Below are 243,793 nucleotides of genomic sequence, written 5' to 3' on the forward strand. Positions count from 1 at the left end.
TAGCAGGGTTCTTAAACTCAAAGCAGAAAAAGGTGAGGCTTACCCAGACAGATCTTATTCCAAGATAATTTCTTCATCCATCTAAGGCCTATGTGTTCTTAATGAAAATTGTGATATTTGCCTAAAGCTGTAAGGTTTGTTTTAGTTCACTAAAAGAGTGTTTCCCAAATAGCCGTGAACTCAAGTATCACCTGGGTCAAGTGTTAAAATTATAGATTATCTCAACTTTAGTATACATACTGAATTCTTCCCTCTAGGGCAGTGCTATCCAATAGAAATATCATGCAAGCCGCGTATGTGATTTTAAATTTTCTAGTCATCACATTTAAAAAATGAAGAGAAACAGGTAAAATTAATTTTATTAACATGTTTTATATTATTTAAATAATAACATTTAATTTTAATAATATTTTAAATATATATTTAAAATAGACTTTAGTTTACTTAAATATATTTTATTAATTTTAAAGACATTTTATTATTTAAGATATAAATAATATATTTCACTTATACAGTCAAAATATTATTTCAACATATGAGCAATAAAAAAATTATTGAGATATTTTACATTCTTTTTTTCATGCTAAATCTTAAATTTCTGTGTCTATTTTATACTCACAGCATATCTTAATTTGGACTAGCCACATTTAAAGTGCTCGATAGGCACATATGGCTAGTGGCTACCATTTTGGACAGTACAGCTCTAGGGGAGGTCCTAGAAATCTGCTATGTTTAAAAGCAGCCCAGGAGATTCTTATCAAGTAAGTCTGGAAAATGCTGCTTTAAGGAACAGTGACCACTAAACAATGAGCTTTTGAGCCATTTTGATAACCTCATGGATACCTAGATACATATGTAATGTTGGAGTGGAAGGGTCCTTGGAGGTCATGTGGTACAATTTCCCCTCTTACAGGTGAGAAAACAGAAGTAACTAAGTTGCCAAAGTCATATGGTCTGTTGGAGTCTGAGCCGGAACTAGAATCCAAGTCCCCAGATGTTTTGTTTTTATTCTTTCCACTGCATTTATGTGTGTTCTCCAGACTGTCTGGATTATGTGGGGAAAAAACTGTCAAAGTGATATTTTACCAATCTTGTGTACTCTCTACCTCAATCCACACTTGATTTTGAGGCAATAAAAACTACCACTTATTGAGTGCCTACTATGTGCCAGGCATTGTACTGTGTGCTACTTACATGTTATGTTTAAACCCTCACAATGAACCTGTCAATATTATGCTCATTTTAAGGATAAGAAGAGTGGAAATGTTCAAGTTTGTAAATGGTAAGTTGGCAGGGAAGGGGTTTGAACTAGGGTCTGGCTCCTAGGCTACGTCCCTCCCAGCCTGCAGTCCATATAGACAGAAAGTTCCATCTATCCGAGCTGCTGAGGCAATGGCTGGAGGTTCTGATACTGCACCAAGACGGTGTAAAGATCTTCCACTGGCATGTGACCCAGTCACTGCTGCCATGGCCCTTCCTGATGCTTGGGAGCATTTCTCCACTACCTCTTCAGAAGAATTGCCAACCCCCCTCAACCTCCTGCTATGGACGTGATCACCCTGCCCTTTGCCTCCATGCTAGCCTCATCTACATCCATAGTTCTAGCGTCTAAAGCTCTGGCGGTTGGATTTCCAGGTTCTCACTTCCAATTGCAGCTGGAGAAGATTCCTTATGCCATTCATTGGATTTGGAAAGTACATCCACTAGAGGAAAATGGTGAGGTTGGCATGCCTTTGTATTTGCTTTGGCAAACCTCTAGGAGACATTTCAAGTATTTGGAGTTGGTATAATCTAGAAACTCATCATTAGTTTGCAGCTGAGTGGGTATTTTCAGGAAAATGAAATTGCTGTGTTCTCATTCACATACACAGTAATCAGGAAAACGTGTGTGTTAGTGGAGGGGGTTGGTGAAAGTCTTCAAGTTGATATACCGTGTTCAGAATAAACAAGGGTATTCTTCTTCCACTTCACAAGAGGATGGGGAGCTTAGAGCAAATACAATTTCTCCCCTTCATTCAGACCCCAATGTTTTTTAAATTGGTAAAATCAGGTTAAAATCTGCAACTAGTGATCATTGAAATTAGCCTTACAAGAGAAAGAAAGTCAAGAAGAGCAGGCAGAGGGGTAGGTACTGCAAGTGGGGACAACCACAGGCCTTTGCCTTTGGACTGGGTAAATGGGTTGACAACAGGCCCGTTAGCCTCAAGGACAGCCCGGCAGTATCAGCATCAGCATTACTTGGAGCTTGTTAGAAAAGCACATTCTTGGGCCCCACCCCAGACTTGCTGATCAGACACTCTGGGGGAGGGCGTCAGGAAGTCTTGGATTTAACCAGTCCTCCAGGTGATTCTGATGCTGCTTTGGGACAGTAGTTTTCAACTACTGGTATATTAAGCTTGTACCATGGGGGCTTTTTGGAGAAAATGTCAATGCCCAGGCCCCACCTCTGAGACATTCTGATTTAATTGGTCTGGAGTGGGGCCTGGGCATGTGTACATTTTAAAAGCTCCCCAGATGATTCTAACATTCAGCCAAGGTTGAGAACCACTGCCTTAGGGAAGGCCGTCCCAGATCCTGGGCCCTGCTCTGCCCTCAGACACTTGATATATCTGCGCTTCAGCTCTTTTCTCTCTCAAAAGGCACTAAGAAGCTAGTTGTTGTTACTGATTTCTATGGCATCTTCCATAACAAGCTTGGGAGCGCAAGCTGGTGGTGACCCCTAAAGCTTCCTTCTAACCCTGCCTAGTGCTGGTAACTGTGGAGTCGTGCCCCTAAAGGATAGGATCCAGAGCAATCCTCCCACGCAGCATCCAGGAACAAAAGAGCTGTCTGACTGCTGAAAATTGACATCCCCAAGGAGCTGATGTGACCTGTTGAACTTGCAGAAACAACCATCTAGAAAGCCTTCAGTCTGTTATCATCTGGAATGATAAATGAGTGGGAGGAATTTCTCTTTATTTCGGTAAAACTCTTGACAGGCCACTTAGGAAAGGTTTCCAAAAAAAAAAAAAAAGGTCTTATTATTGCTGGAGAAGGTTTTGCCTTGTCACTCAAAGTGTGGTCCATGGATTGGCAGTGTTAGCATAACCCAGAGCTTGCTAGAAATGCAGAGTCTCAGGCTCCACCCTAGATCTACTGAATCAAAATCTATGTATAGTTTAGCAAGATCCTCAGGTGATTCGTATGCACATTAAAGTTTAAGAAGTGATACTTGGAGCATGTAGGAGAATTTTTAAATTGGGACCTGTTGTGGTCTAAACTGTGTCCCCCACCGAATACATATGTTGAATTCCTAACCCCCAATACCTCAGAATGTGACTGCATTTGGAGATAGGGCCTTTAAAGAGGTAATTAAGGGTAAATGAGGTCCTAAGGGTGGAGTCCTAATCCAATGTGACTGATGTCCTTGTAAGAAGAGGAAGACACCAGAAATGCTCATGCACAGAGAAAAGGCCATGCGAGGACACAGCAAGAAGGTGGCTGCCTATAAGTCAAGGACAGGCCTCAGGAGAACCCAAATCTATTGGCACCTTGATCTGGGATTTCCAGCCTCCAACACCATGAGAAAGAAATTTCTGTTGTTTAAGCCCCCCAGTCTGTGGTATTTTGTTATGGCAGGCTTGGCAAACTAAGATAGGACCTCTGCTAGAGTCTAAGCTTCGTGAAATTTTGTTCACTGGTGTATATCCCCAGTATCTGGCACATAATAGGCATTCAATGAATATCTTTTAACAAAAAATAAATGACAAATTCCCACTCATTTGGCATAATTAATCCAGGGACACGTTCATAGAATACATCTTTGAGAGGGAATGATTATAGGGTGTTCTGCTCAGCTTTTTAAAGAAATGGTTTATACCATTTTATAATGCCAAGGTATATCCTTTTTGCAATAAGACCTTTAAGGAATCTGGAAAATTGAATAAATCTCCAGTATTTATCTTCTTTTCTCTAAGCTAACTTCTGCGGCACATTTTGCTGTGTGACAAGTATTCTTTTTAATCTCAAAGAGGACTCTGCGTTCTAAATTTTTTTCCAGCTTCATTGAGGTACAATTGCCAAAAGTTTTATATATTTAAGGTGTGTAATGTGATGATTTCATATATGTACACATTGCGAAATGATTACCACAATCAAGCTAATTAACACATCTGTCACCTCACACGGTTAACATTTTTTGTGTGGTGAGAACACCTAAGATCTACTCTCTTATCAAATTTCTAGTATTTAATACAGTATTATTAACTATAATCATGATGCTATACATTAGATCCACAGAACTTATTCATCTCATAACAGAAAATTTGTACACTTTGTCTAACATCTCCCATTTTCCCCACCCCTCAGCCCCTGGAAACCATCATTCTACTCTCTGCTTCTATGAGGTTGACTTTTTTAGATTCCACATATAAGTGAGATCACACAGTGTTTGTCTTTCTGTGTCTGGCTTATTTCACTTAGTATAATGTCCTCCAGGTTCATCCATGTTGTCACAAATAGCAGGATTTCCTTCTTTTTTTGTGGATGAATTGTATTCCATTGTATATATATACCACATTTTCCTTATCCATTCATCCAGCAATGAACACTTAGGTTGTTCCCATATCTTGGTCACTGTGAATAATGCTGCAATGAACGTGGGAGTGCAGATATGTCTTCAAGATACTAATTTCATTTTCTTTGGCTATATACCCAGATGTGAGGTTGCTCGATCATATAGTAGTTCTATTTTTAATTTTTTGAGGAACCTCCGTACTGTTTTCCATAATGGCTGTACCAATTTACATTCCCAACCACAATGTACAAGGGAATTGTATCCTTTCTCTACAGTCTTGCCAACACTTGTCATTTCTTATCTTTTTGATAACAGCCATTCTAACAGGTGTGAGGTGATATCTCATTGTGGTTTTGATTTGCATTTCCCTGATGATTAGTGATGTTAGGCACCTTTTCATGTACCTGTTGGCCATTTGTATGTCTTCTTTGGAAAAATGTCTATTCAGGTCATTTGCCCATTTTAAAATCAGATTATTTGGCTTTTATGCTATTGGGTTGTGTGAGTTCTTTATATATTTAGGATATTAGCTCCTTATCAGATATATGATTTGCAAATATTTTCTCCCATTCCGTAGGTTGCCTTTTCATTTCATTGATGGTTTCCTTTGCTGTGCAGAAGTCTTGTAGTTTGATTAGTCCCACTGTTTATTTTTGCTTTTCTTGCTTGTTCTTTTGATGTCACATCCAAAAAATCATTGCCAAGACCAGTGTCAATGAGTTTTTCCCCTATGTTTTCTTCTAGGAGTTTTATGGTTTCAGGTGTTATATGTAAGTCTTTAATCCATTTTGAGTTAATTTTTGCATATGGTGTAAGATAGGGGTACAATTTCATTTTTTGCCCATTAATGTCCAGTGTTCCTAACATTATTTTTTGAAGAGACTATCCTTTCCCCATTGTGTATTCTTGGCACCCTTGTCAAAGATTAGTTGACCATATACGCATGGGTTTATTTCTAACAGTTTGGTGGAGTCTTTAGGGTTTTCTATTTATAAGATCATGTCATCTGCTAGCAGAGACAATTTAACTTCTTCCTTTCTGATTTGGATGCCTTTTACTTCTTTTCCTTGCCTAATTGCTCTGGCTAGGACTTCCAGTACTGTGTTGAATAAGAGTGGTGAGAATCACAGGACTGCTTCAGGATTCACAATCAGACTGAGGTCAGCGGGCCTTCCTCCGAGGGCATGGACAGTCTCCCCAGGTCCTTGAGCAGGCAGAACTGGTCCCCGACGTTGGCTGAGAGGGGCTGGAACCAGGTCACGGGTAGCTCCAGGGTCCACAGCCAGGGCTGAGATTGGTGAGCCTGTTACCCAAGGCATGGGCAGATGTGGCTCCTCCTGGGTTCCTTGGCAGATAGTGCTGGCAGCAGGACCAAGGCCAAATGGTACTGTAGCAAAGTCCCCCAGGGGGATGGGGCTCTTTCCGGGTCTGTAGCCAGGACCATGTTTGGCGAGCCTTCCACCTGGGTGTGGGCCTGCCTTCTCAAAATGGCCCTCCTCAGTCTTGGGTTCCACCAGCGTTTTACAACCTCCTACCTGGGTCCCAAAGCTGCCATGAAGGCACTGTTTTCTGTGGATGGCTGCCAAATTATTGTTGCTGTGGGGGTGATAACGAGTGGGAGAATCTCCTATTCCGCCATCTTACTGACGTCACCTCCATTTCTCAAAAAATTTTTTTATAAATGTGGTTAATGCCTTCCCAGGGAGGAAGATGAGGCTTAGAACTATTTGATCTCCAAATGCCACGTTATCTGAAATTGTAGAGATAGAAAAAATACAAAATGCACAGAAGCAAATAGAGATTATTTAACTAAAGCTGAAGCCCACCCAGCTCAAATGTTCTCTTGGTCCAAGGCTGGAAAAGGAAGGAAGGGAACCCCAAACTCAAGTGTAACAAACTTGTTAAATAAATTACATCCCATTCATATAATGGAATACTATGCAGCTGTGAAAAAATTGAAGCAGCTCTATATGTCTTAGGTGTAACAACTTACTAGACATAATAAGAGGAAAAAAACAAGCTTTTTGTGTAAAAAGGGGATATATGAACTTATATATGCTTGCATATGTATATAATATATCTAGAAGGATAAACAAGAGTGGTTACCTCTGAGGAGAGAATCTAGGGTTCTAAGATGGAAGGAAGAGTTACTTTTCATTACATATCCTTGTGATCTGTTTGTATGTGTTACTTTGTATTTATATTATATTTTTAATTTAAAATTTGCTTATATGAAAATCAATAAAAAATTGAAAATTTATTTCAGGGCTTGAAGCAAGGAACAGTTCCCAAGCTCTTCCTGGAACAGAAAGAACAAAAAAGATGCTTTCTTCTCCCCCAGTTTATCCTTTGTGGCACCTTCCCTGCCTTATGATACCCAATCCCCAAAGCCATAGTTAGTGCCACAACGATACCTGGCCTCTGTGTCTTGTTAGCAGCAATGTTCTCCTCTCACGGTCTTCCATTCAGTCAATCCCTTGATCAATGTTTTTTAAATGTCCATAGAAGTTGGGGGCTCCATGATTGGAATCATTAAAAAGAAATCTAAAATTAACCCTTCATCCACCCAATAGCCCACCCGCCCCACTCCCACCCCCAGCTAGAGAAACTATTATTTTCTGTTCATATTTTCCTTCTTCGTGAACTCAGTATGTTTAGCACTTCCTTTTCAGAAGAGCTGTAACAAATCCCCATGACGGTTCAGAGGGCAGATTTGCAGCAGCCACAGCTGGCTAGAACACAGGGCCCTAAACCTGGAAATAAGCAACAGCTAAAAAACTTCCAAACACCTGAAATAGCAGTTGTCATCAAGCCCTATGTTAACACTCTGGACTTTGCTCCTTAAACCAGTGATTTTCAAACTTGAACGTGCATCAGAATCACCTGCAGGGTTTGTTAAAACAAATTGTTGAGCCCCAACCTTAGAGTTTCTGATTCAGTAGGTCTGGAGTAAGGCCCAAGAATTCTCATTTCTACAGTTCCTAAGTGAGGCTGCGGATCTTGGTCTGGGGACCACACTTAGAATCTGGGAATTCTTTTATTTTATTTTATTTTATTTTATTTTATTTTATTTTATTTTATGAGGAAGATCAGCCCTGAGCTAACATCCATGCTAATCCTCCTCTTCTTGCTGAGGAAGACCGGCTCTGAGCTAACATCTATTGCCAATCCTCCTCTTTTTGCCCCCAAAGCCCCAGTAGATAGTTGTATGTCATAGTTGCACATCCTTCTAGTTGCTGTATGTGGGATGCGGCCTCAGCATGGCCAGACAAGCGGTGCCTCCGTGCACGCCCGGGATCCTAACCGGGCCGCCAGTAGCGGAGCGCGCACACTTAACCGCTAAGCCATGTGGCCGGCCTTAGAATCTGGGAATTCTAAGGAATTAGCCTCAGGTGCTGACCTTCACTAAAAGCTTTACTAACGCTTTAAAATGGATATATTCTTGGGACTGGCCTGGTGGCGTAGTGGTTAAGTTCGCACACTCTGCTTCAGCAGCCCAGGGTTCACAGGTTGGATCCTGGGTGCGGACCTATGCACTGCTCATCAAGCCACGTTGTGGTGGCATCCCACATATGGAAAATAGAGGAAGATTGGTACAGATATTAGCTCAGGGCCAATCTTCCTCACCAAAAAATAAATTAATTAAAAAAAATAAAATGGATATATTCTTAACATCTTTATCATAAAAATAGTGCATATTTATTAGAGGAAATTTGGTTTAAAAATGAAAGTAGAAAGAAAAATATATCACCCATAGTGCCAACATCCAGACCTAACCACGCTTGACATTTTTTAGATCTACAATTCCTAATAAGCCTGGTTATCCAATTCCCCAGGCCACTGAAGATGAGAAGCTGCTAACCAGAACATGATGGGAGTTAGGTGGCAATGCCCAAACATGGCCTTGATAAATGGCCACTGAGAGTGAAAGCAGGGAGAGGAAAATGTGAGTGGACACCAAACTATATCACCACGTGATCGAATTGAGCATGTTCTTCACCTTGTCCCAATCATATGCACAGGACATTACAGGACCTCTAAGGAGGGACATCCATCTCAGCCAATAAGCAGGGAGGAAGGAGGACTTTCTGAAAGAAGAGCCTCAGCCTCATCCTAAGGGGAGAGTTGGAACTGAGCAGGCAAAGTGAAGGGGGAAATGTATTTCAGGTCCAGGGGACAGGAGGAGCAAGGCCCAGAGGCTCCTGTGTGCCGGAACCTAAGCAGAGCTGTATTTCAATCAGAGCATTGACAGGGGAGTAGGGAAGGTCGGAGGAAAAAAGTTTGAGACTGGGAGGCTGTGTCACTCAGGGTGTTGTATGCTCTCTTCCCAAGCTTGGGCTTTATCCTGCAGGCAATGGGAAGCCTTGGAAAGATTTTCAAACAACAATATGACATGAGCAGGTGAGTACTTTAAATAGACCATCAGTGAATATGCAGGGTGGAGATGTGGCTTTTCCAGGAGTCCAGGCAGAGGTGGTGGTGAGCAATGGAAAGGGGGCAGTGGTAGTAGGGATCTAGAGATGAGGGGGAGGATTCAGGAAATACTCAGGTGGCAAAATCAGCAGAGTTTGGGGACTGACTGGGTGGGCATGAGGGAGATGGAGCTGTGGAGGCTAGTTCTCTGAGGGCTGTGTTGTTGGTGGGCCTCCACGTGGGAAGAAAAGGATGGAAGTGGAGCTTCTTCCAAGGGGAAGATGTGATCAGGTTGAGTCATGCTGAGTTGGAGGTTCAAAATGAAATCTCACTTTTCATATCCCATTTTCCATATTCTCTATTAAAGAAAACAGCCAGTGTTTATCACGTTTTAGAGTCATTTCCTTTTTTTAATAAAGGAGTTAAAATGAAGCACTCAAAGAAACTAGCTTCAATTTTCCAGGAAATTATGGGATGTGAATGTCCTCATTCCTTGAAAAGTCAGATAGATGAAGCATTGCTATGGATGTAAACATGCCTTCAAATGAAGTGAATTATATTAGTCAGGCAGCTTGTCAATCAATTGTTTATAAGAGTCTTTGGGACTCAGAAGTTGGGTATTTATTTTATGCATCTGAATTTCTACAAAACTGTTGGAGAAGCTTTGGCCTTAGCTCAGCATTTCAATGACTTGCTCCGGGGCAGAGGTGAATGTAATCATCTTCTTAGAACACAAGTGGATTTCCTAGAAAAAGAGCAGCAGGGAACACCATGAACAGAATTGCCTCATGCTCTTGGGACAATCTATTCACCACCCAGCTCACTTAAGAAACCAAAATCCATGTCCAGAAAGTGAAGAAGGGAAGGCCAGAATTATCAGAGCCTCCAAGTGCTCCTGCTGGTTGGGGCCGCTTCAACGTTCGCCACAAACCACGGTGAAAAAGAAAATGGGGCTTACATAGTTCTATTTGCAATATTATGGGATGTAGAAAGTCTAAATGAGTTTGTTAGCACCCTTATCAGTGTTTTTTACATTTGGTGAGCTTCAGTGAAGTGTTTGAAGAATGAGTCTACCTGTTAGAGGATTCCTTTCAAGGTGGCCTCATCCCTGGATGTGCACTGGAATCACTTGGGGAGCTTTAAGAAGGGGCACGGAAAGATATTGACCACTGAAATTTTAGCATAGTGGCTGTGCCCCTCACCACTAGGAATAAGTCTGGTTCTACCCCAATGTATTAGATTGGATGATTGTTCTCTATTCTTTTTCTGCCAAAAAACTCCTTTTTCTGCCAGTAACCTTACAGTGCCTCACAGTAGAGTAGAAAAAGTATACTTCCCTGCTCCCATTGACTTTGGGCTTGGCCACGTGACTTGCTTTGGCCAATGAAATGTTAGCATATATGACAGAGTCAAGACTTCCATTGTGTTAGATGTTTGGTTGTGCCATTGCAGTTCTGTTATCCTACATGAGAAGAATGTACTCTGGGTAGCTCCTGCTCCCATAATGAGGAGATACAGGAGTAGACGTGATTCAGTCTACAATCCAGAGCCAAGCCCAGCAGAACCGTGGCCAATCTGCAGACCTCTGAGCAAGAAAAAAAAGTGATGTTTTCATAGTATACCATTGAAAATTGGAAGTTACTTGTTATATCGCATTTTTTCAGCAATAGACAACTAATACAACCAGATGAGGACTAGACCAACCAAACAAAAGAGCCCCTCCATATACCCCCACACCATATTTTTTTCTTTTTAACTACTAAAATTCTAAATTTTTGGTGTGCATGTCCCAATACCAGGGCTCTCTGAGTTCTAGTTTCATCTGTAAACTAGGGATAACACGCAAGGATTACACGGGTATTGTATATAAAATGCCTAGTACAATGTCTGCACATAGTAGATAATGCACAGTAGCAGTTATTGAGATGATTTAGGAATATAATTCTGCAGCAGCATAGGGGATAGTTAGTGGAGGAAAGGGGAGCTAAAATAACGCACTTATTGAGAGCTCACCATGTACCAGGCATTGTTATGAGTACTTTATCTTTATTAACTCAAATAAATCTCACAACAACCCTCCAAGGTAGGTACTGTCATCCCATTATATAGAGGAGGAAAGTGAAGCACAGAAAGATTGAGTAAGCTTTTTGAGGTCACATAGGTAGGAAGCTGTAGACAATAAATTTGAACACAGACAGTTGGCTCCAGAGCCCTTGCTCTTAATCACCATGTGTACCACCTCTAATCAGGGAGGCCTTTTAGAAGGGTGGGTGGGGAGTTCACAGGAGCCAAGAGGCAGATCTGGACTAATCTGGTGCCCAAGAGTATGCAAAGTAGGAAACTAATGAAAGACACAAAGCAGAGGTATAACCTAGCAAGCTAACTTGGTAACCAGCTGCAAGTAGTGGGTGTTGAATGAAGAGGCAGAGTTCCCTCTACTGTGTATTATTTTTGCAAATCATGAAAAGATAAAGAAAAATTCTCAATCAGTTGTATGTTCTAAGAAATTACATCATGTCCCGAGAAGTTATCATGAGATATTTGAGAAACTTGAAACATCTTATACAGTGGATGGAGAATCAATCCAATTTTGGACTGCCATGATTGAACCATGAGAAGACAAGTGAATTTCCACTTGGCCTTTTTTCAACCCAAAGATTCCATTTCTTCTATAGTTATGCCAAAGCCATCCACGTCAGTAGTATCTTCTGTGTTTGTCTCAAGTAAATGAAAATTAACGATATGCATATCTGACTCCAATATTGAATGTCTGCCTGAAAGTCAATCACATCTCTCCATACCTGCCAAAGAACGATTCCCTCACATGCCCTCCACCACTACCTCACCAACAACTCTTCTTTTTTCCTTTGGTGAGTTCAATAAAACTTCCTTATATTATGGATTCAAATTTATTTACTTTAAGATTTTAATACATACAGAAACATGTTTTCATTATTCAATTGATATATTTTTCTATCTGCAAAAATTGTTTCAGTATCTGGGGTTGGGATGGCTGTATCATGATTTTTTCCTTTGAAATTAATGGAAACATTTTTATTTAATAACTTTTTACTTAGCAGGGCTTTTAGGATAAAATGAAGAATGGTTTATTTTGGTCATGTAGTGGAAATTCAGTACGTGTTTGATGAATGAATGGGTGTGTACATCGATGAAAATCATAGGAGGAAGGGATTTTGAGATGGAGAAAGAGGGCTGATGCTACTCTCTATGGCAAGAATACATAAAGGGTACATTCTTTTCTTTCTACTCTCTCATTTCAATTTCTTAGTAGCTATTTGGGAGATGTTTTCTAATTTGGTCCTTCGAAATCTAAAGTTATGAGATCTAGAGATCAATAATCTTTGATTTTTATAAATAGTCTCCTTTTGAAATATTAAAATGATTAATCCATTTCCAAGTCCTACTAGGCTACCCTCCCTTGTGAACCATGCCAGTCCTCAAGACTGGATTGTCTGGTTAAAGGCCTTTGTTAAAATGTGGATGTTGCCTTGGAAAGGTAAAAAATGAATTCATTGGAAACCATTCTAGTGTTGGCATTAATTAGTGCCCTGAGGGGTGGGCTCTCCTCTGCCACACTGCCCAGAGGTTGAAATTAGCCTGGAGAAGTATACATGGTTGAAAATATACCCCTGGGAAGACAGGAGATGTCTCATGTAGGTGTTGGATTCCTTGGCCTGGGGAATGGGTTGATGGGAAGAGCTAGTGACTGAATGTTTGTGTCCCCCCAAATTCATATGTTGAAATTCTAACCCCCAATGTGATGGTATTAGGAGGTGGGGCCTTTGGGAAGTGATTAGGTTGTGAGGGTTGAACCCTCACAAATGGGATTAGTGCCTTTATAGGGGACATGAGAGAGCTTGCTTCCTCTCCCTGCTCTCTGCCATGTGAGGACACAGCAAGAAGGCAGCCATCTGTAAACCAGGAAGACGGCTTTCACCAGAACCCGACCATGCTAGCACCCTGGTCTTGGACTTCCAGCCTCCAGAACTGTGAGAAATAAATTCCTGTTGTTTATGAGCCACCCAGTCTATGGTACTATGTTATAACAGCCCAAACAGACTGACAGAAGGTCATCAAAATAGAGGACAAACATGCTAAAAATAAACAATTGATTTCATTAGTCTCACTGGAGTTGACCCTAATTGTTTCATTGAATATTGTTTAGAATGTGTTATCCATTGGCTGAAGATTAGACATATGGTTATAAAGAATTTTTCATTTCAGTGACATTTTTTATAGTGAGATTTGAATTCTTTTTTAAAAACCAAGCAATGCCCGTGAAAATTAGAAGTCAAGTCTTGGACATTGCCTGTGGCAGACACTCTTGCTGCCTACCCAACAGCCCTGTCACCTCCTTTCTCCACAACAAATAGACCCCTCATTTTGTTCAAGTATCAGATAGCTATGTGTTTCAAGGAAAGTCAGGACACTTCTCAGCACCACAGGATGAATCTTGAGTAGTCAAAAGTAATCAAAACAACTCTTCTTGCTGGTGATAGGCTTGGGAACCAACTTGGACACACAATTCTGGTCAACTGGACATGAGGGAAAGTCTTCTGGGGGTGGGGTGCGAAGTCTTCTGGGAAAAGGTTTTCTTTACTCAGAAAGATACATAGGGAGAAACTGGTCTTTCTGCCGCTGTCTATGGCAGGTGATAGTAGAACCTGCTGCAGCCATCTTGCAGCCATGAGGGGACAAGCATGTGGACCAATGCCAATGTGCTGAGGATGGCAGAGCAGAAAGAAGGAGCCTGGGTTCTTGATGATCTCATTAAACTTCTGAATGAGTCAACCGTAGAATTTCCTTCCTCTGGACTTGTTACTTGAGGTAATAAAAGTTCTTACTGTTTAAGCCCCTGCTACTCAAGGTGCAGTACGATTGCCAGTAGCATCAGCATGCCTGGGAGCTTGTTAGAAATGCACAATCTCAGCCTGCTTCAGATCTACCAAATCAGAACCTGCATTTAAAAAAGAGCCTCTGTGATTCCTAGCCACACTCAAGTTTGAGAAGCGCTGGTTTAAGCTGTTTGCAATTAGATTTTCTGGTATTGGCAGCTAGAAAGCAAACTGGTATCCTGTCTTACACACCAATAGCAAAGATCTTGTTTTCATAACAGCACCAAGAAGAGGATGCCAGGAAAAGACAAAAGTGTTTCTACTTATGCATGACTTTGAGACCTATTCGAAAAGTCCCCTGGCTCTTTAAGCTGCTTTATTTTCAACATTGAGAGGAAACAACTTATCACATAGTGAATGCACTTTTTTGGCTTCAAAAGGTAGTGAAAACAGTTCTCAGACTCACTACAAATGCAGGCTGTATATATATCTCTTGAGTCAGCATATCCAGGTAAAGGAAGACTAAAAGGGGCAAGAAATGGAAAGAGAACAAGGCCCCAAAAGAAAAAGCAGTTCCAAACCGTTTATTTGGTTTAGATCAGTAGGACATCTCAGATTTCCTCATAAACTTAGTTACTCAAGAGTAATTGTGGTGCCCATCCAGATTGCAAGCACGTTAATAAAACAAAATGAACTAATTCTGGTTGTAAGAGAAAACAAGATACTCTCATAGCATTGTTATTCCTGAAAAGACTACTCGAATTTCTTGAGGTGGCCCAAATGAAGTGATTTCATAAGTCATTCTATGTTTACAGTGAGTTTAAGCAACTGTTACAATAAGAGGCCACTAAGTATGATTACTTAATGATCTATTGGTAGACTTTTAACTAAACCCAATTTCAACTAACAAAATTCTGCAGCTTTTTTTAAAGGAACTTTTGTTCTTCTGTTTTGATTGTCTTTCAACAACAAGTTTTAGGAAATCATTTAGGTTGGTGCTTATTATAAAAACACTGTGATTAGGATTATTTCATGGCCTGCGTTTCTGAAATCTCATTCATTATATTTGAGAAATAAATAGCTGAGCAAAAATTATGCTGAGGATTTAAAGGTTAAACCAGTGTACTGTTGAGCAATAATCCTAAAAATATTAAGACCACGGGTTCACAAACTTCATTGGCATTTTACACCATAAAATCACTATATTTACATCGTAGAATCACTGGGAGAAAAAATGGAGATACATTATTCTACAGTGTTCATAAAATCAAGTGGCATGATACAAACCCAAAAGAGACTTAACAACAACAAAAAAAAACCCAAGCAGCTTCAAAACCTTGCTTTGGTCAGTTTAAATATCTATGGAAAATGATAGCCAAAGCTAAAAAGAAATAACTCCTGGAGTGGATATTTGCACATTTCCCATTCAAGAACTAATAGAGACAATCTATTCCCAATAAGTCACTTGGAAGTTCATGGTTCTATTTGTCTCCATGATCTTTTCCACTCTGGCTGCCTGCTTTGCTTTCCTCTTGAGCATCTCCAATGATGGAAATGTACCAGAGAAAGGAAAGGAAAAAAGTTGAGACATATCTTTGAGTGGTTTCAAGGGTTGACTGAAAGAGAAGATGGCAATAGATGGATGGCATTTGTGCGCTGCATGTGGAGCTCACGTGTCTGTGTCCTCCTGGACTCTATTCTCATGGGAACCAGCTCTATTTCTTCTGTCAGTTGCATCTCTAATCCTCGTTATTCAGACAAAGATGAGGCTGAAGAGTTTCACATGGAATTATCAAATATTTGTGTCTACTGTAGACCTGCCATGAGACCCTCTACGCATGTAGGGGATATGGGGATGCAGGTATATACGACTTGTTTCCCTACCGTCAAAAACACTTACAATCTAGCTAGAGAATGAAAACTAAGTCACACTGAAGTTTTTGCTTTTGTTTCTTTTCCCCCCAAATTTTATAGCTTGGAGAAAGCTTTTGGATGATCATGTTAGTTGTCCTCTTCTACAGATAAACTCTTTGGGCCATAATTTTATTAAGAGACTTACTGAAGGTCTCATAGATGATAAATGATGGAAATAGCACCCTGGGCTTTTTGTTCTTAGAGCAGTGCTTCTTTTCTGTCGCTTGGTGCCTCCCAGTGAATAATCTCCTTGAAATACTCTTTTCACTCAGCTTCCTGAATGCCAAACTCTTTTGGCTTTCCTCCTACCTTACTGAAGGCTCTTTCTCGGTCACCCCTGCTGGTTCCTTTTCAACTCCCCAGACTATAAACGTTGGAGGGTCCCAGATCTCTATCCTGGTACCACTTCTCCATTATTCTCCCTCCCCTGGTGATTTCATCCAATTCATGGCTTTAAATATCATCTGTGTGCTGACGCATCTCCCCCTTCATTCCAGATTTACATATCCGTCTGTGCCTACCTGGCATCTCTATTTGGATGTCTAAGAGGCACCTCAACTTTAACACGCCCTGAACCTTGCTCTTCCCCTCAAACCTGCTCTTCACAGACTCTTCCCCAATTTAATAAATGGCAACTCCATTCTTCTAAGTTTTTAAGCCAGGAGCGTGGGCATCATCCTTGACTCTTCTATTTCTCTTATACCCCACGTCTATTGCATCAGCAGCTTCAAAATGCAACTGAGATCTGACTGCTTCTCACCACCATCACTGCTACCATCCCGAACCAAGCCACCATCAATCCTCCAGGAGATTACTGCAATAGCTTTGTAACTGATCTTGCACTGCCACCCTTGATCTCCTAGAGCATATTCTTACTACAGAAGCTGGAAGGATCCTGTATAAACAGAAGCCGGATCATATACCTACTCTGGCTCAAAGCCCTCCAGTGGCTCCCCCTTCCCACTTAGATTAAAAGGCAAAGTCCTCCTAAGGGTCCACCAAAGGCCATCTATGATCTACTTCCTGCCTTCCTCCTCCCTTCACCACCTCTATGATTCCATCTCTTGCTAGTCTTTCCTCACTCACTCTGCTCCAGCACACTAACCTCCTTTTGTTCCTCAAATACACCAGGCATATTCTCACCTCAGGGCTTTTGCACTTGCTATTGTTTCTGCAGGAACACCCTCCTCCAGATATTTGTACTGCTTAATTCTCTCAGTTCCTTCTCACCTTTTCTCAAATGTCATCTCAGTGAGTCCTTCTTCGATTTCCATATTTAAAACTCCTCCCCCATCGTGGTATTCTCTATTTTCATTACTTTTTTATTTTTCTCCATCACGTTATTCCATCTGACATATAATGTTTCACATATTTATTTGTTTATTGTATTAGTTAGGGTATTGCCAAATGGCTATAAGCAAGAAATCCCAGAATACCATAGCTTGAAGAATATGGAAGTAAACAGTCTAGACCAGTGGGTATCTTTGCTCCAGTCATTTAGAAATCTGGGCTCCTTCTGCTGTGTTGCTCTGCCATCTCCTAGGACACTGTTCTCATATGCATGGTTGAAGCTGGGTCACCACCACGTCCAGGTTCCAGGTGGCAGAAAAGGGGAAGAGAATACGAAAGAAGCACAACCAAAGTCTGAAAGCTTAATCTAGGAACTAGCGTAAGACTGCCACTCATGTTTCATCAGTGAGAACTTAGTCACGTGACCACACCTAACTGTAAGGGAGGCTGGGAAATGTAGTTTAGTCAGGCATTCATTTCCCAAGAAAAAGGTGAAAAATGGACTTTGGTGGACAACCATCAACATGTATTATCTGTATCCTTTCTTCCTATTGGAATAGAAGCTCCATGAAGGTAGGGATTTTTGTCGGTCTTAATTATTTCTGTATTCTGAGCACCCAGAATAGCTCCTGGCACATGAGAAGAGCTCAGTAAGTATTTGTTGAATACAAGAAGGAATTGTGGCTTTGAAGGCTGTCCTCCTGGGGTTTACAACAGCAAACATATCTCCCCTAGGACAACCTGGCATTGACTTTTTTGACTTTATCACATGAAAACTCAGTGGAATCCTACATTCAAGGAAATGAGGTCTAAGATTTCTTTTACTGCATCTCACTAGTGAAGCAGTTGCAAATTCTATATCCACTAGTGTCGTGCAAAGGCATACAAAAAGATGACCTTGGCCGTGGGAAGAGGAGTATGCTCCCTGGTTCAGTAGGGGGTCCTAGAACTAAGCCCTACAGTGATTTGGTCGGGATGGTAGGAGTCAGAAGAAGTTTTTGCATCAATAAAGGAGTGTTGGTTGAAATCTTTATCTGTTCCATGTTTCCTAACATGACAATTTTGTATTAGAAATATAGCTCCCTGTCCCTAACTATTGGGGATATTTACGCTGCTAATTAACCAAAAATAAAAGGATCCAAAGAGCCTGAAGAGTGGCCAGAGAAAGCCTCTGATGGTCTGTGAACTTGAGCTCCTGTCTTTCACACCCCCTCTCTTCCCCTAGCAGACAGAACCCTTCCTCAACTCACTCCCCTTCTCAGACAGAGCATACTCACACAACGGTTTTCTTTCAAATGTTCAAAATATAGCTTTTTAAAACTTACCGAGTAACCCAAAGCTCCTTGCAACAACCTTATAGGGCCAGTCGTATTTTACCAAAAGTTTCCCAGTGTAAACAGATGCCTCTGATGTAAGGCTTGGCTCTGTTGGGATCCAACAGTGGAAGAGAGGAAACAACCATGAAGCCCAGGAACAGAAAAAAAGTTTCCTTCTTTCAAGAGAAAAAAAAAAAACCCAACACCATTTTCAATTTAAACTAAGCAATGGAACAAAACATGGGACTGCAAATTTGTCTCTTAACAGTCTTTATTTACCTAAGGTTTATATTAACATTCTCAATGGGTGTTGTTTTAGCGATCAACTCAAACCCTAAGAATTAAGCTCCAAAGTGTTAAGCTGGCTAAAGTCACTTAAAATAAATAATAGTGAGGTGTTTGGGGGTTTTCTTTTTGTTTTGCTCTTCACATCTCAAAGTGCCAAGATTGAAACTCCAAACGTTCCAAGTGATTTTTATAAATGCAGCCAAGATTGAGGCATCCTCCCACCTCCTTTTCGGAGAATGTGTTGCTAAGTCACAATATGTTGATGAGCTCTGGTGCAGAATCCATTTTCATAAGAAGACCAATTGCACATTTGTTTTCGGAAATTTCTCTGAGATACTTATCTATGGTTCTGAAGCCTTCTTTTCAGGTCTTTTGGAAAATGGTAAATGCTTCAAAACTCTTTAAAGATACATTTTAATTTGTATGCTTCCATTATTGAATATTCTGGGGCACTGAACAAAACTATTAGAGAGGAAAGCATCTCTTTCTATTTAGAAAGAGAGTCAAGACAGGATTTTTAAAAGAAAAGGTAAATTAAACACACGCGTGTGCACACACACATCAGCAGACCCACTATGTATGGTTAATGTTTGTTTCCATCCACTTCCAAATGATTATCTTTTAGCCTGTTTTTACATTATGCTTGGTTATCTAATATGATTATCTATTATTTTTAATCCGTTCTTTCAGATGTTTAAAAAGACTCATATTCTTGCATGAGAATATTGTCTCATTTGTCTTCTCTTTATGTTTGAATTTCATGAAAGCTCTGGATAACACTACCCAATTTGGGGGATCTGAAGGCAGAACCTGCTATGCAGACCCAGATCTATGTGAAAGCATTTGACATTGGTTCTTTGTTTATTTAGAAGTTTGTTAGGACTATTCTGAGGGAAAAAAATCTAACAGCTTCTATTGAACATATTATATTTCCATTTTTCCCCTGGAAATACAATTAGCATTACCCTTTCTGAGTTTCCTTTTCACATTTCAGTTTAGATTTTGGGTGGTGAAGTCTGTACGTTAGCCAGCAATGAAAAGTCTAAGTCCCCAATTTCCAAAAAGCACCTAAAAGTTGAACCATAAAAAATAAAAAAAACATCAATCACAAAATGTCCAGAATGGGCAAATCTATAGAGACAGAAAGATTAGTGGTTGCCTAGACCATGGGATGGGGGCAGGGGGAGATGGGAGTGACCACTAATGGGTGCATAGTTTCTTTTGGAAGAGATGAAAATGTTCTAAAATTAGATTGTGGTGATGGTTGCACAGTTCTGTGAATATACTAAAAAACATTGAATTGTACACTTTAAATGGGGGAAATGTATGGTATATGAATTTTATCTCAATAAAGCTAGTTGGTTGTTTTTTTTTCTTTAAAAAGTATGAACCATGACAGGCTTAAAGCGAAGCTTTGGGCAGTGCCAGACACACACACACACACACACACACACACACACACACACACACACACCTCTCCTGCCTCCCCTCTTACCAACTCCAACCCCAGCCCCACAAAAGCAGGACAGATGTAAGCATCCACTAGGCTGGCCTGAATGGAAAGAACAGGCTCTCTTCAGCAAGAGAGACTGAAAATAAAAAAAGGAAATTTGGATCATTATTGTTTCCATTTGTGAGAAAATCATTGTTTTCCTGAGTCATCACACAAGTTTCTTAAACACTGAAAGCAAAAGTCTGTGAGTCCCCTCAGAACCCGAGTGATAGACAAAGTCTCACCCCATATACCCTTGTTCACACCTCTGCTTGAGCAAGTGACAGTATGTCATTTATCTTCAGAGATGGACAAAAAAGTGTTTCAAAATGTCGGAAATATGTTTTAAGTTTTATGAGAGAAACTAGCATGTGAGTAGGGAGGAATTCTACAAAGACTTCATAGACCTTCCTGGGTTCATACATTTGAACTTCATCAAATGAAGAAAGTCAAGAAGGAAGAAAAAGAGATCCTTGATATTTGACCTGCATACAACTGGTCGGAGTTAAAGGAAGGTACAATAGCACATTCCCCACCTCCACCTCCTTTGCCCCCTTTGGGATCCTAATTCCGGAAGTGAGGAAGGTTAACTGGTCTTTGGAGAGTACAGGAGAGTTTGTTGGTGTGGGGGGATGGTGTTTAAGATGGCGTGTGTGAATACATGTTAGTTTTGCATTTACCACTTTTGTCACAGCCTGCCTCAGGGAGGGAATGAAAATCGTACACCACTTAAAATATTTGAGGGTGAGATAATTTTTAAAAAACTATTTCCTTGAATAGTGACTGGACATTTTATCAATTCCAGGGATAAGGAATTAGTGTTCAACATTTTTAAGAAGTGATAATGGTATATGATTATATTTTTTAAAAAGAGTCCTTATCTTGCTGAGATACATACTGGAATATTTATGGATGACACAATATTATATTTAGGATTTGCTTCAACAAATTTAGGCAAAGAGGAAGTAGGTGGGTGTGGAAGATGAAACAAGATTGGCCAGGAGTCATTAATTGTTGAAGCGAGTGCAGTGAGTGAAGGGGTTCATTATACTATTCTATTTTTATAAATGGTTGATGTTTTCCATGATAAAAAGTGTAATCATTTTAAGAAAACATATTTTCACAAACATTCAGAACAAAAGTTAGGGTCCATCGCCAAAGATGCTAAAAAGTGGCATTTAGTAGAAATGAAACACTTGCCAAAATAATATTCTAACGTTACAATGAAAGAACTATTGCCAAACATGAATGGAAATGCTACTCTAATCAAGTTCAAGGGGACGACAGTATTCCAGCAGTCTCTACCACTGTCACCCATTTCAGAAGGGAGTTGACCCAAATAGGAAGTGGCCCAGCTGAGGCTAATTGGGAGTAGCAGGCTGACGCCGGGCGGTGCAGAGAGCACTGGCCTGGCGGCCTCTTGGACTGCACACACTGCCAATCCAAGAGGAGTTTCCCAGTTGAGAGCAGGAAGGAGGGATTTAAGAAAAGAATGGAAAAACAACCTTTTTTTAGGCTGGAAATTATTCTGGTTTTTTTTGAAGGAAAGGAAAAGAATTGAAATTAAATTCTTACCTACCTCAGCAACATAAATGTCCTGTCTCATAAATTTTTTTATTCCTTAACTTCACATTCATGCAATTTGACCTTTCTATGGTATGACACACATTGGAATTTCAACTCACTAGTGTGAAACTGATCAGGGCCTTCTATTAACTGGAATTTTGCTACATTCTCTGTTCAAGAGAAAATTTAGACCACTAACCAAAAAGAGTATAGGAGGATTTGTTCTTTCTCTCAAAGAAATTTTGTACATTTTACACCTAATTTGCATCCATAGTTATAGCATTGTATGTGTAACTATACTCTAGATCAGGGGTCTCTTTCTGTACAGAGTCAGACAGTAAATATTTTAGGCTCTGCAGGCCTAATGGTCTCAGCCACAGCTACTCAACTCTGCCATCGTAGAAGCCATGGATAATATGTGAACAAATGGGTGTGGCTAGGTTCCAATAAAACTTTACAAAAGCAGGTGGCAGGCCAGATTTGGCCTGCAGGCCATTATTTGCCAACTCCTGATAAACTTTATCAATAAAAGTCCTGTATTAGTTTCCTATCACTACTGTAACAAATTGCCACAAACTTAGTGACTTAACACAAATTTATTCTCTTACAGCACTGGAGGTCAGAAGTCTGAAATGGGTCTCACTGGGCTAAACTCAAAGTGGTGGGAGGGCTGTGTTCCTTCTGGAACCTCTAGGGGAGAACCCTTTCCTTGCCTTTTCCAGCTTTTTCAGGCTGCCAGCATTCCTTGGCTCATGGCACCTTCCTCCATCTTCGAAACTAGCAATGGCCATCAGTCTTTCTCACATCACATCACTCTGAATTCCTCTTCTGACTCTCTTTCTTCCACATTTAAGGATCCTTGTGATTATATTGCGCCCACCTGGATAATCCAGGCTACTCTCCCCATTTTAAGGTCAGCTGACTAGCAACCTTAATCCCATCTCAATCTTATTTCCCCTTTGCCATGTAACATAACATATTCACAGGTTCCAGGAATTAGAACATGGACATCTTTGGGGGAGCCACTATTTTGTCTATCACAGGGCATAATTGGAAATAACCCTTTCACTAATCACACTCTGGTTAGGTTTTTGCTCATTCTTGGCGGTTGGCTCATGTCGTCGGCAAGGATGAGGGTATATCAGCAACGGAAGAATAACACTTCTGGTTTTAAAAGCAAGACAACTAGTTCGCTGTGATACAGAGGACTGGGTACACATCACTGTGTATCAGAGCACACTGGGGAAGCAGCATGGGACACAACTGAGAACGTGGGCTCTGGAGTACAGTGATTCACATCCCTGCTCCAGCACTTATGGGACCTTGCATAGATTACTTGCCTTCTTTGTGGCATCAGCTTCCTCATGTATCAAATAGGAATAATAACACCTACCTTGCAGGGTACCATAAACATTAAATGAGATAACAAATGGGAAGCAACTAGCACAACGCCTAGCCTATAGTTACCATTTCTGCAGAACTGTGGCATTGGACTTTGAGTCAAACCATGTCCCTTTGAACACAATAGCCACATGGAGAAAGCATACTATGGCCTAATTTCCCTGCAAGGCAAAGTTTGATTCTACTCCTACTATAGCGTTATAATTGAGTCCTAATTATGAAGTCTAAAGCAACACTCAGAGGGCCTTAAAATAGCACTACACATAAGCACCTAGTTAATAAAAACCTTCTGAGGGTGATGATACCTCAAAATATTTACTCTCAAATTACTCTGGCAGACCATTCACTGGGGACACTGCTGAGGGCTTGCCAAGTACAACACTTGTCATATGTTAAAAATAGATGTCAGAAAGCCATTCAATAAACGCAGCAGCCTTTACAGTCTTAAGAAATGGTATTAAATTGCTTTATCCAGGGTATGTGATAAATCTTGTTCAAACATAAAAGCAGAATTATTTTTCTCATTTTGAGAATTAATCATCAGACATGTTCAATAAGCAGTTTCAACTATTTGGTGCTTCATACATGTCCTCTGCCAGTAAGGTATTTGTAAAAATCTTCTTGGCATCTCTTAATTATTTTTGTTTTAGCATTTTACAGAACCTGAAAAAAAGGCAAAATTAGTTGCCCAAGGCCACCGAAAAAACTAATGGCAAACCAGAGAAAAGAATCCTGAATCCCATTTTGATGCCCCAACCACTAACATACTCATTTGTAACGTGAAGTGAAAAGAAATCATTCCCTCATAGAGAACTTCCATAATCTTAGGAGAAAATTGACATATCACATCTGAGTCATTTTTCTGTGGTTTGTCTGAATATCAAAATCTGAAGCCCTCCGAGCCACTCCGCACACCTATTTTGTTTTTATCCAGAAGAGCATCCGGAGTGAAAGCATTCTCAAATACATACTAACTTCAACATTCAGATGTTTTTCATGGCAGTTTATATAGAAAGGAATTCTTTGAAGAAAATTATTCCAACTACTAATAGCTTCCTCCTTCCCCATCCCTAGGGCTTCCCATGTTTTTTGAATTCTCCACTTCAGAGTAAATCCTTAAAATGAAGCTGACTCATGTACCCCATGATTAACTGTAACTTCTTTTCCTTTCTTCCTTCAGATCCTTTCCACAATGTGAATATTTCCTGTGGCGGCTAGCCAAAATTCCTCGGCCAGCCAAACTAAGCAAGAGATGACCACTTTTCTAGTAAGGGAAAGGTCTTTGAAAGCAGCTTCAAGATCTCCAATGAACTTGGAGAAAGGCTACTGTCTAATTATGTTTTTAAAAATCTAATTCTAATAGCAATAAAATTAGGTAAGGGCGCAAATGTTGACTACTTCACCTAGCCCTTTAAGTCTACATCAATGGATTTGATGATTTCCTTATCAAAATAGATTTATAAAATATAATCCAAAGTTATCTATGTCTAAGAAATGTATGTAATTCGACCAGATTCCAAAATTTAACCCCTTGGAAGAACTAGCCACAGGCATGAAAGAATGTCATTTCAAAGGTGTAGGTATTGAAGAATTTGCTCTTTTTTCATATTTCTCACTATTGTTTCATAACAATATCTTATTCTTGTTTCTTTTAGCTGACACATGTGTTTATAAGTATGCAACTCTCAAAAAAACCATTTTTTAATGATAATACCCATTGGTAGTAAGAACACAAAATGAGCTCCAGACACTTCTGATGGGAACTAGAAGAGCCTTTCTGCTATTTGGCAATAGTGCATCAAAAGCCTTAAAACTATGCAACACCTTTAATCCAGAAATTCCACTTCTTGAAATTTATTCTAATAAAACCATCAGCAAGGCATGGGAAAATGTATACTTTTGTACAAAGAGGTTCATCACAGCATTGTTTACAATATAAAAAAATTAAAAACAATCCATGTTAGAAGAGAGAAACGATTAAATAAATTACAACATATATCCATATTATGGGATATATCTAGCCACTAAAAATTATATTTTAAAAGAATTTGGTAAAAAGATTTGAGATATAGTATTGAATTAAAAAATAAATTACACACAACATATACAGTGTGATTCCAATATATATGTACCTTTATATAACGTGTATGTATAAAAGAAAAAGAAAAAAGAATGCAAGGATATAGCCCAATTTTCCCAAAAATAGTGATGGTGATTATCTCTAAGTTAAGAGTTTCTGTACTTTCTGACCTCTCAACAAGGAAGATGTGTTACTTTTCAAAATCATAATACACGTTGGTGTTTTTATTTCAGAAATAGGCTTCTACAAGAAACAATCTCTGTTTCCAGTTTTGTTTCTTTTGTTGGCCATTTATTGCTTCTAGTATTTACAGAATGTCTGGTCCTATGTACTTGAACTTGCCAGATGCCAGGTCCCTGACAATATTTGAAGACACTGGTGTATTAGGAGACGGGGGCAGCTAAAGGGGCAAGGCAGGCAGGGGTGAGGATTGAAAGAGAAACAGCAGCTGTGATGTAGAGAAGGATGGTGATCTGGATGGTGTTTTTTCTCTGGTCACAGTCATGCATGGCCCAGAAGATGCCTGAAGGCAGGACAGGGGGAGAAAGGCCAAGGCGTCAAGCCAGATCTGGCCACTGCATTATGACAGGCACTGCCAAGTCAGACCTAGTCCCAGGGTTGGCCTTCTGGTAATATGGAGTAGTTGAGGAATCTGGGAGGCAGGTGTCTGGCTGAGAGAAGGGCTCACCCACTGGGCTGGAGTTAGCCATGGGCCCAGAGGTAGGCTCACATCCTAGAATGACTGAGATACAAAATGGGGGTACAGAGGCTCAGTATCCAGGCCCCACGACTGCAGCGAATCAGGGAATGGGTCTTATGCATTGGCAGAAGCCCAGTTACCAGAACCAGGACATAAAGTTGAGGCTAAACTAGCAGCCATGGTGACTTGATGCTGAGTGTCAGAGAGGTGGGCTACACTTCCTTAAATCTCTCCTGAAGATGCCAGAATTGGCAGGAACAGTGAGCTGGTCTAATAAAGAGGAGGGACAATTGACCCTAGTCGTGGGGAAATCAGGCAAGACATAGACGTGAGCACTAGAGTCAGAGAATCCTGTTAGAATTGTGCCTGATGCAGTTTGTAATTAAGACGACAAGTTAATGGACATCTTCCAAGTGGCAAAAACAGGAGACCTTTGCTGATGTGCCAATGTGCATATTAGCCAAATCCCTTTACAGTGTCCCTACTAAAGATAGAGATACACATCAGTGCATCTTGGTGATGTCAGCAGTGTGTTAAAATAAAAGGTCAGTCAGTAAGCATTTTGTGTTTGCTTTGCCAAATCAAGGAGAAATCTGTACTGGTTGGAAATCTTAGTATTGCTACACCAATGCCTCTAATAAAAACTCGTAAGTAGAATTTCTAAATCCATAAATCTCAATGAAAATGTCATGCTATACAAAAGATTCTAGCTAATCTATTATTTTTATAAAAATTCTTTGGTATTTAAATATTTTTTCTGGAATATAAAGTTCAATTTTGCGATATTTCTTTCCTTCAGATCCAAATGTTGGGGATATTACTTCAAATTTTACCAGAAACAAAGAAACACTTCTTGATGATAGCAACATTTGATTGGTTTTCCCAAAAGTACACTCGCTACTCCAATAGACCCTTATTTCCACGGCTTATAGCTAGAGCAGTGATTCTATTTTTTTTTTTAATTTTTTGTTTATTGCAGTAACATTGGTTTATAACAGTGTATAAATTTCAGGTGTACATCATTATACTTATATTTCTGCATAGAGTACATCATGTTCACCACCCAAATACTAATTACAACCCATCACCACACACATGTGCCGAATTATCCCTTTCGCCCTCCTCCCTCCCCCCTTCCCCTCTGGTAACCACCAATCCAATCTCTGTCTCTATGTGTTTGTTTATTGTTGTTATTATCTACTACTTAATGAAGGAAATCATATGGTATTTGGTCTTCTCCCTCTGACTTATTTCACTTTGCATAATACCCTCAATGTCCATCCATGTTGTCACAAATGGCTGGATTTCATCGTTTCTTATGGCTGAGTAGTATTCCATTGTGTATATATACCACATCTTCTTTATCCATTCGTCCCTTGATGGGCACTTAGGTTGCTTCCAAGTCTTGGCTACTGTGAATAATGCTGCAATGAACACAGGGGTGCATGTATCTTTATGCATTGGTGTTTTCAAGTTCTTTGGATAAATACCCAGCAGTGGAATAGCTGGATCATATGGTAGTTCTATCCTTGATTTTTTGAGGAATCTCCAAACTGTTTTCCATAGTGGCTGCACCAGTTTGCGCTTCCACCAGCAGTGTATGAGAGTTCCCTTCTCTCCACATCCTCTCCAACACATGTTGTTTCCTGTCTTGTTAATTATAGCCATTCTGACAGGTGTGAGGTGATATCTCATTGTAGTTTTGATTTGCATTTCCCTGATAGTTATTGATTTTGAACATCTTTTCACATGTCTGTTGGCCATCTGTATATCTTTGGAGAAATGTCTGTTCAGGTCTTTTGCCCATTTTTTAATTGGGTTGGTAGTTTTTTTGTTGTTGAGATGCATGAGTTCTTTATATATTTTAGAGATTAACCCCTTATCAGATGTATGGTTTGCAAATATCTTCTCCCAATTGTTAGGTTGTCTTTTCGTTTTGTTGATGGTTTCCTTTGCTGTGCAGAAGATTTTTAGTTTGATGTAGTCCCATTTGTTTATTTTTTCTATTGTTTCTCTTGCCAAGTCAGACATGGTGCTTGAAAAGATGTTGCTAAGACCGATGTTGAAGAGCGTACTGCCTATGTTTTCTTCTAGAAGTTTCATAGTTTCAGGTCTTACATTCAAGTCTTTAATCCATTTGGAGTTAATTTTTATGTATGGTGTAAGGTAAGGGTCTACTTTCGTTTTTTCGCATGTGGCTATCCAGTTTTCCCAACACCATTTGTTGAAGAGACTTTCTTTTCTCCACTGTATGTTCTTGGCTCCTTTGTCAAAGATTAGCTGTCCATAGATGTGTGGGTTTATTTCTGGGCTTTCGATTCTATTCCATTGATCTGTGTGTCTGTTTTTGTGCCAGTACCATGCTGTTTTTGTTACTATAGCTTTGTAGTATATTTTGAAATCAGGGAGTGTGATACCTCCAGCTTTGTTCTTTTTTCTCAGGATTGCTTTAGCTATTCGGGGTCTTTTGTTGTTCCATATAAATTTTAGGATTCTTTGTTCTATTTCTGTGAAAAATGTTGTTGGAACTTTGATAGGGAATGCATTGAATCTATAGATGGCTTTAGGAAGTATGGACATCTTAACTATGTTAATTCTTCCAATCCAAGAGCAGGGAATATCTTTCCATTTCTTTATGTCTTCTTCAATTTCTTTCAGCAATGTTTTATAGTTTTCAGTGTACAGATCTTTCACCTCTTTGGTTAAGTTTATTCCTAGGTATTTTATTCTTTTTGTTGCAATTGTAAATGGGATTGTATTCTTAATTTCTCTTTCTTAGAGCAGTGATTCTTTTTTTTATATATATATTTTTATTTTATTTATTTATTTTTTTCCCCCAAAGCTCCAGTAGATAGTTGTATGTCACAGCTGCACATCCTTCTAGTCACTGTACGTGGGACGCAGCCTCAGCATGGCTGGAGAAGCAGCGCGCCGGTGCGTGCCCGGGATCCGAACGCGGGCCACCACCAGCGGAGCGGGCGCACTTAACCGCTAAGCCACGGGGCCGGCCCCAGAGCAGTGATTCTTTACCTTGGCTTCCCAATAGAATTACTTGGGAGCTTTTATGATTTCCAGAGCCCATGCAGCAGACAAATGAATCAGAATCAGAATCATCAGGATTTTTTAAAGCTCCCCAGGTGATTTAAGTCTATGGTCAAGGTGGAGAACCACTGAGCTAGAATGACTGTATTAATTTGTTATTCAAACCAAGACACATTTAAGAGTGAAAGATGCCGCTATTACTAATTGCCCTGGGGCCATAGAATAAGCCAGTTAAGTTCTGAGTATACTGGGACATATGGTCATTCTGATAAGCTGATGTCACCCTGTCCCTTAAAATTTACAAAAGAATGGGAGGATAGGCTCATATGAAATTTCCATACCCCTTAGGAAAGCTGAAGTTTTCTGGAATTCCTTGAGAATTCTTTGAATTACTTTTAATTCTAATTTCAGTTGAATTAACATTCTGTGCTCAGCTTCTTGGAGCTTTTCTCTCATCTCCATACTGAGAGTGGCCCAAACAGAGGTCCCTTCTCCTGGTTCCCTACCCTAGTCCCCAAAATGAATCCCATGAGGCACCTGAGTGTGGCTAGATCTAGCTAGAGGAGATCATTTAAAATGTAATATTAAATTTCCTTGTTCCTGAAAAGTCCCTCAGCCATTTCTGCCACCTAGGGCTACAGTTTCTATCATGTTTCCCAATCCTTTCTTTTTTTTTCTCTTCTGTGTTCTCACGACACTCTTGAATTCTTGTTCCTCTCTTATGTAGGCCAATTTACCATGTCTTTAGTACTCCCTTCCAACCTATGGCTTCAGGGCTTCCTGTCCACACAAATCAGCTTATCAAAGGTCTTTCTCAAAGTTCCTTCTTTTAGAGAAAGTTGGGTACCAGCTAGAAAACATGATACTTTTGCTCACCCCACTCACATAGACTGAGATATCCTTTGTGTCAAAATCTGCTAGGAACCCACTAGAATGGCTAAAATGAAAATGACTGACAATGCTAAGTGTTAGCAAGGCTCTAGAGCAATTGGAACTCTTATAAGCTGCTATGGGAGTGTAGAATGATAAACCACTTTGGGAAACTGTTTGACAATTGCAATAAAGTTTAACACATACCTAACTTGTGACCCAGAAATTCTACTACTAGGTATTTATTCAAAAGAAATAAAAACATATGTTCCCAGAAAGATTTGTACAAGAATGATCATAGCTGCCTTAATTATAATAGCCCAAAACTAGAAACAGCCATACGTCCATCAACAGGAGAATGGGTAAACAAATTGAGGTACATCTATACAATGAACTACTACTCAGCATCCATAACATGAATGAATCTTAAAGACATTATGCTGAGTGAAAAAAAACTGGATCCAAAAACATATTGTACAATTCTATTTCTATGAAATCCTAGACTAGACAAAACTAATCTACATTGATAGACACAAGAAAGTGAGGAAAGAGAAATTTTCTATATCTCGTGCTAGGTGGCATTTACACGGGTGAATATACTAGAAAAAACTCATCTAACTGCGCACATATTTTTTTTTAAAGCATTCTTTTTTTTTTTATAATTTTATTTATTTATTTATTTTTCCCCCAAAGCCCCAGTAGGTAGTTGTATGTCATAGCTGCACATCCTTCTAGTTGCTGTATGTGGGACGTGGCCTCAGCATGGCCGGAGAAGCGGTGCGTCGGTGCGTGCCCGGGATCCAAACCCGGGCCGCCAGCAGCGGAGCACGAGCACCCAACCGCTAAGCCACGGGGCCGGCCCTAACTGCGCACTTATAAACTATGTGTTTTACTGTATGTAAATTACATATCAATTTTTTTAATCAGAAAAAAGAAACACCTGAAAATATAACCTGCTAGGACACATTTGGACCTTCAAGTGAGTTTTTCACACAAATAGGAGAAAAGATGGGAATTAATATTTGGGTCCTGCCATGTACCAGGCTCTGTGTGAGACACTTAACATAGAATAATCAGACTTCCCCTTGAAATACGAGGTAATTCCAGGAACCAAATGCAATTCTGCAACGTTTCTTATCAGGCCCTTTCAAGAGCAAGCACTTTAGGCATTTTAATGGCAGATGAAACTCTTAAGGAATTTTCATTTCTAGGTGGACTAATAGTTTTCCCAATAGTTCATCTTGAAAATGATGTTAATACCCATCCAATTTACTACTACAGTAAAGAAAGTATTTCTACATAAATACCTGATGAATTTTATTTGTCCCAACAAGATTATATATGTCAGTTGAAGGGCTTAAATTGGGATTGAAATGTTAAATTTACATATGACAATAAGTGTTCCACCAACTCAAAAGCACACCAAACAAAATAATAAATTTTCCTTTGAACCACAACAAATCTTTTAATAGAGTTTTATTTCAAGATTATAACAATCCAGGAAAATTCCAGATGTTCATTTTATGAAGCCAAAAGGAAGAATAGAACAAGAATAATCTATAAAACAGAAGTTGCTATTTGGGAGAGAATAATGAAGTGTTCAGGCAAAGAAAAATAGATTTAGGTTTTCTTAAGAGATAAACAGAAGATGAAAGGTTCTTGGTGAGTGCAATCTATTATCACTGTACTTGTTAACTAACTACACAGATATGACTCTTGGCACTTTAATTTAATGCAAAAAGACATCCATAATTTCAAGAAATTTACTTTTTACTGTCATTCCATATTTATATGACATCTTTTGGAAAGAAATTAAAAATTCTTCACTCTCAACTGCCAGTACTTCTCCCTTATCCATAAAAGAAAGTCTAAACTTTAAGCCTGGTATTTGAAGTTTTTTATAATCTGACCCAAAGTTATCTAACCTTTATCTCCTACTGCTTTTCTACACTTGCCCTTCGATCCAGCCAACTCTACTTACTTGATGACTCCAGAGTGACTTACTGCCTCTCACATCCAAATTTTGTTCATGCTATTATTCTTGGTAGGGTGATAAAGTGGAAAGAGCATTAATTAAGTAAATTCTCACTCCCCATCTGGTTATTAGTTAGCCATGTGATCTACTCATTAGCCATGTGAGCTTGGGCAGATCTCTCAATCTTCTTTAACACTGATTTTCTTATCAGTAAAATGAGAAGTACCTACCTCTACTTTGACATTTTAGTACTCTATTTTGAGTATTAAATGAGGTTGCTGATGTGCCTGACACATCATACATGATAAATACTACTTCCATATCAGATTTAATCCTCACTTCTGCCTAGAATTCACCACCATCTTGATGCCTTCCTAAATCCTATCCTTCCTTCAGAGTGCAACTCAAGTCCCACATCTTGAAACCTTGTCAAACCACCCCTTTACCACTCACTTGGTCCTTAATAATACTGCCCCATATTGCTGAAAACGTCCCAAATTTGATGAAATACAAGAAATAAACATCCAAGAAGCTCAACAAACTCCAATAAGATGAACTTTAAAAGACCCACACCAACATATATTATAACCAAACTTTCAAAAGACAAAGACAAAGGGAGAATTTTGAAAGCACAAGAGAGGTGACTTGTCACATAAAAGGGATCCTCAATAAGATTATCAGCAGATTTCTCATCAGAAACTTTGGAGGTCAGAAGGCAGTAGGCTGATATATTCAAAATGCTAAAAGAAAAAAACTGTCAACCCAGAATCCTACATCCAGCAAAACTGTCCTTCAAAAGTGAGGGAGAAATTAAGACATTCTCAGGTAAACAAAAGCTGAGGGAGTTTGTTACCACTAGACCTGCCCTGAAAGAAATGTTCAAGGGAGTCCTGCAGGGTGAAATAAAAGAATACTAGACAGTAACTCAGAGCTGTATGAAGAAATAAAGATCTCAATAAGGGAAATATGTGGGCAATTATAAAAGCTAGTATTATTGTTAACAATGGTTTTTAGCTCTGCTTTTTGTTTTCTACATGATTTAAGAGACTAACACATTTTTTAAAAAACTATTATTAGTCTAAAAACTAGTACAATTGTAACTTTGGATTGTAACCCAAACTTTTGTTTTCTACATAATTTAAGAAACTAATGAAAGAAAACTAATGCATTTAAAAGAATTATTACTTTATGTTTTGGGACACAAATGAATAAAGTTGTAATTTTGTGACATCAACAACCAAAAGGGATGGGGACAGAGCTGAAAAGGAGCAGAATTTTGTATATTATTGAAGTTAAGCTGGTATAAATTCAAATTAGTGTTATAACTTTAGTATTTAAATGTTATCCCCATAGTAACTACAAAAAATAGCTATAGAATATACACAAAAAGAAATGATAAAGGAATTTAAACATTTCACTACAAAAAATCAACTAAACACAAAAGAAGACAATAATGCAGGAAATGAGGGATGAAAAAGGTATAAGGCATATAGAAAACAAAGAGCAAAATGACAGAAGTAATTCTCTCCTTATCAGTAATGACTTTAAATGTAAATAGATTAAACTCTCCAATCAAAAGACAGAGATTGGCAGAATAGATAAAAACATGATCCAACTATACACTGTTTACAAGAGACTCACTTTAGATCCAAAAGCATAAACAGATTGAAAGTGAAAGGATGGAAAAAAATATTCCATGCAAATAGTAACCAAAAGAGAGCAGGGGTGGCTATACTAATATCAGATTAAACAGATTTTAAACCAAAAAAAAAGGTTACAAGAGAAAAAGAAGGACATTATATATAAGTAAAAGTTTCAATACAGGAAGAAGACATAATAATTATAAACACTTACACACCTAATGAAAGATCAACAAAATATATGAAACAAAAACTGACAGAATTGAAGGGAGAAATAGACAGTTCTATAATAACAGTTGGATACTTTGATGCCCGACTCTCAATAATGCATAGAACAACCAGACAGAAGATACATAAGGAAATAGAGGACATAAATAACACAATAAGCCAACTAGATCTAAAGACATATACAGAACATTGTACCCAATAACAACAGCAAAAGCATTCTTCTCCAGTGCACATGGCATATTTTCCAGGATAGATCATATGTTAGGCCACAAATTAAGTCTTAATAGATTTAAAAACATAGATATCATACAAAACATCTTCTCCAACCACAATGGGAGGAAGTTATAAATCAATAACAGAAGTAAAACTGGAAAATTCAAAAATTTACAGAAATTAAACAACACACTCATAAACAACTAGTGGATACAAGAAGAAATCACAAGGGAAATTAGAAAATACTTAGACACAAATGAAAATAAACACACAACATACCAAAACTTATGGGATGCAGCAAAAGCAGTGCTAAGGGGAAAATTTATAGCTATAAATGCTTACAATAAAAATCAGGAAAGATCTCAAATCAACAACTAGTGTTACAATTTAAAGAACTAGAAAAAAAACTAAATACAAAGCTGGCAGAAGAAAGGAAATAATGAAGATTAGAGCAGAGATAAATGAAATACAGCATAGAAAAACAATAGAGAAAAATCAATGAAACTAAAAGTTGGTTCTTCGTAAAGGTCAACAAAATTGACAAACATTTAGCTAGGCAGACTAAGGAAAAAAGAGAGAAGACTCAAATTACTAAAATTGGAAATGAAAATGGAGATATTACTACTGATTCTACAGAAATAAAAAGGATTATAAGAGAATATTGTGAACAATTGAATGCCAACAAATTTGTAACCTAGAAGAAATGGACAAATTCCTAGAAACATGAAACTTACCAAGACTAAATCATAAAGAAATAGAAAATCTAAATAGACCTATAACTAGTAAGGAGATTGAATCAGTAATAAAAAATCTCCTGATAAAGAAAAGCCCTGGACCTGATGGCTTCACTGGAGAATTCTATCAAACATTTAAAGAAAAATTAATATCAATCCTTCTCAAACTTTTCCAAAAAATTGAAGAGGAGGGAACATTTCCTAACTCATTCTATGAGGCCAGCATTACCCTGATACTAAAGCCAGACAAAGACACTACAAGAAAAGAAGACTACATATCAATATCCCTTATGAACAATGATGCAAAAATCCTCAACATCATACTAGCAAACTGAATAGAGCAGCATATTAAAAGGATTATACACCATGACCAGGTGGGATTTATTCCTGGAATGCAAGGATGCTTCAACATACAGAAATTGATTGATGTAATACACCACGTTAATAGAATGAAGGGGAAAAAACACATGATTATCTCAATTGATGCAGAAAAAGTATTTGACAAAACTCAATACTTTTTCATGATAAAAACACTCAACTAGCAGTATAAGGAAACTACCTCAACACAACAAAAGCCGTATATGAAAAACCCACAGCAAATACCATTCTCAGTGGTGAAAGACTGAAAGCTTTTCCTCTAAGGTTAGGACGAAGACAAGGATGCCCACTTTCACCACTTCTATTCAACGTAGTACTGGAAGTTCTAGCCAGACAGTTAGGCAAGAAAAAGAAATAAAAGTCATCCAACTTGGAAAGGAAGAAGTAAAATTATCTCTGTTCACAGACAATATAATCTAATATGTAGAAAACACTAAAGATTTCACAAAAAAACTGTTAGAGCTAATAAATGAATTCAGCAAAGTAGCAGGATACAAAGTCAACACACAAAAATCAGTCACATTTCTATACAGCAGTTTAAGGACCTGTCACCTTACTGTCAGTTGAATGCACCAAGATTTTTGGGGGATAAGGAGAAAAATGAAGATAGTAGAGCATATTCACACAATATATTTTATCCAAAATCCCACCTATTTTTAGATATAAAATTAGTTCCTTGTGGTTATCATTGAAGATTAAGGTTATGTAATCCAGAATCCTGGTGTAACCCTGGACTACATATGATTTTTCAGGATCGCTGTGAACTAGACCTAGCTCCACATGGGGATTTTTGTTTCTAGTCACATTATCTTCTTATATCCATGACAGAAATGGATGGCATGACAGATATGGCTGTTCACTGCCCTGCAAGAATATTTCTATAATGGTTTCTAGTGGGGCTCATTAATAACTGTCCCTGGAAGAGAATGTCAGCTGGAGATAGCTATCACTGGGTCCACCTTGTTAGAAAGTCAAGGACAGGGCCGGCCCCGTGGCTTAGCGGTTAAGTGCGCTCCCTCCGCTGCTGGCGGCCTGGGTTCAGACCCTGAGTGTGCACCGATGCACCGCTTCTCCGGCCGTGCTGAGGCCGTGTGCCACATACAGCAACTAGAATGATGTGCAGCTATGACATACAACAATCTACTGGGGCTTTGGGGGGAAAAAATAAATAAATAAAATCTTTTAAAAAAACAAATAAGAAAGTCAAGGACCCAGAAATGGGTCCTTCGAGCCTGCAAGTAAAGGCCACAGACTCTAGCATGGTGTACATCAGATCAACTCAGTTCTGGTTTCTGGACCTGTCAAGATCATCATTCAAGAAAATGATTTTATGTCTGATTTACAGTGATTGGACCAAGACGGTGGGCTGAATCCACATGCCAGCCTCCCCCTTCCACCCTCATAGCTGTTGAAATGACAGAAAAGATACACGCACACAGTTTTTAAAATGATTAATGCATGTCAGTGCTAGAAAATAGGAATCTCTGAAAGACTTAGGGCAAATGGGACTGAATAGAAAGTGGAGAGCAAGAATAAATTAGAGATTTTAGAAACGAAAATTTTGATTGTTAAAATTTTCTGCCCTGCAACTCCTAGTTATTCATAAGAAGTTTTGCTAGAGGACATAAAGGGTCCAAGCCCTATATTCCAAGTAATAGGCACCTTGTAGTTAAAAACCACAGAGAACAGCTCTTTAAAGATGAAGATGAAGATGAAGATGAAGATTAGGGTAGAATCGTTATCAAAGTTTTGGATTTGGAAAGGATTTTGGTAATTCTGAAAGAATGAGGCAAGTCTGACCAGTTTGCTAGCCCAACAGGAAAGATGTTACTTATATAGCGCTTGAGTGATTTTCTAGGAAATCACTCCTTCCTAGCAATGAAATAACACCGTGAGATTCCATGGTAAATGCAAACAAAACTTAAATTGTGACAAATGCCAAAACTATATTGGAAGGCTTGAGAGAACCACCTGACTTTTTCATACAGTTTCCAGCCCCTAGGCTTTTCATGTCCTAGCTGGAAATACTAGAAACAGAATTTCTCCTGGTGTTTTGAAGTTTACCTACCAAAATCACAGAGTGATTCTGGTGCTTTAAAAAAACAGAGTTTGAAAGTGATCCTGTAAAACAAATTAGTATGTAATGAAATGATTTAAAATAATCTAGTAAATTCATTACCTGCCCATAATATTTGGCATGATTACCATAAAACTGCATTAAAGTGCAGGATCTACAAGAGTGCAGGATCCATTCCAAATATGGAATGGTCAGGATTCAGAATTATCTGATTACTTAATGAAGAACAATAGGGCATTTAGTTGGTTGAGAAACAACAGTTCCTTTGAATTGCAAATTAACTGAATATTATCTTATTGTGGTTTTAGTGTATTTAATATCTCATCATGTAGGAATTCTATCAGGCTTGAGACAGGAAATCTCAATTCTAATTTCAGATATGTTGCTACATACCTCATGACTTTGGACAAATCAGTTAATCTCTCTGAGCCTCAATTTCCTCATTTGTAATACGAAGGGAGTAGGCTAAAATCTTCTCAAAGGTTTCTTCTAGCTCCAAAATACTGTGGCTCCATTTCTCTTTTTTTTTTTCCCTCCCAGGGCCCTTTTTGATTCCCACACTTCTTTCCTCTATTCCAGGCTCCTAGGCTACTCTCCTGTTGCCTCTACTTCCCCCACTGCCCAAGGTTATTCCCTGTGACATCCACCAATCCTAGACAACAGCACCTGTCCCAGGCTTCTTCCTCAGGGACACTAATCAAAACTTACTCTCCTGTGTCCCAGAGCCGTACTACTTATGGATTTAAAGGAGTGAAATCATGCTGAGGATCTGAACTACCGTGACCAGGTCAGGGTAGGAGAAAGATAAAATTCTGCTGCCTATTCCACACCACCGGAAGCCTGTTCTTTGAGAATTGAGGCTTGTGTGTTTGCTTGTAATGTGAGTCTGTCTGTAAGGAGGGTCCTGGTGGGTTGAGAGATGGGGAGGGAGATGCTTGCCTTGCTTTGAATAAATCAAAGGGAAAACCTTTTCCCAAGATGCATAAAAATCAGTCTATCCAGCCACTTCAAATTTTAATTTACATTTATGTGAATGAGACAGTATATGCAATTTCATGTGTGTACATATTTATCCATTATATACAGTATTATAATACATAATTTATACATCAAAAGCAACTAAACATACAACATAAGTGGTTTCTTTTTGATTTTTGCCTGTGGGGGTCTCACCCAAAAAACTCGTGTGTTTGTCTAATTCCCTCTAAGCTTTCTTCTCCCGACTGTGGGCTGGGAAGGGAATTTTCTGGGCAGTGATGACACCAAGACATTGAGTAAAAATTACTTCATAATCCCATATATTGTCCCTCCTCCAATATTTATCCTATAACCCTGCTGCCACACCCCTCACCCTGATGTGATCCTGACGCAAGATTACAAAAGTGCACACGTGACACTCACAAGCTCTCCTGAACCAAAAATCTTCTCCCTCCAAAAACCAAATTACCCTGAGCATCTCTGGCTGGATTGACATGGTGGTTGCTCTTCAAAACCTAAATGTCAGTGTGTATTTGCGTACATGTGTGTGTTTATCATACAGCCCAAGTTATTGCATCTTTTCTTTTAACACACTTAAGTGAGAAATGTCTCCAGCAGATAGCCTAAAACTTGATTTTTCATTTTAACCAAAACATTATCTCTCACCTATCAATATCTTGGCCCACAGGTTGTTATGCCAAGGCAGAAATACTGAATCTGAGAAAAATCCAAGTCAAGGAAATTCTGTGTCGTCTCCCTTGGTACTCCACCTCCCAACCCCCACCCTCATGTCTAGACATTGCCGCAGGCTTCACAGTTACCACCCTTTTTTTTTCCACATTTCATTAATAATTGTACAAGTCAAACAATAGCTAATCTGGCAATTATGCGCAAGTTAAAACACTGGAACATGTTACCCTGCATTGCCTGCCAAATCACACTAAAATTTGGATCAGTGAAGGTGCTGAAAGATTTTTCAAAAGTTTGTCCTGCCTTTCTTCCTATTTTTTGGGCAGACTTCTAAAAGGGACCCGAGTTAGTGGTTCTAAAAGCAAATCAACAACAACAACATGAAATCTGTCTCCTTGTGTCTCTAGTTTTCACAGTTGAGCCAGAGTTAGAAACTCAGAGTTTGGGGGTGGAGAAAGGAAAAAGGGGGAGTGAGGCAGAGAGTACCCACACCCTGAGATAATTGCATCAGGGTAAAAGAATGAGCACCACACCCCAGGCGGTCAGATTTCTGGGGTCACTTAATCATGCTCCGTACACCTGTGCTATGAGGGCAGTGCAGCTGCAAAGACAAATGCTGTTAGGCTAAGAGGCCAATGTTCCTGTTCCCCCCTAGATTTAGCTACTTCCGACGTCCAAGATTAGCCGCAGAATTTTTGAGGAGTGAAGTAAAGCAAACGCAAGACTGGGGCCGCAGTAAGCTCTTCCAGAGTCAGCCTCAGGGCCAAAACTTCTCTTCCACACTTCTCCAACTTGCGCTCAGGCTTCTAACTGCCCACAGGACCTCAGTTCCCCACGGCCATGGCGTCCCCCAGATGCTCTGTGTGTGGGGCAAGCTGTACAGACGAGGGACTCCAGCAGCCTCCAGAAGTGCCTTCAGAACTCAGATTCAGCCTCTAAAAACAGTATCAACTCTACCCACACCTCCTCCTCCTGGGTTTCCTCACTTCTAGTACTCCCAGTAGATATCACTAAGAGGTGAGAACACGAACACTCACAGGAAGCGGAACATCAATCATTCCTTCATTACTGATTTCCATGGAAATCCAGGAGAAGAAACAGAAAGGAAGTTGATTGAAGGACTGCTTTAGGTTTGAAGTCTGATTCTCTTGAAAGTTCAGTCAGGGGACCTTACTAGACCATCTCAAAGGCCAATTCACACCTGAATGCTTCAATTCCTTGCCTGCACACCTGACTGGGATTTGGATCTGGATTGGGAGCAGGATATAATATGCCAAGGTCACGCTGGGCTCTGTATGCAGGCGACGGAGGCTGGCCACTGAACTTCCTGGGTTCAAAGGACATGATTGGTTACTGGCTCCCTCCAGAGATTTGGTCTACCTCACAGCTAGAGGCAAAGACTCAGCATTTGGGCAGGAATCCTGGGATGGTTCTGAGATTGCCCTTGCTGATATCAAACCTACCTTAAAGGTCTCCAGAAGGACCCATCTATGCATTCTCTCTAGAGCACTTAGATAGAGGAGGAGCTGCTATTGGCCTGGAGCCTCTGGAAGCAGTTACCAGCAGAGCCCCGTTCCCTCATGGGAATCCATTTCAGTCTTCACATTCATCTAGGGCTGGCACAGATGATAAAGTATGTTTGCCTTCATTGCCCTGTGTCCCCTTTTAGAGCCGACATCCCCCACCTTGTTCTTTTTCTTCCTTCCTCCCAGGTGCCTAATACACTCATGTGGCCCCTGGGGCGGCCCAGCTAGATGAACTCTGATGCTCCCCAGCCACTATCACCTCTCACCTGGATTCTGCAGCAACCTCTGGTCTTGAACCTCCTACAATACATTTTCTGTTCTAAAATGTAAATCTTGGGCCGGCCCCGTGGCTTAGCGGTTAAGTGCGCGTGCTCCGCTCCTGGCTGCCCGGGTTCGGATCCCGGGCGCGCACCAACGCACCGCTTCTCCGGCCATGCTGAGGCCGCGTCCCACATACAGCAACTATAAGGATGTGCAACTATGACATACACCTATCTACTGGGGCTTTGGGGGGAAAAAAAAAGGAGGATTGGCAATAGATGTTAGCTCAGAGGCGGTCTTCCTCAGCAAAAAGACGAGGATTAGCATGGATGTTAGCTCAGGGCTGATCTTCCTCACAAAAAAAAATAAATAAATAAAAAATAAAATAAAATGTAAATCTTGTAAGGTTATAGTCTTGTGGAAACCCTTCATTGTCTTTCCATTATCATTATCATTTCAGCTCTTGACTGCACCATGCCTTCCAGCCTTCATACCTACTATTCCCTTCCGTGGAATAGTCTTGTCTTCTTCCTTTGCCCAGGCCACATTTGGCACGGGGTCACCCCTCATCTATCTCCTCCATGGAGCCCCCTAATTCCCCTAGGCAGGTTTCTATTCTCTTACAGCCACCTGTGGATCCCCACTCACACCTCCTTGTCACTGCTTGGTGGTCGTCTGTCTCCCCCACTAGACTGAAAGCTCCATGAATGTGGGAACTTCATCTATTCTGTTCATCACCAATCGCTCTAGGCACTTGGATACGTTCTTATTGTCGTGATTAGCAGCTTTAGCTGAAACTCACCATCTCCCTTGGCCTGATGTATCTTAAAGAATAATAATACTACCTAATATTTCCACTTTAGGATCTACAACATTACCTCCTTTGACACATCATCCTGAGAGATAGGAACATGAGATCCACCTTAACACACCAGTGTACTGAGGCTCAGGGCAAAAGCCCCAGCATTATTGTCTATTGTCTTGGTGGCTATTTCTCTCTACAGTAGGAAAGGCATCACATTAGTTGATAAGGATACAAAGATGAAGAAAATATGATTTCTGTACCTGAAGATCTCAAAGTCTAGACAGAAACAGCCACTCTAAAGTATGAGAAATCTATATGAATCATATATGAACAAAATGTTGTGGAAGCAGAGAAGAAAACTACTGACTTGACTTGGGGAAGCTGGAAAGGACGTCATAGACAGTCCCTCTCTTCCTACAAGCTCCTACTTATCCTTTGGGACTAACTCACTTATTACCTCCTCCTCGTCTTTTCCTCTCTATCCCTTTCTGAGGCTCCCTCAGCCTGACGCAGAATGAATCCAACCATGGTCCCACAGCACACTTCTTTTACAATGCCTGTCAAGTTCTTTGAGTCTGAGGAAATTTCTGCAAGTCAAGTGATGTGGGAGTCAAGCCCACCAGATGCCTGATGCGTGCAGGCTAAGGAGCCTCCTGAGAGAGAACTTAATCTTAGACAAAGAGTTTGAGCCAGTGGGAAACTTTGGTCATTAGGCAGGAGAAGCAATCCAAGAGCCAAAGGAGGAGAAGCAATTCTAAGTCCAGCATTATGTCTGTCCCTCAGACATTCTTACCTCTAACCTCCCAATTGAAACTCACAGCTTCACAAGCTGGAGTGCTATAAAGGAAACCAAAAGAGCTCTTTCAGTAAGAAGCTGTCAAATATTTGGATATCAGCTGCATGCTTTGGAAGCTCTCTAACATACTGAAACACACAGGAGAGACAAGCATCCTCCCCTTCTTTCACTGCAGACCACAGCTCTGGTACCATGGGGCCTTTGGTGAGCCTGAAACAGCCCCTGGGCGAGCATCCGTGGCACACTGCAAAGACTTCAATGGCTACAGTAGAAGGACAAGCCCCCCATGGGACAGGGTAGCTCCACAGTGTAGTGATCATCAAATTGTGGCGCCTGATGCATTAGTGGGTCATGAAATTACTTTGGTAGGTCAGCAGTTTCTTAATAGACTAGAATAAGATAAAAAACATCAGAGTTCCTTACAAGTAGTAAGTTTTAGTAAGTAGGTGCATATGTATATGCGAGTGTGTATACATGTGTATGAGTATATGTGTATATGTGTATATGTACTGGGTCATTAAGGAAAATATATCTCTTCCTGTGGGCCATGGTCTAAATCACAAAAGAATTGCCTGTGGAGCAGAAGTAGTGTCTGATAGAAGAGGTAGTTATCTTGTATTTAAGCTCATAAAGATTCCCAGATGTAACCAAATAGGGCTTGCAAGGGCTAGCTGCACTGTCCATTATGGTAGCCACTAGCACATGTGGCTATTTAAATTAACTAACATTAACTAAAAGTAAAAATTCTGTTCTTTAGTCATACCAGCTACATTGCAAGTGCTCAATAGATGCATGTGGCTAGTGGCTTCTGTATTGGGCAGTGCAGATGTAGAACATTTCCAACATCTCAGAAAATTCTAGGGGACAGCACTGGGCTAGAGGTTCCATATCAGCAGGAGGGGGCAAGAGTTAGTGAAATGTATATGCTTATTGTTATTCTGATTTCTGCCTGTACCCATAGAAAACTAGAAAAATGCTATACTATCTATTTCGCCACTATGTATTTCCAGCTCATCCAACTAGATTGTGGGGTCCTTGAAGGTGGATGCTATGTCTTACTTATCTTTGTCTACAAGAAGAAGAGCAAGTTTGGGGGACTGGAAACATGGAGGCAAGGAGGTGAATAGTTCGTTTCTAGATATGAGGAGTCTGAAGATGCAAGAGATAGCCAGGAAGAGGTATCCCTAAGCCATCAGTTCTTAACCCCCGTTTTGTGTCAGAAATCACCTGTAGAGTTTGAAAAACATGCAGATGCTTGGACTTTGCTCTAAATCTAGTGGCCCAGAATTCCCAGGGATGGGGCATGGACACCTATGTATTTTTAAAGTTCTACAGTGATTGTGAAGTGCAGTCAAGGTTGATTCTATTATTGACCCCAGGCAGCAAAAGTTATAAATATGGAGCTTGAGAAAGAGGTTAAGCTGGAAATTTAGACCTGGAAGCCATCAACAAGTAAACTGTAGTTGAAGCAAAACAAATGGATGAGCTCACTCGTGTACTAAGGAAGAGTAAGGAAAGAGGACCAAACACAAAACCTTAAGATGGAAGAAGCAAAACCAATGAAGGAGCCTGAGGAGTGGAGTTCGGAGAACTAAGAAGGAACATCAGAAAGGGTGCTTTTAGATGCAAGATGCAAGCAACACAATATCCTAGCTCACAGCAGCTTAAACAATAAGAAAACTAATTATGTCATGTTACAGGAAGTTGAGAACTAGCATGGGCTCCAGGCACAGTACATCAGGGCTCCAACTTCACTTCTCTGTAACCTGTCCAGAATAGTGTTGGCTTCCTCCTCAGGCTGGAGGGAAAATGGCTGCAAAAGTTCTTAAAGTAATCATTTGTTGTCAGAGAGAATAGAACCATCGTGATTGGCTTAGACAATCATACTTGGGTTTGAATGAATACTGAGGTGTCAATCACTGTGGCCATGACAAAAGGGAAGCAGGAGAAATGGGTGTCAGAGAAGCCAAAGAAGAAAGTACAATGAAGAGCAGAGTCAAAATGCTATGTTGAGGTCAGAGTGCACACCTTGTACGTATTAGAATTGAATTATTTTTAATAAAACGTATTGTTCGGTGGTTGATCATGATGAATTTGCCTTATCCAGCTGGAACCATGTATATAACAGCTCAAAATTCTAGCAGGCTGTTCAAAGGAAAGAGATCAAGAAACAAAGAGGATCATAGTAAAAGAGGACAAGGAAAAAAGAAGGGAAGGTCAAGAGCAAGGAGAAACAACAAGTATTTTGAGTTGCCATTAACAGCATAGAAGACGTCTCCCCAACACATCCAGCCAAGAAAAAAAGTTAAAATAAACCAACCAGAGAACACATATTCCAAAGATCCAGATTTAAGAGCAACTGTAACTTGTGACTTATGGCAAATTTAAAGAACGTCAGGGTCTTGTTTTACTTAGTGTTGTCAAGGCAACCCCATAGCCTTAAGAACTTTGGCAAAGCACTCCTTGGCCAACAGAGAAATCATCTCTCGGAGGCCTCAGTTGGCCATTGCCCACTATGTAGATCAGCTCCTTGATGCTATTCTCAGAACAAATTTTCCAGCAGATGCTAAGTCAATGAAAACACACTGCGAGTTGTAAGATAATTTATTTTCCCTCTGTTTTCACCTGTACTCAATTAAGGATACAAGCTCATAGCCCAGGCAATATATAACAGAGGCCAGGGGCTACTTCACTCATATTTATAAAGTGCCTATGGTGCTAATTTTAGCATTGCAGCTGTAAATAACAAGACCGTAGAGTCATAGGGAGTGATCTCATTCTCCGACATACATCCAAAGCTTAAAGAAGGCCAGTGTGTCCTTACGGATCATTGTGTTACTGATGTTGCTGAGCTCGCCAAAGCTCATGTGGCCCAGCTTAATTTCCTGAGGGCTCCTCTGTACATTCTCCCCTTCCTTCTCCATCTGGGTATTGCATACACTGTTTCCCAGGGACCAAAATCTAAGAAACCACGCACAGGAAATTTGATAAGAAGTGGGGGAGCCACATCATCTCCACTGGCATAATCTGGTAGTGTCATTTTTGTGTTACTCAGTGGGAAATTTAACAGCAAAGCATACTGAAGACATGAATTGAAAATTCTTCTTAAAATCTGTCAACCACTTCCCATGGCCTTGGAAATAATAATCAAATTCCTGATGTGGCTTATGAGGCTCCCAGAGTCTGTGAGTCCCTTCAGCACTCTCCATGCTGCCACTCACTTTTTACTCTCCTCTGTCCTCTGGTTCCTTGGTAGAGGAGACCCCGTTCCCTCTGTCTGGAATCCTCTCAACCTCACACCCAGTCTTCATCTACTTTATTCTTAGTAATCCTCAAAGCTCAACTCAAACATCACCTCTCAAAGAAACTCTCCCTCCCTTCCCAGATGAGATTGGGGTCCTCCATTACACCTTTTCCTACTATCTGTACTTTTCTTCTAGGGCGTTTACTCAATTCTATAATTAGTTATTTAATGTGTGTCTTTCTAGCACACTCTAAGTACTGAATGTGGTAACCATGCCTGTCTTGTTCACTATCTTCAGCCCCCAGCCCAGTGCCTGGTGCATAGTAACTCAATAAATATCTTGCTAAGTGAACGACTGTGAGAGTGAATTGCTAAGGTGGGGTGATTCTAAATTCTGATCTGTTAAATATCAAAATAGCACAAAAGTTTTTTCTTTTGTTAGTTAAATTCCATGCTATTTCTCCCTCCTTTGTTCAAACCTTTTTTAATAACAGTTTTATTGAGATATAATTCACCTACCATACAATTCACCCATTTAAAGTGCACAATTCATTGATGTTTAGTGTATTCACAGTTGTGCAACCATCACCACAATAAATTTTAGAACATTTTCATCACCTCTAAAGGAAATCTTGTACTCAATAGGAGTCACTCCCCACTTTTTCTCAGCCCTAGGCAACTATTAATCTACTTTCTGTCCCTATAGATTTGCTTATTTTGGACATTTTATATAAATGGAATCAAACTATGTGTGGCTTTTTATGACTGGCTTCTTCACTTAGCATAATGTTTCATGATTGTAGCATGTATCAATACTTCATTTCATTTTATTGTCAAATAATATTTCATTCTACGGATATACCACACTTTATTCATCAGTTGGTGGACATTTGGGTTGTTTCTACCTTTTAGCTATTATGAATGACACTGCTGTAAACATTGATGTACAAGTCTTTGTGTGGACATATGTTTTAAATTCTCGTGGTGTATACGTAGGAGTGAAATTTCTGGGTCGTATGGGAACACTATGTGTAACCTCTTGAGGAACTGCCAAACTGATTTCCAAAGCAGCTGCACCATTGTACATTCCCACCAGAAGTATATGAGGGTTTCAATTTCTCCATATCCACACCAGCACTTGTCATGATCTGACTTTTTGGTTATAGCCATCCTAGTAGGTGTGAAGTGGTATCTCATTGTGATTTTGATTTGCATTTCCTTGATTGCCAGTGGTGTTGAGCATCTTTTCATGTGCTTATTGGCCATTTGTATATCTTCTTTAGAGAGATATCCATTCAGATCCTTTGCCCATTTTTCACTTGGGTTGTTTTTTTATTGAGTTGTAAGAGTTCTTTGTATATTTTAGATACAAATCCCTTATCAGACATATGACTTGCAAAAATTTTCTCCCGTTCTGTGAGTTGTCTTTCAACTGTCTTGATGCTGTTCTTTGAAGCACAGAAGTCTAATTTTGATGGAACCAAATTTATCTACTCTTTTGTTACATGTGTCTTCATGTGGTGGAAGGGATGAGCTAGCTCTCTGGGGTCTCTTTGAGAAAGATACTAATCTCATTCATAAGCGCTCTGCCCTCATGACCTAATCATCTCCTGAAGGCCCCACCTCCTAATATCATCACCTTGGGCGTTAGGTTTCCAACATATGAATTTTGAAGGAACACAAACATTCAGATCATAGCAGTTGTCATTGTCTTTAGTCCCCTTTAATATGGATCAGTTCCTCAGCATTTGTCTCTTACGACATTAACATTTTAAAAGAATACAGACCTTTTTCTTTCCTTTTTTTTTTTTTGGTGAGGAAGATTGGCCCTGAGCTAACACCTGCCAATCCTCCTCTTGTTGCTGAGGAAGACTGGCCCTAGGCTAACATCCATGCTTATCTTCCTCCACTTTATATGGAATGCCACCACAGCATGGCCTGACAAGCAGTGTCAGTGTGCGCCAGGGATCCCAACCGGCCAACCCCAGGCCGCTGCAGCAGAGCGCGCACACTTAACTGCTTGCGCCACCGAGCCAGCCCCCCATTTTCTTTTTTTTAATAGAATGTTCCTTAGATTCCAGTTATACAGTCCCAGCCAGAATGCTATATAAATGTAACTGTGTCCTTCTCAGGGCATCACATCCATCTGATGTCCATCTGACTCTCATTTGTGATGTTAATTCTGATCCCCATCTGAGGTGTTATCCAATTCTATTTAGTCACTAATATTCTAAAATTGTAACATTTGTCTTTCTCTCTGTTCTGACTGTATAACCTCAAGCTTTTTCTCTATCAATAATTTGATATGTCACCTTGTGTCCATTATTCTTGGTGTTTCTAATTAATTTATTCAATCTCTAATAGTTCTGTTCTGGTCCTCAATTTGTTTCCTTAACTCTGACATCTCCCTTTTCAGCCACATCTGTTTTTCAGCATTTCATCTTGTTTTTTTGTCTTATTTTAATTTTCTCATTCTCAGTGTTGGCAGCTGTCTGGACCTTTTGTTTTCTCTGACATGTGTGAGTGAATTCTTGACCCTCTTCTAACTTACCTAAAACTCATTTATCTTCTTCTTATAGCTCCAGTTTGAGATCTAAATGAGGTATTCTATACACTTTTCCCTACCCTGATGATAAGGTCATAGGGGCAGAGGTAGAGAGTTCAGCTGGAGTTGTGTGCCCTCTTTGTTGGGGGACATGAACTCTCTTTAAAGAATTTCTTCTCTCATACTTGGGGATATTTCCTATTCTTAATATGTTGTATCCTTAGGGTTGGAATTATGCCCTCAATTTTGTGTGAATTCACAGTTAATGGCACACTTAGGGGATTTTTTTTCCTGTCTCTGATAAAATACTCAGAGTTTTCGTTTGATTTTTCCTAGGGTTTCTTGCTTTCCTCATCAATTCACTTCTCTCTAAATTGAGAGTTACTGGTGAGAATTTGGGTTTTTATCAACACACTTTTTTCTCCCCCAGTACCACTTCAGGTGACCATTGGTGGAGGTAGGGGTGAGGTTAAGAGCAGTTGTGTGTGGCGGCATCCCATATATAAAATAGAGGAAGATGGGCACAGATGTTAGCTCAGGGCCAATCTTCCTCAGCAAAAATAGGAAGATTGACAACAGATGTTAGCTCATGGCCAATCTCACTCACACACACACACACACACACACACACACACACACACAAAGCAGTGGTGTGGTGGTAAATGTTTAAAAACTGACTCTCAAAAATAAAAATCCCTGGGGTTGGCCGGCCCAGTGGCATAGTGGTTGAGTTCATGCGCTCCACTTTCATGGCCCGGGATTCACGGGTTTGGATCCCGGGCACGGACCTACATACCATTCATCAAGGCCTGCTGTGGCAGCATCCCATGTGCAAAATAGAGAAAGATTGGCACAGATGTTAGCTCAGGGCCAATCTTCCTCTCCAAATAAATAAATTAATTAATTAAATTTAAAAAATTAAAAATAAAAATTTCTAATGTGTAGCGCATGCCAATTTTTCCATAGTATAAATACTCCCACTATAGCCAATTTCAAGTTACCAATGTGACATTAGTAAATGCAGAATTGGAATATACATCATTGTATAGCAAAGCACATCATGGTATAGTATTTCCACCATATAGATATGATAGGTGGAAATAATCTCAAGAGCATAGAGAATAGTAGAATGAAGTAAAACAGGAAGTGATGATTTTTGAGTATTTACTCCCTTTATTTTAAATATAATTTATTTAATTGTCAGTTTATATAATTCAATTTTTAATAATTAATCTGTTTAATACCTGGCTTGAAAAATCCCTGAAAATCGGACTATCAGCTCTCGTGAGCCAGTGTGAACCTGCTCCAGCACATCTCTGAGCCAGAATAAGAGTCCAAATTATCCATTTCTTCCTCTGGCCACCATTTCTTATTTTGGAGGGCACCAGGTCATACCTCTTTTATTCTATGGTTGCTGATGGTCAATTTTTGCTATTTTTTAAAATCCCTTTTTGTTTGTATTAAGGGAAAGAGATTCTGTGATTGGCACATCCTGCCACCTTTGCCTCAAAATTTTATTCTCTCTCTCTCACACCAAAAGTTTCTTTGGGTCTTTTCAGGTTTTAAGTACTATTTAGCACCGAGAAGAAGATAGTATCATCTGAGACAGTAATCACAAGTCTTCCTCTAAGTACAAACACTACTAACTAGAGTTGGAAAAATAGTCAATAAGCACTCTATTGAGGAAAGTTAACGAAGAAACAATTGCAGAACTATGCAATTTCAAATAGACAATATTTGAAGATAATAATGGAGATTATTCACCTTGAAGAAAGGAAGAATGATGTTCCAACACGTGGCAAGTAGCCAGCCTCTTCTACATTCCTTTGAAAGGAAACGTCTAGGCATCAGGTTTGATGAGCGGTGCCTCAATATACTCAAGAGCATAAGTGAGAGGCTCAAATATATATAATGTATTTCGTGTGTGTGTGTGTGTGTGTGGATACACATATATAATTTTCTAAATTTCATTTTGAGAAATGAAGGGTGTTTTTAAAGGATTCCTTATTAAATGACTCCTTACTGAAATGAATCATAGATTCTAGTCAATATTTCCAATAATGCAGTTGTTCTCAGCTCTGGCTAGACATTAAAATCACCTGGGGAGCTTTTAAAACACACCAGGACCCTACTCCAAAAAATTCTGATTCAATTGGTCTAGGGTGGGGCCACATCATTAGTATTTTTGAAAAGCTCCCTAGGTGATTCTAATCAGCAGCTAGGGTTGAGAATTCCTGTCATAATGTAACATTTAGCATCTTATTAATTCTCCAGAAGATCTACTAAAGTAAATACATTAAGCTCCTAAGATGGATGGTAATGAATAAGAAAATTTGTAAAGTTCTTGAAGATGTTTAAAGAAAAACAAGATAATAATTAAAATTTCATTGAGGTCTTTTTTGCCTGGGTCTCCAAATGTTTTATAATTTTTAAAAAAGAACCTATGCAGTGACTTATGGAGCAAAGGTCTATCAAAGTAATAATACCTCAAAGCTGAAAACTAAAAAATAGTATGTTTTCAGTTTTTCTTTTGGAAGTTCGGGGTTGCCCACGATCAGGATATCAGCACATATAGTTATTTGTCAAGCTGACATCATGAAGCTTCTACAATAAAATTCCACTGATGTGTTTTAGTTAAGATGGGAGTCAAAATGTATCCTTTCTGAGCCAAGTATTTCTCAGGAGCACAAATCAAAATCATAAGTAAATTGTAAGGGGAGATCTCTAAAATATTTAGCAAATAAACTACTCCCAAAGGGTTGATTAGAAGGGAATTAATTCAGCTTATTAGATGCCATAATTATCTACTCACTGAAACAGGGTTCCCTGGAGATCTCTTCTACTTTTTAGCTCAGATTTAATTATTGCATGTATTTAAAACAATATAGATATATTTCTCTATTAATCAGGACTTTTTTGGTTGCAAATAACAAATCCAATTAGGCTAAAGTTAAGGAGAAAAGGAATTTATAGGTCAAATAACTGAAAAGTCCAGAGACAGACTTCAGGCAAGGCTTGATCTAGGGACTCAAACAATGTCATCAGAAATTGGTCTTGCTCTTTCCATCTCTATTCTGTTTTCCCTCTAAGTGGACTCCATTCTCAGGTGACCATCTCCTCATCATAGCAAGTTGGCTGCCAGTAGCTCTAGACTTTCATACAACTATTCAGCAATCCCAGCAGAACATCCCTCCATCTCAAGAACTCCAACAAAAATCGTGGAATTGAATCTTATTGGCTCAGATTGGCCTGACTTTGGTCATATGCCTTTCCTTGAACCAATCCCCATATTCAATGGAATACATTACTCTGATTGGCCAGGCTTATGTCACATGCCATTCCTGGAACTGGTGTGGGGTCAACTGCACCTGAATTACATGACTGAGGGTAGGGTAGAGGGTAGTTACCCAAGGAGAGTCAGATTGTTATCAGAAGATTTGGGGATGGAAGCCGAGCAAAGAAAAACAGAGGTTCACCACAATTCAGAAAAACGGTTCCAAATTAAACTCCTCTGCCTCTCTTTCCTCCAATTTCCCACTTAGCCATAACCAGTGAGGTTTAAGGTATCTTAGAAGTTATCTTGGGCTGGCCCCGTGGCGTAGCGGTTAAGTGCGCTCACTCCGCTGCTGGTGGCCCAGGTTCGGATCCCGGGCGTGCACCGACGCACCGCTTCTCAGGCCATGCTGTGGCAGCATCCCACATAAAGTGGAGGAAGATGGACACGGATGTTAGCCCAGGGCCAGTCTTCCTCGGCAAAAAGAGGAGGACTGGCATGGATGTTAGCTCAGGGCTGATCTTCCTCACACACACAAAAAAGAAGTTATCTTGTTTTTCATAATTCAAACATATTATCCTATAGCCCTCTAGTGTAGTGAATAAACATCTTCTGATAAGAGTTAGGTGCTTAAGTCATAAATGCTATGGGGTTGAAGGGTTGTGCTACATGAAGCCATTAGTAAACTTCTGTATATTACCTTTTTTTTTTTTGCCTCAACCAGAGCCAAAATTTATTTGGTATGAGAAATGCAAGTTTTTAAAGAATAGAGTGACATGGCTGAAGACATAGCCACAGAGACAAAAATCCTTATGTCCAAGTTTCCCTTGAACCCAAAGCAGATGTCTTGAAATTATTTTCAAACTAGAAGGAGGAACCCGCTGGAATGAATGAGGATATGAATATATACTCCCTCAGAAACACCATCAGCTTCCACCGTTCTGAAGTGAACTGTTAGAAGCGAGTTAGTGACCAGTATTGAAAGAGTTCATGGTTTGTATTTTGTTAGTCCCAGTTGTCATGGCAACCAACTGGTTCTACATAAAGCCTGAAGCCAGCGGACTTGTAATGGAATACATTCCTCCGAATGAGTCAAATCCTTGTTGAAAAGGAAGCAATCACACTGTTATGGAAATAAATTATAAACTCCTATGAACTGCTCAGGGTTGAAATAAGCAACTTTTTTGGAATCACATTTCCCCCTCCTCCCACATACTTTGATGATAAGTAACCTGGCAACGCTTCATTTCTGATGGGACTGCCCATCACATCTTTGAGAAGAGGCATGGTAAAAATGTGGCCTGCCTACCTCACAAGGTTCCCGTGAGGACCAGATGAGAAAGCGTGTGTGAGGGTACTACGGAAATTGCAATGAGCTACACTAATATGGCTAGTGCTGCGGATTAAGAGTCCTTAACATTCAGAAATGGAAGCTGCAGATATTATTTTAACCCACCCCTGAGCCATTAGAGATTACTTCCTATGACACACATACTAATATTTTGTTCAGTCTAAAAACCCAAGTGATGAAACGTCCGCTGTTTCCCTGGGGCATCCTACTCCACCACAGAGCCAGAAAGTTTAGGCCAGTAGAATATAGTGTTTATTAGCTTGGACTTTTGAGTCAGACAGACATGGATTCAAATCCCAGCTCTGCTGCTTTGTAGTTATGGGAACTTGGGTGTGTTACTTAAAGTCTTTGCATCTTAGATTCTCATCTACAAAATGGGGGTAATGGTATCTACTTCATAGAGCTGTGAGGAAGATTCAACATGATAATGTTAATAAAAGCACCTAGCAATCTCTGGCACAGAGTAAGGGGTGGATAAGTGTTAGTTATTATTGTTATTAGCTTTATTCCTGTTAGGGCATGACCATCTTTACTTTCTCGCTCATCTTTTTTGGAATTGTTTCTACCATGTTAAAATCTTTTTTTTCTTCATTTACTCTGTTGCTTTCAAATACTACTTCAATACTTTTGGCTATTTTAATCCTCACCCTTTGCTATCATCTCATTGATTAGGATAAACCATTGATTGGTTTATCTTCAAAAAGTAGCTTCCATAATAAAGATTATTAGCATTTTTAGGTACTTACTGTCCAGTATTATTATTGGCTTTGCTGGAGTATGTTGACCCCAACTCACCACCATATTCTTATGGTACTTCATTGGCTCGAAAATGAGAACATTCTTAAAGTATCAGTGAGAGAGCCCTCTTCCAGCAGGCCACATAGTAGGGGGTCAGCCACTACAGTCACACACTCCCCCATACCCTCACCTGGCAGAGAGCTGGCCTTGGATGATCCACAAAGTGAAGTTGCAGAACTTTGGCAGTGAGTATCATCCACTATTTATCCATTACTTGGACAACCTTGTTACAGTCCTGCAGCTTGGGTCTATCAGAGCTCTTCATCACCTTAGTGTTGTTGGCCTGAGCAAACCAATTTCTGCTTCGAGGAACATTTCTTTGGAGAAGAGCAGAAATTTCAACAAACTCTCAAGTGCTCTTCAAACTCCCGAACTGCTGAGGCCCTTAAGCTGATTCTTCTAATAGGCTCAGAAGACCAGTATTTGGAGCTGCAAATTTGCATAGGGTCAGTTTTTCCAAGAAATGTAGTTCTTCTTTTGGATAATTAATTTGGAGACCAGGTTGGTGTTTCCTTCTACCTGGTCATAGTTGTTTTCTCCATCTTCTTGGAGACTGACCTTAAAATAGTCTCTCTTTCTCCATGCTTCCAGCATGTTCATCTATGCTCTTCCAGCCTCTTCATTAATTTTAATACCAGACTGATTTTTCGTTGCCATAAAAGGCTTTTAGCTTCTTCAATAGCTCTTTGATGCCTCCTGAACCTGCTTCTCCAACACAGAGTGAGGTTTAACAAAAAGGTTTTTTTTTTTGACAAGCACACCATGTCCCTTAGTGACAAACATTATAAGCAGGATACTCTTGGCCTCTTCTTGCACCAGCAAACCTCAGTAGTTGGGGCCGGGGCCGGGGGTGGGGGTGGGGGGGTTGTTAACAGTAGTAGTCAATTCCCAGAACAGATTTTTTCCTCCTTACTCGAAGACACCTTGAGGACCTCATTTTCAAGCCAGAACTATTTTGGGAGGAAAGGAGACAGGACATTTGATACCTTTGTGTCTGGTAAAATTCTTTCCAAATAGCACTTGATTCTCACGTCTTCTTTGCAGTTGCTAATGATTAAGATGCTAATTCTACTACCCTCGCCTTGGTCTGCACTCTGAACCTCAGACCACTTCCTTTTGGGCTGGGCATCTCTTTAGTTAGAACCACAATCTGAAAGGAAAATGCTTTTGATCAGAGAGGCAATTTAAAAAAACAGACCAACTAGCCTGGTTTCTATTTTGAAAAACACCGATTACACACAAAAAATGCAATAAACTTGCCATTTTCAAAATGCCACAAACTCTAAGGCAATAATATTTAATGAGAGATTTATAGTGATATCAGTAAACTGGGGGTACCTAACTTCATTGCAGTGTGTTTTTTAAATTACAAAGTTATAAGATTATTTAACACTAATCTCCTTGCTACTGGAGCTGTAATTTTTTTTTTTATAATTTTATTTATTTATTTTTCCCCCAAAGCCCCAGTAGATAGTTGTATGTCACAGTTGCACATCCTTCTAGTTGCTGTATGTGGGACGCGGCCTCAGCATGGCCAGAGAAGCTGTGCGTTGGTGCGCGCCCAGGATCCGAACCCGGGCCGCCAGCAGCGGAGCGCACGCACTTAACCGCTAAGCCACGGGGCCAGCCCCTGGAGCTGTAATTTTAATGCAGAGAAAGATTTCTCAACCTCAGCACTGTTGACATTTCAGGCTGGATCATTCTTTCTTGTGGGGGCTGTCTGTGCATTGTGGGATGTTGAGCAGCATCCCTGGTCTCTCCCTATTAGATGCCGCTAGAATCTTCCCTCCAGCAGTGATAATCAAAAATGTCTCCAGACACTGCCAAGTGTCGCCTGCGGGGCACAGTCACCCTGGTTGAGAATCACTTATGTAGAAGACCTGGTGAAACAGTTTTTCCCTTGCTTGCTTTACTGGACTACAAAAATCTTAGAGGCCAATGAAAAATAAGAACACATTATGTCTTGGAATGTACTATTTTGATTCTATTATTATAAAATCCTTAACTTTTCTCAATTGAGATTGTCAGAAAAACAATTAAATTTCCAAATACAGCTACGATAGATAAACATTGGTCGCTGGCATGTCTCACCTCTCTGCTAATGGGTCAACAAAGACTTTTCATGAGGTTTTCCAAGAGTTTGCAGGGCCCCTCTCTGGCCTAGATCACTGAGGCGCAGGGTAAAACTACTCATTAGCAAAGTGACTAATGCACAGGCCTATTAGTTGAAACAGTCAGTGAGGGGAAAAGGAGAGTAATGTTTCCTGTGTACTGTTTTCTCTGTTAGAGTAGAATATGCTCTACTGTCTAATGAGTGGCCACTTCCAAGTTGGTTTTTCAAATTGGCAAGTTTGGTCTTTGCTGTCCAGTACTTGCTTCCAGACTAATCAGGATTTCCACAGACACTGAAGTGAAAGGAAAATGGTGGCATCACAGGCATTCTCTGCTCTAATAACTGCTCCTTTCTGCCCCATTCCCTCCTCTCCTTCTACCCACTGCTTCTTCCTGACTTGGGCTTCATTGCTATCCCGAAGGAAGTTGGGGAAGAAGGGCCCCTGAAGGCAAAGAAGCGAGGTGAATTAGAATCACCTAGATAGCTCCTTACCCTGCACAGACCAGCCAACCCTCCCACCCACTCCCCACCCAGCACCTACCAACTGGGTCCCCACTGGAAACAAAAGGCACACTCAATTAGGAGAAATTGAGGAGAGTCTAAAGAAAAGACTCTTTGCTGAGGTGTCATCAGGGTTTAGGGCAATCCCAAAGGAGAGTGCAGTACCACAGAGCAAGTAACAGCAAGGAGCTGGTACCACCCCTAAGGCCGAAAGAAGAGAGTGATAACCAGAACCCAGAGAGCAGCAGTGGGAGCAACCATCTTGTGGGAGCTGTTTCTTATACCACACAAACCAGCAGGCCAGGTTGACCTGGCAGGGAGGGGCCTAGAGAATAAATCTTCACTGTCCCCTTCCCTTCCAACTTCCTGCCACTACCCCTCATTGGCTGAAGTTAACCAGAAGAGGGGGGGCAAGGTATCCTGGTGATGTAGTCCATATGGTGACACAATCCACACGGGGCATAGAGCAGAGTGAAGGAGGATGAGGAATGGATCCGGGGAGCAAATGGAAGATATCCAGCCTATATTGCAACCCCAAGGAACATCAGAAGCCCTTGAGTAGGGAAGGATGTCTTTTGAAGATTCTCCCCTAGTAATTCGGCTATGTCTGCTGGGGTTGAGACCAGCTGCCTTAAAGCCTGATGGACTTTTCCAAAGTTCTCTAATCGCCTCCAAAGGGTTCCATTGCTGAACCACCCAGAAACAGACCCAACTTCTACAATTACCATTCCATTCCCTGCCTTTTCCACTAACCCATTGTTCTTCTGATTTCTATACAAGTCTGCAAGGACATCATTTGCCAATCTGTTTTCACCTCACTTTAGTGTTTGCAGCCACTTAAACTCCATGTAATAATCTTGTATAAAGCAAACATTTCATTTCACGATGGAGGTCAAAAATATTCCTAGGGTGCTTCTAGTCAGGTTTTCGGGAGTGAGCCTTTCCACTCAGAGTTGGGGCTGGGTGGAAGTGTAGGGGCAGAAAAATTTTCCCTTCTTCCCTTCTAGGTTCCTTGGCTGGTCTAATAATTAAATTAATATAAAACAGATTAACAGGAGAAAAACTAATTTCATTTTGTATGTACAGGAGCCCCAAAGATATGAGACTCAAAAGGCAGCTAGGTTATGATGACATTAACCAGCTTTGTGACCTCAGGTGAGTCACTTAGTCATTTCTTCGTCTATAAAAACGCATGTGTTAGACTAGATTCCTTCTGTTGTCCCTTCAAATATCAGCAGACAACGACTCTTGGTCTCTTGGACCAAGTGCTGTGACATTTGCAGTGACTAAGTTTGGAATTTTTGACATCAGCCCTAGAGGCATTTTATTTCTTCTGTGCCACTATGAGGCCACAGAAAACAGTAATGCCCGAGGTCAGAAGGTGGATTCCCTCAGCCACGGCTAATAGCATTTGGGGGAAAGGGATTATCACACACTTCAGTCAATGGAGGATTTTCTCTCAAAATTAGTGCATAACCAGTAATCACTACTATAAAGCTCATTATAATTTTCTTTAAATGAAAACAACCTAAACAGAAATCAACAAGTGATTGGTGAAATTATACATTCCAGGCAACCATTGAAAATTATTATGTTCAGACAATTTTATTGACAGGGAAAGTTGACAGGACGTATCATGGAGTGAAAAAGTGGGAAGTTACACCACAGCATGTATATACCAAAGAGTATTCACGAGTATAGATATTCACAGAGAAAGGTCTGGAAAAGTGGTCACCAAAATTTTAACAGTGGTCTAGGACATGAGATTTAGGGTCATTTTTTTGGTTTATATTTTTGTTTTTGCATTGCATCTTTTCCAATGAGCAAATATGAATTTTATGCCCAGGAAAAAACCCCACATGTTTGTTAAATTGGAACAACCCCATTGGTTAAAATACAGACAATATTACTTTGACTAGATCTGATGGTCGTGGGCACTAAGTGAAGCATGGACCTGGCTTGGTTTTGTCTGAACCAAAAGAAATGGGATCTAAAGAGTTCAGTAGAGCCACTCCACGAAATTCTATTTCTACGGCTCATCTGAGAAAATCCTAAGGCTGTGGTCTCAGCTGGGCCTGTGGATGTCATTTGTTTGCGCACATTGTCCTTTTCCATCTTTTGAATTAGTTGTTAACATTTTTGAATTGAGAGATTCCACATACAAATCCAGGTTTCCAGCCTGGGGCGGAGAAGTCGTTGACCCTCCTTTAGGCGGGACAAGCAGGCTGCAGTTTGCCTCAGTCTCCCCACGCCTTCTTGATTACCGCAGACCCACTCCACTCTCTCACATCACCACCTAGCCTTCTTGGGATCAGAGCTTGAGACTCCTGTCCCAGATGACAGCACATTAACTTGCGCTGCCCAGAGAAGACAGAACCTGAAAGACACAACCTGAGGGAAGAGAGAACCTGAAACCCCGCTGTTGTGACTGGAACGCATGAAACCCAGAGGCATACTTCATTGAAAAAACTTATTTGGAGCCATTCCAAAAGGATTTCAAAATCATACAAATTGTGGAAATATAAAACGATGCAGCCACTGTGGAAAACAGTTTGGAGGTTCCTGAATAAGTTAAACATAGAATTAGCATATGACCCAGCCATTCCACTCCTGGGTATATACTCTAAAGAATCGAAAGCAGGTGTTCAAACCAAAACCTGTACACAAATGTTCATAGCAGCACTATTCACAATAGCCAAAAGTGGAAACAGCAGAAATGTCCATCAACTGATGAATGGATAAGCAAAAAGTGGTATATCCATACAATGGAACATTATTCAGCCTTAAAAAGGAATGAAGTACTGAGTCATGCTACAACATGGATGAACCTTGAAAACATGCTGAGTGAAAGAAGTTGGACACAAAGGACCACATAATATAAGATTCTATTTATATTAAATGTCCAAAATAGACAAATCCGTAGAGACAGAAAGTAGTTAGTGGTTGCCAGAGTCCTGGAGGAGGGAGGAATGGAGAATGACTCCTTAATGAGTACAGGGTTTCTTTTTGGGGTGATGAAAATATTCTGGAACTAGATAGTGGTGATGGTTGCACAACATTGTGAATGTACTAAATGTCGCTGAATGTCACTTTAAAATGCTAAATATATGTTATATGTATTTCATCACAATATTTTAAATGAAATAAAACAACAAAATTTCTCAAAAAAATGGAAAAAAATTTTTAATATTTTTTCTCTATTTTACCTTCCATGAATAACATTGCAGAAAATAAAGCCAAAAAGTAATATTTGACTTTTAACGTCTTAGAAATTTTTTTAAATAGTGAGTATCAGTTGACTTTTGATTTTTTTCAACACGTTATTCATTATAAAATACATAAAATTATTTGAATTAATTTTAATGTTGACCCTTAATATGTACTAGTGTGCATTTTACAGTTTAGGTTCCTTTTGGGGGGATGGGGGCACCGTCCTGTGGTAAGTTGTAATTGTATGAATTTATGCAATACCCTAGAGATGGAAAGAGAAACAGCAGCGTAAGTTTCCTCCATGAAAAATATGTATGGGGGCCGGCCCGGTGGCCCAAGCGGTTAAGTGCGCGCACTCTGCTGCGGCGGCTTGGGGTTCGCCAGTTCGGATCCTGGGCACACACCGACTCACCACTTGTCAAGCCATGCTGTGGCGGCGTCCCATATAAAGTGGAGGAAGATGGGCATGGATGTTAGCCCACGGCCAGTCTTCCTCAGCAAAAAAAAAAAAAGAGGAGGATTGGCAGATGTTAGCTCAGGGCCGATCCTCCTCACAAAACAAACAAACAAAAACAAAACAAAAAAATATGTATGTGCACATTATGCTCTATTCTTGAGGCTGCAAATGGAAGTATCCAGAACTGCATGAGGCAAGATAGTAGTTAGCGATCTTGGTCTTTGGTGGCCTCCTCCTCCATCTTGTGTCTCATTAACCTACTTTCACTTGCATCAGTTTCTCAAGTTCTGCCCCGCTCCATGGACCTTTCTCTCTGATTCTTTGTTGCAAAGACTTCTACTTGTCCCAAGTATCTCTTCTCCCCTTCCTCCAAGTAATGGAATTCTCAGATGGGCACATTGCTGCCCAGAATAAAGGCAACATTTCCCAGCCTTCTTTGCAGCTAAGTGTAGCCATATCACTAAGTTTTAGCCAATAGGAAGTGAGCAGAAGTAATATGTGCAGTTTCTAGGTGGTGTCCCTAAGGGGAAAGAGTGTGGCCCTCTCTTCCTTTTCCCCCTTCCTGCTGGCTGGATTGTGGATGAAGTAGCGAGCCACCTTGGGCCACGTGGATCTCTGAAGTCATGGAACAAGATAGAAAGAGGCTGGGTCCTCAACATTGTGGAGCCCTGGCCTGTTCCATCAGAAGAGAATATGTCATCTTGTTTGTGCTACTGTTATTTTAGGACTTTACCAGTAGCTGAATCTACACCCTAACAATCTCTCAGAACCCATTTCTCATAACCAACTTAGCCCTTGGTCCACACCCTTAGGCAGAGTAGACTTTAGAGACAGCTAATCAGGGCTCATCATGCTATGGGCTACTGCAGACCTAGGAGGCAATGAATCTCTTTCCATTAGCAAATTTATTTTTAAAGCGTCCCATTGGCCTCCAAATGCCCCCCCACATTCCCAATCCCCTGTTACATGCACATGTTCCCTGAGGAAGCCCTTTCATGCATTCTTTAGTTCACCACTGTCTTGAAAATCAATTTTGATCTGACTTTATCAGTACATCAAAATTTATGGAAGGAGGCAGAGTAAGTAATAAGGCTCATCAAGAGCTGAAGCTTCTCTCAGATTTCTCTCCCCAAAGCTACCTGTCCTATTGGAAGGGATCTGAGAAACTCATTCTTTCTTAGATGCTAGTGACTGATAATGGGCCCAGGTATCATCTATTCCCATGGTATTGGCATTTTATGAAAGAAGACAATAAAATTCTCTGATTAGTTTAAATAAACAAAAAAGGAATTTATTAAAGAATACTAGGAATATTTCCACAGTCATTGTCTTTTATAACATCAAAAGTTTTGAAGAATACAGTCTCTCTCCTTTTTAATGAAATAAAGTGTTCTTCATTTTGTGTTTGATGCTCCCTTGTGACAGAATAAGGTCTATGCATTCCCAGTGACAACATTACCTCATTACCTAAGCGATGTGTCCTTCTCGGGTTATCACACTTGAAGGTCCCCCATGTGCATTTGCTCCTCACTGTGGTTGTTAATTTTGATCACCCAGTCAAGGCATTGTCTGAACTCTCCTCTGCATAGTTACTATTTTTCCCCTTTTAACTACTAAGCAATTTGTGGGGAGAAACTTGAAGACCATGTAAATATCTTGAAATGTTCCAGATTAGAAGAGTCTGAGAAAAATGACAACTAAATGCAATGCCTGATCCTGTTCTAAAGGGGAAAACTGCTGTAAAAGACATTATTGGGTCAACTGACAAAATTGAAACACAAATGGTAAATTAAATAAAAATATTATATCAACATTAAATTTTCGGATGTTGATAACTGTACTGTGGTAATGTGAGAGAATATCCTTTTTCTTAGGAAATGTGCACTGAAATTTTCTCTAAGTTTAAAATTCTTTCCAAAAAAAGAAATTTTTTAAAAAGGATATTTAGGAAGTTCACAGAAGCTCTGAGGGGTAGCATGTGGCACAGAGAGGCTCAAACACAAGGCAACCAGGAACATTGCCCAAACCATCACTAGTCTGGTCCAGCCAAGAGTAGACCACTTCTCAGATAGACCCTGCAACTCCCACAGATAGCGATGAGGACTGGATGCCCAAAACTCAGCCACTGCTGCCTCCAAAGAAGTGAGCTCTTCTATCTCCCTTGCCAGAAAATGGGTTCCTCATAGCGCTCGCTCCCATGCATTACTGGCTTTCAGATCCAAGTCTTACCCTGATGCATCTGATTGGTGGCAAGTAGCTGCAAGGGTTACTGGGAAAGCGGATTTATGATTTCAATCTTTAAAAAGTTAGCATCCATGTAGGACGTTAGAAGGGTGTTCAAAAGACGCCAAGTGGCCACAGATGGGACAAATGGCCACCACAGCCATAAAAAAAGTTATCATCTACAGATGACTTCTGTGGAATCACCCCAGCCTGGGTCCTCACAGAAGCAGCTGCCTGAGACTCGCCCTGACACAGCAGCCATGACCTAGTCACTATGCACCTCAAATCTATGCCAGAAATGCAAACAGAACTCAATGAGACATCACTACATACCCGCCAGAATGGCTAAAGCATAAAAGGAAGGCTGACGCACCAAGTGATGATGAAGACATGGAAAACTAGGACTCTTACACATTGTCAGCGGGAGTGTAAACAGGTACAACCCCTTTGGAAAAGCTGAATATATGTACACTCTATGACTGTGAAATTCCACTCCTGGTATTTGACCAACAGCAATGAGTTCTTATGTCCACCAGAAGACATGTACAAAAGTATTCGTGGCATCATTACTCATAATAGCCAAAAACTAGAAACAATGCAAGTATCCATCAATGGTAAAATGGGTAAATAAATAGTGTGATATGTGCGAAATGGAATAATAATTTCTTGACTACACAGCAATCAAGAAAATAATGAACAACCCCTACACCCAATAATATGGATGAATCTAGCCAACAATATTGAGAAATAGACACCAGACACAAAAAAAGCACATCCTGTATGATTCCATTTACATGAAGTTCAAGAACAGACAAATATATGACAACATGTCAGAACAGCAGTTACTCTTAGTGCGAGGGTGAGAGGTACTGAGAAGCAGCATGAGGGAGTCTTTTAAGGTAATGAAAATGTTCTGTATCTTGATCTGGGTGGAGGTGCCATTGGTGTCTATCCATAAAATTCAAGCTATGCACTATGACCTGTGCACTTTACTGTGTGGAAGTTATATCTCAATTTTTGGGGGAAAAAAAGCAGACTACAGAAATAGAATCACAGATTCTTAGAGCTTTAAGAGACCTTTCCAATTAAAAAAAAAAAGAAAAGAATTGTCATCTGAGGAATATGAAGTGTCCTAAAGCTCTGAAGTGACTTTGGTGAGGGTGTTAAGTCATGCTCTGCTCTCCACCAGGTTTAGCTGTTAACACCATTTTCCTGCTTCTGCCTCACACCTTCCCATCTCTTCAGAAAAGTAACTTTTTGCAATTAAGCCCTAGGAAAGTAGCTGAAAATGGGTGTATGGAATAGTCCTGCATATTTGCACAGCTCTTTGCCATTCACAAAGAATAGGGTGCCTCATTTGATCCTTGCAACAACCTTGGGAAGTGGGCAGGGGTGTGTCTTCATCTTCATGACCACAGTGAAGGATCTGGAGCTCAAAGAGGTTAAAAGGTTGTTTAGACTCAATGCTTCTGACTCCTGGTCTGGTGCTTTTCTAGCAGTGTTCATAAGTGCTGATTTCAATACAACAACTAAATATAGCAAGTGATCCTGGACTGGATCTTAGAAGGAAAAAAAATGCTATAAAAGACACTATTGGGACAATTGGTAAAATTTGAATACAGATTGTATGTAGAGAATAATATTGTATCCGCCACTTTTAAATTTCTTGACCTTGATAATTATATTGTAGTTTCATAAGACAGTATCCTTGTTCATAAGAAATGCATACTATAGTATTCTGGGTGAAAGGTCATCATGTCTACAACTTACTCTCAAACGGTTCATTAAAAATTATATTATATATGTTATATATTGTACACACACACACACAGAAAGCAAATGTGGCAAAATATTAACAATACGTGAATCTAGGTGAATGGTGTACAAGTATTTGTTGTACTGTTCTTGCAACTTTTCTGGAGGTATTAAATTTTTCTAAATAAAAAAAATCTAGGGGGCTGGCCCCGTGGCATAGCGGTTAAGTGTGTGCGCTCCGCTGCTGGCGGCCTGGGTTTGGATACCGGGCGCACAGCCATGCACCGCTTGTCAGGCCATGGTGTGGCGGCGTCCCATATAAAGTGGAGGAAGATAAGCACAGATGTTAGCTCAGAGCCAGTCTTCCTCAGCAAAAAGAGGAGGATTGGCATGGATGTTAGCTCAGGGCTGATCTTCCTCACACACACACACACAAAATCTAAAAAATTAAAGAAAAAATATAACTTTCAGATAAAATCAAGTTGTGCCTTCTGCTGTGCACATCACGTAAAACCACAGTCATCTTGGGCGGTACAGAAGAAAATGACAGAATTGTAATTCCTAATAGATTTGTTAATCACTTTATTTCATCAGCACACAAGCAAAATATCCCGTCTCTTATTCAGTTAGCGTAGCCTAGTGAACTTAGTAGAAGGGCTTGCTCTGCTAGGAACAGTTGTAGTGTTCATAGAATACCTTAGAATGTTCTACTATGAGGCTCTGAAGGAGGGGAAGAGTCCGCAGCCTCATGATTCCTGCTGCTTTGTTGACGCCTCAGGAAGGTGGCGAGACCTTGGAGGGCATAGCCATGTGGTACACTCAGGGACACTGGGTCCCAGGCACAGGGGCTGTAGCCTTGCCAGAGTCCCATGACCCAAGTGTATCTTGGAAGCTCCAGAACTGTCAGACTTGAAAGGGAGCTAGGCCCCTGTCCAGGATGGGAAAATGGTCGATGACTGTAAAACAACTGCACAGCTCTGACGCAGAGAAGACTCAATAACTGAGTTCAAATTTTCCTCCGCCATGGCAAGATGGGTGTCCAAAATTGAATTTAAGTTAAAGTAAATAATAAAACGGTGTTTTTATATTTGAATTTTTGGACTGAGAGTCATTCCTATTACATTAAGTAGCATGTATTGAAATGTATGGTATGCTAAGCACGTTGTATTAATTTTCTCATTTTGTCCTTACTACAGCTCTATGACTCAGGTAAAATAATCCCCGTTTTACAAATGGGGAAACTGAAGCTTAGAGGGGTTAATAACAACTTGCCTGAAGTCACACAGCAAGTAACTGGTGGAGCCGGGATTTGAATCCAGGCAGCCCGACTCCAGAGTCTAGGCTCGCAGCCCCTCTACCATGCTTGTAGGTGACTCTCCACCTACCCATAAGGCCAGTCCTTCCTGTAGCAATTCCCACTTCTAGCTCCCAGCCTGCAGAATAGGATCTGTGATTTATTAAAGGAAGATGCTACTCTGTGGTGTAACAGAAATGTAAGAAGCCTATCCCAGCTCAACTTAGCACAAGAAAATCATTCATTCCATCCCTTTCAATAGGCAGCCAAACTTTCCACACTGTAGATGACTAAAAGATAGAGCCGATTGTGCCCAGGAGGGTGTGACTCTCCAAATGTCCTGGCTGGTGATGTTCTCCTCTCCTGCAAAGAGTGGGGTTCTTCCAAACAACACTGGTGTTCTCCACTCCCCCCGTGGATGTCTAACTTAGTCAGGTAAGCTTGCCAAAGTTGCACACTGCACCCCTTGGGGGCCTGAAAAGAGCTGGTCCCACACTAAAGGCAATTTGTGAAACATAATTAATTGCAGATTCCTTCTGGAGCTGCTTACCCTCCTTGATGTCTCAGAAGTGTGGCCAGGATGGAGTTCTCCTTGGCAGCTGAGGATCCTTCTGCCTCCAGCTGGAGAGGAGGTCCAAATGACAGAAACCAAGGGCATCACTCAGATTGAGTTTGGCTTTCCCAAGACTTGGTGGGGCAAGCTCAGATGCATGAATGGGGCTTTGGGGAGCCTACCCTTTCAGCAGATCCAAACCACACAGATCACAGAGATCTATGGAAAATAATGTCTTCCTCTAGAGCTGACTGACCATTAGTGATAGTCTCCTTTTGGCTCAATGGCACTCTGGGTGGGGAAATGATGCAAAGAGACTTTTCTCTCAGTAAAATGGGCAACGTAATCAGCAAAGGACATGCCCAGTAACCTAATGGAAAGTCTTTCCCAAGATAACATTTGCTTTCTGTTCAGAGAAGCATGCGGGCTTTGATTCTGCTATTGTAGTGTTTCTAATTACATTTATTATCTATTATTATCAAATTACAAAACTAATATGGATACAACTACCTGTAAATTTGATTCTCCCCAAACCCTAAGATGTGGCTGGCTTGTACACTATTTTCTAGATAAGTAACCAAGTTAACATAAGCCTGAAATGATTTTAATTTTAATCAAGGTCAAATCAAAGTTAGAAGAGGACATTCAACAACATGGTCAAATCTCATAGATATTGAACCGAATGAAAGAAGCCAGATAAGAAAGACCATGTAACTATATGATTCCATTTATATGACATTCAAGAACAGGAAATACTAATCTATGGTGACGGAAATCAGAACAGTGAGTACTTCTGGGAGGCTGGTATTGACTGGAACGGGGCATGAAGGAGCCTTCAGGATGCTGGAAACACTCTATTTCTTGATTTCAGTGGTAGCTCCACAGGCGTATACAAATGTACAAATTCATCGAACTATGCTTTTAAGATTCGTGCACTTTACTATATTTAAATTATCTCTCAAAAAGAGGTCACAATTAATTTACGACAAAGGAGCCAAGAATATACAATGATTAAAGGAAAATCTCTTCAATAAATGGTGGGAAAACTGGACAGCCACATGCAAAAGAATGAAACTGGACCCCTATCTTACACCATACACCAAAATCAACACAAAATGGACTAAAGACTTGAATGTAAGACCTGAAATCATAAAAGTCCTGGAAGAAAACCTAAGGGGTAAGCTCCTTGACATTGGTCTTGGTGATAATTTTTTGGATCTAGCACCAAAAGCAAAGACAATAAATAAAAGCAAAAACGAACAAGTGGGACTACATCAAACTAAAAAGCTTCTGCACAGCAAAGGAAACCACCAACAAAATGAAAAGGCAACCTACAGAATGGGAGAGAATATTTGCAAATCATATATCGGATAAGGGGTTAATATCCAAAATATATAATATAAATCTTAGAGAAAATTTAAGAAGCTATTGACAATAGTGCTTTTGAAGATGCACGGCCCCGAACTGACAAGCAACCTTAATTTAGATAGCGTGAGCAAATAGTTTTATAGCAATTACCACAAAAATTCAGTTAATCTATACTTGTCCTGTTTGTTGACCTCATATAGTTGTCCTTAAAAAGAAAAGAACAACAAAAATCCAAAGAAGTTTCCCAAAACCTTGAAAGGTTTGCTTTAGTGGTTCCCAAGACGGCTGACTTGTAGACTTGGAAATATCATTGTTTATTATAGGAAGTTCCATTTGTTAGAATGTTTTTAAAGTTGTAGCCTCTGATTGCTGTGAGTGGTTGATTTTACTCAACATCCTTTGATTATCTGGATGGCCATGACTGCGATCTGATTCCAAATAATTCATTCGGTCCAGAAAAGACTGTGCATTTCATGGAATTAAGAGCATAGTTAAAGGCATTTCTCTTTGAAAAGACATTTAGAAGGCAAATAAAGTGACCAAACAGATCAACTTAAACGACAAAAAAGAATCTTGAAGTTGAGGGATGAGAGAACTCGTCCTGGGCTTCATGGCTACCAAATGTGAGAAACAGGCTGGAGCCCGAGCCTCCTGGTTCCTCACCTCATCATCTTTCCATTGTACCATGGCTCCTTGGACTTTTTAAAATCTTATTTTATATTTGAAATGGATATGTGCATAGAAAAAGTTCTGCTTCAGTGTAATAAAATTAGATATTAACAAGAAAAGGATGCCCTCTCCCCCAAAAAAGTTTCTCATGTGGAAGTTTAAAAACACATTTTTTATTATTTCTTGAGTTCAAGAAGACCTCAACGTGGAAACAGTTTATTTCTAAATGAATAGGAATTCTAAACAGCAAACTTTGTGGGATGTGGCCAAGGTGGTGATTAGACAAAAACACAGTATTAAAAATGAGAAATGTAGAACGTATACCACATTTTCAACTGTGGAAGCAAGAAAATGGAAATAAGCCTGAAGAAAAACAGAATAAAGGAAACAAATGAAGAACAAATTGAACATAATAAAAGAGGAAATAAAGTGAAAAACAATTGCACCAAAACCAGGTTCTTTAGAAATCCAAATATATATGAGAAACATTTGCAAAGCCGAATCAAGGAAGAAAGGAAAAAGAAACAAATATGCAATATTAAATAAAAACGGAGATGACTTACAGATAATAAATTTGAAAATGTAAATAAAACGGGTACTTCTTTGGAGAATAGAAGCTACCAAAATTAATTCTCAAGAAATGGAGACTCTGACCGCCCATAGCTACAGGGGTGCACCTAGGAGGGCAGCATTTTATCACTGATGCTGGTTGGCACCACTGGTGCATGGCAGTGGTAAAATGCAGATGACTGAAATTCTCTCCAGACAAGTCATCCCACTACTGCCTGTACCTGGGGCAGACCTCACCCATGACAGCCCCATCTTCTTGGTTCGCCACTGCATAGCTACCGAAAAAATTAAAAAGATAGTCAAAGATTTATTCCTCAAAGAGACACCAGGCATAGATAGTTTAGTAGATGACCTTTACCAAGTTTTGAAGAAACCAGTAAACCCAATGTTATGTAAACTCTTCTAGAACACAGAAAACTAAAGAAGTCTACCCATCTCACTTTGTGCCAGAGCACAGACCTGATACCCAAACCAGACTAACACAGCACAAGAAAAAGCAAGCCATAGGCCAATCACTTATAAATGTACATACAGAAATTGTAAATATTAGCAACCCAAATCTAACAATGTATTATGAGAATACTCAGTAAAGTGTATCCAAGGAATGCAAACAAAGATGGTTGAAAACAAGAAAGTACGTTAATGTGATTCACAATGTATTAGTAGAAAAAAAAACCCAGCATCTCTATAGTTGCTTAAAATAATTGATAAAATTTAACACTCACACATGATTTTTTTAAAAAACTGTCAGAAAACTATGAATAGAATAAAATAGTCTTCACCTGATAAAGAGCACATATCATAAACCTACAGCCAATATCTACACAGTGGTGATACAAGTATTCCCATTTTAGCAGTTATGATGTTTTTGACTGCAAATAAGAAAATCTAATCCACTTGGCTTTTAAAAGATACAGAAAGTATTTTGCCTTGTATATTAGTCGGGGTTCTCCAGAGAAACAGAACCAACAGGATGTGTATGTATATATAGAGAGAGATTTATTTTAAGAGATTGGCACATGTAATTATGGAGGCTGGCAAGTCCAAAATCTGCAGGGTGGGCCATCAGACTAGAGATCCAGGGAAGAGCCAATGTTGCAGTTCAAGTCCAAAGGCTGTCTGCTGACAGAATTCCTTCTTGCTTGAGGGAAGTCAGTCTTTTGTTGTAGTCAGGCCTTCAACTGACTAGACAAGGCCCACCTACATTAGGGATGGTTATCTGCTTTCCTCAAAGACCACATATTTAAATGTAAATCTCATCCAAAAACACCCTCACAGAAACATCTAGAATAATGTTTGACCAAACATCTGGGCACCATGGCCCAGCCAAGTTGACACATAAAATTCACCATCACAAGTTCACCCCTTGTCAACTTGGCATCCATATGCATCTCCTTAAACCATACTTAATCTCCAAATAAAGATAATAACAAAGTCATAATTCCACCTAATATGATATAACTATGCTGCCTACAAGTGAAAATGCACTAACCTCCTCCCCAGAAGAGGATGCAAAGTACTTGGGTGATGTTTATTCTTCTCCTTGATGTCTTGTAACTTAGACACTACGACGTACGTCGTAAAGCTAACAATACTTCAATACCATGATATAAAGTCAATACATCTTATGTTATCTGATAAGGGGATAAGACAGGAAAGAAAACAAAGATATTTGCTATACACATACACATTCATAGAAAAATAAGGAAGAAATACTCATGACAATTACAGTCCTAATTTCTGTAACTGGCCACATGGTTGTAGTTGGTATTTACAAGTACCTTCTTCCGCTACCCATTCCATATTCCCTTTGCTTTGAGAAGCCCGTCCTCAAACCAACAGTGTCCAAAGGCTAGAATTGAGAAAGAAGATATATCCCCTCCTCCTAGGTTCTCTTAAAAGTCAGAAATTTAACTTTCCCAGAAGTCCCCTGACACTTCCTCTGTGTCTCATTGTCTTAGCCCATTTGGGCTGCTATAACAAAGTACCATAGGCTGCATGGCTTACAAACAACAGAAAGTTATTTCTCACAGTTCTGGAGGCTGGAAGTCTGAGATCAGGATACCAGCATGGTCTGAGCTCTCTTTCCGGTTGCAAACTTCTCATTGTATCCTCATATGGTGGAAAGAGAGCAAGAGAGTTCTCTGGAGTCCCTTTTATAAGGGCACTAATCCCATTCATGAGGGCCCTACCCTCATGACCTAATCACTCCCCAAAGGCTCCATTTCCTAATACCATCACATATGAATTTTGAGGGGACACAAACATTCAGTCCATAACACATATTGATGAGAACTGCCTCTTGCACCCATTCCTAAACAAGTCAATAGCAAGCAGAATGGAATCACCATGATTGCCTTAAATTAATTAAGATTCTCCCCAAAAATTGGAGGCATCTGACACCTGAACAAAATCAAGCCTCTCTTCCAAAGAAGAACCAAGAAGCAACCAACAGTAACTGTCATACAAAGTCAGGGACAAGATAAGTATGCCCACTATTACTACTGTCAAATAATGTCCTAGAATCCTAGACAAGGTATTAGGACAAGAAAAATAAATGAGATACAGATAAAAGAAAAAGGAGGAGGACACTGTCAGATTATATGCTAATAATATGATTTCAAAAGAATCACCTGAAAACAAGATTCAAAATGAACAAATATACCTTAGCTATAACAAATTATAAGTTGTAATAGAAAACACATCTCATTCACAATAGCAACAAAAACTATACCTTTGAATATGTCTAATAAGAAATGCAAATAGTAAGAAAGAGCTAAGTAATTTACTTGTATTTGCTACTTAATCCTCTCAAGAATCCAAAGAGCCAGCACTCTTATTCTCTTCTCTTGCCCTGTGAAGAAACTGAAACACAGAGAGATTAGCTACCTTATTTAAGGTCACACAGCAAGTAACCTAGTAAGCATTTAGAGCTGGGAACAGAACCCAAGAAGATGGCTCTGGACCTATGTTCAAAATCACTACATTATAACAACTAGCTCCTGAAGAGAAATTGGTGAAACTTGACTGAAGCATGCATCACAATAGGATTTTTCATGGAACTTGACAAGATGATTCTAAAACTAACATGCAAATAAAAACATGCAAATAACCAGATAACAAAACATGCTATATAGATATGATAATTAAAAATAGTATGTACAGTATTGGCACAAAAATAACAGAGCAGTAGAAAAGAATACAGATCCCCTAATAAGTAGACCATATATATTTGGAGATTAAGTAGATAACAGCAGTGTTCGTTCAGATCAGTGGGGAAAGGATAGCCTATACCATAAACGATGTTGGGATAATTGGCCATCCATTTGAGGAGAGGCGTTTAGATTTCCATATCATACCATTCAAGCAAACACACGCATGCACACGCACACATACACACACACAAATTCCAGATGACTTAAGATATAAACACAAAAATACTATAGAGGTATGAGAAGAAAATATGGTAGAATATGTTTATAACTTTAGCATTCAGAAACAAGACAAAAAAATCTCCACAAAAGCATTAATGGAAATGATTGATAAATGTAACTATCAAAACTGAAAGTATCCGTCCAACAAAAGACAACATGGACAAAGTTAAAATATAAGACTGGGATAAAGTATATGCAACTTTTGTGACAGATAAAAAATATATTGAATATACAAAGAACCCTTACAAATCAATAAGAAAAAGACAAACACCCAAAACAAAACTGAGCAAAAAAACTTATTTTAACAAAGTCGTCTGGGTCTGCTTTGGTGAGAATGTGTCCTCCTGCACATTGGACGTCTCTATCAGGATGTCCCACAGGAACTTGAAATGTAACTTGTCTAAAACCAAACTCTGCTACATTTTCCTTTCCCAACCCTATCCCACTGCCAATGGGCTCTTCTCCCTGCTTTACTATATCCAGTCACCTTCCACCCAGTGGCTTAGGTCAATAGCTGCCGAGTCAACTTTGCCATTGTCCTTTCCATCACACTAACTGCCCTCCCTCCCCCCACTCCTCTCCAGCTCACCTTTCATGCTGTCACCAAAGTAATCTTTCTAAGGTGGAAATAAATCATGTTACTCCCTAGCTTAAAAATCCACCATTGATTCCGTATTGTTATAGGATAAAGTCCAAATTCCTTTTCACAACATAAAAAAGCCCTCGTGATTTGACCTCAGCCCATTTTCCCAGCCTCATCTCTTCCATTATCCTACTCTGCCCCTGCTCACACCCAAGACCCCCACTTGGCAGCTACAGAGGGCTATTCTTTGAATACTCCATGGCTTGTCGGCCTTCAGTGTGTCTTTGCACATGCTGGTTCCTCTTCCTGGAACAGTCTCCTCTCTACTCCCTACCTGGTGAATTTCTGTGGCTCCTTAAATACCTAGCAAAATTTACTTCCTCAGCGAGCCTTCTTCCAAATACCTCAGGCAGAATTCACACCTGAAGCTGGGTTCTCTCCCAACTCTAGGTAATTATTCATTTAGGCTTGTGTCTCCACCGAACTGTGAGCAGCTTGTCAAAGAGAGGGCCTGTGTCAGATTCACTGTTCTGTCTCTAGTGTCCAGCATTTAAAAGTGATCAATAAATGTTTGTTGAATGAATAAAATAATTTCTTCAGCTGCAACACAGATTAAGAACACATAACCCTAAGTATGCCCACTGTGGAGGGGCAATTATGAACTCTATACATCTTGGGGTGCCAGAGCCATCTGAAGAAGCACCATCAGATCCTCAGGGTCCAAAAACTCCTACCCACTCCATCCTTCCCTGTGATGGCAGGTCATCGAAGGAAGGCTTTCATTTTTCTTAGAGTGGAGCTTTAATAAGCCAAGTCAATCTTTTATTTTTCTAACATTGACCCCCTCCCAAAGCATACTACGTATGACTTGAAATATCATGTTCCATCAAAAAGCATTATTCTTGGGGGTGAAAGACAGGAATAAGGGAGAAGGGCTGGAGGGAGAAAATCCCATCCTTCCATACGGGACCTTTCCCCCATACCTTGGAGACATGACCTAAAGGTCACTGCTAGGTTTTTAAAAGTAAAAGCTACTGACCTTTCACAACTGCAGTTTCTCTGAAGATTAGCAGACAGTCTCCCATGATCACCTTCCTGGCATTCAGAAAGCTCAAACGATTCCCATTCTCTGTGGCCCATGGGGCAGAGAGCAGGAAGGCATTCTGATAGGGAATCTCAATGCCAGATCCCTCTGGAGTCAGGAGCCACATCCAGCAAATCAACCTGGGTGGAGTTTTTTGTTTTTTTTAATTTAATTTTATTTATTTATTTTCCCCCAAAGCCCCAGTAGATAGTTGTATGTCATAGCTGCACATGCTTCTAGTTGTGTATGTGGGACGCGGCCTCAGCATAGCAGGAGAAGCGGTGCGTCGGTGCGCGCCCAGGATCCGAACCCAGGCCGCCAGTAGCGCGCGCGCACACTTAACCGCTAAGCCACGGGGCCGGCCCTTGGGTGGAGTTTTTTAAAGGTCAGGAAGATGGAAAAGGGTAGAGAAAACATGACCTTCAAGAAAAGAAAAAGAGAACCAGACAGGAGTCTTTGCATACTGTCATTTCAAATGACTGTGTAAAAGCCTCTGAAATAAACAGGTGCTGAGTTGAATGTCTGAGGCTTAAATATACTAAATTATTGTATCAGTCAAAGTCCCAGCAGGAAACAGACGAGACATACAAACTGGGCAAGTTGAGGCAAGTTCAGTAAAGGGTTTATTCATAAAGGATTAGGCAAGCACTGCAGAATTCCACGGGAAGGAATTCCACGGGGAGTACTTATACTGACCCCACTCGGCTCCCATCTTTTGCTGGTGTCACCCACTGGTTGGACCCAACAGGAAGCCAGAGAACAAGCAGGCCTGTGGATGCAACTCATGCAGATCAGCCTCCTGGCTCACAGGATGGAGCAGGATGGAGAAGGTGGAGAGTGGAAACAAGATACTCAGCACCACAATGAACCCAAACGAATTAGACCGCTCCCCACTCTGCCTTTGCTGAAGGAGCATCTATTGGGACTCTCCCTTCTTCATTTCCTTCCACCTAAACCACCTGCCCATTTCCTGTGCATTTTACAACCTTTTGTTTGTGTTTGATGTTCAGTCTGCGGGTGTCTGTGCCTTTCATGTGCTTTGACCGTTTGATGATATCTCCCTAAACATATCAGTTTAGTTAACCATAGGCCAGTGTGGCCTCGATGAGGAAGTGACATTGGACCCAAGGCATGAATGATGAGCAGGAGGTCTCTGTGCAAAGACCTGTGGGACACCGTTCTATGCAGAAGGAAACAGCAAGTTCAAAGCTCTGAGACAGAAGGGCATTTGGAGTACTTGAGGGGCAGACAATGCATCCCAATGTCCAGAGCTGACTGCTTCATTACTTGCCAATTATTGGAATGAGCAGATCCATTATCCCACACGTAGGCACAGGGAGTCCATCGTTAGGTGAGGCAAGGAAGCCTTGCTTTGACAAGCTGCTTCAGTTCTCTGGACGTGTTTCCTCATTTGTGAAGTGGCAAGCTTGGCTGGGATCGTGCCTGAGCTCACCTCCTACTCTAAGAAGGTATGACTCTTTCATCCTATAAGGAAAAAAGATGCAAAGTGTCATTTGTTTATTTGAAAAATACTGAGTGGGCATCTACTGTGCATTCACTACAAGGCCAGCATAGCCAATGCTGTCAGTGCACCAATAGTAATGTCCTTGGCACTCACCATCCCTGCTGGCCTCCTCCTGCAAGCACCTATCATTCTCCAGCCAGGGGCTTTCTCCAGCCATGGAAGCACACCCAGCCTGTATGCAAGGAAGGTCAGAGTAGCAGAGGGTTGCCCCAGGAGCAGCCCTGGGCCATGATGAATGGGAGTGGGAGAGTCAATACCCCAGCTTCCTCCCCCTCACGTGGGACAACTCTGAGTTGTGCTCCATACGTTCTCCCAAAGCTTCTCAGGGGTGTGAAGCCCCAGGTTCCCACAGAGGTAGCCTGCTCTTTAGCACATGTTGCGTTGGCTCCTTTCCCTTCCCTCTCTCACTTCCCCACTCCCTGACTGGTGCTTTTCCCAAATAAACAACTTGCCCTCAAATCTTATTCTCAGATCCACCTCTGAGGGAGCCCCACCTAAGACAGCTAGTTACAATGAGGGATACCAAGGAGTGTAAAATATGTTTCTACCCACAACAAGCTCACCATATAGTTACTAGTTTTTAAAAGGAGATGATAAAGCCTTGAAATACAACTTTTGATCCAGCAGTTCAAATTCTAAGAATACATCTTATGAAAATAATGATAGTTGTGCACAAAACTTAGATACCAAAATGTTCATCCCTCCTCAAAGCGTTGAGATAATAGAGAAAATTTAAAAATGTGAATGTAAATGTCCTATGGTGGGGAAATGATTAAATAAATAATAGCACATCCATACAACAAAACACTATGCAGTCATTAAAAACCATGTTGTAGAATAATACTTAACAACATAGTTCATGAGGCACAATTAAATAAAAAAGGAGTTACAAAATATCTCTGGCAGATATTATTTTTGTCAACAATAACAAATATGTGCATAGAAAAAAAAACCTAGAAAGCTAAAACACCAAAGGATTAATGGTTGCTAGCAGTTTCTCATCTCTGGGTTTGTATATATTTTCCAAAGTTTCTATAAATAACATGTATTTTCTTACTTTTAAGGTGAGGCATTATTAATTTACATAATCTAAGACAGTGTTTCTCAGTCTCAACACTATTGGCATTTGGGGCTGGATCATTCTTTGTAGGGGGCTGTCCTGTGCACTGTAAGATGTTTAACAGCGTCCCTGGCCTCCACCCACTAGATGTCAACAGCCTCCTTCCCCCAAAAGTTGTGAAACCAAAAATGTCTCTAGACATTGCCAAGTGCCCTTGGGAGCAAAATCACTCCCAGTTGAGAACCACTTGTCTAAGAGAACCTAAAATCATAAACCAATGACAGCAGTTAATGACCATGAAGTGAAGTAAGGTTTTTCAAAATCTTTCAGATTTGCATGATTTTTTTTTTATTTGGAAGAAACCAATATCACGTCAACATTTAACCTAAAGTAATATTTATTCCAGAAGGTGAGGCCACTTAGTCAAATGTGTAAAAGAACAGCAAATAAGAGGTTCCAAGACATCGTCTGTTTGGTTTCTAAGAGGTTTAGACTTTCAAAAGTAGAAGCCATGCCACCCTCACGGGTGCTCATTTCCCATCTGTCCTCACACTGGACAAAGATGTGAGACAAACAGAACCCCTTGAAATGTTCTATATCAAAGTCTTCCTAAGCACCATAATTTTCAGTGATTAACTGTGGTTCCATGCACGTACACAGAAGATGCAAGAAAATTCCCCCAGGGGTTTGTTGTAGTTACACTATCAGCTTGAGTGGAGAAGATTCCATCAAGATGTGCCTATTGAGCACCTACTGTGTACCTAGCACTGTTGTAGGCTCTGAGGATACAGAGGTGAACATAATGCTCAAGACGCCTACCCTCGAGGGATCCCCCATTCTAGTGAGGGGGGCAGACGATAAAACACACAGTCACATCTAGGTCAACAACATAATTCCATGGAGACGATAACTAGATCGTGTGGAAGAGAGTCACTCGGAGGCAAGAAGGTGGTGACTTTAGCTGGTGCAGCCTCTTTGAGCGCCGAGCGCGGAGATGGTGGCATCTGTGCAAAGATCTGGGCAGAGACTGGTGACAGCGTGACTGCCACACCCCAAGCCAGGAATGAGTCGGAGTGTTTGAGGAACAGAAAGAGAAGTGGCAGGACCGGAGCAAACGGAAAGCCGGTGGAGGGGGAGCCGTGGACGGCCGTGTCAGGTGGCTCCTCGATAGGTCTCAGCAGGAAGTCCGGGTTGCACTTGAATGGGGAAGGCACTGGAGGATGGTACGCAGGGGAGGGCCCAGATCTGCTTTATGCTTTTAGAAGACCCCCTTGACCCCGTGCGGGGAGCGGACCGGAGCGGGACGCCAGTGGCGCGGGGAGATCTGCTCTTTGACTCCGCGGACGTCCAGGCGAGAGACGCACAAGGGTGGCCCAACTAGGCTGGAGGGGTGGAGGCGAAGCAGTCGGATTTGGAAGAAGATTCGGGAGAAGGGTTGGAAGGCTGCGCGGGCCTTGCAGCACCGGGTGAGCTGAGCCAGCTGGGGGCGAGGAGAGGCGCGAGTGCGGAGCGCCTGGGGGCTTGGCAAAGCACTTGGGCTGCCTGAAGCTGAAGGTCCAGGGAGTGAAGCGGTGACTAATGACAGAAAGCAGGAATGCCAAGGCCTTGTAAACCCATTTTTATTTTTAAATAGGCTAACAGCCCGAAGCAGGGCATTTTGTAACTTCCTTGGGAGTCGAAGCCAAGTGGCCCCAGGAGCTCCCAGCTGTGTGAGCGGCACGGAGCCCCGGCCAAAGCACCGACGCTGGGGCGAGATCCTTGTCTTCTTTCCTAACAAACCCCTGTTCGGTGGCTGGGGCCTGAAACCCCACCATCTGAGATTTCTTTTTGGTTTAGGTTTTTAGTTCAGGACAAAAGGCAAATTCCCTTCCAAAAGGCAAAACAGAAGGCAGCGATGGAGACTGGGCCCTAAGGAGTTTGACCATGAACTTCAGGGCAGGCAGAAGTCAGATGGGAGAGAAGATGAGGAGTCCTGGTTTAGAAACAGCTTTAGGGCTGTGGAACTGGAGGTACTGAGGGTGTCCAGTGGGTGACGGCTGGGTGAGCAGGTTTTGATAGGGTGAGGGGAGCTCAGAGAGGAGGAGGCAGTCTATTAGGACCCGAAAGAGCCTGTGGGAGGGCGAGAAGGCAAGTGTGGCTTTTTCTCAAGTTTCTGAGGTGAGCTCTGGCCTCCTGTGGGTGCTCTGCAAATTGAAAGGCCTTGACCTCCTCCTCCCGTGGCTGCTGGTCCAGCCCAGCCTTGGGCAGAGCAGAAAACTCCCTCAGGGGATGAATCCTGAGGGCACCCTAACAGTCAGCTTTCCCAGGCTCCTCTGAGTGAGTAACCCCAACATTTAATTTGAAAACCAAGTTCCAGAACAATTAAATGACTGAAATAGTTTGGATGGCTATTGAAAACTCAGCCCAACCTAATTTTCTCACTGAACTGCATCCTTTTCAAGAAACTTTGCTAATTTTTCTTGTTTTAATTCACTGACTCTTTTTTAAATCTCAACCTTGGAAGGCATTTAAATGAACATCATTGTTATTTGGGTCTCAATCACATTTTCCTCTACATTTCACCCTACCTGTCCAACTGCAGGATACAAAAGCTCTGGGAATAGAGCTCAAAGAGTCTAGATTTTTATCCTATTCATGTTTTCTTCCCTCCATTTATTTGACCTTCACTGGCATCTGTTTTAGTCATTCTTTCTTTCACTTATTTAATAAATATTTATTGAATTCCTATTATGCATCAGCTACTATAGTAAAGGCTGGGGAGGTAGAAAAGTTACACATTTTTTCTCTGCCCTAGAGGACCTGCCAATGGTGGGAAGAATGTACAAACAAATCATTAAAATGCAAAGAATAAGCACTGTATTTAAGATATGTCCAAAGCACTGAAAATATATGAACTAAATTTTAATTTACACTTTAATTTACTAAGTAAATAAATCCCATGTTTTCGTAATAATATCTTTTTTGTTCAAATGCCAAAAGAATTCCCCCCCAAAAAAACTTAAATTTCATTTCTTATGTTAGAGTACCACCTAGTGGAAATTTTATATAACGACACAATATATGTAATTTTTCATTCCTTATGTTAGATTTCCACCGTGTGGAATTTTCATGTAATTGCAGCTCTGACTTTTTTTCTTATTTCTTGTGTTAGAGTGCCATCATGTGAAATTTTCGTGTAATTGCCGATCCAGGTTTTTTTCTATTTCTTGTGTTAGACTGCTATCGTGTGGAACTTTTTTGTAATTGCAGGACCTATTATTTATTTAATTTCTTACTTTACAGTGTCACCCAGTGGATTTATCATGTAATTGCAGCGATGTTTTCCTATTAATCAGGTTAGAGTGCCACCAAGTAGAATTTTCATGTAATTGCACATGAATATGTTTTTCTTATCACTGTACTCTGGTTAGAATGTCACCCGTTGGAATTTTCCTGCAATTGCAGATCAGAGTTTTTCCTGTTTCTCAGGTTAGAGTGCCACCCGGTGGAATTTTCATGTAATCGAAAATCAGATATGTTTTTCCTATTACAGGCATACTTCGGAGATATTGAGGGTTCGGTTCCAGACCACCGCAATAGAGCAAATATTGTAGTAAAGCGAATCACACGAATTTTTTGGTCTTCCAGTGTATATAAAAGTTATATTTACACCATACTGTAGTCTATTAAGTATGCAATAGCATTATGTCTAAAAAAAGTACATAACAATTAAAAAATACTTTATCGCTAAAAAATGCTAACCATCATCTGAGCTTTGAGCAAGTTGTAATCTTTTTGTTGGTGGAGGGTCTTTAAAAAAACAATATCTGTGAAGTGCAATAAAATGAGATATGCCTGTAATTGGAAAAACATGTGTTCTGCAATTACACGATAATTCCACTAGGTGGCAATCTAACCTAAGGAATAGGAAAAACATGTTATGCAACTGCATAATAATTCCGCTGGGTGGCATTCTACCCTGCGTACAGTAGTAGGAAAAACATTTGATCTGCAATTACAGGCAAATTCCACCAGGTGGCATTCTAACCTACTCAGGAATTTACCTGTAATTGCAGATCAGGTATGTTTTTCCTACTACTACTCAGGATAGGGTGCCACCCAGTGGAATTTTCTTGCAATTGCCGAACAGATATATTTTCAATTTCTCACGTTAGATTGGCATTGGGCAGGATTATTCAGCAGTTGCAGAAAAAATGTTTTTGTATTAATTGTGAAAGACTGCCACCTGGTGGGATTGTTCTTTGTCATAAAGTACAGCAGTGGTCCTCAAACTTGGCATTTGAATCACCTGGAGAGCTTTTTTTTTATTTTTGTGAGGAAGATCAGCCCTGAGCTAACATCCATGCCAATCCTCCTCTTTTTGCCGAGGAATATTGGCCCTGAGCTAACATCCATGCCCATCTTCCTCCACGTTATATGGGACGCCGCCACAGTATGGCCTGACAAGCGGTGCGTCGGATCCGAACCCAGGCCACCAGCAGCAGAGCGCAAGCAGTTAACCGCTATGCCACGGGACCAGCCCAACCTGGAGAGCTTTTTACAACAAAGATTGCAGGTCCCCATCTCCAGAGTTTCTTATTCAGGAGGTTTGGGATGGAGTTGGGGAATTTGCATTTCTAATGAGTTTCCCAGTTTATGTTGATACTGCTTGTCTGGAACTGCACTTTGAGAACCACTGAAGTACCTACTCCTTAAATTTTAGTTTCACAGATAACTGGGTTTTTTTCCTGTATAATTTCTACAATTGTTTCATTTTTGAAAAGCTGTAGAGATTGGAAAGCTTTGCTCTCTTGAGTCTTTCCAAAGAATTCAGGATATCTTTTGATTAAATTTACCAGTTGCTTTTGATATGTTTTTGCAAACTTATCTAAGTCACTTTACAATGAGGATTTTGTCTGTTTTTTGTATCCCCTCATCCTAGAATAGGCACTCCCTAAATATCTGTTGGATGAATGAATGAATTGGGGCCTTCAACATTGCCAGGTTGTTTGCATAAATATGGCAGCTTCCCACAATTTGACTAGGCAGAAACTTTGTCTCCTTCCTTCTCCACAACTTCGTTACTATGTTACAATAAAAGAAGCCACAGACAGAAATCTGTAAAAAATCATTTATTCGTATGCATGCACAAAACCTGCCATACAGCCTGTTCCCATAAGCAGGTGAGCGCCTGCTCTGTCCTTTTAGGCACCATAACAAGCTTCTTCCTGAAGTGCTGATCCAAGGCAGACCCAATCAGACGACAGAGTCCTCCGTAAGTGGCAAAACAAGACCACTACTTCAAAGGTGTTAGACCGCTGGCTCGTCAGATTCTTATACTCTGTTCACACAAGGGCTGGGATCCCTCATCATCTTTTTAGCCAATCGCATGTCTTCAACACCACTCATGTCACCAATTAAAAATCATTTCGAACACTTCTTAGGTGATTGAATAAGCTGTCTGGTGCAAATTTAGTTAGGATATTTGCATGTGCTCTAAAATATGGACTCCTGGTCAGGGTCCTTCAAATGTTAATGACCTGGGCCGGCCCTGTGGCTTAGCGGTTAAGTGCGTGCGCTCCGCTGCTGGCGGCCCTGGTTCAGATCCCGGGATCGCACCAACACACCGCTTCTCCGGCCATGCTGAGGCCGTGTCCCACATACAGCAACTAGAAGGATGTGCAGCTATGACAGACAACTATCTACTGGGGCTTTGGGGGAAAAATAAATAAATAAAATCTTTAAAAAAAATATATTAATGACCTACTCCTGAAGTGTGGCTCCCTGACAGGCCACTTCACAGCTTAACTGACTGCCCCCAAGGTAGAGAAGTTTAAAGTTAATTTACAGACACATTTATAGCACTGCATTTATGCTGAATATGTTAAAGCAAATTGCAGACAGTACAAATCCATTTATTCACTCATTCTTTATTAAAAGTCTAACATAATGGGATTTAGACTAAAAGTCAGGAATTCTGAGTTCTGGTCTCAGCTCTGCCACTAACTAGCTGTGTGATCCCAGACAAATTACTTAACCTCTCTGGGCCTTAGTTTGTTCATTTATGAACAGGAGACCTTACGTAGCCATTGCTAAAGCTACCTCCAGCTCTAAAATGTCCTGATTCCATTCTTTCAGAAAGATGCCATGACTCACTCGCAAGTCCATTACCCTCCAGCCTTTCTCAGCCCGAGTGAGGATTACACCCTGATGTCCCAAAGCGCCCATTGTATGCAGTGAATTAACTTCTCTCTTATGCACCTGGAATAGGAGTTATGTACTCTCTTGGGGAGAATTGAGAAGATAGTCATCATTTTCTGTGCTCTGTGGCTCAGATGAGGAACCTGGGGTGAGAGACTGCAAAACCCTCTAGTGCAGAACCTCCCAATGGGGTGCCACAGGTGAGTTACAGGGATGCCAAGTTATCCATGCCCCACGTTCTGTTGAGGCCAGATCCCTGTGGAGCCCCGGGTCGGTGTAGGTGCAGCCTGGCCCACTCACTCCACCATGCTACATAAATAGCATCGTTTTCTCCATAGGCTGTGATGCGAAAAAGTGCGGAAGCACCACTCTGTCGCACAGTGATCTTGGAAACGTGCAATTTAGGCCACAGGAATCGTGCTCCTTACTCTAAATGATGCCCCATGGAAATCTAAAATAGAGGTTGCCCAGCAGCTGAGAGGGAGGGCAGGGAAATCAGTCTGGAGCTCTCCGTGTTCATTTGGGGTGCCATGTTTCCTGTTCTTTCTCACTTCAGCAGGCATCTGCCTTGTTCCAATACAAAACTTAGTGGCTTAACGCAACAAACCATCATTACCGCACAGTTTCTGCGAGGAGCCATTTCCCGCTCACTCACGTGGCTGCGGGCGCCGCGGGCGCCTCTCTGCCGGCTGCTCAGACTCGGCGGCCGCCTTCTCCCGGACCCAGCCATCCAGGAGACAGAAAGCCACGGGGCCGTTATAACCCAGTCTCAGCAGTGACAGATCATCGCCTTTGCCGTCCGCTTTTGGTCCCCTAGACCAGCCCCGGTACCATGGGCGTGAACCCCAGCAGGCGGCACCTACAGAATCGGATTCTGCTGACGAGGTCCCAGGTGAGCTGCGTGAACAGTAAGTTTGAGAAGGGCTGCCAATGAAGGGAAGTCTTGGTTCCCCTTTTGTGCTTTCTCCAATTCCTCTCGCTTCTTCCTCCTTCAATATTCTTCTCTCTCCAGAAAAATCACCACCGTCTCCCCTTTCCAGCCAATCCTTCCAAGCTAGGTCTCTCTCTCTCTCTCTCTCTCCACTTTTTCCTTATCTTTCTTTCTTCCCTCCATTTTCTTTCTTATTTACTCATTTTTGAGAAATCCCAGGAGGATTTTTATTTTCAAAATGATTCCAAGGCACAAGTCCAAGAGAAATGACAAAAACAAAAGTCCTCTGGCCATTTGGGCCTCTAGATCTCTCTGAAATAACACCAACTTAGGCTGCCAAAAGACACCATTCTTTTAAAGCAGAGGGCCCAACGTTGCCCACAGGAGGAAATAGCTTTTCTCAATTAAGTACTTTATTACTTAATTACACAGGTTCATTTGGGGGAAATGCTGTCGAGTGGGAAACCTTGCTTCTCCGGGGGAGTAATCACGGCTGATTCTGCCCCCCCGCCCCCCAGGAAAGGTTCACAGGGACACTTTCTATGAGGCAGTCCTGCACTGTGCTCTGTTGCCTTTAGAAAACTGCAAAATTCCTTAAAATCTGGGCACTTTGGAGACTGAGCAAACTATCCTGGTCTCATAAAATGAGGCTGATAAATACTGCCCACTATAGACTGGGACTGAAGGCAGACTTTGAGCTCCTCCCCAAACAAGCCGCATCAGCATCACCTGAGAGCTTGTGGGAAAAGCGAAGTCGGCCCCGCCCAGACCTCCCGCGTCAGAAACCCTGGGGGCGCGCCGACAAGCCGCCTTTCAAGGAGCCCTGCGAGTGAGGCTGATGCCGGCTAAGTTGGGGAACCACTGGTTTAAGAAAAGCATGGGTCCAAAGTACATGCCGGGACCTTGCTACGAATGGAGGAAAAAAACTGGCAACACCAGCAGGTAGGACAGAAAAAATAATGGGATGTAACATGACCCCCATCTTTGCTTACATTTTCTAGGTATGAACAGATCCAGAGGGCTGGTGTTCTTTCCCTTGGCCCCCCACTTTTCCCTCCATTCCCCACCCCCACCCCCGCTCAGCCGCCGGCACACTAATAGGAACGAGCCCTGTTCAGTGGCATCTCCTTCCCCAGAAATGGCCAGGATTCACTTTAGGGAAAAGTGTGTGGCCTTGAGGGGAATCCAAGTGAGGACAAATGGGAGAGGTTGCCAAGGACAATTCATGGAGTTTTGTGCTTTGAATCTTGTACAAAGGGTCCTTTTCTTACCACATTTTGGAGCCAACAAGGTTTTAAGCCCAAGAACCAGCAGCTGAGTGAAGCAATGCTTGAGCGTGCCACTAGGGGTCGCAAGCAAATTGCGCTCAATCCCGCCACAGCCCAATGCCCCCTTTTCATAGGAAATATTTTCAAACACGCTCATTACAATCCTGAAATGCAATTCATAGATAATATTACCTACCTACACACACAATTTTAAGATTTTTTAAAGACTATGATATAAAGAAGAAATAAAAGCAAAGTAATGTGTTATAAAGTAATACAAATGTTTGAACGGAACTACGCTAGAGCCACAATGAAGTGCTCAAACTTTTGCACCCGAACGTAGAATTGCCGTGTCTGCGACAGCTGCGGATGTAGACTGAAGTGGGCTGTTAATCACTGCCTCAAGTACCACTAGCAGCGTTGCCATTGGCGATAGGATTTTTCTATAATGGTAAACCACTGTTGGAAAAGCCCAGAACAAAACAAATTGACAGTCTTTCCTCAATTTACTTTGTAAATACCTTTGTATTCCTGAAAAATCCACTCAAAAACTATTATTTATTTATCTGTGAAATGGAGTTAGGATCTAGGTCCAGACACTATATACAGGTTTTATTTTTTTATTTATTTTTCCCCCCAAAGCCCCAGTAGATAGTTGTATGTCATAGCTGCACATCCTTCTAGTTGCTGTATGTGGGACGCGGCCTCAGCATGGCCGGAGAAGCGGTGCGTTGGTGCCGCCGGGGAGGAATCCAGGCAGGCAGCAGTGGAGGGCGCGCACTTAACCGCTGAGCCCTGGGGCCGGCCCTATATACAGGTTTTAATGCAGGTTTTTCACCTACATGAATATCCAAGGGAACATTTGCAAGTCACGTGAGAAATAGAAAACATTTTCCTTGCACAGAATGTCGGGTGTTTAAGAGTACCCCCCAATCACTGTGACGGCAAACCCCCACCCGCAGAAATGTCCATTGTGAGCCCTAAGGGACAGCTCCGCATCCCCAGTGGGATGGAAGGAGCAAAAGCGAGAAAGACGAGACTAAGAAACGCACGTGTAGGCTCAGGATGGGGGGTAGGGGGGCAGCAGCGCCACGCATCCAACCGCCCCGGGGCGCACGGAAGCGAGAGTGCGCGTGTGCGGTGTTGCCTGGCATCGTTCCGGGAAGCAAGGGACCCTATGACAGCATTCACTTTTTCTCCACGTCCCACTTTTTAGCCCCTTTACCACCACCCTTAGAGTCAACAAAATTTAAAAATATCTAGAAATCCATTTTTTTTATAGATATAAGGTTCTCTTTGGGCCCCAGGTAGATTTCTGAAAATGGATTTAACGCTTCTTAGGGGGCGAAGTAGCAATATGAATCAGGTCCCTAAAATGTTTGCCTACTGTTGGACCCAGCAATTTCACCTCGAGAAATTTATCCTAAAAAAATAATGATAATTTGGATACAGCGATAGCTACAAATATGCTCAAGCAAGGTTTATGATTGTAAAAATGGAAAACCATCTGTGCAACAATAAGGGATTGGTTAAATGAATTATAGCTACAATGGAATATTAGGAGTTAAAAATCAGGTTGTTAAAAATATTTAATCACCCGTGGGAAAGGCTTACAAAATATTTGGTCCCTTCTGATCTCATTTCTATAAATGTTTTAAATGTGTAGCAGACCTATGTCGCTGGAAGCTGGTATACTGACTTATTAACCGGTTTATGTGGGCTGTATGATTGTAGAATATTTTCGTTTTTTAAGTTTTGATTTATGTTTAGTTTCCAGAATTTCTACATGGAACATGTTTCTTTTATAATAAGAAAAATGCCAGCAATAAAATGATGAAAAAATGCTTTTTAAAAGAATCCTATTTTGCTATTTGGTAAAGTCCATAATTGCCCCTATCTCGTGTTGGTAAATTCCGATTTTAGTTTCTTAAGATTGGCAAGGGTTATTGACGTAAGCCAATTATGCAGGCAGTTGACAAGGCGTGGTGGATTTTTGTGAGTGGAGAACTTGATACAGAAAGAAGCTGCAGCGATGGATACAAAGGCCACCGAGCATCCCCCGTCCGCATCTTCCATTGGACGGTCGGCCTTTGGCCTGGTTGTTTAATGACCTTTGGTTAAGAACCACACTGACACAGGTTCTTTCCCTTTATTTGGTAGCACTTGTTGGTGGCCCCCAAACTGTAGTTAACTGTTGACTATAAAGATAGTAGTCACCCCTTAAATCTTCTGAGTACCCAAATGATTCATTCTCAAAGCATCCCTGGAAGATAGACGTTTCTAAAAGTTGCTTTACTACTGAGGACAGCAAGGCACTGAGAGGTTAAAAGATTTGTATGTTTACCAAATTCTAGTATAGTCCTCGTTATGAGTCAGGCACTGTTCTAAATGCTTGACAAATATTAATCCGTATAAGCTTCATAACAGTCCTATGAGATGAATGTTGTCGTTACGCTCCTTTTAAAGATGAAGAAACCCAGGTCCAGAGAGGTTAGGCAACTTGCCCAAGGTCACACAGCTAGTAAGCGGTTGAGCTGGATTTGAGACCAGGTGGACTGGTTCCGGAGTCCAGGCGCTATGTTGCCTCTCCATAAGCCTACTCTTAGGTCTCCAAAGACTGCTTCTATTTGGGGATCAGCCACAGAAAATGATTGACTGTAACTTAAGGTTAGATTCATCAGCCAACGTCTGCGTGAGGGGAGAACCAGGCCAGACTTAGAAGGATGTGCGATGTGATGCAATCTGCGGTCTGATGAAAGCCAGCCTGGGGTGATGCAACCCACAGATGGAAGGAGGGGTTTGCCCGGCTCTTGTTGGGCAGCACCAGGCCTGCAGTACAGATCTGATGGCCGCAGCATTTCATTGCTTGCCTTCTCACCCACATTTCAGTAGGGAGGATTTTGCAATCCATTTTTCCACATTTCTACATTGGTTAAGAGAAAGAGATGATCATACCCGCCATTGTTCACACTTCTTACCACCGATTCAGGACCCCCATGCTAACGTGAAAACACTATGGCACCTCTTTCAATTAATTTCCCTTGGGGTCCTGTCGTGCGTGGGCACATCTTATCTTCCATATTTACAAAATACAAAGCTAATGTTAAAATCCTTCTTTGGCTTCTCATTGTTCTTAGGATAAATGTCTAAATCCTCAGTGAGATCTAAAAGGACCAGGATGATCTACTGCCCATCTTGTTTCCATTTGTCAAAAGCTCTTTGACCTGAAACTCTGGGCACACCCTCCTCCTGCCCAGCCTCTGGTTAGTCAGTGCGGCTCAGGTGGCACCAGAAAGGCTTTTCCTCAGCCCTTCCTGACCGCCCTCAGCCCTCCATCACACTCTTTACAATGGAAATGTATTAATTATATGTACAATTACATGTGTAATTTATTCGTTTAATATCTGTCCCCTCCCCGCCAGACCACAAGCTCTACGGCAGCCATCATGTCCCTGACACCTATAACTCCAGTGCCTGGTTTATAGGTGCTCAATATATTGTGAAATGAATGGATGGATATTCATAAATGTTTGTGATTGCCTGACATAAGCGAGTCTTTCCATAGCTTCAATTTCCTGTAGCAAATACTGGAAGGTGGAATGTGGATTTTCTTAAATCAACTAAAGATAATTGTTTCATACGTAATCACTGATGTCTGCCATCTATACTGCTCTTTCTGTAATGAGAAATTTTCAAGCATCTACAAGAGTAGAGAGAAGAGTACAAAAACTTCGGTATGTGTCTGTGAAAGATAAGGGCTCTTTTTAAAATTACTTTAATACCATTTGCACACCTAAACAATTCTTTAATATCATCAAACGTCCAGTCAGTGGTTTAATTGCCCAAATTATCTGATAAATGTCTCTTTTTTTTTTTTTTTTTTTTTCACAGTTGGATGGTTTGGGACCCAGCCAGGATCCACAGGTTGCATTTGGCTGATAAGTCTCTTCACATATAACAGTTGCCGCATCCTCTTTTTTTTTATCTTGCTATTTGTTTATTAAAGACACTAGGTCATCTCTCCTGTAATGTTTTCCCCATTTTTTGATTTTACAGATTGCATCTGTAAGCCGGTAGAAAGCCTAGAGGCTTGATGGGATTCCGGTTTGATTTCGAGACAAGAACATTCTGCAAGTGGTGAGGTGCCTCGGCTTGTCTCGGGGCAGGAGGTGCGGGCAGCTGGTAAATCAGGTGTTCTCAATTTGATCCTACATTTTAAAGCTCCCTAAGGGTTATCCATTCTCTCCTTGAGAGTTGCAAGACTTGGATATTAAAACTCTAGGATTCCTTCTTTATTTACTATCGGAAACTGTTCTATAAAGACCTTTCCCTCATCAACTATTGGTTTTATCTTAAAATTCAGTCTGTACAGGAGAGGCAGGATAAATCCTCCATTCTTTCCTTTACCAGTTTTCAGAATAATTACTATTGTGTGGTTCTTTGCTTCTAGGTCTTTCCAGGGGAGAGAATGAGGATGTGTATGCGAATTAGGATGTGTATTTTTTAAGGGGAAAATGTCATGAGTTTATACTGCTATTTCCAATTCAAATTCAGGACCACCAGGGTTTTACATCTTTGATTTTATATTTGTGTCTCTTTTATGCTGACAATCTTCGTTCCTACTGACATTAACATAATTATATATTCACTGTGTGTGTGTGCGTGTGTGTGTGTGTGTGTGTGTGTGTGTGTGGTCTCAAACAACAATAACACTGATAACTGAAAACAAGCTAAGATTTTTGCGGCAGTTTTTGTCCCAGCCATATTCCCGAGTTGTTGGATAACCCAGGTCATTCTCAGTGGGCTTATGTCAACAACATGGTATGCGGTTACATGCATTTGTTGCATTCATCTCCATTTCTATTCCATTTTGTTTTATGGTTATGTAAAACATTTATATGGTTCCAAAGTCAAAATAGCCCCTAGCCATAATCCTTCTGGCCAGCATGGGGCCTAGCACATCAGAGACACTCAAATATTCATGGACTTTTACGACCTGTGATTGTTCTATTCTAAGTCATCTGTGGAGGGGGGAGGTGACTCCCACAAGAAAGCCAAAGGCCTGGTAAGGACCAGGGTTTGCCCTAAAGTTCAGCTTGATTGAGTACTTTTAGGGTGCTTTGCAAAGGAAAGGTCAGAGGGCATATTTCAGGATCTCTAATTGAAATCCTCCTGTTACTGAAGCAGGCTCGTTTGTGCCCGTCACCCAGAAAGGCAATCACAGAAACAATGAGATGGCAGCACAGAGAGAGTTTTAATCACAAGGCAGCAAGGAGGTGGGAGTCTCCAACCCCCCTCCCTGAAAATGGGGACTCAGGGATGTTTATGGGGTAGGGGGCAAGGTGGTCTGAAGTATGGAGATAGATGATTGGAGGTGAGGAGAGGTGAGATAATTGATGATCTGCACAAGCATAGTCAGACTTCATGCCTCTTCATAGGACACATGTTCACAAAATGGTGGCATTAGCATGATCTGAGGGTGGAGTTTTCAGCCCTTTGACATCAAAAAGGTCACTTAGTGGGTACCTGCAGGGGCCCAGTTGATGGGTTGGTGGTCTTAACCGGCCTGAACTAGACAAGGGGGTCCTAATTCCTGAAAAACAGCTCAAACACCCATTACCATGGTGACCAGGCGCCAGGAAGATGTTATCTATAGGAAGCTAGTGGGAGCTGGATAATATATTGCCTAAGCAGCACAGCTAACAATGGATGGGCAAACAACTAAAAGCTATAATTAGTAATTGCAAAAAAAAGTACTTTAGTTACTAGCTCCCTAACCATTAATGGCTAACTGCTTACCAGTTTCACCCCAGCTCCACCCAGAGAAGCCGGTCATAATGGGCCGGGCAGGAGTGCCGGAGAGAGGATGAGGAATCCCTCACCTCCACTCCCACCCGAGCTCTGAAGCCCTCCTCTTTTTTTTGTTTTAATTATTATAGAGACTGTTAGAGTTTATTTTTCTTTAAGTTAAAAAATGAAACAATTTTTTCCTTTTTTTATTGAGATATAATTGACATAACATATTAGTTTCAGATGTACAACATAATGATTTGATACATGCATATATTATGAAATGATCAGCACAATAAGTCTAGTTAACATCCATCACCACAGATAAATTTTTTTCTTGTGATAAGAACTTTTAAGATCTACTCTCTTAACAACTTTCAAATATGCAATACAGTATTATTAACGATAGTCCCCATGCTGTACATTACATCCCCAGGACTTATGCATTTTATAACTAGAAGTTTGTACCTTTTGACCCCCTTCACCCATTTGCCTCCCCCCCACTGCGTCTGGCAACCACAAATCGGTTCTCTGTATCTATGAGCTCAGATTTTGTTGTTTTAGTTTTTTAGATTCCACATATAAGAGAGATCATACAGTATTTGTCTTTCTTTGACTTATTTCACTTAGCATAATGCCCTCAAGGTCCATCCATGTTATCGCAAATGACAAGGTTTCCTGCTTTTTTATGGCTGAGTAATATTTCATTGTATATATAAAACCACATTTTCTTTATCCATTCATCCATCTATGGACACTTAGGTTGTTTCCATATCTTGACTATTATAATAATGCAATGAACATGGGATGCAGATATCTTTTTGAGTTAGTGTTTTTGTTTTCTTCAGATAGATACTCAGAAGTGGAATTGCTGGATCGTATGGTAGTTCTATTTTTAATTTTTTTGAGGACTCTCCATACTGTTCCATAGCGGCTGCACCAGTTTACATTCCCACCAACAGTGCACGAGGGTTCCCTTTTCTCCACATCCTCTCCAACACTTGTTATTTCTACCCTCCTCTTTCTTAAGACTTTCTCTTCCTCCCATCTCTGCCTTTTGCAATTCTTGCTCCATCTCCCTGGCCTCCCCTCCTCCAGATGCAAGAGTCCTTTGTTAATGTTCTAGCACAGATGGCATTACTATGGCCCGTAGCCAATGACTATTAACTACAATTTTAACCTGTCACTGCTCACACCTGAAGCATCCGTCACCTTCAAGTTTACTTCCAACTCTGGCTTTGAAATTTCTGACAAAAGTGCAAAGAAAATATCCTCGTTATTAAAAACTGGATTCCCTTGTCTCTCCACTGTGAAGTTACTATTTTAACCCTTGTAATTAATCAGTATCTTGTAGGGAGATACTTTGAGATTATGCAAATATCCTGTTTCTCATCATACTTTACCCACTAATTTTAGCCACCATTGATCATTCTGGCCCACGACAATTATTACTGTGGTCTTTGCCAAATAGTGATTTTTTTTTCTGGTTCTATCATTCTGCCTACATTAATTAATTAGAATTCTACTGTAAGGAAAAGTCCTTTCTCCTCCATTTATTCAATTATGTATTTATATCCATATGGATTCATGGATATTTTCTTCTATGGGTTACAATCCACTACTATATTTATTTTATCTTTCAAATAATAGGGAATTGGAGGAGGGAGAGAAGATAAAGAGAACTCAAAAGGATAAGAAACAGCCACTGCCCTATGGGCTGAGACACAGCATCCAAGGAGGAGCCCCCTTGTTGGAGAGGGCGCTGCTTGCTGGATGGCAGAGTAGTTCACTGAGCCCCTATTTCTAGGGTAACTGTGCACTAGGGACAGGAGATACTCAGCAAAAGCATCGAGAAGCCATCGTGAGACCCTTCCATACTCTCTCCTTCCCTGCTGCACTGACTATGGAGGTCACATACTGAAATATCAGAGCATCTGTCATCCTGGGTTCCTGAGTGACATCATGGAGTCCCTGGCCAATCCATGTTGGACATAGAACATGAGTGAAAAATAAACCTCTGTTGTAGTAATCCACTGTTATTTAAGGTTAATGTGTTACCGCAACATAGCCTAGTCTATCCTCACTGATACAGTGGTCTGAACTTTGAGAAACAATGCTGTACCTTTTTCCCTCATTGTTTTCATAAAATCCTGCATCTTAAATCTTTATAGTGTTTGCGTAGTGATGTCACATGGAGGGTGTAGGATTCTACTTATTGCAAATATGAAGCAAAGAAAAACACATCCAATCTGCTGCTGTCTACAACTATGAGTCCCCCCGAAGGAAGCAGAAGCTACCAGAACTCAAAGCACAAGTAAGCACTAAGGGAACTCTTGCTCCTATGTGATCAAATCTCCACTCAGCAGCCAGAACGGTCTTAAGTGTTCAGTGGAAACAGAAATTAAGTCACGTCACTTCCCTGTTCCCATCCCAATGGCTTCCCATCCCACTCAAAACAAAATTCAATTTCCTACCAAGAAGCAAAAAATCCCACTAGGGCCCTATGTTCTGGCCTCTGTCTTTTCTATTTCATTTCCTATGGCTCTCTGCCTGCTTCATGCCACTATAGTCACCTGCTCTTCCTGCTACTCCTCTAATATACAAAGTTTATTTCCACGTCACGGCCTTTGTATTGGTTGATCTTTTTGTCTGAACAGCTCTCCTTGGGATCTTTGCATAGTTTGCTCCCCGATTGCATTCAGGTCTCTGCTCTCATGTCCCATCCTCAGAGGAGCCTTTCTGACCCTCCTCTTGTTACTCTCTACCCCCTTACCCTGTTTAATTTTTCTTCACACCATTTATTGTTAGTATTATATGTTCATGTAATATATATTTATGTGCACTTGTTAATTACTTTCATTCGACTGTAAGCTCGGTGAGAATAGGGCCTATATTGTACTTGTTCCTTGCTATATCCCCAATGCCTAGTACAGCACCTGATACGTAGTCAGTGCTCAATAAATAGGTGTTGAATGAATGAATGAATGAATTTATGTCCGTATGTCCTACAATGCTCTTGGACATACACAATCAATATCACCCCTATGCAAATAACTCCCAAATTCATATTTCTAGCCATATTTCCAGGCTTACAACTCCAACTTCTTAGGGGACATCTTCAGATAGCTGTTCCCTCACCACTTCGAGGTCAACATGTCCCAAACCATCCAGATCAGCTTCTGCTCGTGACCTGGACAAAAGGGCCTCCGACCCTTTTCATTCCCTTGTCTTCACCCTTCACGTTCAATCAGCAGCAGCATCTGCTGAAGTCATGCTGTGAGATGAATCTCACTTCCATCCCTGCCTTTTAATGGCCCCTCTCACTCCTTAAGGAGCATTCTTCTCACTGTAACCTGGTCATAGAGGTGGAAGAAATCAACAAGGTCTCTGAGTCCAGGCTCCTGCCAGGGCTCAACTCCTTTTTCTAGCCTTCTGACAGCTGGTCATGCTTTGAGCTTCTGCTTTGAATACATTTGGTGCCACTGGCAGAGAATTATCTCAGTGGACAGTTCTCATTGTTAGAAAATTCATTGTTATACTGAACTGAAATGATTTTATTCACACACACGCGTACAACAGCTCTTTCTCCTGGAAACGGACAGGCCTGAAAATGTATCTAATCCTCTACGGTTTTACTTTTCATCCAATTTTCTCCCTCCTGACAGGATTATACTTCACCCTGTTGAACTCAGACATGGTTGGGTAACTAGCTCTGGTCTATGGAAATTGAGAGGAATTTGTGTGTCACTCCTGGCTAGAAGCTTTGAGAGCCAGTTTAAATGATCTCTTTTCTGTCTACCACAAGACAAGCTAAGTTCCTGATAGAGGCTGCTCCATCAGTCTGGGCTCCAGAGTGAAAATAACATGGAGCAGAGCCCCAGCCAAGCCGTGAGGGACCTGTGGTATGAACAAGGTGACTTGAGTCACTTCAAGTTCTTGAAGTGACTGAAATGTGGAGGTCGAAGGTTAACAAAACGTAACCTAGCCCACCCAAAGTTAGTCTGGTTTTTTCCTAACTCCTTTGATCATTCTTCACAAGTCACAATTTCAGCCCCTTACCGTTCTGACTACTGTCCCCTGGATTCCACCCATTTTTGTCATTATCCCCCTTAAAATGTGGAACCCAAGTCTGAACCCAGTACCCCAGATGCAATCCCACTAGCGCACAACTAGCCCTTTGACCTGGGAACTTCTCTGAATAGAGCCTCGAGTTGCTTTTGCGTTTCTTTGTGTGTGCTTTTATCATCAGCTGTTAACTCCTGTTGAGCTTGTGAACCAATAACTAGAGCCAAAGGCGTTTCCCACTGACCTCTCAGAATTTACTTGGGGAATCGATTTTTGCATCCCAGCTCAAGCAGAGAGGGCGGCATTTTACAACTGTTACATGATCTCTTCAAGACAATCTGGCAGCAGAACCATTTATAGAAATCAGATGTTCTGTCTTTTGGCCCTGACCTGTGTGTTGAGCGAAGGGTGCAAAGTTGCAGCACCGGCAGGACTGGAAGCACGGTAGGATTGGCCTGCACGATTTCCAATCGTGCACGGCTAACCTGTGGCGCAAAATTCAAGGAAAAGGCCTTTTTCCCGCGGGACCCTGGGAGCCAGGCTCCACTTTCCCACGCAGGCGCCTTCAGGTCCCCGGCTCCTCGCCCTCCTACTGCATGATGACGAAAGGTGCCCTCAGCCCCGCCCTCTCTGGCGTCGACACCCAATGGGCGGCCGCGGGCCCCTCAGGTGGGCGGGGCACGCCCTGGGAGCCGTCCTGGTTGGCCCTCGGCCCGGCGCGGCGTATGACGTCTCTGCGTCTCCGTCGTGTCCCGCTACCGTTAAGGCGTGGCGTCCGCTTCGGGCGCCTGAAGGAGACTCGGAGACGCCTGGGGAGCGTCTGTTGGGTCGTTGGAAGTTGCTGCCGCCTCCGTTCGTGGCCGCAGTCCATGAGGAAGATGCTGGCCGCCGTCTCCCGTGTGTTGTCGGGCGCCGCCCAGAAGCCGGTGAGGCGGCGTGAGCGGGCCGGGGTGGGGCCGAGGCGGCGCCGAAGGACCGGTTGGGCCTCGGGACGCGCGGTGAGGCGCCGCCCAGGGCGCGGCGGGGCGCTCGGGGAGCCGCGGGCCTTTGTTTTACCTCCACGCCGTGCACTCGGCTCTTGGCCCCGGGACGAGCGGCCGCGCGGGCCTCTGGCGCCGGCGGGGGGACGGGGAGCTTGACGAGGTCCGCGTGGAGGTCAGCGCGGTCTCGGCGCCGGCTTAGCAGGTGTGCCCCAGAAGTGCCCCTGCGGTCACTGCAGAGAGGAAGGGTGCCTTGCGCTTCCTCGAGCCTCCGGTTGACCCCCTTCGCAGCCCACTCATTGTAGATCTTCATAAGTTCATCTCTCTTGGCCGTGTAGTATGTTAAAAGCGTGGAATTCGGAGACTGGGTGGCTCCGTTCGGACATCAGCCTCACCATTTAGTAGCCCTGTGACCTTGGGCGAGTTTTTTTTTTTTTTTAACATCCCTGTGGTCAGTCTCCTAATCTCTAAGATGGAGATAAGAGTACTTAGTCCGTGGAGTTGTCGTGAGGCTTAAACGAGTGACACGTATTTAAACCTTTCCAAATAGCGCCTGGTACATAGTAGATGCCATCTGTGTTAAATATTGTTGTTATTTGAGTGCCCCGTTTGCTGTACATTTGTTGAACACTTGCCCTCGGCTCTGTGGAGTGTTCAGACTCAGGCTCCCCAGAAACAACCTAACTCCCCTTTCCTCTCCCTTAGCGTGGAGCTTTTCTTGGCAGTCCATTGAAGAGCAGTCAAGCAGAACCCAGAGGAAGCCGCCCTCCCCCTTACACACACACACACTTAGGGTAAAAGTAGCTAAAGAAAACAGCAGTGGTGCTTGGAGAGTGGGGTTAGAGGTTAGTGCTGTTTATGGCTCCAGCTTTTAGATGTGCTTAATGCCTAAGCTGCAAGCATTTTGACCTCTAGGCCCTGAGAGGTAGTATTACTTGTTATAACTGCAGCCAAGCTTTGACTTGCAGTTCTGGCTCTAGTAACTCACCCAGTACTTTGTTGAAACTCTGGTTAGTATGGGCAGAGATCATGGGAAGGTAGGAAGTGTACTCCTCTAGGAATCCCATTGACTGAAATAACTACAAAACATGATTTGATTAATCACTTATTAGCATTTAAATTGTAACTGGATCTACCTGAAGGACAAGCACGTTTCAGCGATATTTATTTCTGCATATACACATGACATAGCCAACATTTATTGAGCTCTTAATATGTGTCAGGCACTAGGCTGTTTAATCTCCACAACATGAGTTTTTAGTTGGCTGTAAGTAAGAGAAACATATTTTCAACATTATACAGGGCCTTAGCTCTGTATTATGTTAATTTTAGAGGACTAAATTTAAAAAGGAAAACTGATAGAATTGGTGGTGGTTTACAGGAAAAGAAAACTTGGTGAGTTTTCAAATTACGGTCACCTCTGTGTTCCTATGAACAGAGAAAAGTTATTATTTAAAATTAGAGCCTCAGGGCCGGCCCTGTGGCTTAGCGGTTAAGTGCGCGCGCTTCGCTGCTGGCGGCCAGGGTTCGGATCCCGGGCGCGCGCCGACGCACCGCTTCTCCGTCCATGCTGAGGCCGAGTCCCACATACAGCAAGTAGAAGGGTGTGCAGCCATGACATACAACTATCTACTGGGGCTTTGGGCTTTGGGGGAAAAATAAATAAAAAAATAAAAAAATTATTATAAAATTAGAGCCTCAATCCCTCAGCTGTCCAAAATACTTCTGGTTGTGTTTTCTGGTCTTCCAGCAATGTGCTGGCATGAAATGCAAATTGCACTTATCTTCACCTCAATAAAACTTTGGCTTCGTCAAAAATCATCTAATATAGCCCAAATCAAATAGAAATGAGTTTGGGGTTACAGTGATCTGTTAACTGGATAAAACAAGAGTGGAATATAACTTTATTCAGTCAAAAATTCTTATCGAGAGAAAAGATTATTACAGTAGAAATGGATTCCTGTGCATAACATTTACTTCTCTTTTATTTATTTATTTTTTGATGAGAGACAGTGCAAGTTAATGCTCCTTCGAGCCACTCCTCTTTTTGGCTATTTTGCATGCTTTTCCTATTCCCTGCATATGTGGCATTAATTATACTAAGGTAGAGAGAAAAATATTCTGAAGATTTATTAACCCTAGATTATGTGTGTCTGTGAGCTGAAACCCTGTTTAATAGCTCCCCCTCCTGGAGACAGAGCAAATAAGCTAATTAGTGTTCCATAAACGGTTATATAGTAATTGATGAGATGTTCCCAGAGTGCTTAGTACTTCAGGCTCTTGGGTCTGATGTGCTCATTCATCTGTCAGGTTTCAGTTGTGTTAACATAGGCTACTTACAGTGTTCAAAGTGTTTGTTTTAGAATCATCATAGACCTATACTTTTTTTTATTAACCTATACTTCTTAATGTGAAAAAGATCATTGTTAGCCGAAGGAGAAAACACTTGAAACTGTCTGTCATGGACTGGACAAGTTTCTTGTTCCACAGCATGCCAGATTCCCAGTGATTCTGGGTTTGAAACTTTGATTTGCAAAAGTGTCTTTAAAATTAAGTCAGCATATCAGATGTTAGTCCCATCAAGACAGAAATGACCAGTTTCTAAGCATAAGTGATACAAACAGGCTTAAGGAATTTATCTTTTAACAAACTCATTATGTGAATTAAAGTAGGTGTAGTATTTAATATCCTAGAGAACCTAAGTGGGAATGTTGCTCTAATTATGGTGTTCACGTCTCAGGATTTGAGAGCGCCGGGTTCCTCAGGGCTGGCCCAGGTGGAAGCCTTGGGACATTGTCCCACTCTTTCCTCCTTCAGCTTGCTACCCTTCAGCCAACCCACCAAAACTTTCAGAAACTGGATGCTAGCACCTCCTACAGAAAGTTGAGAGTCTCTGTCTAAAAATGAAAGCAGAGAGCCCAGTGTAACTTGTTACTTAAGAACCTGTGATTTCATCTTTGAATGAGGTTGCAAGTTTTCAAAGTTCTTATTTCACAGAAGATTAAATTGCATTTAAAAATTTTATTCTTTGTCTTATTGTTTGTATTTCCATTATGACCCCTTCTTTTGTGAGATCTTTACTACCAGTATTCTTTTGGCTTTTTAAGTAGTAGATAAGATTTTTAATTTACACTGGTAGAATCTAGAATTGTTGAAATATTTTCATCTTTCATTTGAATGGTTCCCATGTATTTAGGAACTTAAAGTTTTTATTTTTCAAAATTTCCATGGGTTTGTCCATGACCTCTCAAAGAGGAATCCCATTTAACACAGAACTTTTTATGGCTCTCCAGAGAAAATGAATGGTAATCCTTTCAACAATCTCAACAGTTGAAAATTATGATATACTCACACTTCTGATATGACTTTTAGTTTCTTTAACTTGGGTCCTTTCACCCATTACATCAGTGATTCTTCATATTTTTGAGATTCATAATAATGAAATGGAGAGAAAGTATCTAAGTAGCTCTCTGGCAGTCATAATCTTTGACCTTACCTTCCTGCTCTTTATTATATAGAACTGTCTGTCATTCTTCATTGTTTTGACTTTAGGATGGAGAAAGAAAAATTGACCTACCTTCTCTCAGTTACTGTTGCCTGGCCAGTTTGGTCTCTAGTTTTAAGTCTTTCCAAAAACTGCAGTTTCTGTAGCTGTATCTGGAAATTTATTTGGCAATACAAGAAATATTTCTAGCCCCATAAAATAATTTAACTGCCAAAAATAACGTCTGTTTCATGATTGCCAAGTATAACCTTTTTTTTTGTCACCTCACCCTTCTCAGCCTTTCTTCTTCCCAATTTTCTTCACTCATTCTTAGATATATCAGTGGACTCTCTCTACTTCTAACTTAACTGAAGCATTTATTTGTAGTATTTAAGCTTATTTCCTCCAGCAACGCCATTATCTTTACTTGTTGGCTTTATCAGATAATGGTATATTGTTGGGGGAAGAGATAAGTAGATAATAGCTTTCTGCCTATTGGTTTGTATTAGCAGATCAATCTTAACCCTTCTCACCAAGATCAAGTCCAGTGCTACAAGTTGGATGGTAAAGTAATAAACTGTATAAACATATCAAAAGTACTTTTTGTAGGATCTGAAGAATGTACTTTAAGTCTCTATGAGAGGAAGTCATGTTGGTTTTCATATCAGTATGTGAAAATGTGGCAGAATGTAGATAAAATAGTACAATACTACTAATTGGTTAAATGTGGTCTAACCTGGATCTTAGCCATCACATAGAGTACTTTTGCTGTGAGCAAGTATGTTCTATTGAAAGAATGAAAAGGAAACATTTCCCTCAGCTTTTTACCCCCACAAGCAGTGACGGCCACCCAAACATCAAGAAGGGAACACTTGTAGAGAACATCTCTCCTTTCTGGGGCTTTAGGAGGAGCCTACCTAAGCCATAGGCTGTTCAAATTATAAAACGTCCCTCAAGTTCATTGTTTTTAAGTCAGGGAGTACTAAGTATCTTTTCTTTTGTCTTGTACATTTCTCACTAATGTATTTATCTCATACTTTGACTAGTTTAATTTTCTCATATAATTATTTCATAGAAAAGTGGTTTGCCTGAAATAGGAATTGAATCATAGTTTTATTTGAAGAATAATTCTGAAAGCTTTAGCTTGCTCCATATATCTGGTTATGACTAAGAATAGCATAAATAAAGAAAGCCACAGGTTGTCTAGTCTCTTCAATTTGGCCATTAACTTTATCATATTCTCACTGTAATTTCTTTGAAAACAAAGAAGTCGATGGGTTTTGCCCCCTTTCTCTTTCTGCTATTTGCCTTCAGATGAGGGTAAGATTGTGTTTCATTGGCCAAAGCATGGATTCATTTTGGAAGACAAGATCTCAACACAGTGAACAGAATGGAAGATAAGCCTAGATCACAGCCTGATAAATGATTAATAATAATAATGACTTAAAAAATAACTGACAATAAAAAGTACTGATATTTGTATATTTTGGTCTTTCAAGGCAAGCAGAGTGCTGGTGGCATCCCGTAATTTTGCAAATGATGCTACATTTGAAATTAAGGTAAGAGGTGTTTTACTTTGTATTAATTTTTCCACAGGTACACTTTGATATACATTTTTACCTTTGGAATAGAACATGTTGATATTCATGCTTTTTCACCATTTTCTTCCAAATGTTCTAGAATCAAAGATTCAGAGAAGTTTAGCAAAAATTAGAATTTATTTTTCTTACTCAGCAGCTTGCTGGTATTTCCGGGGGTTGGGGGGCAAGCTAAAAAGGTAAAGACTTACTCCAAAGTTTAGAATGTGATTCGGTAAAACATTTGAATAAGAAGATTCTTAGACTGCTTCTTTGAAAGTTTGTATTTCACCCTATAACTCATTTGACTTTTAGGGGTTTTCAGTGAAAGTCATCTTAGAAAGATTTCCTTCTTCCAAAACCCCATCCCATTGCACAGTGAGCTTTGTGATTTAAGGAGTCAGAAGTGATATGCAGCATTTCTGATGTGCTCCTCTGCTGGTTTTCGAGTTAAATATTATCTGCAATGGAGTTAGATCTTAGAATGGGTTGGCAGTGTTTACATTGTGGTAACTGAAAGATAACTGTCTGATCCATTTCAGAAATGTGATCTTCACCGGCTGGAAGAGGGCCCTCCTGTCACGACAGTGCTCAGCAGGGAGGATGGGCTCAAATACTACAGGATGATGCAGACTGTTCGCCGAATGGAGTTAAAGGCAGATCAGCTGTATAAACAGAAAATTATTCGTGGTTTCTGTCACTTGTGTGATGGTCAGGTGAATGGTAGTTTTGTAATAAAATGGTGTTACTCAGTAATTTAAGTATGGTTTGTATTTATTGGCCTTTACCTTGCCTTATGCATCTGAAGGGTTCCAGGCTGATATTTTAGAATAAAAATGAGAATCTTGAGACCTGCTGTGAAGCTTATGCTGAAGAATTTATTCATGCATCACATGGCTGATTTCTTATGCCTTTATGGCATTGTGATCACATGTACTGGATATACTTTTAGGGGAAAGGGTTTTTGTTTTGTTTTTTTGTTTTGTGGGTTTAGGCCGAGGGTTACAAATTCAAATGCCTGCAGAGACCAGGCAAGTAGAATAAATGAGTGAAGGCGGCCAGCTGTACAAAACATAGAGAATGGTGAGAGGGACTAGTGGTGAACTAGAGTGGACAGGTCCACCTGCAGGGGATGTCATGACTTGATTCCAGCCGGTTGATGCCATATGGAAATACGAGGCTAATGCTGTCCTATTGTTCGTTCTTGAAGAGAAGACAGGAGTCTCCATTTTCCTGTGAAATTCCCCCAATATTTTAATGTTGACATCTGATTCAGGATTTTCTTTTTTCATGTCATTGTACAGGCTAAAGGAAAGAGCATATCTGTGGATTGCCAGTGTATGGCTTCTGGCTTGGGCCTTACTCTCCACTCTGATGGAAAGTAGAGCTGCTTTCTGTGGTTATTAAAAGTACTACTAGGCCAAATGTTTCATAATAGTCTAGGAAGCCTTTTATCTAGAAATATGTGTTGTACTGACTCATCATTGCTTCTTGCTTTAATGCAGGAAGCTTGCTGTGTGGGCCTGGAGGCTGGCATCAATCCCACAGACCATCTTATCACAGCCTATCGGGCTCACGGCTTTACCTTTACTCGCGGGCTGTCTGTTCGAGAAATTCTCGCAGAGCTTACAGGTTTGCTATTGATTTACAAAAAGGGGAAATTAGTGAATTAAATTTTCAACTCTCCTATTAAGATGCTCACCATTATGAGTTAATATTAAAACCTCTTTGAGTTAAAAAAAAAAAACACCCTTTTGATGGTTAGGTGCCTCTGTTGTGCTTTTCAGTAAACTGACCATTTTTGAAGTCATCTGGTCCCACATACAAGTTTGAAAAGGTTAGCTCTATAAAATCAGAATAGTGTTTATCATCACTCAAGCATGCCAGCAGAAATCGAGCAGTCATAGAAAGTAAATTGAGTAGAAGCATATCAGTGTATGCAATTTAAATTCTAGGCATCTTCTTAATATTCCCTTTGTCTTTGTCCCCCGTGACTCTTGAACTGTTTAGTGTACCAGTGTGGGAGAAATCTGAAGATGTTTGTAACTGGCAAAAAAAAGTCTAGAATACCACACTAACATCTGAAGGAAACTCAGTGATTAGAGAGCTGGAAAGGTTGGAAAAGTCAAGGACATAGGACTGGTCTGACCTTCATTATAAAAGGACCAGGAGACAAAGAGGAATATGTGTTTGCAAAGAGGGACGGGTGCTTACACAACTGAATTGGCTTCTGAGTTCCAATGGTTGAGCCTCTAAGAAAAAACTTGGGATGTGGTTTTGTTTGTTTTGTATATTTGGTTTTGATGTGTATGTGTGTGTGCTGCCATTTCTAGGACGAAGAGGAGGCTGTGCTAAAGGAAAAGGAGGATCAATGCATATGTATGCCAAGAACTTCTACGGGGGCAATGGCATTGTCGGAGCTCAGGTAATCGAGGATGAGGATTGCATGCTTTCCTCGATTTGGCCTTGGTCCATGTCTTTATAATATTTCATACCCCAGAAACTTCCCTCTGAAGTATTTTAGTACTTCTGGGGCTTGGTGTGCTTTGAAAGACCTATTGCTTCATAAAGAACCCATTTGATTATTTAATAGATTTGGACGATGATTTAAAATTTTTCCTTTTAGGTATGTATGTTTTATAAGTAAGCAAGAGCCTTTAGCAGTGGCACTATACCTTCACCTTTTAATTTATATTGAAGTACATTAATTGCTTTGTCACATACACTTTGCCCTACTTCTCCCTCCTGTAGACAGAGGCAGGTGATCAGGATCTCAGGGGCCTACTTAGAATCTAAAGCCAACTTCTGTGGTTACATCGTCCTCCTTATTCTCATTAGTGAATGAAGAAGTAACAGCATAAAATCATATCTAGATTGGTTATTTTCTATAATATTAAGATTCTATTATATGTTTTTTAAAAAAACCTAGGTTTCATTTTTTGGCTCTTTAGGATTAGTAGGTGAATCTGCAGAAATTTTATTGCTTAATGGTTGAAATAAATTATAATAATTATTCATGTTACTTGACCAGTTTGTTTACAATATTGGGGGTTGGAGTAAGCAGAGAGGGTTGGGGCAGGAAGGGTTTGTAGTGCCAGTGTAATTTCCATCTCAAATTCTGGCCAGGAGTTAAAATCAGAGCATTAATTTCTCCCCTCATGCATTTCTGTGGTTGCTTTCTTGTTGTCCTTAATATTAGGTGCCCTTGGGAGCTGGGATTGCTCTGGCCTGTAAGTATAATGGAAAAGATGAGGTCTGTTTGACTTTATATGGCGATGGTGCTGCTAATCAGGTGAGTGTGTCTCTCTTAACTTTCTAGTAACGATTAGACTTTTGAGTATTCATACATCAGTTTGTAGAGAAGTACTGTATTGCTTATTAGTTGAAATAGCCATTCATATGGCAAGCTAAAATTTGGTTTTATGGCCAGATTAGAGATTTACTTCTTGGCACGTTTCACAAGTGCTTGATAGGGGCACGCTCCTGTGAGGGATCTCTCCTTTGCTCTACCTCTGTACTTCACCAACTGTCTGTGGCAAAGAACCTTTTTACATTTTAACCCATTGCAAACCAATTCTTACACCAGTACTGTAATGTACAGACTCATTCTCTTGGATGCCATGGCATTGTCAAATTCTTCTCATAGTTTCTGAGCCCTGACTCTTGCTGCACTTCTCCTGTCATGGTCCGGGTAATCACCAGTCTGTGGATGACACTCTGAGGCCCTGCTCTGGATGCTGATTCTTAGACAGTGGTTGACTCTGGTTATCCCGTGGGTCTCAAAGAATTTATAATAAAGTGTAAAACTAAGTAGCCACACATTTTTACATGTTGATCTTTTTCCAGTGTATTCTATACTACTGCCTTGGCCCCAGAGAAACCAGTGGTGGTATTTGGTTTGTCACTTCCCTTAGTTGCAAAAGAGATGATGCTTGCTGCTTCTTCCCACCACTCCCAGCACACACACTCCTTTGCCGCAAAAGCTTGGTTGTAGAAGATGAGGCTTTTCATCCTTTATGAAAGCTTTCTCTGCCAGGTAGAGCAGCAGCTGTTAGGGATAATGAAGTCTAGAGAAAAACAGCAAAATGGAACTACTTGAACTTTGTATACATACTTCCAGGGTCAGATATTCGAAGCTTACAATATGGCAGCTTTGTGGAAATTACCTTGTATTTTCATCTGTGAAAATAACCGCTATGGAATGGGAACATCTGTTGAGAGAGCAGCAGCCAGCACTGATTACTACAAGAGAGGTGACTTCATTCCTGGACTGAGGGTAAGGACACCTGTTGTGGAGCTAGGGCTAAACCCTCTGGCTCGATGCTTCTCTGTGCCCTTGATAATCTCAGACAATTTGGAGAGTTCTGTTTTCTTAGCATGAACAGATCATGTAAAATTAAAATGGTTTGAGGCAGTTTGATTTATGCCCTGCCCCTATCCTGTGTATTAACAGGTAGATGGAATGGATGTCCTGTGTGTCCGGGAGGCCACAAGGTTTGCAGCCGCCTATTGTAGATCTGGAAAGGTAAGACTTTTTCTTAGACCTCTGGGCTAGAGATTTCTAATGACATCTATCTGTCTTAAAGTTAAAAGAATGCCTCCCACGTGTCTATTCTATCTATTCAGGGGTAGCTGCTAATTGAGGAGATAGAAGCTGAGTCCAGTCAGGTGATTCGGGGTCCCTTCATAACTAGTGTGGTCTTGGTAGCTCACCTCCTGGGAAACATTCCACCTTTCCCCCATTGGGGGTAAATTTTTTCTTCCAGTGTTTCTTCACCATTTTGCTTCTTCATCGTGTCAATCTATTTTGCCTTTTGGTTTGGGTAATTCTGTGCCTCCAACCACTCCCCAGCCCCCATTAATCATAAGCCCCTTGAGTGAACAGATTGGGGATAATGCTCAGCACAGAACTTTGCTTATATAATAGGCATTTAGTATGTCTTCTGTAAATGAAGTATTATCATTAAAGTATGTAATCTTAGTCTTGCTGTTTTAGTCCTAAGAATCGTGACCTTTCAGTTTTAGCAGTGGAGGGAAAGGAACAGTGAGATTGGCCTAAAGAGAGGCTTACGTGCCATCAGAGCTCGTGAATAGATGTTCTCCCTAAATCAGTGTTCCACAGCCTAGAAAGCATGCCCCTGAGTTTACCTTTCAGTGACTTCCCCTGTGTGTTTGGGAAATAATCCAAATAAGATTTGGCTAGCAGAAATGAAAATGGGAGAAGGGGTGAAGCAGAGAGGGAAATGTTGAGCAATTAAACAATAGAAAACGAAGAGTAAAATAGAGCATGACTAAGATGGCAGGTTGGTGGCAGTGGGCTCAGCAGTCTGTCAGGACTTCCAAGACTAGAGGTCAGGCCCTGAGTGGTGGCTGTGGTCCCCATCTCTCTCAGTTCCTAAAAGAATTTGTGGGTTCCAACCCTATGTGGAAACAGGGTCAGTGGTTTATAATGTGTTAACTTTCCCAGCCTGACCAAAGCGTGATCTTAGAATTAAGGGAGGGTCTGGAAACCCTTTTATCACCACCTCCTTAGCCCAACCCACTCCATATGTCTACTCCGTATGTCTACCGGATGACAGAAAGAATGGCTGATAGTTGAGGGATTGACATATGTCAGTTGACACACTAAGCACTTTTTATGTATTATCTTATTTAGTCTGCACAACTGAGTTAGGTTATTACCGTTTTACCTGTTTTGTAGATGAGGAAACAGGCACAGAACAGTTAAGGGTACATAGATACTGTATATTACAGCCAGGATTGAAACCCAATCACTTGGACTCAGAGTCCCATACCAAACTACCCAGGGATCCTAGGTCCACCCCCTCCGTGTTCAACGTCATCTTCTGGAAGGGGGCTAGTGTAGCATGAGCTACTTGTGCACAGCCAGGCTGGCCAGATTCCCAGCGGAGTTACAGGTTTAAGTATCAGAGCTCCACAGTGCCTGCCAACTTTGTTACAACACTAGCCAGATCTGTGTGAAGCGAGATTGGTTGCCAGCCCCCACGAAACACTGCATGAAATGGGTGTGAGGTGGAAATTCACCTACCCACCCTATCTTTAGTTCTTCCATCCTTCTGTACTTTCTAGCACACATACAGGTTTGCTTTTAATCTTATTTTTAGAGTTTATATTTTTCTCTAGTGTTTTAAAAGGATCAGAATGCTTGTAGATCATTTCACCTGTGACTGGGGAAAAAGACTAGCCTATTGACCCTGAAGATAAAAACTGTCCCCTCTCCTGCTGCCATATCTGTTTTCTAATAGCTTTTTCTTCATTAAATCTGAGCTCTTTCTTATAGCATCACATATCAAACACAATGCTGATGAAATGAACAATTCTTTATTTAACATCAATTGGCTCTGTAACGTGCTAAATGCCTTTTTGATTCAAAACAAGCTGCGGCAGGTTGCTTTTATTAAGTTCCTGTTAGAAATGAGAAGAGAAGGATGAGACATGTAATAAACAGGTATTAGAAATGAAAACAGATAACTTAATAGTCAACCAATAAGAAATTTTAGACAACTCAGCTGATTTATAGGTCTGATGAGAATATAGGTCTGCATTTGAGGCTGGGGATTGTTGGTTGTCTCACCTAACCTTGGTTTCTGTTTTAGGGGCCCATACTGATGGAGCTGCAGACTTACCGTTACCATGGACACAGCATGAGTGATCCCGGAGTCAGGTATGGTCATGGGAAATCTGAGTGTGGTGTCCAAAGCAGGTGGGCTTTGAATGGTGTTACTCATATGAAAAAAGCAAAGCATTTCAACATTTGCTTTTGAAGCCAGACACCAGTTGGCTTCATGCATTGCATTAGTCAAGCAGTTAAAGCAGTTATTTGAGTCTAGCCTGAAAGCAGTGCCTCCCAGTAAATTAGTTCCAATATAGAAAATCCATACAATATATGGTATGTACATGTAGTATGTATGTGTTAGCCTGAGCAGCAATAAAAAAACAATTGCAGAGAGAAATTGATGCATAAAACGGGTCCTGTGGTGTAGAGTAGTATATTTGGGGGCATTTAGCTTTTATAGGCATTACCCCAAATGCATTCATGGCATACTCCACCTGAAGAGGATTAGCATTTGAAAATGTTCTGGCTGGCATGGAGTGTGGCTAACTGGCACTTGAGGTCTTCAATATGTTGAAATAAATCAGTCAAAACAAAATTAGGTTACCCTAGGAAGATAAGAGTTTTACTTGTCACTTAGTAACTCTGGCATGTAATGCTGCAATCCCAGAGTGTGACACAATTAAAAGAAGTAGATTCAGTCAAAGTAAACTATAATAAGCCTTTGTGTGTAGAATGGAATTCTAAGGGAAAATGTTATAAAGAGCAACTTGTATGGAAAAATATACTTAGTGAATTCTGTTTTCAAAAAATGGTGGAACTCTTACTTTTAGCATTACTTCAAATGATGTAGGAGAAGGACGTGTTAAAGAATCAAGAATCGGAAAACCTGCTGTCCAAGTTTTTGCCAGCCATGCTTCTCTAGGGTCTTAAGGGAGAAAGGAAAGGCACATTTCCTGCTTGGCATTCTGATGCCTCAAAGTTATAGTTGTCCCCACACATGTAAAATGTAGGAGCTCAAAAGGGTAGGACAGTTGGCACATAAAGAGGCTCCACTCATACCCTCACATCTAGATCAAAGAAGCAAATAAAAACTTGACCCCTCTTGTCAGAATGCTGGAGAAGCCAGGTGAATTGCCAGGGTAGAGTTTTCTATAAAAGATAGAAGCAGCTCTTACAGAATGAGTTCTTTGTGCTCTGTCGTTTCAGAAACGACATCTGTATTTCACTTCATTGTAACAGCCTGGCCCCATATTGTATTTATTTCACAGAACTGTTTTTGCTATACTCGAACTGGTCTTATAACTACGTTTTCCTCCCTGTAGTTATCGTACACGAGAAGAAATTCAGGAAGTAAGAAGTAAGAGTGACCCTATCATGCTTCTCAAGGATAGAATGGTGAACAGCAATCTTGCTAGTGTTGAAGAATTAAAGGTACAGTCACTCTCAGTGGTTTAAAAGTCTGGCTTTAAGGGTTGGCTCTCTTTTCTGAGCAGTTTTTCTCCACACAAAAAGCTGCCACTCCTGGATGAACTAAGTAAATGGAGGAGTACGTATTGTCACAGGACATTAATCAGTCATATTGGCAAAGCCTTTAAATCCTCCAATAGCACAATTCTTTTTTCCTAAAAATATACTTTGGATTTTTAATTGATAAATGTTCCCTCATCAGCATTTATCTGTTGAAGTCTGTACTCCAGAATATTTCTGTGTAGATCCCTGTCATTTATTTAAAAAATAAAATCTTTGAAAATAGCAACTATTAGTACTTCTGGTACTAGTAGGAGACTTACAGTTATCCTAGCAACAGGTTCGAAGTAGAACTAGTTGGTGCCTAAGCTGCTGTTTGTTGAAAAATCTCTTGAATTGTAATCTGATTTTTAGGAAATTGATGTTGAAGTGAGGAAAGAAATTGAGGATGCCGCCCAGTTTGCCACAGCTGATCCTGAACCACCTTTGGAAGAACTAGGCTATCACATCTACAGCAGTGATCCGCCTTTTGAAGTTCGGGGTGCAAATCAGTGGATCAAGTTTAAGTCCATCAGTTAATAGGAGACTGCACATAATGGATGGTTACACCTTCAGTGGGCTGTTCGGCAGCAACTATAAGGAACTCTCTGTGTTCTCAACTTTGTTCATGTAAACTTTCATTAAGACTAGTGTGTAGATGAAGATAGTAATTGCATGCACAGTTTATACAGTGTTGCATTAAAAGAGGTTATTGCACATTTAAGTATTTTATAAAGGTATTTTAGATTTATATAAGCCCAAAAAAGGAACTACAGAGTTTGTTTAGCCTTACCCCAAATTATTTCCTTAAAATAGTTCTATTTGATTTAGTTGTATACTATTTTAACAAATATTCTTTAGTCATTAAGAGGAAAAACAATTCCTCGTATGCCTAACTAACTCTGCCACCTTTTTGTTGTGTGTGAGGAGGGGATCACACCCCTGTCCCTCACAGTGACATACTTGCATTACCCAACAGTTAACACAGCGTACCCTACTGCACACACACACACCCATCAATGTGCACATTGGTGCTGGAGCCTATTCACACTGACTGTTGTTTCTCCGTAATAAAATTTATTTTAACCAAGGACAATTCCATTTTTAAATAAGACTACTTCATAATCATTTCAAAGGCCAAATAACTTAGTTTTCTCCATTTATATATTCAATATAAATATGAAGCTATTTTCTTAAGAGTTTTCTATTTACATTCATATCACACATTATTAAATATAAGGCATATTCTTCTTTCAAATTTAAGTGCAATACTAGTTAATAGTAATGCATAATCCAAAACAGTGATTCCCAGCCTTTTTGTTATTTTTCAGCACCCATTGTTTCACCTTTCCAGCAAGTGCTATAGGGTAGACTGATTTTTTTCATTAAATTAAAATTCATTTTTAAGAATTCCATAATACTCTGGGATGCCAAAACTAAGGTTCACAAGTACTGTTCTCACAATACATACAAAAAGTTAAGTTTTACTCACCTTTAAAACACGTTGATAAATAACAGGGTAAATAAAAAAAACCCCATCTCACTAAGGATGGTCTTTAAAACTTCACCAAGTTCTTCAGTTGGTCATTGAACAATGGTGTTTTCCTTGTGTAAACTCAGCGGAATTCGTGTGTATGTTAAGGTGTCGGTTCTTGGCTCCCTCTGTCCCCTGGCTCAGCTGACTGATTAAGCGTCATCTGGGGTTGCCGGGGACCCCTGAGCCTGTCTTCTGTACTGGGAGACTGCAGTCCAGAGCCTGCAGAGGAGACCACCACTACAAGACAAGAGTCTTCTTTAGAGTCATAAGAAAGGATAAGTTCAGAGCAACACCACAAAATACTTCTTTAGGAGCCCTTACAGCAAAAGCTATAGTGTATAATTCTAGATTGGCTGTCTAGTCTTAAAAATGCAGTCCCTAACTTAAAAACTTAATGAAAATAAAAATGTTCTCTCCACATATGAAGGTGACACTTGTGTCCCAGTAGGAGTGGGGCATGGCCTTTGAGGTGTGTACAGGAGTGCTGGTGGATGACATAGGAAGGAGAATGCAGGCTGCAGTTGGGGTGTAGCATGCTGGCATCTCGTGCCTTTCCTCACTCCACTCCCAGCCAGGCACGGATGGCAGAAGACTGAAGGGGGAGAGCTCTTCTGTTTCACCTTCCTACTGCTTTCTGACTTTTTCCTACCAGGCCCTTCAGCTTCTGCCACCTCTCAGCTTTTTCCCAACTTCAACCTGGGAAAACTTGAGTTTGGAGTGACTTTGGGTAGTTTATTTTCTGACTTAGCCATAGGAAAGGGAATTAACTTCAATGAAGGGGGTAAAGTTACCAGCACTTTGTTTTCTACTGCGTTATTTAAAAGCATAATCACATGAAAAAAGTCATTTCCTATTACAGTGTTCTGAGGCTATTCTTACCGTAGTCTGAGGTATCTTAGATCCTCCTTAGTGATGTCATTAAGAATATCAGAAAGTGTATAACCCTCTTCAACAATCTGAAACAAAGATCAAATATATAAGAGCCAATAGCATAGGAATAATAGCATAGGAATGGTTTTTTGGTTATAAATTTACCTTTTCAATTGTATTCGCATCCGCTCCTTGCAGTTGCAACCAGTCTACAAGCTCTTTATCTGTTCTCTGCCCAGGAGACCCAGGAGGGGATGCAGGGGTCTCTGTAATATCTGTAATGATTAGAAATTTGTTTTGTTGTATATTAATGTGTAACAGTAAAACTCTTCAAAAATAACAAGTTGATGAAATAAACTATTCCAGAATGTAAATGTGATGTGAAAAGGAAATGAATTAAATCTGTCTCAGCTGCTCTAATACACGTTGCACAACAATCCATAGTTCTTGGATTCATTTTCCAGAGATTAAAATAATCCTTACCTATGACATCTTTAGTCAGTTTGGAATTTGATATGTTATCTGTCTTTCACTGTAAATGCTTATGCCCCTGTCTTTAAAATGCCTTTTCTTAGGAGTCACATCCCTAACTGCATTGGAAATCAAATGAGGAAATAGGTTTTAGTATTGAGATTTTTCGTCAGAGCTTATCCATTCTACATTCCAAGAGGTAGCTGTAGCCCGTCTGTAAGTGGCACAAAAGCAATAAGGCAGGTTTACTGAGGTGTAATTGATGCAGTTAAACCACCCTTTTTAGGTACGCAGCACTAGGAACTTCGACAAGCAATGTCATGTAACCACCACTACAGTCAAGATACAGAAATTGCCATCACCCCAAAAAGTTCTTGTGGCTTGTTATAATCAACCCCCTCCCCATTCTGATCTGTTTTTTCTTTATAGTTTTGCCTTTAACAGAACATTGTATAAGTATTCTGTATTTATGGAATCATAGCATGTAACCTTCTGACTCTTTGACTTAGCATAATGCATTTGCGATTCATCTGTGTTGTTGAGTGTACCAGTAGTTCCTTTCTATTATTGATTAGTAGTCCAGATACTGGAGTACTTACTAGTTTAATAGAGAATAACCTCAACTGTGTCAAGGCTGACAGAATATTAGCCAGATTTTAAATGATCTCTCACACACACATATACAAGTCAGAGCAAGTGGAAAATGACTCACCATTAGATTTGAATTGTAACTGAAGGTGATACAATTCTTGAGTTTTCTGTTCTAGTGTTTGCCGTAGAAGGTTCTGGTATTCTCTCTCTTTTTGAACTAGGTGTTCCAAAAGTCTGGTTGAAAAAAAAAAAAGCCATTATCTAGAGAGAGCCTAACAGCATTCAACTCAAACATCTGTTGAAAATTAGAAATTGAAAAAAATAGCACAATCCCTATGGACAGTCTAGTGAGGGAAGCAAAAGTGTTTCTCCAAAGTTTGGTGATCAAGTTCTAGCCTGCACATGGGCTAGTGCAGTTCCTAGTGCTTCCACCCCTTGAAAACAAAGACCATTACTCAGGGCGTGGGTATATTTTGTCTCAAAACGTATCGTGAACCAAAAAGGTAACCTGATCATGATCAGTAACTCAGCCAGACGGATGATCTGATCCTTTCAACCTGTCTCCCTAAGTCAGATCAAATTGCTGAAAATAGTGGTCAGGCTCTTTCCTCCTCATGGGACTAAGCCGAGGAGACAGAAGCCCTGCTCCAGATAGAACAGAGAGAGGTGCACTGCTCTGAAGGTGGGAGGAATATGACTGCCAACATTTACGGAAGCCAGGACTGCTAAATGCCTCACAGGAATTGAGTCCTTTAACCCTTACAGCACTTTGAGGAAGGAAGCACCATTTTTTTAAGCCTACTTTTATAGCTGAGATAACCAAGGTACACAGAAGTTAAGTAATTTTCTTAGAGTCACACAGGCTGGGCTCTTCCCATCAGGGCAGTCTCCTGACTCCCAATCTTGTCTACAGTCCTCCCTCGGACAAGACAGGGCTTAGCACAGCCAAGCCTCAAACATCGGAGTCCCCCCTGCTCCGGGTACCAGCTCATGGAGCACGCCTGCAGGAGGGGAAGGGACTGGCAGACTGGAGCCTTTTCTAGCTTTTCTCTTTGCTCATGTACCTAGTATGTGGGATTCCTTTGTTTCTAACTGCTTGTTCTTTTAATTAATTTCTATGATCCATGCTGGTGAACTAGGGAATATGGAACTAAGCTTTATTTACATTACTGAAGTTGATTATTGAAGTTGCCCTCAGAAGTCACCCTGCAACAATATGTACACAGATATCGCAGAACAGGGCAGCAAGTATGAGAACACGGGCACTCCTGGGTAATTTGGTGGCAAGATGGGATGGGGAGAGGTGGACACTTCTGCCCTCAAGGGGGACAGCAAAGAAACACTGGTGCTCAACATGCAAATCCTTCCCCCACCACCTCTGCCTGCCTTTATCCTGGACGCAACAAGTCCTCTCACGCCAGCGAGGGAAATGATTCTAGCCACTTCAACTACAGCACTCATGTGTGCTCACCCAGATCAGGGGACCCACTCGAACCAGCTCCAACTGAGTTTGTCGGAAAGGGCTCTTGGGACTGGCACTCAGCAGGACAGACCAGTTACCCCAGTCAACATCACTCTGGGCAGTAGGTGCCATCCTCCTTTGGCTCTGCCCAGCAACAGCTAAGGCATCTCCATACCACAAGGACAGGCGCGCATGTGGCAACCGCATGTTTGTCAGCCATTTGCAGCTGGGTGCTGGCTGCCATTTAATTACTAGTTTTAGTGAGAGTGGAAGATAACAGAATGACTATCAACAGTGGAGAGGAATAACCTTTGAACTCATATATAACATTTTATGAATTTGGTGATTATAAACCTTACCAGAAACACATTTTAAAGAAATGCTAAGTATTACTATCAACTTTCACATTTGTCATATTTTAAAAACTTCAAGATTTTTGCCACCATTACTAGTTAATTAAGACTCCAGGTCTTTCTAAAAAGAAATGATTAGATCTGCCTAAGACTAAACTTCAGAGATCCCTAGGGGTGTATACAACTTTTCATCCAAAATATGTCCACCTGGCACCTTATCTCCCCTTGTTAAATATTAATCTGCATTACCAATGATCATATGGCAACAAGGCATCATTTGGAACCAGTACCAACTAGTTTACTATAGCTGTGAGTTATATTTTTTGTAAGACTATTGATAACGTGATTCCCCAGAGCAAATGGGAATCATTTTATTCATTTACCAAATATGTTTTGAGCACCTACCGTGTGCCAGGAAGTGAACAAAACAGACCAGTGCTCTTAGGGGACCCTCATGGCAGTGTCAGGGTCTCCTGGCTGGGAAGGCAGTCCACAAATGCAAGGAAGAGATTCAAAGGGGAGAGGGCAAACTTCCTGGGGGTCAGGGTTATGGGATACACACCCAACGACGAAGTGCTAACCAACCCCCAGCTCAGCTAGTTCTGTAGGGGCGGGCTGCAGACGTCCACTGCTCAGCCTGCTGGACCCACACGCCATGCCAGGGGCCCCATCTTGGCGAAGAGACGCAGAGAAAGAACTCCGAGATGCTGCTGCCTTTAGCCTGGCTGGTTTCTGTGTGGCCTCTGGCAAGGCACTATACCTCTCTGATTCCTAATATTAAAGAGAGGGAAGCATTCTTCTAGTCCCCCGGTTGAAGCTGACTGTAACCCCTTGCCCAGTTCCTTGGTGGTGAAGATGCTTTTCCGAGACCTGAGTGAGGCACTCAGCAACTAAACCGATTGCCTTGCTGGTCCAGGTCGTTGTCCCACCTCTGCTCACCTGTTGGTCTCCTGCCTCAGTTTCCCTAGCTGCAGGCTCAGATGCTGCTGGTGGAGCTGCTGGGGCTGGGCCTCCTGGACAACCACTGAAGCGGGTCTGCTCCCTCCATATGCTACCTGCACTTCGCTTCCGGGCGGCTCTGCTGGGGCATAGTCCTCTTCCACCTCATCCGTGTCTTTATCCACCCCTTCGGTCTCTGAGGCAGGCTCAAAGTGGGCTCGGAGCTCTGCGAAATCATAGAAGAAAGGATCATGGTTCAACAAGGCCAGGGCTTGGTGTAGCTTATGTCCTGTGCCAGCCAACGAGGCTGTTTGGAGGCTGGCCCGGCCAATGAAACGCTCTGTCAGGGGACTGCTGACTTCATAAATGGAGAGGAGACTATTGCACTCAGCTCTCTGCAGTGAAAAGATGACCACCTCCAGTTTACAGATGAGGAAACGGGGGCTTAAACATGTTAAGTTAGTTAGCCAAGGCCAGATTTAAAAAGGTACAACTAGGCTTCCACCCAGGCCTGTGATCTTTTACTACTGCAAGTTGCCTGCTTGGAGGAGGGAGTAATGAAGTCCTGGGGTTTAACAAGCCTCTCCCAGAAGCTGAGCCTGGGTTCTGGGCTCAAAGTGCATTCAGGGGAGCAGGCAGATGACAGGGAGGGAGCAAAGTCAAGAGAGGAAGTGGCAATGTCAACGGAAGCGTTGCAAAGCCTCCCTTCATAGGAAGAAGTCACCACAGAAGAAGAATCAACTTGGGTATTAAGCTGCTCTAACATTTCAAAAATAGAGTTTGCAAAAACCAAAGATTTCTACAGCTACCACGTGATGATTTTGAGAGGAGACCTAATCATTAAATCATCAACCCACCGGTAGACGTTCCTGAGTGCACAAGAGCACGCACTGTAGGATCCTGGCCCTCAGGCTCAAACTTCCCTGTTCAGATCACGACTTTAAGTCTACATGCAGGCTCCTCGGTTATGCCCACGGGGGCACGTAAATACAGCTCGAGGAGAAGTTCTTAGAATCACAGGATTTTAGCCTGGGAAGGGGTCTGTGACAGCGTTACTTAATTGCAGGGAAGTTTATAGCCAAGATGGAAAAGAGAAAGTAACAACTGAGTGCAGAGCATGTTTCTGATCTTTTCCACGACCTTAACCAAAAAGAAGGCACTTACCTGGCATGAGAATGGTGACTGCGGCCTGCACCGCTCGACGGATGATGTTATCCATCGCAAACATCCAGTGGGGCTTAATTAGATGGTTCCTCAAAATTTTATTTACCTACAAATCACAAAAATACAGATTTCTGGTCCATTGTACTTTTTTTGGGGGGGGGGATCAGCCCTGAGCTAACATCTATTGCCCATGCTCCTCCTTTTTTTCCCCTTTTTCTCCCCAAAGCCCCAGTAGATAGTTGTATGTCATAGCTGCACATCCTCCTAGTTGCTGTATGTGGGACGCGGCCTCAGCATGGCTGGACAAGCAGTGCGTCGGTGCGCGCCCAGGATCCGAACCCCAGGCCACCAGTAGCGGAGCACACGCACTTAACTGCTAAGACACGGGGCCAGCCCCTCCATTTTACTTTTAAGAAATATGAGTTCTTACTAATTCTAATTTGCTTCTACTCTGAGATGAAGTGTTAACCAGGATTTCTACTCGACTTAAGTTTCTTCTGGACTGAGTCTTTCTCCAAGCTGACCCTAAGTCATGCTGGGGTCTAGGGGATGGGTACAGTGATCAGATCTACCTCACTGGGCCTCTTTGTTGTTTATTCACTGAGCGTTTATTGAGCACCTATGAGACCTCAGGCTCTGTGTTAGGGGCTTGGGACACAAAGATGAACCAGACATGGTCTTGGGCCCAGAGTGGCTCACTTCTGTTTGGGCAGACACATAAGCTTAAACCTCATGTCTACTCAGCTGGCAGATGCCACTTGTTCCCAAATCCTACACTTCTGCTCTTTGTGGCCAAATGCAATCGGCCCGTTCACCTGTACTTGCATATTCAGTGTTTAGAAAACTGCTGACACTCGGGATTGAAGTGTAAACAGGTGAGAAGAGATGGGGACTATGGGAGAAGATGGTAATCAAGCTCCATTGTCTTGGCTATGAGCCACTTCAGTGGGCTTCCTGCCTTCTGGAATGTTCTATAGGGCCAGATGGAGCACTTACAGCATCCTGAAATCCAAACAGTGCCAGGTGAATCTGATTGATGGATGAGCTGTCAAAGTCCAGATCCACCTTTAGTTTTGATATCGTGGATGCCATCACCCTGGGCTCTGGGGAGTGGATGAAGTCCCTCAGGATCCCAATTATTTGCTTGATGTGGGTGACTGAGAGATGCATCTCTTCCGAACTCTGACCACCAAAAAAAAAAAAAAATCACTTTGAGTGAGAGGGAAGGAAAATTCAAGAAGTATTGTGGGGAAACTGGATTAACCAGATTGTCCATTAATCCATTTGCTAATGCAATTGTGGACTCTCCGGCTGAGAAGGGGTCTCTGTTCCCAGAATTCCCTCCATCTTTCCTGTTAGAGGGTTAGGTGGGCCCCTCTCCTCCCTGGCTGGGGCACACACACAACTAAGTCCCTCTAGAAATGGTTCCGCCTTCCTGTAACCCCTTGTAAGGCCTGCCTTCAATGGGCCTTGTCAGAAGGCATAGTTCATAGTGGGGCAGGAGCCTCTTCCTAAAAGGACCTTCCACCATCCAAAATAAGTTAAAACTCAAATATTTTCAGCCATAACCTTTCTCTCTAAAGTGGCTGTTTTCCCAGCTTCTGAGGCAACTCTAGTGTGTCCTACAGCTGAGAGTCAACTCAGCTCCAGGGCTCAAAAGGGGGATAACGAGAGAGCAGGGCAAATGCTGCGAGCTCCTGGGCTTTGTGCTGCCATTTGGCGTGTTTCCACCAGGAGGCAGCACCGCCACATCAATGCGTGGATTCACTGCAGTGTTCCCCAAATTGGTTTCAGGGGAGTTTTTTTTTTCTTTGTATTTTCTTTTGTTTTGTTGGAGGAGGGAAGGACGCTGGGAAATACTTATGGTGATTATTGTAATTGTGTAAATGTTCCATGGTAGCAGGAACCTCGGTCCCCGTTTGGACCTGTTCTGGGACCCGGACGCGGGCAGAGGGGAGAGGATTAGCAAACGTCCTCCGCCCCCCTACTCCGCGTGTACCTGGGCCACGCACTCCTGCAGGTTGGAGGCCACCTGGTTCTGCTCCTCCCAGAGGATTCTGTACAGGATGGCGCGGCGCTCGCTGTCCTTACGCAGCAAGAAGAGACCCGGGTCCCTGTCCTCTGGGGACGAGGCTGCGCTCCGGTCTTCCAAGACCGAGCTCTCATCCGGAACACTGCGGACAAACACGAACAATCCCTGTGCGTCCCGGAGAAAAGTCTCCAGGCTAGGACACCGTGGGGGAGGGGCTCAGAGGTGAATCCTCCGCAGTGCCCACCTCAGGAAGATGAAATTGCAGGAGGTGGGCAGATGGAAGAGATGCAGTATTCCTTCGAACTCCCACAGCACCAGTGTTGAGAGAGGGAGAGAAAAGGGGGACGAGAGGAAGAAGAGGAGAGGATGGGAGATGGGGAAGGGACGGAGCGGGGAGGGGCAGCGAGTGAACACACTGCCCTCCTTGCTGGCACTGTTGGCCTCGCTACTGACCATGCAGAAAGGAAGCAAAAGACCTACTCGGCCATCTGGTTTTGACCCGGGAGGTATTTTGCTCCCTGGGAACACAAGCGCCCACAGTGGGTGGATGGGGCGGGCCATACCTGAGCAGGTGGCTGAGCCGGTGCTTGGGCGCCCGGGCCTTCTCGAAGAACACGTCGGACTGGGCGTCAGACTCGGGAGAGACAGGGCCATGCTCACTGCTGTTGCCCATGGGCTCCCCTAACGTGGGCAGGGCCAGGGCGGCACCCCGGGCCACCTCTGTGTGGGGGCAGACAGGAGGAGGGAGGTTTAGAGAAGGAGGATGCTGCAGAGAGGGCGGGTGGGAAGCTGAGCCTCGGCAACCCCTCCGGCCAGGTGGCGCACACAGGCGCTTGCTAAAGCCTGTGCTGCTCTAACTGGTGCTGCTCTAAGTGGTGCACACGAACACCCAGGGATTGTGGTGAAATGTAGCTTCTGCTGCAGCAAGTTTGGGATGGGCCTGAGACTCTGCATTTCTAACCAGCCAGCACGAAATGCTGAGGCAGGTAGTCCAATCTGGGAGCCAGATGCTGAGCAGCTCTGTCCTGCCTTCTGGCCCCATCCACGCCAAGGCAAAGAGAACTAACAGCTTTTCCAGGGCCACTCTTACGTCATTGCTGGGTAAGACTTACTGCCCTAGAAGGGCTCGCTTGGCTTCAGCGGCCTGCAGGACAGCCACCACAGGCTAACTCCTCTGACATGCCCTTTAATCAAGGTCAGGAACAGCACAGGGGGACAGGCCAGGCTCCAGAAATGAAGCGCCAGGCCCTGCATGTGGGGAAGACACAAAACCCCAGCCAGGGCACCTCTCGCCTCCCTCCTTGGCACAATCCCAAAGGAAAGACTTTCACAGGGCGGGGGGGTGGGGGGGAGGGCATCACAGTTACCCGTGAGGCTCCTGTGCCTCTGTCAGGAAATCAAGGGACATCCATTAGTTGAGTTTTAACAACCCCTACACCTACTGCACCAATCCCTGCCACTCTTCACAAAAACAGGTGCCAGGTGGGAAGCTCAGCACTCCGGAGAGCTGGCACTCTCTCTGAGCAACAGAGAAGCCGGGGGCCCAGGGCAGCACCCCCGCTGTCCAGGTAGGCCTCACCTGACGGCTTGAAAGCAATTCGGTTCTTCTTGCCCTTGTTCACCTGCCTTAAGAAGCCCTCTTTGAGCAGGTCAGTGGCGGTGACACGTTTTTGGGGGTCAGGCTCAAAGCAGGATAAAATGAAGGCTCTGGCTTCAGCTGATAGGGCTTCTGGAATTTCAGGGTGGATCTTAAACATCCCCACCTGCATTTGAAGGAGAGGCGACAGATGTGACGGTGAGGCCTTGGGTGAATCCAGGTGTACATGCCTTCACTACAAAGCTCCTACACCTGCCATCCTGAGGGGCTGGTGATGGATTGTAAGAGCAGCCTTGATGACTCGCACCTGTGTCCATGCCTCCACCCACCCACCCACCGCCGCTGGCCTCTTGGGACCTTGCTTTTCCCAGTAGATTGTGGGGGAAGTGCTTCAGAGCATAGGCCTTAAGGTGCCTTTGGCTTCTGCTCTAGTCCTCTTGGGAGCCCTGAGACCACCATGCAGGGAGGTTGCCAAGGATGAAGAGCCACATGGGAGAAGCCCTCCATGAGCATCCTGCCCCAGCCAAGACGCCACTTGGACGCAGCGACACAAGTGAGCCCCGGCAAGACCAGAAGAGCCAATGGTCAGCCCACAGAACTGGGAGAAATAAAAAGTGATTGTTTTAAGCCTCTAATGTTTTGGGGTGGTTTGTTATGCAGCAGAAGATAACTGAGATGGTTCTGCAGCAGGATGCTCTGAGGGTGTTCAAAGGCATCTGTGACCTGCTCTCTGATACACAGGGTCCCCAAAAGATGCTACACACATCTCTCAGTCTCTGTGCAGTCACAGCCCAAATCCTCCACCTCCAGCTATAAATCTCATGCAGACCAAACCTGGAAGCTGGTACCTCACGGCCCATGCCCTCATCCCCGTGGGGTAAAACCTGCTGAGGAAGGGGGCACTGCCCTTTCCTGTGTGGGCTCCTGCTACAATTTCTGCTCCAGCTCCCACTTCTGGCCAGCTCATTACAGTCCTGCTAAAGGCTCTCTGTCCCTGTGACCTTGGCCTCCGAGGACACCACCACCACCACGAGGGAGCAGTGGAACCAGATCAAAAACCCCATCAAGAAGCATGGGGCCAACACGGTCCCCATCAAGGATTATGAGAACAAAAACTCCAAAATGTCGAATATAGGGGAGCAGGAGGTGGGGCTGAGCTGTCACATGTCACTGTGAGATGAGAATGCTTCCACAAGTCCTGCTCGTCCATCTTGCATAACCTCCTCCTGCATAACTGTTCCCATGGAGATGGCACTCTATTCTTCTTAGGAGTTGTTGTCTTCAAGTTTGCAGTCTTCTCTGTGTCTTTTCCAAGCCCACCTAATAAACCAAGGGTGGAAGCCATTCTGTCCTCCAGATCCACCCTGTTCCTAGCTCCTCAGCAACCCTGGGGGCTGGCGTGGCCTTCCTTACCCACCTAAGCAAGATCTGGGTGCTGCAGAGAGCAAACTGCAAGCCTTCGACTTCACATCCCAAAGTCCTTTGACCTGGGGTGTGCTTACCATTTCTGACACGCTGCTCCTCATGGGCAGGATGACAGCTCGAGAGTTTTGGATTGGGGGGAGAGGCAAATGAGGGGTTACTACTCGATGGGCATAAGGTTTCAGGTAAACAAGATGAATAAGTTCTAGAGATCTGCTGTACAACATCGTGCCTAAAGCCGACAAGACTGTATTATAAATGTAAAAATTTATTAAGAGGGTAGATCTCACGTTAAGTGTTCTTACCACAATAAAATAAAATTAAAAAAAATGAGTTTGGGGTTTTGAGAACACTAAAAGCTGGACGGAATTCAACCCCCAAGATCTGAAATGCTCCGCACATGGCAGGTGGCACCCCTCACCTGAGGGTGGGGAGATAAGGGCACTAGGGGAGCCAGAGACAAAAATTCAGGACAAGAACTCAAAGAGGAAAGGGTGGCTTCTCCCCTGGCACTCCGGCATCCTGCAAGCACGTTACTTTTAAGAGTGCTTTGCTATTACTCAAAAGGTCCCTGTATTAGTTTCCCAGGGCTGCCGTAACAAAGACCACAAACTGGGTGGCTTAAAACAAGGGAAATTTATTCTCTCACAGTTGTGGAGGCTGAAAGTCCAAAATAAAGGCAGCAGCAGGGCCATGCTCTCTCTGAAACCTGTAGGGAAGTCCTTCCTTGCCTCTTCCTAGCTTCTGGTGGTTGCCAGCAATCTTTGGTGTTGGCTTGTAGATGCATCGCTCCAATTTCTGCCTTCACACAGCATTCTCCTTGTGTCTTTTCACATTTTCTTCTCTCTGTGTCCAAATTTCTCCTTTTTATAAGGACACCAGTCATACTGGATTAGGGCCCACCCTATTGATCCCATCTTAACTTGATTATCTCTGTAAAGACCCTATTTCCAAATAACGTCACATTCTGAGGTACTAGTGGTCAGGACTTCAAGATATCTTTTTTTAGGGGACACAAACCCATAAGAGTCCCTTTGGGGGAAACACAGTTCGTCTTGTTTCAGACACTGCCCAGAAGTTTCTTAAAATTTTTCTGAAGGATTCTAGATATCCCAGAAATAATTTCTACAGTCTTTGCAAAGAGAACACGGGGGACGTTATTTATTTAATAATAGCTTTCTAGTTTGCAATAAAAATTGACTTTACACGCCATCCAAAAAGCTCAATATATTTTCAAAGAATTTGTATAGCAAATTAGCTAACCAGAAACAGGAGGAAGGGAGAGGGTGAGGGGAGTCGCTCGGTCCCTGTGGATGAACTGAGCAAGTCACAGCCTTCAGACAGGTTTCCTGAGGGTGCAGGAAGCTGGCAGCTGATCAGAAAGCAGACAGCCATGGCTCTCCGGTGGGCCCCGGTGCTCTTCTCAGCCCCAGCTAGTACTGATTCCGAGGCTGTGACTGAAGCTGCAGGGAAGACCTTCAATGGCCCTCAGGGGGCTCCATCATGGGTAGTCATCAAAGGGCGAGGGAAGGTCACTGCTGTTCTCCAGGCTCGGTGTTCAGGGTCTTGTTGGGATTGCAGGGGCCAGAAGACAACTTGTCAACTTGAGGTCTTGCCTTTGGAGCTGCCTGCCAGCTGCTGGGAGGGTGGGAAGCTCTGAGAACATTCTGCAGGGGCCTGGCTGGGGGGAGCAGCCAAGGCACCCCCAGCACTGAGAGCCCACTGAGCGGGCTGCACGCAGCTCATGGGCAGAAACCTGCACTTGTGCCTGAGTCCTTTACTGCCGAAGAGGCTGAGCTGGAGGGCCCGGCAAAGACGCAGGCGGCGAGGCTGCGGGGTAGACAGGCTGAGAGGCCCCAACGCCTGGCAGAGAAGCAGGAAGAAAGGCCTCTGGAATCATGTTCCATCAGGCTGCTTCGATGCACTGTGACCTCGCTGTCCATAAGCAGTGGCCACTTGGCCTTTTGCAACCCCACTCTCTTCCTTCTCAGTCTTGGGGTGAACAAAAATGCCCCATGGAAGGTCACTGCTGGTAATGGACTCAGGGCTACAGCCCCTCTTAAATTTTTCCCAGCTCACACAGAGCCAGAAGCCACAGACCTGACCTTGGGCACCCAGGGCTGTCCTGGCATCAGCTTCCCGTGAGGTCACGAGCAAGCATATTCCTTCCCAAGGGAACGTGCCCAGCAGTGAACCCCCACCCACAGTCATCAATCGCTTCTATGTGAGCCTCAACACACTGGGTGCCCTTTCCGTTAGCTCTGCGAAGGTTTGTAGATTGACAAAGGAAACATTATCTGATACCCAAAGTACCACCTCTCCAAACCCAATCAGAGACCTGCCCTCCAAAGACACAGCCCCCCCGTGGCCTTTGCACCTTACCCAGGGTAAGGGCAGATAGAGATTCAAAATACAGAGGCTCAGTTCCCTCTGTTGAAAATAAGGGAAGAGACGTCTCCTTTCTTAGAGCATTCACTTTAGAAAACGTGTAAGTTTTCTGTCCCCTTGAGATGTATGTAAATCTTTTCAAAAGCTAAATAAGCCTCTTGCCAGGAACTCTTTCTCAAGGACCTGGGGGCCACCTCTTTGAAATGTCATCAAGGAAGAGCGCCCCCGGCCCCATCTCCATTTCTGCGGGAGGGTACGGGCCTAAGTTCAGCGGTGCCTCGCTCCAAAACTACCTCCTGTCTTAAAGATTTGAGAAGTTTATTTGGGGGGCGGGCAGGGGGCGGTAAAGCTAACTAGCTAACGCAAATGGTGGCCCCAATTACCAGGTGAACCGTGGATGAACCATTGTGACCAACGGTGCTGTCCAGTCCACGCACCTGAGGACTAGCTAGTGTTTCCCTTGAGAACATGGATGGAAAGGGTTGTACTGCTTGGCTCGATAAAAGGAGGCGAGTTCTTTCTGTCTTTGCAACCTCTTAGCAGACTGCCTATGACGGGCATCACGTTCTGATGTAATGCTTATTCAATAATAAAACTGTTTTCTTTCTCTTCCATCTTTGGATAGTGGAGAAATTTCTGGACTGGGAGAAGATTTTGTTTTTCCTTATATCTCCCCAACACCAGCAACCTAAATCAGCAAACATGTCTTACTTTAAACATTGCTGCCTGCGGTTCGCCGAGCTCATGGAATGGTGGCCTGCTGGTGGCCATCTCAATGATGGTACAGCCCAGGGACCAGATGTCAGCTGGGGCACCATACCCGCGAGGTCCTTGATCAATAATCTCAGGTGCCATGTACTGCAGAGTGCCTATTGGAAAAAAAAAAATAAAGATCGTGGACACCATATTGCTTAAAATCTAAGTGGACCATTAGTAAACAAACACGTGAACTTTAACGCTCTCATTAATGACAGATGGAGCCTGGTTTCATGCATAAATAGTATGGTTGCATCTTTTCTTTGACCAGAGACATGCAACATGCCTTCCTTTAATACTAGTCATGCTGAGAAAGGATTGCTCAGCCCCTTGAAGGATAAATGAGCCCAATTCAATTCAATCAGCACATATTAGCGCACACTAGATACAGGGAAACCAGAATGCAAGAAACACAGTGTCTGACCTTTAGGAGCTGCCTAGTGGAGGAGACAGACATGATGACGATGATGATGATGATGATGATGATGGTGATGATGGTGGTGGTGGTGGTGGTGGTGGTGGCGGCGGCGACAGTAAAATATAGAAAGGGCTATAACAGAGTTGTACACAGAGGGCTCTGAGAACATGGATGGAAAAGTGCTTGATTCTGCCTGGTTCGAGTCAGGAAAAGCTATAGCTGTGTCAATTTGGGTCTCTGAGAAGTAAATGCCAAGACAGGATTAGACATATGAGAGATTTACTAGAGAAGTGTATGAAGGAGAAAGGGGGAGGGAGCAGGATGGGCAGGGAGAGCTGTCAGACTGCAATGCAAGTCTGACACCTGGGAAAGAGGAGGAAGGCAGAATTGGGTAGGAAGAGTCTCAGATGGCAGAAAAGCTGTGAGACAGCTTTAGTCAGGCCACTGGGTAGTCCCTGGACCCAAGTTGCCCATTGGAAGAGTCTCATATTGGTTCTAGTACCTCCACCATACTCAGTCATTGGCTGGGAAAAGGTGTGGTAAAGCATGACCTTGCTATGAACGTGGAGGCAGATCCAAAGGGGCAGCAGATGGGGCTGCCAGTGAACTAGACTCCTGCCTCAAAGGTCAAAGAGGTGGACAAAGGGATGGGAGGACTTCCAGGCAAGGGGAAGAGCTTGAGCAAAGGCCCATGGGTGTGAAGTACAGAGTGAGTTCAGGAAAGCACAAGTGATTTGACACAGGGCAGGGAATTAAGAATTAAAAATTAAGGAGGCAGTGGCCAGGGTGCAGCCCAAATAGCAAACTGTGTGTTCCAAAGGCTCTGACTTTGTGCTTTCTCCTGTGGGTCATGAGCCACCAGAGGCTGCCACAGGGAAGGTGGTGATCAGATATAGCACTGGGAGGAGAAGAGATGTTGAAGGATTGCTGGAGAGACGGGCCAGGGAGGGCTGTCAAGAGCTCTGGGAATGGCTGGCCCTGTGGCTTAGCGGTTAAGTGCTTGTGCTCCGCTGCTGGTGGCCCGGGTTCGGATCCCAGGCGCGCACCGACGCACCACTTCTCCGGCCACGCTGAGGCCGCGTCCCACATACAGCAACTAGAAGGATGTGCAGCTATGACATACAACCATCTACTGGGGCTTTGGGGGAAAAATTAAATAAATAAAAATTAAAAAAAAAAAAAGAGCTCTGGGAGTCAAGTCTTTGGTTTTCCTTGAAACCAAGCCTGAAGAAAGGGGAAATGTGGAAGCAAGAGCAGCAGGTGCTGTGTGCTGGTGAAGAGGTTTATAATAAACAGTGAACTCAGAGATGACATTGGCCAAGGCGTGAATAGAGAACAGTGATGCCCAGAGAAATTCAAGTGCTTATCTCAAGATCATGCAACCAAAGTGGGTTTCCTGAGTCTTGAGCAATGAAAACAAAGGGCTCATTGGTTAAAAAAAACGTTTCAAGAAGCTACCTACTACATCCTCCTCTTGAAGATCCAATGTCTTACTACCAGTTTTCCTTCCTATGAGCATTTGAAAGACTTTAGGACAGCTCTGACCAATAGAATGTTCTGCAATAATGGAAATGTTCTATTCTGTGCAGTTCAATATGGTAGCCACTAGACACATACAACTGTTGAGCTCTTAAAATGTGGCTGGTGAGACTGTAGAAATGAATTTTAATTTAAAAAATTTTCAATTTTATTTAATTCTTACTAATTTAAAGTTTAATATAAATCGGGTTGGATCAGTAAGCATGACAGATCAGTGGGGCAGAAATGACAGCTTTGGTCTCTGGGGCTGAAAGCCCGGCGGGAAAGTGTTCAGTTGGCTGCAGGGTTGGGCAAGATGGAGGCTCACAGCACTTGCTGCATTGTTAGGAAATCCCAGAGCTGCAGGAAGGGAACTTCCAGTGACGCAATATCCCCTCCAGGCTCCTACCGCTGCGAATAATAGAAGGAGAGGCCTTGGCAGGGAATGTACCTTCTAACTAATCTATAATTCATTAATTAAGGAAAGATGACATGGTGCTGTTTATTAAGCTATTATCCCTCCGCGCTGCTATGACACGGTCTGGCACTCTGCAGACCACATTTCTGCTTTGCTTGCTGCTCCCCGTTAGGCTCTGCCACTAGGCAGCGCTAGAGAGAGCAAGTGAGCAAGCCTGGAAGGAAAGAGGAAGGAAGAGGTTACTTGTTCCTCCCCATTTGCTTGCTGTTTCTCTGAGCAAGCTTCACTTTGGACCCTCAGTTGGTTCTAGTAGCAGTGCTCAACTCCAGTTTCTAGGTTTGGTTTTTTTTTTGCTGAGGAAGATTGGGCCCAGGCTAACATCCATGTCCATCTTCCTCTACTTTACATGGGACGCCACCACAGCATGGCTTGACAAGCGGTGCGTCGGTGCGCACCGGGATCCGAACCTGCGAACCCCGGGCTGCCGAAGTGGAGTGTGCGCACTTAACCACTGCGCCACCAGGCCGGCCCCCAGTTTCTAGCTTTTTTGTCCCACCCTCCATATTTCCAGAATCAGCTTCATCTTGCCCCCCCAGAGTTGCCTGCTCCAGCCCAGTGGCACAGCATCCCCTCCTGAAAGGCTCAAATCCTACCCTCCCCTGTGCTGCCCCAAGCCCTAGGGATGTAGGCTGCTTTCTGATAACTCAGTCCCAGGAACCAGTTCTTCCTATTAAATTTTCTCTGTAAAAATAACTGGGGTGATTTCGATTTTCCTACCTGGATCCTGACGAACACAATCACTAAAAGCTAATTCTTACAAGAACACAGGAATAAACTGTTACAAAGTTATGCAACAGTAGAAAATAGTACTGAACCAAATTGCAACAGCTTAATGACCCTGGTCGAATAACTGTCCACCTTAGTACAATTGTTCGTAATTGGAGGATAAGTCTGCCTAACGCTCAATTTGGAGATTTTCTTTATATGGAACCATAGTGAATATCACCCTATCTAAAGGTAGGGACTTAGTGACATCCGTATTAGTTATTTATTACTATGTAATAAATTACCCCAAATGTTAGCAGCTTAAAATAACAGATACGATCTCACAAGCGTCAGAATCCAGGAAGAGCTGGGCTGGGTGGATTTGGCCCAGGGTCTCTCATTAGGCTGCAGCTGAAAGCTAGACTGGGGCTGGAGGATCCACTTCTAAGCTCATGTGGGCATTGGGAAGAGGCTTCAGTTTCTCACCATGTGGGATCCTCCATAGGGCTGCTCAAGACATGGCTTCCCCCAGAGCGAGTGATCCAAAGAAAGGAGGCAAGAGGGATGCCACACTGCCCTTTCTGACCTAGTCTCCAGGTCACACACCACCACTCTGCCTTAATCTATTCATTAGAAGCGAGTCACTAAGTCCAGCCAGCATTCAAGGGGGGGAGGATTATACCAGGCTGTGCATACCAGGAGGTAGGGATCACTGGGGGCCATCTTGGAGGCTGCTGGCCACAATGTCTGACTTTCAATTAGCACTCAATGGCTTACAAAGCGTCTCCATGTAGCGTTGTCCACCTGAATCTCACAACTCCGTAAGGGCGGGCAGAGAAGGTACTATCTACTGTTATTCCCATTTTATACACGAGGAAACTGAGGCTCAGAAAAGCTAGGGGATTTGCTCAAGCTAGAACTCAGGTCTCCTGTCTCCAAATTTGGAGCTACACACCATGACATCGCTGATCTATGTAACAAATCCAGGGAAGCACCACTGAAGAAAACGCTGCCTGAATAAGAGCAGCTGATGCAAGGATTTTCAAAGCCATAATGTGACTTGTTTCCACACGACTGGAAGGCATAGAGCAATGGTGGAAAACTGGGGGCTCCATTTTATTTACTACCGTATTCATAGGAAACCATCCACGCACAGGGAACAGCCAACAGAGAGAGATGGGATCCACGCGATTATTTCAAATAGTCAAGGGACTGTCCCAGGTGGGGTGCATGTTGTGGGTGTGCATCAGCTGTACCAAAGGCTGGCTTCTGTCGAGAAAACCAAGTGAAGACGCCATGGGGGTGCATCTGAATAATGCAGAAATCCTGGAAAGTTTGCTTGCCTTAAATCTAGCTCTCTTAAGGGTTTCATATCCTCCCTAAACTGCATTTCCTCCAAGGTATGCCCACCATACTGGTCACTCCATCAGCCAGCCAGCCACACTCTCAGGTACCTACACCAGTGCAGTGGTGCAGAGTTCAGAACAAGGTGATCAGGAGACCCACAGGCATTGCCTCAGCCTCCTTGGGACATGAAATCCACTGGAGGCTCCTGGACAATTGCCCAAGCAGGATTTTCAAATTACCAGCAAAGAAAACCCACAGCAGAGGACAGTAATTTAGAAGTTTTGACTGAAGTGCCAAGATATGATCCAGATACCAAGGCAAGGGGTGAGACCGGGACCACAGGTGCACAGTTCTAAGGGGGTCTCAGACAACTGGTTACACAACTCACAGAGGCTTCCCGCCCAGATCAAGGGGTTAAAAAGGTTCAGAGAGTAGAGACTGGGGGTGGGCTTGAAAACAACTTCTCTAGAGAGAGCTGTGCTGAGGGGTCCACCCTCCCTCAGGACAATCATACTTGAAAGAAGGCTGCATGTGTTAGCACCTTCCATGGGCCCCCAAGATAGTGTTAGAGCCCAAAGTTTCAAAATTTAATATTGATGAAGTTGAGAAAAGAGAAGTAAGGTGCAGCCTTCTATGGCTCCAGGGGCCACCCCAGTTGCCCAGACCAAGGGATGGGCCTGGTGGGAGGGGGCACCACTTCCTCCTAACCCAAAGCCTTTGAGGGCTTGTCATTGGGCCCACTCAGAGCTCCATATGTATGTGTCCCCTGCAGGTATGCTGCACAGTGTACTGGGTCCCATGGGAACAAATGCAGCTTACAGCAGCAGAGTGGGAGACCATAGGGTCTGGGGATATCATCACACCCTCTCGACAGTGGGTAAAAGATGCATGAACCTTGGACACCAGATGCAGGACCCATTGTAGAAATACTGCTTTAGGGTCTTTTTAAAGGGAATCCTGCCCCAAGACAATCTTTCAGGGCCTGGATCTCTCAAGAGAAAAAGCTGCAGGGGTGGATACACCGTGAGGGGTAAAAGATCGGAGGGGTGGGCAGGGGCAGTCCGCTAAAGGACAGGCCCCTGTCCAGGACATGGGAGTTATATTCAGAGGGACCCAGCAGGAAAGAGTTAATAGTAACCATCAGCCAAACCCAGAGCCCACAAAGCCACCTTAGAACAGTGCTAGCCAAGTGACAACTTTCCGTGCCCCTCTCCTCTCCTTCCTGCGGCTGGTGAGTAGGCTGTGGGGGGAGGAGGGAGAAAGCCGACACCCCGACCCCTGTGCTGCCTGCCCCTGGGCCAGCAGGACAGGGAGAGAAGTCTGCCCATCCAATGAGGACCAGAGTGCTGATGAGTACCTTAGCCCAACCCTTTCAATTACTGCATTCAGATCATGCTTGCTTCTCAAAGTGCCAATTAAGATTTCCACTTTTGTTATCTAAGGGTGGCTGGAAAAGTCATGAGAAAGGACTACTGCTCTGGGAAGGCTGTAAAGGGCAGTGGGAGACAAAAATAAAACGGCTTTTATGATTACGCCTTCTGAGTCCGACAGGTTCAACATGCTAGTTATGCACATAAACTCGATTCTCTCCAAGGCTCCTGCCAGCTCTAATAACCTGTGACTTCTAAGTGCAAAGTAGTATTTATTTTGTTTCTTTAACAAATACTTCAGTTGCACTTGCTATGAGCCAGGTACTGGTCAAAGCACTTCATCAATATCAACTCAGTTGAATCCTTATAAAAACCCTATGAAATAGGTATTATGAGCATCTCTCTTTTACTTATGAAGAAACTGAGACACAGAGAGGTTAAGTAACATGCCCAAGGTCACACAGCTGGCAAATGGTTGAGCCAGAATTTGAACCAAGAATGTTTACAGCCATAGACCAGAACAGGGTTCCTGTCTCGAGTTCGACTTGTGGGAGATCAAAATTGGCCCCCTCAAAATATGTCTCTTTACCTTGATTATTTTCTCTGATGGACACTTGACCTCCCCCAATAAGTGCCTAAATGAATTTAACTCTGGGTATGGATAGACTGGGAGGGGCCTTGCTAAGCCCATTCTTATCAAAGTTCTGTTTACCAAACATTTATATTTGTAAGGGAAATCTCCATTTGTAAAGGTATCTCCCTCTCTGTACTGGGAAGAGGGGGGATGACCTTATCTCTAGAAACTCTTATAAGTACAGAAGGAGAGGACTTAAATCTGCATACTCTTGATTACTGTGCTTTCTGACTTCCCTACCCCCAACATCCTCCTTTGTCTTTACCTAAATCTATTTAGGTAAGAAGAGAACCTCTGCCATTTTGTCAAGAAACTCAGTTTCCTTGGTTTCTCCCATGTATACACGTTATAAAGCTTTGTTTGATTTTTCTCCTGCTATTTGGTCTCATGTCAATTTAATTTGTAGCCCAGCCAGAAAGGACCCACAGTGGGTAGAGGACAGTCTTCCTCCCTTTCACACTCCTGGGTATCTACCCAAGAGGGATGAAAACATATACCCACACAAAGGCTTGTATGTGAACGTTCACAGCAGTATCATTCACAATAGCCAAAAAGTGGAAACAATCCAAATGACCATTAACTGGTAGATGGGTAAACAAAATGTGGTCTATCCATATAATAGAACACTATTCAGCCAGAAAAGGAACGAAGCACTGATACGTGCTGAAGCACGGGCGGACCTTGAAAAGACGATGTGAAGTGGAAGAAGCTAGATGCAAAGGACCACATACTGTATCATGGCGTTTCTCTGAAATCTCCAGAGCAGGCACATCTATACCAACAGGGAGTAGATGAGTGGTTGCCTGGGGCCGGGGTGGGCATGGGGACTGACTGCAAAGTGGCACAGGGACCTTTTGGGGGTGATGGAAATGGATTGTGGCAATGGCTGCACGACTCAGAAAATCTACCAGAAACCACTGAATTGTGCACTTCAAATGGGTGCATTTTACGATATGTAAGTTATACCTCAATAAAGCTGTTAAAAAAAACAAAAGCAAAGGCCGCTGATCCTGGCCATAACGGCTCTTCCTCCTGTTCTAGTTGGTTTACGCCAACAGCTGAGAAAACCCTTAGAGGAACACAGGAGGGGAGGGCTTCGGGCCAAGAAGCTGCCTGAAGCCTTTGGCTCTCCCTCCAGGCTCCGACAGCCTCTGGGCATTTGTGTGGAAAAGTCCCAGCACGTCTACCGGCACCCAATCAGAGTTCCAAGTTCCGCACCAACCAGCTGAGGTTTCTTTACAGAACCGCTCTGTCTTGCAAAGAGTAATTGTATGCAGGGGAATTTCCTACCCAAAATGAGACCCCTTCTTTATTATCCCCCAAATACCCCTGCATTATTTTGCAATGCAAAATGCATGCTTCCTCAAGCCAATTACTGGGGAAAATGTGATATGTGAACATGAATTATACATGTGTTTTGTGATTTTTTTTTCCCTCTTTGGGGATGCTAATTACAAGATAAATTGTTGGGAGTTTTAGGTCTTGAAATAACTCCTTGTCATATCAGAGTCCCTCTTGCTACATATTGCTAAGCTAATTGGTGGCTTCCAAACAGGAGAATATAAGTCATTTTCAATTAGGGTATTAAAAAAATGTGCCAGTCACACATACATACATACTCATCTATACATGTTGATATATGTATATTTATATCAGAAACAGTGAATGAAAATTCAATGCACTCTTTCTTTGGGAGATTCTGGTGGAGTCCCTGGTATAATATTTTCCCATTTTGAGGGCAATGGGCATGTACCTCCCCCGGTGTTACAACTGAGAAGTCATTTCTGATGCGTAAGTTCCCCCTTTATCTTAGACAGGGAATGTGTCTCCACTGTGGGCGTCCAGTGGCCAACAGACAACAACTCTCTTGTTGAAGACAAGCCTTTCAACGCTTGATATTATTCACCCAAACTAAGGCCAATCTGTCCCCTCTACAGCTTGGTGCTACAGCGAGAGAGAACAACAGTTATCTGTCTTTTACAGCTTATGGCAGAGCTATAATATCATAAGCGCTGTTTCATAATTCCATCAAGCAAAATCTTTGTGATCCCTTTATTACACCTTAGGGGACCATAAACCTTTGCTTATTCAAAATCAGCACTTCTTTCCAAGGATCAAAGTTTTTACTATAGCTGCTTTTAAGCAGGAATTTCAAAAAACCATAGGTAGCTTTTGAGCATCATTCTACTCCTTGGTCTTGTAAGTGGAAAGCTAGCTGGCAATTTTATACCACTCTTTGAAGCCAGTCCCTCTCAACACTTAAATGATTCCATTACTGACATATAGAAAAGAAGATCCAATTCCTCAAACCCACTTAGAATACCATATTCCCTGGAAGAATTAGACTCCCTTGGAAACATAAGCATATCAAAGCACAAGGTACCAGAATTCACTAAAGTAAAAGGCTATTTTTATGATAGACCAATCAAATGTCCTAATAAGTTGTCTGAGGAATACTGTTATTCAGAATTACCCACGATTCTGAAAAATGTGCTATTAACTTCAAAGGGAGGCGACCATTCTGCTGATTGGTTAGAAACCCTCGGAAAACCTCAAGCAGAGCACTACACCTACCCAAGCTTTGAAGACAGGCAATCTTGTTGTCACAAGTAGCTGGCTAAGTGCATCATTATGACAAAGTTCAAACAATTTGAAGCTGGGGACAATATGCCATCCACTTCAATTATCAATCGCCCACACTGTGCTGAGGTGCTCAGTAAGTAACACTTGAAGGACTGCAGCTTGCCCAGCAAGCCTAACTCCAAGGTGGCCGCCCCACACCAAGCTCCCTTCTGCTTACCAGTAAAAGTCTCTGTACATGGATTCACTCCTGCAAGACGTTTAGAGGTTCCAAAATCGGAGATTTTCACAACTCCGCTATAGGTATTCACCAGGACATTATCACCCTTTAGAAAAGGAAGAACATCAAATGCTTAAAGACAGATTTAAACAAACTAACATGACACAGATCTGGACCTTAAGAAACGGTCACAAGTCTCTAGGAAGACTCGACTTTGCACTCCGGGGACTGTCATGCTCAATGGTTTCCCTTCTGTGAGCTGATCAAGCTGCAGACATCGCCAGCAGCTCGCCTGATCTGAGATGCACAAACGAAGCCTTGTGGGCTCAGACAAGCAAGTACCTTTATGTCTCTGTGCACAATCTGGTTTTCGTGGAGATACTTAAGGCCTTCCAGGATCTGCTTGGTGTAAAACTTGATGGAGGGCTCCTTCATTGGCCCCCATTTTGATTGCAAAAGAGCAGAAAGGCTTCCTGGAAATGGACACAGCAGAAAACTTGTCAGGGTGACGAAGATTCCATTATAAGGGTTCAGGGAAATAAAGTGAGGTGATGGTCCTAACCTAGTGGAAGCACTCACGCCAGCATCACTGTATCTGGGCTAACCCTAGCGTCATGCCTCCCTTGCTGTCTGTTCCCCCGACGTGCAAGCAGCGCAGCCAGGGAAGGGACTGAAGGTGAATCAGCACGTCAGCCTGACCGGAGTGGGAGGGTGAACAGGAACCCCTTGTGACCCCTGAAATTCAGCGGGGCCACCTTTAGGTTTAGCTCTGCTCAGCTGCACAAAGTCAGGAGGAGAGCACAATGGCTTGGGTCAAAGCTTGGGTCACATGTCACCCTGACATCCGAAGTGGACAGGAGCAGAGTGAGGGGCCCTTTAGGGTGACCGGGACTAGGATCAGAAGAGATTGGGTCTCTCCATCCTCATTGTGAGGAGGCCCCAGTGCCAGATCATAGGGGCAGGACCATCTTAACAATCCCCTCCTCCAATTATACTATTAAACATTGAACCTTTGGGCCAAAAGAAAACCTCCCTTCTCTGCATGCTGATCACCTGTTTCAGAGGTCATCATGCAGGCCCTCGGCATCAGCCAGTCTCAGCTGCACCCCTTACACAGTGCTATAAGACCCTGCTAGGCCTCAGTTTCCCCATCTGTAAAAGGGCACACGCATATCTATCTCCAATTCTGTTGCCAACTCTGTTGTCCTCATGCCCAGAATATCAATTCACATGAACAGCAACTAACATATTTTCTGCTAGACTATGAGCAACTTGAGGGAAGAAGAAACTGTACTTTATTTATAGTAATGTAACCCTCAAAATCTAGCCCAATGCCTGACTCTTAATGTATACAATTAGGCTCTTAATAGAATAGTAGGCTCTTAATAACTATTGGTTGAATGAATGAATGCAGATTTCTAACCGAAGTTTTTACATTTGTATTCAGATCATAATTATCATTCTTACTTTATTATTATCATTAATTTTATTATTTTTTTTTAATGAGCACTTACTGAGAGCTCTCTGCCAGGTACTGCTTTAAGAGCTTTACACACATTATCTCATTTAATCCATCCAAAAACTCACTGAGGTAGGGTCATTATTACTCCAATAATTATTATTACTCCAATTATTATAGGAATTATTATTACTCCAATTTTACAATTCATTTATTCAATCAGAAAACTGAGGGCACAGAGAGGTAAAGAATTTGCCTGAGCTCACACAGCTTACAGATGGAGGGACTAATTCACACTAGACAGCCTGGCTCCAGATCCGAGGAACTCCTACCCCTGCACTGTATTGCCCGCATTTGGAGATTTTGTGGATAAAGCACTGGTGTTTGATTTCACTGTCAACATGTTATTTTGAAATGTCATTTTAAAAACCTCTGTCCCCTCTTCTCCAAACCGTCTTTAATCTCCTTGACTGTGAAGGCCTCCAGGCCAGAGACTATGCTTTATTCATCTCTCTGTCTCCAGCGCTCAGCCCAGCAGCTGGCACTCAGTAGATCTTCAATGAATATTTGATGATTGAATTAACAAACCAGAAATAGACTGTTTGTGTGACATTGACAAGTTTGTCTCCAACTCTTCTGAGAAACAAATGCTCCCACACATCTAAAAGGTCTGCCATTTTGTAACTGGCAGGAAGGATAACGATGTTCACATTATATTTTCATCAGTGATTTTCAGAGTGTGAGACCAGAAGACCATCGACCACTCACCCCCAGGCACCTGCTCCATAAATATCTTAATGTAGCCGTCCTCGGAAACAGAGCCGAGGTATTGGACGATATTGCGGTGCTTGAGGTACTTGTGCAGGGCTATCTCCTCGTGCAGAGGCTGCGAGTACCTAGGAGGAAAGACAGTTCCGGCGTCACCTGCCAAATCCTAGGGGCTTGGGGTCTGCACTGCACCTTGCCAGTCCCTGCCCTGCTGCTGGCCATCCCTTCCTTCTGGAAACGTCCTCTCCCTTGGCTCCCATGAGACTACTCAACTTCCCATCTGTAAAATAGGGCATACTAACACCAGCCACACATGGCTGCTGGGGCCCAAAGTGTGGCACGTTTCTTAAGCACCCAGTGGAGTGCCTGGGGTGTGGCAGGTACTCAGCGAATGACTGCTATTGTTACTATCGCTATGGTTACGACCCGAACTCTCCAACCATCCTTTGCCTCTCTCAACACCGCCCCTCTTCCTCTGCCTCCCATGAAGGGTGGTGTTCTAGAAGGTTCTGTCCTCAGCTGCCTTCTAGTCTCATTCCGTAGACTCACTCCAGACTATAGCAACAGCCAACTAATGGACCTCCCAGCTCCAGCCTCTGGCCTCTTTAGTCTATCCTCCCCTGCCACCATATTCCCTCTTCCTAAACACACATCTCATCATATCACTTCTCTTCATAAAGTCCACATAAAGACCATATTGCTTAACACAGCACACAACGACCTTCAAACTCAGGTCTACAAGGACTATATCTTTTAAAATTTTTTGCCTTATCTCAAGAGCCCCCCACTGCATCACATCCAACACGCAAGTCACAACAGACAATTTGTTATTCCTGAATACACTCTGGGCTTTAACAACTCTGTTCTTCTCTCAGCATAGAATGCTTTGGCCTCCTTTCTGCCAGATGAACTCCTACTCATCCCTCAAAGGCCAGCTCAAAGATGATTTATTTTCTCAAACTTGCCACAACTCCCCCCGGAAAAGTAGTTCATTCGTCTCCTATGTTTTACAAATACCCTGTGTACCCGTCTATCATGGCACTTGTCACTTTGACTCCCAGGCAAGGTATCTGCATTCCCTACCAAACCGGGAGCACTCTGGGATAAGGACAGTATCCCAGTCACCTTTCAGTCCCCACTGCCAGCCCAGAATCTGGCACAGAGAAGGTGCCCAATAGCCTCATTTCAGCCTGTAAATTTAGAGAACAGAACAATACAGTCTCTAAAGTCCCTTCTAGCTCTAAAATCCCAGGAACAAGTATCAGCAATGAAAAACTGAAACATCTATTGCAACCAACTGAAGGAGGTGGGACACGCCAGTGATTTCCCCCAAAAAACAACTCTAACACCTTATGCATCATGAGAATAAGAGACAGAATACTGGTCAAGGAACTCAACAGATTGGATCCTAGTCTTGTTTTTTCACGTCCTTGGAGAAGTCATTTAATCTTCCTCAGCCTTGGAAGAAGTTGGATGAGTTCATTTCAGGCTGTCTTATAATTCTTATATCTGTCTTATAATTCAAATATCATAACATAATTCCACTAAAAATGAAGGGATGAACAAACGAGTGAGTGAATGAATGAATGATGAAGGGTCTTACAGCTGCTAGATGTCACTTGTAACCCATCCCTGATAATTCACTGGCCACCTGGAGGGAGGGAGGTTTGCACGTGTCCATCAGTGTCCAGCACTGAAGGCGACGCTGCAGATGTGGTCTGACCATGCCTGGAGAGCACGGAGCTACTGTTTCTTCTGCTGTGGCTCTTACTGTGTATGTAGCTTCTCTATAAAAACACTTGACAGTCAACACTGCAACGTTCTTGTTTAGAATTAGGTGGGTTATGAATTTAAAAAGGAATAAACATTTAATTAGACTCTTAAAAAATGTTGAAGAAACAAGTTAGTAATAGCTCAAAATCTACGGGTGAGGTTGGAGGGCAGGGTATAGAAAAAGTCTGTACTATAAAAAGCTAATTTTCTTTTTACCACATTTAATTTTCTATAATGACACATCTGAATAAATAATAGCCATTTAAAATCTTACAATATGAATTAAAGCACTGAGTCACACTTTTAAATATTTGCAAACAACTATCTATGTAAAAATGTAAAACTTTAGACCTAGTTGATGGGTGGAAATAAAACTAAAGTTTTCTTTTAAAATAGGACTCTCTGCAATCCACATGCCTCTGAGTGAAGTTGTTCCATTTTCTTTATTTATAATATGCAGAGAACAAAGCAAATGACCCTTACTATAAAAGAAGGACGAATTTTTGGCTGACACATGCTTTCATCCTTAAGTCCTCTGTACCGTGAGTGTGGGGCACGGGATTTGGGTGTGGAGGTGGCAACTGAAGGGTATGGAAGGGCCGCCCCTGACTTGCCTGCTATCTCTCTCTGGGATTTCTTTGATGGCTATTCGCACTTGATTGCTCAGATCTCTTCCGGCATACACGGTCCCGTACGTGCCTCTCCCCAGCACAACTCTGTCACCCTTCACATCATGGTCATACTCATACTAAAGAAGGAAAAGTAACAAGATAAAAAAGCACACAATCTTTGGTAGAGAAGCCCCAAAAAGTCCAAACATTGTCCCGCAATTTTTCTTCATTTATAAATAACATTATTGGAGTACCAGGCAGGTCACATTTGTTAGGTTATGTACTTTTCATTAAATAATTACTTTAGAGGGGTAGAAGTCTCAGTTACTCATATATTCATAACATAATTTTATGAAATGGAATCCAAAATATTTAAAAATATGGCTCAGATGTAACTTAGCCAGCTCACCTTTTGGAGATTTCTCCTCACTTTAATGCTGCAATTTAAAAATGTTTTTAAGCGTGTCAAGTACCCCCAATAGGTGTTCTCCTGCACGATCCCTTAACTACTTGTCAGGAAACAAACCTCCTTCTGTAGCCCAGAAAAGAACTGAAGGTCAATAAAATTAAAATTGTCTTAATACGAAGTAAATATGCTGGGTTTCCCCTCCCTCCTTTTAGATGTATGGATCTAGCAATAAACACATACTGCAAGAACTGGACCTAAAATTAGGATTGCTATTTTGTTCTCCTGATCTTATCATCAAAAGTTGTTGTACAACAATACTAATTATTAGGGAAATGCAAATCAAAACTACGAGATATCACCTCACATCCATGAGAATGGCTATAATTAACAAGACAAGAAACAACAGTGTTGGAGAGGATGTGGAGAAAAGGGACCCCTCGTACACTGCTGGTGGGAATGCAAACTGGTGCAGCCACTACGGAAAACAGTATGGATATTTCTCAAAAAATTAAAAATAGAAACACCATATGACCCAACTATCCCACTACTGGGTATTTATCCAAAGAATATGAAATCAACAATTCAAAGAGATTTATGCACCCCTGTGTTCATTACAGCATTATTTACAATAGCTAAGATGTGGAAGCAAGCCAAGTGTCCATCAATGGATGAATGGATAAAGAAGATGTGGTATATATACATACACACAATGGAATACTACTCAGCCATAAAAAAAGACAAAATCGTGCCATTTGTGACAATATGGATGGCCCCTGAGGGTATTATGCTAAGTGAAATAAGTCAGAGAAAGACAAATACCATATGATTTCACTCATATGTGGAAGATAAGTAAACAAACATACAGATGAGAACAGATGGTGGTTACCAGAGGGGAAGGGGGTGGGGGGAGGGCAAAAGGGGTAAAGGGGCACATATGTATGGTGATGGATAAAAACTAGACTATTGGGGGTGAGCAAGATGCAGTCTATACAGAAACTGATATATAATAATGTACACCTGAAATTTACACAGTTATAAGCCAACATGACCTCAATAAAAAAAAAAAAGTTGTTGTACAGCTGCGTTCCAGTTGGTTCTTCTCAACGATAAACAAATGCAATTCTAGGCTGAGCAATACTTATTTAAAGCAGAGGCAGCAAGGGATCCTTTCTGCTGTTTTCTCTGCTCCACTATGCCTACTCATAGAAGTGCACAGAACATGTGTGCATGTGTGTGTCTCTTCCCACCTACTTCAGGGGTGCTCATACAATTAAGATTACTAATGGGTCCCCATCACTGTCTGATTTTAGCCAGACATCAGCCTGCTCCATAAAAGGCTCTTATCTCACACCTTTCCCTGCCCCCATATCTGTTACCTTTCAAGTGCATCCCTCAGTTCGTTTCTACAACAAACCTTGATTGTAAGCTAAGAATTTGAGTACCTGACTCAATTATTAAAATGAATCCCTTTGACATTTTCTGAAAGAAACCTCAAAGAATTAATTTCAGTCTAACTTGAAAGTTAAGTAAAATCTCACTAAATTGTAACCATTGGGAGGACCTGAATTATTGGCAACTCTGAATAATTGTGCAAGATTTAAATATATGTGTAATGGTGTAGTAACTGTGGACTACAACTGTACTGTTCAAAAGAGCTTAAGATGATCCTACTTTCTAAAAAATGGTATTAAAATTGCTATATTTAATATATTATATGCAAGTAGATATAACTAAAGTCATTTTACGCATAAATGAAAAAGTCTGCTACCAGTTGGCCAAATGTTTCTCTCGTAGTATCAAAAACGTTATTAATTAGCTTAGAAAAACCTTTTCCATAGAATGAGCACAAAAGGAAATTTTAGTCTAGTCCACACCAAATTTTACTTAAACATTCTGGCTGAGACGATCCCAAGGTAATTAGGTTTTTCTATAGAGATGTATTAAACTTAATCTTTCAAAGTCATGGATAGTGATGGCTAGCTCATTCATAAACGAGTATTTTAAAATATACACATAAATAATTTTCACACAAAAATGAGACATTTTCTTTAAGCATCAAAGACACAATAAATAACTTTTTCCATGTTCTAGGTCTTCTGTGACTTACCTCTAAGGTGTCCCCATCGGTCTCTCCCTCCAGCTCCACCGTACTGCCCACAGCATTGGTTATCATCTCTTTGACCAAAAAGCAAAACCTAGAACAGCAAATGTCGCAAAGATGCTGCTAATTCTGATCACTCTTGTTCCTTACATTTAACTTAGCCTTATTACTTTAAACTGTGATTAAATATAAACCAAGCTCTTACAAGTTCATGGAACAATCAATCCACTCCTTGATTTGACATGGTACTTTAATGGTTATCTAATCTAGTTCAAATATCCACGTTATACATGAATCCCTTCTATACAGTATCCCCACCAAGTGGTTGGCCAATTGATGCTTGAACACCTCTAGTGACAGAGAACTCATTAACTCACAAGGCAGCTCATTCTTTGGAGAACTCAATGAGAAATGCTTCATTTATATTGAACTAAGACTTCTTTTATGTGGGTTCCATCTACAGATTGCTTAGAATTATTCCCTCTTCTACATAATAGCCCATTAGAAATGTCCACAATTTTACTATGTCCCTATAAGTCTTTCCTCCTTGTTCCCTCAATGTTTCCCCCAGGACTTGTTTGTGAGTTACTCCACTAACAGGTAATTCCTCAAAGGTGATCTAATGAGTGCTAAGGATAGTAGGACCATCACCTCTCAAGCTGTAGACACTCTAGTTCTTAGTGAGAAATAAAGTCTTATACAAGGAGAAGGAGGAGAAGAAAATGCAGAAGGTGGCCTCATTATTCTGTTGACACAGATTAAGCTTAATATCAACTATTACCCATAAATCTTTCTCACAAGATTGATGTGCTGCTGGGCCACACCAGCCACTTCCTAGACTTGTGCAGTTGTTTCTTTGCAAACAATCTGACTCATTAGAAAATTTTTATTCAGAATTCTCTCTTAAGATGGCAGGGAAGAATACTGTATTCTTTAAGATAATTTCCACAAAACATCAAAATGTTCTTTTCTCCAACTAACCCATCCCACTTTTGCTTCTTCTAATCTTTGAAAGCTGGGAAACGCAATAGTCAGGCTTCTTAGGAGACATATGGTATGCATTCACCAGAATAATTAAAATTTAAAAGACAGTTATCAATTGTTGTTAAGAATATGGAGCAACTGGAACTCGCAAACATCACTGGTGGGAGTGTAAATTGATACAACCACTTTGGAAAACTATTGGCAGTATCAACCAAAGCTGAATGTAAACCTACCCTATAACCCAGTCACTCCACTCCTAGGTATATACTCAATAGAAATCAATGCTTATGTTCACCAAAAGGCATGTACGAGAACGTTCATAGCAGTTTTATTCACAATAGCCCTAAATTGGAAACAACCCAAATGTTCACGGATAGAACAAATTGTTGTATAGTCACACAATGGAACACTACACAGCAATAAAAAGGATGAACTGATACATGCATCATGGCTGAATCTCATGGATATTATTTTAAGAGAAAGAAGCGTGAAACAGGAGTACATACTTCATGATTCCATTTATTTGAAGTTTAAGAACAGGCCAAACTAACCATTGGTGATAGAAATCACAATAGTTACCACTGGAGGGGGTTTAGTGACTGGGAAGGGGCATAAGGCACCTTCTGGGGTGCTGATGTGGAGGGTGGGTACACGGATGTAGATACATGTAAAAACTGATAAGGTGTATACTTAAATGTACTTTACACACTTTACTTGTATTATGTTACACTTCAATTAAAAATTATTAAAGTGTATGACAAAAAAAAGGCATTGAGGACTGAATGAGAGTCAGAAAGGTAAACTTCATAGTAAAGGGATGTTCTGCCTAATTGGCAGCAATTTTCCAACTCTAAATTGAAGGTTGTGACCCAAGGGTTCCCTAGTTTGATGTTCAGTCTGATTTCTAAATATTTTGTGATAATGATTGTCTAAGACACAGCACATTAAAATGTTCTTAAATCACATGATACAAACACTCAACAAACTAGGAATACAGGGAACTTCCTCAACCTGATAAAGGCTATCTATGAAAAACCTGCCGCTAACATCACACTCAATGGAGAAAGACCGGATGCTTTCTGCCTATGATCAGGAACAAGACAGGGATGTCTGCTCTCGCCACTTCTACCCAACATTGTACTGGAGATTCTGGTCAGGATAATTATGCAAGAAAAAGAAATAAATGCATCCAGGTTAGAAAGGAAGAACTAAAACTATCTCTATCTGCAGGTGACATGATCTTGCATACAGAAAATCCTAAGAATTCAATAGAACCATTAGAACTAATAAACGAGTTCACCAAGGTTGCAAGATACAAAAACAATATATACAAAAATCAAGTGTATTTCTATACACTAGCAATGAACAGTCCGAGTTAAGAAATTAAGAGAACAACTCCATTCACAATAACATTAAAAAGAATAGAATACTTGGGCGTGTATCTAACAAAAGAAATACAAGACTTGTATACTGAAACTATAAAAATTGTTGAAAGAAATTGAAGACGACCTAAACAAATAGAAAGATACCCCATGTTCATTGCCTGGAAGACTTAATATGTTAGGACGGCAATGCTTCCCAAATTGATCTACATATCCAATGCAATCCCTGTCAAAATCCTAGCTGCCCATTTTTTCAGAAATTGACAAGCTGATCCTAAAATTCACATGGAAACACAAGTACCCACAATAGCGAAAACAATTATGAAAAACAAGAATAAAGTTGGAGGACTCACATTTTCTGATTTTACAACTTACTATAAAGCTACAGTAATCCAGAAAATGTGGTACAGGCATAAGGACAGATATACAGATCAATGGAATAGAAGTGAAAGTCCAGAAATAAATGCTTACATTTATGGTTAACTGATTTTCTAAAAGAGTGCCAAGACCATTCAATGGGAGAAAGAACAGTCTTTTCAACAAATGGTGCTGGGACAACTACACATCTACATGCATAAGAATGAAGTTGGACTCCCTACCTCATACCATATACAAAAATGAACTCAAAATGGATCAGAGACCTAAATATAAGAGCTAACTACAAAACCCTTCAAAGAAAACATAAACACCATAGAAAACCTTGCGTTAGGCAAAGCCTTCTTAGATATGACACCAAAATCACAAATGACAAAAGAAAAAATAGATAAATTGGACTACATCAAAATTCAAAACTTTTGTGCAGCAAATGACACCACCAACAGAGTGAAACAACCCCCAGAATGGAAGTATTTGCAAATCATATGTCTGATAAGGGACTTGTATCCAGAATATATAAAGAACTCTTAAAACTCATTAAGAAAAATACAAATAACCCAATTAAAAATCGGCAAAATTTGGAGAAACCTGGCAAACACCACTTTCACCAGGTGAGCCAAGTTAATACCACCAGTAATGAGTCAAAGATATTGTATGTCTCCCAATGTGATGCACTGAGAAGGACACGACATCACTTCGGTGGTATTTCTACCCAAAATGTGTAACACTAACGTAATCATGAGGAAACATCAAACAAACCCATATTGAAGGACTACCCAAAATAAACTGCCTGTACTCTTTGAAAGCATTAAGTCAAGAAAGACAAAGAAGGACTGATGAAGAACTGTCCCAGATAAAAGGGGACTATACAGATAGGACAACTAAATGTAACATGTGATCCTGGATTGGACTGTGGACCAGAGAAAAAATCTTTTGTTTTACTATAAAGGACATTAGTGGGACAATAAGTAAAATTTGGATAAGGTTTGTAGATTATAGGACTGTATCAATCTTAATCCCCTGATTAGATAACTGTACTGTAATTACATAAGTGCAAGTTCTTGTTTTTAGGAAATACACATTGAAATATTGAGAGGTAATGGAGCGTTATGTCTACAACTTACTCTTCAACAGTTCAGGAAAAAAAAATCATATGAATATAGAGAATGTAAAACAAATGTGGTAAAGGGTTAATATTGGGGAATTCTGGCTGAAACACATATGGCAATTCTTTATGCCGTTTTTTTGAAACTTTCTTGTAGGTTTGAATATTTCCCCAAATAAAAACTTAATTTTTTTTTAATTGGGTGAAAGATTTGAGCAGATAGTTCTCCAAAGAAGATATATAAATGGCCAATAAGCTCACGCAAAGATGCTCAGTATCATTATTCATTAGGGAACTGCAAATCAAAACCACAGTGAGATTCTACCTAACACCCACTAGGATGGCTATAACCACAAAGATAGACAATAATGAGTGCTGCAAAGACGTAGAGAAATTGGAACCCTCATACACTGCTGATGGGAATATAAAATGGGAGAACAGTCTGGCAGTTCCTCAAAGGTTACACAGAGTTACGATAAGACCCAGTAATTTGACTCCAAGAGAAAATGAAAACATATGTCCACACAAAAACTTGCATGTGAATGTTATTCATAATAACCAAAAAGTAGAAACAACCCAAATGCCTTCCAAATGATGAACAGATAAATCAAATATATCCATACAATGAAATATCATTTAGCCACAAAAAGCAATGAAGTCCTGATACATGCTACACCGTGGCTGAACTTAAAAACATTATGATAAGTAGAAGAAACCAGTCACAAAAGACCACATATTGTATGATTCTGTTTATATGAAATGTCCAGAAGAGGCAAATCCATAGAGACAGAGAGTAGATTAGTGGTTGCATAGGGTTGGAGTTGGGGGGATTAGGTTGAGGGAAAATGGGGAGTGTTAATGGATACTGGGTTTCTTTTGGGGGTGATGAAAATATTCTAAAATTAGATTGTGCTGATGGCTGCAAAACTGTGAGTGTACTAAAAAAAGATTGAATTGTACATTTTAAATGGGCGAATTGCATGGTACGTGAATTATATCTCAATAAAGCTATAAAAATAATCTTCTATAAGTTAAAATTTCAGGAAAGGCAGGATAGCAAATATTTTTCACAACCAATACCCTTTAAAAATGATTCACCATAATTATACTGCAAATACCTGAGTCAGCTATAACTCACCTACTACACTGGTCTTCAGTGGAAAAGTATATTTGAAAGTCATCAGAATTATCATGGACATAAAGAAAACAACACCGTTCATCAAACTTGGATATGCTGTAAAATTTTAAAACATAAGAATGCTTATTTAGTATAAATTATGATATCAATTTTAAATTTTTGAAGAAAAATCTAGTAACAGATTTTCTTCCATTTTACAAATTTGAAAGATTCATCAATGTTTTAACAAATACTCCCAAAATTTGACTTCTATTTCTCTATGAAATTTAAAAAGCAGGGACATTTATCTTGCTTATGTTTGAGTCTGTATTCATCAACTGACTTCAATATGTATCAAGAACTTACTATATATTCAGTGCTAAGCAAAGCATATGGGCAGCAGAAAAGAGAATAAAATATGATCTCTGCCCTCAAGAGTTTATAATTTCACAAAAAAGGCAAGAAAGGTATTTGTGAAATAAGTTATTATATGGTATGAAAGGAATTTCTAGACTTGAAAAATATCAGGACACAGTAATTGTAGCCACAGGAGGGAAGTAGAAATAAACATGGCATCTTAGCTCAAGAAAGGCCTTTACAAGTTATCTGGTCCGTCCCCACCCAAGGTGTGGATCTGACTCTACAGCTCCTCGAACAGGTAATATTCAGCTTGCCTGGGCACATCCAGTGACAGAAAATCACCATACTCCATCTGTTGATGGATTTCACTGCTAGAAAGTTCTTTACCTACACTGGGCCAATGCCTATGTAATGGCCTTCATTTTTGCCAGATGGCACTATGGAAAAGGCTAGATTCTCTTCTATGATTAGCCCTTCAAACAAATGAAGCCACTTTATCTTGCCCTTTCTAAGTCATCTCTTCCGGAGATCCATAGCTTCTTTGACCATTCTTCGTATATTATTGATTACCAATACTGAGTTGAAGCAGCAATGGCACAGGGTGATTCAAAGAGAATTAAAACTAGGTTATACATGAGTACATTTTGAAAACCAATCTGTAAAGGAACTACCACAGTTAGTTGGATAGCACTGGGAATGTTCAAGACACGCTCTTCATGTCACATTGGCCCCAGGGTCTGATTCACCCCAGGCCCTTTGCACACCTCCGTTAATGGTTGAAATGGCAGCAGGAGGTACCTCTATGAGAAGGTACAAACAGAAGGTTCCTGACTATATACTCTCATACAACTTAGTTTTGGAGTAATATGTTTTCGAAAATGTTCAACACTTTTCGAATTATTTTATATTCTTCTGAGCAGTATTAAATATACTACTCTGCTCTTAAATTGTTTCCCTCCCTTTTAAAGTGACATAAACATTATTCTAATTTAAACACTGATGTGTCTAGGACAGGATCATACTGTGTCTGGAGGTAACAGGGGATTCATTCAGTGGCCTGTGGTCTCAGAATCAGAGAAAAGACATAGAGTTCTAGTGCAAGCCTTTAATTTGATGGAAACTATGAAGAAACTGAGACCTAGAGAAGTTGAATGACTTTCCCAAGGTCAAACAGCAAAAGAGGGATTACAACTCACATCTCTTTCAGGGCTGCTCCCCCTCTTGGAGGTACTGGCAGGGTGAGACTCAGAGGGCAGCCACAAGGTTCAGGCCCAAATGGTCACCACCCCCAACCCAAAAGCAAGCGCCACATCTCTCCTGGGGATACACTACCCCACTGCCTTGCTAATAACAATGCCCTTGGCTCCACTACTCTGCTCAGGGGACCCCAGCCAAGTGTCATTACCAAGCAATCCCAGTTCAGTTCGGGGTCCCTGAGCACTTGAACATCACTGGCTCAAAGAATAAACACTTTCTCTTTCTACAGATATAACTTCATTGTTTTAAAAAAGTTTGAGACAAGAGAGTTTGGTCTGTTAGATACAAAAAAGTCTACTTTGCTGTAACAAGCCATTACTAGCAGCACATTATGAACAAGGTCAGGCTGGGCCACAAAGGAGAAAACAGTCCATTTCGGATTCCATTACAAATGAGAACAGCACATATTATAAATAAGTGGAAACATTAGGGTGATAAAACATTATTATCATTATTTACATTAAACAATAATTACATTTTCTCTTATGTTCTTACCTTATTCCCCGAACGGAAGAGGCCGTAAAATTCCATTCATGGATTTGTTTCTGCAGGTATCAAAGACAAAAGTCAGTAGCTTGATTTTTTCCATGCAAATAATCATTTTTGGTTTCATTCTATGGTCAATTGATTCTGCTATTTTACTTTCAATAGAGATTTAGGGATTAGAGCAATATATTTTGCATAACTTGGAACACCAGAAACATTTTCTAATGTATTATAAAAATTCACTTGTATCTCTAATCCAGTTTAGAGCAAACAATCTAAATCTGAAATAGAAACAATAAGTACACAATAAGTACACAGTGAGTGGCCTTTCATCTTCTGTCAATATATCAGGAAAACTCTAAAATGAGTTTGGGAACAGCCCACCTAAGTTGAGTGACCTGCCAAAATGTTTGGAGAAGCAAGAATGTGGCAGATACCAGTCAATGTTCACCAACCTTTATGTCTTTTTCTCCTTGGGCACATAGCTAGAATACTTTTCCCAGCCTCCCTTGCAGCTAGGTGGGGCCATATGATGGCGTTCCGCCCAATGGAATGTGAGCAGGAGTGATGTGTGCCACCTGCGGGCCTGGCTCATAAAAACCTCCACAGCAATCTTCTAACCTTCTCTTTCCTCATCCACTACAAGATGGAATGGAGACCCTACCAACCTGGATATGACACGAGACATAGATAAACAAACTGATCATGCTAAGACATTAATATTCGGGGGCTATTTGTTTTAGCAGCTAGCCTACCAAGAATAACACAAAAACTAACTAGGATTTCAATCTGGACAAGATGCACTTTTTTTTTTAAAATAACTCTGTCCTCTCTCTCCACTACACCATTCCCTGCCCTCAAACTTTGCACAAAGCCAAGCCTCAGAAGGAATATCTAAAATTCCAGTTTCAGAAGAGCCGTAGGCTAGAATACCAATACATCACAACAATAGAAAATAATTTTGAATGAGAAAATACATTTGGTTAGCCTGAGGAATGTCATAAATGACCAGCTAAGTCCCCCAGGGAAGTGTGAGAGCCAAATAACTCAGCATATGGCTCAGGAGAACCACCACAAATGGTCAGGTGACAAGTTTCCCGCCATCCTCAAGCAATGACAACAGGAACTGGGAGGATGGTTCCCAATAGGAGAAGATCCATTCACATGTTGATTAAACACCAACTATGTGCCAGGCAAGGTACCAGCATTGAGAACACGCCAGAGAACAACAAATTCCCTGCACTCGTGGGGCTTACTTTCAAGCGAGAGAAGACGGATAATAAATTAATTAGTAGGGCCGGCCCCGTGGCTTAGCGGTTAAGTGCGTGTGCTCCAATGCTGGCGGCCAGGGTTCGGATCCTGGCCGCGCACCCACGCACTGCCTCTCCGGCCATGCTGAGGCCGCGTCCCACATACAGCAACTAGAAGAATGTGCAACTATGACATACAACTATCTACTGGGGATTTGGGGGAAAAATAAATATTAAAAAAAATTAATTAGTAAATTAACAGCATGGTGGAGGCTAAAAAGTGCTACAAGGAAAAATAAAGCAAGGAAGGACATTAAGGTGGGGCAGGGGGTCATGATGCTAAACTGGATGCTCAGGGAGGGCCTCTCTGATGACCTTTGAGCAGAAAGCTAAAGGGGGTGAAGGAGAGAGCCATGCAGACATCTGGGGTAACACTTCCAGCCAAAGGGAACAGCAAGTGTAAAGGCCCTGAGGCAGCAGTGTACTTGGCATGTTTGGGGACCAGCAAGGAGAGGAGTGTGAGTGGAGTGAGGAGGGGGGTGGGAAAGGAGGTTGGAGCTCAGGAGGGAGATCAGGCAGGGCCTTGGAAGCCATCACCAGGACTTCAGCTTCTTCTGTGTGTGAGATGGGAAGCCATTGAAGGCTGTGAAAGATGAAAGTGAACGAAAACAGGAAAGCCATCACATCAGTCCCAACCCCATAGACAGACTGAGCATATTTCAGAGGAGAGGTGTGTTCAAAGTCACTGAAAGAGGGTAGTGGTGGAGAGCAGGAGTCTACTTTTGGATTCAGGCACAGAAATATGAGCCAGGACAGATTCAAGAAGGCCTTGTCCGTCCCACATACATTTCCAAGAGGCTGCACGTACACAGAAAGCTCAGCCACAAGAGTTTTCCAAGTACTCACAGATGGTAGGCTTACCCTAGCGTAGCTTCAGGGAACTTCTCCATTTGGGAGGCAGATTCACTAGTCAAGAAGCAAACAACACGGACCTCCCCTCTTTCCCTTTATCTCATAATCAATAGGCATTTGGGGGGGGGGTACCTGCTTTGTAGGTCTTACAGATATAAAAATATAGAAGTCATGCGTGGGCTTGCAATGTATTTGGGGAGACATTTTTGGAAACCGATAAATAAGTGACAGGACGTACTTTGTACATGACACAGCCATTTGGGTAGCCTACAGACATTCAGGGGAAAGAGTGAAAGGGTGGTTAGAGATGCCTTTGCAAAGGTAGGACTTGGATAATTGGAAGATGGAATACCAGAGAGGAAAAAGGATGAGAGCAAAAGTGCAGCTGTGAGCCCCTGTGGGGCCAGCTCAGGGGACGGGGAGGGGACGAGAAGAGGACAGTCTGGCTGGGGCTGAGGGTCGGGGAGGAGAGGAAGGGAGGGGCAAGATTGTGTAGGGACTTGACACTTGGGAAAAGAGTTTGAGTTTTATTTGGATCCAGTAATGGTTAGAGAGTATCAAGAGGTCCAGTACGAGTGCTTTTTAATGATTATTAAACTTAACTGAAGTATAACATATATTCAGAAAAGGGCACAGTGATTAGCTGAACAAATTTCCACAAAATGAATACCCACTGTAACCAGCATTTAAATCAAGAGACAGAACACTAGCAGCAGCCCACATGCTTCCCTCATAACCCCATTCCCAGTCACTCCTTTCCACTCAAAGGCAACTGCTATTCTGGCTTCTACCACCACAGACAGTTTTGCCCATTCTGAAATATTATATAAATGGTATCATTAAGTCCATGCTCTCTTGTATCTGTGACTGGAGTTTTTCATGAAATATCTGGTAGTGGAAGACAGACTGGACGCACTATTTCTGATTTGGTGTCCTGGTGGGTCAACCGGCACGGAGCACTTGATCAGGAAAGCTGGGACTGTTTTCCTCCTAGTCTGAACTTTCTGTTAGGCAGCGTCCTGATCTTTTCTGAGAGGGGATATTTTACCATATCTAAATCATGATGAGAAAACAGAATCAAGATTGTAGCTTTCCATGTCAGTGTCAGAAGCCCCTGACAGAAGTGCGTTAGAGGCAGAGCCAGGGTGGGTTATGGAGAAACGGGCCAGGAAGCCAGAGGTAGAGGCACGCCTCCAGGATCCCCTGGGTGTTGACTCAGCTTCTGCCCTCCTACCCCCAGAATGCAGACGTGTGAGGAGAAATCTTGGGTGTTTGTGACAATTTTGTGGTAAGAGCATAGACTTTTTGTGTAAGTTTCTCCCGTTGCTAACGTTAAGTATAAAAGGCACCAAAAAAAGGGCTTTCCAAAACTAGCAGCCCTACCTGTGTGGACAATGCTGGTGGCCACGATGTGCCTGTTGGTGACTTTGGGGCCCAAGAGAAGCTGAGGGAGAAATGCTGCATTTGCTCCTGCACCGTGCAGCCTCGTCACATCGGTGTGCTGTGTGCCGGGTACAGCTTGTACCGGCTTGGGAAGGCCAATTTTGCACATCTCTTCCTCACCTCATACTCAGTGACCCCATGTTGGTTGCTTGAAACTGGCCATGGCAGGAGTATTTACACCACAGAAATCAGCAAAAAACTATAAATCAGCCCTCTGCTCCCGTGTCCCCCGGAGAGCTGGTTATTAAACATTTACCAGCATAAGTTTCTGAATCCTTGGCTAATAAACCAGAACTTAATCTCATCTTACAGTGATGTTGTGTGTGAACATGCACATGTGTGTGATCTCTTCCCACCATCGGTAGCCCACTGGGAAAAAATGCAACACTCTGTAGAGAAATGTCATCTCACTCTAGGCAAATCTGCTTGGTTTCACAATCTGCAGAATTTCAAAAATGTAAATGAAGGCAAAAGCAAAGGCTTCCTCTCAAGGAAAAAAAGCAATTTATATTTCTCTCAGACATTTGCTCTGACAACTACAAGCACTTGTACAAAACATTTCATCAGTCAAGGAAAACTAGCATTTGCTGCTTGTATAGTTCTTTCCATTTCTTATTACGGACTATACACAAAGTAAAACATTTACAACTAGTGAGATATTATATGTGCTAATGGAAATGTCCATTAAGGGCTAGCAACCATTATAGGATTCAAATGAAGTGGGCAAAGTGTGAAGAATTCCATGAGACCAAAACCTTCTTGCTCCAAAATGGAATAGTGAGATGACAGATGAGAATTTTGAAAATTCTTTCATATCACGGTGGCATCAACGACACAAAGAATAAGAAAGGTTGGTTTCTAGTACAAGAATTCCAACACTGAGAACAAGGTGCTTCATGGAGGTGGTACCTGGAGGGGGCACAAAGGGAGCATAACCAAGACTTCCGGGGTGGGGGTCTGCTGATGTTCTCTTCCTTGACCTGCACTGGGTATTTGGGTGTGTCCACTTGGTAAAAATCCATCAAATTTTACATTTATGATTGATGCACTTTTCTGTATATTATACGTCAATAAAAAGTTCAAAAAAAACCCAAAGAGGCGAATTTAATAGAAGATGCATGCATTCTTCAAATGAGATATATCTGTATGAACACCATGAATTCACTTTATTATAGCTTTAATTTTTCCCTTTTGAACTCAAATATTTAATACACACAGTGCAGGAAAAAAAACCAAGCATATTATGGCAGCTCATCTTCACTAACGGCTGCTGACTATTATCAACAAGGTTTCGGGGCCAGCCCTGTGGCTTAGCGGTTAAGTGAGCACACTCCGCTATTGGCAGCCTGGGTTCGGATCCCGGGCGCACACGGACTCACCGCTTCTCCGGCCATGCTGAGGTGGCGTCCCACATACAGCACCTAGAAGGATGTGCAACTATGACATGCAACTATCTACTAGGGCTTTGCGGAAAAAAAGGAGGAGGATTCGCAATGGATGTTAGCTCAGAGCCAGTCTTCCTCAGCAAAAAGAGGAGGATTGGCATGGATGTTAGCTCAGGGCTGATCTTCCTCACAAAAACAAACAAACAAAAAAACAAGGTTGCTTCATTGTTAAATATTAGACAAGGTTATTGGCTTACACTTGTGTAATAGACTGAATGTTTGTGTTCCCATAAATTCATACGTTGAAGTCCTAACCCCCAGTGTGATGGTATTTAGATGTGGGGCCTTTGGGACGTGATTAGGTCATGAGGGTGGAGCCCTCATGATGGATTAGTGCCCTTATAAGAAGAGACATAAGTGAGTTCTGTCTCTCTCCAACATGTGAGGACACAGCAAGAATACCCCCATCTACAAACCAGGAATTGGGCTCTCACCAGACCTAACCATGCTGGCACCCTGATCTCAGACTTCCCAACCTCCAGAACTGTGAGAAATAAATTTCTGTTGCTTAAGCCACCCAGTCTATGTTATCCTGTTTCAGCAGCGTGAGCAGACTAAGACAACTTGAGATATCATTCATGACTATCTCTTTTTTTATAAGGTATAAAAAAAATTGAGGTATAATTGAGGTACAAAGAACTGCACATATTTAATGTGCATAATTTAATGAGTTTGGACATATGCAAACACCCATGATATCACCACCACAAGCAAGGCACTAGACAGATCCAACACCTCCCCAAGTGTCCTTGTATCCCTTGATTTTTGTTTTTATTTGTGTGTGTCTGTAGTAAGAACACATAAGATTTACCCTCTTAGCAAATGTTGAAGTGCACAAAACTGTTTTGTTAACTACAGGCACTATGTTGTACAGCAGATCTCTACAGCTTACTCATCAAGCATAACTCAAACTTTACACCCATTGAACAATGGGGAGTTGTTGTATCATGACTATTTCTTATAAGGAATTTCTAATATGATTTTGAGCCTCTGCTTATTCTCCAATGTTGCATTTTATTGTTGAAGATATTGCTTATTTTCACCTGATGAAAACATAATTGCTCACATTCTTGTTTCCAGGAAAAAAATAATCCTTCTTTGCCAAGTTAATGGCAGAACTCTCCCCATACTCCATGAAAACATATACATAGCAAATAGATCTACCTAATGCACTTGTCAGAGGTGCTATATCTTTTTATTATTACAAAATATTTTAATAAAGAAAAAAGCTGATGAAGTACTTTAGACACACAGAGATGAAAATATAGCTGTTACCATAAAACATCAGGCCTGGCCCAGCATTTCTGTAATCTCATTAACAGGCAATTAAAATGTTTCCTCTCCCACATTGTTGGTGTAAGTATAAATCAGAAGAGCACAGATTGGAAAGTAGCTATCGAATTGTAAATGTGTGTAGTCTTGAATCCAGCAGGTCCATTTCTGGGACTCTCTGCCCCTGAAACACCTACATGAGCATGGTAGGGTGTAACCGCCAGGGTGTGCCCAGCATACCTACCATCAGCTAGAGTGCAAAATTGAGACCTAAAAGTGCATCAGGGGCCGGCCCCGTGGCTTAGTGGTTAAGTGCGTGCGCTCCGCTACTGGCGGCCCGGGTTCGGATCCCAGGCGCGCACTGATGCACCGCTTGTAGGGTCATGCTGAGGTCGCGTCCCACATACAGCAACTAGAAGGATGTGCAACTATGACATACAACTATCTACTGGGCTTTGGGGAGAAAAAGGGAAAAAAAAAAGGAGGATTGGCAATAGATGTTAGCTCAGGGCCGGTATTCCTCAGCAAAAAGAGGATTGGCATGGATGTTAGCTCAGAGCTGATCTTCCTCACAAAAAAAAGTGCATCAGCAGGGAAGTGGTGAAATAAATTATGGTTCATCCATACTCAGAAATATAGGGAATATTCCATTTAAAATAATCAGATGGATCAGTGTGTGCTATACGAAAAACTGGCCATGATGCAAAGATCAGTTAAAAAGAGTAAGTTGTGAGGTCGGCCCGGTGGCGTAGAGGTTAAGTTCGTGCGCTCAGCTTCGGCAGCCCGGGGTTCGCCAGTTCGGGTCCTGGGCGCGGACTTACTCACCGCTCATCAAGCCATGCTGAGGCGGCGTCCCATATAGAAGAGCTACAACTCTACCACTATGAGCCACAATTATGTACTGGGTCTTTGGGGAGAAAAAAAAAAAAGAAAAAAGAGGAAGATTGGCAACAGATGTTAGCACAGGGCCAATCTTCCTTAAAAAAAAAAAAGAGTGAGTTGCAAAATAATAAATATTTACTGTATGATCTCACTTTAATGAAAATGCCTTTCTCTTTCTCTCTCTCTATATATACACACACATACATATGTATATATAATGTATGTATACACACACATTATACATATATAAGTGAGTTTAGAAAAAGGTATAGACGGATAATCACCAAATCACTAGGGGGATTTGGAGGGACATTGCCTTTATTCTTTATTCACTCCTTATGGTTTAACTTTAAAAACAAGCCTATATTCATTCGTATATATACACACACACATATATACATACATATATATATACACACATATATAATACAAATATATATACAATGGGAAATCCTACTTCCTTTTTTTCATCTGTGATTATACTCTCTCATACATTCCCATAATTCAGAAGTTAGCCACAGGTGCCTGTTCTTCCAAACACTACAGCATAGACTCTCTTACTTGAAAACTGAATCTTTGATTAAATAATACAGAAGAAAGAGAGCTGTTTGTAAGTTTTTTCTTACCATTTCCGTGGGTGGGACGTGCCACAGAGAAACCGTCCTCTCCTCAGCGTCACTGTTTATAGAGACATACGAAGGCTGGTAGACTTTGGTTGGTTCTATCACCAGAACCTGAAAGAAGACCAGATTTCTGTAATGCACAGGAGTACATCACAGAGGTTCCCCTGCCCAGGGAGGAGGTGGAAGCTCTGCACTCCACGAATACTCATCATGTGCCTACTGTGAGCCAACACCACTCTAGGCCCCATGGATACACAGCCCACAACACAAGTCCCTGCCCACGGGAGGTCTATGCTCTGATGGGGCAGACGGAGTAACAAACAGAGAGGGATACACAATATGTTATCACATAGACCTCGGAGGAAAATAAGGCAGAATAAAGGGGGGGGGCATCTCTTTAGACAGGGTAGCCAAGAAAGGCCTGCCTGAGTTGGTGACAGAGAAGAAAGAGGGAGGCTACAGTTCTTGAGAGAAATGTGGAAGCAAACTGGATGATCCGCAGGTAGGTACCAAGTTTATAAAAAATGCAAGGGGATGAAAAGTGAGCTGACATCCCACCAGCAATGTTTTATTTTGCTGGGGTAGAAGGAGGGAGGGAGACAGGAAGGGAAGGAGAGAAGGCAAGAGAGAGGGAGGGAAGGAGGGGATGAGGGAGGGAAAGGAGAAGGGAAGAAAGTCGGGGAGAGAGATAAAGAGCGAATGAATTTCTAAAGCAAATAAGGCAACATGTTCAAGATTGCTAAACCTGGGTAGAGATTACACAAGTGTCTGTTCCATTGTTCTTTTGTACCTTTCAGTAGGTTTGAAATATTTCATAATTAAAAGATTTTAAAACTTATTACCCAGGAACAAAATCATTATTATAATCATTTCAAACAACTTAATCTTTTACTAGGTATTTAACAAAATTCTTTTTTTTTGTGTGAGGAAGATCAACCCTGAGCTAACATCTGCCAATCCTCCTCTTTTTTTTTTTTTTTTTTTTGCATTTCTTGGAAATGTTTATTTTTTAAATTAAAGACCCATGGTTGATATTGCTGCAGCATAAAGCCTCTTTTTTTTTTATTGATGTTTTAATGATTTTTAACATTGTGAAATTTTGGGTTGTACATTTTTGTTTGTCCATCACCATATATATGACTCCCTTCACCCCTTGTGTCCACCCCCACCCACCTTGCCCCTGGTAACCACAGTACAGTTTTCTCTGTCCATGTGTTGGTTTATATTCCACATATGAGTGAGATCATACAGTGTTTGTCTTTCTCTTTCTGGCTTATTTCACTTAACACAATACGCTCCAGGCCCACCCATGCTGTTGCAAATGGGACGATTTTGTCTTTTTTATGGCTGAGTAGTATTCCATTGTCTATATATACCACATCTTCTTGATCTAATCATCAGTCGAGGGACACTTAGGTTGCTTCCACTCCTTGGCTATGGTGAATAATGCTGCAATGAACACAGGGGTGCATAAGCCTCTTTGGATTGTTGATTTCAGGTTCATTGGATAGATTCCCAGTAGTGAGATGGCTGGGTCATAGGGCATCTCTATTTTTAATTCTTTGAGGAATCTCCATACCGTTTTCCATAGAGGCTGCACCAGTTTGCATTCCCACCAGCTGTGTATGAGGGTTCCTGTTTCTCCACATCCTCTCCAACACTTGTTGTTTTTTGTCTTGGTGATTATAGCCATTCTAACGGGCCTGAGGTGATATCTTAGTGTTGTTTTGATTTGCATTTCCCTGATGATTAGTGATTGTGAACATCTTTTCATGTGCCTATTGGCCATCTGTATATCTTCTTTGGAGAAGTGTCTGTTCATTTCCTCTGCCCATTTTTTGATCGGGTTGTTTATTTTTTTGTTGTTCAGTTGTGTGAGTTCTTTATATGTTATGGAGATCAACCCCTTGTCAGATGTATGTTTTGCAAATATTCTCTCCCAGCTGGTGGGCTGTCTGTTCATCTTGATTCTGGTCTCGTTTGTCTTATAGAAGCTCTTTAATCTGATAAAGTCCCACTTGTTTATTTTTTCTTTAGTTTCCCTAGTCTGGGTAGGCATGTCATCTGAAAAGATTCCTTTATGACCAATGTCAAATAGTGTGTTGCCTATATTTTCTTCTATGAGTTTTATAGTTTCAGGTCTCACCTTCAGGTCTTTGATCCATTTTGAGTTAATTTTTGTGAATGGCGATAGCAGATTGTCCACTTTCATTCTTTTGCATGTGGCTGTCCAGTTTTCCCAACACCATTTATTGAAGAGACTTTCCTTTCTCCATTGTATTTTCTTAGCACCTCTGTCGAAAATTAGCTGTCCGTATATGCGTGGTTTTATTTCTGGGCTTTCAATTCTGTTCCATTGATCTGTGTGTGTTTTTGTACCAGTACCATGCTGTTTTGATTACTATTGCTTTGTAGTATGTTTTGAAGTCAGGGATTGTGATGCCTCCTGCTTTGTTTTTTTTTCTTAGGATTGCTTTAGCTATTTGGGGTCTTTTGTTGCCCCATATAAATTTTAGTATTCTTTTTTCTATTTCTGTGAAGAATTTCCTTGGGATTCTGATTGGGATTGCATTGAATCTGTAGATTGTTTTAGGTAATATAAACATTTTAACTATGTTTATTCTTCCAATCCACGTGCATAGGATATCTTTCCATTTCTTTATGTCATCATGGATTTCTTTCAATAATGTCTTGTAGTTCTCATTGTATAGGTCTTTCACCTGCTTGGTAAGATTTATTCCTAGGTATTTTATTCTTTTGGATGCAATTGTAAATGGTATTATCCTTCTGAGCTCTCTTTCTGTTAGTTCATTATTAGCATATAGAAATGCAACTGATTTTTGTAGATTGATTTTGTATCCTGCAACTTTGCTGTAGTTGTTGATTATTTCTAATAGTTTTCGAAAAGATTCTTTAGGGATTTCTATATATAAACTCATGTCATCTGCAAATAGTGCGAGTTTCACTTCTTCATTACCTATCTGGATTCCTTTTATTCCTTTTTCTTGCCTAATTGCTCTGGCCAAAACCTCAAGTACTATGTTGAACAGGAGTGGTGAGAGTGGGCAGCCCGGCCTCATTCCTGTTCTCAGAGGAATGGCTTTCAGTCTTTCCCCATTGAGTATGATGTTGGCTGTGGGCTTGTCATAAATAGCCTTTATTATATGTTGAGGTACTTTCCTTCTATTCCCATTTTGTTGAGAGTTTTTATCATAAGTGGATGTTGTATCTTGTCAAATGCCTTCTCTGCATCTATTGAGATGACCATGTGGTTTTTATTCTTTGTTTTGTTGATGTGATGTATCATGATTGATTTGCGGATGTTGAACCATCCCTGACTCCCTGGTATAAATCCCACTTGATCATGGTGTATGATCTTTTTAATGTATTGTTGTATTTGGTTTGCCAATATTTTGTTGAGGATTTTTGCATCTATGTTCATCAGCGATATTGGCCTGTAATTTTCTTTCTTTGTGCTGTCTTTGTCTGGCTTTGGTATCAGGGTGATGTTGGCCTCGTAGAATGATTTAGGAAGTGTTCCATCTTCCTCTGTTTTTTGGAAGAGTTTGAGAAGGATGGGTATTAAATCTTCTTTGAGTGTTTGGTAAAATTCACCAGAGAAGCTATCTGGTCCTGGACTTTTATTTTTTGGGAGGTTTTTGATTACTATTTCAATCTCTTTACTTGTGATTGGTCTATTCAGATTCTCCATTTCTTCTTGGTTCAGTTTTGGGAAGTTGTATGAGTCTAAGAATTTATCCATTTCTTCTAGATTGTCCAATTTGTTGGCATATAATTTCTCATAGTATTCTCTTATAATCCTCTGTATTTCCATGGTATCCGTTGTAATTTCTCCTCTTTCATTTCTAATTTTATTTACTTGAGCCTTTTCTCTTTCTTTCTTAGTAAGCCTGGCTAAGGGTTTCTTGATTTTGTTTATCTTCTCAAAGAACCAACTCTTTGTTTCATTAATCCTTTCTACTGTTTTTTTTTTTGTCTCAATTTCATTTATTTCTGCTCTGATTTTTATTATTTCTCTCCTTCTGCTGACTTTGGGCTTTGTTTGTTCTTTTTTTTCTAGTTCTGTTAGGTGTGATTTAAGGTTGCCTTACTTGGGCTTTTTCTTATTTGTTAAGGTGGGCTTGTATCGCTATGAGTTTCCCTCTCAGGACCGCTTTTGCTGCACCCCATATGGTTTGGTATGGCGTATTTTCATTTTCGTTTGTTTCCAGATAGTTTTTTATTTCTCCTTTAATTTCATCAATGATCCATCGGTTGTTCAGTAGCATGTTGTTTAATCTCCACATTTTTGTCACTTTCGCAGTTTTTTTTTTCATGGTTCATTTCCAGGTTCATAGCCTTATGGTCTGAAAAGATGCTTGTTATGATTTCAATCTTCTTAAATTTATTGAGGCTTGCTTTGTTTCCCAACATATCGTCTATCCTTGAGAATGTTCCATGTGTGCTTGAGAAGAATGTATAGTCGGCTGTTTTTGGATGGAGTGCTCTGTATATGTCTACTAGGTTCATCTCGTCCAGTTTTTCATTTAAGTCTACTATTTCTCTATTGACTTTTTGTCTGGATGATCTATCCATTGATGTAAGTGGGGTATTAAGATCCCCTACTATTATTGTGTTGTTGTTAATGTCTCCTTTTAGGTTTTTTTAATAGTTGCTTTATGTACATTGGTGCTTCTCTGTTGGGTGCATATATAAGTGATATGTCTTCTTGGTGGAGTGTCCCTTTTATCATTATATATTTCCCTTCTTTGTCTTTCTTAACCTGTTTTATCTTGAAGTCTACTTTGTCTGATATGAGTATGGCAACACCTGCTTTCTTTTGTTTGCCATTAGCTTGGAGTATTGTCTTCCATCCTTTCACTCTGAGCCTGTGCTTGTCTTGAGAGCTGAGATGTGTTTCCTGGAGGCAGCATATTGTTGGGTCTTGCTTTTTAATCCATCCTGCCACTCTGTATCTTTTGATTGGAGAGTTCAATCCATTTACATTTAGGGTAATTATTGATATATGAGGGCTTACTGTTGCTGTTTTGTCACTTATTTTCTGGTTCTTTTGCGTTTCCTTTGTTTCTTGTCCCATTTGTCTCGGACTGCCAATTCAGTTTGGTTGTTCTGTCTTATGACTCTTCTGGTTTTCTCTTTGTTTATCATATGTGGTTTTGTTTTGATTATTTGTTTAGTGGTTACCTTGAGGTTTGTGTAAAACATCTTGTGTATGAGATATTCCGTTATCTGATGGTCTCCTATTTCCTTATACCAAGTCAATTCAATCACTTTCCTCTTCCCCTTCTAAGTCGTTCTTGTTATACCTTATTCTATCTTGTGTTGTAGCTGTGTGTTTACAGTGATGAGGTTAAATTTATTTTTGGTGAATTCCTTCCTTTGATCTTTGATTTTAGTATTTAAGTGGTTGCTAACCTATTCCGGTAAAGATCTACTATTTTTCTGAGTTTATCTACCTATTTTTCTCCTTGCTCCAAGCTTTGTATTCCCTTTCTCTTCTTTTTTTCAGGCCTGAGGGCCTTCTTGAGTATTTCTTGTAGTGAGGGTCTCGTGGCCATGAACTCCCTTAGCTTTTGTTTATCTGGGAGAGTTAGTATTTCTCCATCATACTTGAAGGATATTTTTGCGGGATAGAGTATTCTTGGCTGAAAGTTTTTGTCTTTCAGCATTTTGAGTATATCATTCCAGTCTCTCCTAGCCTGTAAAGTTTCTGTTGAGAAATCCGCTGAGAGCCTGATGGGAGTTCCTTTGTACGATATTTTCTGTTTTTGTCTAGCTGCCCTTAATATTGTTTCTTTGTCATTGACTCTGGCTAGACTTACCACTAGGTGTCGTGGAGAGGGCCTTTGTCTGTTAATATATTTAGGTGACCTATTGGCTTCGCTTACTGGTATTTTCTGCTCCTTCCCCAGATTTGGGAAATTCTAAGCTATTATTTCCTTGAATAGGCTCTCTGTTCCTCTTTCCCTCTCTTCTCCCTCAGGAATACCTATAATTCTTATGTTACATTTCCTAATAGAGTCAGATATTTCTCAGAGACTTTCTTCATTTCTTTTTAGTCTTAGTTCTCTCCCCTCTTCCATCTCGAGCATATCTGTATTCCTATCCTCTAAAATGCTAATTCTTTCCTCCATATTGTCAGCTCTGTTCTTTAAAGATTCCAGATTCTCCTTTATCTCCTCCTTTGTGTTCTTCATCTCCATCAACACTGATTGGTTTTTCTTTATGATTTCAATCTCTTTTGTGAAGAAACTGCTAATCTCATTGAATTCGTTGTCTGTGTTGTCTCGTATTTCGTTGAGTGTTTTTATGATAGCTATTTTGAAATCTCTGTCATTTAGATTATGGATTTCTGTGTCTTCAGGGTTGGTTTCTGGGTGCTCGTCATTTTCCTTCTGGTCTGGTGATTTCATATATCTTTGCAGTGTGGTTCCTGTGTTGGCTTTGTTTTTCCTCATCCTGGAAATCTCTGGTTGCAATTTACACCCCCCAGCACTGTGTGGTGGTAAAGGGCTGTGTAGTCTAAGCCCCCTGCACTCTGCCGCGGTTTTTCTGCCACCGTTTTTCTGCCGCGATCCGCCGTTTTTCTGCTGTAATCTGCGGGTCAGATCGCTTGGTCCGGTCTGCCGCGGATGGCTTGGTCTGGTCGGGTTGGCCAGCTGGAGGGTCCAGTTTGGGGGGGGGGCTCTCTCTTTTGCCCTCTGGGTCCCTGGCATGGGGGGCTTCTCCTTCGCCCCTCGTTATCCGCTCTCTGGGGTGCTCAGATGTTGATGGTAGCCCTGTGGCTCTTCTGAGTCCTCTGTGTGGGAGTTTCCCACTGGCTGAGAGAGCCCGAAGAGCTACAGTTTCCCCGCTGAGGGCCGCCCCTCCCCCCCCTCTGGGAGCTGCGCGGACCGGGATCGCTGATCTGATGGGGAGGGAGAGGAGTTCTCCTTACCTCTCCCCACTTCCTCCAGGGGCCCAGCACATTCCACTCTCAGATGTGCAGCAGTGTGGATCTTTCCGATCTAGCTTTTCACTGTCTGGGATTCCGTTGTTGGTCTGTGACTGTTCCTTTTGTTGTATCTTATTGGGGGAAGAGTTCACGGGAAAGCTCACTCCGCCATGACGCTGACGTCACACCCCTCCTCTTTTTTTTTTTTTTTTTGCTGAGGAAGACTGGCCCTGGGCTAACATCCGTGCACATCTTTTCCTCCACTTTATGTGGGATGCCGCCACAGCGTGGCTTGCCGAGCGGTGCGTCAGTGCCCGCCTGGGATCTGAACCAGCAAACCCCGGGCTGCTGCAGTGGAGCGCGCACACTTAACCGCTTGCGCCACCAGGCCGGCCCCTTAACAAAATTCTTGAACACCACATGTTCACAAAATCTCATGGCCTAAATGTGAAACACAATTATCTGAAGTTCAGTTTCTTGGATGCTTAGATATCTTACTTATGACTCCTTATAAGATAGTCATAAAATTGAAACAAAAACTCAATGAAAAGCTAAAAGCAATTGTGTTTTTCCATAAAGTTCTGAAATTAGTAGTACTAGAGGCAAACCAAAGGTCAATAGGAAACAGCTTTGAATTCACAAATTTCACTATCAGTACTGCATTGTATTGGAGCAGGGTTTCCCCGCCTCGGCACTACTGACATTTGGGGCTGGATCATTCTGTGTTGTTGGGGGCCTGTCCTGTGTACTGTGGAATGTTCAGGGCGTCTCTGGCTTCCACTCCACCAGCTGCCAGTCGCAACACCTTCCCCACAGTTGTGACAATCAAAAACGTCTCCAGACACCACCAAATGTCCTCTAGGGGACAAAATCACTCCCAGTTGAGAACTACTATTTTAGAGGATATAGCCAACTTTCTAGTGAGTTGATCTATCCCTAGCTGATTTTACATACTCTTGATGGATATCCTAACATTTTCAACTACTCTAAGGTTTTCTTCCTTTCAGAGTATTCAATAATTAGATAGCACTCATCCCCAGTTTCTTTATCTTAAAGAAATGGATTTAGTATATCTTACTGGAAATCTGAGTCCATTAGTAACTTCGTTTGTTGCCTCAAAAATTATATCCAACCAGAAGTTAAGCCGTTCTTGCATGGGTGAATGTTCGATAAGGGGTTTCTTGAAGCGCTGAATTAATAATAAGTTCTGAACTAATGATCGCAGGTACCTGGAAAAATCACAAGCACCAAGAAATTAGATTCCCAAAGAAAATGAATTCAATTCTACTCCCTTTAAAAGAAGTTTCCCAAAAGCTTTATTCACTTAAATTCATATTGTGTAGTGAATGCTTCTTAATCATTTGGCAGCCACATATTTAATTAAAAGAAACCCAAACAGTGGGCAAAATAAGTTTGTCCAACAAAATCATACAACATTGGCTTTTTACCAACGTTGAACTAAACCTCAGTTTTGGTACGTGGTGTTCAGAGCGTAGAGACTGGTAAGCATTTGATAACTGTCTTAAGTAACAAGAACAAGTAGTTTGAAATTCAAAGCAATTACAAAATGACAAAATTTCAAACCCACTGTCTTTTTCTTGTTTAATTAAACTTTATACTTTCAGGTAATTGTAGATTTACGTATAGTTGTAAGAAACAATGCAGAGAGATCCCATGTACCCTCAGTCCAGTTTACCTCCATGGTAACATCTTGCAAATTTCTAGAACAATATCACAACCAGGATACTAACATTGATACAGTCAAGATAAAAAAACATTTCCATTGCCACAAGGATCCCTCATGTTTCCCTTCCATAGCCACGCCTACTTCCCTCCCATCCCCATCCCCTCATTGGCCCCTAGCAATCACTGACATGAAACTCATATCTTTTCTTTTTAAAAAAATTAGGTCTGACCAGGTAGATTTTGAATTTATGAGGTCTCAAATCTCACCACATCTTTACTGTCTTCAGGCAAATTGAACTTTGTTTTGTTTTGTTTTTTTGTGAGAAAGATCAGCCCTGAGCTAACATCCGACGCCAATCCTCCTGTTTTTTTGCTGAGGAAGATTGGCCCTGGGCTAACATCCGTACCCATCTTCCTCTACTTTATATGGGACGCTGCCACAGCATGGCTTGACAAGCAGTGTGTCAGTGCCTGCCCAGGATCCGAACCGGTGAACCCGGGCTGCCAAAGTGGAGCACGTGCACCTAACCGCTGTGCCACCAGGCCGGCCCCAAAATCGAACTTTTTGAAACATAATCACCAGGCAGTGGTGATGACGTCCTCTCTGGTGGTGAACGGCGATGGTTCCGCTGAAAGCACCAGAGTATTATTTTGCCCTTAGAGGATCAAATCTGGAGCTATCTTGGGAAGGTAGATGAGCTAGACTCCGACTGACTTGCTTGCGTACTGTGTAGTAAAGGATTAACTCAGAAGGCCTGGGTTGTCCAAACACTGTATATTCCAAAGAAAGGTCTGGCCCCTGACTGGCTTCTGGGAGATCACCTCTAAGCCCATGGGATATTTTGCCTGATAAGAGTGTCTTTGTTTACCTGGGGCCTTGGGCCATGCCAGAGAGTTTATGTTAACAATATGATTCATGGTAGGGGCCTTGGGCCATCCTGTATCAGTGTGACCTTCAGAGAGGCTGGGGACTCAGTGACCAAGGTCAGCTACATGGGTGCTCCATGCCTACATGACTGACTCCCAATAACAACCCTGGACACCAAGGCTTGGTGAGCTTCCTGGTTGGCGTTACATTGTGCATGCTGTCACATATCATTGCTGGGAGAATTAAGCACTGTCCATGTGACTCCACTGGGAGAGGACAGTGTCTGTCTCCCCTGGACTCTGCCCTATGTGTCTTTTGCCTTTGCAGATTTTAATCTGTATACTTTTACTGTAATAAACCATAACCACAAGTATAACAGCTTTTCTGAGTTCTGTGAGTTCTTCTAGCGAATCATGAACCTCAGGGTGGTCTTGGACCCACAGCAATAGGTACCAACACTATAAGTCGGTCTAGGTGCTGACGTAATGGGAATATATTCAAGCCTCGGGTCTCCTTTCCATGGAGTAAGCTCTGTCTGGCTCAGACGCAGCGATGCACCTTAAAATTAGAATTCTGGAAACAGCAGTCACCCTAGGAGGGCTGGAAGCTCAGCCTGCCTCTGTGTTCTCTCAGCCTCAGAAAACTTTCAAGACGTTGATATGGTTTGGGGACCAAATTTAAGTCCTTCAGACTGGGAAGAAATGAGGTCTAACTAGTTATGACTGAAGACATTCCTGCCCCTGGGAGTCCAGACTGGCCCACTGAGCTGGGAAATAAGAGGGGGCAGATGAACATGGAGTGTTAAAAATAAAATCTTTAAAATTATGCAACTAATCCAAATGCATTTAAGACAAATCAGAAAATAGAAAAAAGGAAAAAAACAGATTAAAAACTTCTTATAAGGTTACTTCCCTGAGAAAACCACTGTGAATATTCTGAAGAAAATTCATCAGCCATTAATTACACAAATGTCTACTGAACATCTATTATGAGACTACAGCAATCAATAAGATACTCATAATTCTAATGGAGTTTAATGTCTATCGGGGAAATCAGCTACTGCCCAATCTTCCCAGACCTTCCTCTGAGTCACACACAAAACACAGATTTTTAATTAAAATGACTCCATACAGAACAGTGGTTCTCAAAGGGTGGTCCCCAGACCAGCAGCATCAGCTTGGAATTTGTAAATGCAAATTCTCAGGCGCTACCCTAGACCTTTTGAACCAGAAATCCTAACGGTGGGCACAGCAATCTGTGTTTTAACCAACACAGGTGATTTTGAAACATGCCCAAGTATGAGAAGGACTGATAAAGAAAAATATACCCTGCAACTGGCTTTTCTTATTCTATGATAAACCATGAACACATTTACACATCTCCAAGTATTCTTTCTTGCACATTTTAATGGCCATACAATGGGCTAACCTAGGGCCACTGCTCTGCCACTGTTTTCTTGACCATATTAGTGGTCTTTTAGTTCCAGTTTTCATTTCTGATGAACATCATTTTTTTGGTGTGCTTTTAGCTTTACTACCTGCTTTCTCACAAACACACAATACGTACTAGTACCAAAGACTGTTTTGCTCTTGAGGACCTAGGTGACCTGAAGAAATTTAATAGGATTGAGAGCTTCACCTTGGAGATATAGCACGTAGGGATATATGCTGATTGTGTCTGTGTGTGTCTGTCTGTCTTATTCTCCCTTCACAGCAAACCAGCTGAGCCCTCAGAGCTGTTCTTTCTGCCCCCTCACTTTGCTTTAATGAGGAAGTCAGAAGGAGAAACAGAGCAATTGTTACTGTTTTTTGCATTTACATCTTTTCTCCCTAGGGAAAACATTTCAGAACAAGATCAGATATTGAGATGGGTGATGACAACACACACATGTGACTCACCAGACTGGAGGTTTCAGTCTGAACAACCTCTCTGCTGCCTGGATGGCCTTCCCAACATCGCTGGCCAACATGCTGACGTTGAAGAACTGACCCACATCCCAGTAATTGTTCATTTTCTCCAAGCTCCCTTTTCTTCCCAACAAACTGTTCAGCCGGACACCTTAAGAATTTGAATTTAAGATCAAGTTATGAAAAGTCTTTCTAGTTCCTATCATATTATGCAAGCCTTAAACAGAGGAAAAAGGGGGCATTTTAATTTGGCTACTGTCTTGGGGTGCTATCAGAAAGTAACTGTTCCTTTTGAAATATAATGCTAGTTATTTGAACATAATTTTTAATACTGAACTTGGCTTACCAAAGCATCAACATCTGCAATAATAAACAGCTTTACCTATTTTCCTTAGCTCCATGGAAGTCTCAAACTGTTGTCCAGCAACTAGCAGCAGAACCGCAAGGTTAATTCCGGAATAAAGAGATGACTGGAGCGCAAACCCTTTGCGGTACCTATAATCACAAAACCACCCAATTCTTATTACCTTATTATGGTAGAAGAAAAAAATGCGTAAATAATGGTACAAATCAACCTTCTCATGAAGATTTTTACTAATCTAATTTATCGTTTCCCAGCTCCCCCCACCTTTACAAACAGCTACATGCAGCACTCAAATAGCTTTAAAAAAAGTCTTAATATTATGCAACACAATAACTTACACTAAGAAGTTTCAAACATTTTCTTCATAAGGTTTATATTTTTATTATAAAAATCATGATCATTGTATAAAATAAGGAAATCATATTAAAGTATTCAAAAGAAATTTAAAACCAATTAGAATCCTTTCCCCAGAAGTAGACCACAATTTGATGTCCAAGTCTCATTTTTAAAGTTAGACTCCATTTGTACATTGAGCTTTTATTACATAGAAATCACATCAATTACAGGCTATTTCTCTGCAGGCTATTTGTTTGCTCATACGACCAAATGGAATCATTTTTTCATGTATGAAGCAGTATTGCCAGAATCCGGGATCCCAAAGAGCTCTAAGATCAGCGACATACAGTGAGAGAAGAGGCAGGGATCTAATTACATTGGGATAAAGAACAAGATCCAAAACTGAGAATACCATTTTTATACCAAAAGGTTAACAGTGCTATTTTTAATTCCCTTATTTTTTTTTCTATACATAAAAAGTTCCTTTCTCTTCCACGAGCAAGTATGAATGTCACGATTGGGGGAAAAACAATTCAATCAATGACATACTGACACAAAAATGTCTTTAAGTGGCACAGTTCATACCAAGGACTTGTAAACCAAGTGTAATTTTATCACTCATGTGACAACAACAGAATTAAACACCAACAAAATATTAATTGTGGAAGAGAGAACTTACCATTTAAGTCACTTAAAATCTGGTTTTATGAATTTTGGGGCATAATACAAGTACCTTCGGATGGACCAGAAGACACCAAGAAAGTCTTCTCAACCTCAGCCAACAAAATTCCAATAAAATTGAAACCTTTCTCCCCCTGTACATTTCGGGGATTTTAAATTTCATATCCTATTGTATTTGACTTTTTTCATTTTCTTTTACTATGAAAAGTTATCTGGGGAGAGAGGAGAGTGGGTAATTTCTCTATGCCTCTTATCCTTAAATCAAATGGGCCCAGCCTGCGGGCAAACAAGACTTGAACTCAAAGTCAGGGTTGCAGTCCCAGGCTTGCCTCTGACCAGCCCTGTAACCTTGGACCAGCCCCTCGCCTCCCTAAGCCACATGTTCCACATCCATACCTAAGGGCCTGGGTTAGACGATCCCCAAGGTCTCACCGGAGCCAAAATGCCTGGACCAGAAGAGGAAGCTTCAGTTGCTCCTGTACCCACTGCCACTACCTTCTGAAGTGGATGCAGAAAGGCTCCTATGAGTTTCTTAAAAGAGCCACAGGCAGTAATTCCCTGACCTGAGGGCTGAATTCTTGGCCACCATGGTGGGAACACAGCTTCCTATTTTGGCTCTACCAGCTGTTAATTTCTCTTCCTCTCCCTTCCCTTACAACACCATGAGTGACTCCTCTCTACCATACTGTGCATTAGGTACTACTTGGGATTAACTAAGAATAAAACAAGGTCCCTGCCCTCCAAGAACCTATACTACAGGAGAAGTGATAAGATGCACACACAATTAGTGAAAATACAGCATGAATAGGAGGATATTTGAGGATAAAGATCCTAAAACCACACAAATCCAAGTCCAGAGGGACTCACAGAAGACATATAGAGCCACCCCTGGAGACTTGAGATATGGTGTGAAGATGGATAGAACTGTATAGCAGTGATTTGGAAAGGGAACCCACAGCATAGAAGATGGCAGGTGCAGAGATGGGAGTTTAGGGAGCTCCTAAGGAACTTCAGTTTAGGAGGATATATATCAGGTAGTGGGAAACAGGGCCAGGGGTGGGTTGGAGAAAGTTTGCAGAGCACCTAGAATGGTGATCTAAGGGTTTGATCTTTTATTTAATAGGGAGTGAGGAGCCATGGTGGGTCTTTGAGCTTTAGGAGAAGTAAGCTGTCAATCTATGAAGGACAGACTTCAGAGACACCAAGCAGAAAGCCTACTTGGGATACTGTGAGAACATTCCTGGCAAGAAAGTAAAAAAAAAAAATGGCACTGATTGGGGCCAGTAGTGACGGGAAAGGATTGGCAGTGAGAGAAGACTCACAGAAGGGCTGTAATTGGGAACTGTCTGTACAGGGAGATAAGTGAGTGAAAGTTATCAAACATTAACCAACAGTGTATGCCTAGGAAGCTAAAGAATGGTTGTGAGAAGCAAGACATTGGAAGCCATCCCTTGTGGAGAAAAAGAAATGACTTCAGCTTTGGACATGTTGAGTCTTAAATACCAGCCCCATCTTGAGATAGAACAGGTGGGCAAAGAGGGAGTGATGTGGGGCCACATAGGATGGAGTTTGGTATGGAGACCTCCAGCTAAGGGTCCCAAGGTGTGAGAGTGACTAGGATCACCAGGGAAGAGTGTGTGTATGGAGAGAAAAGAGTAGAAGACAGAGCCTCCAGCATGTACAGAAGGAAGAGAGAGAGAGCGAGAGAGAGAGCGCGCGCGCGAGAGAGCGAGAGCGAGAGAGAGGCAGCAGTTAGAATTAAATGAGAGTGCAACAGCAATGCCAAGAGCTCTTGTGATGGAAATGGATGATGTGGGCTATTGGCTCCGCCTTCAAAATATACCTAGGTTCTGACTTCTCAACATTTTAATCACTACCATCCTGGTTCAACCACCATCAGCTTTCCCCTAAATTACTGCAATACAGGCATACTTTGCCTTATTGAGCTTCACAGATACAGTGTTTTTTACAAATTGAAGGTCTGTGGCAACCCTGTGTTGAGCAAGTCTATTGGCGCTGAAGGCTCAGATGATGGTTAGCATTTTTTAGCAAAAAAGTATTTTTTAATTAGGGTACATACATTGTTTTTTAAAACATAATGCTATTGCACACTTAATAGACTACAGTATAGTATAAACATAACTTTTATATGTACTGGGAAACCAAAAAATTCGTGCGACTCACTTTCTTGCAATATTTGCTTTATTGTGGTGGTCTGGAACTGAACCTGCAATATGTCCAACGTATGCCTGTAGTCTCTTGTTTCCTGCTTCTGCCCTTGTCCCTGTGGTAGACTGTAATGGCCACAAATTCCTCCCATCCCACTATGCACGTGCCTTTGCAACGTGTCTTGGCCACTTCTCCCACTCACAGGTAGAGTCTGTTTCTCCACCCCCTTGAATTTGGACTGGCCATGTGATCTGCTTTGACCAACAGCCTGTGGCAGAACTGACTGCACGTGAATTCCTGAGCCTAAGCCTCAAGAGGCTTTGTGGCTTCCACCTTCGCCCTCTTAGAATGCTGCCCACCCACATAAGAAAGCTGGTCTCCCAGGATTAAAACCACATGGCAGAGAATGGATGTTCTCCACCAACAGCCAGCACCAGCTGCCAAATGTGTGTGAGGCCATCTTTGACCTTCCAGCCCTGCTGACCCTCCAGATGACTATAACTTTAGCAGTGAGCCCAGGTGGAACCAGCAGAGGAACTGCCTCACCAATCCACAGAATCATGAGAAATCATAAATCAATGTTGTTTTAAGCCACTAAGTTTTGGGGTTGTTTGTTATGCAGCAATTGATAGCTGATACACCCCCAAAACGTATTCTTTGCGTAACAGTGAGAGGACTCTTGTTAAAACACATGTCAGATCTCATCACTCCTCTACCCCGAACACTCCAATGTTGTGCCATCTCACTCAGACAGAGTGAAAGGGTCTTCTGCTTTCCCATTTCCTGCCACTCAGCCTCACCATCCTTGAGCATGCCCAGAAAGTCTGCCCCTTGCTATCCCCTCTTCTTGGAACACTTTCTCCAGTTATCTGCAAGGCTCACTCCCTCACCACCTTCACATCTCTATTTGCCTTCACTGACCACCCTATCTCAAATCGCAGATGACTCCTCCCAAGCCTCCTTTTCTCTCTCCCTAACTTTTCCCCATAGCCCTCACCATCAGCTGACATCCTGAATATTTTACTTTGTTTATCTGCCTTCCTTTACCAGCAATGCGAGGTCCATGAGGGCAGGGATTCACGTCTGCTGTGTCTTTATCCCCATCATCTAAAAAAGTTTCTGGCACACAGTAAACCCTCAATAAACATTTGTTGAATAAAGCAATAAATAAATAAAGGAATGAACAGCTCATTAAGAAGATAATGCCCTGATGGCAGTGGAATAAAGTTCTGGAAGGAGTAGCTAGGAAGGAGTGTGCTGAGCCTCCTTCTTGCCCTTATAAATGAATGAACTTGTGGGAAGAATGTCACCAGTAGAAAACCCTGTTTCTAACAGTTTCCTTTTGGAAAAAGGAATCTGGAAATTCCCAAGCCACATTTACGGCATTTTTTTCCCACTGCCAGCACACAGGCAGGCACACCAATGTAGGGAAAAGACCTGGATCCTCAACCTCTGCAATTCTGTTCTTTGCTGCTGACTGGGGCTGAGGACTTACCACTCAATGGCGCTGTCTCGGCTGGCGTCATCTTTGCAATCTGAATCCAAGAAGATGTCCTTGTAGATCCTTCCACACAGGCAGAACATGTCAGGGGCCGGGTGGTCACAGCTCTGCAGAACCTGGAGCATGACCTGCAGAGCCTTCTCACGGTCTCCTACGCTGTTTCTCCTGAAAGAGTCATGTAATAAGATCATGAACGTCTGAATCAAGACACAGGAGTATATATGCATTCATTCTGTGAAGGGTGAAGGGTGGGTGTAAGGGTGCTGTGCTTTAGCAGGAAAAAACCTCTAATTTATATTTCTTTTTTCATATTCAAATATAACAACTGCTTAAGATCTACACCGGTAAATCTCATACAGTCATACTCAGTCCCTACTTGATCCCTTCTCTTTAAATTAGACCCAGACTGAGGGTGAAAGCACACACAGATCAAGGGAAAGACAGAAAAAGTAAGATGGCAGCCCCCTGCAGCTGGATGGAGTGCAAGGATTTCAGAAGCTAAGCCTGAATCAGGAAGATGAAACACTTTGACAAAAAGTTCTTTTGGAAAAGTGGCAGGGATTCATATTCAGAAAGCCAAAATGAACTGAGAAATGTATCTTGGCATTCCTTGACCTGAAATGCTTTGCCATCCTCAAATGAGAAAGGAGCCTAGTAATTCCTATTTTCCTATCTCATATTATACCCACTGGAACAAGAAATTCAGAAAATTATTTGTATATTCATAAATCAGTCTCCTCTATTATTAGGTTATATGATAAAATTTTCATTTTATACACAGAAAATGGATTCCTTAGACAGTTGTTAAAATAATATTTGCCACAAAATAACCTGAGTTTATTGCTGTGAAATATTAAAAGTATTCCTGGGAAGGTTTGGAAGCAAATGTCCATCAGTAGTGGGGACTGATTAAATCAGCTATGGCTAATTATATTCATATTATAATATTAAACATTTATAAAAAGAAATGAAAAAACTTCTATATAATACTGCTATGGAGAGATCTCCAGAATATACTATTAAGACAAAAAAGCAAGGTGTTGAATACCGTGTACCAGAATGCTACCTTTTTATTTAAGAAAAGGGAGGATGTGAATAAATATATGTATATGCTTTTATTTCTTCAAAATGGAATGATAAACCAAAAGGTAATACAGTGGTTTCCAACAGGTGGAGGGAGAAAACATGAGGAAGGGGATAGGCATAGGGGTTACACTTCTTGGAACTTGACTTTGAAGCTACATAACTTTTTTACGTAATGATTAAAAAATGAAATAAAATTGCTTTAAAGTGTTCCCTAAAAACACCATTTGCCAATGAATATAACATCTGAATTTGTGGCTGCGGCAAAACAAAGCAAATGAACCTGCTGCATCTGGTTGATGGCTTACCCACAAAAGAGAAACTAATTCACATGATTTTAAAACACAGTAATTTGACTGTATTTTCCTAAGAGGATGTAACCTAAGGAAAAAAAATAAATGCAAAGAAATCTTAAGTAGTTTCCAGTAATCATAATGTTAGTGATAATACTGGTACTGGTATTTTGAAAATATTATGTATTTATAGTATAGAATACAACAAATAATTATATTAATATAATTAGGAACCAGATTTTTGAGTATAAGAGACACAAATATAAAAACCAAAGAAGTTACGTAAAAATCCTATAGTCCTAAATTTGAATTGGAACATCAGTACGAATTCATGAAGTGGTTTCCCCGCTCTGTCCACTGAAAAGGTCCAAAACAATGACCAACTCAGTAGCAATGAGAACCTCCAAGCCCTGACTGGGATCTGTAAATATCACCTCTCACTAAAAGGAAACCAGGACTCCTTGGAGGAATGGCTGATTCCAGATACGTCTAAAATGATCCTGGAACATCTTAACATACAAAGAAGCAAAGAAGTTACTAAGGTCATATCAGAAAGACTCAGGAGACAACTTGAATCAGTTTTTTGGCTAAAGAGGGGACAATTTGAGCATTAAGAAGAATCATAACTATAAAGGACTGAAACATCAACTATGTTAAAATGATGAATTCATAATGATCTTATAAAACTTCACTGGGCACTTTTGGAGGATGTTAGGGAACCAAGTCATTGTTCTCGAAAACTGATCAAGGCAAAAATCAAGCATACATCCTCCTTTTCCTATACAAACTGTACACCAGGGTAACCAAGTTGTTGATGAGGGGAAATTTCTCTTTATAAAGTATTTATGCTAATAACTCAGGAAGTAATTATAGAATTCAAATATCACTATTTTACAACCCCTAATGAAATAATGGATCTAAGCAATGATTGTGAAGGGCTGCTAGCATCACAAAAAGAGAAAAACCAGATAAAGTACACAATCAATTATTAAGTATTCTTTCCAAAAAAAAAAAAAAAGTCAAACCAGAATCTGAAATAACCCTCCAGATCTAACTACCAACTCACAGTGGGAAAAGAGACAGAGGAACTCACTAAACCACACCACAGAGATACAATCAGCAAAATCCAGAATGGTGGAAACTCTATAGGACAAATGCTTCTTCAACAAATAAATAATAAGGGCAAGAAAAAATAAGAGAAAGGCAAACCTATATACCAAAAAAGACTTAAGAGTCATATCAACCAAATGCAATGTACAGACCTTGTCTGGACCATGATTCAAAAAAACCCATTGTAAAAAAAAAAAAAAAAGAGAGAGAGAGACAATTTGGAAAACTTGAAGACTGATATTAAGGAATTATTGTTAATTTTTAGGTATGAGAATATAATCGTGATTATGTTTTATAAAAGTGTCCTTAACTTTTAGAGACACATACTGAAATATCTATGGATAAAGTGGTATGTCTTTGCTTCATAATAAATGCAGTGTTGGGGTTCCAGGAAGTGGGTGGGGGTGAGAGGAAAGCAAAACTGGCCATGTGATGCTAAGTACTGCAGTGGATAAGCGGTACATGGGGGTTCATGATGTTATTCCCTACTTTTAAGTAGATTTGAAATTTATATAATAAAAACAAAAAAGGAAAAGGTACCCACCTTGACTCAATAATTCTACTTCTGGAGTCTATAATATAGAAATATTTACATATATATGTATTTAAAAATTTTTGAACAAAGGTGTTTATTATGGCATTGTTCATAATAGTGAAAAACTGGAAATGACTCAAATGTCCATTAACAGAAGAATGCTGAAATATACTTTGTAACAACCAAACTATGGAATATCATGCAATTGTTAGAAAGAGGCAGATCCATATGTAATTACATAGAAGAACCTTCATAACATTTCATAGAAAAAGATTGCTGAACTAAAAGAATAGCGTGATCCCATTCTTTGCAATAACCACTATTTACTTATACAGTTATGTGCATAGACAAAAGTCTGGAAGGATACACATTAAACTGTTCAAAAAATCATTGCTGGGATTTATACAAGGTGTTCCTGCGTATATTTTACTAATAACTATTCTAATAAATGAATAAAGAGATTATTCTTTTTAATTTATTGGCAACGGGCTCTTTTACACTTTCTTTCCTGAGAATCTGTACCTCGAAAAGCTACTGCGTCATCCAAGACAGATTAGTACCTAAAACAGCCTTTCTCAACTGGAGTTCTGTGAGAGAATTAAGCCCTAGAGAAAATTATTTGATTATTTGAATGACTAATTCTCCAAAGGATGGTACAGAGCTAGCCCCATTCTGCATGCATAAGAGAGTTCATTCAGTTGATACAATGGATATCTTAGGGCATTAGGGCCTATTCTCTTGTGGGACCCAACCTGGGTTAAGGGCTAATCTAGACACTTGATGTCCTTGTGGAAGCCTGCAATAATTAAGCCTGTACTTCAACTCTGACTTTTTCCATTTTCTACCTTGGTCTTGTTCTAATATATTCAATCTTTCCTCTCTTCCTCATATGGAATCCAATTTTACCAGCCTGCGAACCAGATCTCTTGATGAATAGCCCACCCATGACATTCTTTAATTTTTAAGAGCCAACAGATACCAACCCAACTCAAATTTACAAAAGTATTTAAATAATTTCTCGAGTCTGTGGCAAGAAAATGAAAAAGATTAAAACTTTAATGAGGAATAAAATTTCTACATCTGTTATGAGCCAACTTTTGAGGTGTGAAATATTCAGGATTCTGAAAAGAACATATTTAACTCTTTTAAATACTTAATTATTGATATGAGTTCAGGTTTGTTTGATTGGGTTTCTTTTAGGACTAATTACATCAAGATTTCTCTTGAATTTTTTCATTAACTTAAAACTTACCCTTGTTACTCAAAACAAAAGGTCTTTTGAGGATAAACAAAACAAAAAATCAAACATTCTCAAAAAATGAAAAGCAAAGCGATTTTCAGCTTAAAAGCCACTTTAAGACAGGTGCTAAATAGCTAATCCCTTTAGTGGTTAATCAGTTTTCAGATCTGCTTAGCATTTTCAGATCTCAAAGTATCCAAGAACAAGCCTATAGATAAAAACTCTTCTGTTTAATCAGTCCAGCAACATCTGTTTCTAATAATAAGGCCATTTCACAATTTAAGAGATGGAAATGAACAAAGACAGTGAGGTCTCAACCTTGGCTGCACATTAAAATCACCTGGGGAGCTTTGAAAACTTGGTGTCCAGGCTGCCCTTCAGACCAATTAAATTGATCTCTGGAGATGGGATCCAGGCATCAGTGTCTCTTATCCTGGACATTCTGATTCAGTAGGTCTATGTCATTGCTAAAACCGATCAATTCTCAGCCCCTTGTCTTATCTGACCTACGAGCAGCATTTAACAGTTGAGCACTCCTTCCTCCTTGGACCACCTTCCTTATTTGGCTTGCAGGACACCACACTTTCCTGATTTTCCTTCTACTTTCATCTAATTTTCTGGTTCCTATTCATCTCACTGATCTTTTAGCACTGGCATGTCCCTAGACACAACCCTTGGACCTTTGCTCTTTATCAGAAGCTACACTAGATCCCTTGGTGATATCATTCAGTGTAATGATTTCTCAAACCATCTAAATTCTGATGACTCCCAAATTTCTATCTCCAGCCAGAGCTCTCCCCTAAACTCCATTCTCACATATCCAACTGCCTTCTTGGCATCTCACTTGCATGTATAATACCTCAAACTTAATGTGTCCAAAACCAAACTCTTGACCATCCCACCAAACCTGTTCTTCTCACAGCCTTCTCCATCATATTTAACAACGGCCAGTCCATTCTTCCTGTTATTCACACCAAAAACTTTGGAGTCATGCTTCATTCCTCTAACACCCTTTATCCAATCAGCAAATTCTATTGGTGTTTATTGCAAACCATACCCCAAATCAGCCCACTCCTCATGACTCCCACAATTATCACCCCAGTCCAAGTCCCTGTCATTTCCTGCTTCCACACTCACCCTTCTATAATCTATTCTCAACACAGCAGTCAGAGTAATCCTGCTAAACTCTAAGTCAGATCACGTCATTCCTCTACTCAAAACTCTCCATGCAAATCATATATCTGATGAGGGGTTAATATCCAAAATATATAAAGAACTCATACACTCAATAACAAAAAACTAAACAATCTGATTAAAAAATGGGCAGAGGATCAGAATAGACATTTTTCCAAAGAAGACATACAGATAGCCAACAGGTACATGAAAAGGTGTTCAACATTACTAATCATCAGGGAAATGCAAATCAAAACCACAATGAGATATCACCTCACATCTGTTAGAAAGGCTATCATCAAAAAGACAAGAGATAAGTGTTGGTGAGGATGTGGAGAAAAGGGAACACTTGTGCACTCTTGGTGGGAATGTAAATTGGTGCAGTCATTATGGAAAACAGTATGGAGATTCCTCAAAAAATTAAAAATACAACCACCACATGACCCAGCTATTCCACTTCTGGGTATATATCCAAAGGAAAGGAAATCAGTATCTCAAAGAGATATCTGCCTTGCCATGTTCTCTGCAGCATTATTAACAATAGCCAAGCTATGGAAACAACCTAAGTGTCCAGTGACAGAGGGATAAAGAAAATGTGGTATATATACACAATGAACTATTATTCAGCCATAAAAAAGAAGGAAATCTTGTTATTTACGACAACATGGATGGACTTTGAAGGCATTATGTTAAGTGAAATGTCAGACGGAGAAAGACAAATACTATATGATCTCATTTATGTGTCGAATCTAAAAAAAACAAAATTGAGCTCATAGATACAGAGAACAGATACAAGTTGCCAGAGGTGGGGGATGGGGAGTGGGCAAAATCGGTGGAGGTGGTCAAAGGTATAAACTTCCAGTTATAAAATAAATAAGTCCTGGGGATGTAATGTACAGCATGGTGACTATAGTTAATAGTACTGTATTGTGTATTTGAAAATTGCTAAGAGAGTAGATCTTAAAAGTTCTCATCAAGAAAAAATGTTTGTATCTATGTGTGGTGATGGAGGTTAAGTAGACTTATTGTGGTGATCATTTTGCAATCGTTCTAAAACATAGCAAATCATTATGCTGCACAGCTGAAACTAATATAATGTTATATGTCAATTATATCTCAATATAAAAAACCTCTCCAGTGGCTACCATCTCAGAGCAAATGCCAATTTTCTTACGATGGCCTACATGGTTCTACAAGATCTGGCTCCCAATTATTTCTCTCCAACCCCAACTCTTACCATCCATTCCCCATCACCTCCTCTGCTCTAGCTGCACAAACCCCCCTGCTATTCCATGGGCTGATCCCTCTACCTGAAATGCTCTTCCCCCACATATTTACATGGTATGTTCCTTCATCTCTTTCTCATCTTCTCTCTATGTCGCTCTCTGAGCACTCAATATATAACTGCAACATCCCTGCCCCACTAGCCCTCCCTATCACCCTAACCTCTTTTAATCATTTTACTTATTTTTTATTGTCTCTCCCTATTGGAGAATGTAAGCTCCAAGAGGGAGGGATTTTTTGGTCTGGTCTGTTGACTGCTGTGCCCCAGTACTTAAAACCGGATCTAGTGCATAGCGGGTGCTCAATAAATGTCTGTTAAATGAATGACAAACTGAGCAGGACTATATGTACTGACATGGAAAGATCTCCAAGCATTGATTGCTAAGTGAACAAAGAAAATAACAGAACATCTCCTGTATGGTTCTATATTTTTAAAACTCTGCAGTATGACATATTTTAACATTATGTAAATGCATTGAAAATTGTCTGAAAGGATATACACCACACTGACGAGAGAGTACTTCTGAATATGAGTGGGATCAGAGATTAGAATTAAGAGGGTCAACTGCTTTAAATGCATTTTTAAAAATTTTTCACAAGAATCTATAAATGTTCATGTATTATTTATGCAATAAAATGCACAGAGTAAAAACAGAACATCAGACTGGGAATCATATAGAGCTAGATTCGGGTTATTTTCACGTCATTTACTACCAATTTGAATTTCCAGCAAGTCACTTACCCTTTCTGTGCCTCAGTTCTTCATCTGAAAAGTATGTTTGACTTTGCTTACCTTACAAGATTACTGTGAGCTACAGGTCTGCCAGAGCACTGATTTGTCACTAACCATCCTGTCTGTCTGTCCATCTTTTCTATATTGTGTGTCTATAAGAAGTTCACAGAGTAGGAGACTGAAAGAGTTCCAAATAATCTTTCTTTTAAGCCAGCCCTCAGAATTAACAAGCAAAAGGTCTCATTAGACCAGTGTCCTTTCTAGAACAAACTTTGTCTTAGGTTGCCAATAAAAAACGTTTCAAGAAATTTATGCTTCCAATTAGGATGTAGAAGAATGTGAAAGGCCTTCAACTCCCGTGGTAACAACAAAAACACAGACAATATAAAACTCATACCGAACAGAAGGGAAGGAAGCCTTGATTAATTGAATTCCAGAGAAAAATGAACCTTTCAGAGGTGAGCAGAGAGCTGCGACAGCTTCCATACTTGGGTGCCTGGTCTAGGTACTGATGAATGGAAGAGAGAGACTTTGATAGAGAAACTTTGCAAGGGCAAGGAGAAAATTAGCCAAGTTTTTGACAATAGCATGGGCTGATGGGGTAGAATGGAATCTTGAAGTGTCCCCAAGCAAAAACAAATTGCTTGGCATAACAATTCTCTTGCCCCACACCTGCCCCCTGAATCTTGCCAAGAAAGCCACAGTGAAGGAGAGGCTCCAAAGTAGAAAGATACCACATGCATTATCACCACACTTGGATTCTGGGGCCCTATAAAAACTGAATCTAAAGATATCAGAAACAGCAGCCCCAAATCCTCCCTGTTCAAATACTGACAAGATAAAAAGACAGCAGAGGGGCAAGAGGTTGGGGGTTGGGCTAATCACAAGTGAACTAAAGCTAATTAAAAGTAGGGTCCAGTCACAATCTAGCTATCCTCTAGGAGAAATGAAAAAAAAAAATCAGTCATACGTGCTAATTGCCAGACCAAAGAAAGGATATTAAGATATTCAGGATAACAAACAAACAACAAAGTGAAATTATACTCGTCTCCACTGTTCTTTTAGATAAAACATCTAGAATACAATAAAATTATGAGACGTGTAGAAGCAGGAAAACATGACCCACAATCAAGACAAAACATCATTAATAGAAACAGACCCAGAGATGATTCTGTTATTAAAATTAGCAGACAAGAACTTTAAAACAAGTACTATATTGTTTCTATAAATGTAGTGCGTACATATATGTGAACAGAGAAGGTATTTTGTAAGAGAATTGGAAACTGTAAAAAACAAATGAATAGAACTCCTAGAACTAAAAAATACATAAATACTAAAAAAAAAAAAAAAATCATTGAATGGGCATACCATAAGATTTGGACACTACAAAAGAAAGGATCAGTGAACTGGAATACAGGTCAATCAGAATTATCCAAACTGGGCTGGCTGGTGGGGAGAAGTAACTAGGAAGGGGCAAAAGGGAACTTTTGGGGATAAAATATTCTATATCTTGATTGTGGTGGTAGTTACAGGGGTGTATTTATTTGGCCAAACTCATCAAATTGTGCACTTAGAATGGGTGCATTTTATTGTATGTAAGTTATACCTTAATTATACTTTAATAAAGTTGACTTAACAAATACATAGAAACTGAGTAGTGTTTCTGAAAGTTAAGTGTCCTACTGAGCCAATCACTGGTCTGTTTGTCCTCAGATAGATTCCTGTCTTTCCCCTGCTCTGCATCACAGAGTTGCTGACTCCTCCAGGCTGCTTCCCAGGCTCCCAGGTCAGCTGATCACTAGCTATGAGCAGCCAGTGGGAGGCACTGGTGGAGGAGTACTTGGAGAAGAGGAAGAAGAAAGAAGCTTTTTTCTCTTTTTCCTCTTTCCTCTACTTTCTTCCTCTTTTTGTGTTTTGTGTGGTGGCTCCAGCAACAGCTGCATCTCTTCTGTAGATCTAGCTTCCACCAGGCTGGCTCACAATAGTTTCAGGTGACCCTGGCTCCCGGGTTCTGGTAACATCACCTCCTTCTTGTGTCCCTCCAGCCAAGAGAGGGGTGGGAGCAGCTTCCTGCTGATGCTAATTTCTGAGCTGCCTCACAGTTTCTATTTGGCTTCTCAGCTCTTCCATCACCTTTGTAACCTATTTCCTGTATTAAATTTCCTCTATTTTAAACATTTAGAGTGGTTTCTGTTTCCTGATTGGATCCTGACAGATCCACTCCTGCCACAAGAAGGCAGGTGCCCTACTTCGGCCAGATGCCTCATATTTACATAAGGAGAAGAGAACAATTAGAGGCAACCTGTGTTTTAGCGTGAACAACACTCAGAGCCAAAGAAACACACAAACCAGAATGGCTGTTTTCCTACTCTACAAACAGGATCTAACTACATATCAAGGCAGAACCACTATTAAACCCTCCCACCCTTGCTCCCACCATCCCAACCTTTCCCAGTCTTCTGGGACCACAAAGCAATATCTATGAAGATTGAGCTCTATAGTGGGCTGGCAGGCCCTAATGTGGAACTGGGCATTTCTCAGGCTGGCTTTCCCATTCTCACACAGGCAAGAGGAGCTGAAGAATATTCTCGCCTCAAAACTCATGGTCCTGCTATCTGACACATTCCCAGGGATCTCCACAAGGATGGGTCCAGTTGAACTCTACTCCTTATTTGTAAGCTGTAGCAGACACTAGGATGTGTTCATTAAACCTCACTTCTTTTTTTTGTCTGGGCATTCAGCCAGACCACATTTCCCAACTTCCCTTGCAGTTAGGTTGGGCCATGAGACTGAATTTTGGCCAATGAAATGTGCTAAAAAGTAATGAACATCACTTCCTGAGCTGGCTCATACAAACCTCCCTGCTATAGTCAAAAAGTGGAAACAACCCAAATGTCCATCAACTGATAAATGAACAAATAAAATGTGGTATATCACAGATGGCCAATAGGCACATGAAGAGATGTTCAACATCACTAATCATCAGGGAAATGCAAATCAAAACAACATTAAGATACCACCTTACACTCATTAGAATGGCTATAATCACCAAGACAAAAAATAACAAGTGTTGGAGAAGTTGCGGAGAAAAGAGAACCCTCATTCACTGCTGGTGGGAATGCAAACTGGTGCAGCCCCTATGGAAAACAGTATGGAGATTCCTCAAAAAATTAAAAATAGAAATACCTTATGATCCAGCTATCCCACTACTGGGTATCTATCCAAAGAACCTGAAATCAACAATACAAAGAGGCTTATGCACCCCTATGTTCATTGCAGCATTATTCACTATAGCCAAGACATGGAAGCAACCCAAGTGTCCCTCGACTGATGATTGGATAAAGAAGATGTGGTATATATAGACAATGGAATACTACTCAGCCATAAACAAAGACAAAATCATGCCACTTGCAACAACATGGATGGACCTGGAGGGTATTATGTTAAGCGAAATAAGCCAGATAAAGACAAACATTGCTTGATTTCACTCATATGTGGAAGATAAACTAACACACAGACAGAAAGAACAATTTGGTGGTTACCAGGGGGAAGGGGGGTGGGGGGTGGGCACAAGGGTCAAGGGACGCATTTATATGGTGACTGGCAAACGATAATGTACAACTAAAAGTTCACAATGTTATAAACTATTATGACACCAATAAAAAATGTGGTACATCAGTACAATGGAATATTATTCATTCACAAAAGGAATGAAGTACTGATACATGCTACAACATGGAGGAACCTTGAAAACTCTATGCTAAGTAAAAGAAGCCAGACACAAAAGACCACATATTATATGATCCCATTTATATGAAGTGTCCAGAAAAGGCAAATTCATAGAGACAGAAAATAGATTAATGGTTTCCTATGGCTAGGGAGGAAGGTTGGGGAATAGCGAGTGACTGTTAACGAATTGCCAAAATAGATTAGTGGTTGTTGAGGGCTGTGGAGCGGGGGTCGGGGGAAATGGTGGGGGGGGATGACTGGTAACGGGTATGGGGTTTTTTGGGAGGGATGATGAAAATATTCTGAAATTGTTGTGATGGTTGCACAACTCTGTGAATATACTAAAAACAACTGACCTGTACCTTTAAATGGGTAATTGTATGGTATGTGAATTGTATCTCAATTAAGCCGTTACAAAAAACACACACACAACCTCCATGGCAATCCACCATGGTCTCTTTTTTCTTATCTGGTTGAAAGGAGATCTGAGGATCTAAAAGAGGGCAGAAGCGCAAGATGGAAAGAGACTGGATCCTCAAGCAATCACCTGGAGAAGAGATTACTCAACCAGAATACACGCACATTGGAATGTTGAAAAGAGTGAAAATAACCTTTCGTTATGTTAAGCCACTGGAATCATTAGGCTATTTGTTACAGCAGTTACCCTGCCCTGACTAACACACAAGTCAATGACACTAAGAAGGCATGGGTTTTCTCTGTGAGAAAGATCAATTCTCCTCTGAGTCTGTGTCTAATCTCCCTTTAAAAGAAGCCTGAGATCCCACACTAGGAAGACTTCCATCACCTCTGACCCTAACCGAGCCTATGCAGGCCTCAACTTTTCTGAATTCCCTGCTTTGGGCCATGCCGTACTTAAATGGTTATCTTTGAGTGGTTGGTATTACCAGCAATTATGTTTTTATATTTTTCTGTATACACTGAATATGTATGACTTAGATATTTCTGTTTTCATACACAGGTACACACATAAATAAAGAAAAATACAATAGATTTACCTTCGACTACCAAACCCTAACTGTAGCAGATACTCGTTATACGGATTTCTTCCAAGTGTATACCACAGTTGATCAATTAGTCATTCATTCATTCACTGATTCAACAAATACTGATTGAGCATCTACTATGCGGGTGGCACAATGATATTAGGCATGGGGTAGACAATGGCCTAGTAAACCTTGGCTCCTGCCCCCCTCAGGCTTACAGTCTAGTTGGAGGGATGATAAGTATTAAACAAGTAAACACATAAATTCAAGTGCTATGAAGGAAAAGAGCAGATGCTATGAGAATGAATAACAGCAGGGACACGGTTTTAGATTTGGTATTCTTTGCAATATCAACCTCTCTCACAAAGGGACATTTAAACTAGACCCTGAAGGATCATCAGATTGAGTCAGGTAAGCAAGGAGCATTTCAGACAGAGGAAACAGCTTGTGCAAACACCCACAGGGGAGAACAGCCTGCCACCCTTAAGAACTAAAGGCTGGTGAGGCTGGCTGGAGGCCAGTGAACCAGGAGGAGCAGCACGGGAAGTGAGACAGGACCAGGTCACACAGGACCATTTCTATTCCTCTTGTGCAAAGTTTCTCTATTAAGGGACTCCTACCTGGAAGAGCTCAGAAGCTATTCACTAAGTTTCACATTTTACTCCAAATGGCTTTCTAGATCCTAGCTCCTCCCAAGAAGCCTTCCCCAAATACCATCGTTGCAGACAACCTAACACTGGTGGTTGGGATTCTCTGTTGGCAAACAGAAGGGGAATTAGCTTTTATCCAGCATCTTCTATGGGCCAGGCACTGTGCTAAGTTTTTAATTAAGATATTCTTATTTAATTCTTAAAACCATCTCATTAATTCCCATTATCTTCATCTCTTCCACTGTGGTCCGGTCCAGGGGGTTTGTTGCTTGTAAACAGCAGAGTGGTTTGGAAATATTTCTCAAACCATTCCAAACTTAAATGCTCTCTGGACAACCAACTCTTGGTCAGTTGAGAGCTATGGGCAACTTTTTGGCTAAATTACAAGTAGTTTTTCTCGTCTACTTTAAACAACCATAATTCCTACAGACTAAGCCAGTAAGTCACTTGGCACTTGCTATGTTGACTCTGCCATCTTTTTTTTTTTAGGGTGTACAACATGATGATTTAATATACATATACATTGTGAAATGATCACCACAATTAAGTTAGTTAACACAACCCATCACCTCACATAGTTACCCTTTTATATGTGATGAGAACACTCACGATTTACTCTTAGCAAATTTCAAGTATACAGTATTATTAACTATAGTCACATGCTGTACATTAGATCCCCTTAACTTACTCATCTTATAACAAAGTTTGTATCCTTTGACCACCATCTCCCCAACTCTCCTACCCCTCAGCCCCTGGCAACCACCACTCTCTGGTTCTAAGAGCTTGACATTTTTAGATTTCACATATAAGTGAAATCATACAGTATTTGTCTTTCTGTGTCTGGCTTATTTTACTTGGCATTATATCCTCCAAGTTCATCCATGTTTTTGCAAATAGCAGGATTTCCTTTTTTATAGCTGAATAATATTCCATTGTGTGTGTATATATGTGTGTGTGTATATATATATATATATATATATATATATACACACACATTTTCTTTATCCATTCATCTGTTGATGGACACTTGGGTTGTTTCCATATCTTGGCTATTGTGAATAATGCTGCAATGAACATGGGAGTGCAGATATCTCTTTGAGATACTGTTGTCATTTCCTTTATATATATATATATACACCCAGAAGTGGAGTTGCTGGATCTTATGGTAGTTCTATTTTTAATTTTTTGAAGAACCTCCACACTGTTTTCCATAACGGCTGTACCAGTTTACATTGCCACCAACAGTGTACAAAGGTTCTCTTTTCTCTACACCCTCACACTTGTTATCTCTTGTCTTTTTGATAATAGCCATCCTAATGGGTATGAGGTGATATCTCACTGCGTTTTTGATTTGCATTTCCTTGATGATTAGTGATGTTGAGTACCTTTTCATATATGTTGGCCCATTTATATGTCTTCTTTGGAAAAATGTCTACTCAGATCCTCTGCTCATTTTTTTAATCCAGTTATTTGATTTTTTGCTTTTGAGTTGTACGAGTTCCTTTATTTATTTTGGGTATTAATCTCTTATCAGATAGATGGTTTGCAAATATTTTCTCCCATTCCATAGGCTGTCTTTTCATTTTGTTCATGGTTTCCTTTGTTGTGCAGAAGCTGTTTAGTTTGATGTAGTCCCACTTACTTTTGCTTTTATTGTTTGTGCTTATGGTGTCATATCCAAAAAATCAGTGCCAAGCCCAACGTGAAGAAGCTTTTTCCCTATGTTTTATTCCAGAAGATTTATGGTTTCAGGTCTTACATGTAAGTCTATAATCCATTTCAAGTTAATTTTTGCTTATGGTATAAGATAGGGGTCCAATTTCATTCTTTTACATGTGAATATCTAGTTTTCCCAGCACTGTTTATTGAAGAGACTATCTTTTCACCATTGTGTATTCTTGGTGCCACTGTCAAAGATTAGTTGACCATATATGCATAGGTTTATTTCTGGGCTCTCGAATCTGATCCAGTCGTCTATGTGTCTGTTTTTATGCCACAACCATACTGTTTTGGTTACTATAGCTTTGTAATAGAGTTTGAAACCAGGAAGTATGATACCTCTAGCTTCGTTCTCCTTTCTTGAGATTGCTTTGGCTATTTGGGGTCTTGTGTGGTTCTATACAAATTTTAGGATTGCTTTTTCTATTTCTGTGGAAAATGACCTTGGAATTTTGATAGAGATTCCACAATCTTTTTATATCACACTAGGTAACCTCCCCATTCAAATTAAGAAGTGAAAGTAGGGGGATAAATGAAGCAAGAACCGAGCTTTTATTAACTGCCTTCTAGCTGCCAGGGCTGTGCAGGCCATTTGCATATGGTGTATCTTATTTAATCCTCACCACAGGCATCACCATCCCAGTTTACAGATGAGCAAACTCAGGCTGAAGGAGTTTAATTGTCAACATCATATTGCTGGTAAGTGACTCAAATATCACAGCATGTGCTCTTTACACATCCCAGAATGTCTCCCTATAAAGCAGTCATCTCAAATAAAGCTCTTTTGTCCTCTATGGGACATTTGGCAACGTCTGGAGACACTTTTGATTGTCACGACTGGGGCGGGGGTGCTACTAGCATCTACTGGGTAGAGGCCAGGGATGTTGCTAAACATCCTACAATACAAAAGGCAGCCTCTGCCACAGAGAATTATTCAGCTCTAGATATCAATAGCGTCAAGTTGAGAAACCTGCTATAAAGTAATAAACTCTGAATTTTACTAAACATACTATTCTTTTTTCCTACAAATATCTACATTCAATAAACCCTGTCCCATTCAAAATAGTCCTCAAAGGACCATATACTTACCCCAGCCATGTTCTCGTGCTAAGAGCACTTCTATCAACTTTATGAAATTCCTTCCTCTTAAGTATCTTTTGTGATGGCAAATCTCTGTACTTTGCTAGTAGTTTTGATATTTAGAAATGGTCAAAAGTTCTTTCTCAAGCTTGGTAGAAACATGAATGATAAAGCTACATAGCAATAGTCACAGCCACAGCCAAGCAGCTGCTTCGTGCCAGGAGAACTCGAAGTAATACTTACTACATGGTAGATGGTAGTGTCCCATTTTACAGATGAGGAAGCTAAGGCTTCAGGTGATTTAGTGGCTTGACCACAGCCATAACACTTAAGTACAGGAGCCAGAATTCAACCCAAATCTGTTTGCCTCCAAAGCCCACAGTAATGATAATGATTTCCTATGTGCTATGTAAGCTGGCTTTTAAGGAAATTCCTAAGAAAAAGTCCCCTCTTCCTCACTGACACTATGATATTCTGAATAATGGCAGCATTGTCAAAATAAATGCAGCACGTCATAGCTCGATTAGTTTGAAGAAAACAAGTTCACTTGTCTGTATAAGTTCAAGAGTGTGTGTGTGTGTGTGTGTGTGTGTGTAATACATACACACGTGATTGTATTTTTTAATCACTCATTAACTTTAGTCATCCCTCATGAGCTCTCTCCTTATTTAGCACAAAGCCCTTCCAATAACACATAAATAAGTCAGCAAATGAAGGAGGAACAAAAGGGAGGGAACCTAGCAGGAAGTAGACAGAAAAGGAAGACGCTGCAGGCTCAAGGAGGCCAGTGGGGAGGAACAAGGACAGATGGAAGTGGTTAAGTCCTTTGGATAAATATTTTTCAAAAGGAAAACATATATTATTGGCAAGGACACTACTCAGAAGAGATGGTCCATATCTCAGAAAAAAAAATTCAACTTTTTTTTGGTATAAAAAATACGTATTATGAAAGTGGCTTCAATATTCAGCTACCGTCTAATGCTATCATATATGACAAAGCAGCATACATAAAAGGATGGCCCTATAGTTCCAAGAGGCCCATGGCTTGTTTTGGTTATCCTTCAGGAAAACAAAATTTAAGATAAAGCTTTCTGGTAAGAGTTTTATTAATTATGCCATGACATTATTAAACCAGTGTATGTAGAGTGCTGGGCTAAAATGGGGGAGTTCTAGTCCCAGATCTCTTATTGACCAGCTGTTATATTTAGGGCCTTTGACTTTCTTTCTTTCTTCCTCCCCTTCTCTAAAATAAAGGACTTGGACTAGATGATTCCATCTAAATTCACACATTTTGTGGTTCTCTTCACCACCAGGAAAACAATCACCACAAATATGTAGACTTCTTTTGAAACATGTTTTTAAATACCTGGAGACGAATGTACTAGAAGAGTAGGGAGATGTCATCATTTTTCTACTTTTGACAGACATATAATAAAGACTCACTATTTATATAAACATATAAATTAAGATGGTGAGATTAAACAGCGAACACAAACAGAAGAGACAGAGAAAAGGAGGCTGGTGGTTACTGCAGAGACAACGAGCCCACAAAGTCCTCCTGGGAACATGTGTCCCTCCACCCAAGCAATGACCTGCCTGGGTAGCCCAGAGGCTGAGGATAAGGTGAGTGCTGTAGAGTCTACAACAAGCCCGCAGTCCCTCTGGCATGGGCTGGATTCAGTAATGTTCGTCTAATATCTTCCCTGCACTCCACCCCCCAGCACATGTTCAAAGGCTCACAGACTATCTTCCTCTGTCCATCACTCCCCTTTAACTTATTTATAGAGTGACACATCAGAGATTCCAATAAATGTGTCATGCATTCAGTCTCCTCCTTACTTGATGAGTAATTCAATGAGTTAAATTATGCCCGAGTTGGCAGACTTGACCCAAAGATGCAGGGAATAGAATATGAGTACACTCCTACTTTGCAACAGGCAAGTTTTGCTGTTTTAACCTAGGACTTTGATTCCATTATTCTTCTTCCAGACCATCCTGCTGCCTGGATCCCTAGTCAGAATCTTCTGGCTGCATTAGCATATCTAATAAAGTTCTGTCTGTAAAAGCAACAGCAAATAAAAATTGCTCATAAAGGATTCTTCCACTGAGAGGCAAGCAGTTTTACTGCTCAATGGAAACTTAAAGTCACTTTGAATGGGCTTCTGAATGCAGTAAAGTAGAAGCTACCAGGAAAAGCAGCCACCTCAAGCCAGCTTTCCTAATAACAGGGAGCCCTTGCCATCTGAGGGTCAAACATTATTCATTACTGCCAACCTTTAGTAACTAATTGATGGCCATGATTTGTTCCACTTCCTAAGAGTTAAAAGTCAACTGTAATGCAGAAAAATTCATTATTTGTCTATCACTATTTTCCCCTTTGTAGACACAAGGTAATTCCATAAACTTCTTCAAAACTGTACCTAATGCCAAATCCTACTGCAACTATGCTGACAGCTCGCCAAGTTATACCTAAATCAAAAACATGAAATTTCAGGATCAGATCACATTATAAATGAAGCAACTATTGCAATTCTACAGGAAATCCCTAGTTGATGGGAGAAAATGAGGTTCTTGGCACTGAGGACCCCATCTGGCCTACGACACAGAACCCCTGGTCTGAGAGGGGACAATCAGATCAGAAGGAAAAGGCCCAGCAGAGAGAAAGTGGCTCCCCGTTGTGCAATCCCAGCCATTCCGCTTCCAAACTGGAAACTCATTCACCTCAGGACCACTTCATCCTGCCACACCCATTAGAAACTGATTTTTCATTTCAAAACTTGTTTTACTCTTTTATTACTTTGAGTGGATGGTAATTGGATTGTCTCATTCTGTTTGACGATGGTTATCTCTACTCCCTCTGGGAAAAGATATGGTGGTGAGTGACTTAAATGGCCCTCTTAGCTTTTATTTAACTGACAATTTTTTTTATAGCTCTTATGGGTATGCCAGGCACTCTTCCAAGAATTTCACCAGTGATAACTCCATTTAATTCTTATAAATCAAAGATCAATCAAGTATAATTAAGTATAAACAAAAGAGGAACCCACTATTCTCGGGGAACAGAGTTACAGGACTGTTTTTCAGGCTTAACGAAGATGCCTTTCTCAGCGTTCCCCACCTTGGGATGCTGGGGGCGGGCCAGCCCCGTGGCTTAGCAGTTAAGTACGTGTGCTCCACTACCGGTGGCCTGGGGTTCGGATCCCGGGTGCGCACCAACGCACCGTTTGTCCGACCATGCTGAGGCGGTGTCCCACATACAGCAACTAGAAGGATGTGCAACTATGATATACAACTATCTACTGGGGCTTTGGGGAGAAAAAGCGAAAAAAAGGAGGAGAGTTGGCAATAGATGTTAGCTCAGGGCTGGTCTTCCTCAGCAAAAAGAGGAAGATTGGCATGGATGTTAGCTCAGGGCTGATCTTCCTCACACACACACAAAACAAGACTACTGGGGAGAGAGCAGACACATTTTCATAGAGACCATGAAGCCTCCCCACAAAAAGGAATCAAAATCCTGACTATCACTGTTTGCCAGTGTCTACTACAGCAGGACACATGCATATGCTGCATACCCAACAGAAATGTGTCCATGTTATGTACAAAAATTATGCACAAGAATGTTCACAGCAGCACTATTCTTAGTATCCCCAAACTGGAAACAACCTAAAGGTCTATCAGCAGTAAAATGGATAAATCAATTGTGGCATATCCACACAATGGAATACTCCACAACAAAGAGAATGAATGAGCCACTGATAGATCCAACGGCATGATGAATCTCACAAACGTGATGCCAGACACAAAAGAATACAAACTGCGTGATTCCATTTATATGAAGTTCAAGGACAGGAAAAACTAATCTATGCAGACAGAGGTTGCAATGGTGGTTGCCTATGGAGGGGTGGGGACTGCCCGCAAAGGGACACAAAGGAACTTTCTAGAGAGATGGAAATGTTTTATATGTTGATAGGGGTATTGTTTACACATGTATATCCATTTATCAGAACTCACTGAATTGTATAATTAAGATCTATGCATTTCACTGCTTGTACACTTTATTTCAATATAAAAAAGAGAGAGATGTGACCTCATAGGTGTTACAAGACTCCTGAAGCTGTGGGCTTCTGTGTTGTTTCTGTCCTGAAGATGCTGCCAGTGGCAGGTCCACAATCTGTAGCCTAATCCAGCTGCTAAAGCAATGCCTCTGAGGAACCAGACACAAGAGTCCCCGAACTCAGGTCACCTCCAACCCTCACTTTATTCATTCCCTGTGGAAGACTTGGCCTTGGAAGGTTGATGAGGAGGTGCCAGAACTCTTTGTCTCTCAAGCCAAATTTGAATACCCTTCCAGAGTTTTTTGCTGTATGATTCAATATGACCAATTCCTGGCTCCAGCAGAGGACAGGCCCAGTGGGAAGTGTATCTAGGCATGGTTCTCACCATATTCACCTAATGCTGCTCCTCTTCCTGTCTTGTCGGGGAGGAAGGGAGACTGTAGGACTAAGACGTTCAGGCATTTGGAATTTTGTTTGAATGTGGCAAACTCCTAGTTATCTTCCCAATCCATAGTAGCTGAATTTGGATGGGCACATGGCTGCCTAGCTAGAGACTACAGTTCCCAGCTTCCCTTGCAGCTAGATGGGGTCACGTGACTATGCTCTCACAAATGGAATGTGAGTAGAAGTGACATATGCAAATTATACTTGCTTTAAAGGAAATTGCTTGCCCCGAGCTTCCACTCTTTCCCCCTTTCCATAGGCTGTAACACAGAGTAGTAGTGACCTAGCTTCAACTAGAAGGAGAGGACAACACTCTCAGGAATAAACGAGCTATAGAATGGTCAGAAGCTAGGTCCCTGAACAATCCCTGGAGCAGCTATGCCACTAGACTGGTCCACTCACTTCTCGACTGCCATGTGAAAGAGAAATTTCAATCCTATTTGAATCATTTTATTTGGGGTCTCTTTGTTACAGCATCTTAGCTAATACCCTGAGCACATAAGCTTTTGAGGCTCATGATCTCCAGGCAAGAATTTCCAAGTCTCATGTACTCTACCTAGCCTGGTAATTTGTATTCCAAAGTTCAGATTATACTAGTACATAAAGACAGCACCCTCTTTCTTATCATTCCATGTTAACCCTGTTGCTTAAACAAGTCGCCCACAGTCTACAAGATACCATCAACTCCTTATTCATGTATACAAGGTCCTTTCAAGACATGGTCCCACCCTCCAAGCTTGGCCTCATTGCATGCATTCACTTCACCTGCATCTTGTGTTCTAGTCACACTGGATGTTTCCTGAAGGCACACTGCGCATGCAGAACTCTACGCTCACACCTCTGGCCAAGTGGAATGGCCTTTTCACCACCCCCATCCCACACACTCTTCTGCCCATGAGGTAATTCTTACTAAGCCTTCAAAACCCAGCCCAAAAGACCCCACAGAAGCTTCTTTAAAACCCCCAAGCAGAATGACTTCCTCCCTCTGCTGTGCTTCCATAGCACTTTGGGCAAACCATTAAGAAATTGATCACTCTGAGCTATAGGGATTTAGTTATATGTCACACCTCACAGGTACAATATATGTTCCAAAGACAAAATCCCTGAAAACAAAGACCCATTTTCTTAACCTTGGCATTTAGTACACGATCTGGCTCATACTCAGTGCGAGTTGAATGAGAGACAGAAGCAGAATTTAACAGATGGTGTGTTTCAAAACCTTATATGTACTTTATCATTCTTACCTATTCAGTGCAAACGCATAGTGGAATTTAATATTATGCTGGTCAGCCAAATCACATGTAGGCAGCATTTCCAGTGTTTCTACCAGCTTCACCATTGCATCATAGTCCTGTTGGCAAGAGGTCCCAAGGTGAGAAAGAGAAACATAGCTCTACAAAGATTTTTCTGAACAGTTATAAACATGAGACAGCCTTGGCATTTAAATACAAGCCTTTCCCTACAGACAGCATTTAGTAAAGTTACTTGCAGCCCTTAATAGAACAGAAATAAGATTACGAACAAGATGGATGAGAGAGAAGACAGAGAAAGAATCCCTGCTATCAGAGGCCACTAAAAGATCAAGGGAAGGTGGTTAGATTCAAAAGCAGCAAAAGAAAGAAAATGAGCCCAGCAGCCAGGAAAAGCTACCACGTTTTGAGTGCAAGAGTGTTAACACCAACAGCAGAGCTGTGGGTTAAAATGAGCTGCACATAGACATACAAGGAATCTTACAGTCACTTGCCACATAGAGGGAGGAAATTACTCAGTCCTTCCTATTTTACCAGAAATAATCAAATTCATCTAAACCAGGGCTTCTCAACCGCAGCACTACTAACATTTTTGTACTGGATCGTTCTGTTATGGGGCTGTCCTGTGCACTGTAGGATGTTAAACAGCATCCCTGGCCTCGACCCACTAGATGCCAGTAGCACCCCTCCACCGAGCTGTGACAACCAAAAATGTCTCCAGACACTGCCACATGTCCACCGGTTGAGAACCACTGTTCTAAATTGCATAATTACCCAGGGAAAAATTGCTGCGGTGTTTGTCTCAGCTGGGTCCCCTGTGAACAGTGCCATCTGCTACCCTTTCAGCCAGGCTTAGAATCATTGTCACTGGCCAACTCGCTGACAGCCAGCCACAGTTAGTGAAGGATGACTTCCCACTGAAATCCCATGCCTGTTTTACGGCTCTGCACCTTGATGCTGCTGCCCAAGGAAAGAGAAGGCAGTGTATTGAGGGGTAAAGAGTGGCTCACCTCTGAGTCTGAAAGATCCACCAATGGAAGGTTATAAAACGGCGAGATGCATGAAGGCAAGGATAGAAGGAAGCCAACAACTCAAGGGAAGAAAGACTTCAAGAAAGGCCATTCCCAGGGCCAGCCCGGTGGCATAGTGGTTAAGTTCGCGCACTCCGCTTCAGCGGCCCGGGGTTCACAGGTTCAGACCCAGGGCACAGACGTGCACACCACTCATCAGGGCATGCTGTGGCAGGCGTCCCACACATAAAGGTGGAGGAAGATGGGCATGGATGTTAGCCCAGGGCCAATATTCCTCAGAAAAAGAGGAGGATTGGCAACAGACATTAGCTCAGGGCTAATCTTCCTCACCACGGGGAAAAAAAAAAAAAGAAAAGGCCATTCCCATTCTCTTGTCCCATGGGGCATGATTTAATCATCATCATAATCCCTAATAGCCTCTGCTATTAAAATCAATTAGATGTATCTGTTTATCACTAGAGGCATTAGTTTCTTATGAGTCAGAGTCAGAGTCAGTTGTGGCTGACTCTGTTCTTGGTTCAGGTCATAAACGGATGCCTCTTTCATTTAAATTTAAAAGACCTGTGGCCAACAACCTCCAATATGGCTTTACAGAATTCTGCAGATAAAGTGCATTACCTTGTGTTCCTCCAAAGGGAAGGAAGGCAAGACATCCTTAGAAATGGCTTAATGGCATTAAAACTGGAGGAAGGAAATGGTGATTTCCTTCATGGTACCACATCCCACAAACCCTGTCTCAAGAACTCTCCAGAAGCCTCTGATGCTTGTCTTAGAATAAACATCTGAATTCCCTGGGTCCTGAACATGCCTCTGCTGCTCCTGCTTTCCTTGTCACTGATGGGTGGTGTTAAACAAAGAAGGAAGTGACAAAGGCCTAAAGGAAGTAGCACAGCAGAGGAGATAAGGACAACAGAGCCAGTCATCTCAGTCTGAATCCTGACCCCCCACTGCTGTGTGCCCTTGGGAAAGTTACTTAACTTCTCTGTGCCTCAGTTTCCTTATTTTTAAAATGGAGATAATCAGAGTATGTATCCCACAGGCTTTTAAAGAGGATTAAATGAACTAGGATTTGCAAAGGCGTGCAAGAATGCCTAGCATAAAGTGCATATTAACTGTTAAATTCTGAGTTCCTTTATTGCGCAGTACTGCATATGAGATTTCGTTGGAGTGGCCTTCTGATATGACAAAGTCTCCCGTATTTCCACCACAACAGATACTCTGGGTGATCTATGACCTAGCCACATACCTAGTCATCTCTACAACAGCTACCTAACCATACACTAGTACAAGAGTACTTATATGAGGAATTCCTCATGCCAAGGAAGAACTCAGCATCTGTTAGCCTCAGTTAAGTATATTTCATACCTGGATATCACGATAGGACAGCAGTAAATTAATGACGATGTCTGAGGTCAGAACTTCAGTATTATCCATGCGGAGTTTGATCCGAGCCAGCTCCTTCGCCAGTTCATCACCCTGGTACTTGTCTCTGGCTCTCCGGATGTCATTTAACAAGGTTTCTTTGTAATAAGCACTGGAGAGGGAAACATGAAAACCTCTGGTCATATCTACATGCATCCAGGACTCTGTTTCTGGCAGCTCAAACAAACTTGGTTCTCATGGACATAACTTAGGCTAACACACGGGGGCCTCACCCAGACCTGAGCCAGCAAATGGGAGACACGTCCTACTTGTTAGTCACATTTTGCAGAAACTAACCACTAAACAGTAACAAAGAAAAATCACTTCATTACAACCTTGAAAATATTTTCAAAATTGACCCCATCTGTATTTGGATGACACACAGGACTTGCCAGCGAGCCCACCCCACTTCCTCTGGTATTTTCAAACACACAGAGGGCAAGAAGGTACCTTACCTGAATAGTTACTGGCCCCGCTAATAACAGATTATCACAAAGCCAAACAAAACTCCAAAAGTCATGAAACACAGTAAAATTAGAACTTCTTTAATGAATCTATCTGGTGCCCCCAGCTAGTAATCATGAAGCTTTTTCCGGTTGGTTTAGAGCCACAAACTGGATGTGTCCACAAGTGATCCAAGAAGCCGTGCCTGGAAGCTTATGGACAATCTCTGCCTTCCACTCCCCACTCTCCTTGTCATTTTTGACTGTCAGAAGGCTTTTCTAATGTAAAACATAAAACTTCCTTCATGTGGGCATCTAGATCATCATAGGGATGTATAAAAACATTTAAAGCAGTTTAAATACACACTGGAATGTCTCACCATAGCCTCTCAAAGAACCAAGGCTTGTATCTGGTATTTGGTTTAAAATCTTTAAAAACGATCTAATTTAGTGTTCAGGGGCCAACTTACAACGACCACAGATTGATTTAAATATGTTGTCTACTTTCCAAGTAATTTTTTTATGGAGACTGGGCATTGCCAAGCAGGAACACTGTCAACCTATTAAGTAGCTGAAATGATTTAACTGTAGACAATAAAATTAGGCTATTTATTAAAAAAAGAGTAAGCTCAATTAAATAATGGTCTTCAGAGAAAGAGGAACAACACATAAGAACAAATTTTACTTACTCTTAATAATTATAAAACTATGCCAAATAAATGTGTATACAGTCCAATGCTTATAAGACCTCAATTAACATTTAAAGAATGAAGTGATGCCCCACAGAAAGCACCCTGATATAAAAATATCAGTGCATTGTGTTAATTTTGTTTTTTTTTTTTTGTGAGGGAGATCAGCCCTGAGCTAACATCCGATGCTGATCCTCCTCTTTTTTGCCGAGGAAGATCGTGGGACGCCACCACAGCATGGCTTCACAAGCGGTGCATCGGTGTGCGCCCGGGATCCAAACCCACGAACCCCGGGCCGCCACAGCGGAGCGTGCACACTTAAACGCTTGTGCCCCTGGACCGGCCCCCAATTTTTTATTTCCTTATTTGTCTATTGCTTATCACTCCAATGATGAGAAAATTAGCAGGCTCTGCCACTGTTTAAAATTCTATCATTAATCTAATAAGTTGAGTGACAGCCATTGTCCATTTGGTGGACTAAAAGCACATCCAAGTGATTAAAATGTTATTAGTTTAGCCTGACAAGTAAAAAGTTATACTTTAGTTTAGCCTTGTTTCCAAAGGTAATTCTGCAAAATAGTTTTAATAAACTAAAAAATCTAATAAGAATGGTAACTTGCAAGTATATAAAGAAAACAGTGAATTGAGTAGGGCTTGGGGACAGCATATATGTCATAAACATGCAGCCACTTCTGCCTCTGGAAACCAGGAAAGATGTTGCTAATTGACGTGAACTTAGAAATGGCTTCAAACTCCTTTTCAGCACAGGGCTCCAGGCAGCCTTTATCAGTCTATCAGAGTTGGCACTTGAGCTAAAAATTTATCTGCCATCCCTGTTATAGACGTTTTAAACTATAAGCACCATTTATTCTCTCACTAACCATTGCCAGGTATCTGTCAGTTCAAAGGGTGGAATCAACCAACGGGTATATCAAGCCCTTTGAAATGAAACCAGATCAAGAGTTTTCCTACTGATATATATACACATTGAATAAGAAACAAACTTGAGTCCATTTCTTGCAAAGATCTGGCTCACCTGGCAGACTCAAGCTAGCCTACCTCCTTGTCAGACCTGAAAAGATGACACTGGGAGAGCTTTCTCCCTAAACTTGACTAAAATGTTCATTCTACAATAAGACAGTAGTTAGCAAGGTGTGACTGAATAAGGCTTTCCAAAAATGTGCCACAAAAGGTCCCTCATTTGCTTTCTGTGTTGGCATGCAGTCACATGTCTGGGTTTCCAGTCTTCTCTTCCCATTAAAGTCTGTAGAAAAAAAACTCTATGTCCAGAGAGGAGGTGATTAATAGAAAAGGAGAAGAGACTGTTAACAAGTGTACACCTCATACCAGTACTACAATAGTAACACTCCACAGTTCAGAGTGCCACGATTTGAGCCAATGTGGGACGTGTGGTGCCTTACGTTTCATTATAAGTCAGTTCTGCCAATGCTTCAGATTTTCATTTGTTTTGGAAGGACAAATCCTTCTCCTTGTGACATAACTTACAGGAGTAAATCCTTTAAATTGGCTGTGAGCAAAATAACCGGATCCTTTGGTTAAGTAGAATAATTTTTCTGTCTTCAACTTTTAGAAAAAGAACATTTTAAAGTATGATTTCTTGAGCACTGAGGCTCAAAGAGCTGAGCTGACTTTTACAAGGGTACACAGCTAGGAACCGCATGAGCCAGAATGCAAACCCAAACCTGTACACCTCTGAATCAGTATTCCACACTGTCTCCAACAGAAGGGTACAAAGGACACATCACAGGACATCCTGAGGTCAGGATACCTTCAGCTTGACTCAATGCATGCCGACTTTGATAGCATAAGAACTTATAGTCACAATGACCTTGCTGAGGCATTTTAACACCTCAACAACTGATGGGGGGTGTTGGGGAAATCATGTTTAGAAATGATCTTGAAACACAGAATGTCAGAATTGAAAGAAAGCATTAGAAAAAAATTAGTGACAACTTCCTTATATTCTGGATGAGAAAATTGCTACTGGGAAGTTTTTTTATCAAGGTCACACAGGGAGTCAGGGCCAGACACAGGCTCTACCTTAACCTCCTAACTCTAGTTCTATTCTGTTTTGGATACACTTCAGTGGCCCAACTGAGTGAGGCAGTAAGGGACAATAATGGATTCCAGGATGACCTAAAAATGATTGGCCAGAGTTCCCCATTCTCTGGCACTATGGTCTTTTGAGGGTTTATCGCCTCCATGAACATCAAGGGCAACTTTTGGGAAAGCTCCCAGGGTTGTTGACAGGTGACGGGAATTACCATGAGGTCACGTGGATGTCCTTGAGGAGGCTAGTAAACCTGTCAACAAGGGGCACACACAGCGGGCCCAGGATGGTGTCCCAGTTGGGCTGCATGTACTCTGAGGCACGCTTCTGGGCATCGCTCTCGCAGCAAAAATAATCAGCACACGGTGTCACGATGTACGGGATGAAATAATAATTTCCACTAGATGCCTGGAAAAAAGAAACAGAAATGTTTCACAAAGTAATTGATGCAGAAGCATAGTTGTGTATTTGGGCAATTGGAACCTGGTGGGACAGCCTGAGTATAAACAACAATTTGTGCAATATGACTGTGAATCTATTAGACACAAACCAGGAAACCACTCAATTTCATAAGCTTTCACAAATGGATGTATGACAAAAATTTGGTTTCAAATGATGAACTGATCTGCATGTCTCTGAACTTCATTAGCAGAGATTTCAGGGTCTGAAGGCTCAGAAATCACATCATTTCATTATATGCCTCCAAAACCAGAGGGAATCTGAACCTATTGATAACCAAGGACTGCAATGTCAAGGCATATTTTCTTTCTTTCAGTATAGATGGAAAGGGATTATTATTTGATAATTTAACTATAGGTGAACTATTATCAACTTTGTTGAGTAAAAACTGTTTCGCAGGAAGCAGATATTAATAAATGATTAGATCAGTAGAGATTATGCAATCTGAAGAACAGAGAGAAAAAATAATGAAGAAAATGAACAGAGCCTCAAAGAAACGTGGGACACCACCAAGTACACCAACATACACAACACATAATGGGAGTCACAGAAGCAAAGGAGAGGAAGGAGTAGAAAAATACTCAAAGAAATAATTGCTGAAAAATTCACAAATTTGATTAAATGAATCTACATACCCCAGAAGTTAAGTGAAATCCAAATAGGAAAACTCAAAGAGATCCACACCCAGATACACCATAGTCAAAAATTTGAAAGACAAAGTCTTCAAAGCAGCACAAGAAAAATGTCTCATGTACAAGGGAACCCCAATGAAATTAATATCTGCCTTTTTATCAGAAACAATGAAGGCCAGAAGGCAGTAGGATGACATATTCAAAATGATGAAAAAAAAAATCGACCAAGAATCTTACATCTAGCAAAACTATTGTCAACCTACAAAAACAGACACCAGTTTACAAGACAACGCATTTATTTGGGATCAAAGAATTGCAATTTGGGGAGCACAGTTTTAGGTAGAAACCCAAATAGTGTCCCAATTACAGGAGAGGGGCTCAGTGTTTTATGGGAAAAAGGGAGGATGATGTAAGTTGTATTAAAGAAGAGTTCACTGGTGCTAGATGAGGTAAGGCTAGGTTTGTACTTCATAGATTGGCTTGAGGTTCGGTCATCAGGCAAAAGGTTAGACTTGTGCTTCACTGATTGGTTAGCTATCTGGTCATCAGCAAAGCCCAATTTATTCAGTCCTTACAGACAGGATATTCTCGTCCTTACTAACTTCTTAGATTATCAACAGTTTGGTCCAGTTTGAAAGATAAAGAAAACAAGACGTGCAAGGCAATTCCTCTGAAAACGGCTGCTCTGGCTCTATTTTAATATGGCTCCACCCATGCCATCCTTCACACTATCTTTTAAAAATGAAGATGAAATAAAGACATTTTCAGATAAACAAAAACTAGATAATTTGTTCCTAGCAGACCTGTCTTACAAAAAATACTAAAGGAAGTTCTTTAGGCTGAAAGCATGTGACACCAGACAGTAATTCTAATTCACATGATAAAAACAAAGTATGCCAATAAAGGCAGTTATATAGGTAATTATAAGAGACAACATAATTGCCAATTTCTTCTTTCTTCTGATAAATAAATGAAAAGCAATAGGAGATATCGGAGTATATGAGGAAGCCATTTGGTTTAAAACTAATTTAGCCTGACCTTGTTTTTCCCAAAGGGCCTGACATGGCCTGCTGAGCATGCATCGCCCACCTGCTTTAAACATTTGCAATGTCCCAAAGAATGATGCCCTTAAAGATAAGGATGTGCCTTTCCCCATGTCGGCATTTCCTTAAGGATAAGCATCTCTTCCTAAAAGCTGAGGATCAATTACTGACCTGCTGTGTTCACCTTGTGACCACTCACCTGCTGTGCCAGCAATCTTGTGACTATTGTAAAAGGGACATTCCTATCATATGTGATGTACGCTCTTTGTTCCAAGACGGTATATAACCACTTTGTACACCCCAGTTCTTTGGTGACCTTCCTTCCTTGGGGAAGGAAGACCCAAGGCTATAGTCCTCAAAGTTGGCTCATAGTAAACTCACCTCAATTTTGATTTATTGATTGATTATGGATCATTTGCATCGACGTCCCTTGGTGTAGTCACAGTAGGATTTCAGAGAGATCCACCAGAGACCACGTGGAGTCTACACCAAATCAGCATTCAGTACCAATAGGGCCCAATGAGTCCCCTGGATCATTGCATTCTTCAGGCAACCCCAGTGAGTTCTCCTGAAACCTGGACCTGCTTATTTTAAGTCGATGGTCCAGAGTTTATATGAGCTGTTTCAAGCCTTAAGACTAGGTGTCTTAAAGGGGTACTGGTACATACCCTAGGTCAGAGGAACCTGGGGGTGGAATTCCCAGGTAAGAGAAAACTAGGGGGGATTTCCTAGGCCGGGGGAGCATAGGGGGAACTTTGGAGTGCATGGGGCAGGCTGACCTTTTTAATTTGGCTTTAAATTGGAAAGAATTGTGTTTATAAAGTCTGAACAAACTGCTTGATAGAGAAATAAGAGTCTGAACTTGTTCAGCTCTGAAGAGAAGGGACACCAGCTCCTCCCAGCCATAAGGCATTCTCAGGAGACTGGAATCCTAGTGGGAGTGTCTAAGGTTGAGCCTCCAGACGTGCAGCAGTCCCATATGGAATTCCATGATGATTGTTCACTTTAAGTAATTGACGGCTTGTCCAGGGTCACGCATATGAGGGTTGGTCATCCACGCACCCCGAGCCCTCACAGTCATTTCAGACTACCAGCAGGAGAAACCAAGATATGTAAGAGTGCTCACAACCTTTTTTAGGGAGTGATACAAACAGCACACTTCTGACCCACTACACTGTCCCTAGAAATTGTTCAGACTTTATAGTAAAACAAAACTAAAAGACAAACGGGAAATCAAGCTTCTAAAAGCTTACCAGTTCCCGAATGGGCAGCCTCTGCTTGGAACTCCAGCTGGTTTCATGCTGAAACTTGCAAGTGCTTAATGAAATGGGGATACCTATAAACGGCTGGCAAGATAACCCAGGATAATTTAAAATTACAGTGGCCACTTTGGGGATCCTTTGAGCCTCTAAAACTTGTACATTGGACATTAGAAAGAACGTTCCAATTAGATAAGATCTTTTAAGAAGTGTACTTATGAGGCTTGCCCAGTGGTGCAGCAGTTAAGTTCACGTGTTCTGCTTCAGCGGCCCGGGGTTCGCTGGGTCAGATCCTGGGTGTGGACCTACTCACTGCTCATCAAGCCATGCTGAGGCAGCGTCCCACATAGAAGAACTAGAAGGACATACAACTATGTACTGGGGGCTGTGGGGAGAAAAAAGAAAGAAAAAGAAGACGATTGGCAACGATGTTAGCTCAGGGCCAATCTGCCTCAAAAAAAAAGTGCACTTAAGTCATGACTACCTTTGAAGGAGGTCCCAATATGAGCCCCTCCCAGGGTTAATGAGACTCTGAGAGATTTTTTTGGGAAACTGCTACCCTTAAACAGTCAAGGGGAAACTAAAATTAAAAAATTAATGGAGTTGTTTAATACTGCCAGATAGTTACTGTGTGTCCCAGCTGAAACCTGACAAGATATTTGAAAGGATTTAGCAACTTATGATCAGAAATTCAGCCAAACTGGAAGCTGATATTCAGAGCTTGTTAAGAATTGTTTAGGCCTTCTTCCCTAAAATAAAACTAAAGACCCAGAGGGAAAGAAGCAAATTAGGATGAGGTAGTTGGACAGGTAGGTTGACCTATAATGTCATTTAAGTTACAACCCAAATTTCTGAGAAACTAAGAGCAACTGTCCTCAACTTACAAATCTTTGCAAAACTGCAAAGCAGCTCTAGAAGCAGGTCAGATTCCACCCATTTCCTTTATCTCAAAAAGGCTTATCGCCTTGCCCCTCTGGGAACTGTTATCCAGCCCATCACCAATTCCTAAGGCTGAAGGAAAAAAAAGGAGAAAAAAGCAAGAAAAACAGCCATGAGAGTGCCCTCTCCCAAAATCTAGCATCTTGAGTATCTTCTCCACAAATATTAGAAAAAACTTAAAATTTGGATTAAATTATTCTTTCATAACTAGTGAGCCTTATATTACTGTACCTGATTCATGGCAGTAATAACTGCAGAGTCATCGTGTATGTGTGTCTATGTGTACATTACATATGTGTGATATCTTACCTCCAGATGGTATAATTTCTAAAGAGCTCTATTTAATTGGCTTAAACGAAGCACTTACATAAATGTAATGGAAACTAACCCAAATGTCTTTCAAGCTAACATGATATAAAATAATCTTTGGTAAATAAAAGCTTATTTAAGATTATTGGTTTGATTAAAATGAACATGTTTTCAGAGTCATCAGCATGGAAACAAGTAAACTAAATAGACATGAAAAAGGTAAGAGTGTTAGGTGAACTTTTTAATAATTATGTGTTTTGGTATATGTACTTAATTTCAAAACCTTTTGGTAACTTGAACCCTTAGAGTTTTGCTAAGTGAGTTAAATGATAAAATTTGAATATCTAGATCATTTCCAAATAAGAAAAATATTAGACATTGATTATTAAATATAGGTTTATCTACTTTTGGCTTCTTATTACAAAGAAACTAAAAAGATGTTTGGGTCTATTAGTAAACATGTGTTGTATTTTATTTAAAAATCATACTATGAAGTAGCATGTTTCTAGAAATTATAAAAAGTATTTATAAATTTGCCAAGCCACAGAATGTTAATGTAAAAGACAGTTTTAATTGCCTACTTCTTAGTTTTCACTGAAAATTAAGGATTCTAAGGATTAAAATTCTAATATATGTGATTAAAGCTACCAAAATTTAATAAGAAAAACATCTTTGTATTCAAGGAAAGTAAGATGTAGCTTTTCAGCAAAGAAGGTATAAATAATGGAAATATTTTTGTTCATTTTGTTAAGAAAGATAAATATGTCCTAAAGTACTAGGAGTGAAGAAAGAAGGCATGGGACAAATTCTAAATGTAAAAAGCAAGTTATAGAAGGTTTGCAAAAGAGGAAAGAGTTTTATGCATGGTCAGGTTGGCTAAGATGAAAATAAATTTAATTGAGTCAGTTTTAAAATCAAAAGTAAGCTAGTGCAAAATTAAAATTTGGTTTTCCCCCTTAGGGATAATTTTCTTGAACTTTAAGTCTGTTCTTGATAAAGAGATTATAAAAGGTCTTCTTTACTTTTGAGTGAGTCTCACTTTGGTTAAACGGTAACCAAGCATTGTTTCACAGCGACCATTGTTTCATGGTGACAATATCAGCAATCCCTTGATCTTGTTTGACCAAGTGTTTTAAAACGTTTTGATATTTTTGACAAGCTCCCCCAAATTCAAATCCTAAGTGACGTCTTTCTTTTCACTTGAAAATTTTTTTGAGAATTTTCAGAGGGCCCCTGGGAGTTCTCAAAGAAATCTGTTCTCTCTTCCTATAAAGAGGGAGATATTAAACTAATTAGACTTATTTGGTATGCTAAATTACATGGGAAGCATTGTCAAATAAGTGATGATAAACCTTCTTAGGTTATACTGTGTAGGTAAATATTACTCATTGTCATTGTCTTAACCCTGCTTCCAGCACCACAGGAGGAAAATGACCATGATTGTATTTTATTATCTAATTTGGCTTACATATGAGTCCTACTTAAAGGATAAGCAAGGACATGATCATGCTGGATATGCTGTTCAGCCTTGAGAACATCCACTGCTCTCTGTTAACCCTGATAACCCAGTGAAAGATTTCCTTCTACAGGTTCAAGAAATTGCCAGGGAAGAAGAAAAACAAAGGTGGCAACAAAAAGGGGGAATTTTTGACACCACCATGTAGATGTGGTTTGGGCCTGATTAAAAAAAAAAAAAAAGGAAAGAAAAACACAGTGTCTCTTGGAGCACAATTGCCACTACTTCAGCATATACATCAATTAACCCATTGGGCACTCGAAAAGATGATTTCATGGGGAAAACAATACTTTTGGAAACTTTCTCCCACAGCCGCTCATAAAGCCTATACTTGTTGTGCTATATGCCCAAAATATAATCTAGGGAGACTATTTCATGGGTCACAAGGTCACTTTCCCCTTCTTAAGGGACCCTTTGAGGTATGGCAATGGGACTTAGTTCAAATGCCACCATCTCAAGGATAAATATATCTTGTAATGATCTGTATGTTCTCACATTGGGTTGAGGCCTTTCCTTGCAGAAGAGCGACAGCTTTAAGTAAATTATTATTGGAAAGGATAATTCTTGTTTAGGGAATTCCTACTAAGTTATTCAGTGACTGGGGAATTCATTCTACTGGACAAACAATTAAATCCATTTGTGACATTCAGACAATAATGCAACATTTTAACTAATGGTACAATCAAAATTCAATTGGCAAAGCCTTCAGAAGCATTTAATCTCTCATGGCCAAAAGCTCTTCCATTAGTACTTTTCAATCTTAGATATACACCTTTTGGTAAACATTGGCTGTCTCCTTTTGAAATAAGAGGATGGCCTATGCAATTAGACGAAAGGAATGTATGAACCAACTTTGCTTAAAGGAGATATCTTACATCATTGTCAAGGTCTCATTGAGGTGATTACAAGAAATGAAATGTTGGTAGCTGATTCCTTTCACAGTGAGCTCCCAGGAGACAAAGACCTTGAGGATCATGGACTACAACCTGGAGATTTCGTTTATTGGAAAAGACACCAAATAAAAGACTCTCTGCAGCCCCACTGGAAAGAACCATAACAGGTACTTTTAATCAATCCACGCACTGCAAAATTAAAGAACATAGACTCATAGACTCACATTTCTCATTTAAAAAGACTCCTCCACCTAAGTGGATTTCCACTCCTGTTTCTGACACCTGACTTTGACTGACCAAGACAAACACCTCCAAACCAGGATGAAAAGAAGATGGTATCTGCTGTAGACAGCTGTCCCAAGACTTTGGACCAGGCCTGTATTCCCAACCTTATATCTCCTCATTTAACCCCTTGTAATGCTTAAACCATATACCCATTTTATATTGTTCTATTTAAGGTTTTCAGAATACTATCATACTTAAAGTGATTGATTCAGAACAGACTGGTTTTGAAGGCCAGTCATTTATTAGGTGGCTCCTAATGGAACTCAATGGTTATGTGGAACAAACCTCTGGCTTTGGCTACCGCCTAGATGGCTAGAATACTGCACCCTGAGCTTCCCTTGGACGCAGGGAGGGATTCATCCTGAGATAACATCTGTCGCCAATCTTTCTCTCTTTAAGGCCAGGTGGGCTCATTCAGTGTTCCACTGGTATGGCCACCTAGCAGCATTATTTGTTCCTTCCTTGGGGCTAGATGATGTCATATCACATATATAAGCCCTGACCAAATTTACTCAACAAGCCCTTAACAATAGTCAAGCAGGAATAGCCTTATTAAATATTGAAATGTCTTTAATGAAAAAGGCTGTCCTTCAAAATAGAATGGCTTTATATATTTTAACTGCATTCCAAGGTGGTATGTGTACAATCATTCAAACTGAATGCTGTGTTTTTATACCTGATGAATTTTCCAATGTGTCATCTCTGCTACAGCACATGAAAAAGCAGGTGAATTTCTTAGGTTATCCTACACCCAGTCTTGATTTGTTGGGTTGGCCCCCTTCAGGTATTGACTCCCTTTTGCAACCTGGACTGCAATTCCTATTTCTATTACTCCTCGGAATTCTTGTATTAGTCATAATAGTCAAACTAATTACTGCTTTCTTTACTCAGTGTTGTAAGACTGGCATGCAGGCTAGCGTAACGATTGCTTAGCAACTTGAGATGGTTGATCAATCTTACAACCCTGGATGAATTTCCTTTTCTGATAAAGACGATGCCAGAGAACTAATTTTAAAACTAATCTTTTCAAATATTGAATTGTCATCATTGTTATTGTACTCATTCTATGGTTGTAAACAAAATGAGCATGAGCAGTCATGTAAAAGCACATATACAATGTTTGTGCAACATTCTAAAATTAATTGAAAAATTATATAACCTATGAAATGCTTTCTCTGTTAATATATACCTCTGTTTGTCTATTTCTCCCCAACGTGGACAACTTGGAAAATCAATAAAATAAAAGCCTAGCACCGAGGGACATGATGGACCCAGGGCAGGCAGCAACCACCCTGGTGCCGAGAGACAATATTTTGATCATCAATTCTTTCTATTGAAAGATTATAGACCAAAAGGGGGGAAATGATAAATAAATGAAAAGCAATAGGAGATATTGGAGTATATGAGGAAGCCATTTGGTTTAAAACTAATTTGGCCTGACCTTGTTTTTCTAAAAGGGCCTGATGTGGCCTGTTGAGAATACATTGTCCACTTGCTTTAAATATTTACGATGTCCCAAAGACAAGAATGATGCCCTTAAAGATAAGGATGTACCTTCCCCCATGTCGGCATTTCCTTAAGGATAAGCATGTCTTCCTAAAAGCTAAGGATTAATTACCAACCTGCTGTGCTCACCTTGTGACCACTCATCTGCTGTGCCAGCAATCTCGTGACTATTGTAAAAGGGATATTCCTATCATATGTGACATATGTTCTTTGTTCCAAGATGGTATAACCACTCTGTACATCCCACTTCTTTGGTGCCCTTCCTTCCTTGGGGAAAGAAGGCCCCAGGCTATAGTCCTCAAACCTGGCTCATAATAAACTCACTGCGATTTTGATTTATAGATTACGGATTATTTGCATTGACATTTCTCTTAAATGATTTAAAAGAACTGCATAAAATGATTATGTATATAATCAATGTCAGGGCCTACAACACATAGAAATGTAATATATTTGACACTAACAATACAAAAGATGCAGGTGAAAACAAGGCTGTATTGGAGTAAAGAAATAGCACCATTTTGTAATTTCAATTCATAGAAACAAATGTAAAGAACCAGAAATGGTAAACAAAAATGTTAATATAACAAACTTTATAAATATATACTTATTTTCCTTCCTTCTCTCAGCTTCTTTAAAAGATATAACATTATACAGAGTAATAATTATAACAAAAATATTACAAACATTTCAACTAAATAACCCTAAGTCTCCATAACAAGTAGGTAAATCGAAGGTGCAAGAATCCAACTGATTTGGATAGAATGGTTACATCTTAAAACTATTTCCAAAACCAACCTGTCTGCTGAAATCTTGTGTATAGTCTTCCTTGAGCAAACCCAGTCTTCCCAAATAGCACAAAAGTAAACTTTGCCCCAGTCCTGCTCAAATCCTAAATAATGAGGTGTGAAAAAATAAGATTTTGACAAACACACGCTACGTGCCTATAGCCACAGGTCATGGCTAAAGTGGGTAGAGCAGCAGCAGCAGCAGCAGCAGAGGCTGATGAAGGCTTGCCCATAGCTTGGAGGGGACCTGATCCTTTGAACAAACATTTAGCCACAGTTAGAGAAAAATGAGGAGAAAGAGAGGGAATGCATGAAGTCTGAAAACAACTGAGGGAGTTTAATGAACAGGACTGAGGAGACAGCAGGAACCTGGAGCCTTGGGAAAGTAAAAATACTTCATTTGAGAAAATCTTTCATCAAGTGTATAAAAGTTTAAGAAATTTAACATAGGGCCGGCCCTGTGGCTTAGCGGTTGGGTGCACGCGCTCCGCTGCTGGTGGCCCGGGTTCGGATCCTGGGCGCGCACTGACCCACCGTTTGTCCGGCCATGCTGAGGCCGTGTCCCCCATACAGCAACTAGAAGGATGTGCAGCTATGACATACCACTATCTACTGGGGCTTTGGGGGAAATAAATATATAAAATTTAAAAAAAAAGAAATTTAACATAAAGAAATTGGGACTAATGACTACATTTTAAAAAGCAATTCATAAACTTCCAAATAAAATTGCAGGCTCTTGAGTGCCGTACTTTTGTTCTTACAAAGAAGAAGAAGAATAGGCCCAAACATCTTCAAATGATGGAACACAGACTTTTGTTGGTGGGGAGACCAGAAATTAAAAAGGAAAACATTGATTAGCATAACACATGTTTAATAGCAAACCAGGCTTGGTTTGTAATTGTTACATTTATAAATGGAAACATCTCAAGAATCTAGCTCATTAAAACAAATTTAACAAAGGCAGCTTAGTTTCCTACATAAAGGAGCATTAGAACCAGTATGCTGGGCACATTAATATGTAAACCCTTATTCCATACACTCTTCAAGTATTTCCAAAAGGATGATTCTAATATAGTAAGTGAGGTCAGAGAGCAGAGTAAAAGCCACTGGTCTCTGACACTGTGAGGGTAGGGAGTGGAGGAATGTGTCCTCTGAAGTTAACTTAGCAATTGAGATTTCCAGAACTACTACCATCTATGAATATTATCACCATGAACAGCTTGTCCTATATCATCACTAGGCTAAATAATAGGTGCTTTTTAACAAGCTCTCATTACAAAAGTTTGATCATATAGTCTCAAATGCCATAATTTTTAATCCCTGCTTAATACACCATCTGGTGAATATAAGTAGTGTATTTAACCATTCTCCTATTGTTTAACTTTGTTTTGAAATTTTTCTTACTATACACTGAGATGAACACCTTTGCATATGGCATCTTTATGCTGTGGTCTTTTCCTAAGAGTAGCTTCCCAGGAGTGAAACTACTAGAGCAAGCTTAAGGTTCTTGATATGTGTGGGCAAGCTGCTGTCAAAAAGGATGGAGTAATTTGCACTCTCACCAGCAGCATACCAAGGCACTTCAATTCTCTCAGCAGAGCTGGGTAGCGTTTTCTTTCTCACATTTTCTAAGTTAGGTGAAAATGAAATACCTTATCAATATTGAAATAGGAAGTCAGTATCATCTCAGCTCAAGCATAGCAAGATGGTGGAGAATTCGGATATCCAAGGATTGAAGCCCAGCTCCACTCCATACTAGACAGATGACCCTGGAAAATGTACTTATCTATCTAAACCTCAGTTTTCTCACCTTTAAAATGGAGATAATAATACTGTCCATTTCATTAGGTGATAGAGATTTAAATATGGCCATGGCACATATTGGGCATCCAATAAGTACTAGCTGTGTTCAATAGTGCTAGACCAGACCAGGAATTCTGAACTTGGGGTCCATTAATTCTTGGGAGTCTGTGAACCTGAATGAGAAAAAAATTACATCTTTGTCATCACTCACCTTTAACTGAAATGTGACGTTGCCTTCAATTAGGAATATAAGTAACACATCTTAGTTTTAGCGGGACTTGGGACTCTAACAGAAATCAAAGCATTTTTCATATCACATTACAGTTACTGCAGATATCTCAAAATAACTTTTATACCCATCGGCACTCCAAAATGATGATAGTTTTTAGACTTGCTGTTTGATCTTATTATTTGAGACACTAATAAAGAAGCACAGATTACAATACATAGTTTTTAAAACTACTTTGATAACGGGGCTGGCCCGGTGGTGCAGTGGTTAACTGCGCAGGCTCCGCTTTGGCGGCCCGGGGTTTGCAGGTTCAGATCCCGGGCGCGCACTGACGCACTGCTTGTCAAGCCATGCTGTGGCGGCGTTCCATATAAAGTAGAGGAAGATGGGCATGGATGTTAGCCCAGGGCCAATCTTCCTCAGCAAAAAAGAGGAGGATTGGCATCAGATATTAGCATAGGACAGATCTTCCTTACAAAAAAAATTTTTTTTGATAACTATGTTTCAGTATAATTGGTCTTTGTAATCTTTTGTATCTATTTAAGCATTTTAAGATATATTCTGAGAAGGGGTAAGTAGGCTCCTCCAGACTGACAAAGGGGTCCCCTCACCCCACAAAATCTAAGAGGCCCTGCTCTGGACTCTACACAGATGTTTCACATAGAACATCCTACTTGCAGCCCTAAAACATCCGAGTTTCTTCAGTGGGCTTCACATATGAAGAGGTCCATGAATAACAGTGTGACTTCCATCCACAAACAGATACCTGGAGTCTCCAGGACAGCCCAGGAAAGCAGAGCACGTTGAGGTCTCAACCTAATTGTCCACTGGGTTTAATCATGGCCACTAACCAAGGACATTTAGGACTTGCCCCTCAGCTGGCTCCTCGGCAGGCACCCTATGCAAGAAGGCCAAGGGTCCAGGAAGGCCAGGACAGAAACACAAGTGAAGGGGCCTCATTACACTAGCACTTATTTTTATTTATGGCTGGCAGCAGGTGGCAAAGTTGGTCAATAACAGCACAAGTTTTATAAATTAATTCTTTGGAGCAAATAAAATGTGTAAGAATTTATCCCAACAGACTTCGTAATGAGACTTTCAGCCTTACCTTTCAGAGAACCTTTTTTTATAAGGATACAAACATTTAATCAGCCAACAAATGGCCTAGTCAGAAGGGGGGGGAATCTAAGGCAGATGGAAGGTGGTTTACTACTACCCAAGATAAATTGATTTCTGAGTACTTATGGAAGAACGCATATCTTGATTGCTGGCAGAATGTGGTACTTTGAAGCTTGTGTCTTATAATGCAAAAGAGTTGCAAACCCTTAGTGAAAACTGAAACTAAAAAAGCACAGAAAATTGTTCCCAAGAAAATTTAGGGAGTAAATGAACAAACACGGGACAATAATTTTTTAAAAATTATTTAACACGCCCATGTGTGACAAAGTCAATTTACTAAGGAAGAAAATCTGAGTTGGGTGCTGCTCCAAAAAAATGATTACAAGGTTTAAGCCTGATAGATATAATTCTTTGTCTAGTCAGTTAAAGAAGAATTTTTTAAATCAGCACATATGCACATCAGGAAAATGCAGGTTTTTTTTTTTTTTTTTTAAGATCAATGCAAATAGCATTCTACATTGCTACTTTTCTATATTTGTCTGGTTGTAAGAGGACAAACATACAGAAGCTGAACACCAATTTCAACTGGATAATCAGGCTACTGTGCCACTTAAAGGTAAAGGAAGATATCCTTGCTGGGAACATGCCATGTAGTGCCAACTAAGCTATTGCAATAGTCCCTCTGCTTTGTTCAAACTGAATGGCTATCGTAAAGTCATAGGATTATTTCAGAGCTGGCACGAATCGCAGTAATCACCTGATTAATCATCTCATTTTATAGAGGAGGAAACTGAGACCCAGCAAGGTTAACCAACTCGCCCACAGACAACCACAGAGCCAGACGAGTTTCATGTCCTTCCCCTCTCCCTTCCCAGGATTCTTGTAACTGCCATTCCAGCTTAATTCTGAAATATCCTTAAGTAGAAAGCCATGACACACAAAACAAAATACTCAACATAAATAGACCAGTGAATGGTGAATTTTATGGTATGTGAATTATAACAAGTTTCCCCTGCTATCCAAAAGTTCGCTTTACGCCACTTCACTTTTATGAAAGACCTACAATTAGTACCCTCTTTTCGCTAACTGAAAGAAATCCAAAGAAGATTTTCCCTTTTACGAATGAAAGTGAAAATTATGTTCAGTATTTGTTTAGCAGCGAGCCATTACAGAGGCTAAGCAGTCAAGCATACTGTCGCATTTCAAGTCTTCCACATCAGCCACAGCAGATGATGAACCTTGGTCTTCATTGAGGCAGGTAGACATAGAAGAAGGTGTAGACGTTAGTGACCTGCCTGACTTGATGGATTCAGATGACAATGAGATGTTAATAGATGACCCTCTTCCTCTCGCTCCTACACGCCAGTCTCCTGTACCTCCCACCATCCCAACCTCCCACGATTCAGCCTAACACACCATCATCACCACCACCACCTCTCGGCCTTCCAGTGTGCTGTCTTCACAATTCTGGTAAGTGAAAATACACTGTATGTACATTATTTCTACTTTATATAGGCTGTGTATTCATGACATCATTCCTGCTTTTATATATGTTGGTGTTCTTTTAGGTTTTATGTGTTATTTGGTATGATTTGGTAGATTATTTTTTGGGTCTGGGAATGTTCAAAAATTTTTCCAATATTGCTTCTCCACTTTATGCCATTTTGCCTTACAAAAGGTTTCAAAGGAACGCTATACTTTTGGACAGTGGGGGAAACCTGTATCTCAATTTAAAGAAAATAAATGGGTATCATGGGACAACAAAGATTTACTCAGTTGGTAGGCAGAATTAAATATTTATATTTTGGTTCTGAGGTTGGCCCTGTGAAATGTGACATTACTCCTGTGATATTCACGAGGTACAGAGAAAAGTTTTGTGGTTTGCACCTCCAGAGTACTCCAGTTTAAAAGAGAATACAAGACCACAGGCATGCAGGAAAAAAACAAGACAAAAAGACCTGAACAGAGAATTTAAGATGAGGTAGAAATAATAAAAAATGGCTACACAGATGAAATCAACATTCAAAGGGCAGAGATTTTTACATAAATTACATTCTAATTTCTAATTCTAAATAAATGTGTAAATTCTAATGTGCAAAATAAAATTCTCTCTCTCCATCTACTAAGAGACCTAGCCTTCTTGCTTGAAATTGGGTCTTTATTAATAGATGTGACAGAAATCCTAATTTTTGAACTCAGAAAACTCAAAGGATATAGAAAGGAGAAAAGAGAGTTAATTGTCCTTTTACCACAGTGTCCCTAAGCAATCTATATCATCTTTGATAATTTTGGATCCCAAGCCATAACAAACTGAAGAATTTTTTCCAAAGTGAGGAAGGCAAGAGGGAAAGACCAGGAGAAATTCTGTTACTCCAAACTCAAGGCCTAAATGTGCTTGTAAGCCAGCTAAAAGACTTCCAATATTGTAGACAATGCACCCAATATTGCCAATGTCTGTTTTTCAAAAAATTTCCAATTTATTGGGATTATAGAGATAACTATTTTGATGGGAACAATGAGTTTCTCTTAAATCTCATTGGCTTTCCAGAAAAAAAAATAACCACCTAGTCCAGAGGTCAAGAACCAGATTAGTTTTTTAATAAGGTATTTTTTAATAACATGATCCTGGCTTGGAAATTTAATTCTGCCTTTTGTGTGTGTGTGTGAGGAAGATCAGCCCTGAGCTAACATCCATGCCAGTCCTCCTCCTTTTTGCTGAGGAAGACTGGCCCTGAGCTAACATCCGTGCCTATCTTCCTCCACTTTATATGGGACGCTGCCACAGCATGGCCTGAGAAGTGGTGCGTCGCGTGCACCCGGGATCCGAACCCGGGCCGCCAGCAGCGGAGCACGCGCACTCAACTGCTACACCACGGGGCCGGCCCCTAATTCTGCTTTTTAAAAACTAACTGTGAACTTTTGCTTTAGGACATGACAAATGATAATAATGTCTAGTGTACTTTTAACAATTCCTTCTACAAGTTTGGGTGGCATATCTCATCTTCTCCTAGTAATTTTCCTGGGGGACAGGGAAGGTTTATGTTCTCATGTTTCCTCTCTGGTGAGGCTACGTATAGCTTTCAGGTGCTTACCCACCAATTCAATGAAAGAAATTATTTCTGTGCTTCTCAGCCTTATAGATACATTCCTTAGTCTTGGGCTATGTACGATTTATTTATTTCTCAAATGAAATTATTATAATGTGGTGGACACTCGGACGCACACACAGACCCCTCCTCAAGGAAGGACATGTTGCCCCAGCTGCTGGGAGCACTGCAGCTGTCCACCCCTTCCAGAACTGCCTCAGTTGCAGAGAGCACTCACTCAAGGTCACACTCCTTCTAGAGAGGGATGGATGCAAGCGGTATAAAGGCTTGGCCATCTCATCCCAACTCTGAACAACTCAGAAAGGCCATTCCAGCACCAAAGATCCCCATGGGATTGGCCAAGACTGTCATTGAGCCTACATACCAGCTTGATTTCTCTCTCTACCCAGTCCTGCCTCCTTCCCTCCTCTTCCCCAGCACTGATCCCAAGGGCACGCCTGAATAAATCTCCTGTACACTAAACTCAGTCTCAGAGTCTACTTCCAGGGGGAAATCAATCTGTGAAATATACTATAACTTTGAAGGTATGGTTATTTTTGCAAAGGAAAATTAAAACAAATGAAGTTAAAGAATACCTGTGGACTAGGTACACCAATAACAAACTAACAGGAAGTTCCAAGTTTTAATAGATAAAGTAGTCTCTCGGGGTTGGCTATATTTTCACTCTTGTTTTCATAAAGGCACAGCCTTGATCTTTCATCATATAAACATATTTTCTGAAGTGCTAAATGCTGAGAGTAGCTATCTTTGTTATCTCTATAGCAGTAGAAAACAGCATAAGAATTAAAATGGATGTAAATAACACATGTAAATAAGTCATTTTTATGGAACTCTGATCAAAAATTGAACTACATTTTTAACTCAAATACTGAATTATGAAGTAAAATGTAGTAAGTGTTAAAGATTTTTGTGAAAAGTATTTTTTTAAAAATCAATCCTGAAAAGGAAATTAAGAAAACAATTTCATTTACAAGAGCATCCAAAAGAATAAAATATCAAGGAATAAATTTAACCAAGAAGGTGAAAGACTTGTACACTGAAAACTACAAAACATTGAAGAAATTAAAGAGGATCTAAATAAATGGAAAGACATCCTGAGTTCTTGGATTGGAAGACTTAACACCGTTAAAACGTTAATACCACCCCAGCAACATACAGATACAATGCAATCCCTACCAAAATTTCAATGGCCTCTTTCTAGAAACGGAAAAACCAATTCTTAAATTCATATGGAATTGCAAGTGGCCCCAAATGGCCAAAACAATGTTGAAAAAGAAAAACAAAATTGGGGGAACCAGATCTCCTAATTTCAAAACTTACTATAAAGCTATAGCAACCAAAACAGTGTGGTACTGTCATAAGGGAAAACACACAGACCAATAGAACAGAACTGAAAGTTCAGAAACAAATCCTTACATCTGTGATCAGTTCATTTTGACAATGATGCCAAGACAATTCAATGGGGAAAGAATAGTCCTTTTAAGAAATGGTGCTGTGACAACTGGATATTCACATGCAAAAGAAAGAAGTTGGACCCATACCTCACACCAGACACAAAAATTAACTCAAAATGGATCAGAGAGATAGATATAAAAGCCAAAACTATAAGACTTTTTAAAAGAAAACATAGGAGTAATTCTTTGTGACCTTGGGTTAGGCTAAGAGTTCTTAGATACAACACCAAAAGCATGATCCACAAAAAAAATAATTGATAAAGTCTCTGATAAGGGCCTGGCTCCCAGAATATACAAAGAACTCTTACAACTCCATAATAAGACAAAAAAATAATTAAAAATGAGCAAAAGATTCACACAGATATTTAACCAAAGAAAACTATGAACGGCTAATAAGCATATGAGAAGATGCTCGACATCATTAATCACTAGGGAAATACAAAACCACAATGAGACATCACTTTGTACTCACAAAAACAGATATATTAAAAACACAGACAATACCCAGTGTTGGTGAGGATGTGAAGAAACTAGACCTCTTGTTGCTGGTGGGAATGTAAAATGGTAAAGCCATTTTGGATATCATTTTGGTAGTTTCTTAAAAAGTTAAACATGTATTTACCATAAGATCCAGCAATTCCACTCCTAGGTATCTACCCAAGAGGAATGAAGACATATTTCCACACAAAGACTTGTACTTGAATGTTTATAGCAGCATTATTCATAATAGCCAAAAAGTGGAAACAATCCAACTGTCCATCAACTGGGGAATAAATGAAATGTGGAATATCCATACAATAGAATACCATTCAGCAACAAAAAAGAAACAACTACTGATACATGCTACATCATGCATGAACCTCAAAACCATCATGCTAAGTAAAAGAAACCAGACACAAAAGACTACATTATTGTATGGTTCCATTTATATGAAAAGTCCTGAAAAGGTAAATCTATAAGACAAAGCAAACTGCTTGGGGTCGGGGGTGGGAACAGGGACTGTCTGCAAATGGGAATTTTGGGGGGTGATGGAAATGTTCTAAAACTGGATTTTGGTAATGGCTGCACAACTCTGATTTATTTATTTATTTTATTATTTTTTTTTGTGAGGAAGATCAGCCCTGTGCTAACATCTGCCAAGCCTCCTCTTTTTTTTTTTTTTTTTTGCTGAGGAAGACTGGCCCTGGGCTAACATTCATGCCCATCTTCCTCCACTTTATATGGGACACCGCCACAGCATGGCTTGCCAAGTGGTGTGTCGGTGCGCGCCCGGGATCCAAACCAGCGAACCCCAGGCCGCCACAGTGGAGCACGTGCACTTAACCGCTTGTGCCCCCGGGCCGGCCCCCACAACTCTGATTTATTAAAAATCATTGAATTGTGTGCACACGGGTGAATTTTACGGTAAGTAAATTATACCTAAACAGTTTTAAAAAAATAAATAAAAACCTGGAACACCAGAATACAAGCATCATCTGAAAAAGAACTGAGCACAAAAGGTAATACTTGTTTCCAAAGAACAGAAGAGCCCAGAATGGCTGCAGGTCTGGTCCAGCCTGAAGCATAGAGATTGGCTTCCCATCCTTCACACCCTTGCAAAGCAACTGCTCCTAGAAATGGAAGCAAATGTGCCTACCTGTGATGGTTAATTTTACGGGTCAACTTAACCGGCCATGGGGTGCTCAGATTCAACATTATTTCTGAGTATGTCTGCGACGGTGTTTCCAGATGAGATTAGCATTTGAGTCAGTGCACCCAGTGAAGTAGATCACCCTCCCCACTGTGGGTGGGCATCATTCAATCTGCTGAGGCCTGAACAGAACAAAAGGTGGAAGGAGGAGGAATTTGCCTCCTTTTTCCTGTCTTACTGCTGAGCTGAGACATCTCATCTCATTTTCTCTGATCCTCAGACTGCGATTTACACCACTGGCTCCCCTGGTTCTCAGGCCTTCGGACTTGGACTGAGTTACACCACTGGCTTTCCTGGGTCTCCAGCTGGCAGATGGCAGATCGTGGGACTTCTCAGCCTCCATAATTACGTGAGGCAATTCCTCATAAATAAATATCTCCATCTCCCTCTCCCTCTTTCTCTCTATATATCTCCTATTGGTTCTGTTTCTCTGGAGAACCCTATTACACCATCCCTATACCAAATGAAGCCGAGTTCAATACATCATCAGGCACAACTCAGGAAACATAAAATGACTCCCTGACAACAGAGATTTCAAAGCATCTTGGTTTCCATATATTCATAAATCACTTCAAGCATCTGGCTGCATGTTCAGTGTGTGGCATTTAATCTGTACACCTGACTCACAGGACTTCATAATTCACCAACTATGACTATGTTGTATCTTTTTTGTTTTAAAGCTGTCCAATTATCACACACCCACAGTTTCATCAGATGCTTCCTTGAAACCTCTGGAGTTACACAGTCCAGACCCCTGCTTCCAAGCAGCATTACCCCAATCCAGCTGGAGGGGACGAGTAAGCAAACTCTCCTTAAAAGTCCTTTGACATTCTGTTTCAATGTTTAACCACCGTTAGCTGAGAGATATCCATTCTGCTGATCCTGACATTTTTTGAGTTCACCTTATTTCCGTGCCATCTGGAGCAGAAGTAACTGTCTCCCTACTTTCTGAAAGGGGATAACATTTGAAAATGACCATGAACATTACCTCTCAAGGTTCATTTCACTTCAACCTTTCCTCTTAGGTACTGTTTTCTACCCTTCCAGCCACCTCTGGTCCTTAATTTTGCTCTCCTGAATGCTCTAAATTTTCACACCCCATCAAGCATGACAACCAGCACTGGGTACAGAATTCTAAAGTAATGCCCAATATAGCAGAGAGATTAGTTGCCAAATAGTTTAGAATAAGTTCATTCCTAAAAAACAAACAAACAAAAACCTAGGGAGAATGGTGCCATGGTATAATTAGAATTACCAAGAATGTGAAGGAATTCCTGGGTATTTAGAGGAGGGAGAAGGTACCAGAAAGGAGAGTATGTAGTGGAAAGGCAACAGAATGACACTTAAGTCTCCTGGAGGACAAGACTATTTCTAGGCTCCAATACACCCAACAGGGGGAAAAAAGAGTTTTCTTCCTTGCACCTTGCCTTAAGGTAATTCTTTTTTTAAGGGATAACTGCTTACTAGACATTCCTTGTATTAAATCCAAGCTATGTCTTTTCACTTGTGCAACAAATACGGAACCACAGACGTTAAGTGCTAAAGTTATCTATGAACAAAACGACCGAGTTCAACCTTCTTAATTTACTGATAAGGACACCGAGGATTGGGGTGGCGGGCTGTGGAATGACTGTCCAAAGTTACTTAGAGACAGGGCTGGGACTACAAGCTGTGCCTCTCGGCCTCAGGCCCAATCTCCTTTGACTGGACCCCTCTGTCTCCAGGAAGGAGATAACTTAAGAAATCAAGATCTAGAAAGAACAGGAAAGACTTCCATAAGTGGAAAATATCAGTATGTAAAAGGGACAAAATGAAGTGACATATCTTCCCATTTCTTTACCTGAGAGGAACTCAAAACCACCCTACTGTTTTGTTTTACAAGCAGCTTGTTAAATCCATGCTCTAGCGGTAATTACATAGATTATACCACTTATTTTGTTTCTAGAACTTCATTCTCTGGCTTGGAGGAGGAGGCTCAAGCCTTCTGCCTCAAGGAGGGTACTCTTCTGGGTCCTGGAGAAGCCTGGTTCCCACAGCTGCAGGGTGGGGCCTTCTGCGGAAAGGGTAAAGGCATGCAAAGCTCCCACTTCCCTTCGGAGGGCACCCTCGGGAGAGCTCTACCTCCTGGCCCCTTTTCTCCCCCTCCCTCTGGGAACTCCAACTGGAACAGGAAAAGAGGCAGGAAGCCCTTCCCTTCTAGAAGGGCCAGTGGGAAGGAGGCTGAGGGTCAAAAGAAAAGGACAAAGGAACTGTCCTCAGTCTAGGTCACAATTTCTCAAAGCACAATGCCATAGGTCTGGCAGGATGGGCAGTCTGGGGGGGGCATTCAAAGGTACAGAATAACCTCGGCATGCTTTCCAAGGACATGATCTCATTTGAATGTTTTTAGGGTGGGGGTTTCATTATAGAATTCAAATCAACACAGCGTTATCACTATGTCATTGCAGGAACTTTTAAGCCAAATCAGGAGACTAGCACATAAATGGGAAAGAAGGAAATGGAATTTCGTTCCAAATCTTTTTAGTTTGTGGCAGAGAACTTTGGGCTAGGCCCCCATATTAACTGGGGTATAAGTTCATGTTTCTCCATTGTTAGGGAAACTTTGGTGGGAAGCATGGGAGGTACTGGCTCCAGCAAAAAAAAATCTTGGTTGTTCACAGGGACACCAACCCAGGTCAGAAGGAGACAGGCAGGCAGTTCTAGGCTCAAAGTCCTAGTGCATAACAAAGAACAGGTATACTTGCCTGACCTTGCCTTCTGCCCCACACCCTGGAAAGCTAAGTGGGGCCTGAGCTAGCTGGCAGCTTGAGGGGTTAGGTGGTTCTAGCTGTCCCCCTTAGGAACACAACCAACAGGCACGATGAGAAATCACTTTGCTATCGGTGGGATTTTCAGGCAAGCATTTTATGCATTTACATTTACGAAGTTAAAATTTGAAAACATAATACTCACTGTATTTTTTTGAGTTACCATATCCTGAAAAGAAAAAGAAAAGATAAATATAGCTTTTTTCCAAAACAGCTAATCTCCATAAGCACTAGCAAGCACTTTGTCCCCCCACCCACTATCTAGCACCCACCTTAGAGCAAGAGTTAATCATTTGAAACCTCCCCTCGCAAAAAAGCTTTAAATAGGATGAGCCCAGGAGAATTGTAAAACTCGTGTTCTAAGGAAAATTTATCATTAATTGGTTAGCTTTGGAACTACTGAGGGGCATACGGTTATAAGGATTCTCTCATAGCAGTGGCAATGATTTTTGTCCAAAGCTATTTGAGATTCAAGTTTGGGGCTCTGAATGCCCTGCACCACGCCTTCCCAGTGAAGAACGTCTGTGACAGCAAGGAAGTGCATGGGAAGCATTGTGGTATCCCTGGGTCTGGAACTGTTTTCTTGACTCATCAATGTGAAGGCTGCAGGCCACCTCCCAGTCAGACCTCCTACAGAAGGGGCGTTGCTGATAGGATTCCTGACATCTCACTATAATTGTTGAGGAATTTCCAGTTCAATGACAACGATTTTTGTCACTTAACTTAGCATAATGGTTATGCAGCCCTCGACTGTATCACTTATGCACCGCAAGCCAACATTTGCCAAAAGAAAGAAAACATAATTAAACAGCTGCCCGGTAAAACACGTTTTATATATTCTGAGATTTCTATTTTCTTTTTTTTTTTTTAAGATTTTATTTATTTATTTTTCCCCCCAAAGCCCCAGTAGATAGTTGTGTGTCATAGCTGCACATCCTTCTAGTTGCTGTATGTGGGACGCGGCCTCAGCATGGCCGGAGAAGCAGCGCGTCAGTGCGAGCCCGGGATCCGAACCCGGGTCGCCAGCAGTGGAGCGCGCTCACTTAACCACTAAGCCACGGGGCCGGCCCAGAGATTTCTATTTTCTGATGACAAGCGCAGATTGCTTCTTCTGGCGTCAGATATAACTGACCACCCATTTCCACTTTAGGAAATATTTTTCCGTATCATTAAAAATTAAAACTTATCTAAGTCATGGGACTTTCCCGAGTTCACTAAGGCACAGTTGAGAAAAAAATGTACTGACTTGGAAAAAAAATACATTCTAATTTCATGTTTCTCATCAAAATACAGCTTAATAATCTACCCTTTCATATTTTCAAAGTATTTCTAAGCATAAGTACTTTAGTGAAAAATCAGTAAAAGAAAAATATCATTATCTAAATATCTAAAGTAATTTAGATTGGTTTATAGCCTTTTGAGAAACTATTCTACAATGTAAAGTATAATAATAAGACAGTTCTTTCACTTCTTACAACACAGTACTGTGCTATAGTTAGAGTACACATTTATGTAAAGTGTATGTGATATAGAACACGTGTAGGTTACACATTTGAAGCAGGTAGTATTTCTATCAGGAAATAATCCCAAATTATTACAGGACCCAGAAAAATTTGGCTAATATTAAATCTCAAGAAACACACAAATGTCCAACTTTGCCATCACAAAATTGTGCTATTTATATACTAGTGATTTTAAATGCTAAGGGAGCTGGACATTTAGAAATGATGTCTGTGAAGGCTAACTCTGAACCACTGGTTCTCACCCCTGGCTGCACATTCTGGAGGTTAAAAAAAAAATCTCCTTGAGATTGTGACGTAATTGGCCTGGGGTGTGGCCTGGGTATTGGGATATTTACAAGCTCTCCAAAGATTCTAAAGTGCAGTCAAGGTTGAGTAACATTGCTGTAAACAAACTAATCTTTTATTCGTGAAATGATTTAACACAGACCAGGATTTTCTGACTAATGTTAAGATATAAACTATATTAATATCAGCTCAATTTTGGAATAACTCACCTTAGATAATCACATTTTATGAATATGAGCACGTGTTAAAAGTACTATGTTATCCAAAAAAAGCTTGTATAAAACTTGCAAAAATACATTTTAAAATTTCTCAATAATTACTGAGTTGTGCATGAACACACAAGTTTTCAGTTTTGTTCTGCTTTAAACTGGGGGAAAATAACATTAAATACTGAGTATGTGCTAAAATTTATCTGTGCTAAAGTTTCTGCCCATTTTAGTAACTGTTAAATGTCTTCATATTATTATCCAAGTTGAAAACTGATTTTTTTTTTTTAATGTGTAGGTTTGGATCAAACTGCCCATTAAAGGATTCAGAGTGGTGTGTTTGCTTCAATGGAAAATAACAGGAGTCTTTGCCTTTGCTTCCCTAATGAGCCTGGAAATATTCAAGTTGCCTGCAAATGCACATGTGTAGCACACATGCTCACACAGTAGCCAGGAAGTCATCTGTGTGAGTGAGAACCTAGGGTGGGAAGGAAGGAATTGCACAAGCAAATCTATACTCTTTTTCTCCAACCTCATTTGCTACACGTGCATTTTTTTTTAACTGTGCTAACGATTTATAACATTATTTAAGTTTCATGCATACAACACTATAATTCAACTTCTATATACACTACAGCATGCTCACCAACAAAATCTTGTTTCTATCGGCCACCATACAATTGACCCCCTTTACCCATTTTGCCCTTCCTCCACATCCCCTTCCCCCTGGTAACCACCAATCTGTTCTATCTATGTGTTTTTGTCTTGTTTTGTTTGTTCGTTTGTTTTTTTTATATTCCACATGAGCGAAATCATATGGTGTTTGTCTTTCTCTGTCTGACTTATTTCACCTAGCATAGTGTCCTCAAGGTGCATCCATGTTGTCACAAATGGCAAGATTTCATCTTTTTTTATGGCTGAGTAGTATTCCATTTTATATATGTATGTGTATACATATATAAAATCTTCTTTATCCTTTCATCTGTCAATGGGCACTTAGGTTGTTTCCACACCTTGGCTATTGTGAATAATGCTGTAATGAACATAGGGGTGCACCTATCTTTTCAAATTAGTGTTTTTTTTATTCTTCAGATAAATACCCAGAAGAAGAATAGCTGGATCATATGGTAGTTCCCTTCGTAATTTTTTCAGGAATCTCCACACTGTTTTCCATAGTGGCTGCACCAATTTACATCCCCATCAACAAGCTACATGTATATTTCAACTGAACATACAATACTGCTTTCCCAAAACGAAGTATTCAGGAGAAGGTGAACAATGCCCTTTACCTTCAATGAAAGAGCAGTGTCAGGGTCAGTGTCATGGTACAGGATCACGTTATTGGCCATATCGAAGCTTTCGCGGACGCCAAGGTGGTAGAAAAGTGAAGGCTGTCTGGAGACATCACTCATGTCCACCACCGCAACATCTGAGCAGAAGTGAGGAAGGACTTGATTAAAATTACCCCATGAACTGCAGAAGAAAAGCAATAAGAATGGGAAAAAAACCCAAAAATTCTTTCTTCTTCAAAGTGCTAGGAATGTACCCTCACTTAAAAATTGCTGGTGGACTTTTTTTGCATGTATGTGAGGAAGATCAGCCCTGAGCTAACATCCAACGCCAATCCTCCTCTTTTTGCTGAAGAAGATTGGCCCTGGGCTAACATCTGTGCCCATCTTCCTCTACTTTATATGGGATGCCGCCACAGCACGGCTTGACTAGCAGTGCATTGGTCCGCGCCCGGGATCCGAACCTGTGAACCCCAGGCCGCTGAAGTAGAGCTCATGAACTTAACCAATACGCCACCAGGCCGGCACCTGCTGGTGGACTTTTAATGTTATTTTCATTAGGAAATTTATCATATCCAAAGAACATATTTAGCTTATATATGAAGTATAAAGTATAATGAAATGAAAAACCATGCACCCACGACACAGAGCATTATCTGTACCGTCAGAGCCCCACATGCCTCTCCCCAATCACATCTCCTCCCTCCTGCCCAGAGAAACCTCTATCCTGATGTCTGTATGTATCAGTTCCCCGCATAAAAATGTATACGCATATTACACGTTATTATAATGTATGAATTCATAAATAGTATATTGTTTAGTTTTGCATGTCTTTGAACTTTGCATAAATAGTCTCACACTGTATGTACTCTTTGACTTGCTGTCTTTTGGCGTGATACAACCAATTTGTATGTCGAGCTCTGGTTCATGCATTTTCAGTTCAGCATAGCATTCCATTATAGGATGACTAGATGGCAATTTCTTGATCCATCCTCTCTATAATTTTGTACATTTCTTTTCCTATTTCAAACTACTGTAATGAACGTTCAAACTACTGTAATGAACGTTCCTGCACCATGCTCCTGATTCACATGTCCACCATCAACTTCACTGGCTCTGTGCAGAGGCACCGGGAGACCAGAGGTAGGGCATCAATAAGCCCTGTGTGGGCCTTCTATTCTCTAATTTACGGATTGTCAGCTATCTGCCAGGCATTGTGCTGGTACAAGGGATAGAAGTGTGAACGAGGCATGATCCCTTTCCTCAAAAAAACGTGTAATACAATGCGGGTGACGGGAAGGAAGCAGTGATGAGAATCACAGTCAGGAGGTCTAAAGTGAGGGGAACAGTAACAGAGGCACCCCTGGGAGGGTACCTCACCCACACTCGGGTGGAGGACTGTCAGGTGAGGCCTGGAGGAAGTGATATTGTCTGGGACCTGAGAGTCCATAAGAGCTAGGCAGGCAAATCAGGGTAAGGATGAGGAGGATGGAAAGGGAAGGAAAGAGCATTGTAGGAAGAGATGACAGCAAGTGCAAAGGGCCAGAGGTAAGATGGGATGTAAGCGATGGGGCCATTGCAAATCGTATCATGGGACCAGAACACTTGAGAAGATGAACCTGGAAGGGTTAGCAGGTGCCAGGCAGTGACGAGGTCTGAAGGCCATGTTAAGACGGCTGGACTCTACCTTGAGGCAATGGGAAACCTTTGGTAGGTTTTTTTTTCTGTTTATTATGGAAAATTACAAATGTATATAAAAGTAGACAGAATAGTATAACGAAGCTCCCATACCCCCTCACCTCCCTCAATAATTATCAACTCAACCAGCCTTGTTTCATCTCTACTGCCATCCACACCACCACCTTCCATATTATTTTGAAGCAAGTCCCAGGCATATCATTTCATCCCCAAATATTTCAGAATGTATTGCTAAAAAATAAGAACTCAAAGAAAAAATAACCACAGCATCAATGTCTCACCTAAAATTAAAAAAAATAATCATAAGGAGTTTAAATAGGAGACTGTCATATCCAAATTCACGCTTGAGAGGTTGTTTCTCAAGAAAGGACAAATGTATATGCTGAGGAACCACTTTACAACCCAGCCTGGTTAATTTATCTCAAATGGATAAATGTTCCCCACAGACATTTGCTTGGAGTCAAAAATCATACTGCACCTGAATAAATTAGACATTCTGCCTATATGATTGTTCCCTGGACTCTATTATCTACTCAAATTAAAGAGAATGTGCTTCCTAGTGACGCTATTGAGACACGGCAACACAGATGCTAATTCCAAGGTCATGGGGACTGCTACAATTAGTTAATAAAGCAAAGGAAGTAAACGGAGGACAACAAAGGAGAGGGGTCAGAAGCGGCAGAGGGCAGGGATGGCCAGCAGCCCCCAAGTCCCACAGGCCATTTCATAGAACACCTGCAACTTGGTGGAATAGCTTGTCACCGAGTAGGTTAAGTTTTAATCTGGTGACGTGAGTTCCTTCTTTCCTCAGCCTTCTCAGTGTTCTGTGCTGGGACCTGTACACTGGCCTCACCACTTCCGCTAAGGAGCCCCTGTGTGGCTCCACCAAGGGATAGAGGCCTTTCAGTGCCTAATTAGAATAGGACAGACACTGCTACTCCAAAAAAATTCCAAGTAATTCATGTTCAATAAGAAAATTGTCTCAAACCCAAAGTTGACATTTTTGCCTGACATTTGTCACTCAGGCCAGTAGATGAAGTTTACTTTGAGGAATTATACCACAACAATATTCAACCAGCTTTTTAGAGCTTCTAGCACAGTAATTTAGCAGATTTATAAATGTTAAATATGATAAAACATCAGATTAGAATTTTTACTATATATGAGGAATCAAGGTGTTTTTTCCCTAAAGAGATCATAAATTACCTAAAAGCTGCAATCATCACAATGGTCACTTGCTTTGCCATTTACAAAACACTTCCAAGGACATCTCAGTTGAATTTCAGAACCATTCTGTGAGGCAGGCAGGGTAGGTATTGGCTCCACTTCATAGGTGGGGAAATGAAGCGTAAAGAGGGTAACAGATTCGCCCAAAGTCACACAGCTAGGGCACAACGGAGTCAGGGCTCAAACTCAGCTACGTCCTGTGCTCTCCAGTGCCAGATGAGGCTTACTACTTTCCTGACTCAATTTCTGAAATCAAGCCAGTTGAGGGCAAAACAGTTTATTTACCCAGCTAAACGTTAGGCAAACAGACCACAGATAAAAAAGGAGAGATAAAATTCAGGTTTTCACTCACAAATGCACCCTGTGCTCCCAGCAACCATGACCTTCCAGTTCCCACTGATGCAGGCCAGCCTCAGGGAAAAAGCCTAAAGCCTGCCTAGAATAAACCATCTTCCTTGATCGAGCACCACACACACCCTCGACCTATCTTGGTATAAGGAACCTTAAGAAGTGATACCACATCAAAGACTGCAAAAAGCCAAGGCTCCCATTAAAATCTACTCTTAGCAGGAAAGCGTCTGAATTTAAAACTGAAGTGCCCTTCAAACGATTTAAGAATGAATTACAATTATCTCACTACATGCTAATATGAAAGATGAAAGATGAATGATGTATGGGATTTTAGTTCATTAAAAACTTTTGAACACTAACATTATTTTTGTGAAATGTTTTTTATGTAATAAGCAAAACTACAATTTCTAGTGTGGTTTAAAAGTATCTGATTTCCTCAAAAAAATTAAGAATAGAACTACCATATGATCCAGCTATTCCACTGCTGGGTATTTATCCAAAGAACACAAAAACACGAACACATAGAGATATATGCACCCCTATGATCACTGCAGCATTATTCACAATAGCCAAAATTTGGAAACAACCTAAGAGTCCATCAAAGGATGAATGGACAAAGATGTGGTGTATATACATATATATACACACACACACATATATATACACACACAATGGAATACTACTCAGCTATAAAAAAAAAAAAGATGAAATCTTGCCATTTGCGACAACATGGATGGACCTAGGGGTATTATGCTAAGTGAAATAAGTTAGACGGAGAAAGTCAAATACCGCATGATCTCACTCATAAGTAGAAGATAAAAACAACCACCACCACCACATAGATACAGAGTTTAGATTGGTGGTTACCTGAGGGGAAGGGGAGAGGGAGGAGGGTGAAAGAGGTGACAGGGCACATGTATATGGTGACGGGTGATGGATGGTGATTAGTCTTTGGGTGGTGAACATGTCATCTACACAGAAATTGCAATATGCTGATGTATACCAGAAATTTATGTTACAAACCAATGTTACCTCAATAAAAAAAAATTTTTAAAAAGTATCTGATTTCCAAAGCAAAGCATTAATCAGTGAAATGTATGATGGCTAATGGTCTACCACACAGTAATTGTGTGATGGTACTGGCTCGTGCCAGTCTTGAAATATATTCCAGGTTATCTGTAAATCTATCCCACTCTCAGCAGAAAAAAGAAGTAACAAATGTAAGTAAGATTGGCTGTGCCTAAATTAAAAGAACTAGATTTTAGAATAATTTTCCTGCCAAAGACAGTTTGTAAAAAATCTGATTGGATTTATGGCAACCTTGGCCATCCAAAACAACAGAGCCCAGATTTACCAGACAGGAGGCACCTCTACTAACTCCTACCATAACTTAGATGTTACCTCATCCACTGCCGCTCACGTCCAACATACTTGAGGGCAGGTCCATGGAAGGAATGTTGTGAAGTATCATTTAAAACCAATTTTCCAGTATCGTAAGGAGGAGTCAACCTACCAATTCAGTGTCACGAGGTCAAAAAATTCTTACCAAGTGCCACGTGGGATGGGTACTAGTTGCTTGGAGTATCAAGTTTCAACGAGAAAGGGGCAGTGAGGAAGAGTGGGGACATCAGGAACCTATATCTGGTCCCCTATCTTTTGCTTTCCAGCATCTTTTTATATGAATGACCAAAAAATAAATTTTTATAACTTTATAAGTATGATCGAGATGTGTTCACTATCAGTTTTTTCAAAAGAAACACGCCATATATAAGCAAACTACGTTACTCACCGAAATGAATGGACTCATTTGGCTTAATTTCAGACCACTCACAGTGAAATATCTGTGATATAAAGTATAGCATGATTTAAGTCACTTTAGCTTTCGCATGTATATGTTGCTCTTGCAGCTAGCAAGGCAAAAAAACAAATGTGCAGCATTATACTGTGAGCTAGGGTGTGCTCATCACTTTAAACGTTATCAATATCACTGTCCTCATCCGTGACGTCACACCTCACAGTTCCAACTCTGGGTTCCCCGGCAGCCCTTGAATACACCACCTCAATATTTGCATCTTCATCACCGGAAGGTTCCTCTTCAGCTCCCTTCAACCCTTTTATAAAAGGATCTGCTTTGACATGACTCTCTTTGGAAAGTTTTTTCAGACATGTTTCTTAGGAGGCTTTTCTGACCAGCAGATAATGGCCTCTTCTTCTAAAAGGTCTGTGTCACACATCGCCTTCAAGATGTGAACAATTTTAGAGATGAGTAGAGCCCGATGTACAGCTACCACACACTGCAAACTATGAAGAGGGTACCACTGAGCTTTTCTGTTATGGTGACAAAATTGTAGGAGATGGCTCCTGTCCTTCTTAATTTGTTCTCTGTCTCACTAAAATGGCCATCAGTCAACACAAGAGGACCAATGGTGTTTACGTTTACTTCAACAATAATCTCCTCTTTCTTTTTCCTAACAAAATCAACTGCTCCCTCAAGATCATCACTAGGTGCCAGAACTTTTGCATGACCGCTGATTCCACCCATTCTGTGCTCTAAGCTTCCTGATTGGTGTCCACCCCATAGCTTGTGGAGGGGCACTGAGTTCATTTGGTGATAGTGGTGGCGACTCATTGCTGGATATGGGGTTATTTTTCTTTGTCTTTATTCTTTGTAATTTCCTCTTTTTTTCATGTACCAATTTCCTTTTTCTTGGGTGGTTCTTTGAGAATGAATGTGCAGAGTTTATGCTTTGCGTCAAGCATGCCTCACTAGCCACAGGCTTTATAAAAATTACTTAGCAAGGACAAGTATTTTGGGGGCAGGATTCTCAGGACAGAAAACACATTTTCTAATGAACCCATCCAACAAGTCTTGAAACTTTAGCCTTGTGAGATCCAATGACAATCCAATGGTCATTCTAAACATCAAAATGGTCTTTGCTCCCAGCTCACAACCAAAGGCCAATCAAGCACCTTCTTGATATCAATCATTCCATTTCCTTTTGTTCCATTTATTCTACTTCTTTTGCTTCCAACCTTGACAGTCATACAGAGCATCTTATATAGACAGAACTGGTCTGATACAACGCAGGCGACATTGAGGATACTTTTGCTTATCGATAAGCATGATCAATAAGATGCAGAGATATTTTATCATATTCTGGTTACTATTGCTGCATGACAAAACATCTAAAAATTTAATGGTACAGGGGCTGGCCCAGTGGCGCAAGCAGTTAAGTGTGCGCGCTCCACTGTGGCGGCCCAGGGTTCACCGGTACGGATCCCGGGCGTGCACCGACGCACCGCTTGTCAAGCCACGCTGTGGCGGCGTCCCATATAAAGTGGAGGAAGATGGGCACGCATGTTAGCCCAGGGCCAGTCTTCCTCAGCAAAAAAGGAGGAGGATTGGCAGATGTTAGCACAGGGCTGATCTCCTCACAAAAAAAAAAAAAAAAAAAAAAAAAACTTAATGGTACAAGTTTGAGTTCTGGTTCCAATAAGATGGAATAAATATATTCTACCCTGTCTCTCCTTGAATGCATCTATAAAAACTGACAGAATGGGTGGAACAGCTATTTTAGGATTATAAGAAGTAAGTGGTAGCAAAAGATTGGAGAAGATGACCAGATTTCAAAGCATCATCAAACCAACAGCAAGTTTCCCATTTTACCCTAGTCTCCTCCAGCCTGGACTAAAGGCAGCCTGAAACCCAGAAGTGGGTGTGGGATGTGGACAGAGAGAGCACCAGGAGAAGTCCTCTAGTTCTGGCTCAAAAAGCAGGAAAGGAGCCTCCTAATGTTCAGGAAAAGTGAGGGATATTCTCCACCTTTTTTCTTCTCTCTGTTCTCTTGTACCCCCAGGACTCCAGCAATCTCACAGCAATGACAGCAGAGATAGTCAGTGGCAGTGGGAGGCCTACAGGTGCCTGGAACTCAGAGAGGGGAACCTTTTGCTCTAATCGGAGGAGCTGTGGTCCCAAGGGTTGTGGTGGTGACTCTCCATTGTTTTTTTTTTTCTCTCTGAACTCTCAGCCTCAGACATGGGCACAGTTGTGACAAGTGTGAGGCAGAGCAAGACAACCAAAGCCCCAGCTTTCTGGCCATAGGAGTGAAAAGGGGAGCCCCGGTAAACCAGAAAGTACAAAGCTGGACAGCACCGAAAAGGCTTTGAAATCAAACTGACACCACAACTGAAACAGAACTTGGCAGCCTGAACCAACTAGGCTGGCTGCCCGCTTAAGCAAAAATATCAACAGACTCCATAGGATATAAACAAGGCCCAGAATCTCATAAAGTAATATTCAAAATGTTCAGGATACAATCCAAAATTACTTGGCATTCAAAGAAGCAGAAAAGTTTCAACTCACATGGGAAAGGACAATCAACAGACTTCAATGACAAGACAGAGACATCAGAATTATCTGACAATGACTTTAAAGCAGTTATTATAAAAATTCTCCAAGAAGGGCACATACTCCTGAAAAGAATGGAAAAAATAGAAAGTCTCAACAAGTAAATTAAAGAGAAGAACCAAATGGAAATTTTAGGAATGAAAAATATAATAACCAAAATAAAAAACTCACTAGATGGGCTCACAAGAAAAAGGGAGATGACAGAAGGGTCAGTGAACTTGAAGATAGTTCAATAGAAATTATCCTCTCTGAATAACAGAGAGAAAAAAGACAAAGGGTTTATGCCCAAATACAGAAAGACCTCCTAGAAATCCAGACCCTCTCCCAAAGACCCATAAGCCAATAGGAAAAAAGGGAGAGGGGGGAATCACGAATCGATAGCTCTCAGAAAAACGGGAAATATGCTCAGCTTCACACAGAATAAGAGAAATACAAACTAAAACTAATTGAGATCCCATCTCCCAACTATCAGATTAACAAGAGTCCAGAAGATTGGCAACTTGTCTTGTTAATGAGGCTGTAAAGAAAGACAATGTGCAAAATAGTATAACCCCCAGATAGGAATCTGACACTATCTACTAAAATTATAGGTGCATTTATTCTTTAATACACAAATGCCACTCGAGTACCTAATCACAAATACACCCATACAAGTATTCAACAGCACATGTACAAAGTTATTCATTGCAGCTTAGTAGCAAAAAAAAAAAAAAAAATGCATCCAAGAGTCCCTTAAAAAGGGATTGGTAAAATAAATAATGATACATCCACCCAATGAAGTACTATCCAGCTATAAAAAAGAATACGGAAGATTTCCATATTCTGATTTGGAAAGATGTCCAGGCTAAACTGTTAATGGGAAAAAGCAAGGTGCAGAACAGAGTATTTGGTTTGGTACCTTTTGAATAAGAAAGGGAGAATAAGAATGTGTATTCATATGTGCTTATGTTTACGTAGCAGAAGTGATCAAACTTTTTCTGTAAGGGGCCAGATAGTAAATATTGTCGGCTTTGTGGGCCACACAATCTCTGCCATGTAGCCAGAAAGTGGCCATAGATGAATGGATGTGTTCCAATAAAACTTTATTTACAAAACAAAGGCAGCCAGCTTGCAGGCTGTAGCTTGCTGACAACTGTAAAGCGAAATAAGAAACTAGAAAAAAAATTAGGGGGAACAGTGTAGATGGAATAAAAGAAAAAACAGATAAATCAGATTTCATCAAAATTAAAAATGTGTGTGTGTTAAAGGACGGCATCAAGAAAGTTAAAAGACAAACCCAAGAACGGGAGAAAACATTTGCAAATCATATATCCAACAAGGGATTTGTCTCCAGAATACATAAAGAATTCTTACAGCTCAATAACAAGATGACAAATAACCCAACTAAAAAAAAAAACAGGCAAAGAATTTGAATAGACATTTCTCCACGGAAGATATACAAACAACCAATAAACACATGAAAAGACATTCAACATCCTTAGTCATCAGGGAAATGTAAATCGAAACCACAATGAGATACCACTTCAAACCCACTAGGATGGCTATAATAAAAAAAGACAATAACAAGTGTCGCTGAGGATGTGATGAGATTGGAAGTCTCATACACTGCTGGTGGAAATGTAAAATGGTGCAGCTGCTCTGGAAAACAGTTTTTTGGAAAGCAGTTCTTCAAAAAGTTAATTATAAGGTGGATGCAACCCAAGTGTCCATTGATGGATGAATGGATAAACAAAATGTAGTATATCCATACAGTGGAATATTATTCAACCTTTAAAAAGGAAGGAAATTCTGACACATACTACAATATGGATGAACCTTGAAGACATTATGCTAAATGAAAAAAGCCAGACACAAAAAACAAATACTGTATGATTCCACTTACATGAGGTATCTAGAGTAGTCAAATTCATAGAAACAGAAAGTAGAATGGTGATTGCCAGGAGTGGGGGACAGCAGGGAGAAATGGAGAGTTATTGTTTAATGCGTACAAGAGTTTCAGTTTTGCAAGATGAAAAAGTTCTGGAGATTAGTTACACAACAATGTGAATGTACGTAACACTACTGAACTGTACACTTAGAAATGCTTAAGATGGTAAATTTCATATTACATGTTTTTTTTATCATAATACAAATTTTTTTTTTTTTGGTGAGGAAGATCAGCCCTGAGCTAACATCTGATGCCAATCCTCCTTTTTTTTTTTTTTTTTTTTTTTGCTGAGGAAGACTGGCCCTGGGCTAACATCCGTGCCCATCTTCCTCTACTTTATATGGGACGCCGCCACAGCATGGCTTGACAAGCGGTGCATCGGTGCACACCCAGGATCCGAACCTGAAAATCCCAGGCTGCTGAAGCGGAGCACTCGCACTTAACCGCTGTGCCACCGGGCCGGCCCCACAAAGTTTTTTTAAAGGGTTAAATATAGAGCTACCATATGATGCAGAAATTCCACTCCTAGATATATACCCAAGAAAAAGGCAAACATATGTCCACATAAAAACTTGTAGCATTATTCACAATAGCCAAAATTGGAACCACTCCCAATGTCCATCGACTGACAAATGGATAAATACAATGGAGTGTATCCATACAACAGAATATTATTCAGAAATAAAAAAGGAATGAAGTACTGATATATGGTACAACATGGATGAACCCTGAAAACATGTTAAGTGAAAGAAGTCAGTCACACAAGACCACATATCATATAATTCCATTTCTATGATGAAGCAAATCTATAGTGACAGAAAGTAGAGTAATGGTTGCCTGGGTCAGGGGCCGGGTGGCTGGAATGGGGAATGACTGCTAATAGGTACAGGGTTCTTTTTGGGAGTAATAAAAGTGACCTGAAATCAGATTATGGTGATGGCTGCACAACTCTGTGGATATACTAAAAACCACTGAATTGTATACTTTCAATGGAGGAAATTACATCTCAATAAAGCTGTTTTACAGAAAGAATAAAAACAAGTACTAGAATATTCTTAGCAGTAGCGTGGTTCATAATAGTCTCAAACTGCAAACTACTCAAGTGTTCAACAAGAGAAAACATGAACTGTGGTATATTCTTACAATGAAATACCATACAGAAATGAGAACGAATTATTGCTACATGAACAATACAGAGAAATCCCACAAACATAATGGTGAACAAAAGGCCGGACACTAAAAGGTACAAACTGTATTATTACAAAAAGTATAACAAGTACAGAAACAGGTAAAACCAATCAATGCTGATGAGAAATCAGGATAGTTGTTACTCTCGGCTAGGCTGGAAAACAGAAGTGATGACACTCTGGGGTGCTGTTTGCATTCACTTTTGTGATCCAGGTGCTGGGATACATTGAGGGTACAGTTTGTGAAAACTCATAGAGCAGTACACTTAAGATTGTACCCTTTTCTGTATATACGCTATAACTCAATAAAAAGAAAAAATAAAGAGCATACCAAAGCAGAGTTTTGTGCTTTTTCCTCACCTCCATTCTTCAACACAGGACCAGGAATGGAGGTAGGATAGAATCTCCAACCGCAAAGCTTTGGATTTCTTTTTTTTTTTTTTTTTTTTTTTTACCAATTGCAGGACTATAATGTGACCCCACTACACAATGATTGTCCAAAGGATTCCAGCCCCGAGTCTTTACTATTTCACAAAGCACATTTCCTTCTATCCTGAGGTTCTAGTCTGTTTACTGGTGGGAACAAGAGGAAGGGGAAGGCACGGGGGGACTGACATTTATTGAGCACCTACTAAGTTCAGGGCCATGTGCTTAAATCTCTACCTAGAGAATTTTTTAAATGAGGCTCAGAAATTTTACGTTATCCAAGGTCACATGGCCAATAAATGACAGGGCAGAGATTGAAACCGGATTCGTAAAGCCAATGTCCTTTCCCCTTTGCCACTTGTATTACCAGGGGCAGTGGGCACAACGATGGAAAACATGTTGGTAAAGTTTCATCACGGATCTGTTTGGGCAGTTTTTACTCTGGAGGGCTGAAAGGCAACTCACCTAAAGGATAACATGCACTTCCTATACTTTTATGGAGGGTGAGACGAAAGGGAGGCAGCTGTGGACCTGCCAACTAACTCGAAGTACCTGGAGGACTCATCCTGGGGAAAGACCCTCTCCCAAATGTTTCAGGTGTGGGGGATCAGAATTGGCCACCTCAAAATATGTCTCTTTACCTTGATTATTTTCAAGAACAAAAGACTCTGAAAGAAACTTTGACCTCCCCCCCCACTAACTGCCTAAAATAATTTAACCCAGAAGGCCTGTCCCCAGGACAGGCCACCACCATAGATAACTCTGGGTATGAATAGACTGGGAGGGTCTTTGCTAAGCCCATTCTTATCAAAGCTCTGAAAACCAAGTAAAAGTAGAAGTTACCCTTTGTAAGAGACATTTACATTTGTAAGGGAAATCTCCATTTGTAAAGGTATCTCCCTCTCTGTACTGGGAAGAAGGGGGGATGACCTAATCTCTAGAAACTCTTATTGATGCGGAAGGCAGAGGACTTAAATCTGCATATTAACCTTATTCTTGTTTACTGTGCTTTTCTGGTAATCTCCCATAGCTGACTCCCCCCACCCCAACATCCTCCTTTGTCTTTAGCTGAAGGTAGTATTTAAGATGAGAACCTCCACCATTTTGGTGAGTTGCTCAGTTTTTCCTGAGTTTCTCCCATGTATACATGTTATTAAACTTTGTTTTATTTTCTCCTGCTAACCTGCCTTTTTAATTATTTGGCCAGGCATAAGAACCTTCAGGGAACGGTCTGGGGGTGGGGGTGGGGGTGGGATGCTCCCTCTTCCCCTACAGAGGCAAGGTATCAGGTTTGGTTTATCAAAAGTCACCTGTGTCAAACAATTTGAGATGAATCACAGACCTCAATATAAAGGGTAAAACTATAAAGATTTTAGAACACATAGAAGATTATCTGTATACCACCACCTGGAAGTAGGCAAAGATTTCTTAGGGAGGACACAGAAAGCAATCTTCACAGAAATATATCTGAAATTAGACTTCTTCAAAATTAAAAATTTCTGCTCATTGAAAGTCACCAGGAAGTAGATGAATAAGCGAGCCACAGTCTGGGGGCAAATGTTCACATAATATACTTCTGACAAAGCACTTGAATCCAGAATATATAAAAAACTCTCCTAATTCAATAAAAGGATGACAATCCAATTAAATGTGTAAATGGCTTAGACACCTCACCAAGGAAGCTATCTGCATGGCCAAAGAGCACATGCCACAGTGCTCATCATCATTAATCATCAGAGCAAGGTGAATTAAAACCATCATGAGAAACCACTCCACCCCCTACTAGCAAGGCCAAAATTGAAAAGCTAAATAATACAAAGTGTTGGTGAGGACATGAAGCCACCAGAACTCTTGTGCGTTGGTGCTGAGAATATAAAATGGTACAACCACTTCAGAAAAAGGTTTGGAAGCTTCTTATATAGTTTAACATACACCTACTCTTTGATTCAGCCATTCCATTTCTAGATATTTATCAAGAGGAATAAAACATTTGCCCACCAAAAGGCCTATATACAAACATTCATAGCAGCTTTATTTCTAATAGCCCCAAACTGGGAACAACTCAAACGTCCCTTAGAATGGATAACCCACTGTAGTCTATTCATGCAATGGAATAGTACTTAGCATTAAAAAGGAACCAACTACTGATACAACAATATGGATGAATCCCAAAAACATCATGCTGAGCGAAGGATGCCAGACACTGAGGAGTCCACACTGTATGAGTCCATTTATACAAAACTCCAGAAAAGGCAAATCGAATCTATAGTGACAGCAGATCACTCATTGCCTGGGGCCAGAAAGGGGAGTGGAGAGGGGAATGAGTGGGAGGGGACATGAGGGAACTTTCTGGGCAGATGGAAACCATACTGTGATAGGGTTTGGTTACATGGGTTTAGTCGTTCCTCAAAGTTGTACAGCTAAGATTTGCGCATTCCAATGTATATACATTTTACATTGAAAATGGTTTAAAGCATAATAATCAGGCATGGGGTGGGGAGTGGGTAGAGGTAAAGAAGAAATAAAGATTACAGAATGTTAATTGTTGAAGCTAGGTAATGTACATGCTTGAAATTTTCCATAATAAAAAAAAATTGAGAAGAAAAAAATCATTTACCTGTAATGTTCCTGCTTCTCTCCACCTTCTCTCTAGAGCCCTTGCACATCCGTGTCCAATTCTCCCTGGCCCCTGGGCTCCCCTCTCGCAGACCCCAATTCCTGAGTGAACTCTGCTTCCTGCCAAGGTCCACCGCTCAACTCCTTTCTGCTCTGCAACTCCCCATCACCAACCAAGCCCCAACAACCATCAGGCATTTTTGCCAAGCCCCGTCACACCCAATAGCTCACAACCTGTGTAAGGTACTGGGAAACAAGAAGTTTTGCAGCTTGCTTTGCAGAAGTTCAGTCCTCTCCCACCTATATTATTTGACCATGATTTAAATGGTCTGATTTAAATCATGTCTCAAAGCACCTGTCTCAAAGCCTGATACACAGAGGGCTTTAAAAAATAGTTTACAGTTTGCATTCCAAAAATATGTTTGGTAAGCTGACCTCTGGGAACCAAAAACACATTTTATCCCAGTAACTAACAATATACAGCCAATAACATAGTGGGCCAGCTCACAAATATCCATCTCCCCTAAAACGCACTCAAGGCTCAAGCAGCAATGCCTCAATTAAATGCTGCAGGTGCAATGCTTCTCTTATCAGTCAGCCCACATGACTAAGAGATGAGGAAAGTTCCAGGTTCAATGCTGAGTCAGTAGCAGTAACAGCAGCTCAAAAGGAAGGAGGCTCAGGGAAGGACCCCCATGGGCAAGCCAGCAGCCAGGTCCAGCAGAGGATAGTGAGGTCTAGCTAGGGACTCATGTGGTTTGGTCCCTGAAAGTGAAGTCGTTGCCTGGGCCTGAGCACACCAAGCCCCTGTCTCCAACTGGGAGGGACGGGGGTGGGGAGAGAGGGAGCCGGCTTCTGAGTTACAATCCCATCTTTAATCTTCTACTCCACTTGTTTAAAATAAAAATCGCATTTATATTATAGAAAATATACATTATAGAAAATGTGTACAAAAAGAAAAAAACCAGTATTCCCAGCACACAATTCAAACTACTGTTTCCATTCCAGGGTGTCCAGTGTGAGTTTTTCTAGTCTCTTTCTAGTCTCACTGAGGAGAAAGGTTCAGACCCAGAAACGTGTCATGAGGATGTTATTTCTTAATAAAATCACAATTGCACTATATCTATACCTGGCCACCATCTTCAACGTGGTTTCTATAGGAATCCGCATTCTAATTTCCTTTTGAGGACACCAAACAAGTACTGCTTCATCTCAATAGGAGAAACCAGGTGTCATCTGTGTCCACTGAGAATTACATTTTTTTTTTTTTTTGCAGGGCAAGAGTCCCCCTAGGCTAACATCTGTTGCCAATTTTCCTCCTCCCCCGCCCAATTAATATGAATTATCACATGACCCAGCAATTCCACATCTGGGTATATACCCAAAAAAGTGAAAGCAGAAACTTGAACAGATATTTATACACCTATGGTCATTACAGCATTATTCACAATAGCCTAAAGGTAGAAACAACCCAAATGGCCATCGACAGATGCATGGATTAACACAGCACGGTATATGCATACAGTGGAGTTTTAGCCTTTAAAAAGGACATTCTGGGGGGCCAGCCCAGTGGTGTAGTTGTTAAGTTCATGTGCCCCACTTCGGCAGCTCAGGGTTTGCAGGTTTGAATCCCAGGCACAGACCTACACACCACTCATCAAACCATGCTGTGGTGGCATCCCATATACAAAATAGAGGAAGATGGGCACAGATATTAGCTCATCTGGCTAATCTTCCTCACGGAAAAAAAAAGGACATTCTGATACGTGGTGGAAGACAGATGAACCATGAAGATTATGCTAAATGAAGTAAGCCAGACACAAAAAGACAAATACTGTAGGATTCCACTTATATAAAGCATCTAGAATAGGCAAATTCATAGAGACAGAAAGTAGAGCAGTAGTTACCAGGGGCTGGGAGAGTGAGGAATGGCAAGTTATTGTTTAAGGGGTACAGAGTTTCTGTTTGGGATGATGAAAAAGTTCTGGAGATGGATATTGGTGATGATGGCACAATAGTGCAAATGTACTTAAATGCCACTGAAATGCATACTTAAAAATAGTTAAAACGGACCAATTTTTTTCTTTTGCTTGAGGAAGGTTTGCCCTGAGCTAACATCTGTTGTCAATCTTCCTCTATTTTGTATGCAGGTTGCCACCACAGCATGGCTGCTGAGGAGTGGTGTAGGTCCATGCCCGGGAACCAAACCCAGACCACCAAAGCAGAGCACACAAAACTTAACCACTAGGCCACTGGGGCCAGCCCAAAAACAGGCCAATTTTATGTTACGTATTTTACCACAATTTTTAAAAAAGCCAGTGAGATGCTCCCGCCCCTCATGGCCCATAGCAGTTTTCTTTCACAACAGCATTCACTTGTTCTTGCTTAGGTTGAAGGCCTGCCTGTGACTCTTCTGCAGCCCATCAAATCACCCAGGCACTGGTGACACATAAGCTCCAATTTAGACCCACACAGGACCTCAGAAAACTGCACAAGGAGATGGAAAACACAATCCAACCCAGCCTTGACTTGTTATGAGCACAGGAGATAGGAAGTGCTTGAATTTCACAGCTGCGATCTTCCCTAAAACACACGTGAACACTTCAATAGTTCCCCTCTCCAATATGCATTTTTCTAGAACAGCACTGTCCAGTGGGACCTTCTGTGATAAGGAAAATGCTCTCTCTCTTCACTGTGCCTGTTGAGCACTTGAAACGTGGCTAGTGCAAATAAGGAACTATTTTATTGCATTTTAACTAATTTAAATGTAAATAGCCACCTGTGGCTAGTGGCTACCACAATGGATAGCATGGTTTTAGAACAGAGATAGATTCATATCTTTTTGGTGAAGATGCCAAAAAGCTGTGAGTGGTAGGGATCAGGAAGCCAGGAAAGGTGGTGGGGGGCTTGTCTGTTTAATCCATAAACCCACTTATTGGAGGCGGATATATGGCAACATATATCCTTTGTCAAACCTATGAAAAGAACTTATTAGTTACAATGATGTACTGAGAAATGATTTACTCAAGACTAGGCCAAGGTCAACAAAAGGAGGTACATGGTGCAGCTGAAAATTCTAGGCAACCTGGACCTGGGGCAAGTACAAGTGACGTGCCTGCTGTGTAGCTCTGGAATTGAAAAGCCCAAGATTTCTAATTGACTGAATCTTCAACCCCCACCAGATGGAAGGGGTCCTGTTAGTAGATGGAGGCTTGTTTTACACACACACACAACCCCACCCAAGAGAAGCAAAGCCACTGCACACCAGTTTTTCAGAGTTGGCACCAGCAGGCAGGAGGCTGCAGTTGTGCCTAATGGCAAAAGGGACATTTGACCGTTCAGGGAAGAGTCTGTTCAAACTCCAATTTCGGAGGAAAATGAATAAAGTCAAGAAAACAGAGTGGTTCTGGGTGAAGTGGGCTCCTGAACAACTTTTCTAAAAAGATGTTGTGCTGAGGAGTATACTAGAGTGGTCAGAAATGTCAAGAGACTGTTTTCAATGGGCCCAGCTTCCACTTGTTTGAACAAGCCTGACACCTCGCCCCCCTTCCAGGTGGGGAGGATTTGCTCTGCAGAGAACAGATCCATGTTACCTCTGGCAAAGAAAAGATAGTAATAAACCTATCTTACTACCTCAGCATGGTGCAGCCAGTGTCTTAAAGAAACTCCCCATTTACCTTCTCAGATGCTTCTAGGTTTAGGGTAGGCACTGCTACTCTCTTTTGACCAGTGGAGAAACCAAGGCACAAGGACTCCCAGGTAATTACTGTCTCACATACAACACTCGTGAATGTCACCCAAGTGCCAAAGGGTTGTCACATAGAGTCTAAAGGTTTGATAAGGAAAGCAGCCAAGCAACAACACACCATTCCACACCTGGAGAAACTCTTGCCAACCAAAAGTATTCATTTTAAAGCTAGATTCTCATGGCACGCTTATTGCAGTGAGCTTAGAGATCTAGCTTCCCATTCCAGCAACGGAAGAGACCCTGAACCCCTGAACACCTGCGCATTATGGGATAAAATATATCTGTCACAGGGGTGGTAGAGCACAGCCCCACTGTCAACGTGTGTTGGGGGGCGAGAATTAAAGTGTGCAAAAGAACACCGGGGCATTTCTAAGAGGCATGCCCCCCACACACATCCACACACTCAGTTGTAACACGGATTCCCACTCGTGGCTGCAGAATGGAATCACCTGGGAAGCATTTAACACTCCTGAGGCCTCAGATTCTGATGTGGTTCCTCTGGGATAGTCTGGGCATGGGGAGTTTTCAAAGGTCCCCAGGTGATTCTAACGTGTAACCAGGGCTGGGATCCACTGCTGCAAGGGACATCCAGGAATGAGGAAGTAAAAGTTGGAAAAGTGGTGGGGAGGAGGAGGGGGCTGTTTCTTGGGTTACCTGATGTCTAAGGAGAGTGAAGAATAAAGAGGTCTAAATGCCAGTGTCCTGTTTTTTTTTTTTTAATCTGTAAAAGGGTACAATGCTACCTACTCTCCCCTCCCCAAAAGGTAGGCTGGTCCCGTGGAGTCGGGGGGGTTGCTAGGATGGGGAGGGGCCGGTGCCATGGCACGTGCGAGGGTAAGGAAAGCAGGCAGGAGTGGGGTGGGGGCGAAGGGGGCACCCGCCTCACCTGCGTCGTAGAAGGCGTCGAGTACGGCCGTCTCCCCGAAGTCGAGCTCCCCGAAGGGCACGGAGGTGAGGTGGGCGCCCTCGGCCTCGCAGGCCCGCAGCAGGCACTGCCGCGCCCCCGCCTCGGGGCCGCCGGCCGGGCCGCCCTGGGAGCTCTCGCTGCGCACGTATACCGCCCGCAGAGCCCGCCGCGGCCCGCCCTCGCTCCCGCCCCCCACGCCCTCGGCCGCCGCGTCGGGCTCCGCCGGCCCGGCCGCGCCCTCGCCTCCCGGAGGCAGCGGGACCTGTGGAGACTCGGCCGCCGCCCCGAGCGCCCCAGCAGGGGGAGTCCCGCCGCTGCTCTCCATGTGGCCGCCCTGCGCGCCTTTCCTTGGTCCCACCTCCGCGCGAGTGGCTGGCGGCTGCGATCAGCTGAGGGCCACAAGCAGTCGCGGCACCTGCTCCTGGGGCGCGGGAGGGAGCTGGGGGACCAGCGCGCGCCGGTGGCCCCGCGGCTGGCAGGTGACGACGAAACCCCCACGCTGCGGACAGAAGCTCGAGCCCCGCAGCCCCCGAGCGCCCTTTGAAGGCCGGTGAGAGAGAGGCGGGGGCGAGGGGAGGTCTGGGAACGGCGTCGGGGCAGGAGCGGGCAGGGCGCCCCCTGCCGAGCCCCCTGGGCAGCGTCCCCAGAAGGGCGGTTTCATGCACTGTAGGATTTTGTTGCTGCCATCCCCTCAGCCTGACCAACGGTAGGAGCCCCAATTTCTTTTTTCTCAAAACAATTTGAGGCTTTTCAAGCAGAGTTAAAAACTCTTTCAAGGCAATGCTTGGACATAAATATTCAATTCCAAACTAAATACGGAAGTGGTTTTAGCCAGAATTGAGATGAGCAGATGCTTATTTAGAATGCCTGATTTTGCATTTCTTGTCCCCAGTTGCCAAGAGCATGGGCCTCTTGAGGCCAGTTCTGGAGGCCCGCTCTTCCTGACTTTCACTGTGACCTTGACAAAGCACCAGGATGCACCAGCAACAAACTTGGTTTAAACACTCCAAGGAGGCTGTCTGCTCAACCTGTGCAATACTATGAGCTCAAAGGGATCTTTACCCTAGATCTTGCCCATCTCACGATTTTAGGCCCAAATATTAAAAAGTAGTATTAGCACTGCAGGTAGTACCTGGATTTAAAAGATAGGATGCACTAGACGTTGTTGCACGGTTCTTGGGTTTTGTTTTTTCATTTTTAATAAGTTTTATTGAAATATAATTCACAAACCATGCACTTCACCCATTTAAGTGGTTTTTAGTACATTTACAGAGTTGAGCAGCCATTACCACACTCAATTTTAGAACATTTTCATCGTCTCCCCCCAAAACCCAGTACCCATTAGGAGTCACTTTCCATTCCCTCTCCCCAACACCCCTCAGCCTCAGGCAACCACCAGTCTACTTTCTGTCTCTGTAGATTTGCCTATTCTAGACATTTCACATAAATGGAATCATACGATGTGTGGACAGAGGTTTTCATTCGTCTTGGTTATAGACCTAGGAATGGGATTTCTGGGTCATATGGCAACTCTATGTTTAACCTTTGGAGAAACTGCCACTGTTTTCCACAGCAGCGTCACCATTTTTACATTCCTACCAGCAGTGTCTAAGGGTTCCAATTTCTCCACATGCTCACCAACACTTGTTATTGTCTTTTTGATTATAGCCATCCCAGTGGGTATGAAGTGGTACCTCACTGTGATTTTGATTTGCATTTCCCTAATGACTAAT

At 41.3% G+C, this 243,793-nt stretch overlaps 2 protein-coding genes and 1 long non-coding RNA gene across 3 annotated transcripts; 2 read left to right on the top strand and 1 right to left on the bottom strand.

Annotated features, from left to right (window-relative positions):
* Positions 1–83,633: 83,633 nt before the first annotated feature.
* On the top strand, positions 83,634–92,776 carry LOC131400793 (uncharacterized). Its single transcript, XR_009217456.1, has 3 exons — positions 83,634–83,748; positions 88,131–88,211; positions 91,515–92,776. It is a non-coding gene; the product is annotated as an uncharacterized LOC131400793 (long non-coding RNA).
* A 1,934-nt stretch (positions 92,777–94,710) lies between these two features.
* On the top strand, positions 94,711–108,777 carry PDHA1 (pyruvate dehydrogenase E1 subunit alpha 1). The gene is made up of 11 exons (XM_058535536.1): positions 94,711–94,855; positions 99,893–99,952; positions 100,513–100,686; positions 101,476–101,602; positions 102,304–102,395; positions 103,170–103,262; positions 104,091–104,246; positions 104,424–104,495; positions 106,588–106,655; positions 107,870–107,978; positions 108,429–108,777. Exons 1-11 carry the CDS (start codon positions 94,799–94,801, stop codon positions 108,591–108,593), a joined length of 1,173 nt encoding a protein of 390 aa, XP_058391519.1. The 5' UTR covers positions 94,711–94,798; the 3' UTR covers positions 108,594–108,777.
* A 775-nt stretch (positions 108,778–109,552) lies between these two features.
* Positions 109,553–242,571, bottom strand: MAP3K15 (mitogen-activated protein kinase kinase kinase 15). The gene is made up of 29 exons (XM_058535537.1): positions 242,040–242,571; positions 223,566–223,705; positions 220,408–220,431; positions 198,639–198,832; positions 195,165–195,333; positions 192,763–192,869; positions 171,381–171,551; positions 166,718–166,830; positions 166,327–166,486; positions 162,953–163,103; positions 154,923–155,030; positions 147,102–147,151; positions 145,011–145,106; positions 140,033–140,120; positions 137,520–137,653; positions 135,133–135,260; positions 133,248–133,378; positions 132,906–133,011; positions 123,591–123,748; positions 119,052–119,235; positions 118,036–118,192; positions 117,440–117,614; positions 116,437–116,622; positions 115,441–115,546; positions 114,277–114,502; positions 111,644–111,756; positions 110,626–110,735; positions 110,470–110,546; positions 109,553–109,827 (listed from the first exon to the last, which is right to left on the bottom strand). The coding sequence occupies exons 1-29, from the start codon at positions 242,383–242,385 to the stop codon at positions 109,740–109,742; spliced, it is 3,996 nt and encodes a 1,331-aa protein (XP_058391520.1). The 5' UTR covers positions 242,386–242,571; the 3' UTR covers positions 109,553–109,739.
* Between the last annotated feature and the right edge of the window lie 1,222 nt (positions 242,572–243,793).

The sequence above is a fragment of the Diceros bicornis genome, chromosome X (genome assembly GCF_020826845.1).
Source record: "Diceros bicornis minor isolate mBicDic1 chromosome X, mDicBic1.mat.cur, whole genome shotgun sequence".
In the NCBI taxonomy this organism is placed as follows: domain Eukaryota; kingdom Metazoa; phylum Chordata; class Mammalia; order Perissodactyla; family Rhinocerotidae; genus Diceros; species Diceros bicornis.

Bases quoted from the DNA above. Each gene is read 5' to 3' on its own strand.
- PDHA1 (XM_058535536.1), top strand. From the start codon at position 94,799: ATGAGGAAGATGCTGGCCGCCGTCTCCCGTGTGTTGTCGGGCGCCGCC. The intron at 102,396-103,169 runs GTAATCGAGGAT...CCTTAATATTAG, and splicing joins ATGGCATTGTCGGAGCTCAG to GTGCCCTTGGGAGCTGGGAT. The intron at 104,247-104,423 runs GTAAGGACACCT...GTGTATTAACAG, and splicing joins ACTTCATTCCTGGACTGAGG to GTAGATGGAATGGATGTCCT.
- MAP3K15 (XM_058535537.1), bottom strand. From the start codon at position 242,385: ATGGAGAGCAGCGGCGGGACTCCCCCTGCTGGGGCGCTCGGGGCGGCG. The intron at 223,706-242,039 runs GTGAGGCGGGTG...ACTTCTGCTCAG, and splicing joins CGACGCCTTCTACGACGCAG to ATGTTGCGGTGGTGGACATG. The intron at 171,552-192,762 runs GTAAGAATGATA...TGACTCTTTCAG, and splicing joins TATGCGTTTGCACTGAATAG to GAGAAACAGCGTAGGAGACC.